General features: G+C 50.6%; 72 protein-coding genes across 72 annotated transcripts; 38 read left to right on the top strand and 34 right to left on the bottom strand.

Annotated features, from left to right (window-relative positions):
- Nucleotides 1-590: 590 nt before the first annotated feature.
- T069G_01730 (pregnancy-associated plasma protein-A domain-containing protein) lies at nucleotides 591-1636 on the bottom strand (the record flags this gene model as incomplete). The annotated part of the gene is made up of 3 exons (XM_056168940.1): nucleotides 591-687; nucleotides 753-1267; nucleotides 1376-1636. The coding sequence occupies 3 exons, from the start codon at nucleotides 1634-1636 to the stop codon at nucleotides 591-593; spliced, it is 873 nt and encodes a 290-aa protein (XP_056034256.1).
- Nucleotides 1637-3737: 2101 nt separating this feature from the next.
- Nucleotides 3738-5596, bottom strand: T069G_01729 (GAT domain-containing protein; the record flags this gene model as incomplete). The annotated part of the gene is made up of 5 exons (XM_056168939.1): nucleotides 3738-4643; nucleotides 4719-5093; nucleotides 5175-5207; nucleotides 5297-5364; nucleotides 5536-5596. 5 exons carry the CDS (start codon nucleotides 5594-5596, stop codon nucleotides 3738-3740), a joined length of 1443 nt encoding a protein of 480 aa, XP_056034255.1.
- Nucleotides 5597-7665: 2069 nt separating this feature from the next.
- On the bottom strand, nucleotides 7666-9322 carry T069G_01728 (UBA-like domain-containing protein; the record flags this gene model as incomplete). The annotated part of the gene is made up of 2 exons (XM_056168938.1): nucleotides 7666-9078; nucleotides 9188-9322. 2 exons carry the CDS (start codon nucleotides 9320-9322, stop codon nucleotides 7666-7668), a joined length of 1548 nt encoding a protein of 515 aa, XP_056034254.1.
- A 2013-nt stretch (nucleotides 9323-11335) lies between these two features.
- Nucleotides 11336-13671, top strand: T069G_01727 (uncharacterized protein; the record flags this gene model as incomplete). Its single annotated transcript, XM_056168937.1, has 4 exons — nucleotides 11336-11405; nucleotides 11477-11591; nucleotides 11747-11874; nucleotides 11939-13671. The coding sequence occupies 4 exons, from the start codon at nucleotides 11336-11338 to the stop codon at nucleotides 13669-13671; spliced, it is 2046 nt and encodes a 681-aa protein (XP_056034253.1).
- Nucleotides 13672-14684: 1013 nt separating this feature from the next.
- On the bottom strand, nucleotides 14685-15239 carry T069G_01726 (LSM domain-containing protein; the record flags this gene model as incomplete). Its single annotated transcript, XM_056168936.1, has 3 exons — nucleotides 14685-14815; nucleotides 14906-14977; nucleotides 15044-15239. 3 exons carry the CDS (start codon nucleotides 15237-15239, stop codon nucleotides 14685-14687), a joined length of 399 nt encoding a protein of 132 aa, XP_056034252.1.
- Nucleotides 15240-21421: 6182 nt separating this feature from the next.
- On the top strand, nucleotides 21422-23396 carry T069G_01725 (uncharacterized protein; the record flags this gene model as incomplete). The annotated part of the gene is made up of 3 exons (XM_056168935.1): nucleotides 21422-21557; nucleotides 21664-21780; nucleotides 21862-23396. The coding sequence occupies 3 exons, from the start codon at nucleotides 21422-21424 to the stop codon at nucleotides 23394-23396; spliced, it is 1788 nt and encodes a 595-aa protein (XP_056034251.1).
- A 931-nt stretch (nucleotides 23397-24327) lies between these two features.
- Nucleotides 24328-25620, top strand: T069G_01724 (mitochondrial carrier protein domain-containing protein; the record flags this gene model as incomplete). Its single annotated transcript, XM_056168934.1, has 3 exons — nucleotides 24328-24533; nucleotides 24598-25348; nucleotides 25408-25620. 3 exons carry the CDS (start codon nucleotides 24328-24330, stop codon nucleotides 25618-25620), a joined length of 1170 nt encoding a protein of 389 aa, XP_056034250.1.
- Nucleotides 25621-28232: 2612 nt separating this feature from the next.
- Nucleotides 28233-29747, bottom strand: T069G_01723 (RNA recognition motif domain-containing protein; the record flags this gene model as incomplete). The annotated part of the gene is made up of 1 exon (XM_056168933.1): nucleotides 28233-29747. One exon carries the CDS (start codon nucleotides 29745-29747, stop codon nucleotides 28233-28235), a length of 1515 nt encoding a protein of 504 aa, XP_056034249.1.
- A 10692-nt stretch (nucleotides 29748-40439) lies between these two features.
- T069G_01722 (ras family domain-containing protein) lies at nucleotides 40440-41619 on the bottom strand (the record flags this gene model as incomplete). The annotated part of the gene is made up of 8 exons (XM_056168932.1): nucleotides 40440-40612; nucleotides 40679-40936; nucleotides 41002-41030; nucleotides 41109-41131; nucleotides 41211-41290; nucleotides 41353-41379; nucleotides 41439-41470; nucleotides 41591-41619. 8 exons carry the CDS (start codon nucleotides 41617-41619, stop codon nucleotides 40440-40442), a joined length of 651 nt encoding a protein of 216 aa, XP_056034248.1.
- Nucleotides 41620-49522: 7903 nt separating this feature from the next.
- On the bottom strand, nucleotides 49523-50233 carry T069G_01721 (uncharacterized protein; the record flags this gene model as incomplete). Its single annotated transcript, XM_056168931.1, has 1 exon — nucleotides 49523-50233. The coding sequence occupies one exon, from the start codon at nucleotides 50231-50233 to the stop codon at nucleotides 49523-49525; it is 711 nt and encodes a 236-aa protein (XP_056034247.1).
- A 2705-nt stretch (nucleotides 50234-52938) lies between these two features.
- T069G_01720 (uncharacterized protein) lies at nucleotides 52939-56559 on the bottom strand (the record flags this gene model as incomplete). Its single annotated transcript, XM_056168930.1, has 2 exons — nucleotides 52939-56197; nucleotides 56345-56559. The coding sequence occupies 2 exons, from the start codon at nucleotides 56557-56559 to the stop codon at nucleotides 52939-52941; spliced, it is 3474 nt and encodes a 1157-aa protein (XP_056034246.1).
- Nucleotides 56560-58591: 2032 nt separating this feature from the next.
- Nucleotides 58592-61681, bottom strand: T069G_01719 (coatomer gamma subunit appendage platform subdomain-containing protein; the record flags this gene model as incomplete). The annotated part of the gene is made up of 6 exons (XM_056168929.1): nucleotides 58592-58824; nucleotides 58899-59717; nucleotides 59789-60879; nucleotides 60940-61106; nucleotides 61178-61488; nucleotides 61606-61681. The coding sequence occupies 6 exons, from the start codon at nucleotides 61679-61681 to the stop codon at nucleotides 58592-58594; spliced, it is 2697 nt and encodes an 898-aa protein (XP_056034245.1).
- An 839-nt stretch (nucleotides 61682-62520) lies between these two features.
- Nucleotides 62521-63707, top strand: T069G_01718 (ATP12 chaperone protein domain-containing protein; the record flags this gene model as incomplete). The annotated part of the gene is made up of 2 exons (XM_056168928.1): nucleotides 62521-62812; nucleotides 62905-63707. 2 exons carry the CDS (start codon nucleotides 62521-62523, stop codon nucleotides 63705-63707), a joined length of 1095 nt encoding a protein of 364 aa, XP_056034244.1.
- Nucleotides 63708-64284: 577 nt separating this feature from the next.
- T069G_01717 (uncharacterized protein) lies at nucleotides 64285-68730 on the bottom strand (the record flags this gene model as incomplete). Its single annotated transcript, XM_056168927.1, has 5 exons — nucleotides 64285-65570; nucleotides 65640-65869; nucleotides 65931-66296; nucleotides 66433-68430; nucleotides 68510-68730. 5 exons carry the CDS (start codon nucleotides 68728-68730, stop codon nucleotides 64285-64287), a joined length of 4101 nt encoding a protein of 1366 aa, XP_056034243.1.
- Nucleotides 68731-70127: 1397 nt separating this feature from the next.
- On the bottom strand, nucleotides 70128-72058 carry T069G_01716 (flavin-binding monooxygenase-like domain-containing protein; the record flags this gene model as incomplete). The annotated part of the gene is made up of 4 exons (XM_056168926.1): nucleotides 70128-70334; nucleotides 70441-70751; nucleotides 70813-71835; nucleotides 71896-72058. 4 exons carry the CDS (start codon nucleotides 72056-72058, stop codon nucleotides 70128-70130), a joined length of 1704 nt encoding a protein of 567 aa, XP_056034242.1.
- Nucleotides 72059-76229: 4171 nt separating this feature from the next.
- Nucleotides 76230-76814, top strand: T069G_01715 (uncharacterized protein; the record flags this gene model as incomplete). Its single annotated transcript, XM_056168925.1, has 1 exon — nucleotides 76230-76814. One exon carries the CDS (start codon nucleotides 76230-76232, stop codon nucleotides 76812-76814), a length of 585 nt encoding a protein of 194 aa, XP_056034241.1.
- A 1708-nt stretch (nucleotides 76815-78522) lies between these two features.
- Nucleotides 78523-79454, top strand: T069G_01714 (uncharacterized protein; the record flags this gene model as incomplete). The annotated part of the gene is made up of 2 exons (XM_056168924.1): nucleotides 78523-79013; nucleotides 79064-79454. 2 exons carry the CDS (start codon nucleotides 78523-78525, stop codon nucleotides 79452-79454), a joined length of 882 nt encoding a protein of 293 aa, XP_056034240.1.
- A 1729-nt stretch (nucleotides 79455-81183) lies between these two features.
- T069G_01713 (uncharacterized protein) lies at nucleotides 81184-82584 on the top strand (the record flags this gene model as incomplete). The annotated part of the gene is made up of 1 exon (XM_056168923.1): nucleotides 81184-82584. The coding sequence occupies one exon, from the start codon at nucleotides 81184-81186 to the stop codon at nucleotides 82582-82584; it is 1401 nt and encodes a 466-aa protein (XP_056034239.1).
- A 2687-nt stretch (nucleotides 82585-85271) lies between these two features.
- Nucleotides 85272-85646, bottom strand: T069G_01712 (sugar transporter domain-containing protein; the record flags this gene model as incomplete). The annotated part of the gene is made up of 1 exon (XM_056168922.1): nucleotides 85272-85646. The coding sequence occupies one exon, from the start codon at nucleotides 85644-85646 to the stop codon at nucleotides 85272-85274; it is 375 nt and encodes a 124-aa protein (XP_056034238.1).
- A 454-nt stretch (nucleotides 85647-86100) lies between these two features.
- On the bottom strand, nucleotides 86101-88374 carry T069G_01711 (reverse transcriptase (RNA-dependent DNA polymerase) domain-containing protein; the record flags this gene model as incomplete). The annotated part of the gene is made up of 1 exon (XM_056168921.1): nucleotides 86101-88374. One exon carries the CDS (start codon nucleotides 88372-88374, stop codon nucleotides 86101-86103), a length of 2274 nt encoding a protein of 757 aa, XP_056034237.1.
- A 911-nt stretch (nucleotides 88375-89285) lies between these two features.
- T069G_01710 (gag-polypeptide of LTR copia-type domain-containing protein) lies at nucleotides 89286-93144 on the bottom strand (the record flags this gene model as incomplete). Its single annotated transcript, XM_056168920.1, has 4 exons — nucleotides 89286-89335; nucleotides 89466-89987; nucleotides 90030-90264; nucleotides 90328-93144. 4 exons carry the CDS (start codon nucleotides 93142-93144, stop codon nucleotides 89286-89288), a joined length of 3624 nt encoding a protein of 1207 aa, XP_056034236.1.
- Nucleotides 93145-93386: 242 nt separating this feature from the next.
- Nucleotides 93387-94693, bottom strand: T069G_01709 (sugar transporter domain-containing protein; the record flags this gene model as incomplete). The annotated part of the gene is made up of 3 exons (XM_056168919.1): nucleotides 93387-94042; nucleotides 94108-94432; nucleotides 94559-94693. The coding sequence occupies 3 exons, from the start codon at nucleotides 94691-94693 to the stop codon at nucleotides 93387-93389; spliced, it is 1116 nt and encodes a 371-aa protein (XP_056034235.1).
- Nucleotides 94694-95946: 1253 nt separating this feature from the next.
- On the bottom strand, nucleotides 95947-97223 carry T069G_01708 (short chain dehydrogenase domain-containing protein; the record flags this gene model as incomplete). Its single annotated transcript, XM_056168918.1, has 3 exons — nucleotides 95947-96063; nucleotides 96169-96399; nucleotides 96489-97223. The coding sequence occupies 3 exons, from the start codon at nucleotides 97221-97223 to the stop codon at nucleotides 95947-95949; spliced, it is 1083 nt and encodes a 360-aa protein (XP_056034234.1).
- Nucleotides 97224-97994: 771 nt separating this feature from the next.
- On the top strand, nucleotides 97995-99268 carry T069G_01707 (alpha/beta hydrolase fold domain-containing protein; the record flags this gene model as incomplete). Its single annotated transcript, XM_056168917.1, has 3 exons — nucleotides 97995-97997; nucleotides 98064-98133; nucleotides 98205-99268. The coding sequence occupies 3 exons, from the start codon at nucleotides 97995-97997 to the stop codon at nucleotides 99266-99268; spliced, it is 1137 nt and encodes a 378-aa protein (XP_056034233.1).
- Nucleotides 99269-101683: 2415 nt separating this feature from the next.
- Nucleotides 101684-103579, top strand: T069G_01706 (eukaryotic aspartyl protease domain-containing protein; the record flags this gene model as incomplete). Its single annotated transcript, XM_056168916.1, has 3 exons — nucleotides 101684-101888; nucleotides 102120-103219; nucleotides 103292-103579. 3 exons carry the CDS (start codon nucleotides 101684-101686, stop codon nucleotides 103577-103579), a joined length of 1593 nt encoding a protein of 530 aa, XP_056034232.1.
- A 1335-nt stretch (nucleotides 103580-104914) lies between these two features.
- T069G_01705 (AMP-binding enzyme domain-containing protein) lies at nucleotides 104915-107083 on the top strand (the record flags this gene model as incomplete). The annotated part of the gene is made up of 5 exons (XM_056168915.1): nucleotides 104915-104954; nucleotides 105021-105256; nucleotides 105396-105761; nucleotides 105870-106625; nucleotides 106748-107083. 5 exons carry the CDS (start codon nucleotides 104915-104917, stop codon nucleotides 107081-107083), a joined length of 1734 nt encoding a protein of 577 aa, XP_056034231.1.
- Nucleotides 107084-108677: 1594 nt separating this feature from the next.
- On the top strand, nucleotides 108678-109262 carry T069G_01704 (uncharacterized protein; the record flags this gene model as incomplete). Its single annotated transcript, XM_056168914.1, has 2 exons — nucleotides 108678-108927; nucleotides 109000-109262. 2 exons carry the CDS (start codon nucleotides 108678-108680, stop codon nucleotides 109260-109262), a joined length of 513 nt encoding a protein of 170 aa, XP_056034230.1.
- A 639-nt stretch (nucleotides 109263-109901) lies between these two features.
- On the bottom strand, nucleotides 109902-112254 carry T069G_01703 (CFEM domain-containing protein; the record flags this gene model as incomplete). The annotated part of the gene is made up of 2 exons (XM_056168913.1): nucleotides 109902-112121; nucleotides 112195-112254. 2 exons carry the CDS (start codon nucleotides 112252-112254, stop codon nucleotides 109902-109904), a joined length of 2280 nt encoding a protein of 759 aa, XP_056034229.1.
- Nucleotides 112255-118191: 5937 nt separating this feature from the next.
- T069G_01702 (fungal zn(2)-Cys(6) binuclear cluster domain-containing protein) lies at nucleotides 118192-120734 on the bottom strand (the record flags this gene model as incomplete). Its single annotated transcript, XM_056168912.1, has 6 exons — nucleotides 118192-118762; nucleotides 118864-119208; nucleotides 119309-119622; nucleotides 119683-119793; nucleotides 119851-120390; nucleotides 120462-120734. The coding sequence occupies 6 exons, from the start codon at nucleotides 120732-120734 to the stop codon at nucleotides 118192-118194; spliced, it is 2154 nt and encodes a 717-aa protein (XP_056034228.1).
- An 864-nt stretch (nucleotides 120735-121598) lies between these two features.
- T069G_01701 (glycosyl hydrolase family 71 domain-containing protein) lies at nucleotides 121599-123164 on the bottom strand (the record flags this gene model as incomplete). Its single annotated transcript, XM_056168911.1, has 6 exons — nucleotides 121599-122073; nucleotides 122159-122183; nucleotides 122262-122393; nucleotides 122454-122619; nucleotides 122698-122997; nucleotides 123063-123164. The coding sequence occupies 6 exons, from the start codon at nucleotides 123162-123164 to the stop codon at nucleotides 121599-121601; spliced, it is 1200 nt and encodes a 399-aa protein (XP_056034227.1).
- A 3547-nt stretch (nucleotides 123165-126711) lies between these two features.
- On the bottom strand, nucleotides 126712-128795 carry T069G_01700 (uncharacterized protein; the record flags this gene model as incomplete). The annotated part of the gene is made up of 2 exons (XM_056168910.1): nucleotides 126712-128606; nucleotides 128750-128795. The coding sequence occupies 2 exons, from the start codon at nucleotides 128793-128795 to the stop codon at nucleotides 126712-126714; spliced, it is 1941 nt and encodes a 646-aa protein (XP_056034226.1).
- Nucleotides 128796-134770: 5975 nt separating this feature from the next.
- Nucleotides 134771-136425, top strand: T069G_01699 (G protein-coupled glucose receptor regulating gpa2 domain-containing protein; the record flags this gene model as incomplete). The annotated part of the gene is made up of 2 exons (XM_056168909.1): nucleotides 134771-135547; nucleotides 135658-136425. The coding sequence occupies 2 exons, from the start codon at nucleotides 134771-134773 to the stop codon at nucleotides 136423-136425; spliced, it is 1545 nt and encodes a 514-aa protein (XP_056034225.1).
- A 2299-nt stretch (nucleotides 136426-138724) lies between these two features.
- Nucleotides 138725-139151, top strand: T069G_01698 (uncharacterized protein; the record flags this gene model as incomplete). Its single annotated transcript, XM_056168908.1, has 2 exons — nucleotides 138725-138917; nucleotides 138982-139151. The coding sequence occupies 2 exons, from the start codon at nucleotides 138725-138727 to the stop codon at nucleotides 139149-139151; spliced, it is 363 nt and encodes a 120-aa protein (XP_056034224.1).
- Nucleotides 139152-139466: 315 nt separating this feature from the next.
- Nucleotides 139467-141863, bottom strand: T069G_01697 (prolyl oligopeptidase family domain-containing protein; the record flags this gene model as incomplete). Its single annotated transcript, XM_056168907.1, has 5 exons — nucleotides 139467-139874; nucleotides 139945-140108; nucleotides 140189-140279; nucleotides 140341-141294; nucleotides 141381-141863. The coding sequence occupies 5 exons, from the start codon at nucleotides 141861-141863 to the stop codon at nucleotides 139467-139469; spliced, it is 2100 nt and encodes a 699-aa protein (XP_056034223.1).
- A 2181-nt stretch (nucleotides 141864-144044) lies between these two features.
- Nucleotides 144045-146432, bottom strand: T069G_01696 (uncharacterized protein; the record flags this gene model as incomplete). Its single annotated transcript, XM_056168906.1, has 2 exons — nucleotides 144045-145818; nucleotides 145879-146432. 2 exons carry the CDS (start codon nucleotides 146430-146432, stop codon nucleotides 144045-144047), a joined length of 2328 nt encoding a protein of 775 aa, XP_056034222.1.
- A 2119-nt stretch (nucleotides 146433-148551) lies between these two features.
- T069G_01695 (major facilitator superfamily domain-containing protein) lies at nucleotides 148552-150343 on the top strand (the record flags this gene model as incomplete). Its single annotated transcript, XM_056168905.1, has 4 exons — nucleotides 148552-148934; nucleotides 149138-149653; nucleotides 149717-149858; nucleotides 149948-150343. 4 exons carry the CDS (start codon nucleotides 148552-148554, stop codon nucleotides 150341-150343), a joined length of 1437 nt encoding a protein of 478 aa, XP_056034221.1.
- Nucleotides 150344-150887: 544 nt separating this feature from the next.
- On the bottom strand, nucleotides 150888-154683 carry T069G_01694 (FAD binding domain of DNA photolyase domain-containing protein; the record flags this gene model as incomplete). The annotated part of the gene is made up of 2 exons (XM_056168904.1): nucleotides 150888-154002; nucleotides 154073-154683. 2 exons carry the CDS (start codon nucleotides 154681-154683, stop codon nucleotides 150888-150890), a joined length of 3726 nt encoding a protein of 1241 aa, XP_056034220.1.
- A 6935-nt stretch (nucleotides 154684-161618) lies between these two features.
- Nucleotides 161619-163927, top strand: T069G_01693 (mmgE/PrpD family domain-containing protein; the record flags this gene model as incomplete). Its single annotated transcript, XM_056168903.1, has 4 exons — nucleotides 161619-161813; nucleotides 161942-162244; nucleotides 162465-163242; nucleotides 163311-163927. The coding sequence occupies 4 exons, from the start codon at nucleotides 161619-161621 to the stop codon at nucleotides 163925-163927; spliced, it is 1893 nt and encodes a 630-aa protein (XP_056034219.1).
- Nucleotides 163928-164900: 973 nt separating this feature from the next.
- T069G_01692 (SH3 domain-containing protein) lies at nucleotides 164901-165778 on the top strand (the record flags this gene model as incomplete). The annotated part of the gene is made up of 2 exons (XM_056168902.1): nucleotides 164901-164954; nucleotides 165035-165778. The coding sequence occupies 2 exons, from the start codon at nucleotides 164901-164903 to the stop codon at nucleotides 165776-165778; spliced, it is 798 nt and encodes a 265-aa protein (XP_056034218.1).
- A 541-nt stretch (nucleotides 165779-166319) lies between these two features.
- T069G_01691 (u3-containing 90S pre-ribosomal complex subunit domain-containing protein) lies at nucleotides 166320-167319 on the top strand (the record flags this gene model as incomplete). The annotated part of the gene is made up of 5 exons (XM_056168901.1): nucleotides 166320-166548; nucleotides 166607-166784; nucleotides 166844-166889; nucleotides 166949-167054; nucleotides 167138-167319. 5 exons carry the CDS (start codon nucleotides 166320-166322, stop codon nucleotides 167317-167319), a joined length of 741 nt encoding a protein of 246 aa, XP_056034217.1.
- Nucleotides 167320-167894: 575 nt separating this feature from the next.
- T069G_01690 (uncharacterized protein) lies at nucleotides 167895-170058 on the top strand (the record flags this gene model as incomplete). Its single annotated transcript, XM_056168900.1, has 4 exons — nucleotides 167895-167973; nucleotides 168041-168129; nucleotides 168202-169198; nucleotides 169262-170058. The coding sequence occupies 4 exons, from the start codon at nucleotides 167895-167897 to the stop codon at nucleotides 170056-170058; spliced, it is 1962 nt and encodes a 653-aa protein (XP_056034216.1).
- Nucleotides 170059-170304: 246 nt separating this feature from the next.
- On the bottom strand, nucleotides 170305-172205 carry T069G_01689 (major facilitator superfamily domain-containing protein; the record flags this gene model as incomplete). Its single annotated transcript, XM_056168899.1, has 7 exons — nucleotides 170305-170541; nucleotides 170610-170781; nucleotides 170851-171062; nucleotides 171147-171545; nucleotides 171600-171886; nucleotides 171938-171995; nucleotides 172068-172205. 7 exons carry the CDS (start codon nucleotides 172203-172205, stop codon nucleotides 170305-170307), a joined length of 1503 nt encoding a protein of 500 aa, XP_056034215.1.
- Nucleotides 172206-175776: 3571 nt separating this feature from the next.
- Nucleotides 175777-177558, top strand: T069G_01688 (uncharacterized protein; the record flags this gene model as incomplete). Its single annotated transcript, XM_056168898.1, has 5 exons — nucleotides 175777-175882; nucleotides 175929-176109; nucleotides 176162-176540; nucleotides 176602-177444; nucleotides 177496-177558. The coding sequence occupies 5 exons, from the start codon at nucleotides 175777-175779 to the stop codon at nucleotides 177556-177558; spliced, it is 1572 nt and encodes a 523-aa protein (XP_056034214.1).
- A 744-nt stretch (nucleotides 177559-178302) lies between these two features.
- T069G_01687 (RNA recognition motif domain-containing protein) lies at nucleotides 178303-179382 on the top strand (the record flags this gene model as incomplete). Its single annotated transcript, XM_056168897.1, has 2 exons — nucleotides 178303-179090; nucleotides 179172-179382. The coding sequence occupies 2 exons, from the start codon at nucleotides 178303-178305 to the stop codon at nucleotides 179380-179382; spliced, it is 999 nt and encodes a 332-aa protein (XP_056034213.1).
- A 1071-nt stretch (nucleotides 179383-180453) lies between these two features.
- T069G_01686 (ras family domain-containing protein) lies at nucleotides 180454-181450 on the bottom strand (the record flags this gene model as incomplete). The annotated part of the gene is made up of 6 exons (XM_056168896.1): nucleotides 180454-180517; nucleotides 180613-180860; nucleotides 180923-181103; nucleotides 181180-181238; nucleotides 181309-181341; nucleotides 181421-181450. The coding sequence occupies 6 exons, from the start codon at nucleotides 181448-181450 to the stop codon at nucleotides 180454-180456; spliced, it is 615 nt and encodes a 204-aa protein (XP_056034212.1).
- A 7745-nt stretch (nucleotides 181451-189195) lies between these two features.
- On the top strand, nucleotides 189196-190586 carry T069G_01685 (mob1/phocein family domain-containing protein; the record flags this gene model as incomplete). Its single annotated transcript, XM_056168895.1, has 4 exons — nucleotides 189196-189218; nucleotides 189354-189709; nucleotides 189866-189977; nucleotides 190055-190586. The coding sequence occupies 4 exons, from the start codon at nucleotides 189196-189198 to the stop codon at nucleotides 190584-190586; spliced, it is 1023 nt and encodes a 340-aa protein (XP_056034211.1).
- Nucleotides 190587-193649: 3063 nt separating this feature from the next.
- On the top strand, nucleotides 193650-195804 carry T069G_01684 (centromere kinetochore component CENP-T histone fold domain-containing protein; the record flags this gene model as incomplete). Its single annotated transcript, XM_056168894.1, has 3 exons — nucleotides 193650-194611; nucleotides 194705-195406; nucleotides 195519-195804. The coding sequence occupies 3 exons, from the start codon at nucleotides 193650-193652 to the stop codon at nucleotides 195802-195804; spliced, it is 1950 nt and encodes a 649-aa protein (XP_056034210.1).
- A 155-nt stretch (nucleotides 195805-195959) lies between these two features.
- Nucleotides 195960-197445, bottom strand: T069G_01683 (SURF1 family domain-containing protein; the record flags this gene model as incomplete). Its single annotated transcript, XM_056168893.1, has 4 exons — nucleotides 195960-196056; nucleotides 196184-196289; nucleotides 196561-197070; nucleotides 197181-197445. The coding sequence occupies 4 exons, from the start codon at nucleotides 197443-197445 to the stop codon at nucleotides 195960-195962; spliced, it is 978 nt and encodes a 325-aa protein (XP_056034209.1).
- A 1212-nt stretch (nucleotides 197446-198657) lies between these two features.
- On the top strand, nucleotides 198658-200323 carry T069G_01682 (uncharacterized protein; the record flags this gene model as incomplete). Its single annotated transcript, XM_056168892.1, has 5 exons — nucleotides 198658-198736; nucleotides 198800-198852; nucleotides 198936-199808; nucleotides 199863-200222; nucleotides 200285-200323. 5 exons carry the CDS (start codon nucleotides 198658-198660, stop codon nucleotides 200321-200323), a joined length of 1404 nt encoding a protein of 467 aa, XP_056034208.1.
- Nucleotides 200324-200887: 564 nt separating this feature from the next.
- T069G_01681 (uncharacterized protein) lies at nucleotides 200888-201523 on the bottom strand (the record flags this gene model as incomplete). Its single annotated transcript, XM_056168891.1, has 2 exons — nucleotides 200888-201131; nucleotides 201336-201523. 2 exons carry the CDS (start codon nucleotides 201521-201523, stop codon nucleotides 200888-200890), a joined length of 432 nt encoding a protein of 143 aa, XP_056034207.1.
- A 638-nt stretch (nucleotides 201524-202161) lies between these two features.
- Nucleotides 202162-202840, bottom strand: T069G_01680 (sas10/Utp3/C1D family domain-containing protein; the record flags this gene model as incomplete). The annotated part of the gene is made up of 3 exons (XM_056168890.1): nucleotides 202162-202362; nucleotides 202434-202600; nucleotides 202660-202840. The coding sequence occupies 3 exons, from the start codon at nucleotides 202838-202840 to the stop codon at nucleotides 202162-202164; spliced, it is 549 nt and encodes a 182-aa protein (XP_056034206.1).
- A 79-nt stretch (nucleotides 202841-202919) lies between these two features.
- On the top strand, nucleotides 202920-204880 carry T069G_01679 (ketopantoate reductase panE/ApbA domain-containing protein; the record flags this gene model as incomplete). Its single annotated transcript, XM_056168889.1, has 2 exons — nucleotides 202920-202955; nucleotides 203333-204880. 2 exons carry the CDS (start codon nucleotides 202920-202922, stop codon nucleotides 204878-204880), a joined length of 1584 nt encoding a protein of 527 aa, XP_056034205.1.
- A 1135-nt stretch (nucleotides 204881-206015) lies between these two features.
- T069G_01678 (uncharacterized protein) lies at nucleotides 206016-206900 on the top strand (the record flags this gene model as incomplete). Its single annotated transcript, XM_056168888.1, has 1 exon — nucleotides 206016-206900. The coding sequence occupies one exon, from the start codon at nucleotides 206016-206018 to the stop codon at nucleotides 206898-206900; it is 885 nt and encodes a 294-aa protein (XP_056034204.1).
- Nucleotides 206901-207683: 783 nt separating this feature from the next.
- On the top strand, nucleotides 207684-208228 carry T069G_01677 (double-stranded DNA-binding domain-containing protein; the record flags this gene model as incomplete). Its single annotated transcript, XM_056168887.1, has 3 exons — nucleotides 207684-207707; nucleotides 207792-207892; nucleotides 207949-208228. The coding sequence occupies 3 exons, from the start codon at nucleotides 207684-207686 to the stop codon at nucleotides 208226-208228; spliced, it is 405 nt and encodes a 134-aa protein (XP_056034203.1).
- A 370-nt stretch (nucleotides 208229-208598) lies between these two features.
- On the bottom strand, nucleotides 208599-209736 carry T069G_01676 (coenzyme Q (ubiquinone) biosynthesis protein coq4 domain-containing protein; the record flags this gene model as incomplete). Its single annotated transcript, XM_056168886.1, has 2 exons — nucleotides 208599-209245; nucleotides 209709-209736. The coding sequence occupies 2 exons, from the start codon at nucleotides 209734-209736 to the stop codon at nucleotides 208599-208601; spliced, it is 675 nt and encodes a 224-aa protein (XP_056034202.1).
- A 19-nt stretch (nucleotides 209737-209755) lies between these two features.
- T069G_01675 (uncharacterized protein) lies at nucleotides 209756-210079 on the top strand (the record flags this gene model as incomplete). Its single annotated transcript, XM_056168885.1, has 1 exon — nucleotides 209756-210079. One exon carries the CDS (start codon nucleotides 209756-209758, stop codon nucleotides 210077-210079), a length of 324 nt encoding a protein of 107 aa, XP_056034201.1.
- A 2570-nt stretch (nucleotides 210080-212649) lies between these two features.
- Nucleotides 212650-213530, top strand: T069G_01674 (uncharacterized protein; the record flags this gene model as incomplete). Its single annotated transcript, XM_056168884.1, has 3 exons — nucleotides 212650-212865; nucleotides 212951-213238; nucleotides 213315-213530. The coding sequence occupies 3 exons, from the start codon at nucleotides 212650-212652 to the stop codon at nucleotides 213528-213530; spliced, it is 720 nt and encodes a 239-aa protein (XP_056034200.1).
- Nucleotides 213531-214504: 974 nt separating this feature from the next.
- On the bottom strand, nucleotides 214505-215639 carry T069G_01673 (uncharacterized protein; the record flags this gene model as incomplete). The annotated part of the gene is made up of 3 exons (XM_056168883.1): nucleotides 214505-214586; nucleotides 214650-215530; nucleotides 215604-215639. 3 exons carry the CDS (start codon nucleotides 215637-215639, stop codon nucleotides 214505-214507), a joined length of 999 nt encoding a protein of 332 aa, XP_056034199.1.
- Nucleotides 215640-217097: 1458 nt separating this feature from the next.
- On the bottom strand, nucleotides 217098-219128 carry T069G_01672 (flavin-binding monooxygenase-like domain-containing protein; the record flags this gene model as incomplete). The annotated part of the gene is made up of 4 exons (XM_056168882.1): nucleotides 217098-218255; nucleotides 218321-218745; nucleotides 218803-218833; nucleotides 218907-219128. The coding sequence occupies 4 exons, from the start codon at nucleotides 219126-219128 to the stop codon at nucleotides 217098-217100; spliced, it is 1836 nt and encodes a 611-aa protein (XP_056034198.1).
- Nucleotides 219129-223646: 4518 nt separating this feature from the next.
- Nucleotides 223647-224906, top strand: T069G_01671 (SET domain-containing protein; the record flags this gene model as incomplete). Its single annotated transcript, XM_056168881.1, has 2 exons — nucleotides 223647-223769; nucleotides 223893-224906. The coding sequence occupies 2 exons, from the start codon at nucleotides 223647-223649 to the stop codon at nucleotides 224904-224906; spliced, it is 1137 nt and encodes a 378-aa protein (XP_056034197.1).
- A 549-nt stretch (nucleotides 224907-225455) lies between these two features.
- T069G_01670 (uncharacterized protein) lies at nucleotides 225456-227525 on the bottom strand (the record flags this gene model as incomplete). Its single annotated transcript, XM_056168880.1, has 4 exons — nucleotides 225456-225601; nucleotides 225666-226304; nucleotides 226455-227020; nucleotides 227113-227525. 4 exons carry the CDS (start codon nucleotides 227523-227525, stop codon nucleotides 225456-225458), a joined length of 1764 nt encoding a protein of 587 aa, XP_056034196.1.
- Nucleotides 227526-229758: 2233 nt separating this feature from the next.
- Nucleotides 229759-232092, bottom strand: T069G_01669 (WD domain, g-beta repeat domain-containing protein; the record flags this gene model as incomplete). Its single annotated transcript, XM_056168879.1, has 6 exons — nucleotides 229759-229913; nucleotides 229971-230937; nucleotides 230986-231099; nucleotides 231232-231506; nucleotides 231613-231750; nucleotides 231828-232092. The coding sequence occupies 6 exons, from the start codon at nucleotides 232090-232092 to the stop codon at nucleotides 229759-229761; spliced, it is 1914 nt and encodes a 637-aa protein (XP_056034195.1).
- A 1966-nt stretch (nucleotides 232093-234058) lies between these two features.
- Nucleotides 234059-235835, top strand: T069G_01668 (uncharacterized protein; the record flags this gene model as incomplete). Its single annotated transcript, XM_056168878.1, has 3 exons — nucleotides 234059-234682; nucleotides 234812-235691; nucleotides 235765-235835. 3 exons carry the CDS (start codon nucleotides 234059-234061, stop codon nucleotides 235833-235835), a joined length of 1575 nt encoding a protein of 524 aa, XP_056034194.1.
- A 4489-nt stretch (nucleotides 235836-240324) lies between these two features.
- On the top strand, nucleotides 240325-241888 carry T069G_01667 (major facilitator superfamily domain-containing protein; the record flags this gene model as incomplete). Its single annotated transcript, XM_056168877.1, has 3 exons — nucleotides 240325-240526; nucleotides 240617-240714; nucleotides 240806-241888. The coding sequence occupies 3 exons, from the start codon at nucleotides 240325-240327 to the stop codon at nucleotides 241886-241888; spliced, it is 1383 nt and encodes a 460-aa protein (XP_056034193.1).
- A 1395-nt stretch (nucleotides 241889-243283) lies between these two features.
- On the top strand, nucleotides 243284-244033 carry T069G_01666 (phosphotransferase enzyme family domain-containing protein; the record flags this gene model as incomplete). The annotated part of the gene is made up of 1 exon (XM_056168876.1): nucleotides 243284-244033. The coding sequence occupies one exon, from the start codon at nucleotides 243284-243286 to the stop codon at nucleotides 244031-244033; it is 750 nt and encodes a 249-aa protein (XP_056034192.1).
- Nucleotides 244034-244352: 319 nt separating this feature from the next.
- T069G_01665 (ankyrin repeats (3 copies) domain-containing protein) lies at nucleotides 244353-246362 on the bottom strand (the record flags this gene model as incomplete). Its single annotated transcript, XM_056168875.1, has 1 exon — nucleotides 244353-246362. One exon carries the CDS (start codon nucleotides 246360-246362, stop codon nucleotides 244353-244355), a length of 2010 nt encoding a protein of 669 aa, XP_056034191.1.
- A 2325-nt stretch (nucleotides 246363-248687) lies between these two features.
- Nucleotides 248688-250812, top strand: T069G_01664 (ATP-sulfurylase domain-containing protein; the record flags this gene model as incomplete). The annotated part of the gene is made up of 6 exons (XM_056168874.1): nucleotides 248688-248856; nucleotides 249022-249049; nucleotides 249126-249308; nucleotides 249394-249542; nucleotides 249617-250367; nucleotides 250431-250812. The coding sequence occupies 6 exons, from the start codon at nucleotides 248688-248690 to the stop codon at nucleotides 250810-250812; spliced, it is 1662 nt and encodes a 553-aa protein (XP_056034190.1).
- A 3507-nt stretch (nucleotides 250813-254319) lies between these two features.
- T069G_01663 (uncharacterized protein) lies at nucleotides 254320-257019 on the top strand (the record flags this gene model as incomplete). The annotated part of the gene is made up of 1 exon (XM_056168873.1): nucleotides 254320-257019. One exon carries the CDS (start codon nucleotides 254320-254322, stop codon nucleotides 257017-257019), a length of 2700 nt encoding a protein of 899 aa, XP_056034189.1.
- Nucleotides 257020-258912: 1893 nt separating this feature from the next.
- T069G_01662 (short chain dehydrogenase domain-containing protein) lies at nucleotides 258913-260243 on the top strand (the record flags this gene model as incomplete). The annotated part of the gene is made up of 4 exons (XM_056168872.1): nucleotides 258913-259452; nucleotides 259618-259807; nucleotides 259877-259993; nucleotides 260110-260243. The coding sequence occupies 4 exons, from the start codon at nucleotides 258913-258915 to the stop codon at nucleotides 260241-260243; spliced, it is 981 nt and encodes a 326-aa protein (XP_056034188.1).
- Nucleotides 260244-263049: 2806 nt separating this feature from the next.
- On the top strand, nucleotides 263050-264980 carry T069G_01661 (sugar transporter domain-containing protein; the record flags this gene model as incomplete). Its single annotated transcript, XM_056168871.1, has 4 exons — nucleotides 263050-263094; nucleotides 263205-263703; nucleotides 263825-264798; nucleotides 264867-264980. 4 exons carry the CDS (start codon nucleotides 263050-263052, stop codon nucleotides 264978-264980), a joined length of 1632 nt encoding a protein of 543 aa, XP_056034187.1.
- Nucleotides 264981-266971: 1991 nt separating this feature from the next.
- T069G_01660 (fungal specific transcription factor domain-containing protein) lies at nucleotides 266972-269565 on the top strand (the record flags this gene model as incomplete). The annotated part of the gene is made up of 4 exons (XM_056168870.1): nucleotides 266972-266984; nucleotides 267118-267352; nucleotides 267441-268512; nucleotides 268633-269565. 4 exons carry the CDS (start codon nucleotides 266972-266974, stop codon nucleotides 269563-269565), a joined length of 2253 nt encoding a protein of 750 aa, XP_056034186.1.
- Nucleotides 269566-270074: 509 nt separating this feature from the next.
- On the top strand, nucleotides 270075-270713 carry T069G_01659 (uncharacterized protein; the record flags this gene model as incomplete). The annotated part of the gene is made up of 2 exons (XM_056168869.1): nucleotides 270075-270389; nucleotides 270462-270713. 2 exons carry the CDS (start codon nucleotides 270075-270077, stop codon nucleotides 270711-270713), a joined length of 567 nt encoding a protein of 188 aa, XP_056034185.1.
- Between the last annotated feature and the right edge of the window lie 355 nt (nucleotides 270714-271068).

Genomic DNA, 271068 nt, shown 5'->3' with positions numbered 1-271068 from the left:
TCTGTATAGGATGACAAATTAGAAACGAGTATTGATGGAGTGCTGGCGACAGAGATGGAGAAGCGAATGATTGGCTTCGTATTTCGCCTCGATATGTATCCAAAGAGAAGTGATGGGTAAAGATGGACAACCGGACTTCTCGCTCTTTATGAGCTGATCAAGACACAAATATTAAGCGCGGGCGAATTCAACAGGACAATGAAAGAAAATTGTCAAAGGCTTGGCCTTGTTGTAGGATTTCTTTTAGTGTTCGTTTGTTACGGTATTTGTAGTGGATGTCAGATGGTAACCGGCTCCTTTTTCTGCAACAAAGCGTCAATCCGAACACTTATTCTTTGTTCATTCTTCGGCCACCCGGTGGATAAGTGGTAAAGGTTGCAAGATGCCATGGTCTATGCTTAAATTCGTATACAAGTAGAGGCGTAAAATGTAGTATATTGGAAAATACCGGGCGAGTCTGGATGTGGTTTTAATTTGTATATTCCGTTCTATATAAAAGATGACTCTCTAAGTAACTCCTCCATCGGCCATATCTCCATCCTACAGGTTCTAGGGTATTACAAACTCTTGCATGCACACAGTGCAATAGTTCATATATATGGATCATGTGCTGCCCATTCTCTATATGCGCCCCAAACACTCCTCATTCGATCCACTTGGCCAGGCGTAAATTCTTTGTAGCAGGAGCTGCGGAGTCAAGTCAGTCGTATGAACCACCTAAACAAAGAGCAGAGGCAATACTCTGGACGTACTCGTACGAATAATCCATGAAATTGTGAATTGGATCCAGGCCTGGTTTATCAGGGCAAGAGTCTCTCCCTTCAGGGCATCCGTTCGAGGGAGACGCCTGCGCAGGCGTATCATCAACAAAGTCGCCATCGCCCTCGCATCCCCCCTCAAAAGTGTGTAGGAGCCCTAGCCAGTGACCAACCTCATGCGTGAGTGTCTTGCCGAGGTTGTAGTTCTTCAAGCTGCCACCGGGGACAGTATCTGAGCGAATAGTGCAGCCGTCTTGCGTAAGGGCTGAATCAAGGTCATCGCCCGCGGTGGGAACTGTACAAAGACCAAGGGTATGGAACTTGGGAATGAACCAGAGGTTCAGATCATTATAATTTCCATTGCGAACATCATACCACATGCGCTCAAGATCGGTGCCATTAGCCCACGTCTCGTTGATGGTTCTGTCTATGGTTTTTAGAGTGAAGGATATATCGGCCGGCTGGTAATCGGAGCTTAGAACTTGTAACTGGCTGTGGATAGTCTCATCCTATTCATTGCTTTAGTGTTAGACCATAGGTAAGAAGACTCGATAGGGGATAGATAAAGGAGCTCAGAGAGGCCTGAATGGCAGGAGGAGGAATTGAGTGCGACTTACGGTTAGGTATCCGTCCGTCTCATTCTGTGAGCTTGCCACAATGTGTACATATACACTAATACCGATCTGCTTGGCAGACCTGCGACCTAAAATTCGATTAACGGCCGCTTCTGGAGCAAACCGTTTATAAATCCACTTAAACTTGGCATTGCGCGATGAAATGCATCTCAAGTTGCCGGGATCGAATGTATTGCCTATGATTGTGCACGCAAGAGCCGATATGGCCACAATGCAGGCTGCATTGGAATTCAAGATAAACATGTTGTGTACCTAGATATCACAATATGATAATCATCAAGAAGAGTAGGACAAAGAGTATTGCACAATATTCTCACAGGAATATATGAGCAAGGACAAAAGACAGAGTTGGTTCACGGTTGACTGGCAAACCCACGAAATGGCAGCGGACGGTAAATATAAATATAAACAAATAAACAACAACAGAGAGTAGATAGCCTTTAGTACTCAACATAATTTAACGCTAGTATAAACTGTATATCGATTTGAATGTTGTTGGCTGGGAATTAACTCTTGCCCCTGTATAATGGAGCTGTTGGATCCCATTTCTCTCAATATCGCGTCTTGAATCCTAGATGCGTCTCTATGACAGCGAGTCAGATGGTTAGATTGAAAGGAAGCATCTATTTCTCCACCAGCATACAGCCGGAAAGGACATTCATCTCTGTTACCCTTCATCTATCATGGTACATATAGCAGTTGGGAGGAAGACATATCGTTCAATGAGATTTTAGCTTCTTTGGCGCCGCGGACGCCACAGAGAAATGGCGTTGATAAAGGCCCAAGTCCAGGCCACTGGCTCCCAATTGCGTATGTATTAGAGAAATCACTGCACGATACTGTTTATTCTTTAGAGGACCTCTCTTTTCTTCGAGATAAAGTAGTCTCGCGAGATAGCAGAGTGCGCTGTCGTGGCGTTCGTTGAAATTTTCCCTCTTGCAAGAAACCTACCTATCATCTTCGCATACTTGTCTTGCAGCCAACGAGAGAGATTTGAAGATTTCCCTCTGGCTTGGTGGGAAAGGAACTGAAGAAATAGCCCTTGGAAATCCCCGAACAACCGCTGTGAAGTAAAAGTTTTTTTTTTTTTTTAATGTTTTCCTGCCAGCCGTTGCCTGGGGACTGTCATATACTGCTGTTCTGGTCGAGCATGATACAGCCATGGAATAACTTTGTATTCGGAGTACCCAATGGATATGTGTGGCGCGTTCTCGTGGAGAGAATCTCCTAGCCATGATGATTGATGATTGGTCTGCTTTCGAGTCACATTAGAAGAGCAAATTGGAGTAGAATCACCGGGGAGATCCATAGCACCCAACAGGCCACCTACATATGAAGTTTGTTCGCAGGATTCAGCATCCTGTACAAGAGGTTGCTTAACAACCCGGTTAGGATTTTGCAGGCGCATAAAAGGTGCTCCAAGCCGCATAAATTTGAGAGACTGACAAGAAACAAATCTCGGGCATGGTCATGACGTCGCGGTGGATGCCGATGACATGGGCCTGGATTTTGAAGGATGGTCAAGGAGGGAGAAATTGATACAAGGAGAGAAGGCGTGGTTGTTGTTTTGGCAAGCGGTGACCAGCCCAGGAGGGCAGAACCAAGACAGCCAAATTTTGTACCGATTAATCCTGTGGAAGCTTCAAACATTGCATGCGACTATCATACAAACTAAGCAATAAATGGGATCTAATGATCTAGGGGCGCTTCATCTTCAATTTCTCTCGTATCCACAGATCACGCTCGCCTCCCTTGACAGCACCTACCGTTAACCCCCTGAAGGCAAGTACCTAGATCAAAATCCATCAACGTCGCAAAACCCTGAATTTCGACCAAATACTACGATCTTCACCTATCAACCAATAGATTAAATCCCATGCACTTTTTGTTCAAGATTTCTTGTCCAAGATGAATCTGAGCGAACTCGAAAGGGAGACATCAGATTCAGCGTCACTCAAGCAACAAACGTGATTTGATATTTCGAAACTATCAACTCGACGCTACTTTGACTTGCCAAATTGCGAATTTATATGTGATAAATACAAAGAGATATCGATCGCTCTCACGCTTGCTCAACATTGCAGTGGAATTTTGTCATAAAAAAGGGGAATAGCAAACGGATCTGGTTATTTGAAAGGAAAAGGAAGACTTGTAGCCAAACGATGCCTAACTAGCACCGTAAAGTGCTGGGGAAATATATAAAAACAAAAAAAAAAAAAAAAAAAAAAAGAGAAATCCTCCGTCTCCCAAACGCTCCTGCGATTTTCTGTGTATCCCCATCTGCAAATATACTGGTGTGTAAATCCCTGTTCTTCTCCTCGAAATTCGCTCTCAATTCGCTTACTCAGTATCGATACATGGGCTCCTTGCTGCTCTTCGGAGGAGAAGTATAAAGGTCCTCGTCGTCTGAAACTTGGTAGTCAGGCTGTAAATTGTGTGTCGAATGATTCTCGGAAGCAACACCGGATCCAGTGGTGCCGTGTGTTGACGAGCCATCTCGATGGTTATTCAACCCAAAACCAGGGTGGAAAGGCTCATCCATGACGGCTAGATGACCATTGGAGCTGGCACCACCTGGTTGCGGATCACTGAATGGATCTACCAGAGGCTCGGACTCCGGGGGAGGAGCTCTGCCGCGGCCCGGGTCTACCTGCTTGCCATTGTTTGGTGGAGGATGAGACGGAGGGCTATAAAGGTCGGTGTCTTTGCCCTTTCCGTTGCCAACTGAGACATTGGGAGGGGCGGGGCTAGATCTAGATGACGATGCATTGGGGACCTGCCATCCCTGAACGCCATTAGAGCCGTGAAGTGATTGCTGTTCAGGAGCAGGCGATGGGTTCTCGGATCGCTCGTTGAGACCCAGCTGTTTTCGGGCGCTAAGTATAGCACGTTGGTGCTGGCTAAGCGCAGTCTGCAGCTGTTCGTTGGTGTCGATGAGGCTCTCCATGGTATCGTTGTCTGGCGCGGGATCGGTCGACACCATGTAGCCTTGGATGCTCCTTGAAGCACTCAGGCATCGGTTAGAAAACTCCCTGATGAGCTCGTTCTCAAGCAACTCGACTGCCGGTGTGTTGATGACAAGCTGTTCTAGTAGTTTTGCGGAGGACCGCGCCTCTTCTAGCCGACTAGTCAGCTCGACGGGTTCGGGTAGCCGGTGGTTGCTGTGATGCCTGGAGAAGTAGTTTTGGGAATACCCGTTATCAGGCGCCGCTGACTGCGGAGGGCGTTGCGGTAGTGTAGGTGCTCGACCCTATTCCTCCATGTTAGTTGGCCGTCTCTTTGGACTACAAAGAAAAGGATGGGATCAAAGGTGTATGCCACATACTCCATGCTGCTTGATCGCCTTTTCCTTCTCCTCCTGCCATAGTGTAATAATCAGGGTCAAGTTCTCGTCGTAAAACTTGGTGCGTTCAAAGTCGTCCAGCGTATCCATGAGGATCTGGCGCACACTGTTGTCCTTTGTGCCCTTGAGCAACGCCCGAGTTGTGTCTACAAACTTGGTGTCGAGGTTCCTCGTAAACGTCTCGCCCGGGTTGTCGGCCAGTATCCGCATCAGCATGATGGCGTTGTACTGCCATGACGGCCGCGAGGAATACTCCTTGGACATGTATTTCCTAATGATGCGTGCGCATTCGGCAGCGGCGGTGGGTGAGGACTCGGCGGCATCGACAATCGGGGGGAGGAAAAGCACTTCCTCGCTCTGTTCGACAACGGCAAGCAAGCGATCGGTTAGCAGACATTGCTAGGAGGGACTTGAAGGGGTTTCGTTAGGGTTACGTACCTTTGCGGTTCCGCCAGATTCGCAAAATGCTTTCTGCAAAGGTTCGGTTAGTCCAGGGATGCGCGCCAAACCCAACAGGCCGTTGCGCCGTAGAGACAGCAACAGGCCGAACCGAAACATACCACGCTGTTATGGGCCGTTACTTCGGGGGTGTCCCCTGGTGTCGTGGCAGCTGAACGATCTGTGCTACCTGTCGATCATGAAGGAAGGGATAGTTAGCACTTTGGGACTTGCAGTTTCTCGAGTGGTCCGGGAAAGTATGCGGAGAGCATCGCATCATCATCGCCTTGGCGCCCATCGTGAACATGTGGGAAGATGCCGGCTCAAGAAGGGAGGGAGGGAAGGAGGGTTGAGCTCATACTGGTCTTTTTCCTGATGCTCCCCAGCATCTTATTCATAGAAAGGCCCTTCATGGATTTCATCTTGAGCGAGATTATGTCTCCTCGGGCGTCGTTGGTAGAAAATCGCGAAGCACGGATGATGGGAAGCGCGTTGGGCAGGTTTTGCGGGGCACAACGGAGGACAAAGAGGCACCGGAATCAAGAGCGGGATATTGCCAGTGTCATTCGGTTCGAGGCGGGTATTCGTCAAGCTTGGTAGAGGAGAGGAGAAAGAAAGAAAACCCAGGCCGGGGCTGCAGGATTGGAGGAGTTGCGAGGTTGAGAGGATTGAGAGGGGAGAGGCGAGGATTGTTGGTGGTTGCAGTATTCGAGCTTTTTGGGCTGGGGGTTGCAAGTCTGTAACCGGTGCCAGCACCTCAACTAGCCTGTAACAAAGCTGCAACTAGAGGTATGTCAATGCTGCCTCGATACTGCGCCAGAGCCTCGGAGATTACCAGACTAGGTACTTTGTAGATAGGATGATGCGTCTAATCCGCGGAGACTTGCGCCAGGGTAATCAGTGTACTTTTGTTCTCTTTTTATTTCGACCTATCTTGTTTTTGTTTGCCAACTGACCTGCGAGAATCCGGACCTCAATATTGTTTGTCGGCTTTTGACAATCAATCCTCTTCGGCTTTAATCCCGTGGCTGCCTGGTCTGTCTCTTCATTTCTCCAAACGATGAGGAGATGCGACTTTGCCATCGTTAGAAAATTGGGGTATCTGGTACATGCATTAGCCGCTGCATTGACCACTAAATCGAGCCGAGCAAGGGTCCAGAGCGTTGGTGCGATACCTGGTACGGTACCAAGTGATACAGCGACAGATGCGTACTGTTTCAAAGTACTCCGCGGGCTCCGTTGAAGTACCTTGATTGCTTGAGGCAGTCTGGGGATGCGCGACGAGTTAGTATGAATGCAGTAATAACGGGAACGCTTGCAGTTTGCTGCTCAGCAATCGGCCAAGTGCGTAATGGAAAGCGGCGCAGCTTGATCTACAGAGCGTTAGCAGGTACTTGGCAGCACTAGAGCCAGTAGGTGCCCATTCCAAGTACCGGGCACTTTATTTCTAAGGGTCCAGGTCTTCTTTTTTTCTAGATGGAATCATTGTTCAGCTGTGGAATATTCCTCATAGATAGATACTACTTTGATATGCTAACTCTATAACTCTACGTACTCATAGAAATACCAATTTTTCACCTATGAAACCAAACTTGACAGGTGAACTTCTAAAACACATTCGAATGGTAATTCGAAAGCCTCTTAATAGCACCACCACCTTGGCCACCTTCGTAGGTGTGCTGCTCGAATGTCACTGTGGCAGCCCGCTAACAAACGTGATGGAACTTCGGCTTTACCAGGCCATGCCAACTTCCACAAGCTTAACAGCAATAAGGATGTGGAGGAGGCAAGGCCGTCAAAACTATCAAGCACCCTTTCGCTGCCAGCTCTACACCCCATTGGGCAAAACCAGAGCTAACAACCGCCATGAGTGGCCAGCAAACTCCATTCCCGCTGATTTCATGTTATCTCATTCGTCCTTCAACTTGGCTCTGGTCTCCTTTTCTTGGGAGGCCGCCATGTGTCGACTTGACCAAGTTTTTGTTTGCACAGCCTCAGGCTCTACGTAATGCTTCGTGGTTTGCTCACGGCATTGTGCAGATGGTGGAGGATCAGTATGCTCACATGTTCCAAGATGCCGAGACAGGGTCACCACGACAAACAGTCTGAATACTCCCGACTTGTTTCCGGTCCCATAGAGCCTCACGTGTGCTAGCCCTCGTCTCCATCTTCCTACCCTTTTTGCTTTGTAATTCTCGGGCACACATCTGAATCTCCTTGACCATACTGTAGATTGAAGAAAAGGTGGTGGATGGGGTTGAGGTGGTTCTTCATCACCTCATCTGCCAACTGCCGTCAGCAAAGCTGTTATACGTAAGCCTCTTGGCTTTGCAACACACGTGAGTCGTAAGTCAAATCATTGCAAGGTATTATATGCAAGAGAGACTAGTCATGTTGGATCAATTTTCCTTTTATTTTTTGTTGTTTTTATATTTTGAGAGAAAAATTACGTGGAGTCCCATCAGTAGTGTCATGTGTCTATCATGCTTCTTCATTCGTCATCCTCATCCTCGTCATCAGATAGGTCTTCCACAATGAGATTACCCGACTTGCCAATCGTCTCCAGCATCGTCGCAGTTTTGCTCGGCTCGTACACCACACGCGGAATGGTCGAAGCTATCCGGAACTCGTACTTGTGCTCGTAGTCTTCGGGCTCGTCTACCTCGTCCTCCTCCAGAGTTTCGCCGCGCAGAATGTCCTGGCAGTCGACAAATGCGTAGAGTTCTTCAACGGGGGCGTCGTGGGGAAATCGCCGGACGATTCTTTCTCCTCCCAAGTCTTCGGGCATCTTGAGTGCCACCCGAACAGCCTTTCTGTCGGTTGCGGGAGGCTCGGGTAGGATCCTCGGGGCTCTCCATGATTTCCACTGTCGCCGTTTCTCAGCCAGTACAGCAGCTGCTTCAGCCTCTTCCAGAGCTCGCTTCTCCGCGGCTGCGGCGGCAGCGGCAGCCTCTTTCTTCTCTCGCGCGCGCTCTCTGTCAATAGCCAATGACCGTTCATAAGCTGAATCTTGTTGATCACGCAGACTACGAGCCAGCTCCTGTGAAGCCCTTTCGGCCCGCACCCTATTCAAGTCGGAGCCGTATTTTTCCATGGCGGCTTGCAGTTCTGACAAGTAAGTTGAAGGAGGCATTGGGCCTACCAATCGTTTGACAATACCCATTCGAGTGCTGCCTTCCTTTGGGGTCAAGCACACGAGGGCTGAAAAGGGATATTTTGTACAAGCATATTCAGTAGCTGCCTGATATGCCTCTGAATCGAGAATGTTGCCTCCCCACAGTATCATGTTGTTGGCCGGATCGTTGAGGAATTCAACAACCTCTGGGGCCAGTAGTGTGTTCTTGATGAATGATTCAGTGTCATCGTGCTCAGGAGACATGAACAGTACGAGGAGGAATTTGAGGTCCTTTTTAGCCAGGTCATGGGCCTGGGCTATGCCGCCCTCAAAGAATGAGAGGCTGTTCGATCCGTATTCTTCGTCAAATTCCCGCCTAAATCTAGCTGCCGCATCCCGGGGCATAAGCATCCGTCGACCACTTGGGCTTCGGAAGCCCGTAGCAATTCCAGCTGTAACAGTTCGCGGCCGTATGGAGGCAGGTAAGAATGCTAGGATGTATCCGATCGTGCGCAGGAGAGTTGAGGCAACCCGCCAACCCCAGCTAAACGGCGTGAGCAGGAGACCAATAAACCATGGTGTCCGATGGATCACGGGCGGCGAGGGCACAACCCGGGGAGCAGCGTCGGTTCGGTTTCGCCGGCTCGATGCAGATGATCGGTCTGGTGCCACCAAGAAGCTCTCCTGAAGATTCTCGTGGCGTGCGGTCGAGCGCGGAGCTTCCTGAGCTGCCATTGCCTCAGCAACTGGGTCGGCTGTCTCGCCGTCGAAGAATTTGGTAATGGCGATCTAGGCATCGCGGGCGAAGGTTAACAACGACGCACGACATATACCAAGATTGATCAAGAAGAGGTCAAGAAGGGCATCCCAGAAATCGCAGTCAACTATATCATCTTACCTGCACATTCCATTGCGATCTTGTTAGCAGCGGGATGGCATCTTTTGCCTCTTGGTTTGTCAACTGCATAAACTGCTGCAAGGCATCTTGCTGGCTTGGTGACAGCTGTCCCGTATCGTCGGCGTTGTCGGCCATCTTTGGCGGGGAAACGACAGGAAACCGGAAGGATGAGGAATGGGATCAAGATGCCTGTGTGTCGTCCATGTGACCACGTTCTTCCTCTTGAACGGTTGACCACGGATGGTTGGGAATTGTGTTGCGTTTGAAGCTTCCAAGTTGACGTCGATAAGGAACCTTGGAGCTGTCGCAAGTGTCATAACAGCGGGCTCCAGTTGGCTTATCGCTGGAGGTGTGCCTGCATCAAAGCCGCATTACCTCATCGCTATAGCGGAGCCCAACAGCCTAGGCTTGCCCGAGCCTCTTCACTGATCCACAAGCACGTTGACGCTCGTCTGCAAGAAAAGATTGCCGGGGAGGAAAGCTTTTATAATCTTCGTAGCTAAATAAGCTTATACATTTGTCGGCAGAAAAGCCAGATTCTAGAAGTATCAGCAATACACTTTGCGTCAACTCGCCTGGTTGCCAGGTTGTTCTGGAGTCAAGCGCAGCCTCTGTTCTTAAGTACTTTGCTGAATCATGTGCCACAGAGCCACTGTGCTTTAGCACCTGGTGGTATGGAATCCTACAAGACTCCGGTACCGGCAAATGCATCATATGCGTCACTTGAGATTTGCAGTTTATACTCATCGCACCCCTTAATCTATAATTTTAAGACGTTAATCCTCATGTATTGAAAAGTAAATTGCCCGCACTATTCTTAAGTCTTTTATACTTTGAAGGTGGTTGACTCAAATCTTGTCATCCGATACACAAGATACCTACCCTGTAACTAGGCGCCAAGATACCATGGCAACACAACCTACCGCCTCGTCCGTTCTTGTTCGCCAAGCCTCTTCCTCGTCAGATCTCGCAGCAGTAGTCGAATGCTTCAAAGAGTACACTACATGGCTTGACGAAGATTTGACTCACCAGAATTACACTGCCGAGCTAAACGGGTTGCCCGGGAAATATGCAGCGCCCACTGGGGCGCTTCTCCTCGCTGTGGACGCAACAACAGACACAGTACTTGGCTGCATTGCTCTGCGGCCTATAGAGCTTGAGCCTGTATACCTTGAATCGCGACCTACAGGGCTACGCCATTGCGAACTCAAACGACTATTTGTATATCCTGAAGCCCGTGGGAGACAGGTAGCTAGGACTCTACTGGTAGAGGCAGTGAGATGTGCCCAAGCCGCGGACTATGACGAGATGCTGCTCGACACACTGTCAAAGATGACTGCCGCCATTAGCTTGTACAAGTCTGAAGGGTTTGTGGAAACAGCGCCATATAATTCGAGTCCGTTGAATGGCACTCTGTATTTTTCAAAGCCGTTATCAAGGGCAGAGCCTGTATTAGATGCCAGATGTAGTAGCTAGACATACCTTAGAAGTTATTCAGTCCTCTATCCGCCCGCCAACCTACACTAATGGAGTGCGAATTCTTATTGGATTGATTGCATGCGCCCAGGTACTGAACGCTTTTGTAGTACAGTACAGTATTAAACCGTACCGCCTTGGGCTCCTATCTCGGCTCAACCCCGGCTAGCACCCGCATCTGGCTTCCACCATAGTTCCGAGATGGCGGCGTCTCCCCACTCCTCCAAAGACACCAACCCGATCAGCGGCGACGAGGCGCGGCTGCTCGTCACCAACTCTCGTGCGTATACTTTTTGTCTTGGCCGGGCTCGAGCCTGTTTTATCCTTCGTCCATGGGCGCGACGCCGCCCCGATCAATTGAGCCATGGGAGACGATTGTTGCCATCCAGTATGTTGATAAACAAAACACAACCCAAGCCACCACAAGTCCTACTTCCTCCTCCTTGTCCCGTCTCCGTCTCCTCGTCCTTGCTCTTCCTTCACCGTCATCTAGCCTTTGCTTTCTCTGCTTCTCTCTCGCAACTCGACCAAACATATCTGATCCCGTCTCCGACCTCTGCCCTTCCTTGCCGTGCTCTTTCCGACGCCCAAATCATAAGCTGATCCCGCCTCCAGAAGTCGTAGATCCGGCCCAGGGGACGGCACTCTTTTCGAGAAACACAATTGACCACCATGGCGACGTCGCGATATCAAACTGCCGAGATGCGGCGCCAGGTTGGCTCCCCAAGGCCCAAAACACGAGGTGGGTTTCAGCAGCATATCATGAACCGATATCTGGACCAGACCAGACCAGATCAGGCTGACCGTGAACAGAAAACAAGGAGACGCTCTGCAGAAATGTTCTTATCTACGGCCATTGTCGCTATGAGGACCAGGGGTGTTCCTTTTCGCACGATCAGACCAAGGGGAATTCGCCCCAGCAAGACAAGTAGGTGTTGATTCCCCTTCATATGCCAGATATAAGAGCAACGAGTCCGAGTCCTACCCCCATCTCCGTCGACGCTATGCACACACGCGCGCACATGCTCTCTTGGTTCCTGGTTCATGCTTCATGGCTGTGACTGACCCTGCTACTCGTTATAGCTCGAAAAAGGCGCTGAATGTCGAGTCGCCATCTTTTACGCCCTCACTTCTACAACCTATCAATAAGAAGCCTACATTTTCCTCACAAGCTGTCACCGCCCCATCTTTCACTCCGCGTGGCCTAGGAGGTAAGTCTGAAGCATGGCCATTTCGAACGCTTCGTTTCTTTGTGCTAACTGTATCTGATTGTAGCCGCTACGCCATCTACTTTACCAGATACCGAGGCACCCATGTTTAACCCTGCTTCTATACGGGAATTCACGCCCAGCTTCGATCTCAGCTCTTCCTCTGTACGACCTCCTCTCCCAGATGCCCCTACTCCTCCTGTCCCATATCCTTCCACCTTTGTCCCCACAGGAGCTCATCAAATTCCAATTTCGATTCCACTAACGGTGGTGGCCAAGGCTGCATCAACAAATGGGACGTCACAAGATGGAACCGTCACATACGATCCGTTTGGGATGTCAAGCCAAAACATGGCCACGACACCATTTAACCCTTATGCTGAAGACCATAATGCCATGGCTGGCGCTCAGTCTACATATTTTCAAACTCAAAACGCATTTGCTGCCCCATTACAACCATTACAGCATCATCTTTACGCTCCCATAGGGCCATACCGAGAAGATCTGATGCCATACCATCGCCTCAGCCACGAGTTCTTCTTACCGGAGAAGCTGAGGGAGGAAATGCAAAAGAAGTCGGAAGCTGCCCTTCAAGTAATGCCTAATTCCCAGCTGCCACAGTTGGAGAACTACCACTCCTTGGTCGCCCTGGATACGACCCATCGCAAAAATGCAAACATATTTGGATACCCCAGCTGGGTGTACAAAGCCACGTCGTCCAAGAATGGCAATCTTTATTGTCTGCGGAGATTGGAAGGCTTTCGACTGACAAATGAGCATGCTATTCGATCCGTAAAGGAGTGGAAACGGGTTGATAATGCCAACGTTGTCAGCATCCACGATGCCTTCACTACGAGGGCTTTCGGAGACAGTTCTCTCATCTTTGTGCAGGACTACCACCCGCTATCCAAGACCCTGGCTGAGGCACACCTCACGCCAACTGTGGCGGCAGGCGGCCGATTTCAGCCAAAGCCGCCCATTACCGAACAGGTTCTCTGGGGGTATATTTCCCAGATTGCCACGGCCCTCAAGTCGATACACGACAACAACCTCGCAGCGCGCTGTGTGGACGTTAGCAAGATTATCTTGACGGATAAGAACCGGATTCGCCTCAACGCGTGTTCCGTACTGGATGTAGTTCACTTTGACGTTAGACGGCCAGTCCAAGAACTGCAGCAAGAAGACTTGCTGCATTTCGGCCGTACCCTACTTTGCCTTGCCACCGGCACCCTCCCCTTGCAGCTCACCAACTTGAATGCGGCCATGGAGCAGATGAGCAGGACCTATTCTGCAGAAATGAGGGATACCATTACGTGGTTGCTGACGCCAACCCCTGCCCCGGCACACAAGTCGATTGACGAGTTCATTCAAGGGATAGCGACCCATATTGTAGCGGCCTTTGACCAGAGCCAGCATAGGGCAGATGCGCTCAACTCTGAGCTATTCCGTGAACTAGAAAACGGAAGGATCGCTAGGCTCATGATGAAGCTCGGCACTGTCAATGAGCGACAGGAGTTTGAAGGCGACCGAGCCTGGTCGGAGAACGGAGAGCGATACATGCTGAAGCTCTTCAGAGACTACGTTTTCCACCAGGTGGATAGCAACGGGAACCCTGTCATGGACATTGGACACATGATACGTTGCCTCAACAAGCTCGATGCCGGCGTTGACGAGAGAATCTGCCTGACCAGCAGAGATGAGCAGACTAGCTTTGTTGTCAGCTACAAGGAGCTGAAGAAGCAACTAGTAAATGCATTTAACGAATTGATAAAGGCGGCCAAGCCGGGCAGAACCTTTTAGGAGATGGAGCCCAGTCACATCGCATAGGGAGAAGAGACGGATAGGGGGAATGCGAACAAACCATTGACGGTGTCCGGTGAGCCCTGCTGCTACGATGAGCTGAACCAAAACCAAAAGACAAGGCCAGGACGCGGCTGCTCTGCGAGAGACCATGGCAAAGGGGTCGATGAGAATTTGCGACAGAAAACGAAATGGATTACAACAATGTAGCCAGCAGCTTTTGCTGGCACTGAACGATTTTGAAATGTTATGTTTTGTTCTGGATAATGTGAGAAGGCATGGGAGGAGATAGAAGAAAGAATACAAGAGTGCAAGATGCAAGATGGAAGGGGATTGGAGGACAGAGGGGGAGAGAAACTGGAGAGGGCATGTCCACAGATACATAACACCAAAAAAAGCTATATACTTACTGTCAATCAATTTACATTACTATTCACAATACGCTGCACTTTGTCACACGTAGGCTCGAGGCAGGGACAGGGTGGATATTGGCAGCGTTCAGTTTATTTGTGAGGTACTGCACATATCCTAGAAGAACTAATCGAGTCGTAACATGAGGGAGTCGCTTAAATTGCTACTCCTCTCACGGTCGTATCTCAAGAGGTGCCAAACGTGTCGTGTTTTCCCCTTCGTTTTGCTATCTTCCCTCGAAGCCTCGAAAGGCGCCTCCAACCTGGGATTATCGAAATCTCGGGTTCCATACTGATGTACACATCTCCAACACGTTCCCTCTCCTTTGGCGATGGGAGTCTTGCCATTATCCGAATTCTATCACCAGCCAGCCAGTCGTATGCGCCAGCTCCCAAGTATGTTTTGTTTCCATCTTCTCGCGGACGGGGTATCTTATAGAAACCGACCCATTTGATATTGTGACTTGTATGTGTTTCTCCCCTTCATTCATATCGTTTTTTCTGTTGCCCAATTATTGTTTTTCAAAGATTGCATATCGTTGCTTTATTCTTTCATCTTCCTTTTGCTCTTTTGACGGCGGGAGGCTATCCAGTTCTTTTCCTTTAGTCCTCTTCGGGCTGAGCAAAGGGATTGGCAATTTCTTCGCTGCCGTCGGCGGGGCTGATGAGGACGAGGAGTGTGCCGCGGACGACGACGAGGCCAAGGGGCCGGGATGACTCGTTGCCTTCTTCGTCTGTTGGGAAGGTTGGGTTAGTTATAGGCCACGTCGAGAATGATAGCGAATTGTTGCTCCGTGGTAACAGCCGTGGCAAGAATCACTGACCTCGGAGGGTTTCCTGCACTTCGTCAAGGACGAGGTTCATGAGCGCATCGTAGCCTTTGAGAGTACCACGGACTGTTTCATTCACACAAACGTCAGTCAGTCATCTCAAAGCTTGAATCCTGTCGCTATTCTTTTTACCTTCGCGACCGCCATTGAACTTGACGGTAATCTCCTTGTCCATGTACTTGGCCAGGTCCAGGATATTCTCCTTCTTGGGCCTCTCGCCCTGGGCTGCTGAAGCGCCTCCACGGCCACCACCGGCTGCTCCTCCGCGGCCTCGATAGTTGCCTCGGTCACCGCCGCGGCCGCCTCTGTGCGAAGGTCTATCGGACATGATGGCTGCTGCGCATTGGCTTGTTGGATTGTCTGCGTTGTTTTCCCGGGGCGACAGGGGGAACGGATTGGTCGAGTTTGGGGGGAAGAGCTTTTGCTGCTATTGAAGCTTGCGGTGCGGGATGTGATGCTACATGATGGCTGGGATTTTGGCAAAGGCAGAGGTGGGGAGCAAGGGAGGAGGGGCTTGTGCCCGATTAGGACTAGGGCGGGACGGACCACTATTTCTCATGTGAAGCTGTTTTTTATTCAATTCAAGGGTTCCAATTGACATGCACAACACCAAAGATCCCAGACTACGGAGTATGGCCTGTGCCGGGCAGTAAGTATAATTCCAGAGATACTAGCTGTGTCTGGTGTATGCGCATGTACTTCCTTGGTACTCCGTAGTGCAAGGCCCTTCAGTTTGTGTGCATGGCAGGGTTAGGTACTTACTGGATTGACCAGTTACCTGCACATGCTCGTTCCGTGCAGCAGCAACAACACCAACAACAAGGATGCAATTTTGATGGGAACCTGTACCAATACATGGAGCCATTCCCCCCTTGTCTCTCTGTTCCTTCTCGGCAGCAAAAGCGCATCTGATGGGTACGGGCGGAGCTGTATGTGCATATTACAGGGCACTTATATATAACACGTCCGTACCTGGTACTTCTTCGATTATAAGCATCACCGAGACATGAAGCAGCTCACGTCAAGGATAGATCCCCGGTGCCCGCCCAACTTACCACCTGGTAGCATCGTATTAGTAGTAGTAGTTACTGCACCAGGCGGTCCACTTTGGTTTGGCCGGGCCTGTTCCCTTTCTGCTCCTCAGTGCTTCTGAGGTGCAGCCGGTCTGAGGATCGAGAGCAAGCCGGCCGAAACACGTAGCATCGGCTAGGTATTATTAGCAGTCGCCTACAGTAAGTGAAGCACGAGCGATGCAAGCAGCAGCAATAGGAAGTTGCTCAATTTACTCTGCATTAAAAGTAGGTGCCGCCAGCTAGCCAGTGTGTGCCTTGTCTGGCATGGAATCGGGCGGCAAGCACTCCGTCTGTACAAAGTTCTCCGAGGAGCCTAGTTGATTGACATTCGACAAGGAGCGGTAACCAATGATTGATGCAAAATCTTTCTCGTCGGTAAACGATGGGTTGTCGCATTAAAGGTGGTTATCTTCCGATAAAGTTGTTGCAGAAAAGCTTCCGGAGGACCAGCATCTGCTCCGTTCCAGTTAGTTCCACGCCGGTTGTGCATGCTCTCATCGTTGCTTGGCCTACATCGACATGGGATCTTGGTTTGCCACCTACTCAGAGTGGAAGTGATGTGTGTGCGTATGCGTGCGTCGTAACAGAGGTGGGAGTAATGCGAGTATGTATTGCGAGGACTCGTCCCGTATCTATGAGTCCCAAGGTAGGTAGTAGATGCTTCGTAACTTGCACTGTTCCCCTGTGACTGATCCATCATATGTAAGAACCTTGGTGGTCCATCGCGCCCCATGCCGGAATGTGGGAGACTTGCCATTGCTACCTCATGGTGTTGTGGCGTGATTCAGAATCGAGCTTCTGCAGCTAGATAATCCCAATATGCTGAGATGTGTGTGGCCAGCTCCTACTCCTACCAGGTGGTACAATAGCCTTGAAAGTGTACTCGTACTCGTAGGTAGGTAGAAATCGCTGGCAGTCAACGGCATCAGAATGCATGTATTGTCCTGCAGCTGGGTGACATTAGCATGAGTGACAAAGCAGATTGACAAAATAAACCACCTGGGCATCCATGATGAGATCCTTGTAAAGCCACGGATGGCTGAGCTAGAGATCAATGGAGGTCGTATTACTGCAGCATCTACTGCATCTGGTAACAGCTTAGGTTATTAGTAGCCCTGGAGGTTTAGGTGCTTCAAGGTACCTAGTACTACTACAGGTACTACTAAGTAGCTGTAGGCTGTAGCCTTAAGCGCTCCAGGGCGGTATACGGTAAGTTTCGCACTTTCTTCCCCTGCTAAGACATGAAATTCAGCCAAGGGATGGAAAAGAAAGAAGAAGAAGCAAAAGGGGCTTTCCTTTCCGCTCTTTCCCATTCCTTGCCCAGCCGGAGCTTACGCCAGACGTCGGTTGACAAGCTGCAGAAGCCGCGGCCGCACAACCTTCCTTCTCCGTCAGAGCCGCATCCCGGCCTACCAGGTAATAGTACCTACTAAGGTACGCTGGGAAGCTACCAGGCATGTCGAGACAAGGTAAGGCAAGAACGAGCACAGGACAGCAAAAAGCTTGGACCAGCAAATGTATTTAGGCCTGAGGATGTACGAGTAGAAACTCAACTGAACTTGTGCCGCTGCTTGCATCACCACCGTAGTCGTGCAGTTATCAGAAGCAACAAGCAAATCATATGCCTGCCATTCGTCCGCCGTCGTTCCTCGCCTGCATTTACTCTCTCCATCTTCTACGAAGGATCCTTTCTGTGGCAGCAAAGAAGCGGCAGCCCATAGTTACTCGTATATACGAGTACATATCAGGTCGCTCCATGGATTCCGGTCTCCTCTCCATGCCCAGAAGCGAGCCTTCGGAATTTCCTCTACTACAGCGGTGCGGAACCCAACAATCTGCGGAGTACAGGTGGCGGATCAGATTGGGCGACGAGAATCCAGCGATACGGCTGGCATCCGAGCAAGATGGAGAGGGCATGTGCCAGAGAGCATCTTTCATCAACGGGGGTTCCAGGCGAGGAGGAGAAAGGAAGAGAGCAGAAGAAGAGGAAGAACATGGAGAGAGAGAGAAGGGGGGAGGGGTACGAATACGCTGTGGTGAACCCCGGGAGGCGGCTTGGAGCCTCTCCAACAAGGGCTGGATGAGAAAAACGGCAGATGGGAGACTGAGCCGGGAGAGATGCTGAGACCGGGATGGAGTCGACATGCAGCCGGTTCGCTGGCTATCGGCAGTGCAGCGGCCAATCGATGTCTGTCCGTGTTGGGCTCTTGACTTGGGCTCCCTGTCTGCTCACACACTCGACTTGACACGCGGTTTGCTTGCTTCTGATGCATGACAATTGCACCCAGTGGGCAGATATGCATACACCATCACGACGCATTGCATTGGCAGTCAATTGTTACGAGTTCTTTGCACCGGACGGTCTACGAGGACTGGTAAGGCATATGTGGGTAGGCTTACGACACGGTGTTGACGGTATACCAACCAGCTGCTGCTCGTATGGAGCGTCCCTTTGCATTCACGGACGGCCATGGGATGGTGTCTCTTCGGGCTTTCTGCCAGTTGTCGGCCTCCAACTCGGCCCTCGAGATGCTACACAAGGACGAACTAAGGTCCTATGGCTGCCTAGGCGAAGCTGCCCGCTGCTGCCACACGGCGTCGACTCCTTGCCACTGCATTGCATACGGTAGTAGGCGATGCCAACAGGAAAAAACTCGGACACCTCACCATCAAACACACCTCGACTCTCACTCACACACGCACATACACACCTTGGTTTTGGGTCGTAATAGCTTCGACTCAGATCTCTGGTGTGCACTAGGTCTAGTGCTTGTACCAACCAAATGCATTGCTCTTACATTAGCACTGTCGTCGTCAACTGTGGGCCTGGCCGTGCTTTGACCTGGTCGACCTGAACCTGAGCTACTAGCTAGTCTCACAGCTAGCACGCCGAGCTGTCCTGGGTATTTGGTTTCAATCTCTGCTGCTGGCGTTAGCTCGTAGGGTCTCGCTGACTTGCAGGCAGGGAACAGGATTGCCGTAACGCGCCCACTTTGCGGAAATCTACTGGAACTCTGGGGGCACAGCAGGGCCGCCCGGTCCGCTTGACGATCACTCCTCGCCATGCTCTAGCCGGCACTTAACGTTAAGGCTTGGGTTACCTTGGCTGTCGGGAGCTCGAGGTCGATAGCGGAGCAGCAGTTGCTCCGTTCCTTGCTGCTTGGGTACGAGCACATGCTGCGAGCAAACAAGAAGTCGACCGCTGGTTGGTGGCGTTTGGCGTCACAATGGTCCAGCGCCGCCTACGGAGCTGCTACCAGGTATCTACAAGGAACATTAAGAGAATATGTGACGAGTTGCGCGCAATGCACCCCCTATTATTTATGCCTTGGCGCATGCGGCAGAGCGTGAGAAGCCCGGCCGGTGCTCCACGGCTGTTTGTGTCTTGGTTCATTTCTTACATATGACTTCTCCCAGGGACCAGACACACACACCACCAGTTAAAAGAAAGAGAGGAGAAAAAAACAAGGGCAAAATGAAAGAGAAAAAAAAAAAATCGCCGAAGGGCAGACAAGGAGGCAAGCGATCACACAGTAAGCGAGTACGGATTCTCTCTACAAATCGATAGAGCACAAGCACGAGTAAGGATGTCCCCTTGTTGATGCGCGCATCCGGTAAAACGCCTACATGACAGCGGTGTTGTGCCAATGGTACTCGCTTGTCTTGGACACGGAACAGGGCTGTCTGGCTGCAGGGCTCAATCTCTCTGGTCTCGCCGCTGATTTGGGGTTTCTAGCTAATACTTATGCCATTCGACCATGACAAATTCAAACCCATGCTGTGTCTCTCACCTGTCCAGGCATTGCTCATTGCTTGTCTCTGACACAAGCAACCAAGGACCTCGACGGCTTGGGACGGCTTGGGTCTGGCTGTGCCTAAACGGAACATCAACCGGCCAACGCCCAGGTTGCTCGCTTCTCGCTCTCGAGAATCGTTCGCCTCTCCATTAGCCCCATGCTGGATACCGACAAGCACCTCGACCTCCATCTTCGTCCGAGCTGCTGTCCTCTCCAATCGAAGCCCACCCCTGCCCGGTCCTTCAAGGCCCTGTCAATCGAGCTGCTACACCACGCACTATCCACGCCGCTGCCCTGCCGCGCCCTACTTTTTGCCATGTCTTGCCTTTTGCCATGCTCTAGCCATCGCGATGAGACAGGTCATTATCCCCCCCTTTCACCCCCTTCCCCTCTCCTCTTCTTTCCGCCCGGGAAGTTTTTTTTTCCTTCATGGCCTTCCCGCCTTTCCGCTACTGATTACGGAGGATTGTTTCTTTCTTCTGACACCAAAGACAACAAGGAGGAGGACGTTGCTGGCGCTCCGTTCTCATGGTCTGAACGATGGCATCAGCATCACGAGTTTGATCAAACAGCCATCGAGGGTGGATTTTCGGAACGCTTCCTTCCCCGCCCATCTTCTCTTGTTCTAATCTGCATCAATGTCAATGCAATGCGTTGTGCGTCTCTCGCCTCCCATCTTCTTCTCTTGGCCATCCTGCAAGCCACATTGACCCTCTCCCTTGCTCGACATTGTTATCCTCTTTGTGGTTAATGCCACCCCCCTTGCTTCCGCCTGCTTGTACTTGGACCCTTTTGTCGAAACATACATGTACATGCTCGTACATGTTGCACTACGTGCTTCACACTTGTACACATCTTGCTCAGGCACCTGCTAGCATGGTATCACGCTTGTACTCCATACAAGTTTACCGACCTGCAGACTGGTCTGTACTAGATGATGCACACCTCTAGCTAGCCACTACACGCACTTCAGGCCGAACTCTTGTACGCACACATAACTTGTATATGCCTGCATGTAAGGTGTACCTGTGTAGTACAGACGATACACCGGGCATGAAATCCTTCCTGTTGAAGCTATTCCTAGCTTGAGCATACTACTGCGACCGCTACCTCTGGCCATTGTTCGTGATACGAATGAGCACCAAAAGCAGCCCATCCTATTTCTTTCTTTATTTTTCTTGACGGACGCCCCCTCCCCTAGCTGCCGCCCGTCGATAGACCCACAGTCATCTGGGCGAGCGGGCAATGCCATCCGACAAAAGCTGCTGCCACGCTGCATATGATGGTCGTCTACCTTGTCAAGGATTTATTCCATTTTCCTTTCCTACAATAACCCAGACCATTCCGCCCTCCCCCTTCTCGATTTGCCCATCTCATTCTTGTTTGATCCATTGGCCGTACCAAGGCGCATACGGCGTTCTGTTTGAAGGGACCTTTGCTTTGTTCCCTGGGTTTCTTTACCCATCACCCCTTACACGAACGCAAGGCGATCACGCAGGTCTTTATTACTTTTTGCTTTTTGCTTTTTGCTTGATTATTCTCTCCCTGCTTGTCGGTCGACTTTTCTTTGCCCCAGATCTCCGCTGTCTCCGCCATCCCGTAGCCGCTCTCCGCCAAGCCCCGAGGCAGTGATGGCCACCATGGCATATGCTCCGGAGCATGAACCCCACAAACGGAAACGAGACCTCGAGGATACCGGTAGCCACCCCGCTCACCATCGTCAGCCGAGCATTTACGAACCCGGCCGCATGCAGGCATCGCCTTCTCTGGCTTCAAGTATGTTGTCGTTCCTCTTATTTGTCTTTACAGCACCACCTTGTTGCTCCAGCTACCTACCTCTAGCTTGAACGTTGAGAATGGTTTCATTATTAACATGACCTAGTGGCTCCTGAGTCCATCGTCAACTTTGTGACAAGGCCCGATGCCCCGCTGCTGTCCTTCTTGCCAGGCGATGTCGACACCTTTAACGATATCATCTACCTCATTGGCGACTATGAAAGTAGGTTTGCATAAGCGGGCCATGACTCCTTCGTCGTTCCATAAAAAGGTGAAGATGTAATGCTGACTCGATTGAATGTAGGCGTTTTGGACCGGAAGGAAAGCATGGCAGCGAATCTCGGGGCCAAACTGACGGGTCCCCGGTTCCTCCGCGGTCTCGAAAGGTTCTTTGAAGGCCCAATCAAAATCCTCTCGGCGAATCCTTATCATCAGATCACCTGGCTGGAGATTGTCACATTTGCCAAAACGAATCCAGAAGCCTTCACGGTCATCCCGCAGCCCAATGGTTCACGATGTTGTCGCTTCGTCTATAACGGAATAACGGCTGAGATTATAGAGGATGATTGGCGCCTGATATCTTCTGGAGCGCTGGATAGATTCCCGTTGGAACACACCTTTGAAGAGGACGAGGCGGCTGAGCTGGCGACGCTCGAAATCCTCGAGCAAAGAGCCTCATATCTGCACAGAAAGGCGGACGAGCTTGCGGCCAGAGCTCGCATCCTCCACCAAAGGCTTGAGCTCCGTACCCGTGATGTCGCCCGACGGCAGCAGTTTCTTGAAGTTGGTGCCAGTTCCAGCTCGGCCTCCGGCTCCAGCTCAGGCTCCAGCTCCAGCGCCGGCCCCAGCTCCAGCTTTCACGCCATCAACCACCCACCGCGCCCCGTCATTACGAATCCTAGCGGCGGGCAGTACGATATCCATTCAGACCTTCTCCACCAGTTCACCATAGCCGCGATGCAGAACAGCCCACCTCAGGGTCCGCCTCCGGGTTACCAGGCACAGCCCGGATCGCCCAATGGCGCACCTGTTGCCGGCCAAGGCCCGCCGGCCCCGCCGGCCTTGGAAGCACCGCCGTATCACCCGCCCCCGGCAAATGTCTATCCTGCGGTCGAGACGGCAGCCCCCGCTCCGGCCCCAGTACTGGCTCCGGCCCCTGTTGCGGCGCCAGCTCTGACTGCGGCCTCCAACTCGAGATCGATTGCGAACCTAGCACTCAGCCAAGTGGTACTTCCTGGTGACCCCGCTACGGAGGTGCACCGGCCTCTTGTACTGCAAAAGACAGACACGCTCAACAAGGGGGATATTATTTTTCCCCCTTGCGACCGATGCCGTCGCCTTCGTCTGCAATGTGTCAAGCACTTGACGGCCTGTCGGGGCTGCACTAAGAAACACGCGAGGTGCAACTGGAGGAATGTCACTGACGACGAAGCCGCAGCTGTAAAGGAGGAGCTACAGGCGATACATAACGAAGCCCAGAAGGCAGCGACTGCGGCCGCATCAGCAAAGAAGGCTGGAAAGGCACCAGCGTCAGCGCCGCAGCCCGAGGCAGGGAGCAGCTCTCGGCCAGCCAGCGGCTCTGGGGCGGGCAGCAGTATAGATCAGGTCCACATGCCCGTACCGGGTCCATCAGCAGCGCCGGCACCGATGCTGGCACCGGCTCCCGCTGCCGAGCTGCCGCGGAGGCTACTGCCCACCACTCGGCTCACCAGGATCGAGCCGGCTCCCCCTACCGTGCCTAGGAACCCTCCACGGACGGGGCAGCTCGCTGCCATTTTGTCTCCCCCCGACTATGAGCCTCGGCCGTTTGGATCGCTACCACCGCTAGCCCCACGATGAAAGACGGCGGTGAAGAATGGTTGGCTACGGCTTGATAATACGTACGGTTAGTACAATAGTGACTACTAGTTTGCTTTTTATGGGATTTGATTGGGAAAAAGTTTGCCACATTTTGACGGATTGGGATGGATATCGGGATGCGCATATGCTGGGATTATGAATAGGACTGGGTCTGGGTAGACGACCTTTGGCGAGCCAATGAGAATATGACAATCTTTTATCTTTATGCCTTTATCAAGTTACCTCTATTTATCTAATAAATCCAATAAAACATCCTCTAAGTGGCCTAGAGATTCCTTAGAGAGTACTATGGATCAATGAACACCCAAGTACAGGACAGATGGCGAGGAACAAAAGCAACAAGCAAGCAAGGTACAAGAAGTACGTACCGCTTGGGCTGGCCACTTGGGGTAACTTCGGCGCTCGCTTTAGTTGCAGGGCGCCACTTCGGCTCGTTGCTGAGCTAAAACAAAACAAAAAAACATGACAGGACAAGAAGGTTAAAAAAAAAAAAAAAAAAAAAAGCCGGAGCCGCAAAAAAAGTCAAGAGGCAATAAACGCATCATTCTTCGGCTTTAGATTCACTGTTGCCTCATTCCCCCCTCTCATTCACGAAGCTTTTGCCCACAATCACCATTAATCCTCGTTTTACTCTTTCTTTCTCCCTTTTCGATACGCTCTGGGCGAATAACTATTTCTACCGCTTCGTTACGCTTTCTCCCGCGTCCACTCAACTTTTGCCGCAATCTTTAATGAACCCCACCGCGGTATATCGAGGTTAACCGACTCTTTTTTTGCGCATCGCCGATTTTGACCTTCCCTTACCAAATCGAAGCTTCGATAAGAAGGCAAAGCAAAGAATTGAATCGAGTCGAATCGAGAAGAGAAGAAGAAACTTCTTTAAACAAAACCAAAAAGCACCTTTCTGGCCATGGCGCAGCAGGGGCCTGCGGCTGTTGCTCCGTATCTGCCAGGGCGAGACGATGGACGGCCGTTCCAGCACTCGCACGCTTCGGCTGAGCATGCGGCGCTGGTACAGTCAAGAGAGACGGGCGATGTGCTGCCGGATGACAGTCCTAGAGGGCAGGTCAAGGCTTTGCCGTTTGCGAAGTCATGGGTGCATTTCATGGCCGGAGGGTATGTTTGTTTTGTTGTTCCTCCGTGCTCGGGTCTGTGAAGGATTCTAACGTTTGGGTTCTAGAGTTGGCGGCATGACGGCCGCAGCAGTTACGGCGCCGCTCGATGTCCTCAAGACGAGGCTACAGTCCGACTTTTACCAGGCGCAGATTCGCGCATCCAGAGAGGCCCAGGCGCAAGCTCTGCAGAGACTGAACCCTGTGCGCAGCGCAATGCACCACTTGTCTGAAACGCTGCAGATCCTGGGCTCGGTATACAGGACGGAGGGGCCGCGCGCATTGTTCAAGGGCCTGGGACCGAACCTGGTGGGCGTCATTCCCGCCAGGAGCATCAACTTTTACGTGTACGGGAACGGCAAGAGGCTCATGGCCGACTACTGGAACAAGGGCGAGGAGGCCCCGTGGGTGCATCTCCTGGCCGGTGTCACGGCGGGCGTGGCGACGAGCACTGCGACGAACCCGATTTGGATGGTCAAGACGAGGCTGCAGCTGGACAAGAACGTCTCTGAACGGAGTGGCGGAGCGACGCAGAGGCTGTATCGCAACAGCTGGGACTGCGTCAAGCAGGTTGTTCGCGACGAGGGCGTTAGGGGACTGTACAAGGGCATGAGCGCGAGTTACTTGGGCGTGGTCGAGTCGACGATGCAGTGGATGCTGTATGAGCAGCTCAAGGCCTATCTCGCCCGGAGAGAGTCTGCGATTCAGGCCAGCGGCAGGGTAAAGAACTGGTGGGACAAGACGGTGGATGTCCTGGGCAATGGCGGAGCTGCTGGAGGTGCAAAGCTGGTTGCTGCCGTCATTGCCTATCCCCACGAGGTGAGTTTTTCTTCTTCTCTTCGTTTATCAGCTCTGAGCACTAACGATATCCTACTAAGGTGGCGCGAACTCGCCTGCGACAGGCTCCCATGGGAGACGGCAAGCTCAAGTACACTGGCTTGGTGCAGTGCTTCAAGCTCGTCTGGAAGGAAGAAGGCCTCATGGGTCTCTACGGTGGCCTGACACCTCACCTCATGCGTACGGTTCCCAGTGCGGCAATGATGTTTGCCATGTACGAGGTCATCTTGCGCTTCTTCCACACGCCGGCCTAAGGTCTAGTAGTTGATGAAGAATGGCGAGGACGGTGGGAATGTACGATAACACAACCGGGGGGAAAACCCCTTCGAAAGAGGATACCGAGGGGACACACACGACACGCACACGCACACGCACATACGATCCAAAAAGCGGCAGATACTTGTCATTTACACATATACTGTACATTATGCCAACTTCAAAACGGGAAACAAGAGACGATAGAGGTGGTACAGCCTAGGGGACATCTGGGTTAAATCCAAGGCGTTTTGGGGGCAAGGAATTGGCTTCCGTTTTACATGACCAAAGCACGAACGAACGGCAAGGGAACAAACAAGCTATAAGACTGAAAAAGGAAAAAGGGAAAAAAAAAAAAAAAATACAGAAGTAAGAGGAAAGAAACACTCCGCTGGGAAATTGGAGGGATCAAGAGGAATGGACTCTACTCTTTGCGATACCTCAAAATGCTATATGGCGATGGCATTGATGCTGTGCTCTAGATATCTATATCTAGAGGGTGGCTATTAGTTATAGCAAGCAGTAGCAGCTGAAATCGCTAATGAGGTTCAATAAAATATATATTACAGCATCGATCACAGCATCTGTCTGTTATACTTACACTCTGTTATATTTACACTCGTTACTTCGTATTCGGAACTCTCAACGCAACTCTCGAATTCGAGTTTGAAGCCGTAGTTATCCATACCCATGCACGAAGCAATAGCTGCTAACGATGTCATCCCCTAAATAAACTGGCTGCTTGCTCTATCTTCCTGAAATCGAGTGTAACCCCCGACATTATGACTGCATCTCAAGGCAACAGCGACGTGTTAAGGGCCACGATTAAAAGAAACTGGCAGGAGCAGCCATGTTGGAGCTTATAACCTGCGGCTCGTTGCTCCCCTCGCATCGACTCCCAATAATTTGACAAAACAACGTCGACCATACGTCAGGTTCTGGGTTACGAACGAGTTATCATCATTTATGAGTATCACGGGGCTACAACACAAAACTAGAGACGCTTGGCACTCCATTTGACATTCGAAAAAAAAAAAAAAACTATATAATAATAGCAGTAAGAAACGACAGAAACGAAGAATACCCCTCCCAAACAAAGCTGAGCAGACCGAACCACAAGCAAGTTTCCCAATGATAGCCACGTTTGTCGTATCGCGCCGTTGAAAATGTTTTTGTTTTTCCCACGTCCAATGAGCAAAATGTTTTCAAAAGTCCAACAAAAAAAACCCCCCCCCTCCCTTCCTCTCTCTGTCTTTGGGGCTCTCAACCATGCCCTTCCCGTAGAAAGCCATGGGAGAGACAGCGAAAAAAGACGAGGAAACTCCTTACGGAAAAAAGGAAAAAAAGAAAAGAAAGGTTTGCTCCTGTTTCCCCAACTTTGATACTCCGTTATCCATGCCCATCAAGATCAGCAGCCCATCCCAATCATGCAAACATTAAAAAGAAAGAGAGAAAACACACGCGAGTACACACATACACACAGACAAATAAACACCACCAGTGCTGGAAGAAAAAGCAAACGCACAAAATCCCTTCATGACCATGCAACAAATTGTGTCCATTGTCCGTTGTCCATTCGTCCGGGGAGCAAAAGCAGCTGAAACAACCCACCATAAGAGCATAGGTAACAACAACTCCTGTTTGACAGACCGGGTTTATAATAAATAAAAGTGGTATGAAGCATTTGCATGCCGTGGACGCTTCTATGAAGACGCTGGGGGTTAAAATGGCCGCAATAAGCAGCAGGCCATCAACGGGATTGGGTACCCCGAGAAGAAAAGAAGTAGTATAGAAAAAGCAGACAGGGGTAATAATGACATAGGGAACATGAAAATATCAAACTTGAAGCCATTGCAGTAAAATGTTTTTCCCAAATTCCAAATCCAAACACTCAGCGCTGATGAAAAAAGAAGAAGAAGAAGAAGAAGAAATAAGCAAACGAGTATTAAAAATAACAGCCATGCCGTATTTTTTTGCACCTTTTCTCTGTCTCCGGTTTTTTTTTTCTTTGGCCAAAAAAAGAAGGGGAATCAAAAACAAGAGTACAAAAAATCATTTTTTGTAATCCATTTCCCAGAACGAAGCGAATTCGAAAGAAAGAAAGAAAGAAAAGAGGAGAAAAGCAGTGGACAAGCAAGACGAGAGAAGTTCTCGTCCATATCCTTCGAGCATATTAGGAAAAGAAAAGATGTAAGGGGGAATCAATCAGAGAAGAAAAGGGGGGGAAAAGTCAAAAAGGTATCAATCCCAAATGAAGCCAACGCCGTTGTCCGCTCCTTGTCTTGTCCCATCTCTCTATCTGAAGATGAGAAAAAAGCCGTAGTTGATAGGGGACGCGATGCGACCAAAAGAGCCCAGATGGTATATGGTAAAATAAAGAAAAAAAGGAATTTCTCGTTGCGCCCCTCTCTGTCCGTAAACCCTGATGCTAGTTGAACTTTATCGTTGTATCCAAATGATGCCCCTGTGCCTTGGAGGAACCCGAAAATGAAAGCGAGAAACAAGAAGAACATGATTGAGAAGAAAAAAAAAGAAAGAAAGAAAATAGAGAGGGGTAGAATTAGAAACCAATGGGGGAACAGGCGTTGCTGTTGTTGCTGGTATCCCTGCATTAAGCAAAGGGAGTATGAGGCTTCGCCATGTTGATGCCGTTCTTATAAAATGGTCCTCTTTGGAAACTGGAGCCAGCACTAGAGCCATTGATAGGTGTCCCAGAGTTGCTGCCGCGGCTGTTGGGGGTATACGAGTTATAGGCCCGATTGCCAAAGTTGGTCGGTTTAGGCAGGCCAGGGGGAGGGCCACTGGCCGCCGTAAAGCCGTTGGCTGTGGACGGGGCCATTCCGTTGACAGGAGGAATGTTTCCATGAGTAGTCTGCGAGGGAGTGGAGCGAACACCCAGAGGGTTCTTGGAGAAGCTCAGGCGGATGCCACCCTTGACGCTGTTGTGCAAACACCATCCATACAGCTGGCTCAGTGCCTTGGTGGCATGGCCAATGTCTTCAAACTCGACAAAGCACATGGGGCCGTTCTGCTTGGTTCTGAAGCACAACCTCTTGTAACCCCGCACGGGGGAGAACAAGGCCTTGAGCTCCTCCTCGGACGTGTCGATGGGCAGGTTGCCAACGTAGAGGGTATTGCAGGGCGGGTTTTGATCCGCAGGGTTGACGGGAGGAAAGTTGGGCTTTCCATACGGCGACTGCTGCTGCTGTTGCTGCTGCTTATCCTGCTTGTCTTGCTGGGGTTGCGCTCGTGGCTGCTGCTGCTGCTGCTGCTTGTTATGCTGCGGCAGCGACTGCTGTTGTGGGTTTTGCTGCGACAGTTGCGAAAGTTGATGACGCTGCTGTGGCTGTTGCTGTTGCTGTTGCTGTTGCTGTTGCAGCTGTTGTCCAAGGCTCATATAGTTGCCGTTGCCGTTGCCGTTAGCGAGAGCCAGAGCCCCAAGGTACGACGGTGGCATTGGCGAGGTGGTGGAAGAGGCGCCCGAGTTGAGAGCCAGGTTTGCCATTGCCTGGCTGATGGGGTCTTGAGGAGTAGTGCCTCTCCGCTGGGTAGGGGTGGCCTTACCTGCGTAGGCAAATGAATCCCTAAGGAGCTCCCTATCGTCATCATCGCCAAGCTCATCGTTAATGAGGTGCTTGCCCAGTCGTCCTGACGCCTCGTTGGCGAGGTGGTTGCCAATAGGTGAATGTGCGTTGAAGAGGCTCTTGTAGTGGCTGCCGGCTTTTGTGTCCGGAGCAGCAAGGTCCTGATGAGGAGGAGCAGCTGGGAAGAAGCGACCGGCTTTCGATGTCGGCGACATTGCGTCACGCGGCGGAAAGCCGTTGCCGATAGGAGCTGGCTGTGGACGATAGACCGGCGCTGTAAAGGCATCCGCGCTGGCATGGGGTGCCCCGTTTGGCATGGCGAATGGCGCACTGACGGGCGATCCATAGTTGGGCGAGGACAAGATGCTAACACTCAGCTTGGCGCGGCCGTCCATGTTGGCGCGGCCGTCGAGCATGTTTCGGGCTTCAGTCGCGCCACGCATACTCCGAAAGTGCAGCAGAGCCGAGCGGTAGTAGGCGCCCTCATAGCTGTCAGGGCCCATAAGCTCGATGCTGACGAGCTCTTGAGAGAAGACGAGCATGAGACGCACGTCGGCTTCGGAGGTTGTGGCCGGCAGGCATCGGATCAGCACACGCACCGGCGCCGGAGGAACGGGCGACTCATAGTCAAAGTAGGACGCGCCCACGTCGCTGGGGTGAGGAGGGGACTGGGCATGGTAAAAAGGGATCCTCTGCGGCGGTGACATCTGAGTTGCGAAAGATGCGCCGCGGGACGACGGCCCAGGAAAAGAAGAATGAGGTGCAGCATAGTTCAGCTCGGCACCTCGGTCATAGTCGATTGGGTTGGGCATTTCATCGAGAGGTGACGGGGACCAGATGCCCTGGTGAGGCACCCAGGTGGCCGTGGAAGGCGGTAGTATTGTCATTGGCGCCGAGTGTTTCCTGCTGTGGTCGCCGTTCATAACCAAAAGCGCGCGGTGACGATGGGCGACGGGCAACGGGCGATGACGATCAGGTACCGATAACGAAAGAGGCTTGTAACAGCGAGCAATGAATGACGAGGCGCAGCCAAGGAGGCAGAGAGTGTGAGAGTGTGAGAGAATGAGAGTATGAGAGAGAACTAGTCGGCGAAAGACTGGTAAGGCTACTAGTAATAGTGATGAATAATGCGGTCGCGGTTTGCACAACACTGGCTCGGTGGTGCGGTGATGATGGCGAGGGCACGGAGGTGGTATCGGGGGCTCTCCGAGCGCGAAGGCAGAGGAGGATTATATAGTGTCGATAATGTGCTCGATAATGCGCACGAGAATCCAAAATGCTGTCGGCGGCGCGCGGAAAGTTCGATCGAGGGTATACTTTGAGGCGAATTGAGTGGACTGCGCTTCAGATGCGATGCGCCCGGGGAAATGCAGATAGATAACAGCGGATGGAGAAGTGGCGCGGCACAAGATGCGAAAGAAAATGTCGCGAGAGAAGTTTGTTGTCGAGTGGAAGCAGCGAGGGCGGCGAAAAAGGTTCAGGGCGAGGATGAGGAGGAGGAGAGAAGCGAGGATGAGGTTGATGATGCGTCCAAGTTGGCCCAAAGTTTGGCGGTTTGGGCGGGTTTAGTGAGGCAGCGGCACGGACGCAGGTGCAGTTCGCATATTTTCTCCTCTGTCCGGGGCTTGGCCTTTGGGGCCTTTTGGGGCCTTTTTGGGGGGTGGGAGCCGCAGTTGCAGCCGGGAAAGGTGGGGAGAGGCGGCGTCTTGAGGGAAAAGGGTTTTACAGTACTCCGTAGTAGCAGAGAGTGGAGGATACTTGTCCAAGTCAACTCAACTGGAACTCTGCTGGGAGGAGGAGAAAAAGAGTTGGGTAGAATGGGGGCGCTTTTTCGGACCTGCTTCCAGGGAGGCTTTTTCTCATTGGCGCTGGGGCTGGTGCGCTAGTTTGCATTGGACCAAATGGGGGGGTGACGGATTGTTTTGGAGGGTTGGAAGGGCTCAACTAGAATTTTAGTGGGTTTAGGTTGGCGATGTCGAGGACACGCTGGACTTGAGTACTCGTTCGTACTCGTACAGTTATGATGTATTGATGGATCCAAAGGGAGAAAGTGAGTGAAGTAGGTGAATGGAGGGTTGTTGGCGGACTCAGACAGCGACTGAAGTTGCCCTAGAAAGGGACTCCGAAGAGGAGGAGAGAGGAGACAGTAGAGATGAGAGAGGGGGGAGTGCAGAAGAAGCCCTAGAAGGCAAAGAGAGTAGAAGTAGAGAGGCAGAGGCAGAGAGAGCCAGAGGTAGTAGGTAGAGGGTCAGAGGGGGCCAAACTGGTCCATGGATTTTGATTTGATTTGCGGTGCGGCTTCCAATGTCACTGGCTGCTTGCATCAGACCAATCGGGGGAGTGGTGCAGCATTTCCCGGAGGCTTGGGGGGGTACCTGCACATGCCTGGTGCCTTCAGGTTTTAGTCTTGCGAGTACCGGCCAGTGTTTCGTCAGCATGCTTGTCGCAGCAGTACCTTGCAGGTAGTTTCCAGCTACTGGGGCACCCCCTCGTGCTAGTGCCAAATGCCCTTTGCTGCGTGTCTGGTGTCTTTGCCAAAAATGACGCCAATGCTTCCAAAGTATATACACCATCGCGATCTGGAACCTTGGGAAAAGCTTGTTGTTATCAAACTTGGTGAAGGTGGAGGGGCACACAATAGACTTGTTGAGGAAGAAGATCAAGAAAGATTAAAGAATTCTATTTACGTAACTATCTATTTATGGTGACCTGTTATACATTTTTGCTTTTTTTTTTCTTGTTTGAGAGGATGTGGTGGGGGGCAAGAGGCACGTACTCGTACATGTACATCTGTACAAACAAGACGGGCAAAATACAACATCAAACACAAAACATTACCCCTACTACACACTCATCTTCTAGATTCATCCCGGCAAAGCACCCAGGCGACACCTTGTTTCCCTTGCTCGTCAGACTCGATACGGCCGTCCAAGATCCATGTAAACAAGGGAGCACGTCACGTCAACTCACCACTCCCTAGACGACCATTTGTTGCATTCCGCCCTGAATCAGCCACCGTGGCTCCGTCTCCATGGCCTGCGGCCTCCCAGACTGAAGAGACAGATGAGAGAATATCGCGGAAAACTCTACGATTTTCAAACCGCCGCCTCAATAACCATTTTCGCCGAGCTGCATACACTGGACTAGGCACCGAGTTCCATCTTTTACACTCTGCCAGATTCATCGGTGCCTTGGCGAAAAGGTACAGGTCATATCTCTCGTGCACGCTTCCATTTGTTCGCCGCCGCTTGCGTGCAAAGAAAAGTGCCCGAGCCGCCGCTGTACATACTCGTACCCGTCCCTGTAACCGCAACTGCAGCTGCAACTGCAGCAAACGCCGCAATCGGGTCGATTCAACGGCAAGGTGAGGAGCACCAGCACCTCTACTGTACAGTTTATAGGGAGCGACCGACCTCAGTCACAGATAGCCTGTCCTTTTTGCACCGCGAAAGCCAGGGAGTCCCTCGTTCACGTTCACAACGGCCCAGGCGTGAGCATCTAAAGCGACACGCCCAGCACTCGGTACTACGAAGGTACTAACCCAAGAATCTACTGCAGGCTGGCAGTCCCGCAAAAGATAAAGAGTGTGTGTGGGGTTTGTGATCGATCCACAAATTGGAAAATGGCCACTGCCACTAGCATTCGCGCCCTATTCCGGAACAGGCAGCATCCCTCCAGTCGATGCTCTTCCATCAATCCTGTTTATCGACATGGAGCAGCGTGTGCTGCACATTTAGTGCTGGTTGCTAACCTACTCTGCTAAATGTCCCTACACTACAGGCAAGGAACACCCAGCTTGAGCTTATCAGGCACCAAACGCCTCGTCCTTATACGAGTGCCTGTTGTAGTCGCGTTGCGGCGGCTTTGAGCGAAGCATTACCGAAGGCGCTGCATCAGAGACATTCTTGTTTGTGCCACCTGCTGCTACCCCTCCAGCTCGTCGTCGACAGGGGGCTTAAAGAGACCCGGCGACTGCTGAAGGTACTTGAGCGACCACTGCGTGCTGCAGCACTACCAAGTACTGCGTCCTGCACGGTAGCATCCAACGATGGGCCTTGTCTATCATCTGGAACAAACCCGTGCCGCCTTTGCACTTGTTTTGTCGCACCTGGCACTTCTAGAACACCGCCATGGTCCCTGATGCGACGGTGTTTTTTTTTTTTTTTTCCTTCTTTTTTTTGCTGCTTCGCGTCGCTTGGCGGTACGCACAATACAGCGCCTTGGATCGTGCGCGCCTTCTACTTGCTCTTCATGCTTGCTAAAGTGGCCATTCAAACAAGAACACGTATGCTCCCCCCAGAGAAAAGAAAAATTAAAGAAAAAAAGAAAAGGCGATTCAATGTTGATTTTTCTCTCTCTATTCTAGCTTTTCTCCTTTTCTCGACTTGCATTATTCATCATGGGGGATGTAGCATCATTGCCCCTGTCACTGCCTGCACTGCAACACACCCACGGGAAGTTGGCAGCAACCCGTCCTCGGAAACCCTGACAGCCAACATTGAAACGTGCTTGTGGACGATGGTGGCACTTGAAGATGGGCTGAGTCTTCTGGCATGCGCCGAGTTGCTCTCCGTGCTTGTGTGAGCCTCACCAAGGGGATTTTCGAGGCAAGTTTGCGGCAACGCTCCCGGCCGCCACACAAACGAGAGCATACAAACATGAAGCAGCGCGTGCAGTGATGAGTGACGAAGAGAAGACGATACAAGTACGAGTACCACCTAGCAGTGCGAGTACAGTACAGTGCTCGTAGCATCGCAGGTGGAGGCAGCGCGCTCAACCGCCTGGCTTGGCCTTGTCCAATATCCCCTCCCCAAAGCTGCAAAATCTGGTAGCCGTAAATTAGCACCAATAAACCGCGAAAAAAATTACTGATGCATCACATCGCATCTGGTCTTATCCCATCCCACCCAAGATTCGGCAATGGCTCATGACCATCTTTAGCTCAGACGCAAGCACGTGCAAATTGCCCATTGGTGGGGCTATCTGCAGTGGGGTCGCTGCCGACTTTGGAGTACGTCCCACGGCTCGGAGGCACACGTCGTGCTAGAGGTACCACTCCGTACGAGGCTACGCCGCATTGGTTAGCACTAAGATTGCAGATTATGGGGAGCAACGGCCGGCCAACCACACGCCGCCGTCGCCATACACTAGCAAGGCAGCTTATGCATGTCAAATTGCTGTCCTCGATGGAGATGATGCCAAACTACCGCTTCATTGGACGCGCGCGCGTCGCTCATTTTGCGCTGGCGGACGCCGTTCCGCTGCAAGAGAGGGGGGGGAGATCATGCCCCCCGACGAAGCTCGCCCATCACACCACTGGCGCGCTGACCTGCCCCTGTTCATCAGGAACCGGCATTGATCAGTCAGTCCAGCATGGGTCGAGCCATCGCATGTACGAGTACAGCAAGCTCTTTGTCTAGTTTGAATACACTTGTCGACTAACACGATACCTACGGTACGAGCACAGCCGTTCTATTCCGTATTAATTCTAGTCTTCTCGAATCCAGATCGCATCTGTTAACGGAGTTTCTGCAGGTGTTGCTACAAACCACCGACGACCGAGCCCGTCATCGCAAACCGCCTTTCAATGTCTGTGTTGTGCAACCTGATACGAGTGCTGCCACTTCGTAGGACTCTGCAGAACAGAAGACAAGGGGAGGAGTCTTGATCCCAAGAGGGGACCACACGGCCGCAGAAGTGGCCCGCTTGCCTTACAGACACGACGACTAGCTAGGGCTAAGCTCAGGCCAGCATAGCACAACGTTCAGGGGGGGCTAACCGTCTTGTCTGCAAATGGTGGCAGAACTATTACTTCGTATACTTTCTCAAAATAATGTCCAGTGGCATCGGTCATGACAAGACCGTCGTGGGCGGCGGCTTGAAAGACGCAGACTATGAAGTGGTATTCTCCGTACCACTTGTTACTGATTACTATACTGGTGTTGCAGGTTTCGGCGGCAACGAAGAGGAGAGAATGACTAGCATCGAATCGCTCCACGATGGCTAACATCTTACCGCACGGAGCAAATCGCTTGGGTTTAGTCATACATCTCCACCATCCCGTGTCTTGATCACGAGCCGTGCGTGTACGGATAGTATTCCTTATTTCATGGTACTACTAGATAGTTAGTGCTACGGGCTACCTTGCTTGATTCGTACAGAGCAGATTAACTAGAAATCCGAGAAACAAGTGTCCACAAGCGGGGATCAAGCGAGGCCAGGCGACGCAGTTAGTTCATCCATCACCTTGTTCCCCCGAGGACCCTTGAGCGTCTACTTCTCCGGGGAAATGAAGGGGTACACGTACCACAGCACAGGCGAATTATAGCGGTTCCAACTCGGGTATTAACTCCGTGCCGGTTCCGCGCTCTGATCCCTTGCGATGGACTCGTAGGGCTGGAAATAGTGACACGCCATGTCGCCGCAGCCACCTGCAATGGAAGAATAGATGGCCAAGGTAGTATTCTAATATCGAATACAGTTCCGCTCATTACAGCTTGACAACGCCTATAAAGGAATACAGACAGGTATCTACTATATGTTACGGGGCTTCCACAGTACAGCTCAAGGCACTGACGTCGAGAGGCGTTTGTTGTACAGCATCTAGAACAATGCTCTCACGATACGACTATCCCGAATAGTTCCGCGACATTAAGCAGTGCCTCCAGGTACATGCTCACCCTATCATCGGCAGGCATTTGTTGCAACAGATGCCTACTATAGTATTAATCTACCCAAGGTAAATTATTATACAGCCTTTCGTTACTTGTATCAGTCGACAAAATACCTCTCGCCCGTCTAGGTACTGGTACCTGGTAATATTCCACAGCTCAGTGGCATCATCACCGCGCTCCTTCCTCCTCATGCTCGCTTAAACTAAGCCCTCGCTCGCCACAACGAGCAAAGCTTGATTTTTTTTTTCTTTTCTTCATCTCGCCATTTGCCTACGAAATCACTCTTCACCGCGAAATTTTTCCCTCTACTTTGTCGCTTCTTTTCTTCCCCTTTACATCACCTTCGGAACTATGTGAGTTGAAGCAAGAGGCAACAGGCATCAATCGCGTGCTAGATCTGGAAGTGCGCCGAGGTTGTGTGCTTCTACCCACCACCTTGAAACTACAGTTCCGCCCTCCTGCTAACCAAACTTTTACTAAGGATATGATACCCGAAATCCTCCAACCCTCCAGTGACTGCAGCCGACTCGAGACATGCAGCCAAACTTGGTCATGGCATCTGGCACGCGGAATCCTCAGCCTCGGCCAAGCTCATGGTTCTTGTCGTCTCATTCGCCCTTGGGGTTCTTGGCACATTGCCATGTTCATGCTGAGCCGATCCCTTGTGCCGGCATCATGGCATCGCTTCAACCACGCTTGCCCACCACTCACTGCGCGTTCTATCCTCGGCCCTTGGCTCATTCATGCCACACCAGTTCATCTCCGCTTTCTTCCTACTGTTATATACAAGTATGCATCTTCATCCCGCCTCTCGGCCAAGCGGAAACGGCAGGCATCGACTAACACGCATAGCCTCTGCCGCAATCTTGATCATATCGACACCCCTGATGCCCAAGTTGCATCTCTCCCAAACTCACGTGGGCCATACCATCCATACCTTCTCACATCCCGCACGGAAGAGCACGACGCCCACTTCGTACGGCACACAACGGGCCTCCTTTTCAACCCTTGGGAATGCTCTTTGAACGGTACACTCCCAGGCGTGGGCCTCCTTACGAGATACTAGTTCATTGGTCATGGCTAGAAGCAGACGACGCGCTACTGTGTGTCAGCCCATGTCAATCACATTTCTTCACCTTGCACCCACACACACTGGAAAGGCGGAATCGACCCCGGAGTGGTCTTCGGCTGCTACTAGTAGTAGTACCACCAAGTGGTTGGATTCAGCAGGATGAAAGTGGGCTGCTTCGCTCGCTTTCTCTAGGCTCATGAAAGCTTCCATTTCGGCCTGCCGCCGACAGATGAAAAAAAGCCCCCCTTTTCGATTCACAATTTACCTCAGGTAAGAATCAGCCTGTGCTCGTTGGCAACATAATAAGTAGGGAGCTACGCATATTGATCTGATAGTCAATTTGTATCAAAGCGCGAGCTGAGTGGCTCTGGTCGGTGCAAGCTATTACTACATTTGGGACATTTGATCTCAGCCTAATCGACTGGGCACATGGCAGGTTTCCAGAGCGTATCCACGAAAACAACTCGTCTCCAGGGTCTTCTTTCATGGTACTCGCAGAGTTTAGCCGTACCTCCAGTCAACCTTGAAGCGTTTTCCTTCTGCCTATCCGTTAGTAGGGTGGTGTAATGCGTCAAAAAGCATGCATCCATCACCAATATCATGCGCGGAATGTTGGTAGTTGGCCCGATTCGACCAACAGCCGTAATAACAGCGCAACTTTCCAATGGGCGGAGCGCGTGACGCCAGAGCAGCCCGCGTGAGTTGACAACAGCAGCAACTGTTTCTGCGAACAACAGGTCCTAACTGTCGGGCTTCTCCAAGATGCCTTTCGCGAGTTCCTCGTCGAATTCAGTCGACAATTAGAGTCTTCGAGCCAGTGCTGTTCTTGGTTTGATCTCCCTGGACTGGCAATCGGTACGTCTTCATTATCTCCTAGTAAGAAGAAACTAATAATTCGACTGGTGCCCATTTTCTAATGCTGGATGCCTTGCCGCACTACTTATTCCTCCACCAAAGACGAACCGTCTCACTCTATGCATTCTCCACTGCGTATAGACACGGTAACCAGTGGACAGAGTCGACATCTACGAGACAAGCCATTCTCTCCGTGCTTCGGTGTCCGATTCAGACTTCAAAATATTGACTGATCCGAACGAAATGAGAGTTTGGGCATTTTGAATGCGTGATCGTGCTTTTCCTTCAGTTTCTTCGAATTGTGGTACTCATCATTACATTAATCGACTTCATTTATACGGCCAAGTGGTCATTTCCAAACCATGCAGTTCCATTGCTTCTTTCCCTGTTCAAATCACCCTTATGCCAGATTCGATACATGTCTGCGTTGAGATTGCAGTGCCTGAAGATTCAAACAGGCCAGCTTCTCTGCCCTTGGGTCCCCATCACTTCCCCACTCGACCATCACCTGCGCTCTATCATTTTCTGATATCACGGAGATGCTCCTTCGGGTTAATTCTTACACTCAATCTAAGAGACGAAGTTCTCCTTAGCGCATCCATTGAACCTATCGCAACAGGTCGACGTCATCCGGCCTTTCTCCTCCTTGCAGTCTGTCCTAAATCTGTCTCTCTCTCCTGTATCCGAAACGGGCTCTGGGGAATGCTGCAAGTTGATGACGATACTGCAGTGAGAATCGCGCTGTCTCAGCCAACATCGCCCCCTCACTTGCTTTCGTGTCTGGTCTCATCGTGAGCCTTGAATATTACTGGTTCCTTCAAACTACGTTTTTTTTTCTGAGAAGTGCATTTATATCATCATGTCCATGTCAACCGTTCAAAAAAAAAAAAAAAAAAAAAAAAAAAAACACATGCTTGGCTAGCTTATGATCTCCGCTTCATTCCTTCCAGAGGTGATCTATCACCATGCAAGTCCCTCGCGATAGTCACATTCAAGCACTGTTACTGGATACGCAGGATAAGCCCAAGATGCAAACAGTTAGCTGTCCACCGGGCACTCCAAGATGTCTTCCAACACACCCGAGGTATACGAAGAAACCTCAAGCACTATTTGCCAACCATATCTCCTCACACACGAGGGATAGATACGGCTGACATCGGACATGTTATCTTCATTCATCGTTCGAACCTTGTCGAGCACGCCATATGAGCACTACTCATGGCTGTACTCCGGGACCCAGGCGATCAGCGCGGTGATGTCTCGAAGAATGGTTGGGCCACTCAGGCCGATCGATGTCTTGGATATTCGACACGTAATTGTCAAGTGTATTCGCCTGTTGCATGAATTGGGGCATTGTGGATCCCGTTGGGCAAGTAATCACAAACACTCCATCTGCAACCCGACCGTGAAGTCGAATCAGAGAGACAAGAATGATCGAAATGCCTTGATCGTCTGTAAGTCGATTTCATATTTGCAGTCCAGGCGTGTAATGCTATAGCATATGATGCTAAATATTTCACTCCATTTCATCAAGAAGAACATCTTCGGTCTGGTGGTCTAGTGGTATGATTCTCGCTTAGGGTAAACCCTACAGCTTTGCTTGCGAGAGGTCCCGGGTTCAATCCCCGGCCAGACCCTTTCTTTTTCCCTCTCTTACCTCTTTTTTTTTTTGTGTAATTCTGTCTATTCGGTTTACTCTTTCTTTCCTTTGCTGTCTGTCTTCTTTCTATCTAGTGCTTGTCTTCGTGTCTATTCGTTCATAGTTATCAACCTCCATCGCTCTTCCATCATTTCGCCCGAGAACAACGACTTCATAGCACTCTTTTTAAGAGAGGCTTCCTAAGCAGTCACAAGGATGGTCCTTGCTACAGACTGTCTGTCTGACGGGGAAATGCATGCCAAATTTGGTGGGAAACAATCATCTTGAAGAAGCACCTCGAAGCCTTGTTGTTTGCGGGTAAGGAGTAAATGGAATTGCTACAGCTTGTCACCCCAACCCTTCCTTCTTGTATACTCCTTCTTTGATGTCCATCCCGCGCCACGTGAGTGAGTATGCGTGCTTCTATTATCTCAACATCTGTTCCAAGTCTTGCCCGTCCAAGTCTAATAACGCCGTCGATGTCTTGTACCATGTCCCCCCGCCTCCCCAGGAATTACCACCCATTCTTCTAGTATTGAGGAGATGAAAACGAAAAAAGAAAGAAAGTCGAGCACACATCTAGTCTCAGCTTGTTCCGAGGTGAAGAAGTTACAGTAAGGTGATGGCGGCCTTGCAAAGTCTTCGCCGCGAAGAGGAACGAATCGATTTGTTGTCTTCCGAATGTGTTTGGGCTCGAATCTAGGTCACAAGAGCCTTTTCGTCGTATACATAGGGCTAGTCGTCGAGAGGCTTTGGACAAAACCATGTGAGGGTGAAGCGCTCTGCCATGCGTGAAAAAAAAAAAAAAAAAAAAAAAAAAAAAAAAAATTCCGCTTTGCTCAATAGCAAACACAATCAAATACCCGGGTATATACATGCGGTCCATGTGATGAAAGGGGTTCCTCCACTGTTTGTTCTCGTTGGCAACTTTTCCGTGTGCCCTTTGCCGTAGCCCACATGGGCGTTTTCAGTTGTCAAATAGGGGATGAGCCGATTACAATATGACGCATCGCGGATGGGTGCTATCACGAAACTTGGAGCGTCGCCTGCGCTTGTTGTTGGATGCCTTGAGCGCATCTATCCTTGAACTGTCATCGGGATCAGTCGTATCATCTTCTTTGCGGAGCATCTGTCGGCAGAGATCGATGAAGACTTCATCAACGTTTGCTTGGCTACGGTTAGTGAGAGCGATGGATTGGGGCCCTGAACGGGGTGTAGCGGAAATACACTTACTTCGAGTTCTGGCACTGGCTTCATAATACGGAGCTCCCCATTTCTGTGAGATTGCGAAGCCCTTGGCGCGGGGGATGGCTCTCCCTTCCTCCAGGTCGGCCTTGTTCCCGACAATAACCATAGGAACATTGTCGTCATCTTTGATGCGAAGGATTTCTTCCCTAAGCCCCTCCAGCTCGTTAAGTGACGAGGCTGATGTGATGCTGAAAACGAGCAGGAAACCTTGGCCGGTCTTCATGTACAGATCTCTCATGGCCACTAATCGCGCGTTAGTTTGGAAAATGCCCTACTGGGTGAACAAGAAACGACAAAGGAGAACATACCAAACTGTTCGGTGCCAGCTGTGTCGAGGCTGTCATCTTGATATTAGAAACTGTCCAACAACAATCAAGGCATGTGGCAATGGTTAGAGAGCGGTCAGAAGGCTTACATCTCCAGAATTACTTGTCGGCCCTAGAGAGCGGAAACACAGTGTTAGAAACTTGGCAACGATGCGCATGCAAGAATGATTCAAGGGACATGGAAAACTTACATCGACCTGGACCTGAGTGCGGTACGAGTCTTCAATGGTAGGATCGTAACTTTCGATCCATTCATTGTGGACAAACTGGGCTGCTCTGCTGTTAGGAAATGCATTGAAAATTGTGGCTGGGATAGGCGATGACAAGACTTACCAGTCAGGCAACTTTTGCCGACGCCACCTAAGCAAGACGGTTAGCGATGTGGCACGTCCGGCATGGGAGTTTGAGGCGTGACAAACCTGCGCCAAGAACAACCACATGGAGCTCACGGCTATGAGATGAAAACCGATGCGGTTAGACAGAGAACGTTTGAGACGGACATGAAGAGGAGAGGAGAGTATCATCCGATATCGACCAAGGTCAATTGGATGTCGCAGGGTTACTGCCTTACCTCGACGAGTAGGGACTTCGCGGCGCCATGGCAAACGGTGATATATGGCGCAATGCAGGCTAAAGGGTTGAGACTTATAACAAGAGGCGAGACAAAAGCAGTGTAACCAGCCGGCAGTGCTTTTCAAGTCCAACGAGGAGCGGGTTTGATGGTGCACAGGGCTATATAAAGCCTCGAGGGCCGAGCCGGCGATGCGCTGTGAAACACGAAGCCGCCACTGAGACAAATTTCGGGACTGTTCGTCTCGCGTAGCCGCAGACGCTGCAAGTTCCGGGGTATAAAAAGCTGGCCAATTGAAACGCTGGACGACGGTCAGACGGCGAGAGCAAAGCGAGTTATGAGGGAATGCCGCGATAGGTCAAAGGCAATGGGCACAGGAGAGGGAGAAAAAAAAAGGCCAGACAAGACGTCGTGTTGCAATCGCCAGGGTGAGTAATCAATCAGATAATGTCACTCTCTCAAGACGAGCCGGAAAAATTGAACCGTCGTGGGGGCGGTGAATGGCGGTTATATTGCAAAACGACGGGGATTGTGAGGATATCGGCCGTTCGACTTGATTTGGCTGCTGCTAGTCTGGGAATGTCGAGTTGCAGCACTAAAAACGGCTTTGCAGGGCGGGGGGGTCTTAAGCGAAGATTGAGAGAACAAGAGCAGAAGTAGCCGCGAGCTGGATGGGATGCTGTTTTCTCTCTCTCTCTTTTTCCTTTTCTTGCCCTATCACAACGATCTGTCCGTTTGTTTGTTTTTTTCTTTCTTTTTCTCGTTTCTGATTCTCCCCTTGGAACGGGTTGAGACAAGGATGAAAGAAGCGGTGGCCGTATCAGGATGGGAGAAAAAAGAAATAAATAAAAGAAATAATTATGACAAAAGTACCTACTTTGAATGTTGGCAAGGGTATTGATTGATAGCAGCTCGTGTGTGCCTTTGGGGGTAGAAAAAGTAGCTGGAAGGAGAATAGCGTCGTGGCGGTAGGATGCGGTTGGTTGGGTCAAGCAGATGCAGATGAAGGTTGTGAGGAGGATGAAAAAATAGACAATGCTGATTGGAACGATACTGTGACTTCGCAGAGGTGGCCGCAATCAGGATGCGAGACAGAGGTGATGAGGATTTGACGATATTTTTTCAAAAGGGGAGGTTGAAAAGAGGAGGAGGAAAAGAGAGCAAGCTTGGCTTGAGAAAAGGGGGGTGTTGATCGGATTTGGGCAGCAAAGGAAGGGACAAGGGCTTCTCTTCGCTTTTGTATATGGGCAGGTGCAGAGCAGTAGCGACGAGAAAATATAGCAGAGCACAAGTACGGAAGCTACTGCGGGCAACGGCTAGTATAGGTGGGAAGGTGCTAGCCCACTAACCACCTAGTAGTAACAATGGTGAAAAAGAAAAGCTTTTAAAAAAGAAAAAGAAAAACAAGTGTAAAATATAAAACAAAATAAATAGAGAGGCGGGGGAGGAGGGGAAGATGTGAGAAGAAGAGATGCTGGTAGTGAGGATCAGTGATGCGAGTGGCAATGGCCTGAAACAGTCTCGCAGCACGAAGAGGACGAGGTGGGAGAAAAAGGAACGATCTAAGTCGTGATCGGGTCCGATGGCAGCTGGATAAATGATCAGATGCCAAGCTCAACACGCAGCACCCTAGAAAAGCGCCCTGCAAGATAGACTGAGCTAAGAGGAGGGAGAGAGACAAAGTTGCAGTAGGGCGCCGAGAAAAAGAAAGAATGAAAAAATTGTCTTAGGGATGGCGGCGTTTTGGTGCGTATGATGTAAAACAGTGCGGGGTGTGTAAAGAAAGTCTGGGGGGTTTGAATGGAGAGTCGTGCCGTGCCGTGCCGTATCGTATCGCTGCGTATCGAATCCGTCGAGTCGTTTCAATCGTCTGTTGGTTGGAGTGAGAAATCTTGGTTGGTTAGGGCAATAAAGGATCATAGATGTAGAGCGTATACAGACATATCTCCGCCAACATATGTAGGTAGATGCGAAGTAAAGGCTAGGTAGGGAAATATATCCGCGTGGGTATATATAGAATATATATGTGATATGGGGGGAGGCGCATGTAGGTGTCGGGATAGGAAATAATACTCCGTACCTTGTAGAGACGAGGGATCTCGGAGTGACTTAAAAAGGATGCAGAAGAGTATAATCAGGTGCTGGAAGTACCAAGGAATGCCCGTCAACTCAAAGAGGCGGGTGATAAGTATCGTATACTCTTTTGTTGACTGACTGACTGACTGCTTGTATGTTTGTATGTCTGCCTAGGTACTTGTATGGCTTGAAGCTTGAACACCTTGAATCACCTCAAGTAGGCTGTCCTTTGATTGAGTTCTCTTTCCTTTCACACGTTCTGGCTTATTTCAATCTTGCGTGAGAAATTGGAGGCAGGGGGGAGAGGGACAGAAGCGGTGATAATGACAATAAGTGACAGGTGACCAAACACGTCTTTCTCCTTTGCGACAGCAAGCGCTCAGAGATTCAACATGTAAAATGATGCCACAACTTGCATGGGGGTGCTAGTAGTTTAGATTAGCAGGCAGGATAGGGCAAGCATGGTTTGGGCTAGGAAGCATGGGCAATATATATCTACAACATGCATGGCATACTCGTACTACATCCATGCACTTTGATCAGCCTTCAGCCTTGAGGGTACTTGAACACCAGGACTAGTGCCGAGGACTCGAAGAGCGGGCTGGAGTCGAGTTCTAAGTTTGTGTTAGTACGAGCGAGTACCGGACGGACTGAGCCGGGGGGTTGCAGCAATGTAACAGCACCATTTTATGACGGAAGAGAAGGAGGAGGGTGTGTGTAATGAGAGAAACAAGGGCGGGCGAAAGCGGGCGGACTAATACCATGGATCGTAAGTATTACCGCTTGGCTACTCAGCAGATGAGCAAGCAAGGGAGAATGAGGAGGAAGAATAAAAAAAGCTAAAGCATAGTATTGCAAGGGAGACAATAGAGAAAGATACACGAGTGCTGCATACAAAAGACACAAGAGAAGGCAATAGGAGAGTACTGAGTAGCCTTGGAAGTGAGTACTAGCTCTCTTACAAGATGACTCCTCTCTTTTTTCCGTTTTTGGTGCCCAATCGAAAGCATTCTCAGGACCAAGCAGGGGCACTGAAAATGAGGATCCCCTTTCAAAAATTGAACTGTTCCTGTCGGGTCCGCCGTCCAAGGATTTGGGACGCACCAGAGCAGGGGGATCCTAGTCACCAAGTAAAATCCAATTCAAGCAAAAGAGCAGAGCATCATAGCAAATAGGATGGGAGAAAAAACCCTCACGCTATGCGCAATGCTAGCCCAAGGCATCAACCTGTGCCTACCTTGCCAGACACTTTTTGGCAGATACACGGACCATGTCATGTCTTGAGAGAATGTCAAGCTAAGCAAACAGGGCGTACACGGGAAGAGCCAATGGGACGCAGGGCATGTCTCAGAGTGGTGTGTAAGTTCGGTCGGCGCAGGCAGGGAGCCATGACTTTGCCGGCAAAAGAAAGGAAAAGGGAAGCAGAAAATTGGAGGCACGCAACCAGACATGGTGGCATCGGGCGGTTCAACTGGCCCCCGGATGGCGCGCCACGGCCCCGGAATCAAGACGCATATGAGTATGAATTTGCACGAGACACAGTGGGTGGTGCCAGTTCCAGCTTCAGCTTCAACTTGGGTCCCGGCAGTGGTGATCCGAAAGGCCTCGGGTTGCACAGAGCGGCTTGATGGGCTCGCGTAAACTTGTCAGTTGCTGGACATCATGGAGAGAGCAAGCGGCGGGATTCCGGCATGTGGATTGAGCCCTGACACGAGACAAGACAATCAAAGTATGAGTCGTTTGTGACGGCGCCCAGAGGGAGAGCAAACAGTATCGGAAACGAAACACGGACATCTGGAGCTTGTGCTTGTCAGTCCGTCAGTGGCAAAAACAAGCTTCTTCTGGGTATGATGGCTATGAGCTACGAATCCAGCACCAACCAGGTTGCTGGGGTAGTAATCCTTGATGCCGTCCGTCAACCCAACCCGCAACGACGGAGCCCGAGGACCGTGCTAATTTCGAAAGCAAGACAATAGATGGGGTCCAAGAGGCGCGCCAACGAGCTCATTGGGTGTTGAGTGCTTGACGACAAGTCCAGGTGATGAGATGAAAGTGCGGCGCGGGTGCGAGTGCTTGCAATGGTACCTGTAATGCCTGTAAATTGAGCATCATGCGATGCCTCGTTCCATGGGTTCCTGGCCAGGCATTTCGTCCACTAGCGGCATCATCTCCGCGGCTGCAGATAGAGTAGAGATACAGCTACCCAGTTGCTGGTGCATCTATCCTCCATCCTCGTTCGTTTCCGCCCGCGTGTTTTAGCGGCTCGGGCACCCAAACAAGCAAGCTGAGCCAGGGTCCTTCTGTCTAGCACGAGTGCCTGTAAGCTGTCAAAAACGAGGCCGGTCCGTTGCATCATCTCGCGCGTGGCGGGCCAGCTAGTCCGCGATCAGCTTTGCAGGCTCCCGGTATGTCTTCATGTCTGTATGCAACAAACCTGTCAGCGTTTCATATCACATGAATGCCAAGACCGTCGAGACGAAGGGAGAGAAAAGAAAGAACCGCAGGAGAGCTGTCAGGTGACAGGTGAAAGATAAAGACTAGATGTTGTCGTAGGTAGAGAGTGTTCATAAGGCAGTGCCGCAGAAATTACAGAATGCCGGTATGGTAGGAGTTGGTTGAAAGAGAAAAGAATCGAACAACTGCCAGTTCGCTTCCTGCCCTCAGTCTCAATTTCCATGTGCCCAAATCTCCCAACTCGCTTCCCGTACCTCCTGCCTCATCTCACTTGTACGAAGTTAGTATTTGCCTTGGCTACCTCCCAGTAAGTACAAGGCAGAAGGATAAGGCAAGCAAAAGTCCTTGCCCATGCCCTTTTCGAGCAATTTCAGGGACATGGTTCACTTTGGATGCTTGCACAAGTCTAATCCCTACTACCCACCACCATCTGGCACTGCCTTGGCAAGATTGGTTCAAATATAGCTTCAGCAACCTCTGCCACTTGCGGGTCGCCAATCGTCCAGGATGGGTCGATCTTTTTTTCCCTCTCGGTATGTTCTGATCCTTTCCGTTCTTCTTCCTCTACTTCGTAGTTCTGTCCTTTATGGCTCTTTGATGCGAATACCTTCTCTCGGAACCTGGGCAACCGATTTCTGCAGCCATCTCCTACTGGCTTGCCATGAGCTTCGGAAACTAAACTTCATCGTGCAAGCTTCAACGATGATCTCTGTTTCTCATTTGGGTCCGTCATTTGTCAGTCTCATCCCTTCTCCAAGTGCTTCCTGTTCGTCTAATCCGAGAAAGGAAACCCGTGTCTCGAGACCAAAGACAATCTGACTACTATTACTACCACCATCGCCAACAGCGATTCCGTCCCAAGTAGCAAGTTGTCATGGGCTAGTCGGTCTCTGCCCTTGGCCATGTCTCAGATTGCGCAGATACTAACTCATCGCGGGATACCGAGGCCGCTTCCGCTATTCTTGAGCAATTTAACAATCGTCACGAGGACATCAGGCAAACGGCTTTTTCGCCAACCACGCACAGATTACTGCTATAGGAACACACCATACAGTACCCGCAAAAGAATAGGCCAGGGCAAAGGGCAAAAAGAGGTTAGTAAAAGTAAACAGGAAAAGAAGGCTCGCGCTTGCCAGACTTCCAGAGTCACTAAGCTGAGTCTCAGCCTCTCTTACGGCGGACTCAGATCTCGGCTTCATCGAAAGCGAGTTACCTATACTGGTAGGCTCTTCCGCGTCTGACAACAGAGGTGAAGCAAGCGAGGGTTTGAAAAAAAAATTCTGCACCCACTCGCGGCTGTCTCATCCCATCTAGGAAATCCCACAAAGTCGGTCTGATGTCCCGCTTACAAGGCAGACCAGCGGATATGGCCCCCAAAACTGATTCTGCTTTGACAGCAATTTTCGTCACAATTCGGGGCCCCGGCCGGCATATGGATTTCTGCCTCCTTCTGTTCGGGGACATACCTGCAGCTTGCATCGCCGTCTCCACGCAGAAATCCTCCGAGCCCGGTCTATAAGTCACATTAAAATCGGAAGCTGCCAGGAAACCTCCGTCTTGAACGGTGGATTGGTTCGAACGAGTGGCAAGAGAGCATTTTCCTCAGTGGGCTATTCTGCTCCTGACACCGATGGCTGTTGGTGCTTCTTGAAGCTATCGAGTTTGTCGATCCTTCGGGCCACTAAAAAAGATGTGTTATTAGTATACCATCACATGCAACTCTTTTTGGCAAACCACGGCTCCGATCCCCCAGACTCGCGGGTTGGTATAATCTAGAAGGCACATGCTACTCCGGATGCAGTAACAGAAGCTCGGTATTGTACACTCCGAGAACCGACATGTTGCTTCAGAAGCTCGCCTCCAAGTGGCAGATCCCACTTCTTCGGTCACCGTTCCTGGAAGCAGCCCGTGTTAGTCCCAGTATTCTGAAGCTGTGAGTCATGTGCTTACTAGGTGCATGTATGGAGTAGCAAAAAAACGGCTCCTCCGTTTGCCTTCTTCCCGGAGCAATCAGCATTGCCTGCAATGGCAAAAACATTGGAGATGCGAGCTGGGCCTGTAATATCCTTAAATCCAATCCCAGCCCGTCCTAGCTTACCCGCTGCCGCCAAACCTTGACGGCGATGCCGCTAATCCACCACGGCTCGTCTCGAGATACCGCCACTGCCGCTATCGACGCACGCTAGATTGTACGTCCATGGCTTTCAGTCCCGGCATTTCTGCCCGTACCCGTAGCGAATATCTTCATCGAGATGGCAGTTGCTCAACTCGCCATTGTCGTGCCTCGTATAGAGGTGGGGGGTGAACGGAGCGGGTTTGTCTTTGCAGGGATTGTGTAAGTGCGTGCTGTGAAAGGGATCAAGCATCGGCTTGCCGACTGACAGCCGTGGCAAACTTTGCTGGTAGTAGCAATCATATTAGTAGTATAAACATACTTGTAAGACACGGTGAAGAAAAGGGCAACTCTTGGCAGATTTCTCGTGTAAGCATGGCCCCGGGAGAGGGCATCGTGGCTGTGCCGTGTGACAAGCAACGATGCCGGAGAACAAGGCCAGAGGATGTAACAAGTTCCTCGACGATGATGCTCTATATCTGGCATCTGATGCTCACGAATAGAATAATCCGTCTCAGCTAGCAAGTGCCATGATGAATGTAACATGCCATACCTCGCATATACTTTATACGCGACATGTGCAAAGCGAATCATGTTGCAAATCAACCCAAGAAATCAGTAAGAAATCGCCGGTGGCCAAAACAATGTTTCCAAAAATTACATCCAGTCTTTTCAGCTCGTGCTAGGTAGCTATCATAATCATGTTTCCTTTCCTAGCCCCCAGCAGATGGCAGCTTTATGACCAACTGTCTCTGGCATGCGAGCAATGCCACATAGGTCGCATCTGTCCCGGCCGCCCATTCTTGATTACCATCCGCAGATCTTGGGTCTCAATATCTATTCGCCCGTCCAAAAATAAGACCAAACATGCTAAAACACCCGGGCACACGCCCAGCCCTCTTTGCAAAAGTAAACCAATAGGCCAAAATGACACTCGAAACCATAAACCAAACCAGACAGACGCCATGACACCTCGCTCGCACATAACATGATGTGGGTAGCATGCTTATACAGTTCGTATCATCACCGTCCCTTGTTATTCATGTACGGCACAATCCCATCGCTCCTGTGCCAAGGACAATGAAGAAAGGGGAAGAAGAAAACAAGAAGAAAGAGGAGGAAGAGGAAGAGGGTGAAGAAGAGGATGAAGAAAAAAGCGGCAAGTAAGACATGAAGAAGAACAAGAATAAGAACAAGAACAAGAAAGACGCCGGCTTTTGTAGATCAAAGCATGACTGTTCCCAGCATAGGCGCGGCAGCCGAGGGAGACAAATTAACGTTTCTCAACATCAGAAACCAGGACCAGAACCAGGACTAGGACCATGATCGGATGATTTGTTGAGTGCCCCTTTCACAACACCCAAGGCCACACCGATGATCAGCGCGCCACAGAACATAAACAGCACGGCTAAGAGGATGATGCAAATCTTGAGGCGCCTCTGCTTGCGCCTGCGCTCCGCGGCCGCCGCGTCTAACTTATAGGGGTCTTCCGCAGCATTGCTGGCCTGCGTCAGCGCAGAGGTCGAGGCTCCCGGAGCCAAGGGTGCCATTTGAGGAGACAAGGCAACTGTCGCGCCGTGTAGCGGCATCATCTCTATGCCCCCCGTTTGGACAGTTACATCGACGCGCGTATTTGGACGTGTAGCCGGGTTGGCGAGAGCCGTTGCATCGATTTGCGAGTACTGGTATGTGCTGGGAGCCTGGTTTGGGTCATAGGGAGGCGGAGGGCTGCTGGGGATATCGTAGGGCTGCCAAGTTCCCTGGTTCTGAGGCTGTTGTTGATGCTGAGGCTGGTATCCAGGCTGAGTTCCCACGTGGGAGGGTAAAGGCGTCATTCCATGCGAGGGATGCGAAGGGCTCGCGCCAAAGCCTCCTGGGCTGTAGGACGCCTGGAGCTGCTGCTGCTGCCGGAATGGCGAGTCGTCCGGATAAGCAGCATCGGGGATCGAGTGCGAGGGATGATATTGCTGCCGCCGGATGTCGTCATCGTATGAATCCATGGCCCGGACCGAGCCGTGGCGGTTGCGCAAGGCGGTTGAAGGAAACGGTATGATTCAGCCCAGCAGCGTGGGACGGGTCTGAGATGCAAGCAGATGCAAGATTTCCGGAACAGAGGCCAAATGAGTGAGCCTCGGGGGTTCTCCACCGATGCAGCCCACCAGAGCTGCAGGCTTTTAATTCGGTTAGCAACAGCGGCAAGGGGTTGTGGAGGCGAGCGTGCATACATACTCGTAGAACAGATGGTATACTATACGTGTATACGTCTATGTGCGCGTGGAAGTCTGGGTGGTTATGTGATGGCGTGAGCAAAAAGTAGGCAGGATGGAGTACAAGCGCTCGTAGTGCTAATCCAAGAAAGAGTGGCTCGGATCTAACAAAGAACAAAGGCAGATTGCTCAGGGGTCCTAAGCCAGCATTCGGCAGGCTATTGACGTAATGAAAGTTAGAGCTAGTATATGCTCCGTAAGTAAGACCGACTGGAGAAAGACCGTGTCGTTGCGGTTGTCGTCTCGCGTGGGAAGGAAAGGATGCCCAACGGGGGGCCAAGAGTGAGAAAGAGGTTTGGGGATGAGGGAAAAGAACGCGGGTTGCCAGCACGAAGAGCTGCCCTGATCCAGACAAAGAGTGAGGCTGTGCTCGGGGGGAGCGGATCGACACGGCGCGGGTCTGCTAATAGAATGAATGCTAGCAGCAGTGCCGGTGAAGCTAGTAGCATGCGAGTCTGCGGCAGAACAGCTGCAATTCAACCATCGTGTTCCGCATCCACGCCTGCAGTGCAGCGCAGGTGCAGCACTAGCATTTGATGCTAGATGTCAAGACGCACCAACATGTGGCGAGGCGTGACCAATGTCCATGTCCCCATGAGATGAGGTTGGCTGTCTCCATGCGTGCGCCGCCTCACATCTCGTGTCTGTGCTCGTGTCCTGCCGCCTTCATCATCGCCTCCATACAGGCAATAATACTTGCTTGTATTCTGCAAGCTCGAATTTCGCTCCGTCCCAGCAGCGATCGATCCAGACCGTCAAGGTTCCCTTCGACTCATAAACAGGCTCGTTCATCCCGCGGCTTGGCAACAGAAGAGAGGCCTCGAGGCACCGACCGACGAGCCAGGGGGTTACCAAGGAGCTGCTGGATCGAGCAGGGGGGAGGACAAGTGTAATTTGGCGGCCTGTTCCATGGTGCTGAAGGGCCTGTAACGGGGTTAGTCCGCGCCAGACACTGAAGGTGAAACGGGCCAACATGCCTGCGCGTTATGCGGCTGTGTCAAATAGTTGGGAAACGAAACGAGCGGTTTTGCGTGATTACGAAGAAGCGATGCTTTTTGTGCGTGCGTGTGTTTAAGTGAGGTGTGGTTTTTGACTAGAAGGAGGTCAGAAGAGGCAGAAAATTAAGAAGTACAGATAAACTTGTACTGATTGCCTGAGGAAGGAGATAGAAGCCACAGTCCCATTGTGACGTATTCGAGAGAAAGCAACGGGGCAGATATTATTATACTCCTCTGTGATAATTACGGTACGTATAATTACTCTTCGTAGAGGTGAAGCCATTCAATCTTGCTGTGGTCCTGATGCTTCTTTCTTCTTGTCTCTCACTTATAGGATGGATTACACATCTATCATGCTTTCAGTAATTGAATTGACATTATGATATCAGATTACAGCATCTCGTTGCCACAAGATTTCAACAACAAAAGAAACTTCCAACAAAGCGTACGCCATAATGCCGCTCATGTTAGTCTCACGTTGCCCAAGTCAAATGCTTTGCCTAGGTAGTTGAGCCTCACAAATATCATACATCAAAAAGCCAAAAAAAAAAAAAAAAAAAAAAAAAAAAAAAAAAAAAAAAAGGAAAGAAAGAAAGAAAGAAAAAGAGATTGATACTCATATGCAAACTCGGCAAAGACTTGATTACTTTTTCTCCAGGCTCAACCCCGTTATTCTAAATTAAAACACCGGCTTAATCCGCCTTTCTAGTAGGTAGGTACATTGCAGTATTAAAAAACAAAAAAAAAAAAGACAACTCAGAAAAAGGAAAAAGGGTTTTTTCAAGACGCGAACCCGCTGCTAGTAAGAGGGGGAATAAAATTGGGGGATAAAAAACAATGAAATGGAAAAGAGTGATGACAGGAGCCAGGACAAAAAAAAAAAGATTGAGGTTGAGAAAAAGGAATCCGTGAGCGTCGACTTCTTTGTCTCCGAGATGCAAAGTTTGCCGTCATGTGAATTTCTGTGCTTTCAGTGCGTGTTTGTCTTACAACGTGACAAATTCAAGGCGAGTTGAGCTATTCATCCAACCATCTTCCACATGCTCTATCGTTGCACTCGTTCTTCCCATTGTCGAGTGCCCTGTCCCTGTAACAGATACAAAAGAGAAACTCAAGGGGGGTGGCTGATGATGCCCCCTTGGAGTGTGCGCAGCGGCGTATATATGTGAGTGAGGATGTAAATGCGAGGATGCTAGTATGCGAGAATATGCGGGTGTGAGTGTGTAAATGTGTGTGTGTGTGTGTGTGTTCGCGCGCGAGAAAATGGGGTTTGAGATGGAAAGAGGTGAGATGAATGGAAGCTGATGAGACAGGGGCAAAAGTCTGCTCTTCGCCCCCAGGATATTACACCAACTCTCACTTTGAGTTCCTCCAACACCGCTGCTGTAATGATGTGTCGTAGTTGTGCAATCAGAAGGGAGGGCCTATATCATATCCCCCTTAGTATGGAGGTCTGGTCAAATTGCCCAAGCTACCCTCGCCAGGACGGCTGTCGATGCCTCTCAGAAGCTCTTGCAGGTCCATCGTTCTGCCATGATCATCGTGGCCACCCAAGATGGACCGGGATGTAATGCTGTCACCTCCTCGGCTGTTGGAAACACGCTTATTAGGAGCCTTTACCCCATAATCTTGAACCGCAATGTTTCCTCCATTCAACTGCCCTCCCTTTTCCGAAAGGACGCTGAGGTTGGGAAGCGGGGGCACGGGAGGGACACCCAGGCCTAGCCCTCCCTCTTCCTCTCGGTCACCATCGAGGTAGAGCCTTGGTAAGCTGTCGCGGTTCGAGCCAGCGCTCAGCGGGGCGCCAGAGCTGCCAGACCTCGACCTCTTGCTGAAGCCGTCAGCCGACGTGGTTGGCCGTTCAGGGTCTGTGCCTGTCGGGCTGAAGCTCTTTTCTGACGGGCTATACTCGTAGCTCACCATGCTCTCGCCGCTATCGTCCTCGGAACCAAAAGTGTTGGGAGAAGCGTTGCCGGACAGCACACGCTTGAGCTGTTCCACAGACGCGACGCCGGCCTTGCTCGACGATGATATCGTCTGGGAAATGCCGCTTCGAATGCTTCCCTGCCGGAATCTGGGCGAGGGGCCAAGAGGTCCAAGATGATTCTGGTCCGCCATGTGCGTCTGGGAAGAGTGTGGTCGCAGGTTATGCTGGCTGCCGTAGGGCGAGTACGGGAGGTAGCCGTTGTTACCGTTGACGGTGCTGATGGTCAGGTTCCTGAGGCCGGTAGCCGTAGTGCCCGTCCGTGAACCGGTGATGGATTCCGTCTTGCCCTCAGCGGCCAGGGCAGCGGCAACTTGCTCTCTGGACCACTCTGTCATCATCTGCTCACGGTAGGGATCCGGAAGCTCCAATGACCTGTCAGGAGCCATCGCCATGGACGAACCGGGACTCATGGGGGTGTTGAGAATAGGTCCTGAAAGCGATCGACCGGGCGAGGCAGAAGGGCTGTTTGGTGGAAACGAGGTGCTCTCCTCGTAGCCCACAGCAATACATTGGATCAAGGAGGCCCGGTCATCAAACGGTAAGAGTTCCTCCGTCTCGAGAAGGCTGAGATCCCATTCGGGCTGAGGTGCCGCAACGCCCAACGGCCCAATTTGGTCGATGGCCAGCGCTGGGACGTGGATGCCGGGTACCCAGAAGCCTTTGCTCTTGCGCCGGGCGACTTCGTTTCCAATCGCCCTGCCCACTGCAGAACCTTCAAACTCAAACTTATCGGTCAAGGCCCAAAAGTACCCGTGGCACAGAGCCGCGATGCGAACCTTGTGGATGGGCTGATCGACGGCCAAAATCTCCTCCTGAAGGCGGTAAATCATGGGCACGCCATAGCGGACGGCGTTAACGCCGAGACGGGACACGAGCTTTGCCAGCAGTGTGTGCAGTGCGGCAAGATCATTGTCACACTCGACAAAGTGGAGGGCGTTGTCGTAGATGGCGAGGTGAAGCTGCGGGAGGAACTGCGAACGGCGAGTTCTGGGCTGGCGGTCCTTGTTCGACGCGCTGGATACGGCACGCCGGCCATTGGGCAACTCACGAGTGTTCTTGGCGGCGGCGAGAATGCCTGCAGCTGTGGACTTGTGCGGCTCAAGCGCCTCGTCCCTGGCCAGCAAATCGATGGGAGTCGTCTCCAGATCCAGCCATGTAAGTAGGGCATCGACATATCCACGCCGCACTTGGCCTGAAGGATCCCGGAGAAGCCACTGTGTGCCTTCCCAGACTTGAGTGGGCACTCTGTTGCGGCCCAAGTCGGCATTGGTTCTGGCCTTGGACGCGGGATTGGCAACATGGAGGATAATTTTGACAATACGGAGTGCCGAGATGCGCCCCAGGGTGTAAGAAAAGTAGACGTCGACCAGGCCATTGGTTTGGCCCTCGGCGAGATCAGCGGTGGCCGTCGCCGAGGGAGGCGAAGGGTTGCTCTGCTGCTCGTTGCCGTCCGTCTTCTCGCCTTGTGGTGTTGAAGGGGCGCTGGACGACCGGCCAGGCTTTAGTCGGCCAACAATGGCAGCAATCATGTCCGAGATCTGGTCTGCGTAGTAGATGTGGCTGGCAAGATCTCCAATGCACTGCTCAAGTCGTCCCAGGAGCTCCTTGCGTTGTGGCTGGTGTAGCTTCTGCTCCAGGTCGCTGTCCGTCGCCGCCTTGTCGCTAGGAGTCTCGGCTCGGCTTCCGACGTTGGAAAGAGTAAAGAGCTTCCTGATCTGCTTGATGAGACCCAAGAGGACATCCATGACACTCAAGCCAATGAGGTTGATGTCTGACCTTAATAGAGAATCGATCATGGCAGTCAATGCTACGTGCTGATCCAGGTTGTCGTCTCCCATGGGAATATGTGTCAAGGTATCGAGGGCCATCACCAAGATGACATAGCGATCCTGCACCGGAGCCCAGCGAGCAATGATGCTAAAGATTTTGATGGCCCAGCCATCGTCGTTGCCATTGTCGGCGGAGTTGCTCGCCATGACCTTTTCTCCCTGCTTTACGCGCTCCGCGATGAACTTAAGCAGGGCGGCTGTCGCCGAGTGGATCTGCGATCGGGAGGGCACCACAAAGATGCTCTTAAGGCACTGCATCGCCAAGACGCCAGTGTCCTCTTCGGCCATCTTGTCGGCGTCCATGGCGGTTCCGGAGATGGCAAGCGGGTTTGCATCACCACCAGCTTCGCCATTTTGCACCGTAGCAACGCTGGTCCTGCGTCGCAGAAGCTTCTCCGTGTCCACCTTTTCCTCCGCCTCGACGCGCTCCAGGAGCAGGTCGAGCAGCGTCTCATCGTCGGTCCATAGGTTCTCCAAAATCATGGGCACAATGACGTCGATTTGGCGACCGCTCACTGAGGAAAGGGCATCCGAAGTCGAAATACACTTAATGGCGCCCAACCCAGCGTTCCTCCATCGCATCTGGACCGGCCGGCTTGCAGCAGCGTTTTGGTTTGGCGAGTTTCGAGTCGACGCAAGTTGCGCGTAGGATCGAACGACGGACACGTAATGGCTGAGATATGCTTGATCGGCAAAGAGGGACGACGGATCGTGGTGTTCACAAAAGGCCTCCCATGTTGGCAGCGAGGATTCGATCATGGTGATGTCGTTGGACCGGAGGATGAGGTCGAGGATCTTGAGGATGCACGGCGCGATGAGGACGGCATCTTTGGGCGACTTCTCGACGAGAGCGGCGAGGATACCAAGAGTCACCTGTACGTTACTGCACGAGAAGCAGGCGCAATGCCGCAACAGTCAGCTTTCAAACACTTCAACACCTCAGACATCATCGCCAGTATCAAACCACGGCCATCGCCACCGAGGGGTTTGGAGGCGGATGCCCCGGCAAGGCCCGGACACGACAACGTACCCAATGCGCATTCGCCAGACATCGCTGGCCGTCTTCTTCTCCAGAAAGGCGCCAATCTTTTGAATCTTGGACCGCCGGCTGGTCGCGTAGTAGAGCAGATAGCTCAGCTCGCTGCTGTTTGGCTTGACGTCAACTGCTCCCTTGGTGGTTCGCGGATAGCACTTGAGCACCAGGACCTGATGCTTCGGGCGGCATTTCTGCTGTATGGCGTTCATCGCGCCAGCGACCGAGCGGCTGTTTTCTTTCTCTTCACTCTGCTCCACGAAAGAGCGAGGCGAGATGAACGGGGATTCGAAGGGGACCGCGTTATGCGAGGTGGATTATTGTTTTGTTTTTCCCAATCTTTGTTGACGTTTGATGGTTTACAGAGCAGGTTTGAGCAGTAGAAAAGCCACGATAGGAGGAAAATGCGTCCCCAGGGAGATTGGCCTTGGCCGCCTAGCCGCGCTCCGTACTCCGATAGGTACGAGTGTACCGCAACCCGGCGCTGGAGGGATGCTGTACCCCATACAGCCACTCTACCTGCATTGACTTTGCGGCGGAGGTCTCGATGCGCTAGCACTGGCCCTGGAGTACCTTCCTCCCAAGTACTGCAACAGTACGGGGTACGCAAGGCCGAATCCAGCCCCGTCCAACCCGCTGTACCTGAATTATTTTGGGGCCCCCCTCTAGACAAATCTCGTCACAGCTCAGCGTCTGGGGTCGCTGTTTCCCTGCCCCAAGACCGCTAAAGCCCAACCATGGCGGCCCCCCACCTGCAGGCGAACGAGGGTTGATTTGATTGATCCCGTCTCTTCCATTCCCGTCCATGAACAATCAACAGCGCCAGCACGTGAAAGCCCAGATCCAGGCACATTACGCGTACATGCACTGGGTTTGGCCTTGTGAGCCATTGACCGTTGATCGCGATTATATTGCGCATCAGGCCCTGTGCCCAGCAATTATTATATGCGTCTTTACGCAGTACGCAGCATTTAGGGGACCAGCTGCATTATTTGCCATTCGTCACGCCGTTTCCGTCATATAGGCGGGAGTGCCCCCGATCTGGCACATGTTTGGCTGAGACATTTGGACGCCTGTGGCTGCATCCAGTGGCGCGTTTGGGTGTTGGCATAGCGGTCATCCTTCAGCGGTCTTTGGCGCTGTCAATGCTTGTGGATAAGCCCAGCCGTCTCACAACATCCTTCCAGGTCGCTAATCTGCTGACTACAGGTACTAGTACTGTACAGCGCTTAGGCTAATCGCTGGTACGAGGCGATGCTCATCAAATACGAACGAAATGGGTATACGCTCTCATACGACGCAAGCTGACGAAGAAAGAATATAGCAAAAACACACCAAAGTATAAAGCAAAACTCAGGCATCTATGGAGGTATTAATTGGCGAAATCTACCTACACATATCTTACTCGTAGTACATCTACCCTGTGTACTCCATATCGGGTACCAGGTAGGTGCCTTATCGCTATCATGTCAGTCTCAGGTCATGCGCTTCGCCTCACTTACCCTACATATATTCCATGTGATGCATCGCCACCTCTTGGAAAACAGTTGTTCACCTCACGGACAATGAAAAAAAATTGAGAATGTCGTCAGGTGACGTAATCATGCTTGCTCCGAGAAATCCCAACAAAACCGAACAAACTCCTTGTGTCTCGCGATGCATCATGTCTTGAGGGATCAACCTTCGTACAAAGTGGTGGGCTCCACAGACTTTCGGCTCGGGGGACCGTCATGAACAAACTTCCAAGGTTCCAAGGCTCCAATGCCAGGATGCGGTAATGCTGTAGGTGTACCTAAGCTAAGGAGCTCTAGCTGCCACAGCTTAGTGAGATCCATCATCGGGCTGTTGCCACCACACCAAGGCTCAAAAGAGACAAAGTGTCCTGGATATCTCGTCATCCATTCAAAGCAGCCGTCGCTTTGCCTTGTAGTTGCAAGTAGCTAACCTGAATCGAGGTTGGCTGGCCAAGGTCCAGAGCAGAGCCGGATAGCCTAAATATGCGACAAAGTCACTTAGCGAACTGAGGGGACGTGAGAGGATGCTTCGTGTCCTGAACTTTGAAAACGTCTCATGCAATCATCATAATCACTCAAATCTTCTTAATATATATCGATATATCGAACTGTTTTGCTTGCCGTCTGCCACGTGAGGCCGAGAAAAAGAAAGGAGAAAAAAAAAAGAACTGACAGAGACGTTTGTCTAACCACCGATACATTATGACCTTCAACGCCAGCTTCCCTACATTTATGCCACAGATGCAATCACAAGAGCCGCCACGCCCTCCTCCTCGCCTCGGACTGTAATCTTTGTCGTAACACCGGATTTTGACGAGTATGCCATGCGAATGTTGGCCACCACTCTGCCGCCGTTGACTGTCTTGCCCAGTAGCTTGAGAGTGTGCGTGCTCTGGTTGACGGGGACATCGGTTCCTTCGAGAGGTTGTAGGGATAGAATCTTGGCCAGCTGCTCGGTTGCCTCTGTTGCCTCATTATTAGTATGAAAGGGGGAAAAAGGAACAAGAAAAGAGGTTTGTAGAAATGATATGGCTTACCGGCTATGCTCTTCATGCTGCTCAGCTGCAGCGTCTCCTCCGCCTCTTCTCCTGAAGCGCCAACCTGCTCCCAGATATGGTTGAAGTTGCCAGCATATGTAGGGATGACGTAGTCGCTACCGCTGAGGTCAAATTCTGACACCTCGTACTCATCGTCGTAACCAGTCTCTTCGGGCTCGCCCGTTGAAGGATCAATCTCCTTGCTTGTAAACTTGAGCACGTTGGAGAATGTGGAAACGGGCAGTGACGTCTGGCCATTGACCTTCTTGAACGCCACGTAAACCTTGCCCGGCTCGTTTGTGGCCAGCTTCTCGGCCTGGATGATGAATACCTCCTCCAGGTCCTCCTCGTCTGAAGGAGATGCTACAACCGACACGTTTTCTAGGACTGTGTCAGGAAGAGTGTTCTTGACCTCGTACTGCAGCACAATGTGCTCGTTGAAAATGTGCTTGACCACGCTGACGACGTATTCAGTCTCAGCCTCGGTAAGCTCAACGACAGGCGATGACTTGACCACGCTGCCAAACTCCTTCATCTCGGGGATCTGCATCAGCTCCTGTGCGTATCGCTGTGCCTGTGCGCTGGCAGAGGCCGCAGCCTCCGCGCCGCTTGTTGGTGTCTTGGCTGGGCCGGCCTTTGGCGCCTTCAATGTGGGAGTTGTAGCGGTAAGCTTCTTGGTCCTGTCCTCGGCATCTGCCTGTTCTCGGGTCACGACGGGGATCTTGGAGATGTCAAACGGCACGTCGAACGCAGACTTGTCGTCTGACGTGACGTACAGAACCAGCTGGTGCTCGAAGAAGGGGAGCGAGAACATGTTGTCTGTGGAATTGAATATGTTAGCAGCTGTGAGCCATCGTTGTTAATGTTATATAAAGGAAAAGATAACTTACCGTTTTTGACAAAGTTTCGGGCCATCTCGTCATCCTCTTCGGCCATCAGCTTCAGGTTCAAGGCGGCTCGATCTCGAACCTCGTCATCGACATCGTCTAGACAACGCGTAAGCAGAACCTTGACGCTGCTCTTGACGTCGGGATCCTTCTGGCCAACGCCGAACTTGGCAAGAGCTGTGACAGCAGCGGCGCGAACAATGGCATTCTCAAGGACGACACGGTTGTAAATGTAGCGAATGTACTTGGTAGGCTGGGCGGTCTTGGGGCCCTCGAGACCGATGAGGTGCAGGATACGGACGGCCAGCTTGGTGAACTCGCAGTCTTCAATGAACTCGCACAGGTGCGCAAGCGCGTCCTCCTTGGAGTCAGGGACGAACTTGATCAGATCGAACATACTCTCCACAACGGCGCGCTTAAACTCGTAGCCACCCTCGTCGCGCAGGATGCCGCTGAGGAATGTCAGCATGCCGGCCTGCTTGCTGGGGAACTTCAAGCACAGGGTGCGGATGGCCTCGACAATGGTGATCTTGAACTCGTCAGTGATCTCCGACATGAAGCCCGAAATCTGCTTCATCAGCCTGTCTACGCTAGCCTCGTTACCAGTCTTGAGCAGAGTGGTGATGGCAAAGGTAGCAATGGACCGGTTGGAGTTTGAGATCAAGAGCTCAATGTCAGTGTTGCAGACGCTGACGGCGTTGGGGTTGAAAGAGGCGAAGCTGTGGAGGATTCGCAGGGCGGCAAACTTGGTGACGGCGCGGGGCGAGGTCAGGAACAGCTGCAGGACATGGACGGCCTGGTTGACCTCGGCGTCGGTAACATCGCGCATGTCACAGATGGCTTTGGCAGCCTCGAAGTTGACCATTTCGCTCTTGTGTCGCAACCAGCCGTCGAGAAGCTGCATCATGGGGCGGCGAAGCGAGGGGTCCTCCTCGGCAAGCTGCGCGGCCAGTCGGACCAGCATCACGGTGGCAGCGGGGCTCTTGACAGCCCCGGCAGCGCCGAACTGCTGGACCATTTTAACCAGGGCCATGCGGTCGTGCGAGCGCATCTGGTACAAGAGGCCAATGGCATGGTACTGAGCCATTGTCGAGCTGTTCATGGGCAAGGAGCCGCTGGAAGTAGAGAAGCCGAGAGAAAAGCCACCAGAGGACTTGGAGGAGGCGGCCGCCTCCTGAGTCTCACTCTGCCATCGTCGCACGACATCCCTAGCAATCGGCAGCAGGTGGTAGGATGAAACAAGCGCCGCAGAGGAAACAGACGGGTTCTTGTCCACAATGGCGGTTTTCATGACACGTTCAATGGCTTGCACCGTGGTAGCCTATGTTGTTGCCTCACTGTTAGCAACTCGCGGCCAAAAGAAGCTTCCCAAGGCGCAGTAAGAACACCTACGTCGATGATTCGGCACAGAGCACGGATGGCATTGGGCCTGTAGATTGCGTCGCTGCTGCCGCCGGTGTCCTTCATGACGGTGCTAGTCACCATGATTATGTCCTCGGCGGAATTGGCCAGCTCCTTGATGATGAGGAGCACCATCTGCCGCAGACTGGCGTCCTTGTTCTGGAAGAGCTTCGAGATGCCGAAGAAGAGGGTGGTGGCTTCATTTTTGGGGAATGACTCGCCCGTGTAGAGGAGAAGGGCGATCTTGGTCAGGAGAATTCGGCATCGTCGAGGCTGGATCGGAGAGCTGTTGAACAATCGAGCTGTGTGCCTCCGAGTTTAGCTTGGAGCTTGGCCACTTTGCCCAAAGGTGTCTGAGACGGTGGGGGATGAAGGTAGGAGGTGAAGAGATGCAGGCGCATTTGCAGCGGAATTGTTACCTTCTTGGAAGACCTGTGTCCGATCTACCTTGACCAAGCCCAGGTCGGCATCCTCGTCCTTTTTTCCGTAACTCATCGTGGGCGATTTGGTCGGAGAGGATGTTGGTGATTGGAGTCGTGGCGGTTTGGCCAATGTCCCGGTAGAGCCACGTTAAGGCTCAGGGATGAGAGACGATCGTGCATGGTCACGTGACAGCGAGGCGCCTTGCCGAAGATGGTCCGCGGGTGGCTTACAAGAGGTACCTTGACAAGCTTGACAACTTGAATAAATCTTGTCAGTGTTGCTTGAAATGGATCGTTGAGAAGCTGTCTGAGTTTGCTGGATCTACAAGTTTGATAGCATCGAGTCGGACTGCAAATGATTGTAAATGGAAGCTCATCCATGGCCGTTTACCCGCATGGACCCTTTTGCGCTTCAGTGGCAATTGCAGAGGTACCAAGTCACTAACATGGTACGAGATGTGCATCATGGATCAGCTTTATAGAACGTTCCACCTCTGAATTCCTAATCCTCTTTTATTTGTTTGCATTGGCTGTAGAGAAATATATGCGTTACATCTCATGTCTAGTATTTGTAACATATCATGTTCTCAAATTTTTTTTTTAATTCATCTCATATTGAGCCGTCTTGGATGAGACATAATACTGTGCAGCTTGCTTCATCTAGGATCCACCAACCCCTCGGTGAGGCCACCAAAAAACCCCAGGCGCCTCACCGACCGCCATTCCCCAATTATATCCCCTAAAGGCTGACATCATTCGCTGCTAGTAAAACTCACTGATCCTCCTCAGGTACCGGCGAATTTTCCATCCTCACCAACAAACCACAATCTCCTCTCCCCTCTCTCTGTTACTTTGTCCTTTTCCGAATTCCCTCTAGATTTCCCTCTTGTCCCTCAATCGACATTCACAGTGATGAAAGTGCCTTCGCGAATACCCCGCCAGCTGGCATTGCTTCGCCCGCAATTCGTCCGGCCCTTTCATCAAAGCATCGCCAGAACCGCCAATGTTGCTCCGATAGTCGGTACTGGACCTCCCCCGGATCCTCCCACGCCGGCAGCTCGAAATGCTCAGGAACGTTTGGACCGACGAAAGAAGCACGCTGAACTGTTGAAGACGGCCAAGGAAGTGCGAAGCGCGCAGGACGGCAAGTCGAGCGGCGTGGCTAGGAGATTCTGGAAGGAGGTGACTGTACGAGAGGTCGACGGTACGTTGCTTTACGAGTGTCACAATTGACAGTTGTGGCGGCCCCTGTCCGCTTTAGATTTACCGGCGTCAATCTAATTTCATCATTTACAGGAGCATTGCAAGTCCATCTCGATGCCCGGCCCTTGCGACACCCCAATACCAAGGCCATCATTCGAGTGCCGCTCTCCAAGCCGAACCTCGCCTCTGCGCTGGCCCTTGAATGGGACATCCTGACGTCTGCCCAGCAAGCTACCAAGCAGCACCTCATCCCCCTCACCAGCCTCATCTGCCGTGCTCTCGACATTCTCGACGATGACGCATCCAACAGCCCCGAAGCCACCAAGATTCGCACAACCATTACCCATACTGTCCTGCGATACCTGGATACAGACTCGCTGCTGTGCTGGGCGCCTCCCGCGGGCCCTCATGATAGGAGAAATGACGCGGGGGAGAGTCTAAGGGACGTGCAGAAGAAGGCTGCGGAGGAGACAGTCAGCTATCTGACGACCAACGTGTGGCCAGGGATCACCATTGAGCCCGTGCTGGACGGCCACTCCATCATGCCGCGGAAACAGAGCGAGGGCGTCCGGGAGGTAATCCAGGGATGGGTTATGGGCCTTGATGCCTGGGAAATTGCCGGACTGGAAAGGGCAGTGCTTGCCGGCAAGAGCTTTGTCGCCGCAGCAAGAGTTGTCGCCGAATGGAGCGAGGGCTCCGTGGGCACTGGCCATGCCGTCCCCGTGGGACGCTTTAGTGTTGAACATGCCTCCAAGGCTACGAGCTTGGAGGTGGATTGGCAGGCCGAGCAGTGGGGCGAGGTGGAAGACACACACGACGTGAACCAGGAAGACGTGAGGCGGCAGCTGGGCAGCGTGATTCTGCTCGTATCAGGCACTGGTAAGCAGCATTACTGAGAGAAGGGTTGGGAAGAGAGAGGAGAGGACAGAGAAGAATGAAATGCATGGCATGGCATGGCATGGCATGATACAACACGGCATAGCAAGTAGATGGTCTTGATTGGTGGAAGATGCAAAACCACAACTACCCGGGAAATGTACAACAAGCAATAGAATATAAATAAATCCCAAATAAATTAAGCAACTAGATACACACTATGGCAATTGGATACCGGCAATTGCCTACCATTATAGACACGTTCGTGCTTTCTGTATCAGCCACCATCAGAAGGGGCTCCCATTTCGTCTTTTTTTTTTTTTTTGCTCTTGTCTGTTTTATTCCTTTTTTTCTTTTATTTTTGTTTTCTTTCCTTCTCGCTTCACATTTTGCATTCTCTACCCGCCCTTTCCTTTTCATTCCCTTCTCTTTTCATTCCCTTCTCCTTTCTTTCCTTCTTTTTCCTTTCCTTCTCTTTTCCCATTTCGTATCCTTTACCCGTCCCTCTTTTTTTCAATCTCTTACCATCCCAGCCGTATGTTGAGAGACGCCCTCAACCTGTTCATTGGGTGTTCACCCTTGAACCCACGGATGTCCTCATCTCTGTTCATTGCAAGCCATAAATGCGTCATCATCAGGGCTATAATATGTATATCCCTTAGTAGATGGCTGGTAGAATACCTGTGTCCCCATCCCCATTTCGGCGCCATCAACGTCCTCCATGTTGCCATAATTAGCAAGGTTGGGATTGGATGGCGACAGACTGGTCATTGTGCTAGAAGACGCAGCTGTTAAATTATATGCTGACATATCTGGCCACACTGCTCCGTTGAGATTCGCGGATTCTTCGGTGTAGAGGGTTGCGTTGGGGTCGGAGAATGCCGTGTAGGGACCTGTGTATGTCGCCGGCGTAACGCACGAAGAAGTTGTGGTTGGAGCTGTATTCGAGTCCGTACCATCAGTATGAGCGAAGGTAGCAGATTCTGAAGAAGTTGCATATGGAGTCATATTCCACTGTGAAGAGGTAGCATAAGGTGCTATGGTATACCCTGAAGAATCTGTAGATGTAACGGCCATTGAGTGTGAAGCAACAGTGTAGGAAACTTCGGCAGTCTCTGGAGCAGCAGGCGGAACCATGTTTGAATCCCAGGAGAACGGGAAAGGGCCGCTTCCTGAGCTATCAGATACCGGATAGGCAGTAGAAGCCGGAGCATTGAAGGGTGGGACCGCACCCGACGTCCAGGGAGCTGTGAATTGAGTTGTATGAACGCTCGATGAAGCTGTAAATGGAGGAACGGTGCTCGTGTTCGGTAGTGGAGCACAAGGGACTGTATTATAGTTTGCAAAAGCCGCATTGGCAACTGCTCCAGATCCCGAAGAAGTCATTCCATTCGAGGCTGAGGACCTGGTGGTGAAATTTGTGGAAGCAGCCGACGCTGTGAAGGGAGCTGCATTCGAGCTTGAAGGAGCTGCATATGGAAACGCACTCGGCCACCGGTTTGGATTCGAAGCTTGTAATGGAGCATTGCTGTTTGAATTGGGATATGCCGGATGTGAGGTACTTCCGGGTTCCTGAACTGGTGAACGGCGATTCACAGACTGCGATTGAGGCGTCCTTTGATAGCTCCAGGTGACAGCGGGTGTTGGGAGTCTAAGCTTGAGGACATCATATCTGTTTTCAAGCACACAGATTCCAGCAATGCGCTTGTTTACACCCCATAAAAACCGAAGAGCCCTTTCGTGAAAGTGGTTGTCCGTGCCGCCATAGCCGAGCATATGTTGACAAGACTTCCAGGCCTTCTCAACAAGGCTTACCTGGACGTGTGACCATAGCGTTGGGGACGTCTGAGCCATGATGAGGACGAGGCCTGCAGTGCTGGTATCTGTTGTTCCGACTAAGTTAGCTGTCTGAAAATGGGAGGTATATGAAGAACTGGAAGAGACAAGCTCACGGTATGGACTCCACCACCACTCTCTGTTGTTCTTTATCTCGACTAGGAATCTCTTGTAGAGGAAATCAATCAAACTTATGGCGGTGTTGACACAGCTCATTGCATACGTAAGAGTCTTATCCTTGACGACAGGGTCGATCTTGATTGTTATCGACTTGGTTTCAAGATATCCGTCTATGCCTGTATGCATGAGGATGGGTCGGAAGAGCATGGCCCGCAAGTGCATGAAGCTTAGCATGTGTTAGTCAAAACTGTCATGCCCACCATTACCCAGCGCTGCAGTATGCTTACTTGGCATTTGAGGTTGCCTTTGGCTCATTAAAATTGCCAATGCGAACGTATTCGTCTGGTAAGCCAGAGATACCCCAACCGAGCTCCTTGGGCAGTAAATTGATGAATTCGCGGAGCTTTCCGCGGAGTATAGGAACAATCGTGGCATATTGTTTGTATAAATCCTCTGTAAATGGTTCCAATACTGACTCACGAGTTTTGCGGATGTCCTTTAGAATCTTTTCCAACTCTTCTGCGCGGATGACGCAATTGATGAAGAAGTTGAAATCTACGCTGCCGGCGGGAGATTGATAGCGACGAGTAGCGAGCGGGGACTTGCTCATGCCGGAGTTCAGGGGTAACTGGGAGTGTCTTGTTTGAGAAAACCTGAGGACGGAAGCAGATTGTCAACAAAATGTGAAATTAAAAAAAAAAAAAAAAAGAGAGAGAGAGAGAGAGAAAATGAAAGGAGAAAGAAGATGAGAAAGGAGATGCCTACAGATTCATCATGACACATCCGTACCAAGCCTGTCTATTGGCATCATGAACACCTTCTGCAGCGGCTGTAGGTAGGTTTTTTTCATTGTCAATTCCTAGACATTGTGCAATACGATAAGCCAGTTCAGCGGGAATTTTCCTTTCGTTTCCTTGAAGATTGGAGCTGTTGAGAGCAACGGCGATGATGAGTTGGGTCTGTACGGCTGCCAGGCAGCTAGTCTCGAGAAGTTCCTCCGTCATGAAGAACTTTGCGCATTTCCAGAAAATGGCGGAAGCAAACTCCTTGTCTTCTTGTTCTATATTCGCAAAGTAGACAGCGTGCCAGAGCATCATGAAGAGAGAGCATTGGAACAGAGGTGTCGTGGGGTTGGACTCATCTGAGCAACCGAGGCCAAGATAGGCTGATGAGACATCCGATTTGGTGATGAGCATAAAGAACTTCATCACAACATCCGTAAATTGGTTCATGTTGAAAAATGGGTATGTGAAGTAGACTTCGTGGCGGTATATTTTGAGGAGATAGATGGACAAGCTTCGGGGTGGCATGAAGAAGGGTGGAGTGGAGGAGATAGGGGGGTTCGTAACGAGTACCTCCAAGTGAATCAGTTCTTTTTTGGTTATTGGATCTAGCTTCATAGGAATACCATCTGCCGCTCTGGATGTATAGCAGTAGCTGGTCTGGATAATATACAAGTAATTCCCAGCGTTGGTGGGTGGAGGTTCATACGCCTTAAGATGAGCTTCCATCTGAGGATTTTCCGTTTTTAGGGCGGCAGAAAGACTCTTGAGTAGTGCACAATCCATGGTTACCTGGGGATTCTCAGTAGTAAGGGCATCCGTGGTTGCCGGAAGACTTGTGCATGTTGGGCCACTAACGACCGAAGAGCTCTCGTTTACTGCCATATTTGTGAGTGCCGGACCCGTGGGTACTGGAAAAGTTGTTTCAGGCGTGGCACTCACGAGTGACGGAGGATTGTTATCGACAACTGGAGAAGTTGTGCCTCTTGTACTATCAATCTCTACGGGAGAAGTCGTGGATGGCGCCGAAATTGTAATTGAAGGAGGGTTGGCTGCGTTTGAGGAACTTGTGGGAGCTAGAGATTCCCCCGGTGCCCGGGAATTTTCAGCTGGCGAAGGAAGCATATGTGCCCCGGGATTCAAGGCCGGCTGTTGCCTTGGACGTGCTGCTGTTGGAGGTCTCTTCCTCATTCGGAGACGATTGACCTTGACCCTTGGCCTGATAATTCTAAGTGGTATGGGAGTTCTGATCATTGGGTAACCCATCTCAGTAGAATCATCCATTGCGGCAGAGTAAAAGTCGGCTGCTGTGCTTATGTCTTCTCGGGGGACTATGAAATCTGGGCCAGCCGTATCTGACACCCAAGGACCAACTGCCGAAGGAGACATGGATGTCGAAGGACCCTTGAAAGTTGGAGAAGCCACAAACCCTTGCGGATTTGTGACTGTTGGAGTACCGATGCTTGTCGGAGGGTTTGTAGTTGCGGAGGAACTCATGGAGGATTGACCCATAACTGTTCGAGGAGGCATGGTTGCTGGGGCCGTAAATGCTGGAGACGCCACAGACGAGGCAGAATTCAAGGATCCAGGGAAGCTTGCGTAATATGCTGCTGGATTCATGGATGTAGCTTCTTTCATGATTGCTGGAGTATCCATAGGTATCGAAGCATATATGTTGCTTGTTGTAGCGGCCATGTGCGTTGCATGGCTCTTGGCTGCTGGAGGACCCATGAGTGTCGAGGAGTCCACGGGCGTCCAGGGAGTTATACTACTGAGGAGCTCCGATGGTAGTGCCAAGACAGGTGGGCGAGCTTGAAAGGCGATGTCTTTCTGGGCTGGTATCGGCACTTCTTCTGTTTTGGACGAGTTATCCTCTGTAGTAGCAGCACCCTCATTCGCGTTCGTGTGGGGAACTTCATCCTCGCCGTTGTCATTGCTGCCGCTGCTGGAATCAATCTTCATGAGATCATTGTCATCGTCTTCCGTGGTCATGGTAATGTCACATCTACATCCATCAGTCAGCTTCTAGTCCCCAATCCATTCTAGTTTCTCCTGATGCTCGCAATGCCCTATACAGAACTTACTGAGTGCTATCAGAACCATCGTCTGCAGCCGCCTTTGGGAGACAAACTCTTATCTCTTTTATCACAGCGTTTGTGTCGCACCCAATACATGATGCCGTGGGATCGTCTCGGCGACAGTCGCCTTTTCGACAAAAGCTAGGCTTGGGCCTCGGTCTAAGTTTACGGGCAGAGTTGGGATCTTGACTGCCCCCGGCCTTTGGCTTCTGATTATGTGAAACCATGGTCCTTGGTGGCAAGTGCCGTTGACCTTGTGCGTTTGTAGCCGTGACGCACAGGTCCGATGTTGACTTGTAGGTGAACTTGGAGAGCAGCTTATTAACGATAAAGTAAAAGAAACGAGTTTGCCAGGAGAGCCAAAGCGGGCACGAAATAGTGTCTGATGGATGGAAAAAGAGCTGAACAACAGATTCGGCAGCTGGCTCTATTTATGCCTGAAATCGAAAGAGACAAAGAGAGACAGAAAGACAGAAAAGAGCGAGAGAACGAGAGCGGGTGAGTCTGCCATCGAGCAACCCCGACAAGAGCCTCCTCTCGATCGCCGATAACGACACTGCAAACCCCAGATCGAGCTCAGTAAACTCTCGCAGAAGAACAGAAAAGAAAGGTCATTCAGTTTTTTTTTGGCGTGCCAGGTCTCAGATGTCTCTGCCGTGCGGGAGGAGTCCCTAGCCAGATGAGGCCCCAACTGAAGCGCCACGATTTCCTGTGAATGTTACGCAAACCAGCCCAAGACTCGGCGGTAATTGGGCCGCGGCACCGGCCGTGGCTGTATTTCGCCAGGCAACTGACCGGCATCATCGTACGTGTCCGTGCCGCATGAATCAAAGAGGCTGGGAGCTAAGATTGTCGGTGACGAGAACCTGGTTATGATAGGCGCGTGAGTATCACGCCGGGCATTGTGAGGAGAAGCAAATCTGGGAACGGAGGCTAGAGCGAACCAAAAGCAAACAATTTTAATCCAATAGTAATAAGACATGCATGCGTAGTGCATTCAGGCAGCACGGCTGGTAGGGGGGTGGCAGATATTTCTCTCTGCTTTTTGGCTGGTTTCACCTGGCATGGAAAAAGCAAAACAGAGCTGTGGAAATGACCCGTCCGACCCCGATACCGCACGTTCTCGCGCTTTGTACATGGTTGAGATCCTGCCCACGTATTGAGCTCGGAAGCCGATAACTTGGAAGTTTCCCCCAGGGATCCTGTGATTAGTGTCTTACTTTGCCTCATAATGTGCGATCTACCTGAGGGATTGTTAGGCGAGAATCGGGACCAGGCTTGACAGGTACGGCGAAATAATCTGTCAACCAGGTTTACCGATGTGGTGCCTACAGGTAGGTACTCATCGGATCTCCCAGTCCGATAGTTGTGGCGAGCCCACTACTCGTACTTTAGTACCTACTGGGGAGGTAGAGATAATTTGAAAGGTTGCGGACGTACAGATGAAATGTCCGGACAGATAGCCGCTGACTTTGTGCCAAATGAAGCCCTGTGATACCTGGAGCAGCAGCACTTGTGCTCCCTTCCACCGTAACTTGTTGTGTCTAGGATAGTAATAATTGGATTCAGTATACTTAAGATGTGCAACGTGGTCAATCTAATCACAACTTGTGGCATATTTCATCTAATTGCTGCGCAGTTTTGCGTATGCCGCGAGGCCATTCCCAAATACGCTTGCCTGATCTTGCAAGAAAGACACATAGCTTGTCAAATCCCACATATTCTTGCTGCCAGATATCATCAAGCTTAAGCTAGACAGAGACGCAGCAGCGTAGACAAGATACCGAGCGGCTCGTTTCCAGACCTCTTGACGGGGTTGATTTTTGGCAGTCTGCCTTGGCGTATTAGCATTATTGGGGTCACCAGGATCAGATGATCTAGGGGCGGCAAGGAAAAGGAAAGACAAGAGCTGGGGAGGGGAGGGGAAATCAACTTACATCATACTTGAAATCCCTGTAGACAGGAAACAGACAGCGATACCAAAAGTTGGGCTGCGAATAGGGATAAGACATGGCGTTGTGCACAATTCCATTCTTAGCCCTATTGTACCAGCTGCCACACCCGGAATTGAACACCGTGCCCTTGAGATCCGTCTGAATCTGATCAATGTACTGCTTCTCTGCGTCAAGCTTGACATCAATAGAAGTAGCCTTGCCTTGCAGGATGGGTTTGATCAGTCGAAGAGAGTAGTTGATGCTGTTTTCGGCCGCCATGATGGTTGAAGTGTGGCCTGTAAGGGTATTCGGACCTACGGGACAAATTAGACTGGTTGAACGTAGATCAGATTAAGAAAAAAATTGATGTCTTACCCAGTATCATAAAGAAATTGGGGAAGCCAGAAAGGCTGGTCGAGCTGTACGCCCCCGGTCCACCAAGAGAGCTCCAATGCTCCTCGGCCGTAACGCCTCCTCGGCCGACCATGTTAATATTTGTGCAAAATGTATTTGAGTCAAAGCCAGTTGCCAGCACTATGACGTCTGCCTCTGTGAACCCGTCCCTTGAGCGGATGCCAGTAGGCGTCACCTCCTCAATGGCATCGTTCCGGAGCGTGACGCTCTTGGAGTGCAGGCTCGCAAGGTAACCCATGTCGTTTACGCGCCTCTTACAGCCAATCTCAAAGTCGGGAATTAGCATGTCATGATACTCTTCGGGAGCCGTATCTTTGATGTATTTCGTGGCCTTGGCGGTCAAAAAACTGCGATGCGCGGCACCCGCCTTGTTCATGAAGAAGCCCTTCATGTTCCTTTCACACAGTAGAAATGTGGTGAAGCGGAAAAAGGCAAGGGCTCCTGGTATGTTAATAAACATCCACTGGAACAACTCTGTGTTGGGAGCTGGCATCGGGGGAGTGATCCAGTGCTTGGACCGCGCAAACTGCGTGACATGCTTCACCTGGTCTTTGATCGCCGGGACAATTTGTGCGGCCGAGCAGCCATTGCCGATGACGGCGACCCTTTTGTCAGTCAGGTCAACATCATGCCGCCATTGAGCGGCGTGAAAGACAGGACCATCGAAGCTTTCAATGTTTGGGAGGTCCGGCTTGCGAGGATGGACTAGAATGCCTGCTGCGCTGAAGAGGAACTGGCTTTCATGGACATACGTAATACCAGAGATGTTATTACGGACGGTGATGCGCCAACGGCCAGTTTCTTCAACCCATTCGCATCTTTCAACTGTAGAATTAAAGGTCATTTTGTCACGGAGGCCATATTGGATGGCTGTCTTGTTGAGGTATTGCCAAATTTCTTGTTGGGAGGGCAGGGGTGAGGACCACTCGGGATTGGGGGCGAAAGACAGGCTGTAGAGTAGGCTAGGAATATCACAAGCACACCCTGGAGAGGGTCAGTTTGACGGCAGAGCAATACCAAAAGCGAGGAAGAGAATGCTCGTACCTGGATATTGATTCACTAGCCAGGTGCCGCCCAGATCATCGTTTTTCTCAAAGAAACGGACGTCTGAAATGCCGTACCAACGCTTGATAGAGCATCCCAGAGCTATGCCAGAGAATCCAGTGCCGATGCAGGCGAACTGGCTGTAGGAGGCTTTGTCCGACATATTTCTGGTGGGCGTCTTGGTAATTTGGAACTGGTTTAACTTGATGTCTCAGGTCTATAGAACGAAGAAATTAGGTGGATATATGGGGAAAAGGTGGAAGGAACCGTAAACTTGTACTCCGTACAGCTGTCTGCAGGTGCTATGTGTATTATTTTCTTTCTTCAGCAGAGGCTTGTCCCAGGCATTCTCCAAAGATTCACGCGACGCTGATGCTTAAATATCCAAAAATTCATCCAGCATCATGCCGATGATGAAATAGAGAGGCAAGTTTTCCGGTCTCTTGCTCATACCATGTACCATGAAGAAGAAGCAAGGAAATCCCCATCGCCAGTTCCTCATTCGTCTCTACAGTACCCTGCCCCCTCATCCATGGCCCCCTCGCTCAGCCTGCTCAGAATTACCTCGGTATAGAGTGATGATCTCGGCTGTATACAAAGAACTGATTCAATCAGATTCAACAGAATCACCAGGTGTGCTCCCCCTCCTCTGGGCAACAAGTAACGATAAGGTGGTTGCTTGTAATGGTTGTCTTAGCCTCCCTGGATTCGTCCTGTGTTGGTCCCCGCTCCGAGCGCAACGCACCGCTTCAGCAGTTAACGCCGGCATCAACTTGCTGCTTCTGTCTTCTCCCTTGCAGCTAGAATACAAGGCGAAGGCAAAGGCAAAGGAAAAAGAAAAGTCTCTGGTCCTTATCATTTCGTGAACCGATTTTCGGTGTTTCTAGCTCCAGGGCTAAAGGCAGCTTCCAAGATAGGAAGAAGCCGCATCGGCGGATCTTACGCCGTCAGCGTCGCGCCGAGATTCCCAAGAGCCTCCATATTCAGCATGAAGAGGAGTATACAAGTAAGTTTCCTAGCAAAGCGGGACGGCCCTCGATGCGGAGAAGCCCCGATGGCGGGTCGGATCGATCCAAGCGTGGGAAATCGGTCAAATCAAGATAAACTGCTGACATGCTGCTCTAATACAGCCCATTGCAATGCTGCTACGACCGACGCATTCGTTTCCTACCCCCCTACTGTGTATACGTGTATACAGCAAGATTCTTTGCTGACATTTCCTACTTCGTACTCGTACATGCAGGTAAAGATACGAGGAGCGTACTGCTGGTACTTTACGAGCATGGCCAACTCTCAATACAGTTGACATGGTATAGCAGGGTAGGCATTTATTAAGAGACACGATCAGCTACTTTCCTATTGTGACCGCCGCAATCTCCGACACAGTAATGTGCGATGAGAGAAACACAGAATGTGCCGCTTTTCATTCGCTGAGGCAAAGCCACGGCGCCTGCAAACAGCTAACCGAGGCAACTCGTCACTTCAATATTGGAGGGCCGCAACGAAGGGGTTGCATCTTTACCTCTCTCTCTTTCTCCATCTCTCACTCTCTTCCCTCAACTTGATCCCTGCCATGTGCGTCACAAGACGACTTACAAAGGCGGCCTTCAAGACCACATCTACCTTGGTCCCCGAGACAAGTGCCGGAGTGCGGAATTATACAATTTACCACTTCTAGGTAGGTATTTTTATGCAAAGTACTTCATAATGCTACTGCCTGCCCAATGAACGCTGTGTATTTGGAGTATCCATTATTGAGAAAAGTTGGGATGAGAAAAGTTGAGAAGAAGACCTTGTACTTTCTACACGCCCTGGGTGTGAACGGTGGACAGCATGTGCCATCGAAATGAGCGGGCACACCCTTGCACGCAGCATTGAATCGAGGCTAGGAAGTTCCTACACATCATATTCGCCACGAACGTGGTAGGGGTTCCCTTGTCCTCTTTGTCTTCCTGGTTTCTTTTTACTTTTTCCTCAGCCTTTGACCGGGTATCTGTTCCCGCCAAGACCAGGCCGTGTTCCAGCCGGACTCTCCCTTCCCGGCTCAACTAGGCTGGGCTGATGAGCTGAGACAGTAGGCGTAAGATTCTGAGTAGATTGAGGATCACAATCCATGTCCCTAATAGCGGTGACCTGGGTAGGCGAGCAGTTTGTAAGCTAGAGCCTTGACAGTATTACTCATACCCGTGATATCCCTGTACTCTCTATGGATCGACAATCAAGAAGGCAGCCCGTAGTATTTACTCCAGTAACTTTGTCAAGACAGCGTCTCAGCTGTCTTACAGTACTCAACCTTGGCTCTAAACCTTGACGCCTCTCTCATCAACTGGGGAAAATTCGGACTGAAATTTAACCTTGTGATCTTTATTTGGAACTCTTGCAAGGGCTCTCGAGTACGATTATCAGCCGGGATTCTTGAGGGTCCCCCTCCCTTCCCTTCTTGCCTGTTGAGAAAAAAAGAAAAGAAGATAGGAGAAAGAAGTTGCGCTCTGGCCGCGGTATCTGTCATTCTTCTCTGTCTCTGGCCCTTTCCTCGGTGAAATCTTGGGAGGATCGCATGATGGATAGTACTATTCTGCCACACCCTCTTCTTGTTTCTTCGCAGAGCGTGCTGGGATTTCGTCATTCTCAGGTGCTTTGAATACCGCTTGACCATTCTGCGTGAATTTTTGTATAAGTGTATGGCATGCAGCATACTAGTACATGGACACTGAAGGTCGCCAAGCTGGGCGCATATCTCTATAGCAAGCAGTCGCCTGACGGCATTCTCTCCAGTAAGGAGCAAAGCAAGTCTGTCTAGACGAAGGAGAGCTGCCTAGGAGATACCTAGCATTCCTATTAATTGCTCCACTGTGGCGTTTATTCCTTCTTGTTCAACAATAGACTCGTGAAATTGTCCGATGATTTACGGCACTCTGTCGTTCCTCGCCAACTGTCCATTCACCCTGAATGATCTAGAGGGTGCCGAACGACTCCCTAATATTGAGCTGGCTTGGGGTTTCAGAACCATCAGCCAGACCTTAAGAGTATAATGGCAGAATTGGGAGCAGATAGCTCATTTCCCTGGACTAGTGGTCTATTGTACAACAAATCGGAGACCCAAATCGGAGGCCATGGGGGGAGGGGGCTCTCATTGATTCTCTAGAAGTTCAGTGGCCTGGTTTAACCAGTGGAGAAGAGACAACCCCGGCGACCTTATTAAATACTGTCGTTATACCAACGAGAGGATACGATTGGGAGAACGGCACGGTGGACAGTAATTCCTACTATACTTTCTATACGTAAGCCGAGAGCACCGAAGCCTCCCAGGGAAACCCTACCACACCTCGAACCACCACGACGAGATCCGTTAACTCTCCGATAAACGAACTGCCTTAGGTTAAATTTTCTTAAGCGTAAGATACTTCTTCTAGTAAAAAAGAAGACATGACACTGATAAACCCAGAGTAATGCTTTATTATAATAAAGTGCCAGCAAACTAATAATACCCCGACGGGACGAGGATGGGGACGCGTAATACGCTCCCAAGCAACACCATCACGACCAGCCTCCTCTAGCACCGGAAGAGGTCGCAGGCGGGCGATTGTAGTAGAGGATGAAGAACGGCTATATCTGCTACAAGGAGCCGTGGGCAATATGGAAAGACAGCGAAATGGCGGCAAATGCTGCTGGTGTCGCATACATCGCCACCATGGCGATGAATGCGTTGAGACACGTTGTATAGAAGGAAGGGCGAATCGAGGGAAGAGATACTTGACATGTTTGACCTTGAAGTATAGATTCACTAAAGAAATCTTATTGCACCGCTTACCACGGTGTTTGCATTCACCATAGATGAGTCATATGGTTCACTAGGTAAGGTATGTACCTACGTACATATATGCAGGCTCCCGCATTGGCATCAGTCACTTCTCCTGTCTATTGCAATCACTTGATATCCATTCACTCACAGTTATGTAACTGTTTGAGGATAAAAACCGAGTCTTTCCTCGCTTTTGCTTATTCAGTTGTTCCTGAGGCCTTTAGCCATAGCAATACCCACGACTAAACAACTCGAACTGCGTTCGACCTCAAGAACGTGCAGATTCGCCATCTACGCACAGCTAAACAACTCATTCTGCATTCGACCTCAAACCACAAATTTGCCAAAGAAATCTTATCGCACTGCTCACCACGCTCCGATCCGTAGCGACTACAGTAGGTTCGCTGACTCCGCAAGACAGATCCCCACTAACAGACTGCCTTGCGTAGAGCTTTCCCGTCCGCAAGAGCCTTCTTCTAGCGATATAGAGAACACAATATCAACCCACCGAGACTCATAAGGTCGTTCCAAGATGACAGATAGCCAGACTAGCACTTCACCCGACGGCAGCAGACGTCAGGCCAATGAGTTTCCCTCACCCGCGGGTAGCTCTCGGCCCGATCAGGGCTCAGCGACCAAGAACCTCCCAGTCTTGTTGCAAGAAGCAGAGGGAAACCTGGAGTGGAAAGAGGGCGAATTCGATAAGAATGCCGCCGGAGTCGCGTCTATTGCCGTGGCGGCGATAGACGGACTTAATCTCCTTGTAAAGAGCGGCGGCAAACTTAACGAGAGAGACTTTGATTTAATCAAGGAACTCGTGGACTTTATTCCACAGGAAACAATAGATTCCTTCTTGCAGGAGCTTACTGGTTCGGTGCCCCCCCAATCCGGAGGGCTTCTACCAGTGAAACAAAGAACCAGACCACCTCCGGTCCAGCGCCTCTTATCCCCCAATGCGCCGGCTGATAATGATGGTGGCGTTCCTGTCAATGCTCTACCAAGTGTCTCTAATAAGAATATCAATGCCTCCAGCCAGATTACCTCAACCTCAGAGTTCTCGGCGAGTAGCGAAAACCCCCCAAGTCAAGCTCACCACGAATCGCCCGACAGCTTTTGATGCTCTAGATGAAAACGAGCATATCTCAGTTCCCGAGATTGCAGCATCAGGAGAAGGAACGAGGAAGAAGGTGATGGTAATGGCGACAGCGCCTCGACCACCTGGAGTATGTTGGTGATTTTTTGAGGGTGTTGGAGGGGGGATGATGTATCAGAAACGGCGGAAGACACCTGATCTACTGAAAACAATGGACACGCGGGAAGCGATGGATCTGCTTGAGAGCCAGCTTACGCTCCGTCTGGCATAGAGAACATAGACTGTAGTCTAGTCGTAATTGAAGTTCTATTTGTTGCGGATAATGCAGGGCAGCTTAGTTTTGCTCTTGGGTCTTTCATTTTGCCCGACTGATGCCCTCGTTACCTGAACCTGTTTCTTCTTCTAGCTCATGGAGCGCCCGTGATTGGTTTTTCTTCCCCGGCCCCTTGCTGGAGCTTCTCCTTGGGCAAGGTTTTTAAGCTTAAGGCGGAATTGGTCTATTTCGTCGCCATTGGATACACTACCATTCTTAAGGCCTCTTCGCTCGATTCTACACAATATACCTACCTACCTTAGTGCATTTATGGCGGCAAAAGCAATTTAGACTACTCTAGCTGTATTTACTTCTATATTACTGTCTTTCCACGTTATATTATCAACGGAGGTTTCCAAAAGGTATAGCTATTCCCTATCGGCAAGAACAATGCTTATTTACAATGAGTCTTTCTATTCTCACCGTATAATATTCCTATTTTCACCGTAGTACTCCATATCACAAGCTAAGTTCACCCTCAAATCGCAATTACCACGCCCGTACACTAAAATACAGTACAACTCACTGGGAAAGGAGATGACCATACGAAGTTTTATATTGCAACACTCTAGAGCTATCAGTCAGTGCCAATTCCTTCACAAATCGCATTTCCGGCCCTTTCAATTCCATGTGAACACTTCTCACGGGCTGGCCGGGATGACTTCAATGACTTCCTCGGCCTTGGTCTCGGGCTCGGGCTCGGTCTCGAGGGCGGCGGCTATCGCGGCCAGCCTCGCCATAGAAGAGTCTGTTCAAAGCGATCATCACTGAGGAAGGAATCTATTGTGATATCGAACTTCCTGACGTAAAGGCTAAGACTGAAGGGCAAGGCTGAGATTATAGTCTTATGTAGTGTTGTAAAGTACGTGGTGTACTAGCTCGCCGCACTGTAATTGGGTGTAAGTTAATGGGATCAGTGATGTGTACGCATTTATTATGTTACTGGCGTGGACTACTACGGTGAAAATAAGGAGATTCTATATTATCTCCCTTTGTAAACAGAAAAGCACTGTCTGGCTTGCCTCCAGTTCCTTTTCCTTGTGTGTTCTAATTCCTAATGTGTATTGGTTATATAATGTAAAGCGCTAGAGGGTAGGTGTTCTCCCAGCGGGCTTGGCCTTGGAGTTCTGGTTGCTTTTGATATAGGTATACTTGTGCATACTAGGGTACCGCCATATTACCGTTCGTACCTATGCATTATAGTATCATACTGGGAGGCGCTCCTGCCATACCGATCGTGACTACCTCGCATGGAGTTATCTAGATAAGATTGCCAATCGATACACCATATCGTAAAGTACAGTATGATAACCTCCAGTTAATATTGGCCATAGTGCAACGAGACATCACAGCATTGCACGGCTTCCTGTTGTATTCCATTTCACGCTGCACCATTCTCAACCTCCTCTCATTAATACAATGGCACCTAAGAGATCTATATCCAACGCCGGCTCCGGATCTCGCAAGAGTCAGAGACTGGTCAAGCTGCAACCTGCTCAAGGCGCCAATTCGATCCTGCACTATTTCTCGAAGTCACCTACTGATAAACCGGCGGAGATCTCAGACACAGCTATAAGCAATCCCGATAATGCACGAGAGCAAGATTCCCAGGACCTAGAAGTGGAAGAAAAGGAAGACTTGGCACTCACATCAGAAGTGGAAGCGGATGATTTTTCGGAGTCTGATGAAGATGAGACTTGTACCTCAGAGGCCGATAATGCAGAAGAGCATCAAACACCCGAAGCCAAGTATACTGCTCGCACTGAGCAGATACAGATAATGCTTAGACACATGGGCTTACCATCTGATCTGTTTGACCCCGAAGCCCATACCAACTGGCTCAGTATTCTTCTACACACATCTTCAGCCAGTGACGAAGTCAAGCAAGAGATCCATGAATTCTCCAAGAAGTATATCCATTTTACATGTCATTTGTTTATCGATACTAATACATTCATAGGATCAAAGAAACAACTTTCCCTGAGTCAACCGTTGATGTGGTTGAATGGCAACAGGATGATAACCGGCGATCCTGGCACAGCCATTGCCCAAAGATGGATGATATCTGGGAAGAATATCTCGCCGGCCTTGTGAATATCCTTGGCGAGAACAGTGATTTCAAGCTCTCAACTATGGCCAAACCATCGGGACCCCTCGGCGCCGTTTTGCATATGCAATGGCACTACCCCGTCGATGCTAAGCGCCGTGTAAGCCAAGGCCACCATTTTCGCCACGTGCTTGACACAAACAATAGGAGCCTCTTCCAGCAGGAAAAGAAGATGGGCACTCCCCTGAATGTATCTGTTTCGGATATGATCCCTATCCGCCAGCCCTCCCGTAATCCCAACTAGGAGTTGAAGTTTGGGGCGGACAAATGGCGCGAGATTGAGGAACTCTCCCTTCGCTCAAATTATCTAATTCTCAAGTCCTCGCCACTGGTGATTCTCGTCGGCAAATCTTCTTTCCGTACATTCGAGACGCAACTTCAGAAAGATACCTCAATCCAGCTCAAAAAGATATCTCTCGGCCTTGAGAATACTACTGTATTCTCCCAGAAGCCATTCTTTTATGTTGTCTATCAAGAAGGGAAAATCCACCAACTCATTTTTTACATTCATCACACTAGTCGTTTTCTCTTTGGAGGACAGCTTTCAGATGGCATTTACACGGACTTTATCTGGAATACCGCAGCCACCCTTGCGTCTATAGATATTCTTTCTCCGGACCTTTTCTCTCGAATAGCCGTTGCAACAAGGCTTACTTCACGTGGTTGGGAAAACTTGTCTGTGCAGGAAAAAAAGGACATAGTCCAGAAGCCACCAGACTATAGCCATATTAAAGCTGCCATTGAGTCCAACCGAGCCAATAATCATGCAGCTACGCGAGAGTCAAACCGAAGGAGAGGATTCCCTGAGTTATACGCATATCATGAAGCTCTCCGGAGTGGTGATCCCGATGCTGTGGCCGTAAGGGCAAAGGCGGGCAAAACCAGGACCAGAAACGCCAACAATCTCCGGCTAAATAAACTACACGCCCTCCTGGAGAGCTCAGAAGTGATTGACTTTTTGCAAAGACCGGCATCCTTCTATACTGGTAACGCCGTGAAGGAAACCTATAACAAGATTGCGGAGCACAATGGCTGGCCACTTAGATGGGCCGATCTTACAAATAAATCTCGGGGGATATATGCCGCCAGCCTGCGACAATGGCATGAAAAATTACTGGCGTGGAAACAATCGGATGCAACCTTTCTGGAGCTACATCCCGATCGTCAAGCTTTATACCTGAATGCCTTGGCTGCGTGGTATGATAAGGAGAGTATGCCGAATGGATTGCGGTTTGTTGGCGACAATGGTCCAGAAGTCCCGGCAGTGTATTCAACTCAATCTGCCCCAAATCCTGCTATTATGCTTTTCTGGCATCTGTCTTGTCTGGTCGTGAAGAGCCGAGTTGAGTTCAAGGAGATGTTATGCCAGCGGCTGACTTGAGCAGCCAGCCTCGGTATCTAGCTATGTCTATTAATTTGAAGAATAGAAAAGAATTTATCGATCTTCTTCAGAGCTAGTCTCTATTTACTAAAATCTTCAGGACGCAAAACTCTGTAAATATCATGCTGAACATCCAACCAGTTAAAGCCATAGTCTACCTCTGCCCAATAGAATGAACAGCCAGCGGAAAGAGTAAAGCCAGTATCACCAAAACAAGACAACAAGGATCAACCACAGAACTCTGGACCATGAATCACCGCCAATGCAACAAAGACATTCACTATAGCAATTTCACTTTATCACAGTTAGTAAATAAAAAAAAATTACTCCAAAGTATATATAAACCAGCAGTGACACACACCGGGAACTGCACACTTGGAAATGACCGCGAAAACACGGCGACTCCGCATCAGACGGCCGCCGGCTGGCACAATAACGGGGACCGACACAAGACAGCTGGTACCAAACGGCCGTGAATCACGGTTCCTAGGCAACGGGTGCGCTGAAATTTAATTATAAACAAACACCCGCGTTGCTTGTTGATTTTCCCTAGACTTCTCCCCAACTCTTCCTCCTACGCTTTTGGCAGAACATGAGGAGATTCCGTGTACCAGAGAAAGACTCAACGCATTGCTCTAGGGACTCCCTCTTCCGACGCTCATTCTATCAACCACTCCAAAAGAATCCACCGCGATTGACCAAAGAAGGGTATATTCGCGCTCTCCAACTCTACGGAAGAGAAGATCACCTTCTTGATTCTCTGAAAAGCTCAGTGGCCCGGTTCAACGAGTGGAGAAAAGACAACCCTGGCGACCTCGCTGAATATCGCCGCTACGCTACTGAAAGAGGATACGATTGGGAGAACGGGACAGTAGATATCAACTCATACTATACCTCCTATATTGAGAGCACAGAAGTCTCTCAGGGAAACCTTACGACACCTCAAACCGCCGCCACAAGACCCATTGACTCTCCCCCAAACCAACCGCCCTGGGTCGAATTTGCACAACCCGACGAAGCTTCTTCCAGTGGAGAAGATCAAATGACACCAAGAAATCCTGAAGGGCGCTTCATCACAATGAAGCGACAGCAGGCGGCTACCCCGGCGGCACGAGGGACCGGAGCACGAGGACGGGGGCGCGTTACGCGCTCCCAGGCTACACCATCAAGACCCGCTTCCTCAAGCACCGGGCGGAATCGGAGGCAGGCGATTGTGGTGGAAGATCAAGAGCGGCCGTATCTGCTACAAGGCGCTGTTGGCAACATGGTATGGAAGGAGGGAGAGGCCGAGGCAAACGCCTCCGGCGTTTCATACATCGCCACCGCGGCGATGAACGCTCTAAGACACATTGTTCGGAATGGAGGAACCATCGAGGGCAGAGATCTAGAACTTGCGCAGGAACTTGTGGAATACATCAACGAGGATAATATGGAACAGTTCCGTATTCAGCTTGGCAATGTCGTGCAAGGAGAGACTCCTTCTGGAGGTCTCAGAAACAGCTGGCTGGAAGAAGAGGAGGAGGTGGCGCCTCTTCCTGTCCAACGCAGACTCTTCGGAGAGGCGTCAACTCCGTCCCGAAAGCGACCATCGAGTCTTCTCCAGGAGCTCCAGGCCGATGATGAGTCGGACACTGAGGATGCTGGCAGAGTTCAAGGGAATGCTCGCGAGCAATCTGAAATGCCGTATATCCTAGAAGACTGTTGGGAAGTGGCAGGAGAGAAGATTCATGTGTCGGTCCTTTACGCGAATGGACAAGCTCTGCCTCTCCGAGACACGAACGTCGCTAAGTTACTCGGCAAATTTCATGAGGCAGTGATCAAAGAGGGCAAGATAAATGTTACTCTTGCAAAGTCGATGGGCATGCTGGGGATCCCAGCAGTCCTCCGCATGGACCCCGCGGCGATATATCTCACTGGTGAAGGAGCCGTTAAGGCATTAGACGCCTCGTCAACATGCAGCAAGCTGGCCCAGCGATCGGCCGTAAGAAAATAGGTAGTCTTAGCTGCGTCGAATTCTACGAAAAGCATCTTGCTCACGCCGTATACCAACCGTCAGCATCGACTTAACCTGTTTGCCACGGAGTCGTATCCCTTGTTGGTGACGTATTGACGAGTGAGCTGTTTATGGCTAAAAGTTCCTATCTGTTGCTATAACTACCTGGTACTTTCTTCTACTATCACTACTCTTTTCTACTATCAGCTACTCTCTTTTACTATTGGCTACTCTCTTCTATTACCAGCTACTTTCTTGGGGCGTGGATTGTTGCTGAGGTAAAAGCTCTTGTAGATGCTTTTCCATGCCATCGTCGTTGATAAAATCAACAAATTTTTTGATTTGTTGGAAATCCTCCTCATCCAATGCTCCTTCAGCGTTCACAAGATGGCGAAGAATATTCACCGCTGCTTTGGCGACATTTGTCACACCAACAGAATTCTGAATAACCTCGCCTTCTTTCCACACAATATTGCCTTGGGCGCCTTTTAGAAGGTTTGGATATTCGTCTGAGGTTGCAACAGGCTGGTGATTTCTTCCCTGTGGCACAGTCGGCGTTGCGGGAGAACCTTGAATAGAGGTAAACCTCCCTCTAGTATTTCTGGATGGCATGGTTCGTTCTTCGCTTGATGATGCGTTGTATGGCTGCAGCTATTCTCGCCAATTGAAAGATGTACTTTGGACTGGAGTACGTGCGGGTGGGTTTTCAGGAGTATGAGAGGAGATATAAAATCCCTCTACGTCGATGAGGCCCCTTTCCCAGTCGTATCCACGTTCGATTGCGTAGCGGCGGAAGGGCTCTAGATCTCCTAGGTTATTCTTTCACTAGAGCTCAAAATAAGCTACTGAGCTTTTCCAACAATTGGCTACTCAGGTAGGTATTCTTTTCGCCGACTTCGGGGTCATTGCAAAGAGTCTGCGTTGGACCGGAGCGAGAGCGTTGAATGTTGCTTGGCCATTTGTGGTGAGTTTAATGTCCGCGGTTTTCGACTCGGCATAGATCGGCAGTTCGGAGAACTGGAATAGTGCTGGCATTCGCTGGGATATTTGCGTATATCCATCCATACGCAGACGCTGTTCAGTCATCCTCTCAAATCGCAGCTAGCCAAAATCTACCTCCGTGGGAAGAGTTCACTCAGCTACAAGAAAGATCTTCTTGCAGCGAGAACAACATGTCGGCCCGTCGTAATTCCCAGGGCCGATTTATGGCAATGAGAGATAGCCAAGAAGCTATTACGCCCAGTAGCAATCGACGTCAAGCCTTGAACTAATCTCCCAGGCCCGCAGCAAGCTCCCAACGCCAGCGACGCGTAGCAGCAATTCAGAATATGCCATACATGCTGCAGGGAGCAGAAGCAAACCTGCATTAGAAGGATGGAGAATTTGCGGAAAACACTGTCAGCTCCGCGTCTATCAATCTTGTCACAATGAGCATGCTCAGACACATCGCACAGAACAACGGCGCCGTTACCGATGGCAATCTTCGCATAATCCAGGAGCTCGTGAATTTTCTTCCATAAAACTCCATCAATTCTTTCCAAACCGAGTTCAGGAAGCTGGTTGCAGAAGCGACTCCATCCAACGACTTTCACAATCCCTGGCTATTAATGGAAGAAGGAGTCCTACGATCTCCTGTCCAGCGAATCTTTTCCCTGCCACACCCTATTTACCCCCTACCCTGCCCACGCCTCGAAAGCGGAGCCGCCTTATCGACGAACTTGAGGCAGAAGAAGACCCAGACTTGGATGTAGGACGAGCTACGCGTTTGCCAATCGACTATCCATATATTATTGAAGATATGTAAATAGAGTATTGTAAAACAAAAAACCCCCACGTTTCGTTCCTGTATACTGCAAACCAAGCAATATCGCTCCATTCTACTATCGTTACTTTCTTCTAGTATCGTTAATTTCTTCTACTGTCGCTACTTTCTTCTAATATGGCTACTTTCCCCTACTGTCGCTATTTCTTGTGAAATCGTTGTAGAATTCGGTGGCAGCTCTCACCAGTTTCTTGGCTGCCGAACGATTCTGAAACTGGGCGCAATGCATTACGCTACTCAAGGATTGCTCTGTACCTTCTCCAGTGAGGAATACTACAGCGGGGTCGGTCTTCAGGATCGAGTCCATGGACGAGGATAGGCTGAAACTGGTATTGCTTTCAGCAATAACTGACTCATGAAACTTTCCCAGCAACCCAGCTACTTCTCCACTATAGAAAGGCAAGGCTTGTCCTGCAGCATAAAGCACATAGACTGTGATACGCTCGCCATCAATCTCCCATTAGTCGCAAATAATGTATAGAAGCTCGGCTTGCTCTCTTGCTTTCCCTTTCGCTTAGTTGGTATTCTCAGTATCCGAGTCAGATCCTGCTTTAAGTTCTTGTAGCAGTCGAGATTTCTTGGTAGCTGTCGGTGTGAGGCTAAAGAGCCTGCCTTGTACAGGAGCTTCAGTTGATCCCCGAGGGAGGAATGTGCTGGTAAGACGTCTCTGCGGGATAGATTATTGTAGGAGTCGCCAGCATTGTGAAGAGTTCAGGCGTCAATATGGGTCTTGTTAATTTTACGTGTGATACTCCTGTGCTCCCTGTTGATCGATAGCCAAGAAAGCAGCGGTGTTTATTAGGGTAGCATTATTACGAAGAAAGTAAACACAATATCTCAACCGCGTTACTCAAGCTCGGTGCTCCTATGTCTTGACACCCTTCTCTCCACCATTTGGTGAGGCGACCTCCTCATCCCCTTCCACAACCAGTTCCTTTTCGTCCTTTAGACCCATCTCACCGCTCCATCCATTCTCTAGCAAGTAAGCTCTGAGCTTTTCGTCTCGCACGGCGAGATCCTCGCCCGTCACGTTGGGTACAAAGAAGTAGGTGACCAAAATACCCACCACACCACAGATAGCAGCAATAATAAACGTCCACCGTTTGCCCAGGTTGTTTTGAATCGGAGTAAATGCCTGAGTCCCTACCGCAGCACCTGTTTTTCCTAGGGCAGCCGATGCGCCGTAAAAAGAGCCCCTGATACTTGTTGCGTAGCTTTCAGCAGAGAGCAAGCCTAACATATCGCCAGGACCTAGGTTTCCTGAACTCTGCATCAGGCCGTAAAAGCAGACGAACAACGGTGTGATTTTAGTGATTTTATCGTAGGAACAGCCGATAATAAGCCCAAAAATTAAATATCCACTGAATCAGTTGAGGGAGAAGAAGGGTGCGAGGTGACTTGCAAACTAACTAGCTAACGAAGGACAGCTATATAGGCAATCCATGACTGATTCACTTATGTGCGGTTGGCTGCATACTTCACCGCCACTGTATGTTACCGCACAAGTGAATGAAGGTTGAAGGCAACTGTAAGTTGCCGCACAGGTGAATGAAGGTCGAAGGTTCCAGAGTCCATCTCCAACTCTCCCCCTGACTCGATCCTTCGTACCTTGAAGAACATGTATTGCCCAAAAAAAAAAAAAAATCCTTCCAGCCGAAAATCCCCTCAAAAATCCAAATAATTCTCCGAAAAAATCAGTTTCCCTTGCCAGTGTTCTTTTTCTTGTTGATCCAGGCCTCCATTCCCAGCTTTTCCATGAATCCTTCGTGTTTCAATCTCGGTAGTGCCTTGGTGAGAATGTCTGCCACATTCTCGTGTGTGTTTACCCGTCGGGTTTTCACGTCACCTTTTTTCATTACTCTTTCACGTATGTAGTGAAAGCGGACGTCAATGTGCTTGGCTTTCTTGTGTAGCACTGGATTTTTGGTCAGCTTAAGAGCAGCGTTGTTGTCAATGTATAGTGGGATGTGATCAATGAAGGGTAACACCCTCAAGTCGTTTACGAATTGTCGCATCCACACTGCTTCCTTGCATGCATCAGAAGCTGCCATATATTCAGCGTCCATTGTGGCTGTTGCCATCGACTTCTGCCTCTGAGAGGTCCATGAGACGGGACATCCCCCCAAAAGGAAAATGTAGCCGGATGTCGATCGTCGTGTGTCTTGGCAACCAGCGAAGTCTGCGTCTGAGTATCCAACAATGTTCACATTTGTGCCTCGTGGGTAGAACAATCCACTGTCAAGTGTTTCCGCCAAATATGCCATAACGTGCAGTGTTGCATCCATATGTTGTTGGTTTGGATTGGCTGTAAACCTTGCGCAATAGTTTGTTGCATATGCCATTTCTGGACGAGTCATGTTTGACAGCCACATCAGAGATCCCACCATCGATTGGTATCTGTTTTTTAAGTCTGCTGCTGCAACATGGTCTCGTTCGCGTCTGAGTATTGTGTTGGCCGCCATTGGTGTCTTTGCAGGTGTAATTTCTTCAAGTCCAAAGCGTTTGAGTACTTGTTCAGCATACCGTCGTTGGTTAATGTGAATTCCGTCCCTCGATTGTTCAATATTCATTCCCAGGTAGTATGTGCACACGCCTTCATCCTTCATGTCAAATTCCTTTGACATTTCTTGCCGGAAAACTTGTGCTGTTTCTTCCTCTTTTGCCAGAATCAGCAGATCATCGACCCAGACGGCAACAATGAGAAGTTCCTTTTGATGAACAAAAACGCATGGGTCAAAATTCGAGATTCGGAATCCAAGCTTGAAGAGATGTTCTGTCAGGCGAATATACCAGAGTCTTGGTGCCTGTTTCAGCCCATACAGGGCCTTTTTCAGCCTCAGGATTTTCCCCTTTTTAATGTTCATCCCAGGGGGAGGTTTCATATATACTTCAACGTCAAGTGTACCGTGTAGGAAGGCTGTCTTCACATCCATCAGGTAAACCGTCAGACCCAGCTTCGCTGCAATCGCAAGCAGAACTTTGTAGGAAGAAGATTTGACAACAGTTGCAAAGATTTCTTCATAGTCTATTCCCTCCTGTTGTTGGAAGCCTTTGGCTACCAGCCTTGCTTTGTACTTGTTGAAGTATTGCCTTTTTTCGTTGTCGTATAGGACCTTTCTTTTGAATACCCATCGGCCTGTGATAGTCTTCTTACCTTTGGGTAGATCCTTTTGGCCTATTACCTCGTACGTCTCGTTTTGGATTAGACTTTGTAGTTCATTGTCAACAGCTTCTTGCCACATTGGAGCTTCGCTAGTTTTCATCGCTTGACCATAGTTTGTTGGTTCGACATCGTCCATGTCTGGTGCCACCATGGCCATGGCAACAAATGCATTGACCGCAGTCCTTGTCCTCATCGAGTCTGCTTCAGCGAAATCGAGAATGTCGATATCGACTCGTCTGTTTTGTCTCATTCTTTTTCGAGTTGGTTCGTCGTCGCTTGAGGATGTGCTATTTTCCGCTGCACCAGTCTGGTCATCTTGATCTTCCCGGGCCACCCTTTCGTTTGCCTGCCTTGGTCTCATGCCAGAGTAATGTTGGAGCGTGTTCTCATTCTCACCTTCCACCATTGAGCTGTGAATCCAAATCACGACATTTTCCGGATGTTCTGGTGTTGGTACAAGGTAGGTTGCGCCATTACTCAGAACATATCCCAGCTGAATATGCATGACCGACTCTTGTTGTTGTCCCCACAGGTGTAAGGCAGCCCCCAGCTGATCAATGAAGAAATTGTTTTGGTTGTCTCTGGCAAGGGCTCCAGTTTCTTGTTCAAACATCCGGATTTCTTCGTTTTCCAGCAGATCCATCAATTGTCCGGGGGTGGGTGTTTGAGTTTGAGAAATTTGATTTTGGAAGCTCAGGCTCACGGCCCTCACCCCACACAGCAGGTTTTCGCCAGATGTTTCGATCAACTCGTGGCCGTGGGGAAAGCTTTGTTCATAAGCCCGTCTTGCTTCTTCTGGTCCCATTGAGAGGTTTTGAGGTGTGTGATTGTTCCTCAGAGGAAGTGACTTTTTACTCTCGATGGGTACTCGACGGGGTAGATTAGTACCTATTCTCTTTTTTGTTGCTTTCAGTAGTGAGGTAGCATTTCCCTGGCTGTACCACGTGTGACTTTCCCAGTCATCTACGAAAGCAATTCCCGTGTCGTTGAACTCGTAGGGTGCAGTGATGTATTTTTCCGCCATGTACCCGGGTTTATTCCAGGTGCATGTCTTGTGTCTGCCTTTCCTCAGAATGCATGCCGTACATGGTTTGTTGCCATCGCAGTTTCGCTTGAAGTTCCGGCAGTTGACACATTCATCTTCGCTTTCCGATATGTTTTCAACAAATTTCTTGACTTTTGCGCTGGCTTCCTCCAGAGTTATTTTCTTTTTCTCCAGAATATATTGACCACCATATGTTCGGGTAACAAGGCCTTCCTGGTCAATGTACGAACATGGTTCTCCCATTTTTTTGCACTTGTCGCATGGTCGTTGTCTGTCGCAATGTTGACTTTTTACTGCGCATCTGTTACACTTTGGTGTGTAGAAGACTTTTTCGGCGAGGCAGCTTTCGGCAACATCTCTCTCAATGCAATTGTTACATGGAGTTTTACCATCGCAACTTGGGCGTTCTTTCATGATACACCTGTGACACTTGTCTTCCTTTGGAACATCGACTTTTTCCTTTTTCGGTCTCTGCTTCATGTAGACAGCCCCTTCAAGATCATTTGTGCATTTACGCTGGTACTTGATGCATGCAGCACATTTTTCGTCCGGTGAACTGCGAACACAAACAGCTCCATACTCAAAGCACTTGCGACATTTGGGTATATTGGAGGGAAGCTCCTTTTGTCGCATGGATCTTGGAACAGCATTGGTGAGATCATTTTCGCATTTCACACCCAGCATGGCGCACTGATGGCATCGTTCGTTCGGGCTGAAGCGTCTACATACGCGTTCGTTCAAGTAGCATTTTCTGCATTTAGGTGATGACAGAGGTATATGACTGAAATCTCTTTTTTTCTTTCTGGCAACGAAGGTGAAATATTTCGCTGCTTCCTCCATGGGAAGTTCACCTGTTGCGTCTTCGTCGCCCTCATTTTCAGAATTTTCACCCTGGTCTTGTTTATCAGTGCGAGTTTTATCAGGTGCATAAAAGTACTTGGAAACTTGGTTCATGAAGCGTTCATTTTCGTCACCAAAGTTTGCAAGTCTTTGTTGGCTCACACTGACTGCATCGGGTGGACCATCGTCATCGTCATCACTGTCCATTCCAGAGTCATCATCGTCGGCTTCCGGGCGATATTCATCTGATTCATCGTCGGCATCGCCCCAGAAGTCATCATTTGGCATTGGCTCAGGTGTTTCGGGTATCATTTCCTCGTCTTCGTCGTCTGGGGAAAGATTTTCGCTTGATTCGGATAGACATTCGTCGGTTTCGTCGTCTGTGACTACCTCCTCGTTTTCAGGCGGCGGATCTGGTTTTGCCATTGGTGGTAGGTCGTGTTCATCGTCCAAACCCACGCCCTCATCCACTCGTGCCATGCTGACTCTGAAGACGCGGTGTTTTTCTTCCGAGTAGACTTTGTAGACAGATTCTGATTCGCAGCCAACATAGTATCCCATCCATCCTCTCTGACCGTGGAGTTTTGGCAGAGCGTCTCTGCCTTTTTCAGGGGGAAGAGTTACAAACATTCTGCTTCCGAAGATATGTTCTCGGGAGAGGTTCGGTTTGTACCCGTGAAAAGCCTCCCACGGAGTCATCTTGTTTTTCAAAGCTCTCGAGGGTGACCGGTTTTTATACCATACCGCCTGCTCCATAGCACAAGGCCATAGATTTTCTGGCATTGAGGTTGATCTCAGGGATTCCTTGGTCTTATTGTCGAACAGCTGGATAAGTTGTCTCAGGACCTCTTTTTCTCGCATCATGGGGTTTGCTTTTTCCCTGACAGTTCTCATTCCGCGTTCCCCAACACCATTCATGTGATGCTGATATGGGATAGTGGGTTCGACAGCCATGTGGTGTTTCTTGACATATCGACTGACTTCTCCTTTTTGGAATTCCCCATCCATTCGCCACTTCCTCACAGTAATGCCATATTCTTTTTCGATTTCCTTGTGCATTCTTTTGAAGACTTCTGGCACATCAGCTGGTCTTGTATATCCTTCGCACCAGGTATATCGTGTTTTATCATCGACCATAAAGAGGAAATGTCGATGACCGTTGTATCCAGGCATATGGTAGGGTCCCCACGAGTCAACGTGGAAAAGTCCGCCGGGTTGATCGGCACGTCTTCGAGCAGGCTCTCTCGGAATTTTGACCAGGGCCTTTGTCAGGCTACAGATTGGGCACATGGTTTTCAGCGCGGCTTGGACTTGTTTGTCGGTGAGAGGACATCCTGTACTCATTTTCAACAAATCCCTCATGTTCTGCCATCCCAAATGTCCGAGGCGCCTGTGCCATTTCCAGACTTCATCCTGCAGATTAATGACACCAACGAAGCCCGCATTGTCAGCGTCGTTTTCTTCATCGTCTGAGGGTACCACGGCCTCGACGTAGTATAACCCCTCGTTTTCTCTGGCCAGAGTGAGAGTCTCACCGTCGGGTGTCTCAATGGAGATCCAGTCTTTGTTCCACTTTCCTTGAAGATTGGCCTTTTTGCCCAGGTGTGAAGTTGACATAAGGTTGCAGTGAGCATTCGGAGCATAAGCAACTTCAGTAATTTCCAAAGTGTTTATTTTTCCGTCGTCGTTCATGACATAGACTTCGCAAGTGCCTCCTCCTTCAATCTTCAGAGAGTTTGAGAAGTCCGCAGTGGAAATGGTGTATTGAATTGGAGTCCACTGAGTGAACCATTTTCTCGAATTGCATACCATCATATTCGCTCCACTATCAAAGATCCATGAATCACGATCAACATTTTCGGCTCCAGCCGCTCCAAGACAAGCAAAGACTCGATCAAAAACATTCTTTCCGCATCCACCACTACCACTTGTTCCGCAATCCTTCACTCCCAAGCGCTCCCCCTGACAAGGTCCTTCAGAGGTTGTCTTGGAGGAGTTAGTGAGATGAAGCGAACAGGGTATGGGGGGCGTACTCATTTCGTAGTCTTGCGACGGGTCGTCAAGGTCAAGGTGTTGATCGTAGAGATCATACTCACACTCACAGTGGTATGGGAGCTTCGTGACGTCCTGGCAGAGATCACACACTTCCTGTTCAAAGTCCAGATGACGCACGTCTGCAAGTTTCATGGCAATATGAACAAGGGGGTCTCCGTCGGACACAGTGTAGCCATCGATGTCCACGATCCATTTAGAGTGATCAGAGAGGTCGTGTTTTCCTGACAAAAGGTTGTGTAGGAGCTTCAGTGTCTCAACGAGAGATTCACAGCCTTGAATCTTGCTGATTCGTTGGTGCAGGGCTTCAGCAATGCGGAGATGTCGTCCGATAGCTTTCTTGGCGAAGAAGCGTAATACTTTGGTAATAAAGGCGAGCTGAGGATGCTGCGAGACTGCGGCGCGTTCAAGTTGGTGAACAGTCTGGCGGTATTTGTCTCGAAGGTCTTCCTTGGTTGGGACTTCAAAGTGAGACACCTTCTTGCCATCAGTAACCTCAGTGATTGGTTCTTCGTCAACAGCGTCTTCTTCAACAGTGATGTTGTTGGCAGCTTCATTACTGATCTCCTTGTCAGCATGGTTCTCAAGGGTGTCGTCCGAGTCGTCTATCTTTTCAACAGACTGCGAAAGTAGTTGTCGGAAGTGTTGTACGTCGGCAAAAGCAAAAGCAGTGATGCGTCGTCCGCCGCCGCCACCTTGGTTCTTGGAGTTTTTGCCAGTGGCATCATCATCGTTGCCGTTGGCAGTGGACTTTTTAGCTTCTCGGTTCTTGACAGCCTGAGGTTTCTTCTCGGGATGAGCAGTCCAACAGTTTTCAGTGTCATGCGTGTCCGGGTTGGGACATCCGGAGTGGGTACATTTCTTGGTACCATTGCGGGAGTTTTGACCTCCAGACCGGTTGTTGTTGTTGTTACCCTTCCTGGTTTCCGACTTCTGCTCGACTTTCTTCCTTGCCTCAGTGGCCATGAGTCGATTAGTCAGAGTGTGGATGTCTGGGAGAGTGACCAGGTTCTGGAGTTTGTGCCATTCCCAGAGTTCAATGAAGTCGCTGTACGACTTGGGCAATCCAGAGAGAATATTGGTCATCAGGATGGCATCAGGGTAGTCATAGTGGGCTCTGTTGAGATTGGATTGAAGTTCTCGGTGTTGATTAATGTAGTCAATCATAGACTCACACTTCCAGAGCTTCAGACTTTGGGCTTGAGTAAGCATTTCGACTACCATCAGGTCGGTCGATACTGCATATTGCTTCTTGAGATAACCGCATATGTCTCTTGGGTTGTTGAGATCCTCAACCTCAGTGGCGATGGCATCACAGAGTGAGGCATCAATGAGCTGGCGAGCAATCGATTTGCGCGACTTAATGTCCTTCCACTTCTCGAATGCAGCCTGATATTGAAGTAGGCTGCGATTCGAGTCAATCGTAACGTCAGTGGAGTTCTTGACCTTAGTGTTGACGTAGACAATGTTGTCTTCCAGAGTGGGTTCAGTCATGCCGGCGTCCTCTTCTCCTGTAAGGAGGGTCCAAACGCCAAGCGATTTGGCCGAACGATCAAAGTACTTCCTCCATTCGAGGTAGTTGTGCTGCCCCTCAAGCTTGTGGGCTCGCACTTGAGAGAAATCTGCCTTTCTCTCCATTCTTTCTGCTGCGTTAGTTGGTACAGAGTTTCTGTCCGGACCTCACCTGATTCCTTTCTTATCCTAGCAATTCGCGAAGGGCGTTTTATCTTTTCTCAAGTAGTAAACGTAGTGCCAAAGGGGCTCATAACCAGTTGAGGGAGAAGAAGGGTGCGAGGTGACTTGCAAACTAACTAGCTAACGAAGGACAGCTATATAGGCAATCCATGACTGATTCACTTATGTGCGGTTGGCTGCATACTTCACCGCCACTGTATGTTACCGCACAAGTGAATGAAGGTTGAAGGCAACTGTAAGTTGCCGCACAGGTGAATGAAGGTCGAAGGTTCCAGAGTCCATCTCCAACTGAATCCTAGCATCATCACGTTGCGCCTGCCTAGTCGATCACACAGAAAGGCGCCGAGAAAGACACCGGGCAGGGCAATGGCTCCTAGCAGTAACTGCCACTCTGCTGTGCTCCGTAGTATGTCTTTAGGGTCGACAACGGAAGAAAGAATAGTGCCGGAAAAGACTCCGTTCGGAAAGGTAACAAAGTCGTAGAGGAACCAGGCGCCACATGTGCCAATCAAAGTCTTCCAGTAGTATCGAATAGCCAGACCGTAAGGCACATTCCGCTGGATAGCGCTCTTGCGATAGAGCTTGGAGTTGAGCATCTTGAGACGGAAGTAGAAGACGGAGAGCGGGAGAAGTATGCCGATACCGAAGCATACTCGCCACACCGTCGACAGATGATTCTCACCAGCGGCAGAGAGCACAATGAGAAATATCGAAACAGCTAAGGGGCCGCCAAAAGAAAGCGGCAAATTAGTTACTAATATAAAGATTGGTCCTCGTTTATCAAGAGTTCTTTCGTTGGCGGCTTCAGAAGATGATGTGCTTGCAGCAGGATACTCGCCGCCTTGTGTCATGTTAGTCGTCGTTCTGTCTTCGTGGCGCAAAGGGTTGCGGAAAGAGAAATCTTACCAACACCAAATCCAACAATGCCTCGCGCAACAGTCAACATCCAAAACATGCCGTCGATGGTGACTCCATGGGCGGCAGTGGCCAGAATACCGCCGATGACGATGAGAAGTGTTGTTGCAACGATTGCAGTCTTGCGTCCGAGATAGTCGCAAGTCAGGCCTATGGTTACCTGCCCCAAAATCGCACCAACAAGTAATGAATTTGACACGCGAGTGGAGACAGTTGAAGTGTACTGCGCGGGATATTCCTTCTTGAAGAGGACATTGGACATTGTCATGAGGTTGTTCTGGTAGCCATCGGAAATGAGGGCGGCACCGGCCGCGATCTAAACAACGCACATACTATGTCAACAACCTATTCTCGTTTTGGAAAATATATTGAAAAGTGGCGAAACAAAGCTGATAAAAGATATTCAGGAAGCAGCTTTCGTGAAATCGTGGCGGAAACTCACAATGGTAAAGATGTCGGACAGCGACTGGCGCTTCTTAGCCGCGCCACTTTCGACGACGACAACAGCATTATCTCCATCTCCTTGAGTCGCAACTACAGCGGACGACTTTTCCGTCTGGCTAAGTTCGGCAGACATTGTGCAGGCAGCCCTCAAGAGGCTTTGGTTCGTACGCCGAGTCTGGTCGATGGCTTGAACAAGTAGCCAGTTGGCCTTGCCCCTCTAACATCAACAAGTCAGCCTAGGTCAAATCGAATTACACGTACGGGTGGTGCCGAGAATATATATGCACGAGCTACACACCTTTGACCGAACCGCCGACGTCCCATTTTCGGTGCGGTTGAGGATTGCAGCGTCGCAACGGAGTTTGCTGCCCTTCTCGTTTCTCTCTTAGCTCCCCATCGCCCATGAACTTTTGTTTCCTTCGAAAGCGGTTAAAGACAGGCACAAGAGGTTATCGAGAGCCAATACCAAGAAGCTACTCGCACATGTGATGCCTTGGTGGAGAGAATCCGGCTCATAATTGCCGAACCATCGCCAAGGGGTGTGTGAAGAAGGTCGAGATGCACTGTTCACCTGCGGGGAAGATATTGTAGAGAGTACAGTGTCAATTGGGAGTAAGCACTTGTTTAAAGCCAGATCGACAAAAGTAGTAGGCCTAGTAGCAGGATCTTTATGAATGGGGTCGGTGGCGCCGGCGCCTTCTACATTTGATATCCTTGAAAAAGCACTTAAGCACGTGCGGGGTGACTTTCTCTCGAATGCTGCTTTTGTGGTGTCTTTGTATTATTGAATCCCCTTGCCACCTACTTTCCGTGGTTATGATCTCGATTCAGAAGAGCTATTATCGTGTCTAGCAATAAGCATCCTCAATTGCTCTGATATGGATTAAGCAAACTAGAAGAATACGAAGCACCGCCATTTGCCATGTTTGATAGTGCCACACTAAATACTACCATTCCCACTCTCTGATCTACTTAGCATGCTGTCCCATGTGGGAGAGGCTATGGGAGAAAATATCATCAATGATTACCTCTACACGTGGTTCATTCATGCAAACAGCCTCACCCGGCCTCGTGGCAGGCAACAAAAAAAAACATTCAAATGACAGTTCTCACGACCCATAAAAACATGTACGTTAAAGTCCATATCTGTGGATTGACCACACCACCTTGAGTCACCGAGCACACTATCTGATCACTCTGGGCCAATATTGGACGAGACAAGGATGTCTCTCAACCACTTATAGATGATAGCTGCTCCCCGCCAACTCAAAGCATCTCCATGCTTTCCTGCCACGTGGGAACGATGCTTCTGACGGCTTGGCTACCGACATTTCATGCCGTCCTTGTAAATCTCGGGTCCGAGTTACCGAAGCACATGTAACCCACCTATGCCTTTAGCATGTTGCCCGTCTGGGGATCGACTTCTTGCCGGCCTCTAAAATTGATTCGGAAGTTGGCCGTGCCCTCTCGAACAAGTCGGAAGAACCATTCGGGGCCACCTCTCTAGAATAGGAAAAAAAAAAACATCGGTCAATTCCGGTTTATGTAGCCAAACAAGGTGAAGCTTGGATAGAAAGAGAAGAGCGAGCTATGAAGAATTCGACTCACCAAGGTTGTTGCTACTCTGTTGAGGCCAGGCAAATAGATGATCGATCCATAGCCGCTGTACACGGCGCTCACCATTGCCTCGCCCACGGTGTCAACCTGTAGGAACGGCAAAAGAAAGTTTGGCACATTTGTATGGCCGCTGACTAGGGCGGTGCGGATGAAGCAGAACATGCCAAATGTGAGGCGTACACGAGGTGCCTTGTGAATGTTTTTGAGTTCCAACTGAAGGGCCTAATACGAATATTAGTTCACGAATTCTCCCCCGATTATGAGCAAGTAATCGTCTGGTATGTATACGTCGCCAAGAATCACAAACTTACCTCGTGCAATGCTAACAGCCCAGCCTTCGTCGCAGCGTAATCTGCAATCATGGCTGGTGGCGTCACACAACTCAAGCTGCCGGTGTGTATGATATGCCCATGGTCCCTCTTAACCATCTCTGGCAGAAACTCCTTGGCAAGAAGCATCGGGGCAATGAGATTCGTCTTCACGGTGGCCTCGACATCCCCATACGACCCTTCCATGATGGTTGCTCCGCGAACCAATCCTGCATTGTTGAATAACACGGTAGGATGTCCGACCTCACTTCTGATGTGCTCACATGTAGACTTCAGGGCATTGGAGTCGCTCAGATCGCACTGGTAATACGACACGCGAGCCCCTTCTTGCTTAGGTTGCCATTTCAGCGGAGCGTAATCGACAATTACAATTCGTGTTCTTGGGTTTCGCGCGATGAGTTGCTTGGATATACTGGCGCCGATACCATCACTTCCTCCCGTGACAACGACAATCTCTTCATCCCAATTCCATGTCTGGTCCGATATCCAGTTGTTGGCAAATTGCTTGTCCAAGTAGTCATTTAGAGACAGAAGAACACCAGCTAAAGTCAGCGCGTAGACCGGGAAAAGGAACTTGGTGACGATCGTGTCTGGAGTGTAAGTAGCCAAGCCCGATAGAAGTAGAGCTGCCGGTGCTGTAATAACAGGGTCAAAGAGCCAGCGTCTGAAAGGAGCAGCTATCGAGTCAAGAGTAACCCCCTCCCTTGATGTGAACATGATTTTCTGTATTGACGTGAGCGCAGGTAGATTGTTTTGCTGTTTTCCTTATTCTTCTAATTCAGAGTTGAATTAGAATGAATGGGCAATACCACCACGGCTTTAAGCCTGGGATGCAAGTACATATGCCTCCTCCCTTTAATCATACATGTGGTTGTAGCGGGAAATGGCTCACATGATGTTGAGGATTCGGGACTATTGACGCCCATTGTGAAACAGTTGCCACATCGGCATCAGCCGTACATGCATCTCCTAGCCGTCCATATTTTCCGCATCCGCGCCAAGCTGAAAGGACTGAGCTGAAGTGTTACAATTACCTCCGCTTTGGCCTTCTGAAGTTACAGAGCCTGATACACGCCCCGCTCGCTTAATTGAATGGCAACGTTGTTGGACTTGGTTGCCATCCCCGTCTCCAAGCCTGGGCTGGGTGTAACTGGTATGTGCACAGCTACATAATTAGAAGGCGGCAAGTCAGTCCATGCAAGACGACCCTACATGCATCCGGTGAGAGTGCAAAACCTGCAAGATAAGCCATAAGAGGATGATATTGGCCAGCGCAATGTAAGTCAACTGAGACAGAATGCCACGTCGTAAAACATGGCACAGGAATCGTCGTCTAGAGATGAGGGCGGTTTTATAAGATGAGCTGGCTCCCGGCTGCTCCAACGGCTCTTCAATGTTTCTATCGCATGTATCCCTATTCAGTTATTTGGTTGTGTATGTCAACATAGTTGTGCAGTTGAGCACTGGCAACCACAATATCCACTTTCGATGGTAGGACAGGTTTCACCATTCATCCAGGATGTATCTCGCTGACATATATTCGGAACAAAAATCTAGGTCAACAACGGCAAGCCTCGCCTCTCCATTGGCGAGAAACTGAAGCTGATCGGGGTTTCGCTTTTTGTCGGTAAGTCTTTGTCAGTCAAGGGATATATATGGCCGATATCATTTCGACTGACGAAAGATGTCTTCGCTTAGCTCCTTGTATGCTCGCCATCGTTGGTGCACAGGTGCTTTTGTTCGCCATCCGGAACAACTTGAACATTCGGCTGTATCTTTTGAGTGCCGGTGTTAGCGTTATCTTTAGTACCTTTACGGCTCGCGAAATCCAAACTTTGCTTCCATCTACCGAAGACGTATACAGAGCATGGATTCAGCGAAAAGCTAGGCTTGCCAGGGATCCAGCGCTCAAAGAGCGGCTCCAATGCGATATACAACCTCTCTCTGATGGCAACTCAAGCATTCTCTGGGTTGGAAACCGCCACAAAGCCCGCAAGGTGGTACTCTATCTTCACGGCGGAGGATATGTCATGCCGAGCCAAGCAGGACACTTTGAATGCGTGTGGAATACATTCGTTCTCTCTGGACTAGAGTCGGATACTGAGGTAGCTGTGGCTTTTCTACAGTATTCCCTGGCTCCCGCTTCGAAAGTTCCCGTACAGCTTTGTCAGGCTGCATCTGCTCTCTCCGAGATTCTCAAAGCAGGCTTCAGCGCCAAAGATATCGTCATTGGCGGCGATTCTGCTGGTGGCAACCTCACCATGCAAACTCTCAAGCATTTAGTCGAGCCTCATCCTGAAGCTTGTCATATCGCATTAGATGAGCCTCTGTCGGCTGCTGTGTTGGTGTCGCCGTGGCTCAGTACTGAGTACTCTAGCTCCTCATGCCTGGAATACGATAGCAGTGATATGCTCTCGAGAGCTGTCATGCGCTCACTTACGGCATATGCCTCCGGTTATGAAGAGCAGAGCGACTCGGACGAGACCAACAGTTGGGCAAAGCCTCTTGAATGCAAAGGGGCTTGGATAGGCAAGCTTAACAGTGCTGTCAGGAAGATTCACATGACTGTTGGTGGGAGGGAGATTTTGGCCGATCAGGCAACTTCAATGGCAAAGGCCATTGAAGCCATGAAGACGGGTGTCCAAGTAACGCTGGAGAGCGACCCAAACGCGGCCCATGACTTTATTGTAGCCGAAGGAATATTAGAACAAGTCGGCGAGGCGACGATAAGAATGAAGCAGTGGTTCAAGGGATTGCTATGAGTACTGTATGTTTAGCATAATCCCCTACAGATAAGAGAAGATATTCGCTAATAGTGAAAAATAGTCACTATAGTTCTATGCAATACTGCCCTCCATCACTCAAGACATTTAAATTGACGAGCATATTCATCTAGGACTTGTAGTCACACACATAGAGTGGCACATATTTGCAAGGTATTTCTCGAAGCGGCATTTTGGTAAACGAAGAACTCAGACTGGCGTCATAATGCATCAGAGGTGAGCAGTTGGGTTGGTGGAGATGATTTAATTCGGATACGAGCACTGGAGGGAGCGGAAGGTGTCTGATTAATGAGAGTTTGTATTCTGCAGATTATGAAGCGAATAGGGGGAGAGGATAGAGAGAATGAGATGAAAATTCAACGCTGCAGGTGTTCGAACTTGCCCGGAACTCTAAGCTGCGCCATACACGTCATCAGCGTTATTTGTATTAATGTGAGAGATGATTTACTGAGAGAAAGTCCATAGAATCCTTCTATGCTCAATCTAGATTTCCCATCACAATATATGGCAATTTATTCGCTCATTTATTGTTCATGTTGCCCGCGTTATCCTGAGAGGGCCGGTATGAGAATGAGATTCTCACTTACGGCAGCCCAGTTGGTTGAGTGACTGCATTCACTCATTCGTAAAGATTGAGAAATTGGGCATTAAGAAAAGACTTGCTACTCATCGATACCAAAACTCCACTCAATTGCAACATCAGAAATTAAAGACGTGTCACGGAGAATTTGTTTCCACTGGAGATGATACCCATCTGGAGCAGGGAAAAGACAGCCCGGCTTCGGCCCCCTTTCTGCTCGCCTCACTCACTTCTAGTCACGGTTTATCACCTAAATACACACACTGGATGAAAATTGAAGACCAAGCATCCGAGTTGTCTAGTAGTCATCTGATGCTACCTTTCTTTGGGATGGAACGTCTTGGCTGCCAAGCACGGCTTGCGCGTCCTCGCGAATAATTCGCCGCTCAAGTATCAACTGAGAGCCGTGCGACTCAAAAGCCGTCCGTGAGGCAGCCAAGCCACCGCCACTGTGGTTACCATGCGGTGCACTACATCTATTGAAAGAAGAAGAATTGAAGAGTCAGGATTTTCAGTATCCAGCAGCTCAATCATGCTGATTTAAAACGGACGAGGAATTGTTGTGGTTGTATAAGTTGAAGAATAGCGGTATGTACATACTGTAAGCACCACCAAGTGGTCAGATGAAAATTAAGCGCTCGGTACTTGTCCTGCTAGAATTCAATTGAGAGTGAAGATGCTCCGTTTGATCCATAATTGACATCAGCCCCGAGGTCCTTTCTTTGAGGGTGGAGCGGCATCCCTGTTGGACTGTGGAACCGTTATTGCGGGCAGTCTTGAAGAGCACAAAGCTCTCGTGATGATGCTCTTTGTACAGTACAAGTGCTGCAACGTCAGGTACCTACACATATCTAAGCTGGATCTCCGTCTGTGGTCAACAGCTATCACCAAAAAGATCCTTTTAGGCCTCTGTTATTAGGGGAGTGCTTCTGGAAACAATGGGGCAGAGAAATCGTAGGCAGGCTGTAGGAATCTATGACGAGGGAGGCTCTTGAAAGAATCCCATAGGCACAGCTGGACGACGCCTCTTCCCAGGAGATCCGAAACCCCCACAAAACTTGAACCATGCCTGCGTGGTTGGCTAGGGTCCATAATACTGGCTCACCACTCCATGCCAGCATAAGCTTTTTTCTCGTGTATCCTCAACAAGAATGAGCCGAACCTTGACTTAATTACCAGCAAGAGTACAAAGTATCGCTGCTTACATGTGGTCAACCACCCAAGTATCGGCTCGGCTCTCCTGAGAACGAAGTGTGTGGCCACCGCTTGATCCGCCTCAATAGCGTCATGTAGCTGAGAACGGGCGCCACAAAGCGGAAAGCTGTGCTTGGCGGCTCGAGTCCAAGCGGACTAGTGCTTGTCTAGAGATGCGAGAGCTCGTCTAGTGCAGAAGCCGCAACGCTGCGCCGCGTCGCTCCAACCTCAGCTTGGCCAACAGCCTGTCGAGGGAAGCTCTCCAGCCTCATCCAAGGCTTGTTTTCTATGGAGCAGGCCGGCCCGTAATGGCTAGGAGACGACAATCGGAGACGAGGTCAAGGAGCCCATAAAAGGGAAAATGGACGTCTTGTTTGATTCTCTGCTGTCATCGACCCTTGTCGACGTTCCCCCGCTAGTGAGATCGCGCCGAGATCTGGGTTAATCACTCTGTTGACTCGATTGCCTTCAGCTGGGACTCGATTTTCCTCTTTCTCTTTTCTCTAGCTCCCCCCTTCTTCCGTCTCTTTGTTCCTCTTCCCACCCGCCGGAGCCGATATCCTTGCGAACACAGGGAGACATAGAGACGAGAAGGAGAGCCGACAGAACCTTCGCACACCATGAGGCTGACGACAGCGCTCGGGCTGCTGATCGCGGCGCAACATGCGGAAGCCGTTGTCACTCCGATGTTCCCGCGGGCGGAATCTGGTGATGGATATGTGTCGATCCCCGTGGGAACCATCAAGAGGCCTCACAACAAGGTTGGAAAGAGAAGCGCCATTGACGCAGTATTGGAGAATATGGATTTCTTTTATGCCATCGAAAGTGAGTCCTTTTCTCGCTGCTGTTAAGCCAATCGCTGCGACTATTGAGTTTCTATACAAGTTGGCTATACAAATTTGGTTTTTGTTTCATACTGCCCCATATAAGCTAGAAGCATTGTCTACTGTTTCCATGTCTCAGGCCCTCATGTACAAAGCGACGGCTACTGCTACTGCTGCATTCACCAGTCGCATGCAGGAAATATCATTTATACTAACAGCCTGTCACCGCCAGTCGGCCTAGGAACTCCTCCCCAGAACGTAACCGTCCTCGTCGATACAGGATCCAGCGAGCTATGGGTCAATCCGGACTGCTCGACCGCACCGTCCGAGTCGCAAGCCGAACAGTGTCAGCAGCTCGGCCAATACAATCCCAGAAGATCGAGAACGCCGCCGGTTGGTCCGTTTGGACGCGAGGAAATCAACTATGGCGACCCAACAGACCAGTCCACGCAGACGTCAGTCGACATCACCTACTATGCCGACACGCTGAGCTTTGGTAGTATTCAGGTCAAGAATCAGACGTTTGGCGTTGTTACGTCCAGCGAGGGCCAGGCACAGGGCATCATGGGCCTCGCGCCTGATGTTCGAGGAGGATTCCCAGGCGACCAACCGTACAGCTTGCTGCTCAACACAATGGCCGACCAGGGAGTCATTGCCAGCCGGGTCTTTTCCCTCGACCTCCGGCATTCCGATTCAGAGACGGGAGCCCTCATCTATGGCGGTCTTGATCGCAGCAAATTCATCGGTTCCCTCGAGACTCGACCCATCGTACCCGGCATCCAAGGCGAAACACGTCTGGCCGTAAACCTCACTACGCTGGGCCTCACGCAAAGCCGTTCGCAGAGCTTCAGGCTGAATAGCGCCGACACAAACGTGATGCTCGACTCTGGCACGACGCTCAGCCGCATGCACTCCGCTGCCGCATTGCCTATCCTCGAGGCTCTGGGCGCCCAAAACGATGGCGAGGGCTACTTTTTTGTGCCGTGCTCGCTTCGTGACTCGGCTGGCAGTGTCGATTTTGGCTTTGGCAACAAGGTCGTCAAGGTTCCCTTCTCTGATTTCATCCTATCAGCAGGCGATAGTGGCGGTCCCAGCGACTATTGTTACGTTGGCCTGGTCCTGACGACGGACCAGCAGATTCTGGGAGACACGGTGTTGAGGGCTGGATACTTTGTATTCGATTGGGACAACCAGGAGGTTCACATCGCCCAGGCCGCTGACTGTGGCAGCAGTGACATTGTTGTCGCCGGCAGCGGATCCAACGCCGTGCCCAATGTGCAGGGCAACTGCAACAGCAGTGATGCCGGTGTCACGGGCACAGGAGGCCCAACGGTAAGTGACAAAACTCAACGGCCTGTCTTGTCTTGAACCGCAAGAACCAGGAACTAATGATAATCTCCACAGGCCACGGGATCGACCCCGACTCCCACCAACAATATCCCGGCTACAGCCGTTACAACTGTCTTCACGGTGACATCCTGCCCAGTTTTCGATGTCGGATGCCGCACCGGCATGATCACAACCCAAACCATTCAAGGAGCTGAAGCTACGACTCAACCCAGCGCTACCAGCACTCCTAGTAGCGGCGGCAATGGAGATGGAGGAGACGAAGATGCAGGCGTGCGGCCTCCGGCCTTGACTTGGGTCTTTGTCGCGCTGGGTGCTTTGGCAATGATTTTTAACATTGTATAATTTCAAGAAGGGGTCTCTTACTGTATATATTCACGAGCGAGAGGACCATTGGCTGTCAATTTTGGACAACTCGGCCGAGGATTTACATACCAGTTTCGTATATGACGAAGGAGGGTGAAACATGACTGCCCATGGAGGATTTATTTCCCCAATGGATACCTGACATACATACACACACACATACACTTTTCGACTTGCATTTAATGACCATGTTACGTGTCGTCGTGCTATGTGGCCCCCCGCGCCCGTTTGAAGCAGTATCACGGTGCCTTTTCCCGCTCCTAGCACCTTTCCAGGCAGGAGATGTTTCGACTTACAGCCGTCTTAAGAAGTGGGTCGCAATAGCGATTGACAGGCTCAGGGTTTTCTGTTAGGTTTCTGGTTCATATTCAAAGCTCACAATAGAGAACCAAAATCTCACAAGCACGGCTAGGACGGCTATTGCGGCTCTCGGTCCTGACTACAGCGTCCTCTTACATTGAGAACACCAACTTACTTACTTGGGTAATTTTCGCTAGGTCAGCATGTTTAACGCATCCTCGGCGCCATTGTCATGTATCAAACGCACAAACTGTCACATCTCGTCTGCCCGCAACCTCGGACTCTCGGACTTTCGGAGCACCTATACGGAGTACCGTGATCTGGATTGGATGGTTGATTATTGGTGGTAGCAGAGCCAATGGGGCAACTGCAGCATGACAGGCCTCGGAGCTTAGCTTACCTGCAATCTACTATCCGGAGTAGTCTGGGGTAGTGCCGGAGAATACTCCTCCAACCTGCTGTAGGGACTGAGTTGGGGGGAACCGTTTACTTAGCTTCATTCTAGACTTGCCATGTGGAGACTTGGGGGAATCGCGTCATTCCTGTTTCCCGTTTCTGTCCTCTGTGTCTTTTTTCTTTCATTTGGTTGATGTAAATATCAAAGAGTTGATATATTGAATATGGAATTCACGGCTTGAGTTCAAAAACGTGCAACATGTTGGAGAGTCCTCAGTGTTTCGCGTCTTGAAAGCTCCAGGATAACACAACATTGAACCCTGCAACAGCCATTGTGTCTCAAAGCGGTGCTGTCCCCAGCACTAAATACATCCCGTCCCCAGCAGCCGATACCGCCTCCCGAGGTTTTTGCCAATCTGGACCGGCGCATCTCCACTCCCGATCTACCAAGGTCCTTAATTCAATGCCTAGGCTGTCATGGACAAGGCAGTATATCTCTTGCCTTAGCCCGCGCTGAAGCTCTCCACGGCTTCTCTTGCTCATTTCTCCTCTCATTACTGCTTGCTTCTCTTCCATTGTTCACTCTTTCTTGTTTCGTGTCTCGGGGACTAATTCGCCATGGTCTTCACACCTCCATCGTATCTTCCCCAGCTGCCAGGTATGCATGCGCGCTGCGCAGATGCGCCCTCCGATTCTCAGGCTGACAGCTAAACCTGCGAGACAGAGGTTCCGGACTCAATCACAATCGAAGAATTCCTGCGAAATGAGCAATACGGCCGGTACCCAGTGGCCAAGGCCAGAAACCCGTACACATGCGGCATCACGGGCACGACCTACGATGCCGCTCAGGTAGCTGAACGGATAGATTACATGGCTCGCGCAATCAGCAAGCGATTGGGCCTCAACCCTAACGAGGAGACTGAGTGGGAAAGAGTTGTCGCGTTGTACTCGGTCAACACGGTACGCTAGAATCCAGCAATCTCAGCCCTTTGACACGACTCAACCCACCCCCCCCCCCCCCCCCCCCCACCGTCTTGTCCGAAACCACTCCGATTATTCAATGCCCCTCTAACGAGGCCGTTGCTTCTCTCTGTCACAGATTGACTATCTCCCATTTACTCACGCCATCCACCGCCTCTCCGGCATTGTCACTCCAGCAAGCGCCGCATACTCGATACAAGAGCTCGAGCACCAGCTCCGCACATCAGGAGCCAAGGCCGTGTTTACCTGCCCTCCTCTCCTCGAAAATGCTCTCAAGGCAGCCACCGCTGCAGGAATCCCCAAGGATCGCATATTCATATTGCGCACTGCGGGCTTTGACAATCCTCCTTCATATGTGACCATTGACGACTTGGTGGCCGAGGGCAAGAGTCTGCCGCCATTGAAGCCTTTGAATTGGGTCAAGGGTCAGGGTGCTAGGCAGACTGCTTATCTGTGCTACTCTAGCGGAACTTCTGGCCTGCCGGTAAGTGAGAAATGGCTAGTATTTTATATGTTTGAACCCTTCTGGTGCTATATTTTGCTCCTGAACGCTTGTAAGCGACGCTGACACGAACTCATTGATATCCCAAAGAAAGCCGTCATGGTCTCCCACCGCAACGTCATCGCCAACGTGCTCCAAGTTTATTTACTAGACAGCGTCCCCCGCAAAGAGCTCGGCATCGAATCGCAAGTTTTGCTCGGCGTTCTTCCCTTCTCGCACATATATGCCCTCGTTCTAGTTTCCACCCTAAGCCAGTACCGCGGCGATGAGACTATTGTGCTGCCAAAGTACAACTTCCATGAACTTCTCGATGCTGTCCAGCGCTTCAAGATTGAGCAACTGTTTGTTGTCCCACCCATGCTCATCCAAATCATCGGCAACCCCCAAAATACTGCCAAATACAATCTCGAGAGCGTACGCTTCGTCTACTGCGGTGCAGCTCCGCTAGGCCCAGAAGTCGTCGAGGCCGTAACCAAGATGTTTCCCAAATGGCGCATCGGACAAGGCTACGGCATGACTGAATGCTCACCCACCGTCTCTTCGACCAACGAGCTGGACGTACTCTTTGGCTCTTCAGGCTCTCTATTACCGGGAAAGAAGGCCAAGGTTATCGATCTCGAAGGCAAGGAAGTGACCGAATACGACACTCCGGGCGAGCTGTTGATCCAATCTCCCGCCGTTGTGCTGGGGTACTTGAACAACGAAAAGGCCAATGCCGAGACATTCGTCCACCACGAGGATGGTCGGTGGCTGCGAACAGGCGACGAGGTTGTTGTCCGAAAGTCCGCCCAGGGTCACGAGCACCTTGTTGTTGTTGACCGAATCAAGGAATTGATCAAGACCAAGGTAAGCTACCAGCCTGAGATATGCAAATCAAACAAACACACAATCACTCGCTCAGCACTCCTCACCTTGTATCCCTTCTTTCGTCTCTCTTGAACTTTGCTTACCAAAAAATCCAAAATCAGGGTCACCAAGTCGCTCCCGCCGAACTAGAAGCCCATCTCCTCAGCCATCCCTACGTCTCCGACTGCGCCGTTATCCCAGTCCCCGACTCTTACGCTGGCGAGGTGCCCAAAGCCTTCGTCACCAAATCTGTCTCCGACTGCGCTGGCAAATCTGACAAGGAAATTGAAGACGCCATTCAGAAGCACGTCAAAGACCACAAAGCCAAGCACAAATGGCTCAACGGTGGAATCGAGTTCATTGACGCAATTCCCAAGAGCCCTAGCGGCAAGATCTTGAGGCGTCTCTTAAGGGACAAGGAGAAGAAGGCTAGGCAGTCTAAGGGAGCAAAACTATGAGATGAGAAACGGCGAGCCACGCTATGTGACGATGAATTTAGAGGTTTTCAGATCTGTTTTTGGAAAGACACGTTTTGTGTAGATGTTATCCGTTCCTTTGCGCATTGAGCGTCCGTTCTACGCAGGGAGTCCAACGGCATTGTAGGCCAAAGATTTTGGGGTGATATTTTTCCGAAACAATTGCGCACTCAGAAGCTACGGGTGTTGCATTTTGTCTTATGAGACGAGGTATGATAGAGAGATGGCAAAAGACTATTAAGAGTAGCAGCAAGAGAATTGTGATAATGATTATATTTTTCACCCAAGATATATTAACTGCTCCATCTTCATGTTCCTTGGTCTCATCTTCGTGAATGTGCTTGCAATAGTACCGCTATTATCACTGTCTGTACCGAGGTCTTGATTCCTATCGATAGAATGATAGCCATTCTGCCATGCATACCCAACAATCGTACCTGCCTTCCACAACTTCGGACACGTAGATAAGATTGTTAATCCATTAGGAAGGCCGCACAGGAGTACTTTAGTCCTGTATAATATGAAGATACTGATGTCTTACGACATTCATTGATCAATCATTCTCCCACTATTCTGCAGTTCACCATGGCGCTTAAATGATTCGTATCCAACTCCTTATCTTTCTCCTTCGCCCCGCGAAGAAGCAGGAGACTCGCAAAGTCACACCGTCAAGACAAGGAGAAAGAACAAGTTGGAGCCCACAGCAGACATCTCAAGAATCGACGAGACGCCGCATTCAGCTAAGGAAGACATAATTGAGGAAGACACAGCTGAGGCAAATATTAGAAATGTACAGGCGGGATAAATGGAGGTCATGCTACAGGAAATGGGCCTACCGCCCAACACGTTTGATCTAGAGGCACGAACGAATGGGCCAAATATGTTGTTGCGAATAACTTCAGCTGGAGATACTACATAGCAAGTTATCCGTGATTTCTCGAAGAAGTATATTCCCTTCTGTACCTAGTAGAGAAAACGTATTCTATAGCGATTGTGTCAGAAAGTGGCGACAGTAGCAGATACCCAAGATATCAGGTACTTACTCCCTGTAGTAGGCAGGTAAAGATAAATGGCTTTTCTTCATATCTTGTTTTGGTACTTGAACTCCATGCTGTCGCTGGGGTACTGAATACCTATATCCCAAATCCCAAGACCCCCAATCTCCTTCGCAACCCATTCTGCGCTCTCACACGCCTGTGCCGAGCAAGTCAGACGGACGATCTGGACGACGACAATACCATTCTCACAACCGACGCTAATTCACTTGTGTGAGGTTGTTTATACACTTCACCGCCATTGCATTCTGCCGCACGTGAGTGACTGAAGGTAGAAAGTTCCAGAGTCCATCCTTCCAACTCAGAACTCCCTTCTTCTCCTAAACTCCTAACACCCTCGCTAGGGTACGATAAGATCCTTAGCATCGCTCAAAGTCTACTAGCATCCATCCAAAGGATCTTCCAGCTACATCGAGTACGCAATGTCAACCCGCCGAGACCCGCGCGGTCGTTTTGGTGGTGCACCAAGAGACCCTCTGATCAGCACTGCACTTGGTGATAACAAACAAGAAACTTTCAACATGTCTCGTATACCCGCAAGCCGCTCGCCATCTCAAAATGTGCCTTACTTGTTGCAAGGAGCGGAGGGAAATTTAACTTGGAATGATGGTGAGATCACGGAAAATGCCGCCGGAGCTGCTGCCATTGGCTTCGCCGCCATCAACGCACTCGACTGCATCGCGAAGAACGAGGGCAAGGTTACCGATAGAGACCTCGGCCTCATCAAGGAACTCGTCAATTTCATTCAACCAGACACCATGAATTCCTTACGTAAGGGGTTCAGAGAGTTGCTGCAACAAGCCACTCCACCCGGAGGACTCTCTAACTCTTTTCTTCCCAAAGTCGAGGGAACTCGAGCACAGCCCGTCAAACACAGCTTATTCCCCAAGGTAGAGGTTGAAAGCCCAAGAAAGCGATCGCGCCTCTGGGAAGGGCTGAAAGTGGAGGAGGACACTGACTCGAAAAGCATGAGAGACCTAAAGGAACCACTCGCACGCCAGGCGACGCCATTCAACATGAAGCTACATGACCTGTCGACACCGAGAAGACTCAGACCTCGCCACTCCACCACGTCGATATATCCAAGTGGCGGCTACTACAAATGAGGGGGGAGGGGGGTGAGAACAGTGATTCACAAGAGAGCAGCAAGAGAGTTATGGTAATAATGATTCTATTTTCACTCAAGATGCATTGAGCACCATTACTACTACAAATACAGAAAAAAGCAGCCATCACAGAAAACTTTCACTCGCATACAAACAAAAAACATAAAAAAAAAAGAGTCAACCTTTTTTCCAAAACGTCCATAGCCTTGGCAACAGCCAAACGGCAGATGAATCTCATATCGATATTAATATTAAGTTACCACATCGGTCAGCCCAGCAGGGTGTATATAATGGCTCTTTGTGCATTGCATTGCGTTGCGCGTGAACCATTTGATTCAAAGATCATCCTCCCCCTCTTTGCTCTTGACAAAGAAACCAGAGAGAGAGGTACCCCCCCAGCTGTGCTGTCCATGTGCTCGTAAGGATCGTAAGAATGATATTGCCCTACTGTATGAGGGTCATTTTTTCCGCTAGTCAGGTCCTGTCCGTGTACACATACATTCCCCCTTCTAACCACTTCAAATAATAAATACTGCGCGCGCCCTCCCAGAGGCACTGAATGAAAAGCAAAAAGCCCAAAAACAAATCAAAGGAAACGGTTTGTTACACGCATGTGTATCTTCCAATCAAGGAGCTGCTTTACAGAGCAAAGACAGCGGCCATGACGGCGAGACCCAGGCTCATACCGGCGCCAACGCGGCCAGCAGCACCAATAACGGGCAGGCCAGTGTTGCCGGGGAAAGCTCCAGTGCCGGTGGCGGTGCCGATGGGGGCAGGAGGAGCGACCTGAGTAGGGGCAGAAGCAGGGGCGGTCTCGACGGGAGCAGTCTCAGCCGGAGGAGGAGCAACGTAGGTGGGCTGACCGGCGGGAGGAGCAGCAGTGATGCTGACCTGGGGAACGGTGAGAGCGGTAGAGACGTAGTAGGTGGTGCTGCTGCCGGGAATGGTGGTTCCCTCAGAGACGCAAGGCTCGGTGACGGTGGTCTCGACGACGACAGTGGTGTACTGAGTAGGGGTAGCATAAGGAGTGCCGGTCACGGTGATGATGGAGGTGATGGGGGCAGCACCAGTGGCAACGGCAGGGTTGGAACCAGCATAGCCAGCGCAGACACCCTGGAAGAAGGTGATGGCAGCAGCGACATCGTCATCGTTGTTTCCGTTGGAGTAGATGCACTCAAACACGTTCTGGACGAGATCCTTGCTGGGGCAGTAGCAGGCGGCGTCGGTGTTATCCTTGCAGTTGGGGACCAGAGTCAACCAGGTGTTGATGCACTTGGGCAGGACATCAGGGCAAGGAAGAGACTGGTCGGGGGTAGATCCGGAGCCAGTAGGAGCAGCGGCCTCGGAAGTGGGCAGAGGAGCACCGGGAGTGATGGTGGCAGTGACGGGGCAGATGGTGGTGCTGACGGCAACGGTCACGGTGGTGACGACGGGCTTGTCGGTCCTGGCCGGGCAGTTGGTCACCTCAGGAGCACAGCTGGTGATGGTGTGGACAGAGGTGGTGAAGACGGTCGAGGTGGTCTGGTAGACGGTGGTGTAAGGAGCACCAGGGCCGGTGGTGACGGCATCAGAGCCACCAGTGGTAGCGGGAGCAGTAGTCTCGGCACCAGCGGGAGCAGTGGTGGTCTCACCGGGGACGGGGTAGGTCTGGCCAGCAGGAGCGGTGGTAGTCTCAGCGCCAGCAGGGGCAGTGGTAGTCTCGACACCAGCGGGAGCAGTGGTAGTCTCAGCACCGGCGGGAGCGGTAGTAGTCTCAGCACCGGCAGGGCCAGTGGTGGTCTCGCCAGCAGGAGCGGTAGTGGTCTCGCCGCCAGGAGCAGTGATGACAGAAGTGCTCACGACAACATCGGTGGTAGCAGTGTCGGTAGGGACGCCATAGGGAGCAGTGGTAGTCTCGCCACCAGCAGGAGCAGTGGTAGTCTCAGCGCCAGCGGGGGCAGTGGTGGTCTCGGTCTCGCCAGCAGGAGCGGTAGTGGTCTCGGTCTCGCCAGCAGGAGCGGTAGTGGTCTCAGCACCAGCAGGGCCAGTAGTCGTCTCACCAGCGGGAGCAGTGGTAGTCTCAGCACCAGCAGGGCCAGTGGTGGTCTCGCCAGCAGGAGCAGTGTAAGTCTCACCGGGAGCAGTTGTGGTCTCGGCACCAGCAGGGGCGGTGGTGGTCTCGCCGGCAGGAGGAGTGTAGACAGGCTTGGTGTGGTGAGGCTTGGTGTGGTGACCGCCGCCAGGGGGAGTGTAGACAGGCTGGGAGTAAGAAGGCTTGGTGTGGTGAGATCCGCCGGGAGGAGTGTAGGCAGGCTGAGAGTGAGAGGGCTTGGGGGGAGCGTTGTTGCCACAGTTCCAAGTGATGTGGTGAACCTTGGTGCCGCAAGACGACTTGCCACCCTTAGAACCGCCAGGGTAGACGATGGAAACACTCTTAGCTCCACCGCACTGGGTGTTCTTGACGGTGGTTCCGTGGGACGAGCACGAGGCAGAGTGCTTGCAAGTAGAGCCGTCGGGCATGTCGTAGTGGAACTCCAGACGAGTATCAAACTCGGTCGAGATGGAGAAGGTGTCGACGGAGAAGTGGTCGTTGCCAGCGCTGGCAGAGATGCAAGGGGTGGTCTTCTTGTCGCCCGTGCACTGGCCAGAGATGGAGCGGCCGGTAGCACCAAAGGTACGAGCGCTCAGGAGGGTGTCACGCTTGCTGAAGTCGTTCTCGCACGACCAACCCTTGAAGTCGAATCCTCCATAGTGTCCAATAACGCCGGTGGGAACGTCGCTGAAGTCCCAGCCGTTGTGCTGCTGGGTGTTGCAGTTGTTGTCGGTGTTGCCGGGGCAGCTGTAGGGCTTGGCGTTGGTCCAAGAGCTACCAAGGGAGTACTGGATGAAGAAGTTAGCCATTGGAGTTTCTATATCAAGCGTATATATCAAGTCATGATCGAAGCCGACTTACAGTGGCAGCAACCTGCTCAACGCTGGCGGCAGCCAGGAGAGCAAAGGCGGCAGTCTTCATGATGAAGCAAGTTCGAAACGATGGTGAGTGTAAAACGACAGTTGTTCGCGATCAAGCGTATACAAAATATGAATGAAGAATATAAATATCGATATGGACTTGAGAGTAGTTGTTTGAGGGATTCAAAGAAAACGAATGACTTTGATCCGGTAATGAGAGACTTTGTTGATTAGGGAGAGAAAGAGAAGAAAAGAAAAAGGAAAAAATAACCACACAAGGACTGTTTGAATCTCGAGAATCAAAAGAGAGGAGGAGAAGAGGGACGGACTAGAGGCGGATCTATATACTCAAAGGCCGGACGCCTTTGTTGGAGGTGAACGTGCTATGCTGTTCACCCGTTGTCTTGCCTGGGCGCTTGAGCAGGCGCAAAGGCTCAACCCCTGTTCCTTCTCAGCATCTCCCCACAGCCTGTGGGCAAGGCCAAATCAAGACAGAGACCCATGATGAAGCGCCGGGAACAAGGTTGAGGCAATCTCGAGTCAGAAGGTACTGGATACCGGGCCGGCGCATCGGGGACCAAGTATCAGCGCATAGCGGCTTGAGGGAGAATGTGGCCGAACATGGTGGGAATGGAGTAGCACATGATAACGCGCGGGACTTGAGACGGACAAGGCGGAGGAGCTGAACAAAAGGTAGCAGTACAAAGAACACTTTGGACCAGCTTCTGGCATGACGATGCTGGAAGCCGCAAGAGGCTTGGAGTTTTGGCACTAGCCCGGCGAATTGTGTGGCGGCTTGGCTGGGTGGACACGGGGCACATGTAGAGCACTTGTACACTCACACCAACATTTGAGCTGAACGAGTACTTGGCCACTACCGCGCGCGAGAGTCGCCCTAAATCCGTGCCAAGACCCCCCAGGGGCACATGGATGGCCTGCTGCCGAAACGGCTCCATGTCCCAGGGGTCGCGCTACAGCGTTCTTGGCAGGCACACGGCGCTATCCAGTGGTCGCTGAAGCACGTTCACGGACCCCTAGAGACAGCACGCTTCAGGTACCGCTCCCTACCTGACCTACTGTAAGTTCCACTGCTAAGGTAGCAGCAGATGGCAGTGGAGGTTACAGGTGGGTTGGCCAGTGCTCTTTTACCGCCTCCAATTGCATTTGGAACCGACGATTTTTCGCCAGTCAGTCCACCAGTGGGCTCATTTGCACATGCATGTATTGTTGATGATATTGGTGATGGATTCAACGAAAGAGAAGCAAAAGTACTCCCAGACCACAGCAACTGCCTAAGTGATAACCTGGAAAATTATCCAATCATTGATACTAATCAAACGGCTTTTGATCTCAATGCCATCGTTCAACTCCGCGCACAGCCAATCAAACTCTGCAGCTTGTAGCGTGCGGGTTTCCGGTGCCATATCGCCTCTGCCAATCTCCCTCCAAATGGCCAATATTCATGCGCGCCTCGCAAGCCTCACCTGCATCGAGGGCCATTTCTGGGGCCACCGCCCACCATTCAATTGCCTCAGCGCCTAAGCTTGCAGACAAGTTTAACCCGCGAGCCTAATGCCTAACCTGGTTAAGGCTCCTGCAGGAACCCAAGTGCATGCTCGTACTGCCCATGCTTGCGACCCCTGGATGGACGCCTGATACAATGGAAGACAAATCTGTAAACTACAACACTTTGCGCACAGCAACCCAGCAGTGAAAATTTGATAGATGGAAATTTGATATAAACGGAAACACACGCAGGACGAGAATATCGATAAATCATGATACATTAATGGAAATAATAAAACATCCCAGCAAGTCACGGCCAACTGTTTGCACTGCAAGGCCCTGCGCTTTTTTTTTTTCTTCCTTTCCATGGTTTCTTGCCTCAGGCTTGCCACCAACCGTTCCCAATCCCCTCAGTTCCTTCCTTCCTTGCCTTCTCCGTTCTTGCTTCAGGTTCGCCGGCGCTTTCCCGCACTATCCTCGATCGATATCACGTTACCGCCTGCCCTCCCTGCTTCGGGCCTTGTCCATGTTTCTCCATGAAACTGTCACAGACCTTTTTTTGTTTTCTCTCCTTGTGTGACCAAACGTTTATTTTTATCTTTTTTTTTATCCCGCGCCTGATCTTGATACAGACCAATCCAAACCACCGCGATCCGCGCAGGCACGGGCTCGATCTCTACTCATGTCATCCATGCCGCTTCTACACACTTGTGCCTGACTACCACCACTAGTCACGGCGGTAGCGCAGGTACGGCTTCTGGCTATGGAGTCTCCATGTCTCTTCACCACCAACTGACTGACGCGAGTGCTATGTACAGGTGGTAGATTGCCTGTGCTGTCCGAGCATATCCACGTAGAACCGCTATGCCAAACGCAGACACCGTCAACTCGCCTCGCCTCGTCTTGTTCTCCATCTTGACCAAAAACTGTCGCCTACTACGGAGCAGGCCTTGTCAACCAATCCCTGTCCCGCCACGCCTTGCAGTGCCAGCCGGGTCCGGCAACTGTCTTCTTTTCCAGCTAGGCTCTGTTTGCTGGTCGATGGGGAATGGGGGACTTTTCCCCCCCATGAACACTGCCTCCGCCACTGAACCCTGCTGTCGAATCAATCATGCCACAGCAAAGGCGAGTCACCCCCTGCCTGTCGGCGGACGAAAATCTCCAAGCGACGCTGAACCAACGTCTGGTGGCCCCCGTTCCCACACAGCAAGCTTGTTTGCGAACAACTTACAATTTACAACACCCAACACGCTGGTACTTGGCAACCCAACCCATGCCCGGCACCTCGGGTAACAGTGTGCAAGTGACAAGCAGCAACCGCATGGCACACTATGACTGGGTTCGCAGCACGGGATATTCGGTGCCGAGCACTTGCAGCTCTTCTCATCCCATTGCTCCGTAAGTGTAACCACTCTATACTTGTTCTGTCATGTCAACTCCCAGAGCCACATTTTCCCATGGGCCTGCTTGCCTGAGAATGCTTGCTACATTCGTATGTACAATCTCCGGACTCCCTACTAACAGGAGTGATAGATGATAAGACAGCGTCCATGTTTTGATATATCAAAACCACCCACGCAGCGGTCACCCAGTCCTCCAAAATAGGAAAATGAAAAGGAGTAGTGTCCCTTTCTACTGCCTAAAGTCATTTGGCTGTTATCGCCAGACTAGTGGCATAATTTCCTTCTCTCCCTGCTCTACGATGCCGAGTTCCAGCTGGGCTTCAAGACCTGTTCTCATGACTGCAACCCGTTTAGCTCAACCACTTGGCCATGCTTGGAGATGCTTGACTCAGGTTCAGGTTATTCATCTTCCCGTCGATGGATACTCTCAAGCCATCTTGACTAGACAGGTGGAAAATCGCCTTTTCAGCCGCTGCCTTACAGCCGCATTTGATTGACAAAGGCAAAGCAGGTCCTAGGCACGACGTCAGTTTGCCATGAGTTCACATGTTCATCTCCACCATATCAGTCGACATTTGCAGCATCTAATGTGAATATTTTTGCGCTCCTCAGGGATACCGCCAATGCCAAGCCTGCGTTTCCGGTTTAGTTGTGAGTGTTTACCCTGTTCACCACCACCGCTAACCCTCAGCAACATCCCTTTAAATTGCTCCTATATCCTTCTCCGATGGATTCCATGTTAGTAACGGCACCTGGTCGCTACGGAGTACGGAGAAGTGCGACCCAACACCGCCGAGATGGCTTCCAGACGCACCCAGGTCCTTTTCAGGAGGAGCCATTAACATTGTCTCAACTCCAGTAAGTTCTAGCCTTTTGACATGTGGAATGTTTTACTGCCGCAAACGTTGCATTGACTCCCCTCTAGCTCATGCCAATTGCCTTTTCTCTCTTTTGGCAATAATATTCATGCTCCGGATCGACAGTTGCCATTGTCGGTTCTCTCCGAGATCGTCGCTTGTAAATCCACCGTAGAGGCCCGCATCCATGGCAGAACCGAGATTCTGTCAGTACCTTTTCGTATACCAGCAACTACCTGTAGCACATTCTCGCTCTGTGAAATACTAATCCTGAGCTCCTCTCGCATTCAATTCTGAAAATCAATCGAGATGGAAAAGCTGGCCCAAGAATTGACTTCGTCTGTCTATACGCAGCGAGAGAATACAGCACTCACGATAATATGAAGACCATGGGACCCTGGTTACCAACAAAGAAACGAGAAGCTCTATCTTTTCATGCTACTTGATGGTTCCTCTTTACTATTCCGTTTAGGTACTGGACCACCAACTATTACCTGGCTATCGATTGACGGCGGGGATAAAATTTTGTATGGGTACACTACTGGGTATAGAGTAGTAGCAATTACTACTACTACCACCGTCGGCTTCCTCCAAGCTTGGACTAGGATGCCATGCTAATCTGAGACCTCTTCAGCCTTTTCTCCGTGTTGGTCTTCTTTCTGCGCACAAGCCGTCCATCCACCAAAGATGGACCTGCTTTGCTTTTACAAGTCGGTGTTCCGTACGAAATACCTAATTTGGAACATTGCTGCTCCGTGCCCTCGCACAGACCGGCAAGCCACGATGAACTTCCGTGATTGGAGCGTTCAGTGCTCAACCGAACCTCACGTATCCTATCTGGCTGTAAAAGAGGCAATGTTCATTCCCGACATGTGCTTTTGAAGAGCCTTCCTGCATGAGAATGTGATGGCATTTGGTAAATGATACGAAGTACGGAGTACAGCTTTTCTCGTTGCATTACAAATACGAGCTCACGAGCAATGCTAACAAGCCGTGCAGTCAGGGCAAATTGCGTGGTGTGATGCTGCTTCACATACGCCTGCATCTCACTAATTTGGACAGCACACGGGCGCTCGGTATGGCGCAAGTCGCGAATCGCTTGTCGACGGGCCAGCTGATTCGGCAGACAAAGATGTCGTTTCACCACGAGGATAACCTGAAGCGGCTATCCGATCCAACGGAGGTGGCGAAGCTCGACCCCATCCATGCGTTGCTACGCTGGGCCCCACCGGGTTCTGTCATACTGTACGCACCGAGCTAGTGCCTCCCTGTTGTTCGGAGGATATGATTTGAGTAGCATTGTAGGTATGTACTGTAGTACGAGTACTCCGTAGTAGTCGTATCATTGCTTTACAGTACGCTTGTACGGAGTATCGGGCACGACTTGTGTCCTGTTCTGTGTGGCGTCGGAATCTGAGGACATTGCTTTTGTGGCACAGCCGGGTACGATCTGAACCTGGTGGAGTTTATCTTGGCTGAATGCTAATGCCAGGGCCCGTCAGAACCTTCCCAGACCCGCCGATGTTCCGTTTACTGCCGGCAATAGATGCACGAGGTGTGTGTGTGTCCATACGCCAGCATGTGAGTAGCAGCATCCTGTCTGGATCGAACCATCGACCGTTACCTACTCTCTCTTCCACGGCCAAAGAGAGAGTAGCATATCAGAGAGAAACGAAACGGTGACCCAGGAAACGGTACGTCGTTTCGTATTGTAGAGTAGATCCCAGCGAGCGTGTATCCGTGTGCAATATGGTTGCTCAGAGTTGCCGACCAACCTACCCTGGAAGTCAAGTCAAATTTGTTGCGTTCTCAAAGCTGCGTTTGGCAAACGATGCTTCTTCTTCTTTGTTTCAACCCCCTTTCGTATAGTAGTGGCGTTGTGGTTCTTACATCTTATCTTTCGTTTCGTTTCTCGTTTTCTGTTCTTTTTTTTTTTTGGTTTGGGGCACCTCACTGCGGTCCAGACACGACATCTTGACATAAAACCCCCCCTAACGTTTCTGTCATCCTTTCTTTAGTTGATTAACCGGCAGCCCCAGTTGTTCCACGCGTTGGTCACTTCAACAAGGAATAGCAAGGTGAGCGCGTCGCTTAAGACTCAACACCCTCTCGCTCATGTTCTAACTACGTAGTACCAATCACATTCGAGTCAAGACAGCAAGGTGGCTTGCTGGTTCGGTATACCGGGCCAAGTCGGTCGAGATTCTACCCGGTTCTCTCAGCAAATTGCTGTCAATCTCGCTGGGTCTCCTCTGTCTCCTCTGTCGACAGCTTCTCATATTCCTTGACCAAGTTTTCAAGCCGCACGGAAGTTGGATCTTCATCTTTGTTCCCCATTGTGAGAGGATAATGAGATTGGGCGTATTCGACCAATAACGGCTCTTCGGCAGTAAGAGGATCCCAAACTACGTAGTTCTGAAGGATTGCTAGATCTTGGGGCGCCAGTCGATCTCGCAGTAGCCGGTAAATGACTGAGGTGAGATGGATGTGTTGGCCTTGATCGTATAGTCCTTTTAGGCTCAAAATGATTGTTGATCTCAGAGACTTGATAGTTTCCACATCGTCAGCAGGGGTCATTTTGAGGCTGTCCAATGCTCCGCCGGCTATAAACGACAGATGAATGGTCAAGAAGGGATCGCAGTATTCAAAGCTGTGCCGGATATAGTAGAGGCGCCCAACAGTCTCGAGGCGAGCGGCTGCATGAGCAGCAGTCTTTTGGGCAGTCTCTTTCATGAGGGTTGAGGCTTCCGAAATACCGGCTTGCTTTGTAGAGAAAAGGATGGTGGCCAAGTAAAGCTCCATGCTATTACAGAATCGCCTTGTCAGTACTCTGTCACGATCTGGGTTTTATCAAAATGCGAAAGGGGAGACGGCCACAATGGAGACGGTCGAGGGAAAACGTACTGTACTTTGAGCTGCCATGGGAAGACGATATTGCGAGGAGATAGAGCAGCGGGCAGGCCTAGATACCACTTCTCTAATCTCGAGAAGATGGACCAGATCCGGCTGGGAGATTCCGTGTTATTTTCCTTCTGGCTGTAGCTGACTGCAGCCATGTCGTTGATGATTGAACGCAAGCCGGAAATTGCTTTAAAGTAATGCCCATATTGTGCAGGAACCAACGTTGAGCTCAGCGGGTATCTCAGCTTGAAGTCTCCATACCAGAAAGGATGCTCATCTGGACTGGGCAGCGGCTTAGCCGGCGGATCAGGAATCAAAGGAGCTCGATAATAGTAGTAAGATTGTATGCTGTCACAAGATGAAGCAACAGATTAGCAAGAGGGGACAAGACAAACACGGCGAATCAAACAAGCCACCAAGAAAAGAAGTGCAGCAAGAATCCACTTACCACTGCCAATTGAAGAGAGCCCAGGCCGTAAAGACGCGAGCATGAACCATTCTCTCGTACGTCTCATTCGCATGATCCCCAAACAGATCCAATTGTTGAGCGACTTTGAGAGCATGCACAAGGTAGGGCTGACCGACCTTGTCCATGCCGTTGTGGCTATATATGAGATTTAGGAGCGCGGCAGTTTGCACAGAAACCAGGTCCACCTTATGGATTTCCAGCTCCCATAAGCGTTTCGCCTCTGCCAGGAAGCGATATCTGAGACTCTGGGGGACCCAGAACTGGTTGCGATTGGGTATACCCATAAGGGAGTGCTGGCATCTCGGTCAGCGTACACGTATTTATCCGACCTGGGCTGGATTATCTATACTTACGCATGCTTCTGCTAGCAAGGCATTGACGAGCACTGGTCTGCAAAATCGCGGGTCACGGTCAATCATGGCCTGGAAAAATATATCCTTGTGGAATACGGGAAACGTCGGATACTCGTGGAGAATGTAAGCTCGTATGAGCGTCCGCATCAAGTGGTCGTCAGTGGCTACCTGTGTCCATTCGGAGGGCTTGAGGTGGTCAATCAGAGGGTCCAAGAGTTCAGCGGCATGATATGGCTGCAGATATATATTCAGGTAATCGTTGGCTTGCGTTTGTACCGTCTGCGTGCTCCCGTGGGTGTCCTCTTGTCTAGCTCCGTGGAAGGCAGTTTCATACAGCAGCGACTTGAGATATGGGTTATCCGGAGTTTGAAGATGGGTTGGCATGGAGGCAACATAGGGAAACTGGTAGCGCCTCCGAGTCTCCGGAACGACAGAAAGCTGCAGCAGAAGATCACCCTCCCTGATCTGCCTCAAAAGAGTCCCGGGTTCAACACCCTGGCGTACCAGGCTGAACATGGTCATCGCATCCTTCTCCGAGCAGGTTTGAAGGGCATTGAACAGCTCTTCAAAAGTAGTTGATTTTTTGTTTTCCTCTCGATACTTGCGCTTCAGCACGGCTGTGTTTGTCTCCTCACGATAGACCGAGTCGTAGTTGCAATCGATCTCGCGCGTCTGGCAACCTGCGCATTTCGGCCGGTTCCCATTGCACTTCCCGGCGGGGTTGTCCTCATAAGCTTAAGGTCCAAGCATTTCTCTATAGGCGGGGTGCCAAACAATACCTTAATTTTGCGCTTCCGGCATGATTCGCAAGCAACGCTGACGGCCTTCTTCACTGGCCGCCGCCCCGTCTTGGTGTAGTAGATGGGCGCAGAGGACGCAGGCAATGCAGGCGCGTATAGAAACGTGGATGTAGACGTGTGTGTAGACGAAGTAGCGGACGTAGGCGTAGATGCGATCTTGTTTTCGGTCAGAGATGGCACACCGTCGAATGAATCTGCACGCTCCGAGGCGACCCGGCGATATTTGGTCGGTGGCGAGGTGCTATCTTGCATTGTCAAGGGTATAAAAGGGTGAGCGCAGGGATGATTTTCAAATTCCGGGGCAAAGAGTCCGCTGTGCCAGAGGGCATGTTTGTGTCGAGAAGAGGGACGGGGGGATGACATCTGCTTAATATGGAGAGTTGGAAGAGGGTGTAAAAAAGAAGCAGAGAAAGAAGATGCTATTCCATCCCAGGGTGCTCCAGATTAGGCAAGCGAGAGAATTCGGGGTCTTCTTCCGTCTACCCTGATGGCGGACATGATGATCTGGGTGGCTTTTGGGCCACTTTAGACGGAGCCAACTCCGCCCGAGGCCCCTCTTAGATGATGTGCTTATTGGCTCCCTGCAAGGGGACCTCTCAAGTGTCTAAGACTATCTCAAAGTTGAATCTTGAGATGTGATGGTCATGTATCAGCCGCAGCACCAATGCAGAAAACTGGCGACAGGGAAGCAGAGAAGGCAAGCGAAAAATAGTTGGAGGGGCAGTCTTCTTGATGACACGAGGATTTCAATCAGAATTCACATTCATGATTGCATCCGAGATGGATGGACGCGCAACACCACGCCCAACAAGCAGGTGGCTCAATAGTTACAGTAGAGCCAGACGCCGGGCCTCTACCTCACGGTGCGAGACATTTCATGCCTTAGTCTGGTTGCAGCCTTGGCTTGTTTTAGCACGCACCATTCGCGCCGTCTTGTAACATCATGAGCTTGCGAGCGATGGTGCTTTCTTTCTTGTCACACTAGTTGGACGGACACCGAAGGCGGTTTGCCTTGCGTGTTGGGGGGCGAAATTCAATAAATAAATCAATAAAGCGGCAGAGAAGACTCGCTTTGGGTGGCTATTTTGCAGCATATGCCTCCTTGGTCCGCTTGGTCTAGAACTTGCCCACATATGCGTTAAAGTTGTACGTCTGGCACGAGCTGACGATGTCCTTTGCGCTTTGGCCACCTAGAATCTGTCTGCCGCCGCGGGAGACAGAGAAGGACTGCTTGCCAACGCCCATGGTAAAGTTGAAAACGTGGACTCCGGCGTCAGCATTTACAGTAACGGGAGCGACGTTTCCACTTGTGACGGTCAATTGCGCAGGCTGCGTGAGCAACGTGCTGACGAAGACCAGATCGTCCATCAACTCAGCACCTCGAGGGATGCCCAACGGATCGTTGGTGCATCGGGCAGCGTGCGGGACCGGGCGATACCAGTAAACAATTTCATCCGTATTCACCGTAGGAGAAGATGCACCAGCCTTGTAGGCAGCAATGTACGGCCTGTAAATGTCACGCCAGCCATCGTGGGGGAAGCCATTGGCCCATTGGGAGGACCCGTCATCGCTATGGTTGGGCTCTGAGCCGCTATACGGAACGTAATCTGGTTAGCAAATCCATCTCATGGACCGAAGAGAGAGGCAAGGGAAGGCAAGGAAACTGGTTCGCTTACGAAATGTAGTGGCTTTCGCCAAAGTCTGAAGGCAGATACCCACTGGTTAGCCTACACAGAAAAGCACCCCTTGCCGTTTTGCTGAGAAGACAAAGATACTAACCGTTCCACGTAATGATTTCAACCAGAGCCGGCTTCATGTCGAGAATCTGTTGCCATCGACGGACCGGTTGCTCTTCACAGATGAAGACCCAGTTCTTAGTATTGAAATGGGTTGAAAACCATGGCGAGACCGCTACCTCAATAAAATTAGGCCTAGCCCTCGTGCCTAATATATCATTTGGAGACAACTTACGTGCCATGTAGGGCCGACCGTTCAGACCTTGGATGTATCTTTGATCCCACACGGTTGTCATGGGCCCTTCGATTACGCTGTTGCCGCCGTCCGTTGGCCAAGCATACCACGAGAATGCCCCGTCGATGCCAAACTGGGCGCTGACGCTTCCAGCTGAGGCAGGGTCCTGCATGTTGGGGATGACTGTCAGTTTCTGGCTGCCTAAGGCACTTTTAACAGGATTCCAGTTGAAACTATCGCCAACAAAGGTGCTGACAAGTGCGCCTCCGTTGAATATGGCTTGAGCTGGATGGGCAGCGTATTTGCCCACGAAGCTTGTGATGTTGCCCGTGTCGCCGTTTGACCAGTACGCGAAGTCAAAGGAAATGAACATTTTGAAGTTGAGCTGCTGTGCGGCCGTATACGCATTGTCAAGCTGCTTTGGGGTATAGCTATCCACCCAGGGAGGAGCACAGTTTAGAGCAAATCCATCAATGCCGATGGCTTGAGCTTGCTGGATCTCATTTAACCAATCTTGGACAGTGAACTTCTCAACAATTCCCACCTAAATGTTCTATCATTAGCGAATTGTTCCCGTTCAGACGTCTCCAGCGATAGAGTGCACCATACCATAAAATGAGCGAATACTGGCCTTGAGCCTTGTGCGGCGACGAAGCCTAGAGCGTTGGACAAGATCACCGAAATGGTGGCCAGCATGCCGGTCGACCTCATTGTCGTTGTTGATTGCGAGAAGCTGTGTTTCGATGAAATTCTCGACTTAGAGGCAAAATATTATGCTCTCTCCGTTCTACTAGTTGAAAAGCTGCGTCTATATATACTTGCAGCAGTCAGCCATCTTGCAATCCGACAGCATCGTCCGGCACCCGTGAAGGCCGAATTTGGCGACGGATATATACTCCATTCCGCTGCAAATCGGAAAATACCACATACCTTAATAGGATAGACTCGTGATGGAAACTTGCTCTAGCTCTGCGGGGTGCATATCAGCATGAAATCTAATTGATCGCATGATGATGCAGAGAACCCGGCCAATTCTCGGACTGAGAACAGTTGCTGCATTAGTATAGTGTATATGCATCGTGTTAAGGTTGTATCGGCTCGACACTGTTGAATAAGCTTGAACGGAAAACAGGGGCTTGGCCTTAAACTGAAGGTGTGTTCTTTTGATTCGGCTGGGGGTGGCATCATAGTCATCCAATGTTCTCCAATGTGTATAGGTGAACTCTCTAGAGAAGTCGACACCCATCCATCTACTGAAGTGATATCGCTCCTTGTCCATCGGCCCGATGGCATAGGGGCTACCATCAGCTGAACAGTATTTTCAGTGCCGAAGTAACAATGAGATTTAGACACAAAAGCCGAGATTCTATCGTGGGATAGGAAAGCTGAAACATGAAGTTGAAAGGTTGGTAAAGCAGGACCGGTTAGAGGAATACCCTCGGATTGCAAATCTACTATTTGCGGGGGCCACAACCGGTCAGCAATCTTGACCAAAAAGGATGGTCATTTGCTGTTGCATAGTCATTCATGTCTGATTGAAACAATGGTGGAATGGTAGTTGGCTTCGAGGTTTCTACGCCTTACCAGGTGTCAGTATGACTTGTCCAGGGGCCCAGTACTCTCCGTTGTGAAACAAATGGATGTGAACTACTCACTATTTGTGATTATTGTAAGCTGTTTGAGGAGCGGACTGCTTAGCTCCGTGAGAGAAGGTTGGGCAAAGACAGACGGGAAGGTGAATGTGAATCGAAGTGAATAATGTGCGCCTCTGCTATCCGAGACTCAGCTTTTACGCACAGACAGCGGGTAAGATTGCTTACCGTTTGAAAACTAGACCTGACAGCCATTTTTTATTCTCCTCAGCCTCTAATGAGCCAGAACGAAAGCCCCGAAGCGTGATGAGACGTGATGTGGACTGCATAGCCGAGAAAGCAAACAACCAATAGATGGCCACCAAGGATCAGACACTGCATGCATGAAATTGACTTCGGACGCGTAGTTCACTATTCGTGCATTAGTGTGGAAATGATATTTGAAAGGGAAGAGCGTTCACTTACAGGCCGTATGAACCATTGCGCAATAGATGAATCTCTTACATTTGAACATCTTTGCGCTCGTTCAGCAACGTACTTTGACGTCGGCTGCGTTTTGTGTCGGATAAAGAGCACGAATCTTCGTATGTCATGTCAATCGCTTCGACTTGAACCCCACAAAACCCCAATATATATAGAGTTATTTTTCTTGTACGCTCGGCCGTTTATGATCGTTTGCTCTTTCCGTCGTTCGATCTTTGTACAGATGGCATGGACGTTCTGAAGGGCTGTCGAAAAAGCACACAGTTCTTTGCAACTTCTTTTGCACAAATTCGAATCCTCAAAAACTCCAATATACAGAGTATCATTTTTCTTGTACACTCGGCCGTATGCGATCGTTTGCTCTTCGATCTTCACGCAGATGACGTGGACGTTCTGAAGTGCTTGTCGAAAAAGCATGTGGTTTTTTGCAACTTCTTTTGCACAAATTCGAACCCACAAACCCCATGATATAGGCATTGCATTATTTTTTTCTTGTACACTCGGCCGTATACGATCGATTGTCAGAACGTCCGTCTCGCTGGCGTGTGTAAGTCTTCGGTGTTTCGAATTGGCTTTCGAGTGCGAAGATGTCTTATTCGCTTCTTTTCTCACGTCTGAATCGTTGCGCTCGGTCGTTCTTTCAGCTCAATCTTGAACGTCGTGCGAGGTAGCGTGTTCTCGGAATAGACCTGCTCTTCGATGGTCTTGGTTTGCGAGAGGAAGAAGTGTGGTGTGTCGTAGCTCGCTCCCATCCGCTTATCCATGTCCCCAATATCACCAACCGAAAACACCCCATTATGTATTATATATTTTTCATTATACTCTCGGCCGGCCGATCGATTTGGGTCACCACACTTCTTCCAGGCTACGAGTCTAGTCGAAGAAGCTGTGTTAGAGATTGCATCTGACATATCATAGGACAAGAAGAACGGATAGGAGACTAGGAGGAAGATGATGAGACGGATAAGTAGATAGAAAAGAACATTCAAGTGCATAGAGTAGGAATTGGGGAGGAGAGAGATGTGCGAGTACATAGAAAAGAACACTCGAGTGCATAGAGTAGGAAATGAGAAGGAAAGAGACGCGTGTTCCTATTCAAGCAACAATCTTATTCCAGCCAACAAGACATGGACTTGCAGAATCTGAAAGAAGATAAGCCAGCGCCGGTAAGGACATGATTGGAAATCCGATGTCACGTTTGGTGGTGTATGGAAGGTGCTGGAGCAGAATGGAAGTGGAGTGGTGTAGGCTTCTGAGCAATCACAAGATCTGTCAGAAGAGAGATCATGACAATAGAACTATCAAAGACTTGTGAATTCGAAGAAGCATCACTAGCAATGAAGAGAAAGTGAGGTTGGAGTATGAGAGACAGGAGAAAAGGGGAGAGAAGAGCCAAGAGAAGAGTCAAGAGAGAGCGCGCTGGGATATTGGCAAGAGAAGGAAAATAAAAATAAAAGAAGCATGTGAAGAAAGAAAGAACTTAGATATAACAGAAAAGATAAGGTGAAAGTGAAAGAATCTGTGCAAAGAGAACAAGGTGATTAGCAAATTTCCTTTCTCGACGCTTGTCAAGACAATAAAATGGCCTGAAAAGACGACCAATCTTGAGTCAAAGTGGAAAGTTGAAAGAAATTGGGGGATTGATCGATTGTGTGAAGAAAGAAAATGTTGAAAAAATATGTGCTGGAGAAAAAAAGAGTTATGGGAGTAGAAAGGTTCTCGACAGTGGTTGTGGTGCTCTCGCAGCTGCCGTCAATGCTGGTAGTGACTGCCACTCGTTTAGCATCACGCCATAAGCGAAGAAGAGATAATTTATTGCACCTTCCTGCATTTACTAGTGGTATTTCCTTCATCTTGGACATTGTTTGGTGTCCATCTACAGCAGTGTTCCTTCCGATCACTTCTAGAGGCCGCCCACCTTCTATCAGGTGTTGGTTTACTCTTGCACTTCATGGAGTCTCAGGGGCGCCGAATACATACTAGACCGAATACCAACAGCTGTTGACTTCATGTGCGAATATTCATCTTTGCCAATGACGAGATTGTTAGCCTCCACGAAGTAGATATATCCATTCACTAATTCTAGCCGTAGACAGTTTACTACACCGAAATGGCGTATGTTGGTCCAAAATGTACTTATTCTATCTTGCCCATAAGTGTGCCACTATGATATAAACATCTATTTAGCTACCTCCTTGCATTCTCTTGATCCTCTCTTCTGCCGCTCGCGCTCTTCTTTCTCGTTCCAACCTCATCTTCATCTCAGGCGTCAGTCCTCTCGCCTCCTCCTCCCTGCGTTCTTGCGGCGTCTTTGCAATCATAGAAGCCACATTGTTCCCTTTTTTTGCCTTCTGGTCTGGAACTTTTGGCCCTTCAGCACGGAGTCTCTCCTCCTCTGCCTTTCTTCTGTCTGCCTCCTTCTTGTCTGCCTCCTGCTTTTCTCTCTCGTCACGGCGATCAGCTTCGTCCTTGGTCATGGCCGGAGGAACCTTGCCTATGTCCCAATCCCATTTGGCATCGCCGAGCTCAGAGCGTGCTACTCTAAAGGCATCGCGCGTAGGACGATCCCCAGCAAGCTCAAAAGCCGTCTTTCCTTCCATGTTCTTAAGCAGTGGGTTCGCACCGGCTCGTGTAAGAATCCCCAGCACTAATGGTGCAGAATTTTGTGCAGCAGCGTAATGTAGGAGGCGGGGGGTATGATAGTTTTGTTCAGGAGGGTAGAATTCAAAGTCTGAGCTAAGCTCATTCTTGGTGAGATATGATAGGAGAGCGGGTAACTTGGACCGTCGCACAAAGGCTTGTAATTGGGATGTATGAAGGATTGCCGTTTCCTCTTCTTCTGATAGAGTTGGTTTTGCTGGCTTAGCGGTTGCTACAGACTTGCTTTGTGTCAAGTTTGCCTTGTCGGATCCGGGTTTGGGTGGGACGATTTCTCGTACTTTGAGTCGAGTCAGCTCGATAAATGATCGCATTAGCTCGTTCTGAGTGGCTCTCCTGGTACTAAATGGGAATCCTCTGATACGAGCATCGTTGGCCTGAAGAACTTGTCCCTCATATGGCCCAAACAAAGTCCTTCTATTCGTCGTTCCTGTCGCCCTGATGAATAGCAGCTCGGAAGTATCCAAAAGTCCTTTCCAATCTTGAAGAAGAGCGCGAACATCCTCTACCAGGGCAGTCTCGTTGTAACGACGTAAAGATGAACCGACAGAGTGTGCTTTTCCCTTGGCATTGTCGTTGGCTGATTGGGAACCACCTTGCTTCCGACGCGTCGTATATCTATGAAAGGTCTTGTGGGCGAGAACTGTAGCCTCTCGATTCATGGTGGTGCTGCCGGATTTTGCTGATCTCGGCGCCAAGGAGACGACCATGGCCGCAAAATGACCGCCTCCAATCATGCAGAGAAAGAAGTGAGGCCCTTTGTACGCGATAGGCGGCAGTGTCCCGTCTTTGGCGGGTTTTGGCATAGCTATAGGCTCGAGCTGCTTCGTCCTGATAACATCAACCAAATCAGGCTGGGTTTGCTCTTTCTCGGTAAATATAGCTCGGTAAATGCCAAAGTATGTATTCTCCGGAAGCAAAGGCGAGCTGAACCATATCAGTGGCGGTTTGCCTTTACCCGGGCGCCCACCGATTTCGTCGTCGCCGTCTTCATTGCTGTCTTTGCCGCCATTTCGCTTCTCCGTCAGCCTTGCTTGTTTCTTGAGCAGCGCCGTCAGCGTAGACTCCTGGCGCCCTTCATCCTCATCTTCTTCCGAGTCGTCCGAGTCAGATCCAGATAGTGACTCGTCCAAAGTTTCTATCAGCTTTTCAAACTCGGCTTCCGAGACCAGGCTCTGCCCCCGCAGCTTCTGTTTAAGGTTGTAGTTGTGAAAATCGGACTTGATATGACTTCGTTGGTCTATCACGGTAGGAAAGGAGAGCTTGCAGAGAGAGCACGCTTGAGAGCCGACAAAGCTATCGGAAGACGCGTCTGAGGTCTGGTTGGAGGGTGTTGTGGTTGCAGTTTCGGCGATGGCGATGGCGTCTGCGTCCGGCTTCAGCGTCAAGCCCACCAGACTTTCCGGCGGAAGATCGTAAACTAACACGAGCTCAAGGCGTCAGCTGGTTGCATGGATGAGGCCGGATGAAGAAACAAGAAGTGCGTCTCATGGCTTGAGCATGATCTATTAAGTTGGTGGGGTAATGACTAAAGCAGTGATGCGACTGGATATTTGTACTTACCATATAACGGCCGTCGCAAGAGCTCGTCCGCCTGGTTTTGAGCCATTGTGCGAATTCCGCTGTGCTCGTGGGTACCTTTGGCCGTATATCAAGACGTTGTTTCTGAAAGGCGAACAGAGAAGAGACGCAAAGGAGAGTTTGTGGGATTATTTATCTCGAGCAACACGAGAATGCAAGCATGAAAAAAGTTGGAGTTGCCCCTCCATGACAAGGTTGGAATCATACCGATCTGAGTCAACCGGCAACAACCCCACAATCAGTCATCGAGGCTTGTACTTGTACTCCATATTAATCAGGCACTGAACAGCGACTTAGACGTCAACTGCTTCTCTCGCTTCTATTTACAAAAATGCTTTCTATGATTCTTTAGTCTTCTTTTTGCCAAGAGTTTCATATTTCACCGGCGCTCCCGATGACAGAATTACAACATTAAAACGAGGTTCCCATTTCGCACACTGCGCAGCGTCAAACATGGCACTACTTGTCGCTCCTTTGATTACCTTGCGACGACATACGCAGTTTATCACAATGCCTTGTAGAATAATGTTAGCTTGCTAGATGCGGTTGAAACTGTCTTTGGTATTAACTTGTACTCGTAACGAGGCAGTCTACGGGCAATAACGACTTTATCATTACTTAAAAGATCTACTTATTGAAGGTCATCCCAAAGCCAGCTTAGGATGCTTTATCGTAGAGCGAACCTAGGCCTGCCGACTCGAAAAAGTGAAAACGAAGGCAGTACAATCCAGCAAAACTGGAGAATATAGGACAGAGAGATAAATTAAAGCGCTGTCAATAGAACACCTGGGCATAATGTGAGCGCGCATGCCTCCTGGAGCGTAATTTCGAAATTCATTTTAGGGTAGGAGTTTGGAACGGCTCCTAGGCCTACTATTTCATGAGGCTATACTAGAGGAAATAGTGACGCGTACTTGGTCCCTGCAGTGAGAATAGGAGGAATACACTACATGGACGCCAGCTATCCTGGTGTCTCCTACTATCTGTTTACGCTGTTGCGCTTCTGGAATAGCTGTGTCGCGGCACAAAGAGCCGATAATTTCGGATGCAGGCATGGAGGTGGGTGGCGGGTTAGCGCAGGTCTTTCGGCTTGTCGTATGTAATATATCGTTCACGAGAAATGAATCGATCTGCGCAACCGCCTCGGTTAAGAAGCGCAGCCAGCTTTTCATGCTATTAGTTAGCATTGAAATCTCTGTTCCAGAAGAACAGCAATCCGTGAAAATGATTGCTTGCTGTAACTAGAATGGTTTACAATTCGTCCACAGATTTGTCCACAGACAGGTCGAACACACATGGGCGAGCTATTCTCTCTGATACGCGCAAAGCTGAATTTGGCCTCAGGTGTAGACAAGGCGCTGCTCGTTCTTCATATCGCACTCCAAACCGATATACAGTAACCAAACGAAACCTAGTGTGTATTTGGGCTGGCGTAGTCGGCGATGTAGAGACCGGCATCTTGGCCGCCGGTAGTCGCATTTGGCAAATCATGCTAACGATTCTAGACTGTCACCGGTGCAGGGCTTTGATACTTGCTACCGTATGCCCAAGCTGCGACCACGGAAGCGTGAAAGGAAAACACGTGTGGGCTTTTAGCCGGCTGCTGGATAACGTCAATGCGTCTCTGGGTATACTGTAGTTATCCGTATCTTTTGTAGTTATACATATGAGGTAGTAGTTGCGTGCCATGAGTGTCGGGATGATGCCGACAATGATAATCATGCAGCGGCTTTCGGGCCATTGCCAGTGGCTGACTGCATGAGGCCTGGTTGGCTGCATCGCATAAAGCAAGCAAAGCACCTAATGAGGTTGAAGCCGAGAACCGCGGGGGTTCTGGATTGCGCAAACTAAGTCCTTGTATCTGTTTCGAATTCGAGATGCTGTTCCCCGGTTCGGTTATTGTTGAAGGCTATCGACGAAGCTATCGACAAAGTCAAGTGGCTGCTGCACCAGACGCAGAAAGTTTGTGGCCGAGCTGAGGTTTATTGCCCATGTACTATATCCTGTCGGTCGTTAGTACGGGAACTCCTCCAATTCATTCGTATCAAGAAACTGCCAAGTGGTTGTACGCAGCCAAGCTACCTGTACTCGCACTCCGAACTCATGGGGTCAGGCCATTTCTGCAGTCGGGCTAAGCCAAGCCGATGGGCTCGGACACTGGAGGGCCGAAGGCTGGCAATTCCTTTATCCATTGCTTCATCGATATTCAGGCGGCAAATATAGCCCCTTGTCCGGTTCTCTCTGTCAGGGTATCGGAGCTGCTTAGCCAATACTGGGCGACTGGTTGAGGATAAGGTTTGCAAGAAGCGTCACATTAGCCGCAGCCTGCTGTTTTGGAATGCCATATCGACCCCTTGGCGCCATTGACACCGTTAGCATTAGCATTATCTGGTAAGTACTGACATGACAAGCTGTGCTAGGGATGCTGGTCAGCAGGGCATTCGGCTCCCCCAAACTGGAGCCTGTCTTTTGCCCATCCAAAGCTCCACTGCCAGCTGCATCGAAGCAGTCGGCTTTGCCTGGATGAGCTTAGATCTGGATTGCGGGGACGAGTTCCCTGCACCGTTGCATTGCGGCTGATTCTGATCAATGCGAGTCTGGCAAAAATAAGGGGCATTTCAAATATGCATGCCCCCGGATGCCGCCTGTGACGGCCAATGCAACTTGCCATCGACAGTACAGTCGTACTGCTAGGAAGCTCGACACAAATCGCAGTCCAGAAATAGGACAAATCTCAGGGCTACGCCGTACCTAGCAGGTCGATGGACGATGGCAGCCACAGAAGAATGTTGCTCCGTTGCCGTTTTTCGAGCTCCACACTCAGCCGCACAATCATGGGGGATTTCGGTCCTTTGAACCTGTGTTGCTCCATCTGATGGAGGCGGATGAAGAAAGAAAGGAAGAAAGAGCAAAGATGCAAATTGCTGGCCTCGTAAAATGCTAGCCCGAGCTTCCTTTCAAAGCTGCCAAGCAAAAGACTAGAGACGCTACCAATTCCATGGCCAGTTGGCTTAATGCAAGCCACATTCTGTGCCCTCAAACACCTGCTAGCGATGATGCCTGTTTAATTTTGACATTCCAGCGCCGACTTGCGCACGGACTGGAAGATCTGCAGAGAGTCCCGATTCATGATAGGACCAAATGATCCCCTGATCGTGCAAGTAGAGGCCATTCGAAATCATCGGTTTGCTAGTAGGATGGCTTCGTTCAATTAGGCCGAATAGAGGAGGTGATGATATGATATACGAAGCACCTCTACCGTTCGTTATTAGTACAAACCGACCTGGAACCAACGAAGATACCGGAAGGGAGGCTCCGTATTGACGAGAGAATCGGCACTGTGATTCTCCCATTCGCTTCCTAATGATGATGTATTAGCCGTTGCCTCTCGCAATCAAGCGCCGCCAGGGTCGAGGAGAACGTCACTATACGCTTGGACTCTTGAGCCCTCCCAAGCCTTGGTGCAGATGGTGGTAGCAGAACGGCTGAGCGAGGGTTCCATGCCATGTTCAACGTTCGAAGAGCCCTGCGGATATGCGAACTGCATTCTGAGAACGCGGAATTGTCATCACCATTCAAGGATCTCTTTCAGCCGTATGGAAGGTACTTGCCCTTTCTGTGATAATGATGACGTTTCAATATCTTTTCAATACTCGTTCCTGTACCTTGTTGTCAAGGCACCCATAACCACAGCCCTCAATATTGCCCGTGTCCTGGCCACCTTAATTTACCCCCCTTCTCGTCGAATCCCGCTTCTACGTATTATTGCAGAAAACAGAGCGCAGCCAACTCGCGATTATGGTGCAGGCCGAACGCACGGTTGCTTACCCGGACACCCCTGGCTCTTGTTGCTCCTCATCGCCATGTGCTACAGTATGCGGATTCTTCGGAAAGGCGTCAGGCTTTTCTGCTCGGCGCCATCACCACCAACGTATGCTGCTAAACAGTTGTTTGCCCTCGGGCGCGGCTGCTATCAAGCCACTCGCATCATGTGTGTCCGTGTGTCTGTGCTGGCCCGTCTTGAGACGTCGGATAAACGCTTGATTTGCCTGCGTGGCTGAGTTGCTAACGACTCTAGCACCAATCCTCATACAAAGTACAAGGGAAGAGAGAGGGGCAAGCCAAAGTCCATGCTTGATCGCCCTCTTGTTACATTTGCGGTATACCAAAACAGCGACTAGCATTACAAGCGGTGCGGCGGCCGAGCCTCGATTGTGCAGACAACAGTAGCAACAACAATGACCAACATTGGATTCAGCTGCACGGTCCTGCCAACAGAACGACAATACGAGCTGTAGCTAAGTGAATCAAAGGCCTGGAATCGTTTGTAATCACCGGAGTGGCCGTGGTAAACAAGGTCAAGAAATCTGCAATCTAAATCCTTCCTCTGGCCTGGCTGGCCCCCGGGCGATAGCCGCCCTCCAACTGCCACGTGAGAATGCTGCAGATTTCTTTTCTTTTTATTGCCTTCCCGGCCCAGCAGGCCGAGTGGCTCAGAATCGAGTCTCATGCATCATCGTCCAGCCATCCTTGCGTGTAGAGGCCAATCACGACCCCTGCCAAGACGAATCTGTCTGTACACTGCTTTGGGCCTGCAGCGTCTTCCAGAATGGGCTTGGCCACGCCACTTGTACGAGTAGTACTAGGTCTGAAGGGTCGACATGTTCGTGGACTCGCCTAGCAAAATGTGAACACGCCTTAAACATGGCGGCCTTCGACAGTGCCAGTAGGAAGAGGCAAAGATGCTGCCAAGGGGGCCGTTTAGCAACGCCACCCAAGACTATGAGCAAGTGGCGGGAAGCCGGTTGCTTGTCAATCTTGCAAAATCTCTGTTAAACCATGGCTTGGGAAGCCCTTCACAAGGGAGACCCCAACCCAATAATACAGGCTTGGTAGTTAACTCCGTACTCTGGCGACGAGGCAGTGGAGCAGTTGATCCAAGCGTTGCTCCGTTGCTTTGATCCCTCCGCTAGGACGATGCAGAATGCGAAAGGAAGCACTGGCTTGTGCTGGTTGGGCCGCTGTCAGACGGTAGTATCAGCCAGGTCGGCCGAGTTCTGCTGCCGACTGGACACCCATTTCTCTGGAACCAAATGAATGGCCTTCTCCGCCCTCTAGGATAAGTTGCCGACCAGGATGCACGGGAAACGGGTCTCAAGCACCCCTGGATACGTGCTGTTTCAAGCCGAAGGCGCCAGATTAGCTTTTGCAGGCTACATGATTCAAGGCTTTGCTCACCACCAGGCTTCACAAGGCTTAGCCCGGGGACATGCTACACGTACCCACGCTCACATTGGATTACTGGGAATAACATGGGCACTGGATACTGCTTGCAAGCCTTCAACGGGACACGCATTTGTCCGTACAGTAAATGGGAAATAGATTGTACTCGTCAACTGTAGCACCAGCACCGGCATCCAGCAGGTATACACTACCTTGCCTATTCTTTTTTTTTTCTCCGAGAAACCCACATCCTATTTAGGGTTTGCGGTGTGCTCCATATTGCCATTGCCTTCCTTCCTATCTACGACTACTGAACCTGTCCCGTCTGCTCCATCCCTCCTCGTACTTTGTACGGCCTGGTGCTTTCAACTTATTAAACCCCGGCACCCGCTTACTCTCTTTCCTTTAAGCCGTCCTCTAGTCTCTTCGTCATCGGCAGAGGGACAACGCTCTTGTTCTTCTTGTGAAGACTCGAGGCGGCTTGTTTTCCTGTTTTCTTTTGTCTCTCCACCCTTTGTTTCTCCCAACGCTCTTGCCAGCAGGCTTGCCTTTCTTCTGAGCCTTCCTCTCACTTCCCCCCTCCCTCTTCACGACTCTGATTCCCACCTATTCTGGACTTTGGAAGCCGGCTGCTTTCTGATTGTTCCATAAACTGGGGATCTTTCCTTATCTCCTGATCGATATGCGACGACGACTCCAACAGCTAGAACATAATCACAATTTCCGTTGATCGTTTCTACTCATCAGTTTCAAGGCATACCCTCTTCCTCTCCTTCAGCCATGCCGTCAGGGGAGCTGCCGATTGAAGGGCAGTCCCTTGGCCCTTTGACGCCATCTCTTCGCAGCGGCCTTTTGGCCATCACAGTGCTAGCATGCATTTCCTTCTTTGCCGCAGCCACTCTCTTCATCTACCTAACATACAAGATTGTCTCCTGGCAGCTCTTTGTCCGGCGGGAAAATGAGAAACGGTTTCGCCAAACTCACCCGGTCCAGGATGACCATGATCTGCCACGCCGACCAAGCCTGCCCCAAGGAGCCCATCATGAAGCATCTTCTTCGCAACACGCTGTTGATTTCACGCTTGGTATCGATGGTGTCTTTGCCCAACGCCCACGCCAGTCCAATGATGCCTCCGTTCAGGGCGATGCCAAGTTCCCTCAACAGGACCCAGGCCCGCCTATCCGACCGATGAAGGGCTCGCCCAACCAGTTCCTCATCCTCATATATAATCTTCTCGTGGCCGATTTGCATCAGTCAATTGCCTTTGCCCTCAACTCCACATGGATCAACCGAAATGCCGTCCTGGTGGACACTAAAACGTGCTGGGCACAGGGCTTCTTTGTCTCAACGGGGGATTTGTCCTCGAGCATGTTTATCACTCTCATTGCCGTACACACCTTCTTTTCTGTGGTCAAGGGATATCGGCCGTCTCAGAGGACGTTGTACATGTCCATTGGCCTTGTGTGGCTGTTTGTGTATTTCATCTCGACGTTGCCAATCGCCATTACAAATAACGGCCGCGAGCATGGCGGCTTCTTTGTTCGAGCTGGTGCCTGGGTACGTTTAAACAAGCAAGTTTTTTTTTGTCTTGCTTCACCTCGCCTTTCCCCCTCCCTCTTGCCTGTTGCCCTATGTCTGTAATCGCTAACATGGACATGTGCTCCTAGTGCTGGATAAACGCCGAGTATGAGAATCTCCGTCTGTTTACCCACTATCTCTGGATTTTCCTGGCCCTTGGCATCACCACTGGCCTCTACGTTGCAATCTACTACTCTCTTCGTCAGCAAGCCCTTCGTCGCCGAGCTGCCAACCCAGACAGTACATCGGATCCTGGCTTTGCAGGTGATCACAATCCGGCATTTCTCATCTACCCAATCATCTATGTCACTTGTACACTACCGCTGGCTACGGAGCGTGTGGCATCCATGTCTGGCGCTAACATCCCACTGGGACTCTTCTGCTTTGCTGGTGCGCTCATCTCCTTGAACGGCTTCTTCGACTGCCTCTTGTTTGGCACAACTCGACACTCCATCATCTTCGCCTCTAAGTACGACCTTGATGTGGCAGATACGGGCGTGAAGACAATCGCCTTCTTGCAAACACCAAAGTCTCGACGTTACGGCAACATGGTTTGGATTCAGGGTGGCGAAGGTTCAAGACGAAACATGGAGCCAAAAACTACTGGTGGATGGTGGTCGTGGCAACGTCTGGCCGGACGCTCTAGCAGCTTGAGACAGGAGAAGCGGAGACGACCACGAGGATCCAGCCAGGAGTCGTTACGAGGCCCTGGCATCCAGATGGATCTGGTCACGACTGTTGTGGTGGAAGTGGAAGATGACAAGGAACGAGATCCTCGATTCCCCGATCCCGCCGCCAGCGCCAGTCCCTCGGTCAACAGTACAGAGAGGGACGCAATCAGCGCACGACACATGTGAAGAAACGCAATCAGCGTAAGACATATGTGAAGAAAAGAAGAAAATGATGAATGATTTTTTCCCCACTGTTATAAGATACCTATTTATGTACAACGCATCTTTGGCGGCTCGAATTTGCTATGAGCTTGTGGAAGCTATACCCTCAGGGCGGCCTTAATGAGAAATGTAATATAGCAAGCACAATTTTTTGGACTTTGCGGTTTACGTACTACAAGAAAATACACCCATCTCCAAGAGCCTGGCTGTAAGCTCTGGAAAATGCCTCGAGATGACAAGTGATTTTGCTGTATGATGACACTCTCAATATTTCACGCAGACTATCTGACCACCCGCAGTTTTGGAGTCGGACCGTTCGTGGGGAACTGCTGCTGCCGTCATGTTTTCAGCTGAGCAGAGCCTCAGAGCAAAGGAAGACAATCATTGGCTCCAGTACGCTATTGCTGCTAGCTAGCTCTTTACGTACCTGCATGCATGAGCTGCTTCTTTGGATGCTTCCAGTGGACTCGAACATGGGAAAAGGGTCCATCAAAGGTCCATTCAATACAAACGGCCCGCCTGCGTCCCATTCCGTTCAACCCACTGCGAGCATTGCTCTTGTTCCTCGCCGTCTTTTATGGAAGAAAACGAAGGGGGTAAAAAGATTTAGCCGACGGTGACACGATTCATGTGAGCCGCTGGAATGTGGAGAGGAAGAAGCGGTAGTTGAGCTGACTAGCGGATACTCCGTTTTCTCTACTCGTACTCTGTACAAAGGAACAATTGCATAGCATTGATGTTGTGGATTCATCGGCGACCTCGTATGTCGTATGGGAAAGGGCTTTTGCGTATTCAAAGATTGGGATTGGCATCAGCTAGTCGGACTTTTGACCAACAGAGAGCGAAGGAGAGACACTACTAGCAACGACACCGTTAGCATATCATCCTTAAAACGGCGTAGTACTGCAGTCATTAAAAGGTCTGAAACACTCATTAATAGCGGATCGTTGGCCAGTAAAATCCGTTTAGCCACCCTCCGTATTCTGGAAGAAAAGGGGACCGGGGGGATTCTATCATGGAGGCTAGCTGCGTTGAGCCAAGACAGCTTCTCCGTTTTGGGGCCGTCAGCCCGCCTCGCGTTGGAGGCCTAGACCGCTGCGGGGAGTAAGTTGCGATGGTCTGTTTGTCTTTATTCAAACCAACTCGTAGCTAAGGGAGCAGTAGCAAGAAGCTAGCTGCAGTAGTCCGCTTGGACCGAATGATTTTCAGCTGCTTTGCCTCGGGACCAGCTTGACCGAAAAAACAAAGAAAAACGTGGTCTTCGCGGGGTTTCAATAGCTTGGAAGCTTACTTGCACGAAAAGTCCAGCCCATGTTGAAAAGATTGATCAAAACGTAAGAAATGGAGTTGTCGAAGCTTGGCGGATGGGAGAAATAATACACTGCTGTTAAGCCGAGATGATCATCTGACGGCGGCTTAGATGGAAGCAGGGGGGTTTGGAAGACAAGATAAGCTGCCAAGCTATTGATCTAGAATGCTACTCTGTGATTAGCTGTGCGTCGGAATTGGCAAAGGATTCAAGGTTGTTGTCTGTGCTGCTCCTCTGCGAATCCTTGGAGCGGAGGCTGAGTTTGGGTCGCGACGAAGTTTCGTGGTAGATGCAATACGCCTCTTGTTAGCAGATCATCTATTACTTCTCCCATCAATCGCCAATCTATGTAGATAGTCGAAAAAAAAAGAATAGAAAAATTCACAGTAAAAATGAGTGGTGGGCAAAGAGGAGAGGTTGGAAAAGAGACACTAGTCGTACCATCACAGCTGAGAAAAGCAAACTGGGCTAAAAAGCGGGCGAAGGCATCGTGATCTCTGGAAAGCAAATCGCCATCCCACACGTGGCGCCAAGTTATCCGGGCGCCTTTCTTGTGCTTGAAATCTTGCCAAAGTTCTCAAGATAACAATTCATTGGCTCCCTTGTTTGCGAAATCGAGGCTATGATCCGGAATCTGCAAATCATCGAGCAAGGCCAGATCCTAGGCGGTGGCAAGTGATCAGCAGCGTCGTATGTATGACGTCTGTGACGTGATAGCTCTGTGCTTTCCGGTAGCACGGAAAGTGCTATATGTCTGTAGCTTGACTGCATCTCTAATTCTGCTCAATGCTCATCTTCGACCATTTTCCCATTTGATCGAGATTGCAATTATTCCACCTACAAAGTCAATTGATTAGAAGACGGCGTATCGTGAGCCTCATTGTCTTTACCCCGCAACACCTCTGCTGCTCTTTCCACCACCCAAACAACTGCCTCACCAACTTCGTATCCACCATGGACTACATAAACAAGCTTACTGGCTCTTCAAACGATGCAGAGAACAATGGACAAGAGCGCCGCTCAGAAGATTTTGATACCAACAACGCCAACCAAGAAGGGAACAGCGGCGGCGGCTTCATGGACAAGATGAACAGCATGGCCGGCGGAGGAGCTCAAGGCGAGAAGAATGAAGATATGCTCGACAAGGGTTAGCCATCTCAAACACTTGATTATTACCCCTATTTTCCATCCACTAATATGGTGCCCTTTAGCTGTTGATTTTGTGCAAGAAAAGTTCATGGGCCAGGGCGATCAGAGCAACGAGTCGGCGGCGGAACAGGCCAAAGATGAGGCCATCTCGGATTTTATCCGTGACAAGTACAAGGACACAACGGGAAGTGACTTTCCCATCAAGGACAAGGATAGGCAATATGGTCTCTAGTGTAGCATGACAGCATCGCGAGGGTCAATTTGGAGTTATTGTTTGATACAAAGATGTAAGAAGCAAAGATTGTAAGTAAAATAAGCAAAGCATTGCAAGTTCGCTTGACAGCTGGGTCTCTCCGATTGAGACGTTGAAAATCAGTATTTCCAGCTCATACATACTCAAGGAAAATAAGACAACAGAAGAAAGGAAGCAAGGAGTAATAATCCCTACTTGTTAGCTTCAAAACACGATCAAGCAATTATCAAATTTGCCAACATCCGCCGATCTCGCTATGGTCCAAGGCGTTCGCTGACCCAATCAAATTGCCATTCAGAAAATATCCTCTCTCCCAACGTCGCCATCGACACACCTCTTGACCCAATCGAAGACGATATCGTACCACATGACGGTGTTTTCTGGTTTCGTAGCAACATGGCCCTCGTCTGGAAAGGTCAATAACCGACTAGGGACGCCCTGGGCCTGCAGCGAATTGAATGCAGTCAACGCCTCTGTAATCGAGCATTGCTTATCCTTCTCCCCGTGGATAATGAGGGTTGGCGGCGCATTCTTCCAGCCATAGAAAAAGGTTGATCGAGCCATGTCGTTCTCATATATCATCTCCGATTCTGTGTATTGGTATGATGGATCGAGTTTGTCAAAGTTGTCAAAGACGGGCTCTTTATGCGACGAGGTCACCGGGGGATCGATCGTACCGCTTTGGTAGACTGCGCAACAGAACTGGATCAACAAAGTCAGTCTGGATCTGGCCAACACCGAGTATTTGATTGGGGTCGTTTGTGATTCTAACCTTTTTAGCAACTTCGTGTCCCAGTAGCTTATTCACAAGATATGTGGCACTGCTGCTTCCCACCACCGTGGCCTTTGCCTTGTCAAGGTACGGCACATTTTCTAGATAGTCGATGAGGCTGAGGAGGTCTTGAAACGGCTCGTCTCCTCTTTGATTCCGAATTCCTATGCGAAAACGATGTTAGATAATGAGCACCGAGCCATATCCTAGGACCATATCATAGCTGGAATAATGAACAACGTACGTCTCGTAAATTCTAACCCGTATCCACTACTACCAGCAATATTGGGAAGGATAATGATGTAGTCTTGCGACGCCCAAGCAGCAAAGTTGTTCTAGCAGGAAAAAAGGTTAGCATACAACTGAGCAGATTACCAGCGATGCAGTCACACATGCCGTCGTGGACCATTCGTTATTCCAAGCCATGGCCGGGCTACCGTTAGGCATCAGCACCCAAGGATACTCTTTGGTCTCGTCGAAATCTCGTGGCCGAATCATCCAACAATGAATAAAGTGTCGGTTTGCACCCTCGCACCAAATCTCGGTCACCATATCGGAGGAAAGACCAAATTTGGCACCGTTCTTGGTTGCTGAAGATATTGTCCTCACGACCTTGGCTTCCGAAACTTGGACAATCTGCCACAGGCTACTATCAACAAAGCTAGACGATGTTGTTAGGAGAAAGTCCCAGCCTCCCTCTGTCAACGGATAAAAGGCACTACAGCTGCTGCCGGTGAAGAAAACGCTCGGCTTAGCCCCGTCCTCCAGCATGAGGAGGGAAAGGGTTTCGTGACCCAGCTGGTGGCTTCGCAAAATCACAGAATCGGAACTACCAGCAAACTCAAAAGCCCTCGGTGGATTTTGATCCTCATCATCAGCGCAAGTAACGAGGTCGAAAACGTCAAAAGCGTCTAGCGAGGAGACGGAAGACAAGAAGAGCCGAGTGTTGTAGGGATCTTCATGGGCTGTGTAGAGAAAGCCGATGCTTGACGAGTTCGGGGTAAATCGGACGTTTGTTATCAAAGCAGGTTCAAAAGTAGTGGGTATAAATATTTGTCTGGGTATTCCATATGGCGCCGAAGAGAAAGAGTGCAGAGACGCAAAGTAGATGGAAGTGGCAGGGCTTCCGTCTGGCCCTCGCTCTCTGAGATTTCTCGCAGCAAAAGCAATCCCGTCACGGCAAATATCAAAGTCGTTGCAGGGCACATCGGTATACATGCGAGACGGAGCCTCCAAATCTATATCGTCAATCAGGTTATGGAGCTCGCCTTGGAGCGTCCAGTGGCGGTCGCAGAGGACAAGCTCGTTGTACCAGAGACTGCATCTATTGGGTCTATGTGAGGCATTCCACTGCATATAATGGTTAGTATAAAGGAGCAACGGTTGAAGAAAGTACGAAAAAAAAAAGCGCCACCAGGATGTTAGTGTTGACCTACAATGGGGATTTCAGCGTCGTAAATCCTTGCTGTTGATCCTCTCTGGACAGCCTCTTGGTTGTACAGCCCAGAGTCACCAACTAGACCTATGACTACAAAGGCGACACTTCCATGAGCCAGCTCTTTGAGCTTCAGGTTTGACACGGGGGCGTCGATTTCTGCCGCCATGTAGTGCTCGGCGGATACATCTCCGGCAGATGCCACCATGACTTGGGTCCGGCCCTTTTCTGCCGACCGCAAGTAGAGGATATCAAGCTCTGTGCCGGGAATCCACACGGCATCATGGACTCGAGGATCATTAGAAAGCCGGGTGGAGCTTCCCGTCTTGATGTCGAGAATCCGGACTTCGTGGGTAGTTCTGTCACCGAGGGCATGTGCTGACACTGTATAGAGTGCATGAGTCCCGTCTCTATTTGGAACGGCCGGGCCACGCCTGGGGTCGCTGAGCAGGACTTCGGGCGTAAGCTTTTTAACTCGAACCATGGCGAATTTCGATGCAGAAATTTGATGATGGCTCCTGGTTGACCTTGAGTGTCTACGAGTTGAAAAAAAGGTTTGATCTTGGTAGGCCAAAGATCGCCCGCTTCCCGAGATGACATGACGGCAAACCGGGCTCTAGTGGAGTTTGCTTTTAAGAAACGACGAAACAAGGCGAAGGCGCAGGCCAGGCAGCATCTGCTTACTTGCCTCCAATTCGCCGCTCGGGATGGATTGCAGCAAATGGGCTCGAGATGGCTTGCCCCCGCTCTTGGACGCGTTGGCACATGCGTGGCACGATAGAAGAGACTCGCCCTGTAAGGCATTTATGCATTCGGAGGAGAAGAATGTTTCATCTCGATTGGATCCTAGTCGGCTTTCTTTTCATTTTGGCGTGATTGCCTTGTGATTTTCGTATCAGCTGGAGTTCTTCGTAGTTGGAGCTGCATCATGGCTTCCCAGTGATGCTCGGAGGCTTCTACGCCACAACTGAACAATGCCTGCGGTTGGTAATTGCAGGTGATCGCTGAGGGAAGCTGGAAGTCGCCAATTTGAGAGCTTGTTAGGGCAAATGATATTCAAAGCTGGCGGTTGGATAAGTCATGTATGGGTGATGTTTTCTTGGCCAGCATGTTGGATTTGCTTGGATGTGCGGAAAGTTGGCCAGATACTCGGGAGGAAGAATGTGCGGCTGAACGCAACATTGGTACTTGAACAAGGGCCTGCCGTTCAACCTTGTAAAAGGCACACCACTTCTCAAATTCTTCATTGTAAATTCATTGTAAATCCATTAGAATAGATTCGTATTAAATAGATTGAAGATACCCAATAATTCTCTTACGAAGGAAGAGTCGACAAAAGGGCTGGTGCGAATGTCAATGATGGAGTGCGTAGCAATTGATTTACAGCGGGTTGATGCTACCGGTGATACATAGGTATATGTAGTGGGCTCATCTGGGTGCAGTCTATTAGGCGTTTGAAGTGTCAATTAAGATTACGCTCTTGCGGCATATTAATCCAGATGTCCATTTAATTATAGAAAATCAAATCACATATTATTTTTGATTTTCGATTATTTCTCCATGTACCTCATCCATGATGTGTTGTCTTGTAGTCTAGTAGCTGGCAGAATGGATGTACACCGGCTCGTGATAGATTTCTGCCTGCAATATGCTGCACGGCAACATCAGATGCAGCACATAATTCTTCCTTTGTTTCATCATAGTATATCTAAAGGAGATTCAAACAAAACGCAAAGTCGATTTGATACGCCCGTCTATGTCGGTTGTCTTCCAGGGGGTCCTGCTGTAATAAAAACCACCTGCACCTTTCTGTTCACTTTCTGTCGTGAGAATCCAGTGCCCACCAATGGAACAAGTAACACTTAACCTTAAACCCGCCGGCACCAATCCGACATCGACATATGGCCCCAAAATATGAATAGGTAGAGAATGGACGAATGATAGTCAATTACGGGTGCACAAATCTGGGTGACGCACTCACAAAGGCAGCCATGTAGCATCGTGTCGCCCCACCTCTTTTCTACCCATCTCGACCTCAAGCTCAACCTCGACCGAGTGGTGGTGCCCTTACGGAATAGGAATGGCGATGATGTCTCAGCTATGGAGTTTCCCATCGGATAGTAGGCGAAAACTACCGTCTAGCAAGGCTGAGAGGACCTTTTGAAATGGTGGTGGAGCAGGATGAGAGCAGAGGTTTAATTCCGAGTGTGGTCTCGGTGGTTCGGCGATTGAATGATGCTGGCCACTCGCCTTTTTGACACCACAAACAACAAACTTGAATGTTCACGTCTTGCCATTCGATGAATCAATATCACACCATAAAGCACCGAGAACGGAAAGCGAACAAGCGAATAAGGAGAGGCTCCATGTATTACTACTATAGGTCCCTACTACTACGGAGGCAATCTAGCAACTGCTTGAAGATAAAACCTACCAGGGCACCCATCCAATCTGTAAATCCGTCCAGCAAACTTGAAGTACATGTAATAAAGCCTCTCTCTGCCTTTGCTAAACCCTTGAGAAATATGACCGCCCACATTTGAAATCCCAGCGTCCGGCTCCGAACTCGCCAATGATAAACTGTAACCCATTACCACTTGCTCCAATGTTCCATGCCGAATGTTCGCTCGTGATTTTCCCAGACATGTCTGCCGAAATTGCCAACCTAAACGATCTGCCACGGGCGCAGCGTTGGAGCGAGGACCTCCATCAGATTGACTGCGCGGTTCATCTCTCGCTCAGACGCGGCCTCAAACTCCCTACGCAGATTCTCGCATCTGTTGACTCGTCTGAGACCACCGCTGTGGCTGTGGCCGGGGGTGTGGTTATGGATGTGGACGAAGCCATCATCGTCACTCTTGTTGTCGCTACTGCCACCAGCCTCCTCTTCGTCTTCCACCTCCTCGATAGTGGCGCAGTGGCTGCGGCTGGTATCGCGGTACTCAAACTCTGCGACGTGGCATTCGTAGATGGATGCGTGCTCAAAGTCCACAAGCATGATTCTATCAAGTTGAGGATTGTAGAGCATGTTACCCAGCTCTGCGCCGTTGTGAACCAGGCCGGCATTGTGCAGTTCCGTGTAAGCCCTGCGCGTGGAATTGACAAAGCCATGGCTTGCTTGAGATTGCTGGAGCTTTTCCACAGACCGACCGGCCCAGCTGAGAAGCATGAAGTGGCTGTAAGCGGTGCTATCGTGGTCGAACGTCGCTTCAAGCTGAACAATGCCGAGATAGACGGGGACGCATCCTCCTTGGACGTCTCTGAGCCGAGTGTAGGTGTCGCCTTCACGCAACAGACGAGGCACGTTTTCTTCCGTGACACCCTTGGCAACAAATGTGTAACCATGAGTGGGAATCATGACCTTGAACATGGCTCCCAGGGAGCCTTTCAGGTCAAGCGAGACGCAACAGCCAGATACGTGACGAGTGCGGGCAAGCTGGCTCTGAACAAGCCGGAGAAACTCAAGATTGCTGATGTGCTCATCTCCATGCTTATCGACATTGGGGCAAGCTTGGTCCAGAGAGGAGCCATTGGTCAAACCAAGCAGGCACTCTTGGGTGCAGTATTGGCGCTGTCGAATGTCACTAACAATGACCTCGCCATCTACGAACCAATAGGTTTGTTTGCCGTCATCGACAAAGCCTTCTTCTCCATGCTGGCATGCGTATTGTTGATCTTCGTCTCTCTGGGGCACAAGCTCTCCATCTTGTCCCCATACGAGATTGATGTCAACGGCCACGTACATGTCCTCGTCAATGTCGAGGTAATAATCGTCATACTCTTCATACTCGTCCTCGTCATCCTGATTGTTGTTTTCGTCGTTTTCATTCTCTTCATCATTTTCACCGACCTGTTCGTACTCTGCGTCGACATCATTCATCACCTCATCGCCAACGCTAGTAGCGCTTGAGGAGCCTGGGGCACTCTGATGCGACGGCATGTTGAGCAGTGCCTCGCTGCGGCTGCTCCTCCAGACGTCAAGGGTTGCAATTCTGTCCTGCCACTGCACCGAACGGGGTCCCGCTTGCATCGCTCTGATCATGAATGCAAAGATTTGACCGACAGCAGAGTAGCGCAGAGTTGATTCGTCTTCATCACAGACGTCAATGTCGGGGATGCCGACATAGTAGTGCACGATAGACGGGTCGTCGTGAATCTCCAGGAAGATGATGGCATCTCCCGTGTAGATGTACCCGTACGCCACACCCAACTTCACCATGCGGTCAAATATTTGAGTGATGGCAGCAGTAACGACCTGCTTGGACGATGACACAAAGGTAAACGTGTCATCCTCTCTTCCAATGACATCGCGCTCCGGAACAATATCCTCGACCAAGGCTGTGGCAATCTCTTGCACCATGGGCGGATCAGATGGCCTGTACTCGATTCCAACAACAGGAAAAGTTCGACCACACTCGGTGTTGGAGTAGACACAGAAGCTGCAATGTTCGTCGTCCTCATCGCTGGAATCATCATCACCTGCGTCAAGAAGGCCGTACGTTATGTCTCCGGTGAGGCCAACGGCTCTGCTGAGGAGTTGGTCTTCCAACACTCCGTGAAGCAGATTCATGACGGCCTTGGATATACCAAGTCGCTCAAAGACGCAGAGTGTCGGGTGGCCGTTGATGGGCTCCATGGAGAAATATTCATCATGTACTTGTTCCATTGAAGGGAACATCTTCTGCAAGAGGGCTGAGTTGTCGTCTGCCAGCACCTTCTTCCAGACCTCCATTTGCTTGTCCATGAAATCAGGAGACAAAACAATTTGTGCGGGATACACTTTGCCGTCCGGTTGAAGTGTAGTGGCTTGAGAACAGCACGAATCGCCGTTAATGGTTTGAGCTGCTCTATTCATATTGTGGCATGACGCAAGATATTGACGTAAGTTTTGCAGCTTGCCATCCTCTTCCTGTTGCTGGAGAGGCTCATGAGTCACAGTGTTGGGCTCTTCTTCAGGGATAGCCCACAAGGCTCGTTGCTGCGCTTCCTCCTCAACGTGGGTAGTGCAACTGGCGATGGACAAGGCCAAGTCGGTTGGTATGTTGTCACACATTTTTGGATATTGACAAGTACCATGCCCCAAGGGAAGATAAAAAGGGGGGAACTGCAGAAATATCAAAGATGGGCACTATTGCTTGAAGAAGGATTGGTTTAATGAGAGACAGATGACGAGAGGATTTTGGATGGGATCGTCATCCGCCAACTCAGCTCTTTGGTGGAAAGATGATTGAGAAGAAGAGAAGATGCGAGGAGGAAGGAGGGAAAAAAAGAGGAGGAGAATGAGGAGGAGAGGAATCGGGGACTAAATGACCCGGGAGAAATGCCAGCCAGCGTGCTGCCAGCCGTGAAGCTCCCTATGCTACAGCACTTTAATGCCCAACCGTCCACCAGCAAACCACCACTGGACTTGATTTACAGGCCTATGAGTTTACTCTCGGTCCCCTACAGCTCACATGTCTTGGGAGAATCCAAGCTACATAGTAGTGTGCATATCGGTTGCTTCATACATGAGCCTAGCGAGTTGCAAAAAAAGAAAGCACGCGAATGAGATGTCGCAAACTACTCTCCCGACCCCAAAAGAACAGCCCAGTTTGCTCTCCCTTGCATTGATCCTTGAGCCTGGAGGGGGGGCTGCTCTGCTCCGTAAGCGTAAAGGGACAAATTAGATTGATTGTATAAAGCCCAATGGCAGGAAAACACAGCAGAGGACGTGTTGAGGCCATCAGCTGGTGTTGCGGCTGATGCCATTGGTGCACGCTCTCCCATATTTTGTCACACCGAGTGTGCACCAGCCAGCAAACACCGGCATATCAGATGCATATAGTATCTACTACCTAGTAAGCAGCGTGCATGGACGTAGCAAATGAAACAGAGCCGTCTCCGTGTGATTGCTACTGTACTGTCGTATCCGATGGCCCAAGTACTGCTACCTACATGGGGGTTTTGGAGGAAAGATTGAGAGAAAACGATGAATGGAAGGGGAGTGTTTTCGAGCTTCCATCATTTTACCTACACGCCCGCCAACTATCCAATAGCATCGTCTGTGTATGCTTGTAGGTTGGAGGAAAGAACAGGCGTATGCACGCACATGCATTCAATCGTACTCGTATGCAAGAAAAAGCAAGAGCAATCAATCCAAACTTGGAAGCAAAAGCAAAAGCAGAGCAGAGATTGGCCTAGCGGCTAGAAACTAAAGCTGAATGGATGCGATAGCTGACGCCTTCCTTCCCCCGGCACTGCACCGCGGCAGCTAATCGCCTCTCCGCCTTCGCGCCTACCATAATTGAGTTGAGTGCAAAGAGCAACCGGTAGCGAGATTTGCGGATCTGAGCCACCCTGAGTCCACTTTGGTACAGAGGCAAGAGGTACCTACAGTAATGGGCAGTGATAGCGGGGCAGTCATAATGGCAAGAGTGGTGCAGGCACAGCCTTGACAGTTCAGGTTCCAGGTGCTATGGAAGGTGCTCGGGTGCTAAAAGGTGCACGTCAGAAGGTGCTTGCCAACAGGTCAATGTCAGAAGGTGCGAAGCTGGTGCCAGAAGGTGCTGGATCAGTACGTACCGAATCCCGTGACAGAAGATGTATAGGCCAAATTTACAGAGTACAGCGCGCTCTTTTGTACGGACAATTAATAGATCAATTAGAATAGATCGAATAGAATTCATGGTGTTTGTAGCACTCGCGTGAGATGATTAGTATTCCCAGCTGCCATCAAAGTGGCGTCAACGCCGATGATGACATGGATGCCCGGGTACCTTTTCACTAGACGCCATACAAAACTGCATTCGATAGCATTATTAACATCATCTTGGCATGTTTGAATCTATCCGTTTCCATCCTCGCTCGGTATTGCCTAATAACAGCCCTCGAATGGGTGATTGTGAGCCGGAAGTCGGCAACGCTGTATTATATGGAGATATTGGTCTCGGATTATGCCATTATCACCGAGGTACTTCCACCTGTACTGTGATTAGGTGAAGCCGCAAGTTCACTTGTTCAGTGGGGGGCGAAACTTGCTCTTGGTCATGTTTTTACAACTCACTGCTTTATAAAGAATCGTCGGCGCTCTCAGAGCGGAAAAACGAGGCTGAAAGCACTGAAAATGAACCGGTGAAAATCAAACAAAAAGGACAAAGGGAAAAAGAAAGACACAGACGAGAAAAGGACTCACAATGGAGGAATCACCGTCTCTCCTTGTCCGGTTCCTCTCCGAACTGGGCCTCGTTTCTCTCTACCACAGCAAGCCCGACGTCAAGCTTCTCTGTCTGCAGAGGTTCGTCCGCCTCTTCGCCTATGGCGCATCGACGCTCGTCTTGGTGCTCTACCTCCAGTCGCTGGGCATCTCCAAGACCCGGATCGGCCTGTTCATGACACTGACGCTGGTGGGCGATGTTTGCATCAGCTTCTGCCTCACCCTAGTGGCCGACGGGCTGGGGAGAAAGGCGATTCTCGCATTGGGCGCCCTCATGATGGTGGGCAGCGGCGTCGCATTTGCCGTGAGCGACAACTACTGGGTTTTGCTGGCGGCTGCAATTTTTGGGGTCATTAGTCCGAGGTATGTTATATGTTACTCCGCAAATGCAAATGCGAATGCGAATGCAAATGCAAATGCATCCTGCGCTGTTTGTGCTTTTGCATTGCGCTGTCCCATGCAGCGCTGTTGCCATGCATGCAGCTTCATGTGCATGTACAGCACAGCAGCCCAATGATATTTTGGGTGAATATCGGCGTTAACCAGGTGGCATTAAATAATTGTAGTGGCAACGAGATTGGTCCGTTTCGAGCCATCGAGGAGAGCGTTGTCGCCCACCTCACGGAGCCGGCCTCGAGAAGCGATGTGTACGCTTGGTACAGCCTGCTTGGCACGGCTGGCACAGCATTTGGACTCATGACTGGCGGATGGGCTGTGCAGTATGTTTCCACCGTCCTCCACTGGGAGCTGATCGATGCCTATCGCTTCATCTTCTACGGCTATGCTGTCGCGGGCCTGGTAAAGTTGTCTCTCGCTCTTCTTTTGAGCAGCGCGGTAGAGGCAGATGGAAAGGCTTCTTCTCCTGCCAAAGCGGCTATTAAATCCAATGGAGCGGGCGACAACACCGAGACATCGCCTCTCTTGGGTAGTGGAAATGCGAGCCCACAGGCAGACGAAGAGCGAAAGTCTCGCAGCCGAGTTGGAGCTCTTCTGCCCGATATCAGCAAAGAAGGCTACGCTATCATGACGAGCCTGTGTGTCTTTTTCGCATTGGATGCGTTTGCCTCTGGGTTGGCTTCCATGTAAGATTAGCCTCTCATCTTCTTCCTGGGTTCACAAACTAATCAATGACAAACCATGCTTAGGTCCTGGGTGACTTACTTCTTCCGCTGGCGTTATGGCATCGAAGAGGGCAAGCTCGGCTCCATCTTCTTCGTTACGAGCATCACCTCGGCTATGTCAATGCTTGTGGCCTCCTCCCTGGCCAAGCGGTTCGGCAACATCAAGGTTCGTTCATTTCCCCTTCTACAGAGTACTCCCACATTGTACACTTCGGCCGCAATTTTTCGACTAATTACTAACTGGTATCCAATTAGACCATGGTCTTTACTCATCTGCCCTCGTCGATATTCCTCTCGCTCATACCCGCCTTCCCCGACGTGCGCCTCTCCCTGCTTTTCCTGTGGCTCCGCGCCTCCAGCCAGAGCATGGATGTCGCACCGCGGGCGGCCTTCCTAGCCGCCGTCATCAAGCCAAGCGAGCGCACTGCTATCATGGGTGTCATCAACGTGGTCAAGACAACCGGTGCCAGCCTAGGCCCCTTCTTGACTGGTACATTGGCAGATCACGGCCTGTTTTGGGTCGCCTTCGTCACGGCCGGGTGTCTCAAGGCGACTTATGATTTGGGCATGCTTGCAGTCTTTCAGAATCACGAGAAGCACGCAGCTGAAAGAGAGGAGCGAAGTGGGGAGGCGAGTGCTGCCTCTGCGTAAGTGAGACAGAGAGGGTGTGATTATACCAAAAGACATGGGAGTTCAAGCCGCGTAATATCATCAGCTGTCTGGCTGAGACAAACAGGTTGAAAGTACACACTATACCGACCTCCCGATTATACTGTGCTGCCATCTATCAAAGTACCAAGCATTGCTTTTCCAGCCAAAGACTGTTACTGACCGCCATTTTACCTCCCGTATGAATTAATATCGCATCGTGATGAAGTATAACAGAGAAAAAGAAAACAAATCTAATCAATTGGAAAAATCAAGAGCAGAGACACAGAGGAGAGAAAGCAAATGGAAACAAGTGGACAATCAGGAGCAGCTTAGGCCTACTAGAGAGTCGCATAGGAGGAAAGACGATGGCAACTTAGACTAGCGATACTCTGTAAGAAATGTCTGTAACGATTCATGGCTAATAATACTAGTTTTTGTACGAACTTTGCAAACGCAGACCCTTTCCACCGTTTGTGCCTTTCATGACTCCAAACGTCCCCTTTCGGACGTTGTAAAACAATCTTTGTCATCTTTGTTAGCCCACCTAGCCCGAAGGACCAGTTTGAACTTCTTCCTCGTTCAATTCCTGGATTTCTTCAGTCAATTCATCCCAAACTTCCTCAGTCTTCTCAGCCTGAACATCCTCAGTCACCTCACCCAGGACTTCTTCCTCAGTTAATTCACCATCAGCTTCTTCGGTCAACTCACCCAAAACCTTTTCGGTTGCAACACTCTCTTCACTCCTCTCTCCTCCCCTGCCACATCTACCTCGTCTGCCACGCCTGTTCCGCCTGCCTTGTCCGCCCTGAGCAGACTCGGCATTGCCCTGGGCCGCATCCTCAGCAGCAGCATCCTCAGCAACCGCATCTTCAGCAGCCGCTGCCTCCTCAGAGGGGCCAGCCTGGCTAGAAGAGCCATATTCGTCAGCAGAACTTCGCGTCGGACGTCGACGACGAGTTCTCCGAAGGAGCCGAGGGGGATCAGGGGGAAACGCGGGATTGGGTGGAGTGGGGGGCAGGCTATCAAGAAATCGAAGAATCATGCCATGCCGAAGCACTTCTTCAGGCTCCGGAGGGCCAATGTACCAGGCATCAATCGATGGGTTCGAGGTACGCCACTGATTATAGTCTTGTAGCGTTTGATAGTATGCTGCTCCGTCTATCGGCTGAACGGTGCTGGGGTGGTTGTAATTAAATGTATTCAGCCCAAAGAGGGTTGGGACGAGAGGATCGTTTGGTACGTGGTAGGGTTGTTGAAAACCATAGCGAGAAGCTACATCCAGTTCACCAGCTAGAGAGGACAGCTCCGGAAACCTAGGGGCTCGAGGATCGTTGAAAGTTGGTGGACTCTCGGGAGGGGTAGTTGGAGTAGTTCGCATGGCGCGAGGAGCTCTGGGAGCATCCACTTGAGGGGCTTGAGTGGACCAAAGAGTCGGTTGAGACATGTAAATATTTGTAGGAACTTGATAAGTCTGATAGGACTGATAGGGCAAATAATCTGCACGGGGGGCTCTAGGAGCGTTTTGGGGAGCAATGTATGGTTGATAACTTGCTTGCGGTGCTCTTGGGGCATGTAGATGAGCTCGAGGTGGCTCGAAACCAGTTCGAGGACCTTGAGGGGCATATGGAGGAGCCGCTTGAGAACCCCGAGATGGTCGAACGGTTGCTGTGGGATTGGCTTGACGAACTTGGGACCGTTGAATATATGCCTGAGGGGCGTTGGGGGCATTTCGGGGTGCTTGATGTGGGCGAATATGCGCACGAGGAGCATTCGGAGCGTTTTGAGGAGCATGCAAAGGCCGGAATTCTGCTCGGGGAGCGTTTGGAGCGTTTCTAGGGGCTTGTGGTGCCCGAGACTCCACACGAGGTGCTCGAGGAGCCCGGAACGTCTCTTGAGCAACGCCAAGACGGCCCTGAGGCGCGGCAAGGCTTTGGGTCCGTCGAGGGGCTGGAATGCTTTGAGTGTCCTGAGGAGCTCTATGAACTTCAGTGGAGACGCTCATGGTCCTTGGAACTGGAGCTCTGGGAGAATTGTGAAGAGCAGGCTCTTCGTCTCGAGCATTAGGTACCTGCGTGCCCCGTTGAGGAGGCATCTGTGTAGCCCGCTGAGGAGGCATCTGCGTACCCTGTGGAGGAAGCATCTGAGCACGCGTCCTTGCTTGCTCGAAAAGTATCCTCAAGATGATGATGAAGCGAAAAAACCAGGCAAGTGGTTGTTCAAGAGTTTGAAGAACTTGGGGATGCGGTGCAAGATAATATTGTGGATTAGGTGGTTGGGTGCCTGGGACAGGAAACCAAAGATGTCCGGGCGGAGGATGTGGAAGCCCCTGGGGCGTTGGTGGGTAAGTAATTGACTGGAGCTGTGAATATATCGGATCAATGTCCAGCTGCATCCGGAGAAACCTGGGATACGGTCCAAGAAGCATATACCCCTGAGGACTAAGAACAAATATCCTGGGGTGCATCCATCCACAAGGAACTCGGCTCGTAGGACCAAGATCGAGGGTGTCAGAAGGCACCGGGTTGGTCACCATAACATTAGCGAACAAATCGAGCCGCAGCAGCAGCTCTGGAGAGGTGGTGGCTACCTGAAAAAGGTTGGATAGCCTGGTGAGACTCCGCAGCTCTGGCATCCACTTCCGGACGAAGGTTCCATTGGGGTCGAGCTCGAAGGCTGTGTGGACAGGAGAGATGACCGTCTCTGTGCCGTTCATGTCAGGACCAATCCCGGCATAGTGTTGCCATCTGTGCCACTGGATAGGAGTGTTGTGATCTAAGCATAAGGAAGCCACCCACTCCGCGCCTATTCTCCAGTCTATGCCCGCAAACTTTGCTAGAAAGTTAACAATAAGCATGTATGAGCGGGCCCCAATGTACCCAGTGAAAAGGAGTTGCCGCATGATGGCATCAATGAGCCCGTATCCCGTGGCTCCTACTTGGAACTGCACGAGAGCCCCCTGAATATGGAGAGAGCAAGGTTCCTGTTCGGGGCTGGCTTCCTCGGGATCGGGCGATTTCCATTCGAGGTTTGGGTCTCTCCCATCCCCGGAGCCTTCGAGGTCAAACAAGGTGTTGCGGTACTTTCTAGAGCCTAAAAGGAGAAAGTCTCTGCAAAGTAGCCACAGCCGAACTGCCCTTGTCCCAGGATTCTCGCCCCCTTCCCAACCTTGAGCTTCTGCGTATTCTGGCACGTAGCCATTCTCTAGGTTCAGCAGTTCCTCATGAATCTGCCGAGCCGTTATACATCCAAGAGACAGGTAAGGTGTGAGCTTAAGACATTCATCACTTTCCTCCAAGTCGTTTAAGGTGTGAAAACGCGACACAACACCCTGTTTGACAATATGCTTAAGTCTCCGAGTGCCATGTGTTTCGCCACCTATACAGGTGGACTCAGGTGTTACGCCCCTGAAATCCAGCCCGTAGTAATACGAGAAATCAAGCCTCACAGGTCCCTGGAGCCGACTGATAAGCTCCGGTAGTGTGTCTGGAATCTCGTAAGGGCCTTGCTGTGGCGGAAGTGGCACATGATCTGGGAAGAGGGGGAGAGAAAGAGGTGCCTCGATCGAATCGCGGGCGTCATCAATCACGGGCTCCATCAGCCTCTGAAAGTCGGAGAGCACATCAGGCGTTTCGCCGACTGACTGCAACGGGGCATCACGTCTGTTTCCACAAATCAAAAGTCAAAAACTGATAATATCAACAAGATGATTCCGTCACTGGGTTAACTTACACATCGACGAATGGCTCACGATCGCGGAATTTCACGTAGTCGATCCCGAAGTTATAGCATGCAGTATAAACCTCTTGCTGTTCACTTATCTGCTCCGGGGTATGCCCTCTGGCCATCCACACGCTAGAAATCTGAGGACCGCTTTTGTCACTGGAATAATGCTTGTAAATACTCTCCAAGATGTCGTAGAAACGTCCGACTCTGATGATGAGTCCATTATCCAGCTCCTCTAGCCTCCCCTTCATGTCCCAAATTGCTTCTGCGAGGAATTTGACACGATGAAGACCGCATTTCCAGACACCAGAGTTCTCTGAAACTGCTCGAGGGTACGGAGATCTCTCTCCATCCTTGAGGAGGCCAGATGTTTCAACCTGGTCAGGGGCCAGGACGTATACAGGGAGGAGGTGGGTATAGGCGCATTCGTCGTTGATGTTATGACGGGACAGCAGGTGAAGAATGTGGTTGTCAGCAACTCTTAGATCGCGCCTCACTAAGTAGATGACGACACGTTCTTCAGACATTCGTTCTTCAGACATCCGTTCTTCAGCCGTCCATTCTTCAGACTCCCATTCTTCAGACATCCAATCTTCAGACATCCAATCTTCAGACATCTTTGCAGAAGCTTTGGCAAGGATATAGGGGCAGGCAAGGTGTGGATAAGGTGTGACAAGTTGTGCCAAGGCGTGTCAAGGCGTGTCAAGTTGTACGGAGGGTGTATCAGATCGAAAGCTTGTTTTGACGAATGGTCTCTGCGATCAGTTGGAGTTAGCATCTGCCGTAAGGCTAGACGAAGGAGGGTAGATGGTATGATTGGGGTCTAACCAAGCCAGGGCCAGTAGATACTCCCTCACCTGATTGAGGGCGGGCCACAGGACTCAAAGCACACCTTGCGGGGATATAGACGGCGGCGAACACGGCAGCTAAGAGGGCTAAGGGGATGGCGAACGATCTAATAGCTAACCATATGGGGAATTTAAAGTGGAAGAGATGTCAGAAAGACGAATTGGTTGGTGTTGAGCAAGTTGAATCGGAAAAATCCGTGATAACTTTAGAGCAGTATGGTCTAGGGTGATGAGAAAGGAAACAGAATTCACGACAGCAGCTACGTCTCATTTATATTCATTCAACACAAGCCACCAGAGCCTCAACATTTCAGTTCCATCGACATGTTTGCCTTGAAACCAGGCGAGCGAGGTGATGATCGTCCTGTTTAGCTACTAGCAGGGTATAAGCTGCTGTGTACCGGAAGATGCGTCCGAGCCCGCCAGATGCACATGAAGCATTACATGAACATGGAGCAGATGCCTGGACAAGTGTCAGCTAAACTCGACCGAGTGAGACTCTTTTGGCATCATCCCCCCTTCCTCTTTCTTTCTTTTTTCCTCTATGGGCTAGCGAAACTGAACTGTCCCGGGGACGCACGCTCTGCCGCCGAGCCCATGCCCAAGCGAATCTAACTCGCCCTTGATAAGATGGTAAATGAACAGCGCAGGGGTACAGCCAACTAGGGGACTGGGAAAACGCGATGGCTCGTGCCTGTATCGGCCGTGATGCGGCTGAAATTGGTGCCTTGGCTGTGTACTAGTACGGTCATGATCAAGCCGTCTTGACGCTACTCGTACATGAATTGCGGGCAAGACAGCATAAGATTGAAGCCCGGGGGATGGGTGTGGCGTGTTCTCTCCCTCTCTCTCTTTCTCTCTCTTTCTACCTATCAGATCTATCCATTATGGTACATCCTTATGTCTACCCCTGACCAGCCTGGACAGAAACTGCAAATACATGTACAGTATGAATACCTCGAGTAATCAACGGAGTATATGCAGGCCGAATGCTAGGCCGCAGACGAATGAGCGGAGGAGGTTTGTGACGGGGAGAGACGAGTTGCCGCCATCAAGACTCTAGACCTTTCTCTTTCTTCTCCTCACTCCCTCGCATGAGAAAAGAAGACTTCTTTTTTTTTTTTTTTTGCCCAACCCCCGAAAAACCACTGGTCATTGGCGGCAAAGTCCGAGGTTGGGCGTTTCATACTTTTGCCGTATGACAAGGTTTGTTGATATCAAATGAGAACGAGACGGCACAGGAAACCCCAAAGAGAGAGTACAAGCAGGTACGTACCTTTGTACGATCTCCAGAACCCCATGAGTGAAATCTAGATCGAGAAGCGCCAATTGGTGGTGAGGCCCGGGAAATGGGAATAGCGGGGTCAACACGGAATTGTCTCAGCACACGGACAATGAGGCTTGCGTTAGCCTGGTGGCTTTTTTTAATGGAAGATTTATGCTGGGCTGTGTCAAATTATGAAAGTCAAGCACATTTCGAATCTATCTGCATGGGCCGATTCTTGTACACTTTGTTGGTTTTTCTTCTCCTTTTTTTCACGGCTTCAATGTGCTTCTCATAGTCACATAATGGATTTTACTGCCCGCACATAGTATAGACAAGAGCCAATATAGAGCATTCATAGCGACTACTGAGCTTTATTCCGGCGGGAAGGCCCGCTAGCCCACTTCGCCGATCGGCCTTAGAACCAGGTACGCTTCTAGGTACCGTAGGTCCACTTGCCGCTAGCGCTACGGCCTTAAAACCGGATCATCAGACCATCGCATCTGGGCTGCTAATTCTTACAAGCACTATCTAGTACTGTATTGCCCTAGTATCATAATATTGACAATAGTGGTATAGAGCTATTGGGCACTAAGTTTATCCTTCTGCCGTGTGATCAAGAGATGTGGGAGAAAGGCAGCAGTCCATCAACGTACGCATCCAGGGTACGTCTTAATACTACTAGGTAGGTACTATAGTACCAAATGTGTTTGAACTGCACCGAGTGCCGGTATCTTCCAGGTCTCTCGTCCGCAGCAGGTCAGGCTCCGGTTCATGCCCTCTGCGCACACATTATATGGCAAAGTATTTCCCACTCGCTGACCGCTTAGCGATTCAGTACCTCTCAGGCACCTGGAGCTTCAATTGCTTGTACCCGTACGTCTGCTCGCTATAGCTCCAGCGCCAACACGCCTGTAGCAAACTCACTATTGACCTGGAAGCTACGCCACCGCCATCGTGGAGGCAGCTGAAACCACCCTTGCCGCTTTGTCCATGTATTATTGCTCATCATGCGTGTACTGGTACCCGACAATGAAAGCCCAAGAAGAGAGCCCGGGGCCTTTACCTGGTTTTGCTCTGATCTACTCTTTTCTAAAGCACACGCCCTGAAGTGAGAGAACAATTGAACCCAGAGGTACCTCTGTCCTTTCAAGCAACCTGGTGTACATGTTTCAGGCATGTACGTACCTTACCTGTCGTACATGTACTCGCATAGCAGCCTAAGGCATTGAACCTCTGTGCAGGGAACAGCTCACGTCGCGCCTTCCTTCGGGGGGTGAGACAAAAATGCAGTGACACTCCCCCACCATCCCATTCCGTTCCACCTTATCGCCCAGACTTCGGCCTCACTCACTCACCACACCGAGACCTGCCCTGTGACTGATTATCATGGATGCATTCAGTGGTTTGATTTTGCTCTATGATTGGAGACGAGCTGTGGCAAAGCCCAATCACCGACAGCCGCAAGTAGAGACGGCAATCACGGCTGCCGGCCGGACAATTGCCGGTAAGCAGGCCAATAATCCACCAAAATCAGCCCCAGCTTCATGTTTGTGTGTGTACTCGTACTTACTGCATCCAGTAAGGTAATCCTATATGCCCGGCTTGCCTCTTATCTACTGAGAGTAAAGCTTTGTTTTCTCGTTCGAGGCGGCATGGACAATATCCGAGATTTAGATGGTCGACTTCCGGCTCCCAGCCAGGCTCTCCCCTCACACACCCCCGTTCCTCGACGCAAAGACACGCCAGAGCTTGACGCACCAGCATGGGCAGGGGAGAGAAAGTTGTGCCAACAGACACCCAAGTGCCGGCTCTTTGTCCATGTACAAGTAGCAGCATGGCTAACGTCGCCCAATGAATGAACTCATCAAAGAGCCGTGCTTTATTTCTCCACCCATGTTTCAAGCGGTGCTCCTCCTCCTCCTCACCGAGTCTCGGCCTGCGTCTTCCATGCCCAGAGAAAAGCTTTGGCCTGTGTGGGCCAATACGAAAGGTAATTGGTCACCTAAATCAGCCTCACTCTGCTCATTAAGATGGCTCCAGTACAGGGCCGAACAGTTTCGGGATGACCTCAGCCAAGTGATGCTGGCATTGCCATCTATGCTCACTCAGGAGGATAATCACAAAGCAGTTCTATCGAGTAGCCTGGCTTTTTGAAGCATAGGAGAGAAACCTCCGGACTGTGGCCAACCTGAATCAAAAAGAATTTCTTTTTTTTTTTTTTCGCCAGAGTACGAAGGCCCCAATTATGAGGTCCATTTGACGCCCTGTGGTTCTCGTACGCGGGTAGTCGAGAGCCATACGGCCTAGGCAAGCCATACTCTTAGACACAATTCCCCATGTCTCCTAGGCCGTGTAACACAGGCATGAGAGGTGCATTTGCAGCTTTACCCCGTACGGTTGGCGCAATCTGAGGACAAGATCCTCGTGTATTCTTGCTCAATTCATCGCCAGCCACAGCGGCAAACTCCTCGTGACTGGACTCCAGGGGTTCCAGTTCGCCTTTCATTGGACGCCAAATCATCTTATGGATCGTTTTTACGGAAAGCTTTGGCTGTCAGCTCTGATAAGGCTAATTATGGGTAACTGCATTTCTTTGTGTGCCCGTTGAGTTTCTCAGTCTCTATGAAAGTAAGGACTGGGCCTTGGAACTATCTGACAAAGTGCCTCTTCCCCTTCAAGCAAGCCAACAAACATACCTCCCAATACTTGATACTTTTAGTTCGTCATATAAAGATGGAGAGAGCAACAAGAGTAAGTCTCATATTAGGAGGGTAAGAGAGGGGGGAGCAGAATGGTTACCCGCGGCTATTCCCAGCTGTTCCGAGCGCCATCCAGCTTCAACACTAACCATGAATATGTACACTAGTTTCACCAGAGCAAGCTGAAGGCCGCATACACGATATCGAACCAGCGTCTCCCTACTTAACAGCCAAGGACAACGCACCGTATAACCGAGATATTGACCAATCTTGCCTCCCCAGATACCAGGCAACCTTGATTCTGGGGCTGCGTCCTCCGCACTGGCCACTTTTTCCCGTCACGCGCCTCCATGTTTGACTCTTGTGCCAAATCGAGTGAGACTTGCTTTATCTCTGTTGCTAATTTGTCGAGCCCATCAAGGGCATCTCACCAAAGAGCACAGAGTGCTTTGTACAGAAACGAAGTGAGTATGAAAAGACTCCATCAAGGGCTCTGGCGATCCACACATCCAGCTCGGAAGCTTCCGCGTCTAATCAGACGGTCTCTCCAGCTACCCAGCCGCTCAAACCTAGCCCTTGAAGCCAGCCAACCCTTTTACAGTAATGTCTACTAGCTGATATTGGTGTCACAGACCATTTCACCTCTGACAGCGGACCGGAGAGTTCTTCCAACGTGACCAGATACCCACATGCGCATCACCGCTTGTACGCTAGCTTTTACATGTTCTCAGAGACAATGACAGGTTCAGGTCCATGAAAGATTGAGTCATAATCAGGCCATTTTGGCGATCATCCATGCACACTCCCTCCCTTTGGCACTTATAAACAGGTACTATTTGGCAGAGCTACGTTTTGCTAGGGCTAACCATTCTCGAGATGCCTGCTCCCCGGTTTCCTTGCTATTCCTAATTCATGGTAGCTTAGTCGTGGCTCAGCCCGATGAACACGCCGGCGATCTCTGTCCACGATCGGACATGGGACTTGAGCCATGTGAAGGGGGATTGGGGCTTGCCACAAGAGAGGCATCTCGTTTCAAACAATCGATGATTAGGCTGCTGTACTGGCTGTAATCATCTCGCGTAACCCCCCTCTTGAATATACCAGGATGTCAATAATCAAAGGGAGGCGACTGATGGTGTTGTCTTGTGCCATCATTAAACACACAAACGATGTGTCGTTTTCTTGGAATGGCGCATTTTACGCAAAGTTTCAAGAGACATTGGCAGATTGCCAATGAGAGTTAGAGAAAAAGAAAAAAAGACAAAAATCAGACATTGATACTGGGCGGACATGGGGAAGCATCCCACAGGAGTAAGGGGTTGGAGTTGGATCCTGTCACAATGCTTGCTAGAATGGGGCTTTTGTTCTCGAGGTGATGAGGAGCGAAATTGTGTCTTTTGCCCATGGAGCCCGCATTCTGCCCAAGGAGAATGTCTTGACGCTTTGTTAAACAGTCGCCGTACTTTGAATCTGTTCATCTTTAATAGGCCTCAATCCAAGGCTACCGATTCTACTGGCTCCCACCTGCTTTCCAGTCTTCATCATTCTTGAGTTCGAATTAGAGCCAGCTCAACAAATCCCTGTCTATCACGATAATCACAGCCATGTGTCTATACACCGTTGCGTCTGTCGTCTATGAGAATTGCCTGCCTGATCCGCCGCATCAGATCAAATGTGTAGTGTTTCAGAGGTGTATAAGCGAGCAAAAGCCCGATCCCGTCTGCCAAAACCCAAAGCTCAATCTTTCGCCGGCAATCATGCCGAAGCACCGAAAAAAGGGCCAGTGCAGCGTTTGTCCGACATACATACTCCCCATCAGGACGGGGCAGTCTACATCAAGCCAGGAGACCATCTAGAGTGAGGAACAATGTGAATGCAAGCCACCCTGTCTGTCTACGCTTACATGCTGGAGCAAATTGGCTGACCGATTGTATGAATATAGTACCTGTGCGAAACTGTCGGTGGTGAGTGGAGCGAATCATGTAGTGGAGGAACTTGAAGCGGTGGATACGTGTATAATGGCTGTTTGCTCAGTGGTGCTTTGGGATGCTATGGAAGATGATGTAAAGATTGATGCGATTCTATTATGGATGGGTTGATGCAAGGGCTTTCTATCTTCGTAATGCTTGTATAGTGAATTAATCGTCTGTCTGCCACATATATGTTCACCCGTAGTGTGCGCTTGAATTTCTAGTTTTGGTCAGTATTGCGTACGCGATTATTGAAAATTCTCTGCTCGGTACTCTCTGCTCATCGCTCTCAGCTCGAGCACATGATCATAAGTCGTGCTGAACAGCGAGTTTGGCGTATTCCTAAGACTCCAGGGTAGGATCTTGTGTGGTGGGACAAAAAAGAGCATCCCGCCGACGACAGAGTTGGCGGACAAAGAATAGCATTGTGATTTGAAGAGAAAAAGAAAATGAATAGGAGCAGAAAAGGAGCAGAAAAGGAGAAATGAATTTAATTGCTATACCATATATTCCTAAATTAGACGACTCCCAGTGCCGGAATTACGGTTAGTAGGACAATAATATTGTGATCATGCAGGAGCACAGGATGGTTTGCAAGAGGCCATTACAAACCACCCGAATAGAGGCTATTTAGGTATACGGAGTATGCTACTAGTACAACCAATACTTGTATTCGGCCACCGGTTCTCGTTGCTGCGACTCCGGCGCCCGGTACGACGTAAAAGTAGCCGAGCTTCACCTGCTCCGTCGCCCGGAGCTTCGCCAGCCATGACCGAGGTGAAAGAGGCCGGCGATGCTCCGGCTCCGGGGCCCCAGGATTTGGAGATGCCGCTAAACCACCAGAAATCAGCTGCTAGATCGGCCTGGTTTAGCCGAGGATGGCGCGGACGGCATTTGACGGCTGAGCGAGAGGCAGCACTTAAAATTGGCGGAGTCTGCCAGGGTGCAAGCTCGGCTCATGGAGTAAGTTGGAACGGCCTTCACAAAGCGGCTGGAAGCTTTTTTTCTCTCTTCCTCCTTTTTCTCTCTTCTCCCATCAGTCTTTCTGGGTCTTGTTGAACGGAAGGAAGTAGCCAATCCGTCAACTCCAGACACAATCTCTGCCCTCCTCTGGCCTCACAATGTCCGCCATCTCCCGCAGCATCAGATCAGCATCCAAGCTGCGAGTCCAGTCGCGAGCCGCAAGTGGTCTCTGCTCGGCCTCCATCGGCGCCGCTCGCTTTGCTTTGTCCGGCTTTGCTGCGCCTTCAACCCCCGCCTCGCGCAGCAACTTCTCGACTTCCATCCCCAAGCTTTCTGGAGCGCCCATCATGTCTTCCTCGCGCGAGTACGATCCTGAGATCAAGGACATTGCCGACTATGTCGCCAACAAGACAATTGACTCTGAGCTAGCTGTAAGTTTTGCTGCCCCTCCCCGTGAGACTGTCGGGCGTCTCCGGCTGCCCCTCATTTTCAAAGGGAAAAATGCATCTTCTTTTTTTTTTGTCTCATACCCCGCCATCAATTGGGATCTCCCGCGATGGCTACGGAGGGAGCAAAAGATGGCTAGAGAAAGAGGAGGAGAAGACGAGAAAATAGAGAGTTTGATCCAGCTTCTAACTGTAACTTTGACAGTTTGACACTGCTCGATGGATTCTCCTCGACACCCTCGGCTGCGGTCTTGAGGGCCTCCGCTTCAAGGAGTGCGCCAAGCTGCTGGGCCCGATTGTCCCTGGCACCGTCGTGCCCAACGGCACAAAGGTCCCCGGCACTCCCTTTGTGCTGGATCCCGTCAACGGAGCCTTCAACATTGGCGCCATGATCCGATGGCTTGACTTCAACGACTGCTGGCTGGCCGCCGAATGGGGCCACCCTTCTGACAACCTGGGTGCTATCCTGGCCGTTGCTGACTGGATCAACCGCACCAACAAGGCCGGCGGCAACCTGGCCGGCGGCAAGATCTTCACCATCCGAGACGTGCTCGAGGGCATGATCAAGGCCCACGAGATCCAGGGCTGCCTGGCCCTGCTCAACTCGTATAACAAGGTCGGTCTCGACCACGTTGTCCTGGTCAAGGTCGCCTCTACCGCCGTTGTCTCCAAGATGCTGGGCCTCAGCGAGAAGCAGATTGCCGATGCCGTGACCCAGGCCTGGGTTGACGGCCAGAGCCTGCGAACCTACCGTCACAGCCCCAACACCATGTCCCGCAAGTCCTGGGCTGCTGGTGATGCCTGCCAGCGCGCCGTCAACCTGGCCCTCAAGGTCATGAAGGGCGAGTCCGGCATCCCCACCGTTCTGTCTGCCCCCACCTGGGGCTTCTACGATGTCCTGTTCAAGGGCAAGAAGTTTGAGTTCCAGCGCCCCTACGGCAGCTACGTCATGGAGAACGTCCTCTTCAAGGTCTCCTACCCTGGTAAGTTACGATGATGATTGTGTCCTTGACGGAATGATTATTTCAAAAGACTAACAGTTTCAAACTAGCCGAGTTCCACTCCCAGACTGCCGTCGAGGCCTCTGAGAAGATCCACCACCAGCTCAAGGCCATGGGCAAGTCTGCCGCCGACATCAAGGCCGTCACCTGCCGAACCCACGAGGCCTGCATCCGCATCATCGACAAGCAGTTCAAGCCCATGGACAACTTCGCCGACCGTGACCACTGCATCCAGTACATGGCCTCCGTCATGCTCGTCTTCGGCCGCCTCGAGGCCACCGACTACGTCGACGGCTCTGAGGCTGCTACTTCGGAGCTTGTAGAGTCTCTGCGCAAGAAGATTAAGTGCGTTGAGGACCCTCAGTACACTCAGGATTACCATGACCCTGCCCTGCGAACCATCTCCAACGCCCTGACCGTTGAGCTCAACGACGGCACCGTCCTCGACGAGGTCGCTGTTGAGGCTCCTCTGGGCCACCGTCTCCGTCGTGAAGAGGCCAAGCCCGTCATCCTGGCCAAGTACAAGCGCCACCTGGCTCCTCACTTCCCTGAGGCCACCGTCAACGAGCTCGTTGAGCTCAGCCAGGACAGCAAGAAGCTCGAGGCCATGACTGTGGACGAGTACGTTGACAAGTACGCTGTCAAGGAGAGCAAGTTTGTTGTTTAAGTTGGCGTTGTGCAAAAGTAGAAGAAAATCCTGATGTACCTAGATGTTTATGATGACGGTCATACAGACCAAACAAAAGTAGCATTATAATAATGAAGAAAAAAAATGATTATAAATAAACACTAATCTTTCTATGTGATTTCGTTGTATCCAATCTAAATTCTAGTATCATTTTAATTCATCTTGCTGCTCAACATGTACTGGCTTGTACTGATACTGGATGCGAGAATCCTGGTGGCACTGGGTTGCCTCCGGTCGGTGGCGAATTCAGGGCCAACAGCACACACATCGCCTCTAACTCTCTCCAAATGCAGCGATCCACTAGCCACATAAGCGGGTAACACGGCCCGATTTACTGGAGCTTCAGTTCTGTACCTGTTCAGTACAAGTCGAGCATTTTCTGGTCCTGTGCTCGTGCTGAAAGAAAACACGTGTAATTGAACCAACATGAACGCTTTGTTATGGCAGTTCCTTTGATATTTCCGGCTCGATTACGACGTTATTTATCAATTAAATCATTTCAGTCTTTCATTTCATTGTAATGACATTGTTTACTCCCCCTGTTGTGTCGTCATTCCAGCTGCTGTGGCTTCGTTCTCGGCCGGTCGCCAGACCCCGAAATGCCAGTCCGGGAGCCCCTCGAGTCCGCTCCGCGTAATTCGTGGCAGCACAGCCACTACCTGGGCTCTAGTTTACTGTCATAACTGCCAAAACTGCCATTGTTCCCACCTATTCCTTAGCACTCGTAGTATCGTTCCATCCCCTGCAGTTCTTGCATCCTGCATCTACCGCTTTCTTCCTGGAGTCCCGGTGCTCGACGTAATATTTTCCGTCTTTCGAGCGCTCCATCCTTCGTTGTTATTGCCGGCTCTTATAAACAAAGCTCCAGGCTCTTCCATCATCAAAAACTAACACGCGAAAGCGGCTGCTGATCTCCCAGCCTTATTCCGCGCATTCCTCTGCCACCAATACCATGGACCGCCAGACCATCATGGAGACCAACCGGTCTCTTCGAACCATTAAGAACGTGAGCATATCCTCTATAATGGGAAACAATCTTTCCCTCTTGCTTTCTTTGGCCGAATAAAATCACTAACATTCGACCAGGAGCTCGAAAGCCTCCTTGAGAAAGGCGTCATCGACGAAGCCGCTTTCGACACTATTCACGCCGCCCTGCCCGCCGAAACTCCTCTTCGTGGAGCCGCTCCCGGAAGCGCTGCTCGTTCTGCAAACCAAACACCTCTTCAGCCTGTGGCAGCTGCAACTCCTCCGGTCCAGGCCCCTGTCCAGGCCTTTCAGAATCTCAACGTCAACGGAACCTCTCCTGCCCCTCCTTCATACGATGATACTCCCGCTCCTGGCGTCCCCACGCGCTCTCCGGCTCCGGCTGGGAAGCCCGTTTTGGCCCATGCGAGAGCCTTGTACCGCTATGATGCCAGCGATGCTCGCGACCTGAGCCTGGAAAAAGACGATAAGATCGACGTATATGAGTACATGAACCAGGACTGGTGGATGGGCCGTAACCACCGCACGGGCATGGAGGGCATCTTCCCCCAAAACTACGTCTTTGTCGAGCAGGAGCAAAAGGCTCCTATGCCCGCTCCCGTAGCATACCCCCAGCAACCGGCATACGGCTACCCCCAGGGACCTCCGGCACAGCAGAACCCTTATAATGCCAGTGTGCCACCCATGGCGATAGCAGAAGGTGGCCAGCCGTCTCAGCAGCAAGGCGGAGATGGAAACAGCAAGGTTGGCGAGTACGGAAAGAAGTTTGGCAAGAAGCTTGGTAACGCCGCCATCTTCGGTGCGGGTGCATCGATTGGTAGCAACATCGTGAACAGCATCTTCTGAGGGCAACACGCATTTTTTTTCGGCCTCTATTTTGCTGGCTCTGTTTTATTTTTTTGAAATTTCAAGTTTGGCGTTTGGAATGGGTTTGAGGCATCGCCTACAGTTCTCGAAATGAGTGAACTTTTCGTCTATTACTATGGAGAGTGAATGTCAACGAGTTGATCCTTTGATCTCTAGAGATATTAATTGACAATGATAAATATTAAATATGAATTTGGGACAAGTGAATTCTAGTGATTGTCTCTATATACTGGCTCATGCGCTCAGATTGGAGATGCGGCCAAGATAGTATCCTCAATACCATACTACCATGAATCAATCTCGTGTGACGAATGCATGAAGACTGGACGCTCTCGGTGAGATACAGTGTCGCACTGTATGTCACGCCGAGGCCGACCACGAAATTTGCCGTGTTTGCTAAGCTTGGCGCACGGTGCGGTGCGTCCCGCAAAATTCTCACCTTGGTCAAGTTCCACTATCGTCTCAAAAAAATTGCAGCTCTCATTCACATCAATCCCAATCACAATCACAATCAGACAAAATGTCTAATTCAAAGAAACGGGCCGCTGAAGAGGCGGCTCCGGCCAAAAAGGCCAAAAAGAGAAAGTCCAAACACGCCGTCGACGATGAGAGCCTCGATACTGAGCTGGGCCTCAACACGCTTTTCTCCAAGATGGACGGTCAACTTCTAGCAGACTATCATGCACAGAAGCTAGCGAGATTCGGTGCCGATCTGAGTCCCGTAGAGCTGTCAGATCTGGCCATAACAGGTATTTTAACATGTCCTAGGCTGGTCTCAATTCAGTAATGCTCACATGAGATTTGTAGCATCTTCAATCACAGACACCACCTCATGGCAGGAAAACAGGTCGCTGGAAAAGCTGCCAGAGTTTCTCGAGAAATTCTCAGAACATCCAGAGAGCCTAGCGAGAGCGCAGAAGAAGAAGGGCATGCCCCATACCATTGTTGTTGCTGGTGCAGGCTTGAGAGCTGCAGATCTTACTAGGTAGCCATCCTTTGCTGAATGAACCGTCTTAGACAGCTTACTGACATGTGCAACTATAGAGCTCTAAGGAAATTCTCAGGCAAGGACAGTCTAGTTGCAAAGCTGGTGAGTTGTGACTTGGCATGCTCTACAACTTCTTTTTGTGCTCACATGAATTGTCACAGTTTGCAAAGCACATGAAGGTCGAAGAGCAAGTCGCCCTGCTGCAAAACAAGAAGATTGGCATTGGTGTTGGCACGCCAGCACGTTTGATGGAGCTCATCGACAATGGTGAGTACCTGCCCGTCATTTCGATTTCCCTAACAACTACATGAAAACAAATATGAGCATGTTCAAAGTCTGACCAGTGGCAGGTTCATTGTCGTTGGACAAGCTGCAGCGCCTGGTCGTTGATGCCTCGCATATTGACCAGAAGAAGAGAGGCGTCATGGACATGAAGGACACCATGATGCCGCTTGCACGATTCCTGGCGAGGAAGGAGTTCAAGGATCGATACGGCGATGAGAAGAAGCCGTTGTCCTTGCTGTTCTATTAGTGAGGCTGTCACGTATTGGAACCTGGCGGCTTTGCTCAGCCTCCGTTTACTTTGCATCACAGACCGGACAGCAATGATGGCCCTTTTTTTGCCTTTTGCTGCCCCTTCTTTTATTCACAGTTGTAATGGAGTTTTACTTTGGTAGATAGGTATAGGCCAATGGACATGCGCATGTTATTGACGGTACCACTGACGATGTCGTTTTGCTTCGGTACATGCATGTGAACCCAGAAGTATCTGTTCCTTCCCTCTCCCCAAAGCTCCTCCCACTTGCGCCATCCAAATACGCGTCAAGCGAGGCTCTTTCCTTGCAGTTCATCGTCCACTAAGCGACTGTCCGTGGCATCTCTTTTATTTTCTTCTCCTCTTCTCCTCTTCTCCTCTCCTCTCTCTTCTCTCTTTTCCTCCCTCTTCACCATCTTCCATCATTCACCACCAGAGCATCGCCAACACTCTTTTTGGAATTCATCCTCACACCCTTTTTTTGGAACCTTTTTGGTGACTATCGTTAATTGCGACAATCCATTTTTCTCACGCACAAACACTCTTTTCGCCTTGCTTCACTCGCTGCAACAATGCGTCCTGTTTCCGCTGCGGCTGTCTTGGCTGCTTGCCTCCACGTTGGTCTCTGCGATGCCAACGACCTGGCACCACGTGAGTGACACTGCCTGCTGTGCTTCTTCCTTCTTCGTCTGTCTTTGTACTGACCAGATTTGCACAGGATGCGCTGTCAACTGTGCCTCGAACATCAGAAACGACAAGGGGGCACTCGACCTCAAGACCATCTGTGGAAACAAGCTCATGACAAACGTGAGTCGCCGTCGACATCTGGTCATCTGGACTCGTTGGTGAATGGTGATGCTAACAGATTGCTCCTCACAGTCCCTCTTCCAATGCCTCATCGGCGCCTGTCCCCAGAACGACTATGGCCCAGCGCTTGCACATGTCGTTCTCGCATGTTCCAACCTGGGCATGAGCATTGGGCCGTTGCATCCCGTGGAGGTCCAGCACGTCGACCTGGAGAAACCTCAATATCTTCCCACCCCATCAATCCCTCCTGCATACAGCACGCCTGGTGATACATCCCAGCCGGATACCCACCATTTGACTTTGTCCTTTGACATTTCCCTTGATTTGAAATGCAATTCCGGGCCTGACGGTCTTGTCACTGTGACTCTCCCTCCGCCTGCTCCATCTACGTCTGCCACCTCTCCTACACCACCACCTCCCGTCTCCAGTCCTGATCCTGGTGAGGGCGAGGGTGAAGGCGAGGGCGAGAACCAAGGCGAAGGTGAGAATGGCAATGGCGAGGGTGAGAACGGTAATGGTGAGAATGGCAATGCTACGCCACCCGCCCCAGCCAAACCAACCAAGTCAACAGCTGATCCGGCTACGACATCTTCATGTCCGCCAGGCTCCACTCCACCAAGCTCTCAGGGTCCTGACGGCGGGCAAGCTCCTCCACAGTCAACTGATCCTAGTGAGAACGGTGGTCCTGCGGTAACGTCTGCGCCCTCGGTGGCCCCTGGGGGAGGCAATCCTTCGTCTCCAGCCTCTACGTCTCCATGCTCAACCGCTTCTCAAGATACCGGTGGCCTTGATCCTCAGGATCCAAACCAGTCTTCAAACAACTCCGCCGGGGAACCTTCTCATCCACCCAATGGTGGGGATGGCCCTCAGGCCCCAGCAGCTTCCGTTGCCACGCCCGCACCTGTTTCTCCAACTCCAGCCCCTTCATCAAGTCCTTGTTCGGCGACAGATGATGCCAACATGTCAGCCAATCCAACCCCAGGCCCTCAAGTATCCAAGGCCGCAGAGCCTGCAACTGTGGCTCAACCATCTCCGTTGCCTTCCCCTTCTTCGCCCCCTGCTGCCACCAGTTTGGTAGATCCGGTACCGACATCTATCATCCATTCCATACCCCCACCTCCGCCTTCCTCAGCAGAACCGGCAGATCCATCAAGCGCCAACCCTCCAGAATACACACCCGCGGGATCTGGTGAGCAGTCACCTGACAACAGCTCTGCCTTTCAAACGAGCATCCCTGAATCAAGTGCAGAACCCATTCCACAGGAAAGCCCCAGCTCAGGAGCGCAGGCACCATCGTATGGGCAAGGCGGCTTATCATCACCGGTACAGACTCCAGATAGCCAAACGGATGACCTTGCTGCGGAAACCGCAGAGAGCAAGCCTACTTCCAAGACAGCCGAACCTTCGGTGACCACTCTTTGGCCAACTGCCAAGACTAATCGGTCATCAAGCCCGACAAGTCCAGGGGCACATGGTCAATCATCCACCACCACATGCGAATCTGGGGGCAAGGAGACAGTGACGACAGGGCACGATGAGTCAATGGGCTCGGTCATGGTCAAAGTCATTCGTCCTGGTGAGGCTGGTGCTGAGATTATGTTTGTGACTGTTTGGGAGCCAGCTCCTGCAGTTACAGCAGCTTCCACAGACATGATCAGCAATGTCGCTCAATTGGCCATTGGCAGTAGCGTGATGGTGGAATCAATGGTTGACTCCGGTCACGTCGCTGAACCAAGCAGCCTTCCGACACAGAGCGGATTCGTCATGTCGAGGCCCACAACAGCTCGCGTTTCTGTGCCATCCGACAACGTGGTGGCGGAAACATCACTTCCCAAAATCGCATTGGTCAACAGCGTTTCGAAGCTAACACCCCAGCTTTGCATCATTGCTCTGCTCATCATCCTCGTCAGCGGGATATTGATGAGCTGATAGAACCATGCTGAGGAGAGATTCAAGGAGAGTAGACGGTTACTTGTAGGGGCCAAGATCTTATTTTGTTGTTTATAGCAGGCGTATTGGAACATTGTGGTCATTATCATGTTTGTTAGTTCTTCATTTAGAGTCCCATGCACGGCAGATACGCCGAGTTAGTCGTGGCAGAAATACAATGTTGGTTTTATTATTCGTCTATCTCTAACCGTCAGAGAAGGAAAGGCGACGACTTTCGGCCACGAACTAGAACATGTAACGAAACGTGATGGCTCTATCTCCCAAAGCCGACAACTCCTCTGACGTAAAATTGGCCGCCTCTCCATCCGCCAGCTTTTGCTCGCGCTTCTTGTTCACGGTGTAGTAGCTGAAGATTAGGATGCAGCTGGCGACGATCCCCATACAGATGAAGCCAAGCTCCAAGCCATGTCCTAGGATGAACCGGGGACCATCAGCCTGACGGTAAAAGTTGGATGCCATGGCCTAGGAAAGGAATGTCAGCGGCGGGGGCAATATCTAACAACGGCGCGCAAAGATGGGCATCCACTTACACCTCCAAGATTTCCGACCCCGATTTGAATAGCCATTCCAGCGCTGCGCTTGTAACTCCCAGACAAGTTGTTACATAGCCATGTGATAACTCCAGGAAATGCAGGATAAATGGCACAAGCAGCAATGAATATACCACCATAAACAACATGCGGATTCGACGAAGCGATACACCTAGAATAATGATTAGACATCATACTTGTTATTCAAGCAGCCGAGAGAGATGATGGGGTGGAGACATACATGGAGAAGCCGATTATCATCATCAAGAGGAAACCAATGATGAAGGGGCTGCGCTTCCCGACCCTGTCAGAAAAGTAGGCGCTGATGACAGCTAGGATAGCAGCAACAACGTAGATGGGTACCGTCATTAACTGGGCGGTACTCGATGTGTAATGCAGAGACTTGATGATGGTGGGAAGAAAGAGGGAGATGCCGTAGAGGGGACAAACAATCTAAAGTTCCCATTGAATATTAGTATAGTCAAAGAGATGGAAGGGAGCGAGCTAGTAAACTGAATGGTATGGCGGAAGACTTACACTCCAGTAAACGAAAATGTTGACCCAGACTTGCCAATCGGTAAAAGCTTGACGAACATACTTCCATTCGAATTCTTCGGCTTGTGCTACTTGAGCCTGGCCTACCTGGCCTTGGTATTTCAGACGATGAACAACAAAAGCACGCTCGTCCTCCGTAAGGAACTTTGCGGTTTCGGGAAAATCGTGAAGGAAAAAGAAGGCCATGGCTGCGACAAGTACAGTCGCGATGCCCTCCAGGATGAAAATCCATCTCCAGCCAGCAAGTCCGCCGACGCCGTCCATTTTACTGATTCCAAAGGCCAAAATGCCACTGAACGCTCCGGCGACGGAGGCGGCAGAGAAGAAGAGCGCTTGGCGGAGCTGAATCTCCTCACGGCAGTACCACATTGTCAGGTAGTACTATTCGTGTCAGTCGAAACATGTTGTCATGGTTCCAAACAAGGTAAAACTTACAGCCACGCCGGGAAACAGGCCAGCTTCTGTTACTCCCAGGAACAAACGAGCCGCCAACAGACCCCGAAAGCTCTGGACGATACCCATGAGAGTCATGACAACACCCCAACAGACCATGATCAATGGCAACCAGCGGCTAGGGCGCAGCTTCTTCAAGAGCAGGTTGCTAGGAACCTCGAACGCTGCATAGGTAAAAAAGAAGACGGTGAGACACCAGTTGTACTGGCCCGGCGACATGTTGAGGTCTTCCTGAAGTCCTTCGATTTTGGCATTGCCAATATTTCCGCCTTGTCGCAGTCAGCTGATTGAACTTGCGCTGTACTTTATAATCAACTTACGGTCGAGAAACGAGAGGAGATATAGAGCCGAAAGCATTGGCAGTAATCGGATATCCATCTATATCAGCATAGTGTTAGGAGAGCTGGCGCGACTAGCGATTCTTGGGTTCCATGATAGAGAGTCACGTACCTTGCGCAGAATCTTCTTTTCATCAACGTCGGCAAAGGTTCCGAGAGCAGGCTCAGAGCCTGTTGTGAGGTTGCCTGCCGCTACATCTTGAATCTTCTCAACCTCTGCCTTCTCAGAGGCATGGTTTCCGGCGTCCATTGCGCTTTGTAGGTCAAAGTGTAACACCGGAGACAACGAATGCTACGGAATCTTGTCAGAAAACGTGGTGATCAGGTCAGAGAGTTGGAGAAAAGAGGAGGAAAAAGAGAAAAGAAGGGTGGTCAATGGCAGGGTTACATCCGAGGGAAGAGCTGTCTTGTCTCAGATGAGGGGGACGACAGATGATAAAGGGACGGCGTATTACTTGAAGAGCCCGCCGTCCAAGGACCCATGCTTAGGAGCTGACTTGTTCCGAGCTGCCGCTGCTGTCCTTGTTGTTCTCTAGTAATAGCAGTTGGGGGAACTTGAGATTCTGGGGTGACCCACGATGTTGCACTCATCCATCATTCTTCTCCACAATGCGGGTTAGCACATACAGCATCATTTGACGGACACGCGCACAAACCCTGGCAGTTGGCCTCGGGATTTACAAGGACTCACACCATCCAAAGGTCACTGGCGTCAAGGTTGTTGTCTCTTCGGTGGAGCGGCTCTCTTCTATGGCGCCATGAGAGCCAGGAAAATTGATCAATCGGGAATGGTAAGGCCAGTAGACGATGTCGATCAACTTCCGAAATCTGGGGCCGAAGCTAGAGTATCTGCTCAAAGTGCTGTCTCTAATACTGCAGAGACAAAAACTCGCTGGTTGGTTGATTGATTGATTGAATTGCTGGATGGCTGGCTGACTGACTCGTATGTTTGAACCTTGTCAAGCCGTCGAATGCGCAAACACCCGACGGGATCACAAACAGCTGTGATGAGATTATGGGTATTGGGGGGATTCAAGGAACCTTGCGATCAACGGTCTCCAAACGGCATCGGCTTTCTCACTTCTCCACACGCAAGATTCTCGATCCATGGCTTCTACAGGGCATTCAGAGGTTCTAGGCTGCGCTAAACTCCCCTAACTCGCTAACTCAGGGCCGTCGATTGGCTTTCGCTGCCCCTGCACTTGCGGGGTAGCAGCCTAGAAATCCGTGGGGTAAGAACGCCCAGGCCTGGGCTTGCTGGGCTAGTCATGCCTCTCGCTAGTTTGCTGCTGGAGAGGGCAAAAAGGAACTCGTAGCCTCTTGCCCCCAAGGAGGGAGACCGCCGTTTCCCCGCACGGTCGAGTGGCAGGAACAGAAGAGAAATTGGCGGTTGTGGTGCGATGACGCAGAAAACTCGGCATTCCAGCCAATGAGTGGCCAGGGCTTATCTCTGACTGAGTCGCGGACTCTCTCCGAGATGCTCCTGCTCAGACTTGGTTTGAGCACGATACCAAGCACGTAGATAGTAAGTATTACGGTTGAGACAACACTTGGCAACTGTACTAATCACAATCGAAAGAAAATGGACTATCAGGCCGCCTCGGATGGATGCATGAATCGAACAAGCCTTTGCTGGCAATCTTACGTAGGAATAGGTAGTACCAGATGGAATCTTGCATGCTTAGTCGATTAGGACCTATCTCAAGAAACATAATAAAAGCCTTTGTGCAACCGACACATTCTGGTCTTTCTGAAAGGCCCTCGCAAAACTACCAGATACTACCACTGGTAAATTAATGCCGAATCACTGGCTACTGCCTCGGCCTTTACTGGAGCAAAAAATAAAGAAGCGGGTGGCGTCGACGCGGCGTAACAAGAAGCGAACTAGCGACCAATTGCAAAACGTTGCTTCCACGGCAGTCATGAGTGTCCGCTTTTTTATCGTACATACTCGAGTAAAGTTTCAATTCTCTCCGCCCTAGACTGATGTCTCGCTGTGGAACTAGCATTGCAGGGCTTGCTTCATACCTACTTGGGTTCCTAGATACCTCAAGTACGAGTCAGCACGGTTATGATAGATCCGTTCATATGTTGGTGATAGAGTTTGATCTATCAACTTTAGGCTGATGTTTTGTGTATCTTTGTTGTAGTTTCCATTGGCCGCTATCATGTCATCAAATTTCTCAACCAGGCTTGCCATGTGAGATGAAGGCCCAGCGGTAAGACCGGAAGATCACACATTGCGGATTGCTTGAAGAAATTGGTAGAGTGTAATCTGTAGGTCCTATTCCTGTTGACCACCAGCACTCGCAATACAGCCCGTCGCATGAACAGCAAAGCGAGCCATCAAACTATATAGCAGTTATTTCTGCATGTAACGCACATGTTAGTGCTCAGCTGGAATGATCCAGGCTGTCAACAGCGATATACGCAGCTTCTCTATTTTCATGCTATAGCTTGTGCGGTAAGTTCCATATGCATTATTAGTATGAAGTCCAAGAGTCAGTACTTCAATACTAATTTTTGACAGCCTTTCTTGACGCGGAATGGAACTCGTACAGCGAAACCAAGCCACCCAACGACGGAAGTTCCCGAGAGAAGCTCGGAACGAGCTCCTCAGTCAACCGGGCCGTGATATGCCCAATTTTACTTGACCCTTTGCGATCACGAAACTCGTGCCGTCTGGTGAGCCGGTGGCTTCCGAGAAGCTCATTACCGGAAGCAATAGATTCTGCCAATCCATCAAGCCTTCGGGTTGATCTGCACAACGGCTGTCGACAAAGCAGAGACGCAAGACGGCCGCACCGCTATGCCCACCGGTTTACGACATACCATATGCATCGATTTGATCGCTACTAGTCATGATCCCTCCGTGTTCTCTGATGTGTACAAAACCAAATGGGATCGGCCAGATATGTACATTTGCCATCGCTGGAGCGTTCATGCCCACCTTGGACATTCTGTTATTACCGGAGCCAGCTCTCTACGTATATACCAAACTGAACAACTTCTGATGGACACTTTGTTCTGCTGGAAGAGGAAGAGACAGATGGTGGGATAAGCGTCCAAGATTCGCCTACTTGCAGATGGCACCAAGTAGCAACCGTTCCTGGGTAGTGAGCATAACAGCATCGTATGTGAATATAAAGCGACCGTTTAATACCAATGCACTAGCAAACAAGCACTTCTTTCAGAGCATAGCATTCAACCTGATTGATGCAATCTGAGCTGAAGGCTTTCTGTATGCTAATGCTGCATCGAGGGCGCCTAGCCGCAAGGTGGCTGACATTAGTGGTGATTAAATCATTTCAGCTGATGCACCTGGACTGGCGAGCATGTGATTTCTTGGAATGTGTTAGTCTTCCAAGGGGTACGCCACAGCCAATTTGCTTTAATTGAACTAAGGTTGATAGGATGGCTGGGACCTTCTCAGAAACTCAGGTGCGCGCGGAAGCCCCCATCCTCTTCGCCATCCGCCCTGCCCTCTTTGACTGGTCCGGTGCGTCAACTTGGTATGCACTCTTCAGCTGAAGGGAACTTATACTCTCCAGCTGAATGAAGCCTGAACCAGCTGAATAGCACTTCCGTCATCATGTTATAAGGCTCATTCACTGAGATAGCCTGTCAAATCCTATATCACAGGATTTATACGGCCATAAATATGCGGCCGACCTGTGTCGTTCACTAGACATACTCGTTCCTGGATCGCCACAAATCAACATAAAGGGGGGTTTTTTTTTTCTCACTCACTTCGACAACTCTCTCCCACCAACGTTGTTCGTTATCTACACTCGTGGTCAACTATCTGGCAAATCTTTCTCATGGCTCCAAATCTCAATGACCCGAATGGGCTTGTGAATTTACACAAACTCGCTCAAGAGGTGGAAAACATTGCACCCGACGATAAGTCGGTCCCGATTGTCTTTGGTAGGTCTCAAAAACCTTCTCCAGCTCGAGTACTAACGCAGCAAAGTACCGGGTTTCACAGGCTGGGGAGCTCCTTTATTCGGTGCCATCAACTACTTTGGCGGCGAAATTGACATCGCGACCCTCTTGGCCAATAGAGGCTATACAGTGATCGTCGCTTCCATTGCTCCCATATCGACAAACTGGGAACGCGCTTGTGAGCTATACAGGCAGCTTACTTTTGGGCAGTATGTTTCTCACTACCTAGGCACTTCAATACTTTAGGCTCATTTTTATCAGATTTAGCACAGTTGACTTGACGACAAATACCCTTGCGGAGAAAAATGATGTTGATGTGAAATATGGTAATTATTTTGGGCCAGGCCGTGGCCCAAAGCGAACCTGCACCACCAACAGAAGGCGCGCCATCCTATATTCACATTCGCCGGGCTTCGATAACTGGAAATGGGACAAAGATCATAAAGTTCATTTTGTCTGTCATTCTCAAGGCGGAAATACGGTGCGCTTTCTTTTAGATCTAATGAGACGTAACAACGGATATTTGCATACGGAATATTTTGGCCAGCCAGGGAGGGATGACTGGGCCATCTCAGTCACCACTCTCGGGACCCCTCACCGAGGAACTACGATTATCGATGTTCTCGAGAGTTTTGTTGATGTATGTATTGACATGGCCCAGCCCTTACAATGACCAAGGTTCCAAAGACTAATGAACTCAGCGACAATTGTGCGCCGCTGTCGGGCTCATTGCAAGACTCTTTGCTACAGCCTCCTTCTATCCTCCAGAAAAGAGAGCCTTTGACCTCCAGCTTGACCACTGGGGAATCTGTAGAAATACTGGAGAAACATTCCAAGGCATGCTTGAACGCCTAGAATCGCCCGATGGCCCCGTGTGGAAGTGGCTATATTCCAAGAACAACGGGTTTTACGACAACAGCATCGAAGGTGTCCATGAACTCTCCCAGAAAACAATCAACACCTCGCCAAACATCTTCTACTTCAGCCTATCGTTTCATGCAACAAAACCTTTTCCTACCGGTTGGCCAGACTGGGGCAAGGTCGCATTAAACGAGTTTCCCTTCAAGACAGGGATCCCAATCCCGTTCCTCGGACAGCTGACGAACATGGTGGTTAATGGGGCATGGGCATTTCTCCCAGCGATCGTTGATTTCCCTGCTTTCGTACAATGGATCACACAATCAGTGATTACTAGGGTTCTCCGGATACAGGGTTACAATATGAAGCTTCCTAGTCCAGGAGAGTACATTCCGCGAGAGGACGTCATACCAATAATGATGCCAACTGTCTATGCAATGGGTGGCCAGCAGCTTACGCAGGCGCAGAGGGAGATTTTAGAGCCCGGTTTTGAAGACTGGCTCCAGAATGACGGCATCGTCAACACCGCATCCATGGCGGGTCCGCGTGGGAGCGTCAGAAGCGTCGGCTCCCTGCCTGACGTCGATTTTAGCATCCCCGGAAAGCGAGATATCTACTGGCACTTGGGCGTCAACGACACCATGGACCATGCAGATGAGATTGGAATTTTTATTGAACGGGATACGGTGAGGCCCCTGATTTCTTGCTGCTAAAAACCTTGACTAAATGTAGAGCAGTCGGTTGCCATGCAAAATATGTATCTCAACATTGCAAATTTGATATCACGGCTGCCTCATTAGCCTAACCTAAGGATGTGCAAAGGTAACTGGCTAGAATATCGTTTAGTTGATAAAGATCTGACTCTGTGGCAGAATGTCTAAGCAAGGTCAAGCAGAACAGATGGAGTGGTGATGCTAGTCCAATCCTTGAAGCAGCAAAGAAAAGTTTGGCGAATCGGAGTTATTCATCGTCTATGGGGTCTATGGAGTGCAAAAGTGATTTATGGGACGATACTGGGCGTCCGTCGATCCTCGGGCACAGACGGAGGTCGTCTTTTTACTGATGAGTGAGATCTCCTTGGCCAGCGGTTTGGACGAATCGCTCAAGTCCTCCCAGTTTTCGTATCATATCAGGATAATTAACTCAACACATTTATATGGATATTGATGCTATACTGTACAATCATCTTCATTGGCCATGGACCTTTTCCTCGAACCTCCTAAGCCTCCATCCCATTCTGTTTGTCACTGGCCATTTTAGTGGTGCGCCAAAGCGGAAGCTACAAGATTGCGGCCACTAGCGCCGATTCAAGCCAGCAGCCCCTTCCTTCCTACTCTAAGCAGCTGCCCCACCTAAAAATTGCGACTGGAGGCAATCTGGCCGCGATAAGAGCGATTGGAGTTTTTTTTTCCTCTTATCGTCGCAAGCTCTCGACAGTCGCGCCCAGCTGTCTTCCACATTCACCCGCGACTCGAAACGCCAATTCTTTTTATCTTTCCTTCTTTTTAATTCTCTAGACATTGTTCGCAAAATAATCCTGCACCATGAAGTCCAAGCGCGCCGCCGCCGCCTCGGAGGACGTCAAGCCCGCCGATGTGCCTCAAGACTTGCCCGAAAAGAAGCGCAAGCGCAGCGATGACGATGCCGAACCAGGCAGTGAAGTGAGAAAGTCCAAGAAGCCTAAGTCCAAGGAGGACAAGAAGAAGAAGAAGGAGAAGAAGGAGAAAGAAAATAAAGAAAAGGCAGAGAAGAAGCCGAAAAAGGACAAGTCCAAATACAACAACAAGACCCGAAAAGAGAAGAAAGAGGAGCGCAAGGACATTCAGGATCTTCCTGAAGGCATGGATATTGACGATGACGAGGTGAACACAAAGCCAAAGAAGGCAGAGCCCAAGTCTGAACCCAAGACAGACGGAAAGACAGATGCCAAGAAGGAGGAGAAGAAAGAAAAGAAGGACAAGAAGGACAAGAAAGAAAAGTCCAGCAAGAAAGAGTCCAAGAAGGAGAAGTCCTCCTCCTCGAACGACGTGCCCCAATCCGGAGATGTCATCGACCTCGACTCGTCCTCAGCCCAGAAGGCGGGCCGCAACATTGTCTTTGTCGGCAACCTTCCCTACACCGCCACAGCGGCGTCCATCACGGCGCATTTCGCTACTCTGAAGCCCGTTGCCGTGCGGTGCCTGACGAAGAAGGAGGATCCCAAGGTCTGCAGGGGCATTGCATTTGTCGAGTTCGCAACCCCGACGCACCAGAGGACGTGCCTGGACAAATTCCACCATTCCATGTTTGAGGACGGCATCTCTCCGGCGAGAAAAATCAATGTTGAACTGACGTGAGTTTTAACATGCAACAAATTATATCACAAATCGAAAAAAGAAAGTCAATGCTAACCTTTGGTGTTTCTTTCAAACAGTGCTGGAGGAGGCGGAAAGAGCCAGGGCCGCCAAGACAAGATCAACGAGAAGAACAAGAAGCTCGACGAGAACCGAGCCAAGCGCATCGAAAAGGAGAAGACAGCCAAGGAAGAGAACCAGACCAATGGCAAGTCCAGCGGCCCGTCCAGGATGGACATTCACCCGAGCCGTCTTGCCCGCCTCCCTGGCCTTGGAAACTTGTTCAAATAATCTACCATGTTGATGATGCCGCTTGAAATCTTCATGTATGCTTTCTTTTGCGCTTATTTGTCGCTGCCCTTGGTCAGATACGGCCTGGTTTATTCTGTTTATTTGTTGTTCCTTGATTATTTCGATTTAATCCGCCGGTGGCCGCCTATTGTTGTTTTTCATATGAGACTGTGACGATAGAAACCCGAGGCTTTGTGGCTGAATCAATCTACCGTCTATGAGAACCGGGATGTATGTATCAAGCATCGGAAACGAAAAAGTGGCACATTCCGCTTCATTAGGATAGCATGGTTGCACGAGAGACAGAGGGAAAGAGGAAAACTTGCTGGAAGAGAGATACCCCCAATAGAATTGGACGGAACTTGGTCTTTCATATGCATTCTGCCAGCTCTTGAGCCAACACGTCAAAGACTGCCCTCTAAATGCCGGTATAATACATACCAAACATCATCCGCAATGCATTTGCCATCTATAGATACCAAAGCAACCCAAAAATATCATAAAAAGGAGTCAAGGAATGAATAGCAGCGGGACGAGGAGAAAAATAATGTTTCAAAAATATTCTTTCAAGCAATGTAGAAAACGACTGGCGCAAAGCAAAACAAAAATCGTTAATTTGCCAGACGCCATGGATCGGTAATATTTTCTTTCATCTTCCACCTTCTAGGACCATCGAGATGGCGTCAGAATCTTGCCGTCCTGTCAACAAATGTCATTTTCTGGCTTGCTGCAACCCTATCAACAGTACCAGGAAAATGGGGGGAATCTCAAGACACAGGACAGCCATATTCATTAAAAAAGAAATCTCCTTTTCGGGGCCCCGACCCTCTTTCACCCTTCGTCTCGTCCTCCACTCTCCATTAATAACTAAGTCGGTCTAGTTCATCGAAATACGTCCCGGTGAGGAGCTTCTGTAATGTACACCGTTCTAAGGTGACCCAAAAAAAATTCGTGCGGCGGCGACGGCGGCAGCTCGAGATTGGAAATCGTTCGTAAAAGAAATTCTAACAGAGGCCTTCGCTGCCCAAGATGCTACAGATGGGAAAACGAAAATGGCTTCGCGAGAAATCTTTACAGGATGGAACACTTGGATTTCTTGGCCTTGGACGCTTGCGGGGTGGGATTCAGAACCGCACTGGAGAGACACGAAACGTTAGCCCCGGGTAGGAAGGCGGGTACAACAAAAGGAGAGCATAAGAGGCCCATCCCAGGCCGTCGACGTTTACTTACCGGATAGCCTCGTCAAAGACGCTCTTGAGGTTTCGCTGCGTAAGAGCAGAACACTCTATGTACTTGTAGATGATCTTGTTCGCCTTGTTGACCTCCTTGACGTAGTTCAGGACGTTCTCGTATTTGACTGGCTCCATGTGTTGCTTGGTCAGAGTAGCCCTGGTGGCAGGGTCATCTCGAAGATCGATCTTGGTGCCGACCAGAATGATTGGGGTTCCAGAGGAGTGGTGAGTGATCTCGGGGAGCCACTGGTTATGGTCAGATATTTTGGTTCTTCTCACCAGACAAAAGTAGGAGATGTATATCGTACCTTGGCAGCAACGTTGTCGTAGGATGGTGGGCTCACAACGGAGAAACAGATGAGGAATACATCAGTCTGGGGATAGGACAAGGGTCGGAGTCTATCATAATCCTCCTGACCTGCAGTATCCCAAAGACCCAGACTGATTGGCTTGCCATCAACAATGACGCTAGCAGAGTAGTTGTCAAACCTGTCATGGGAATTTCAATGTCAGCCAAGAAGTCGCAAACCCAATTTTTCTTTATACATCGAAAGGCGGTACTGACACGGTCGGGATGTACTCTCCGGGGAAAGCATTGGTCGTGTACGAGATGAGCAGACACGTCTATTAATCGCAGTTAGTCGATAGGAACTAGCTTGGAAGATAGGAGGTGCAAGTCAAGATGGTTACATACCTTGCCGACGGCACCGTCACCGGTCACGACACACTAAAGGAGACAGGAGGCGTCAGTACCAAAGAAGAAAAAAACTATCATAGTCGGAGAGAAGTAGATGACTGCGATTTACCTTCAACGATTGAACTCCAGCTTGCGCCATTTCGTCCCGAGATGAGGCTGTGACTTGACGATGGTTCTACTGTCCTGATTGTTCAGTTTACGGCGGTATGGTATGGTGTTGATGCGTTGGAGGGGTTGGTAAGAATCGAAATAACGAGTCGGTGGAGGCTGGATTGGGCGAGGGGCTGGGCGTTGCGCGGTGTATATTGGAATAGGATAGGGACGGATCTGGCGCGAGGGGACGGGAGGACAAAGAATTAGATGACGAGAGCAAGATGGAGGAATGGCTGGAGAGAGATGGAAAGCGGGAATCGGAGATGGGATGATGGCGGCGTCTCGGTCTGGAGAGGGTTTCAAGGCTGCATCAACGTCAGAAGCAGGTTGACACAGTGGAACGGGGTTCAGCCGCAGGAGGTGAAGCTGCAAGAGACCCGGGCAAAGTCGAGGGCGATATCAGCAGCTTAGCAGTAGCAGGAGCAGTAGCAGAATCAAAAAGCACCCACTGCTAACTTGATTCCGGCCTAGTCCGTCTTGCCAGTTGCTAGGAGATGTGCTAGGAGACGGGAAAAAGACCTGCGACTGGTGCTGCACGTACTCGCACCCTGTTGATTCTTGTATCTGCTAGCGCCACTGGAGCTGGTGGAGTCGGAATCGAGGGGGAGGCAACGAGCGATAGGCTCCGGACCTACGAACGCGTTTCGTCTGCAAGGGAATTCGAGGGGGGAAGGACAAATCAGATGGCCGCACCAACAAGAAACATGATGCAAGGGAGCTCGCGAGGCGCTGTGAAACCTGAGGAGAGGCGGATGGCGGATGGCGGGCCAGCCAGGGCGGGACGAATCAGGAAATAGGAACAAGAAGAAGCAGAAAAAAGAAACAAGCTCTCCTTTTGCGTCTGCTAGTCACTAGCCCAGTGTGTATGGTGCGTGTGTGTGCTGCGCGCGTGTGTGATGGGATGGTGAAAGGAGAAGATGGAAGGGAACAGGGCACTTTGATTTGTTACGGGCAAGATGACTTACCGTCTAGTTCGGGATAGGTGAATCTGGATGGTTTTATTTGACCGGACAAAGGCAGACTCGAGGATTGAAAGACTCAAATGCCCATCAAGCTTACCTTGGTCCAAGTTGGCGACAAAAGATCAAGATGGATGCGTGTGGCTGTTGGTGGGGAGGAGAGGCGAGGAAGAAGAGAGAAACAGCCCAGCACCAAAAAGACCCCCGGCACGGTACGTACCCTGTCCACAGCGAGTCGAGTCAAGGTCAAGGTCAAGCAAGTCGCCTGACCCGAGATGCATTTGCAAGGCAAGGGCCCGCAAGTCGAGATTGCCAAGGCGGCCGGATATGATGTGACGGGAATCCAGCTGTGATTGTGCATGTCATTGCAGCGGAAAGGCTCTAGAAGGAATGCAGTGCATGCAGCATGTCGATTGCCTTATACCCATCCGCTCTTTTGGTGGGTTTGATTGATACTACAGAAGGCTGTGGAATTTGGACTTGGGACAGAGTCCGTCGTGAACTAGGCGCCGAGGACTAGCCAGACTCATCCAAGCTCTAGATTAGCAGCTTGTAGGCTCTTGTTGGTCTCGCATAAAATCGAATTGGACAATACGAAGTGCGTACTGCAGCTGCTTACGCGCGGGCGACGCTGAGTGGCGGGCACACGATCATGGGACGGAGAACCCCGTTGCTTCTCCTTTGCTCGATGTCGACAGCAGCCCTGCCCCTATCACCAAGCGACGCACTGGAAATGAGCTTACGGTGGTGAAGAGAGTCGCCAACAAAATTACGTATAGAAGAAACACTCAAAGGAGCCGGAGATAAACGACGGCTAGGATATTGGGCGTTTTGCTTTGCAGGTGTTTTTTATTTTTATTTACACGTATTACTCGATGCTCTGCAAATCAAGGCGAGGTACCAGGACAGATACACGCACGTATCTCTTATTATGCTCATTCGCCGCATTTACCAACGGGCAGGAGAGCAGTGTTGGCAGGCAATGAATCAATTGAAAAAAAAAAAAAAAAAAAAAATTTTCTTCGATTCTCGCGCGACGGTCGGTGCTCTAGCTAGGTGATTTTCTGTGACAACTCTGTTGCTATTTTGAAACACACGCCGCCTCCAAACCAAATCTGACGTAGCCTTGCACGACGCCAAGATGGGGTGTTGGTTCCAACTGCCGCAAGTCCTGGTGCTTCCATTACTCGTATCACATGTGCTTTTCTCCGTGATGTGTAACAAGGAGAAGCTATATCGTGACATTGACGGAAGACGACAAGGGATGGAGGTGTGGAGGGGCAATGCATTGACGCTGCTCTGAAGCTGAAGCTTCCGTGCTACAATTCAATGCGTAGGGCACTTAATCTATCCACATGTCCCGAAGATTGGCTCTGCTTCCCCAGATCTGCCGTGCCTAATCCACGTCTAAGGGGGCCCCTTCAGCGTCAGATCCCACCCTAGATGCGACTGTGGCTTGTTCTCGAGACCAGAAACGAAGGGATGCGTTGCTAAGCACAGGATAGCGCAGCCACATCGAGAAGCTAGCACACATGCTGCAGGTGTTTGTCATGCGGCTCTGGGATATCTGCACCTTAAAAGCCGGAATCTCTTATAAAAAGCAAATGCGGTTTTGAAGGCTAAAAGGGGGCACTCTGAGCTCGACTTTGTGAGCTTCGAGGCTGTTGCTGAAGTTGATTGTCTTTGCAAGTCTCGGATGATGCAAAAGTAGCTCTCATATTGCCAGCAGGTAGCAACATATCAATAGTTACGATGCCGCATGATCATTGGAAGCCTAAAATTACACCAACTATTAGCTTGAACAGCATGGCGTTAGATTTCTAGTCGAATTGGAGCAGCCTCAGAGCACGTCTATCTCCTTTGAACCGTCGCCAAGAATCGGTCAATGTCTATTATAACATTCTCCTATTCAACAAGATGCTTCAAATGATGAATAGATACCCGCAAGGCTGAGATCGAAGCAGTTTGGTCGACACAGAAGGCGTTTTCTTTGGCGTTTGTGCAGGCAATAGATGCCTTGGGAGTTGCTGCAAATCTACATGTACGTACACGCATCTATTCTTAAGGCCTACACCGCCAATGGCAGAAACAAAGGAAGGACACCTAGAGTGAACTTCGAAGAACATTGAACTTTTTGAACCACCGACATCTCAGCATTCCAACAAGAGCATGAATACTCTCGAAGCCAAGCAATCGCCGTGCCAAAATCTATGTCACCTTACGGAACGCAGCCAAAATAGAGCAATCGTCTGCTTTCATTCTGCAAGTTCATGCAGCTATTGTTTGGCATCTTCAACAACCATTCGTAGGTGCTCAAAGATGTCCATCGGGATATTGACAATATCTAACTAGTCTCTGCATTTTCCCCCTCGCAGATCTTCAACCACTATCATTCGATTGCCGAATATGTCCTCTCCATTAAGAAAACCGCGCTCAATGCACCCGTGTCAATTGAAGCATTAAAGATAACCGTACACGATTCTTTATTGCGCGCCTTCCTTTAGTTCAATTATGAGAACAGCATTCGGATGAACCTTTGATTACGCTCAAGGACATGTGCTTCCTGGACTACGTGTTTGTACTAAACTCTGATCTGACAGAAAGACTTTCGAAAGATTTATCTGAAGCTGAATCGCACAAACAGTTTCAAGTTCGAAGTGCAGCTACGGCGCCCTCCAGTTTCCAAAACAGAAGAGAAAATGACAGCCTCCGGGTTCCTCAAGTGACGAAACCGTCCAGTTTCAAAGAGCCAAAAGCAGCTATGATGTTAAAATCGACAGATGGTGTTCGTTAAGACTCAGAACGCGTCTGCCACCTGCTCTTAACTCTGAGCGAGGCTGCATGTAGCTATTGTCGAATTGCTTCTGTGATGCACTTGGCAAAGGCTGTCCGGTTCCGCAACAAGAAGCGTGTTATTGGAGATTTGCTTTCAACCTCGAGAGATGTTTTCGTCCTGGGCAAGTCGAGTAGTCAATTTCTACGCCAGATATACAAAAGTGACGGTTCTCTTCTTGTTCCAGTTTTTTGCAACGTTCGAGGATACAAGACACATCCTTTCCGATCCGTTCATCAATGACCATATCATCCAGATTATAGTGGGCAAAGCCGACTGAGACCAACAATAAGGAGCTCAAGGACCGGAAAGAACGCCACAAAGTCAATCCTAAGGATACTGGTGTCAGCTTTCGTAGCTTGGTTGCCATTACGATATCCTCACAGCGGCCGTTTCTCAGAATATCGTACGACCTATACGGTCGAGTGGTTGTGTATATATCCCTGATTGTGATAATATTATTCTCGATAGGATTCGGGTCTGCGCGAAGAGATGGGGCTGAAGAATATAGATGGGATGACCACTTGCTCCTATTCAGAGCCAAGCCAGGAACCAATGGAAAGAGCACTAGGACTGATCCAACAGACGGCACTCAGCTTCTAGTCTTCTATTTCACCAAGATTGCTTCAACAAACTTAATGCCGATAAACACTTCATCTAATCCAATCCACAATCGACAAAATCATGCGATCAGTACAGAAAACTCACGTTTATTCATGATGCCAGCGAGTAAAAGCTATAAGAAAGATTTAGAGGGAATATCCGAAATCCTGATACCGACTCCACATCCCAAATCCTGATACAAGTCAATTCAAGCTGTCGTAGATGGTGGCACACTGGCAAGCACTACGGGACGCGACGGATACCAACACTACATCTACGGTTCACGAGTCCATATTCAAGAGCAGGCAAATCAAGCATCCAGTCATTCCTGTATTGACACTGATTCTATTTCAATCAACACCAACAGCACATTCGTTTCACCTTCTCACAAAATAGGCGTACGGTGCCTTGTACCCTATACCTTTGAGACTAAGCAATACCCCCATAAGTGCGGCCTCGATGACGCCCCTAAGATACCAGCCGCTACAAGTTACCCCATTTATTCGAATAGGCACCCTTAACAGCACAGTCGTTCTAGTTCTCTATTCCCGCCAAAGTCGCCGAAAATGTTGAGAAACTTTAAAAGTCAGGAAACTCTGTTCGAAAACCCCACGAACCAATGCAAAAATAAAGTCTTGATATATCTGCGCGATCTGGAGAGGCACTAGCATGTTCTGAGGAGGCAACCCGGACGTGGTCGTCCATAGAAGTCACATTTATCAGCAGGGGCATACGTGTGTAAACCGAATCGGTTGCAAGGTCACAAAATTTGCATACACATGCGGGTATACCAAGAACTAAGAACCGCCCTGGTGCCTCCTGAATGACGCTTGTGACTAAGGAATACGCAAGGCAATACTTCAATTTACCACAGGTATTGGGGTGATCATCACAATGACGACCATGTGCTATTGTGCCGGAGAAAGAGCGTCTTCGAAGGAGCCAAGCTCCCACAGAGCTTGTGAACGACAATACATCATGGAGTGTAATTTTGAAACAAGCAATAAGTCATTGCGGACGAACAGCGGCCGCCGTCTGGTATCTCCGTAACAAGAGCCACCGTATCATGTCTTTGGCTGAATAGTCGCGCACTGCGACAAAAAAAAAATGACCAATAAGACACTTGCCCCCTCGCTTTTCCGCCGCGTCTGCCGCTTCTAACTACCACATGATTATACGTCAGTGTGGATGGGGCTTTAGAGACGTGAGGGACCCGATATGTGTCGGACCTTGCATTACGCGCTGAGTTTGCAGCTCTGATTACGACCATAACTTTCACTTAGAGTGGTTGGGGTATTCTGATGAGACATTGCCGACGAAGAAAAGCATAACATGAAGTGTTGGGAAGTGTTTGGCATCTCTAGCTGCGGTTTGATAGCCCGAATCGGAGATGTCTGGGATGTTCAACACCATGAGTGGTCCACGGCGTAAGGAGACGGCTAGATGATGTCTGATTTGGCTACATTGGGGAGTGAGCTACGAGTTCATCCCATGCTGATGGGGTATCCCGGTGAGATACGTCACGGAATCTTTCAGATCCCTCGGATGGCATATGCGCCGATCTAGGTTACATCTTGGCTAAACAAGTGGTATGTGCTCTGACAATAGTCTGGCTACAGCCCTCGTGAAAGCGGACTAGGATTCAAGCTTGATACTGAGAGCATTATATTGCAAAATTAAGACAAGATGGTCACCGGATGTCCCCCGAGCTAGAGACACGCCGTCCGAAAGTTCAGATGCCCCTGGTAGGCGGTATCAATGGAAGGCCGCTCGTGATGTCTTAGTGTATTAGATATACACCGGCCGAGAATTTTCGGGCATCTCAGAGAAAGCAACATTGAACTATGGAGTTGGCACCCCTTGCAGCGATGGAGCTGGAGGCAGGTCGGCCGAAGAACGACGAACATTTCGGAAGACCAAAATCTGTGTGATAATGTGATAATCTCAGCCGAGACATGCGGCCGAACATCTAAGAAAAAGCAAATCTGGTCGACCAGGTCCAAAAGACGAGGCCGAAAATATTCGGATTTCCAGAAAACACAGCTCTATTGGCTGGCAGCTTAGCTCCATACTGACGCCTTCTAAGAACAAGCGAGACATGATCAAGAGCCATGGAGTCTATCATATTGACGAACTCACTTGTCAGAAAGCTTTGACTGGCGAGTTAACTGAGACCCGCGTCAAGGAAAACAGGCTGACCTGAGAAAAAGCAATTCTATGGACTCTTTTTGAAGGCTAACCTATGTGACAGCTTCAGCTAATACGCCACAACGAATGAGACATGCAGCCCGAAAGATTTCGGGTTCCCAGAAAAGAACAATCACACCCACTGGAGGCTAGTTCTGCCTTCTGGATGACATGTTACCTTGGGGCGGCCTGGAACTGGATTTCTGTCTCAGCCGCCCTCCAAGATCTTGGTTGATCCCCGAGATGGTTGCATCCTGCGCCCCGAGAACCAGGTTCTCTTGCCCATTACCGTCCCCAGACGCGGGTGGTGTGTCTGCCTGCCCTCGTATTCCAAGCCATGGATGGGCTAACGACGCCATGTTCCACTTGCCCCGGCTTTGAGCAGACAGTGACAGCCGTGTTCCAGGGTGGACATGTGTTCTCTTGTAGAGTGATCATGCTTGCAAGCCATTGCGGGGCACTAGGAGTGATTGATTGATACGAAACTCGATGAAAGACGACGGCCATGGATTTCCAGATCGGAGTGCTATTATTCGCCCAAGTCCGTCCGCTTATATACGAGACTCGGACGCGGCAGGAAGAGTATACTGTACTTAGTACCTCTATTCTTGTATGTGGAGAAATGGAGGGTAAACCAGCATAACTAAGCTCGCAGAAGATGATTCGTAAATTACGGTCCCCTGAAGTGATGATATGGTGCTACCCTCCATGTGAGAGTGCCGTAGTGTGTCATAACCTGTACTCGATTGCTCTGTGCAACAACAGAAGCCACTCGGAGTCTACATGTCTTTTGCCAACCTTTTAAAGAACAGTCAGCATAGAATCACTCTCTAGCCTAGCCTTTGGTTAGTTTACATAACACACGATCGTCGAGCAAGTTGATTTTGGGTTGCCGTCGACTTTGCTCTAACAGACGATAGCGGATCGGCTAGAAATAGCCCATTGAAAATAGAAGAAAACTAAGGCCGTGTTCCCGCCCCCCTTTCCGCCAAATCTGCTTATCTAATTCGTGTGCTCCAGTCCTCGTGCAGGCTAGCGTCCTGTTGTGTTCAGGGGAGAGCGGCCTATGGCTCTTTTCCTTGCCATTAAACTCCCCGCCATAATCACGAGCTCACACTGTTTACTCCAAAGCTGCTGTCCTACCACGCAATGTCCAACCTGTTCTCTGGAATGTAAGCTGTCTTTTTCTTTTTTCCCGGCTCCCTTTCCCCTCTGGTCTCTTGTGGTTCCCTTTTGGGGTTTAATATTACGTGTCGTGCTCCTTCAGCCGCAAGTTTGCTAACTCAATGTCTCGTCTCCGGCACTAGAAAAGCCCAGATTCGGGGAAACTCTGCCAAGGCAGGGACTCCTGTCAAGAGCCCAACCACTCCGACCGCGTCTGAAGCCGGAGCTTCAGCTGCAGCGTCCCTTCACAGGACCGCGGCCGCGGACCACTATCCGTCCGCCAGTTCGACGTCGAGTTCAGCGCCTAGAGTGACTCTGCCCGAGTCCCTGTCGATCGCCAAGTCAATAGATGTCGTGGTTCCCACGCCCCTCGATATACCCCAGCCATTGCCGCTATGGCTCAACACGGCCTGTGCCAAACATATTGTAAAGGGAAACTTTATGACGTTGAGTGCTCGGCCAAAGACGGTTGACCACGGAGAGTGGGTGGCACACCAGGGTAAGTAAGCCCAAGGGAGAGAAACCGATAGAATGGGGAAGAGAAAGATGTACACAGGAGGAGAGGAATAGACCGAGAGATTGAGAGACTGGGAGAGCCAGAGAGAGCGAGAGAGAGCGAGAGAGAATCTGCTTGTTCTAACAGTTAGCCATACAGTGGTCGAGCACTACCGCAATCTCTGGAACTTTGTCCGAGTTCTCCACGAGAAGGAGGAGGATGGCACAAGCATCTGCAACCCGACAACATGTCCCAAGATGTCTGCCGGCAAGTAAGTGGCCGCCTTCTTGCCCCATTGAGTTTCGAGGGCGTCTGGGCTAATGCATGCGCGCGCGTGCTGTGTAACAGGAACCACAGCTATACCTGGCTCAACAGGAATCACGAGCCGGTGGAGCTGCCAGCGTATGAATACATGACGCTGATGCAGCGGTGGATGTCTGGCAAGATGGACGATCCCGCGCTATTCCCTACAGACCCCGACACGGTGTCGTTTGCCATTCACCCCGAGTACACGAGCAATGCCGCCCAGCAGGGTCCCGATGAGTGGCTTGGGGCCAGGAGCGGGTTTCCCAAGCAGCTCGGGGGCACCTGTCAACTGATATTCCGCCAAATCTTCCGTGTCTATGCCCATCTGTACTGGGATCACTTCGTGGAGCCCTTCTACCACCTCAACCTGGAGAAGCAGCTGAACAGTTGCTTCAGCCACTTCATCCTGACGGCCACGACGCTCGAGATGCTGCAGCCGAGCGAGCTGGAGCCCATGCAGTACCTCATCGACTTGTGGGCAGCCGACGGCACGTTCCCGCCGGAATCTAGACCCTATTCGTATGCCAACGTCGAACGCGGCCGATATATCCAGAGTCTGGGCACCGCAGTTTGAGAGGACGATTATTACTATGTGCCTCTTAACAGCGGAGAACTACAAGGCCCGATTCGAGTGGGCCTCGAGACTTTTTTGGCCGATCCGAGTGGTCGCGTGAAAGAGAGAAGATGGGGTGAATGAAAGAACGAGAAGAGACAGGGAAAGGAAAATGAGATCCATGAGTCACTTTTCGAGACATCACTAGGATGATCTGATACCAAGTGCTGGGGTTTCCACCTGTGATGACGACGAGCATCCTATTTTGGCCTTGTCGATTTTTTTGAGGAGCGTCTGGAGAAGACTGATTCTCCCAGTGGACTGCTCTTATATGAGATTGCTAGATTATTCTAAATACCAACGAGTATTGACTGCGTCTGGATGTTTTTGTGAGATGATGGTTCAATGTGTTGGCCCCAAAATGATCCCTTTCTGTTTCTGTGTGTACCAAGGGTACTATTGCCTACCAGCATTACCTGCTCCCTACTTAGATACTTGTCTCGATCCATCTACGTGCTACAAGATGTGACACCACTGGGCTGGTCTTTCCTGTCACCACGGATCGTGGCAGCAGAAATCATACGAGAAACAAGCTGGTAACCGTTGCATCATGTCACGGCAGGGGGAATAATAACACGAACGGGGTATTTGGCCATGATGGCGACCCTGTTACTTCCGGCTTTTTCTCTCCGCAGCTTTCAGTTTTCGTAGCAGCTATTCTGTACCAATCAGCCATGCAGCAGCTTCGCATAGCTACAGGAACGAACACAAGCGTGAGACCGATAAGGCAAGGAGCCGGCAGTCAATGACTCCTGAACTGGCTCTATGCGTCCGGCTCTCTTCGCGGACACTTCCTGACCCTCGTTGGCGGCCCTTAGTCGTAGTTGGATACTCGTATACATGTATATGCAGGCCTTTGACCGGTGTGGATTTCCGGTGGGTTCATTCTCATTTGCTCGGGGCAGTCAAGCTTCTCTTTTCTCATGCAGCCGGCCATGCAGCCCATTTGCCTCGCCTGCAGGCTCCGAGCCAAACAGAATGGATACGGGAAGCGCGGGAAGCGTCACGGAGGCGAAAAGGAATGCGAGAGAAGAGGGGGCTCTGATATTGGCCACGCGTGGGAGCCATGCCTTTGTCTCCTCTTCGCGGCAGGACAGCGTCATATGCTTGGGATTCCACGCCTCTGTTGCTTGAGCTAGCGGATGCGAGCACCCCACGCTGGGGTAGAAGCGATGCGATTGGTATTGTTGGTTCGCCTTCTTGGGCCAGTCAGGACGTGAGAAGTGATGAAGTCTGAAGAGGTCCAAGGTAGCATCGTGGACTTGTCCCAGACGACTCAGTCAAGGACCAAAGTAAACGCTACCACTGTTTTAGTATGTGTGTGTGCCAATATACCATGTAACTGATACAGAGCAACACTATGAACCGGGTTTTGCTCAGCACTGACAAGGCTCTGCGCCATCGTTTGGCCGCCTGCATATGTACGTTTCTCACCGGTCAATCCTCCGCCTAGCCCCTCTGCTGCTCTGGTGGGTGTACAGCATGCGCATTGAAAAGGAGGGAGGGGGTCAGTGAGGGGGGGATTTATTTTTGTTGTTGTGAGGATGCTGGAAATAGTAGCAAGAATTGTAACGTGAGGAGGAAACAAAGCGAAGCGGCAGCGGCCCTTGCCGCAGGCGGACGGATTGGAATGATATTTCCCCCGCGGCTGATGCAGCGAGTATCATTGAGTCAGTACTAACATATGCAGCATTTCGGGTTGTCCACGTTTGACGGGCTGGTGTTTCTTTATTTAAAACAAGGGGCCTGTCGTGGTGGCGTTTGGACGCGGTCACACTGCAGTCCCAGTAAATGGGCTATAGTAAGTAGCCTCTAGCAGTTAGTTGCCAGTTGCTCGGCGGTTAGTTGCACTGCGTGATGCAGCTTTTGATGGATATAGTAATTCTATATCTCGAGTCAGCCAGTGTGTTGAGGCGATTTGGAGACTCTGCAAATATAGCATATAGCAGCCTTTGGGTTGGCAATGGACCTGCTTTGGTGGTTGTGTTTAGAGTGTGTGAGTACCAGGTACAAGGCGATAGTGCTGGCACACCCAATTCTTGCCAGCGGTGGGGCAGTCCGGCTCTCCCCCGCGCTGTTTGATTGGCCGAAGCTGCAAAGCTTAAACCACTAAGAAAACCTGCAAGGTGATTCGATTCTCTTTTCACACCGGTAACTGTTGGCCAGCGCTCAGCTTGGGTCCCCAAAAACAGCCACCTGCATTAATCACAAAGTAATGGAAAATACAAACGATAAATACTGATATTCATCACATAATAAGTAATACGGTGAAGGGAAAAAAAGGCGTAATCTACTCGCGCACCTTCCTGCACCGTCTGTGCAAGTACATGTGATAGGGAAGGAAAGAAGGTCCCTCTGCCTTAGTCAGCACTTGCAGCCATCCATGTATCGTGTACTTTGCCGCGTCCAATCTCTGCTCGTCTGTCTGTCTTGTCTGTCTGTATCCTCAGACCCATGACGCGCCCTGGTCGAGTTACACCACCTGTCTGGCCTTGCCTCGAAAACGTGCAAATCACAACGCCCAGATGAAGCCAAAGACACTGTGAGCGGCGCTTCTCCGCACGGCATACAAGCACCAGTACATGCGGCCAATCCCTGGCGGCATTCTGGCGTTGAACAACAGCCGGAATCCAATCCTCTCTTACGCTCACTCACTCGCTCGGTTGCCAGCCATCGCCAGTTTTGTTGCCTCTCAGAGCGTCCCTGTCCAGCCTGCTTGTCTGCATTGCATTGTGTACCCATACCCCTAGTTGATTATTCAACCTGTCTTCCAACCCATTCTCATCAGGCGTTTGAAAAAAAAAAAAAGAAAGAAAGAAAGAAAAGGATTCGTCTATAAAATAGGCCAATCCCGCAATCCCGCCGCATTTACATCAACAAATCACCAGCCAACCGCGCATCTGCGATTCGGTCTGTCTCTTGTCTCTATAGTAACAACCCCAAAGAGGTATTGTTGCAGAGGCAGGATTCGTTCCATTTGATTCTTGGCCCTTGTTTGAAAATCACATCTCCTACAGCCGCTATATGTCGCTGGATCTGGAATTTGAACCTGACCATTACTTCTTCGACTTTCATCCTGAAGGTCCTACTTTCAACTACTATCGCCGTCAGTTTCTCGACTTTCAAGATAGATTCAGACCACCAGACGACCCCGCGCGCGAACTCTCGCCTGAAGACTCAGAGCCTTCGCCTTATCCCTCCCCTATCCCTTCACCCTCTCCCCCCTCAAGCATTGCTACCATGGATCTCGAGATGTTGGACCTGGGCAGAAGCAACGACGATGTGCCCGTCCACACGCCTCGTCGTCGTACCAGGAGTGTTGAGCCCTCGACCACTCGCCTGTCCATTCACACGCCATCAAATCGCTTCTTCCAGAACCCTCACTATCCTCACTCGGCCATTAACACGCCAGCCGCCCCAACTCCCCATGCCGTGGCTGCTCGTCGAGCACTTGACCAGCGTCGCATTGCCATGTTCACCCCAGGCCGCACTCGTCGCCAGAGCTTCAGAGAGCAGAGAGAGACGCCAATGTCCATCCTGCGCCATCTTGGCCGCGCCCTGGCTCCGACCAGCCATGTGATTGCCTCCTCATCCTCCCCGGACAAGCCCTCTCCTAATGGCAGCGGCAATGGGGGTTCCAGCGGCAGTCGCAGGCGCGCATCTCGACGAGCTGATGATGACGACGACGAGCTGCCAATTGATAGGCCTCGCCTGTCTCTGCCCCTTGATGAGGGCTCCTCGGACGACTTGCAGCCTCCACAGTCGTCCATACTCGATGACGGAAACGTGACTGTTCAATCTGTTGAGCTGCCTCGTCGAGCCACCAGCGAGGGCCCCCCAAGGCGCAGCTTTGGCTTCTTTCCGGGGTCTAACGACGACATCATGTGGGATGATATTTACGGGGAGCATATGGGGTCGGATCCCTTTGGTAGATCAATTGAGATTGCCCCGCCGGCTCCTCTGGATCCTGAGATTGCAGATTTACGGTATGTGCTTGCCATCTAACACAGTGGATTTGTTTTATAGAATGACGTGCTAACATAACTTGTAAGACGACCCCCCGGTGACCGTCGTGAAAGCGACTTCAGCCTTGACATGCCCTCTGGCCTGAGTGACAATGATCAGACCACCTTTTATATGAGGTCTCCCGTCATTGATGACGTCCAAACTGTCCTCAATGCTCCCAACCCCGTTGAGGATGACATTGAGCTCATGAACGAAAAGAGACAGGCAGAAATCGAGGCAGAAGCCGAGACGGAAATCGAGGCATCGGCGTCGGCAGAGGAGTCGGCAGAAGCGTCAGCAGAAGCATCGGCGGAAGCGGACATGACGGCAGTGCAGCAAGCCGACGACGAGTTCCCCGATTATGGCGACTTTGCGTCCGTGTCCAGCCTGGGAGACGCTGAAATGGAGGCCATCACCAAGATTGACTATGAGACGTTTGGGCAAGAGCCTGAGAAACCCAATGACGACATCATCGGATACCCCCAAGGTCGGCCCAAGAAAAAGAAAGCCAAGACCTCCAAGACCTCCAAGACCAGGATCTCCAAGCACAACATTGAGTATCCGCAGCTACCGCCCGCCTTTGTTAGGCAGGTTACCCAGGCGGCCATACAGACGACGGGGTTGATCAACCAAAGAATCCCGGCCGACACCCTTGGCGCCTTGACACAGGCTTCGGATTGGTATTTTCAGCAACTCGGAGACGATCTAGGTGCTTACGCCAATCACGCCGGTCGAAGAACCATTGAAGAGCGTGATGTCATTACCTTGATGAATAGGTGAGTTTGTTTGTCTCTTTCTCCTATTTCCTCCATTTCACTCTGTTTATTCTTACATCTATTTTCAAACCCCCTTTTCTTACCCATGCTTATGATATATTGTACAAAATAGACAACGCCTTCTTAACCCAGGACTCTCTCTCTTTAACCTCGCCAACCGCCATCTTCCGCGCGAGCTCCAGCAGATGCTGAGGTGTGCTATTCCAGTAGCCCATCCTGGCATGTATGCCACCCATGCCACCCATGCCGCGTACGTGCCCCATGGAGATGGCGGCGCGAAGCGGAAGAGAGAGGAAGAAGAGTATGATGAAGATGATGACGATGAGGAAGAGGAGCTGGTCTTTCCAGAGGATGAGGACGAAGAGGAAGAAGACGAAGAAGAATACGAAGAGCAATAGTGATTTCTTTGAAACGTGCATAGCCATTTGTACGTCATCATCTCTGGCCATGCCGTTCATCTTCTTTTCCGTTTCTTTTCGCTGCTTCTACCCTCCTCCCTCCACTCTCCTTTTACATTATATGTTTACTTTGATTGTTGCCGCCACTCTTTCCCTTACATGCCGCCGGCCCGAACCCGGCGAGCAATATTGGACGGCGGCTTCTTGAGCACCATGTAAAGCATGATTGACGTGGCAATGCTCAGACCATACCTGCAGAGTCGACGAGTTAGACGGTTTGATGGAGACTGATTTGAGTGCAAGCCATGACTGGCGTTGTTTTGTTTCTTGTCCTTTTTTGCAAATAGACAGGCGAAGGAGTGTTGATGCTTCCACTTACCATGTAAAGATGTACTGAGCGTGGTTGTTCCTCAGGTTGACCTCTGCGGGTCGTCCAAAGGGGATTCCGCGAGCCTCATAGTCTACCATGCGCATATACTCGGGTTCTGCAAACATTGGAATTGTATTGTTTAGCGATGGATTGTTCAAGGGATAGGGATATTGATATTGATATGGGATAAATGGGATATGAGTCTCCTTGACAAAAGGGACACACGGGGGAAGCTTGGGAAAGCTTCGGATGTTTTTTTTTGGGACGCTTGGTGGGACATCTGGACTTTGCTATCTTGCGGAATTTTTTTGGGATTGGTGTCGCCTTTGTAGCTTCACCTAGATAGAGACAATTTGAGACGAAAGACAAAGAGACAGTTCACTCACCCATAGTAGCTTCTATCCATACCGGTTGACTGCCAGTCAGAGCAGCCATCTGGTGGACGTCGGGAAAGTAAAACTCGCCCTTGTCGGGCCTGTTCTCGGGCGTAAACATGTTCTTCTTCCACGGCTCGCGTAGCAAGCCCTCGACCGTGACGGTGCTCTGAACCAAGCTGTCGGGCCTCGTCCTCTGGCTGCGGTGCTTCTTGCTGATCCAGCCGCGGTTGACGAGGATCGTGGAGCCGTCCTTGCGCTCCAGCGGCGTGATGACCATGAAGCCGTCCTGGCCGTCGCGCATGCGGGGGCCGACGAGCATCTCCTGGTCGTGGCGGAAGCGGCCCGTGGCGAGGACTCGGCGATAGTCGAACTCGCCGACAACGGAGGGGTCGATGTGAGGCGGCAGCGGGAGGGGCTCGCGGATGAGACGGTCTTCGAATTTTGCGATGAGTCTTGTTTTCCAGTCGAGTCGCTGGACTTGCCATGTGCCCAGGAAGAATGCGGTTATGGGGATGAGGGCTGTTGTGATTGAAACAGAAGGTGTCAGTGGAAGTTGTCATATTGCGAGTATACACTTATACGCAAGATATATGTATAATGTTTGTATACTTGACGAAGGATATACGAACCGAGGAGGAGGATGCCCGGGCCATGTCGCTTGCCCGCGCGAACCGTCTGCGGCTGCAAGTCGACAATGGATACAAAGTTCGGATCATCAGCAGCCGGCTGCTTGTTGGGTCGGGAGACGGTCGAGGAGATGCGTCTGCTGTAGACGGCTCGGGGCGGGAAGATGCGAGCTGCTGCCGTTGTCCGGGCGCATTGGGGAGCGGATCTGGTGGCGATGCTGCCGCGGGTCGCCCGTAGGCTTCGAATTAGATGTTGTGTGCAGTTCATCAACGCTGGTGGGATTGTGCGCTTGAACTGCTGGGTGTGAGTCGAGATAATTGGTGTTTGTCTGTCTTTGTGGTTTGGATTTGGAGATTTGATAGTATGATGGCATTGATGGGCGTTGGAGGGTTGACCGCCTGCCTAGACGGGGTTGTTTAGTGGGGTGTAGAGGCGCTGTAAGTCCAGCCATGAGGCTGCTATGGATGGCCTTCTGTGTGTTCCAGGGTTGACATCTCGGAGCTCTTTGTGTATGCACATGGCAATTGCCCTTGCTTGGGCCATGTATTGCTCTCTGATATTCATGGGACAATTTTTCAAGTAAATTGGAAATCTGATTCATTGTGCATCATCCAATTCTTTGTTGCTTTGTTCGCTCAGTTAACAATGAGGAAACATCGTCAACAGGCCTGTAGCTTTTTGTGTTTACAAGGTGCAATGCTCGCTTCTGGAATCCGACTTGGACGACGCTGGAATGATGCCACATTGACCAAGCATCAAACGATGACCTCTCTCAAGTCCATGTCCTACACGTTTACAGCGTTTACAACCCATCGATAACCCGTGAAACTGACAGCTTACAGTCATAAATTAGCATCGCAAACTAGTGCAGGTCCCCTCCCAACAAAAACCGCCACCAATTGAGCGCTGGTCCCTTGTAAAAGAGTGAAAGAAGAGCCACCGCCTGCCCCAAGCAGCAGAGCCTCCACCGCCCGTCCCAAAGCGGATGGGCCGCGGCGGAACCTTTTGCAGGCCGTCGCCGGTGGATCTTCGCGGGTCCTTTCTTTGGTTGACGCCCATCAAAGCTGGCCTTTCGTCATCGGTTTCCGCGCATTTCAAATGTCAACGTTGTCCAGACAGCGGCAAAGGCCCCAACAAATCCACCTATTCTGATTCTGTTCTATTCTGTACTCTGGGGATTGTTGCTGTTGTTCCCGCCATTGCGATTTTGTGCTGCACGACAAAGAGACGCGTGTGACAAAAAGTAAATGTGAATCCCTGTCGTTGTATTACTACTATCGATTCTCGGCAGCCCGGGCTGCGATTCCCCTCCTCCTCCGTCCCGGCAAATCGTTGAGCTCATCATCATCCTCCCAACGCCGAACCGCCGTTTCGCCTCCTACAAAAGATATAATACCCGAATTTTCAACATAATCCCATCGAGATACGAGATTTGTACGACAATACGGAAAAGAGGAAAAATATAACAAGGAAAAAGCCATGTTTTACCAGGGGAGCCTGCAAGAGGGCATTTCCACGGCGGTGGGCCAGCAGAAGCTGGTGCTTTGCTTCGTGACGAGTGCGTGATTGAACTTCTCTGTTCGGCCATCTGTGCTCCTTGTCTTGTCTGACGCCGAATTAGATGAAAACGACGAGAGTCAAACATGGGAACATGAATATCTACAAGACAGCTCTGTAAGGCCGCCCGCGCTCTGTCCGACATTGCGGTATACGATGCAATGCACGATGTAACATACATACTAATAGCTTGGACGCAGCTCTTGAAGCTGATAGAGACGCAAGCAGTTGCCCTGCGGCTCATTGCAGACTCAGAAGAGGCCGGATACCTGTCGCAAATCTTCCCGCTCCCCAAGACGCCGACTGTTGTCATCATGAAGCACGGCGAGCTGAAGGAGTACATTTCCGCCGGCACCAGCAAGGAGGACTTCCTCCGCCGGATCCTCGTCGCCTTCAATGCCGCTCCGCCAGTGGTTTCTGCCGCCGCCGCATCGTCGTCGTCGTTACCATCACCAGCCTCGTCACCGGCAACTTCACCGACAAGACCGGCTGCCCCTGTCCCCGCTGCCGCACACGCTTCCGTTCTCGCTCCCGCTCCCTCGACATCTCCACCACCGCCGCCCCAGGCCCAAACGCAATCACAATCGCAGACACATGCACCGCCCGCGAGCGTACAAGCCGCCGCACAATCCGAGATCGTTAACAGGATCCTCGCCGAAAGGGCGGCCAAGCTCAAGGCGCAAAAAGAAGAGGCCGAGCGAAAGGCCAAGGAGGAGCGGGCTAAGGCCCAGGAAAAGGCCAAAGCAGAGGCCCAAGCAGGGGCGAATACAGATGGCGCCAAAGTATATCAGCAGGCCGAAGAGCTGAAGAAGAAGCGATTGGCGGAACAAGAGGAGCGCCGAAGAATCTTGAAGCGGATAGAGGATGACAAAGAGGAGAGGCGGATGCGGGCGTCGGCAAAGGAGCAGCAGAAGATTGAAAGCCAAAGGGCCGACGACGCTTCCTCGGCCAGCGCGAAGCTGAGCAAACTGCCCTCGACGACCAGGGTGTCTGAAATGGCATCGATACAGGTCCGCCTCTTTGATGGCTCAACCGTCCGCTCGCGGTTCAAGACGGCATCTCCCCTAAAGGAAGTCAGGCGTTGGGTCGACGAGAATAGGGAGGGCAATGCTCCTTACACATTTAAGCAGGTTCTGACGCCGCTGCCCAACAAGAACATTGACGCAACGGAGGAAAACAAGGCCCTCGGCGAGCTGGGTTTGGTCCCGTCGTCAACATTGGTCCTGATTCCCGTCCAAAAGTACTCCTCGGCTTACAGCGCGGCGGAGCAGCAGCATAAATCCTTCTTTTCCAGGTTCATCGCCATGATTCTGGGCTTCTTCACATGGCTCCTCAGCTTGATTGGCCTGGGTGGTGGACAGAGAGAAGCCACGAGAGAAAGGGGGTCGTCGGATGCGGCGGCGAGAACGGCTTCCGAGGAGAGAAATCGCCGAGTCAGAGGTCTACAGAACTTGCAGCGCGATCACCAACTTTACAATGGCAATTCGGTATGTGACTTTTTATGCCTTGATCAAATGTCAACTGTAGGCTAACCACTCATGTTATATAGCTGAATTTTGAGCCTCGGCCAGACGACGACGAAACATGAAAGCAGAAGCAGTGTATAATAGTTCAACAGCATTGGATTTTGTCCGCCTCACAGCGTCTTACTTTTTACTTTTTCACTTTCTATTCTTATCTTGGAGGGGTTTTTGTTTGATTCTTCTTTTCTTTCATTTCTTTCATTTCTTTCATTTCTTTCATTTCTTTCATTTCTTTCAGTTGTTTATTTGTACAAGTACAATTTTCAAGAGCAGAGTGCACCCATCTATAGGGATTTTCCTTTAATAAACCCAGCGAGTCCTTCTTATGCGCCTCTGTTTCGCATCTGCAACATGATGTTCCTCTGCCCAAGCCATTGGCATCTCACTCATTACTCAAGCGCTGTGCCCATTACGGAGAGTGTCTGTCTGTATGTATGTCTGTACGAACGTATACCATCCCATGTATGCGTAGGTATCGTTCCCAAGTTCGTCCTCTGGATATGTATATATACATGCGTGCTCGTCTCAACAGACATGTAGATTTACATGCCCTTGATCCGATGACCTTCTCTACCGCATCTCTCCTATGCAGTATCTATCGTATAATCATCTTGCATCCCTCTCTTCGCTTAGTACTGGCTAGCGGCGGCCTGGCAAGCCTTGAGCTGCTCAAGGTACCAGTTGCAGATCTGCATGTTGCCGCCGTTCTCGTCGAGGCACTTTGTAAAGTTCTGGGCGGCGCCAGCGCAGTTGTTGTACTGCTGGTTCTGCTGGGGGGCGGCCTGGGCCTGGACGGGAGCGGCGGGCTCGGAGGAGCCGCCGCTGAAGAGGCCGCCGATTGCGTGGCCGACGGAAGAGCCGATGGCGACACCGCTATATGAAGGGAATCCAGAGAGTTAGCTTATATGCTGTTTAAAGAGTGATTTGGTGTTGTGGTTTGTGAGTAGCCGAGGCAATTGGAGGTCCCGGAGATGGGGAAGTGCGCAAACTCCGGGGCAAAGCGCCGAGTCCATTTTGACATTGCGCAACACTTGGAAATCAAGCAAAAAGAGTATCATTTAGGGAATAAAAACGTACGCAGCAGTGCTGGCCATCTGGCCAAACAGTCCAGGGCCCTGAGACACCTGCTGAGGAGGCATCATGGCCTGGGGAGCGTGCTGCTGAGGAGGAGCGGCCATGGTGGTGGCAGGCCGGTGCTGCTGAGGGGCGGGAGCGGAAGCGGTAGGGCGCGAAGGGGCGCGGCCGACGGAGCGTTGACGAGGCATTTCTGCGGTTGTTTTGGGGTTGTGGTGAGGAAAGATGAAGATGTAAAAAAAGCGAGGTTTTGACAAATGGTCAAGTCGGAATTGGTGATGCTGGCAGAGGCTAGGCTGGAGGTTTTATGCGCGGCCAATGGGAGGGGCCGAGTTTCTGCTCGTGCAGCTAGAAAACTGCTAGTGCCTCGTTAGATGGATTGGATGCGAAAACCGGTCCAGCAGAAATTATGGCGAGAACATTCTACGCCTTTGACCAGTCTAGAACGATTGCTGTGTTTATAGACGAGATTCCGTTAATAGTTGGTCTTGGTGATTTATTTTCAATTCGTTTCCCACATTGTATGTAAAGAATATCGCAATCCTCCTCTTTAATAAAAAGACATTATGAAGGCCTTTGCGCATGATGTCCGCAGATGCCATCCTGAATGATTGCCATCCATCTCGTGCTACTAGATACAATCCTGTCCCATATTCTTTTCCCAATCTAGACCCTTGATCAAATGATGCTTTTAAATAAGGAGAAACCCTGAATAAAACCATTGCCGTTAAACGCCCTTATGCGCAAGTGTTCGTCACTAGCTAGCCATCAAGCACACGCTAAAAACTCTTGAAAAGAAAGTTGTTGCCGCAAGTCACCCCCATAGATCTCATTTTCGGCTCTTGCCCTTGCCCTTGCCTTTTGTCTTTGCCTTTTTGTTCTGGCTTGGTGACTCGTTAGTCTCTGAGCTGGCAGGCTGAGCAGCCTCTTCCGCGCTGCGCTTCTTGCTTTCTGCGGCCTTGAGAAGGGCCTTGGCGCGTTCCTCGGCAATCTTTTCCGCCAGCTTCGCGCTCAGAGTCTTGTTGTCGCTCTGTAACACAGTGATTAGCACCTCAATGAAGAGAGAACGAATGATGATGAGAGCGCAGAGGGGTGAATTACCAGATCCGCCTTGAGAATGCGCGCGGCTGCCTCCTGGTTGACGGTGAGCGTCCTCTTTGTCTCGGGTTCCTCCGCCGCCTTGATCTTTGCAAAGTACTGCTGAATCCGCTTAAGTTCAGCGTATACTGCGTGATTCTGCGCGTCGCCCCCTTGAACCTTGATGGATGCTGCGATGCGAGTTAGCCTATGCGAACCGTCAAATGATGTAGCAGCAGCGGGATCTCACAAAATAGTAAAGACTCGATAGCATATGCCGTCAGAGAAAAGAGTTTGGCGCGATCCAGCAGGGGCAGCTGTGAGGCCATCTCACTGATGTTTCCCAGCAAAGGCTCCAGCGCATCCTCCAGTTTATCCAGCTGGGAACCCAGCTTCCTCACGTCTGGCATAATAGTCGGTATGTCCGCCATGGTCGCAGGTGAGTCGCAGGCGAAGGAAGAAAGAAAACGAGGGTTTGCGACAAAGTGACACAGAAATAAAGACGAAACAATGCCCGACGCAGCTTTCTTCACTTTTTCATCTACAGTACGATAAGAATCGAAAAAGGTTGAAAAGTCCCTGGCGCCTTACGTTATCGGAAAATTAGTCACTTATCGGGGTACTTATCGTCTATCGGGGCACGATCCCACAGTGGGACCCCAGCGAGAAAAAAAGAACCCGGATACAATATACGGACAATTGGAACGGAAGCCGACCAAAGCTCGTTATCTACGCTCCTGCAATTCCTCCCCCCTCTATATCGCCCAAGGATACGAATTGCTCGCTCAACAGCCACCTTCATTGCCCACTTCCAGCGAAATTCACTGCAGATCGCCAAACCGCCGACCCTTTGCTTGAATCACCTCTTCACCAGTACCACTTTGTCGAAGTCCGAGGTCATAGCACGAGCACGAGCGAAATAGTCCATCCACATACGGGGACAGAACGAGACGCCGACTCCCAATCTTTCCACATATTCGAAATTCATCGTTTCAGCTGCAGCTCGCCGACGTTTCTCGGCAGTCTTCACGGTGGCGAGCTCAGTTCGACCGCGGCTATCCGCACGGATATGTCAGAGGCCCTCAGCATGGACTGGCGATAGCATCTGCCGAGGCCGGCGCTATGGCACGGTGGCATCGACCTCTGACAGCGGCAACAGCTCTTCTAAATCATCACACGGCTCCTCGTCTACCGAAGCGAACTCACGATTCTCCGTACCTAGGCCGTGGTCCAAAGCCCTCGGACCCGACTCTACAACCGCCAAACCGTCCTCGTCGTCTACGCCGAAATTCTCCGTGCCCTCGGTACTGCTCCCTCCCGAGGCCGCCAAATCGCCTTCAGTACACAAGATACACATCCTCGGAGATGATGAGAGATCAAGATTCATAGCCCATGCCCTGTCCGGTGTCTACGACTCTGTTGAGATGCTAGGGTGGAAGAGGAGCTCACTATCGCCGTTGGTATCACCTTCTTTCTCGTCAAAGTATCGCAACGTCTACAAGTCCCGTCACGGTGACCAGCGCAAGATGAAGCTTGAGCACGTGTCTGTAACGCCCAAAGCCATCACCAGAGATGACAATTCACACATCGATCAGCTGCTCGTAGCTGGCGCGGGACACGACGCAGTGGAAGCACTGCAATCTGTCAAGCACCGCATCGACAAGGACACGACGGTGTGCCTGATGACAGATGGGCTGGGCGTCCTGGAGGAGGTGAGGCAGCGGATTTTCCGTGGGACCGAATCGAGCCCTAGCTTCCTCCTTGGCCATATGAGCCACCGGTTGGCCTTTAACCGGAGCCAAGATTCGGTCAAGGAACTGCGGTTCGGGAAGACGCAGCTGACATTTGGTGATTTTGGCCGCGATGTGGAAAAGACGGAGACGAGGATGAACTTTGTCAAGGCCCTGCAGGGCGTCAAGGACCTCAATTCATCCCTAACGCCGTTTGACAAGTGGCTCCATTTCAAGCTCCCGTCAGTCATCCTGGATTCCGTTGTGGAGCCCGTGTGCGTCCTATTAGAGATCCCGTATGCCGGACTCTTGCGAAATCCTGCTGCCCAGCGGATGATGCACCGGCTGCTGACGGAGATTGTCTCGGTGGTGGATGCCATGCCCGAACTGGAGGGCTCCGCAGCGATACGCGACTTCATCCGCGGCAATCGGATCAAGCAGCTCATCTACAGCCGCATCATGGCGAGGCGGAGCGTCCCATCGGTCGAGCTGGAGCGGCAGATCCAAAACGGCCTGCCCACAGACGTCGACTACCTCAACGGCTTCTTTATACGGCGCGGCCACGAGCTGAGCATCCAGCTGCCCACCAACATCATGATGAGAGACATGATCAAAGCCAAGCACTCGCTGGCCATTGAGAAGCTCAATTCGTACGTGCCCGTCGAGGAGACGTCAGTGCCCAGCCACATGTCGTTTCGATATCGAACCTTGCCCGCTTCAAGCCGCGGCAAGCTCGTGTAAATTACATTTACTAGCCTGGACGGAACATGGAGTAAATCCACTTTTGTATACTTACTTTTTCCTATGTCTCTTTTTGTATTTGGACTTGAAGCATTAGCAACGGCGTGGGGGGAAAAGACAGGCTTTCTGTGTCGTCGGATGCTTGTACTGCAAAGGCACAGCATGGCACGACGTACACGAATGAAATACAAGATATCAATCAACATAGCGTATACTTCGTACATGCATCTGCACCTGCACCTGCACCTGCACCTTGAACACTACTCGTATAACACATACAGGACCGAATTACGAAGGATACGGCACCAGCGAATCGGTGTAGGAAACGTGGTGTAAGGTATCTCGCGTCCGAGGGCAGGCAATCTCCCCCTTGCCTTGACGCGCCCGTTTCGCGGTCGGCGATTTACGGCACTATATTCGAAAGTCCTTGGCGTGCAGTTGCGAATCGCCTTTTCGGCCTGAGCCGTGCCGGCACATTTCGATCCTACCCAAGTTAAAGGCTTGCGCAACAGACTTTTTAACATGCCTTAGCAAGGCTGCAATGCTACCTTATGAAGCCATACCCGCGTACATGTACATACACTGCAACTCTCGCCTCCCTTCGGACTCAAACTCCTGTCCGATGCAGCCGGCTTCAACGCAAATACTAGCTCGATACGTCACGATGGGCAGCTGAAAGACCGGGGGAACCAACCCAACCCATCTCGCCCATGGATGGACCAAGCGGGGTTGGCAAACCAACTCCATAGAGGCCTACAATATCATAGGTTGGAGTTAGTTCGCCGAGGTGCTCAACGCCAGTCCCGTGTCTCTAATTTACCCCATCATTTTATCCCTTGAGCTCTCCTTTCTTTTTTTTTTATTCGGCTTCACGAGAATTTCTCCTCCCCTTTCTCCTTCTCATTCTTTCTTTCTTTTCTTTACTTTTACATCACTTGGCTCCGTTGTAAAGCTTCTTGTATTTCCCCACCAGTTCTTGGGTGCGTGTAAGCTGAGCTCACTTACACACTTACACGCTTAATTTAGAGTTTGTCTGCCTCTACACAGCACATCTCTGAAAAAAAAGAAAAAAAATAAAAGGAGAGAGAAAAAAAGAAACATCATTACAACAGAAAGCTGGAAATCAATGATCATCATGTCTTCTTTCAAACCACTTTCCACATTTCCCCTCTTCTCCAGATTTCCCCCAGAGCTGCGCCTAAAGATCTGGCACGAGAGCTTGCCGGATCTGGACGGCATCACGTTACACAGCTACAAGAAGGGATGCTGGGGTCTCCGGGGCCTACCAAAATCAGAGGTCGATATTATACTCGACCAGATGGTTGTCATGGAAGAGGACACAATTGACTATGATTTCCGCCACGAGATGTTGGACCCTGTACAAGTTGAACTTCCCATGGCGTTTGTCAATCGCGAAGCACGCAGCGTTGCCTTGTCTTGGATGCGCAAGCGAGGCGTCGAGATGCGCTTCGACAAGGGTAGAAACTGCCACGTCTTTGAGGAGCGGTTCAACCCGAGACGCGATGCTCTCTTCATCACCCAAAACCAGTGGGATGACTTTTGCCTCGAGCCCTTTGATAGGCTCGCGCAGCCAGATCTCTCCAGTCTCACTGTCAAGAGCGATGCGGATCTCACACGCATTGCCATTCCTCACCCGACGGTTGGGACGGATTGCTCTTCGCTGGCCGAAGTGTTCCACTGGTTCCCTCATCTAGAGGTGCTGTTCGTCGTCTTGGACTTGAGAATAGACCCCAAGATTGAGATGCTGCTGAGGAAGGGAGACCGCAAGCAGGCCAAGGCCCGTATGCAGAACCAACAGTGGGTAGTTGAGGATGCTGAAGAAAGCACGCTGGTCTGGAACGGTGCGAATCGTCGCTTCCAGTGGCAAGGCAGTGCTGGCTTGGGCAATACAGCGCTGTATAGAAGGATGGAGGAGGTGGCTAGAGAGATTCGTGGGAGGCTTGTGGCGAGGCAGACTGGAAGCTTCAAGATCCAGCCTGTTTACGCCGTCAAGGGATGATGACATGAACGTGTTTTGGATTGATTGATGGTGGATGGTGACTTTGATTCATGTTATGGGCTTTATGGATTGGGATTGGGATTGGCATAGGACTAGGTTATAATTGGGATGGGATGGGATGGGATAGCATGGCATTGATATCATTTGGCAGCGGATGTTAATCTTGGGGTTTTCTTCTTCTTCTTTTCTTCTCTACTTCTTCTTCTTCTCATTATTATTTTAGCATTTAGCATCTTTTTTAGGGGGTATGCATGACTTTAACGATTCGTATTAGTCGAGATGAAGCAATGCTCTTCTCTTGTCCTTTTCCTCCACTTACAAATTCATTGACCGAGGCTATATGGTTCGATGATAAATTTGTCAAGTGGCGTCATCTGCCGTGGCCACAGTAGCAATCAATACTACATGCAGCACAGATGGATACATGAATACCACCTCCTACCTGTGATTCGTATTGCCGCTCCCCCACTGAGTGTTGTTGATTGTGTGATATCTCAAATGTTCCCTGCAGCTATTCCCACCTTCCAAACTCGTCCCGTAGCTACCTATATTATAGCTGTTATAGCTGTTATAGCTGTTATAGCTGCTATAGCTGCTATAGCATTGGATGCGACCACCATACATTTGCCCAGTATACGGATCACGTGCGGGCAGAGCTACCCCTCCAAAAAGAGCCGCTGAACAAATTACCAAAGCTGTGCCTGCCGAAAAAAAGGCCCCGCAGCACGATGACGACTGTGTAAACTTTTGAATCCATACAAGACAAAAGGGCAGCTTTTCGACATGGACGAATCAGAGCTGGAACAGGTCAGTTTGTTTGATATTTCTCCCTTCTTTTCCTCCCTTTGATATTGTACATTAAAGTTCAAGCTCTCATACCAAAGTGTGCAGATCCGGAAAGCTCGTCTTGAGCAGCTCAAGGCGCAGGGAGGCGGTGGTGGAGGCTCTCGCAATGGCGGAGCTTCAGGCCAGGACGGAGAGAGACAGAGACAGTGAGTCACTAGACTGGAAAGAGACCAAAAACGCAGCTAAACGAAACACAACCCAGACAAGCAGACGAAGCCCGGCAGCAGATGCTCAACCAGATCCTCCACCCCGAGGCTGCTGACCGTCTCGGCCGCATCCGACTCGTCAAGGAGCAGCGCGCAATCGATATCGAGAACCGGCTCCTCACGCTGGCGCAGACGGGCCAGCTGCGGCAGAAGGTGACGGAGGCGCAGCTCAAGGACCTGCTGACGGCCGTGGCGGACAACCAGGAGCAGGAGAAGATTGTTGTAAGCAGGCGAAAGGGCTGGGACGACGACGATGATGACTTGTTGGATTTGTGAGCGAGTACTGAACGGGGGTTTTCTTATTTTTCCCCCGATTCTTTTTACTATGGTAATGACTACCTACGCGTACCTATTCATCTCCTAGTTTTTTTGGTTGTTTAATCTTACAAAAGGTACAAAGTCTGTTGAACGTGCATGGAATAAGGCAACGTGCATGGAACAAGGGGAGAGGCAAGAAAAAAAGATGATTGAAAAAAAGAAAGAATGGGGGAAAATAGTACACAGCTCATGGGGGCTACATGTCAAGATGGCCTCGACAGTCATCAAAGCCATCAAAACCAGAAAGAAAAAAAAGGAGGAAGAGAGAAGAGAAAACAACTCTCAATTGAGACACAACCACCATGGTGTATCATACACATGACACTCGTCAAAACCCATTGGCTCGCATCTCCTTGAGCCGCTTCTTCTCTTCCCTCTCCCGCTTGCGAATCTCTCGCAGGTCCGGCGGCTGCTCAATGCCCAACTCCCGCCTCAGGTCATCAACGTCTCGCTCCAGCTCCTCCTCCCAAAAGACGTTGATAATCTCCTTGCTACGCACGCCGTTCTTGACTGCCCATGGCATGTACACGCTGAAGAAGCGGCGCCTCTCGGCCGGCTTGAGCGTCGCCACGGCCAGCATGCTCAGCCCCGTCATGGGAATCAGCGTGTTGGCAAACTCAAAGGCCTTGAGCGCAACCTCGCCCTCGCGCACGGTGGGCAGGCCCGTCAGCGCGTGATAAAAGTCGTGGCACTCGCGGTACCGCTGCATCACGTAGGCACACTCCTCGTCGTCAATGTACCGCACCGGCGACCGAGTGTCTGGAGACACGCCCTCGCGGTCCAGCCAGGAGACGTAGGCGCGGCCGACGGAGTTCTCCGGCAAGGCGCGCAGGGCCGGGATGCTGAGCGTCTTGGAGCTGATTCGCGGACGCAGGCGAAGGATTCGACGGCCTGTGGGATGGGCCAACATGGCGTCGCGGAGGCGGTAGATGAAGTAGGGGGTCGCCGTGGCCTCGCCTAGGGTGGCTATGAGATCTGCGATTTCGTCAGAATCTTGTTCATTTGTATGTGTGTGCGCGTGCCATGTTATCTGTCATGTGTCATGTTCTATGTCTCTACCCATCTCTCCATATCTCGTCCATCCTCGCTTTCTCTTCTTGCTCATCATCCGACTCTCTCGCCTTCTTTCTCCTCAACTCGAGGGGGAGGCAAGGGGGTTGTCTCAGCCGTCATACAAATCCTGCAAAAGCGGACCCGGCATTGTTTGCTTTTTCAACCCCAAGGCCATGTAAGATAGCTGAAAGGCAAGAATAGACAGGCAGAAGCCAGGGGAATCGGGGGGAGCTAGGAAACCAGCAGGGGAGGGGGGGAAAAGAAAGAGAGGTGAGGGAACAGCGTAACAGCGTATACTATCGGCTTAGCGTAGCACCTGCAAGGGAAGGATGAGGGGTCAAGAAGAAGCAAAGTGAAGAATATCGTATCAAAAGTCAAGGCGTACCAGCACGGTAGGGATTCAGCAGCGACATGATGCCAGATCCGAGCGCCATGCCTGCTTGCTCGATCCTGGTCAAGGGCACATGGCCGGGATACTTGGGCGGAGGCCGGTTGAGTGCAGAGAAGCTGCGAGCCGTGGCACTTGCGGCCGGTCTCGTGGCCGTCGAGGAGCGGCAGATTGCATGTCGTGAGCGTGATGATGGTGTTATTGGTGTTGGTGACGGCGATAGCGATACCAGGGCCGGCGCTGTCGAGGCCGAGAGCCAGCTCGAAGACGAAGCCGCTGCTCGGAGCCCAGACCGGGCTCTCACCAGAGGCGCTTCCATTTCCGTCTTTTGCTGCAGGGCTAGTGCAGCAGGATGCGGTGCGTTGTGAGCGGCTGAAAATAGAACGAGTACTCGTACAGACGCTCGCAAGATGAAGGGGGAGGAAACAAGGCAAACAACCGATCAACGGAATTCGCCCGCCTTTGGTGCTCCGGCAGTCCCCTGTCGCGGTGTCTCTTGTCTCGCACACCACCCAATTCACTCTCCAGCCGCACTCTTGCGTCTTGTAATTTCAAACGAGGGATACGAGGGGCTTGACAATGTCTCCCATTGGACGCCTGAGCGATAACTCGAGGTCGGCCAAAACAACTCAGGAATCAAAAAAGAGACGGATGAGGTTGGATTGAGGACCAAGATTTTGGGCCGATCGGATGACTGCCGGTCCAGGAACTAATAATTTGTGGGGGGGGGGGATTCCATCCATACTAGACTTGATTTTGGTTGATCAGTTCATTCAGCCACCGACGAGATAAAGCCGGAGGAGTGTGTGTCTTGTTATTGTTATTCCGCATGATCAGACCGAGAGGCTTGCATTTGTGCTCCCACATGTGATTCTCGCGCTGATGTAGTACCAACTTTGTGCGTGAATCAAGTTCAATGGTATTAAGTAGAGTCTACCTAATACCACCAGCAGCAATGGCACCAGAAACCGGGTAGTTGTGAGCCCATGTAAACAACTTTTGGCCCGCAGAGTAAGCTTCTCACTCTATGTAAGACATCAATGGTAGCATCCTGCTCTTGTCAGGCACACTGCGATCCTAATCTCCGCGCTGATTCACTCACTCACACAAAAGCACATGTCGGCTCAAAGATGGGCGCGCTCTGACAAGCTGAAAGGATACTTGCTTTTGCTTTTGCTTGCTCTCACGCAAGCGCCCAGGGAAAAAAAAGCCACTCGGAACGACAACTGCAAGGTTCATGCTCTTCTCATTTCCACAGCATCAAGCACAGACGTTTCTGGCCCCTCCTCACAACGAATTGATTTGCCGGCAAAAGTTCTCATGCCCGGCAGAACGAAAAAACGAGTGGACAGGAATAGATGGAGGAGAACCCCACACGCATGTGGGAGCACAAATCTAAACCTGCCACACATGAGCAGTCCTTAGTTTCTGGGCGCATAATCTGTGTAACACAATGACCTGTCTGGATGACTTGTACTTTTCGTCCCCTTGTTCATTTTTGAAGAGGGGGGACAGAGAGGAAGAGGAGAAAAAGAGAAAGGCTTTGGGCTGGCCTTCGTTAGGTACCTACATTGCTTGGATTGTTGAGATCTCTCCCCGTGCCTCTAAATGGGCAATGTAAGGCCTCATGTTCGAGAATAGCTGTAACAAAATATCGTAGAATGAATAACCGTATGTTAATGAAGTTGTATGCCTCTTCCCCCTCCTCACTTTAGGAAATAGGTACGATAACAAGCTGCAAGCCAGTCTTTTAGCTACCTGTACACAGCATCAAACGTAGCAGCCATCTGCCGGTGGCTTGGAAAAATCCAGGCACGCGTTTGGTGTGCTGCCACAGCATCTGGATACATGCGTCTACATATCGCAGAGGTATAGTTACGTCTCAACCCTCTTTTCCTACGGCGCTTCAGCAGGAATCCCCGTGTAGTTCATCTTGTCCATAATGTTGCTCTAGTAATTTCATTGGAGTGGCTGACTGCGTCTTATTGCCTCTTTTCCTCCGTGGATTTTGACTGCCAAATCATCCCCGCGGCAGCTGGATAAGACGTCAGTTTGTTTGCTACTCGCAGCCTCGCTACTCTCCGTCATATCTTCAATCCTTTCTCTTTTTGTTTCTAGCTGCTTCAGCGCGGGAACTTGCACCAGAAATAACCTTTTGCTCTCTCCCCCTCTCCTTTCGTGTGCTCCCCCTCCCCACCCATTCTCCCAGTCAACGACGTATCCCGTGTAACTCGTTCTCGAACACAGCAGCAAAGTCTTGTGCTCCAGTGTGTTATTCCTCGAAGCCTTGACTGGGAATACTTGTTCCATCAACGGAGCCTTCTGAAGGGATCACTTGGGTGCATAAAAGGAGCCCTCGACTCCTGTCCTGGTCCTCGATGTTGTCCTGAGCAGAGCCAGATATAAGGCAGCTATCAGCGATAACAGCTCAACTACCAGACTTTAGGTACCCAGGCAGTTGCAAACGCGAATACGAAACAACTGCAAACGCAGCAGCAAACGGAAAAAACAGCAGCTGCAATTCCCATTGCTTTTTTTTTTTTCTCTCTTCTGCTCCTTCCTATTTATTCTCCTTCTTCACCCCCTTCCTTTGTCTCCTCTCTTCTCTCTTTTCACCCTTTAAAGCTCTTTCATCTTTCTGGATGATTTGCAGCATCTGCGCAGGCTTTGAACATGCCTATGATATTTTCAGAACACATGGAGCAATACGATCTCGAAATCGTGTTTCCTCGAAATGCGAACTTTGTGGTACCGTATCAACGGACAGAGGTCGAGTACGTAGATGATTGTGTTTCATTCCATTCCAGCCATGTCTTTCTGCCGCCTCTGCTGACTCTCTCTTCCTTCGTTGCCCATCTCTAGCATCGTCGTCATCCATGGTCTCAACATTGAGGCCAATTACTATGTGCACAGAGACACCTGGTCCTACTGTGGCAAGATGTGGCCCAGGGATATCCTTCCCAGCTGCTTTGAAAAGCGTTGCCGCGTCATGCTCTTCTCCTACAATGACGGCCTCTCCGTGAATGACGAAGACACTCGCTTCATCAAGCATTGTGATCGGCTTCTTCGACTTCTCATGGAGAACCGACTTGACGACCCTACTCGACCAATCGTCTTCATCTGCCACGACATTGGTGGGATTATCGTCAAAGAGGTTAGTTCCAGGACCGACCCTTTCTTTGTAGAAGCAACTCAAAAGAGTTGGCAGCTAACGTTGCATTTTGCAATACTCAATGTAGGCATTGGCCAAGGCCCATTTGGACAAGACCGGCACCATCCATATCATTGATCAGTGCACTCGCATGCTAGTCTTTTTCAACACTCCTCACCACAACGTTGCCAAGTCTGTGCGAAACATTGCCAGCGCTGCCGTCCGTCCCACGCCTCCTGAGGTCCTTGACATGCTTGACAAGGCATGCAACGAGCACGTTGAACGCATCGCACCTCTGGAGAACCGAGGCCGTCTCTACCGTCGACGTGTGGTCATCAACTTCCATGGTACTAACTGGTACCGCGGCAAGCATCTCGTATGTTAGTCCCCTGACACCATTTCTCCCTTTTCAAGAGCAAGCCGACTAATTGATTAACCTCTTTTGTCTCAAGCTTGTTGAAAAGGAAGACGCCGTGATAAATGCCAGACCCGAATATTGGGAGAAGCATTTCGCCATCTACGGCGATCACACGTCCATTTGCAGGTATCCAAACAGCGAGGACATCACCTGCGAGACTGTTCTCAAGACGATTGGCCTCAACACCTATCTTGCCTTGCGTATGTTCCCTACTCTCGAAATTATCCACAGGGCGAAGTTTCGCCTTTGAAGGATACACTGTCCCAGAAACCAAAAGGAGCACCCACTAAGTTACCTAGAAATGGATTGCTAGACGCGAAACATTTGCGAACGCGAGCTCTTCGGCCGCCTTTTATACCGTCGCCCCGTCACTCGTCTGGGCTTGCTATTTGGGATTGATTTAATCAAGGCGAACAGGCAGTTACATAGATTGATTCGTTGCACTCGTTTGATGATAAGTAATTGGTAGTTTTGGGCGTTTAGCTAGTGCTTTTGGAAGGGTAGTAAAACTAAATGAGACTGACGCTTTTCAATACTGCTGCCGCCGTGATCGTGTCAATTGCGTACGCTACCATGACTGTACTTTCATCTTTTTTTTTCATCTTTTTCTTTTTCAATTTTCAATCCATTTTCCCCTTGTATCACCCGTGACACGTGGCTCTTGCCAATTCGTTCTCTTTATTCCTGCTTCTTGGGGTGCATCCGTGTAACCACGAAACCAAAACACAGGCACAAGACGCACTACGAAATGCCAACACTCAGCCTCCAAATTTCAACTTTCACCTTTCCAAGTAAACTACCTACTTGAACAAGGCTGCAATCTGTTCAATTCAAACTTTTCTTTGGCTACGATTAAATCTAGTCAACACAGAGGAACCGCCAACATAGAGAGCTATTGATCGCTGTCAGCTGTTATCAAGCTGCAGCAAAGACCGCTTCTGGTAGATCCTCCTCACTGAACGTTACCGACACTCCATTATTAAAACACACGATTTTATTGAGCCTGCTAATGCTGTGTTCCCTAACAGCAAATTACCTGTACCTGAACCGAAAGGTGTCTATGCCCTGATGCATCTACGCCCAGACGCATCTTTCATCATTACAAATTCCAAGTAATAGTCAAGATCTCAGCCGCAAAAGATCGCCCTCGTTATTCCATAGACACGCTTTCCCACACGCCGGAGGACCCGTTCCCAAAGAATTCAATTTTAAACCATGCCTAAGTCACTCTTCACCAGTAATCATCGGGAGACCTTTCCCGGTGATGGACAAGACCGAGTACAAGACCCAGAACGAAACAACCAAACTGTTCTAGCATCAGCATCAAGAATAGCACCGGTCAGCGAAAGAGAGTATGATGGAGCCATACATCACCAATGCAATTGTAAGTGGCCTGTTTCTTTTGAAGTTGGCCATGGTAGGCCTGACTTGTACTGAAGACAACACGGCGCCCGTGTAAGCAGACACGGGCGACAACAGCGAAGAGTGGTCCCGGAGGAAACCATAGCTGCCATCATCTTGGAACAAGTAACGACGAGGCTGCTGAAACATGAGCAGCGTGTTGAGGCGCGCCATGTTCAGCTCGCCATACGCGAATCGCTCGTCGATTTGGCCATTGAGTTTGCCGTGATCACGGAGTATCCGCTCGACAAACTCCTGCCAGTCGTCAAAGTCCATGTCATCCGGCAACAGCTTGCTTGCTTTTGCGATGCGAAAGTCGCTCTCGTGTGCAATAAGAGCTATATACGAGTACACGAAGCCCATCGCGCACTTCCAAAGCTTGCTGTGCTCGCAAGGCTTGCGTTTCGAGAATCGCGTTTGGCGTCGTACAAGCCCTGCAGCCCGAAGCATCTGAAACTCAGGACCATAGGAGCATCTTTTAGGGCACTCAAGATGTTCTAACCAGAACTGAGGATCGAGAAGATACCTTGGGAATGGTTTGACGAAGATCTTGCCTTTGGTCCAAAGGAGGTGTGTATCCATCTTCTCGGTTACGAAGATCTCGAGACCAAGAGCCTCCTGATGGTGGAGAGCTTGCGGAGGCTTGGCCTTGCCAAGGATGGAGAAGTAAGGCGACGCTTCCGCCAATCGCTCGATATTGAGATCATGCTTCAAGAAGTGTTGAACCCGGTTGTGTGGTACACCTACCCAGGCCGGTCCATTGCGGAAAGAAGCAGGTAGCATGCGTCGGAGCTCGCTTTCGGTGAGACGAGTCTCTTCCTGCTTAAGGGGGTCAGCAAAAGACACCTTCTAGTCATTGTTATCAGTGACATAACATTGGAAAGTGGATGTGAAGAATGAGATTATCTGTGCGAAGACTTACCTTTTTCTCAGTCTCAGTCGGAGTTGGGGATTCCATCGTTTTTGAATGCTGTTGATGCATATTATCAAAAAGTCAACGGACGACAAAAGTGATCGAAACGAAGCGACAACTAGAAGCGCTCCAGACACAGCTTTATAACAACAGACTACCTAGGTGGCATCGGCCTAGTAAAGGAGAGACAAAGGACGGCGGCCCAGACGATTGACAGGGCACAAGTACGGCGAATAAGAGACGGCCAGCATTTGAGACCAGGCAGTCAGCATCGCGAGACGCGGCCTCGGTTCTATTGGAGCTTCACTTTACTGCTTTTCGCACTATCCGGTGGCTTGCTTTAGGAGATGGAAACAAAATACATCATTGTCTCTAAATAATTACACCACGTGCGACACCTAGGAGCGGCACAGACGACGATCAGCACCGAGAACCCGGTATCCAGAGCTGTGCTCACATTCACTAAAGGGATGATGAGCTGATGGCGAAGCTCCAGCCCCCCTAGCCGCAGCATCTCGACCGGCTCCTCTCGCTACCTTTGACTAAGTGGCCTAGTCTTACTGCCTCTGTCTCGAAGCGATCCGTGTTCATTGGCGTTCTCGGCTGGTTGGCGGACGTGTTTAGCTGAGTTTTGGGGCCCATCCTTGCCGCCTGACGGTGCTAATACAAGTAGTAATATGCTACAGCAAACAGACCAGCAAACTGAAACTTGCAAACCAGGTCGATTGAAGCCCGACGTCAGTAGCCAAGCCCGACAGCCCTGTCTCATCATTCCGTGCCCCGGATAGCCTCTTCTCCCCTGTCCAGCAGGGGTTGAAAGCCACTTTATGAGTGCTTGTACAGGTACGAAGAGTACTCAAGCACTTGTCTGCCAAGAATTCTTGCATTCACACCCTCTCTCTCAGCCTCCGGGACTTTAGATCCAACCCGCGCAGAACATAACCCACAATCCCATCACAGACAAGCAGGCTGCATATGCCGGGCCGCCCTCCTAATGTCTCGAAATTACCGCTTTCTGGCGGTGTGACGGGATGGGGGTGGCTGCCGTCCTACTAAGACACCCTCATGTGTGCCGTGCGCCGCACCGCAAAAGAAGAAAGGTCACGGAAGAGAAAAATATGCTGGGGGCAGCACCTTACGATAAGTGGGTGTACATGTAAGAGAGGGCCAGATTCATCCGAGAGAGATCGGGTGCGGGTCAGTCCTGGCGATGAGAGCAAAAATGCCCGATGCTCATGACCGTCGGCCGCACCTACGAGACATCAAGAGCGGCTTGTGCGAGGGCGGCTGGCGCAAAGCCTTGCTCGTAAGTGTGTTCGTGTCTCATTATCATTATCTAGGTCATTATCATTTCTTTCGCTTTGAGCGAGCTGTTCATCCAAGTGTCCTGTCCTCAGGCCCCGATGCATCTTTGTCCTTGTCCCCCTTTCCTTATGCGGTTTTTCGATGTAACCCCAGTCCCCCGATCACCATTTGCTTGGTGTCATTTTGCAATCGCCGATCTCATAGTTCCGTTTCACTCGGCCGATTTTCACAGATGATCGAGTCGGGCCACTCGGTCTCGACCTGCTCGGCCTCCTCCACCTCGTCCGCTTCCTCCACTTCCTCCACCTCCTCCACTTCAACTACTTCGATCACTTCAGCAGTCTTGGCTACCTCAGCAATCTTGATCACCTGAATCTCCTCAATCTTCTCAGCCCTCTTGACCAGCCCCTCGTTGGCCTTTTCGATGGCCGCCCGAGCACCGGCCCATGGTTTTCTCCCTCTGCCCATGTCAAAAAGCCTGTACACTGCCGAGACATTGGGTCCGTCCATGATGAACTTGTAGAGCATCCTGTTCTTCCACCAAAATTTCCATGCCTCCCAGCCCCAGCCCTCAAGTCGTTCAATGACACCGGTTCCGGCCGCAGCATTGAGCCATGTATACGTGCCTCGAATGTCTACACGGAGACCAAGGAATGCTATGGGGCCACGCTCGAGGGCCCGTACCATGAAATTATAATGAGAATCAATCTCTCTCTTCATTGCCCGTGGCGAGGGGAGAGGATAGCTACCCGACCACATGCTGGCAAGTGCCATGGTGGCGAGGTCGTAGAGAACAAACGTAGGCCGCAGCGTCGTTAGGCTGCCTAGCACTGCCAGTGACTCGGGATATCGTTCTGATAAGATGCCGTGGTAGAGTCTTTGGTATTCACTATCCTTGTTGTGGTGCTTTGCACCCTTGAGCTCCTCAAATGAGTCCATTGAGAACTCAATATCGGCGGGATGGCCCTCGCCTTTGATGAGTGACAGATCGTGGTAGTAGCCACAGCAAAAGATGATGGCATCAACGTCTGTAATCTCGCTGCCGTCCTTGAACACCACGGTTCGGGGACCAGCAACGCCCATGATGCCGGGGTAAATCTTGACGTCGCCGCTGCCTAATAGACCAGGCAGTTCATCGCACACAAATGGACTGCGATATAGCGGGCCGCTGATGGGACCGCTGAAGCAGGGGTGAGCCCTCAAGGTTGGAAAGGCATAGCTTTGTGCGAGACCGATGGCTTTGCCGGCAAAGTAATTCGTAGCGTGGGGAGACAGTCGCATACAGAGTCGGATCATCGAGTCCGTACGACGGGTCATGTAATGGTCCCACGGTCGTCCTCCAATTATTCTGGGGATCTATACAGCACCCTGTTAGCAACCTCTTTCAATCATGGTCCTGGAGGCCGTCGTTGGTTATTTACCAGAGAACACCGACTCCTGCTGCTGAGATACAGCTTGTTTGCGCCGGCCTGCTTCAGGAAGCTCAGGGTATCGGCTCCGGTCGAGCCCAGGCCGACAACCAAGACGTTCTTTCCGGTGTATCTTGTCGGGTCTTTGAAGTCGCGGGAGTGGATGGCGTCTCCGGTAAACTTTTCGATGCCCTTGATCTCGGGCATATTCATGACGCTCAAGCCGCCCGTCGCCATGACGACTCGGTCATACTCTCGCTCCTCTTCCTCGCCGGTTTTTGTGTGCTTGGTGGATACGATCCACACGCCATCTTCTTCGTCTCGTCGAATGCTCGTCACGGCCGTCGAAAGCTCGATGTGCTTGATAAGCTCGAATTTGTCTGCATATGCCTCGAGGTAGTCGGCGATCTGCTGTGCGGAAGGGAATGACGGATAGTCTGTTGCATAACTTGATCAGCAATATTTCCGAGTGTTTCGACATGCTCGTATCTTACCATCGGGCATCGGGAAATCTGTAAAAGAATTCTGCAGGATAATGTCTTTGCATGAGCCTCACGTGCCAACATCAAACTTGGTTACCAGAGTCACAGCCACTCACTGTTTCTTTCGACATGTTCACCCTCGTACCGGGGAGTGCTGACACTTGCTGCGCATCCGTGGAATGGTGCCAATTGCCTCCAAGATATTCATTCTGCTCCAAGGCTCTCACGTTCAGGCCCTGCTCGACCAGATTTTTCACCGCCAGCAGGCCCGTGACGCCTGTGCCCACGACGCACACATTGTTTCCCAAGCCGCCTTTACCTGTGCCGTATGTGTCCATTCTGGTGCCAGTCTTGGTGAGAGTTTTTCCCCCTCTATGCTGCAGAGGCTCCCGTTATGAGAAAGGCTGAGGGACAAGGAGGAAAAAAAGCTGTCGAGGTTGGTGGGTGCGCAAAATGGAGCTCATGGCCGTTGGGCATCTAGCTCAGGGGTGTTTCCCTATTGCCCGTCCCGTCAGCTAGTGCCATCTAAGAAAGAAAGAAAATTAGCTTCCAATGGCACAGCTAGCGATGTGGACAATGGTTGGAGGTGTGGATCCGCCTGGGCGCCGTTGAAGATGCTCCCGGACGCTAGAACGATAAGAGCAGGTTGGATGACGATGCTTACTCGATTTTATGTGTATGTGCTGATGTTTTTTTTTTCACAGGCCGATCATTCGAAGCAAAGAGTTCATCGTCATATGTTCGATTAAAATTGCGATTCAGCTCTATATTGGGCCTAGATTAGTCGTGGTGTCTCTACGATTCAGAAGATGTCAACGGAACATGTTGAACCCGCGCAACACTCATGCCCAAGCCCGTCATGACGCCCACGATTGGCTACTGACTTGTGAGCATGCTACAATTCAGATGATATCAAAGAAAGGAATCATGCCTAGACACGAAAACTTACTCCATTGCAGCACGTCGATGCGCATTTCTCGACCTAACACGACCATATATTCTGACATATCATTCCTTGGGGTTGTGATCACACCGAAGGATTTCAGGCTATAAGTCGAGCAAGTTGATGGTGGAGAGGGCTCCTGGTAAGACACTAGAAGACCGGCGACTGCATCTTACCTGTACTGAGCAGACTTCTCTAGAGCGGCAAGCCCTATTCTTCGTAAATGGTTCTCAAGAGACACTTCATGAGAATTATCAGTCAACCACAGACTAGAATCTTCCTGGAAAGTACTTCTCATTTGCGTTTCTCGTGTTGCGAGGGAGTCAACATCGATTCTTCTTCGAGATCTCGTGTTCTCTGGAAATTTGGTTGAAGAGCGTCGAATGAAACGAGCAATCCCATCAATCCAGCTAGGTGCTGCTTTCTGCTGTGGGCCTAGACCCATCTGACGCCGTCGCGATGCTTCGGACGCTAAACCGATGGAATTTGACGGATCCATGGCCGAATTTGTGGATCTGCGGAGCTTATGATCACGGCCCGGCCCGGACAATGGAATGATGAAAAGGCCAGCTTGCTGTGTTGGATTGGGAGGAATCTTTTGCTGAGGTCTGAAGGATTCCTGTGTAAAACCTAGCTGTTGCTTCCGCCTATCGTAGCCTCACAGAGAATATAACAGACTCGTGAATTGAAGGGCAAGTTAAGGAGGCTGTCCGTCAGGCGACGAGCTGCTGTCCATCGAAACTTGAGTTCCTATTGAATCGGGAAAAAAGATGTCGCTTGGCTTTTATGATCATGTGATAGATGGCCAGAAGCCAGACATCTTGGCCCTGCAGCAAAGTGGTCGTCATTGAAGTAGTTGGAAAACGAGGCCTGTCATTTAACCATTGCTATTGCAGCTCTGCAGGAACCAGTTGGTATTTGTAAAACTGCGAGGTGTCCAGATTTTGAATCATTTATCCATCACCATAAGATGCAGAATTAGTCCTTTGAATCTGTTAGCACTTTGCTCGGACAGCTATAACACATCAGACCAAAATAGCTCCTCCGACGGAGCACAGTAACCCAAGAGCTCAAAGTCTAGCAAACAGAGAATTGGCCCAATATAAGGATGATAAAGTAGACAATGGAAGTTCAACAATATTCAGAGCTTGTAGTAGACGTCTAATGGCGAACTGCAGCAATAGTTCTTTTGGACGGTGGCAAACTTCGAGATCGTATCCAGCAAGGATGAGAACCCAATACCTGGACCAAACTTCTCCTATTGTAAACACTAGGCAGCTTTTCACTAAATTTAAGCATATTACAATGCTTTTGAATGACTCAAAAGTCGAAAAGAAACGTTAAGGTTGAACTGATATCGATGGATCCATCTTCGTAAACAACTTTCCTCCGCATCATCATTCTTGAACGGGTGGCTCTTTCGAAGGGTCGGTCGGTATTACTTTGAATCTGTTTAAATCCATAGTCTCAGGTCAGTTCAGAACACGTGACAATGCCCATAAAGGAGAGAAGCAGAAGATGCTCACCAGTTGCAGCACACAACTATACGTTCGATGCGGAAGAGTCGACGGATTTTTTGCGAATCCAATGAATTTGCTCCTATTGACGGGCAGTTCATTGAATGACGATTTTTCTATCTTCAAGACAGAGTAGATTGCTAAGAAAATTGTTAAGCAGGTACCTACAGAATGGTACTCGGGAGGCACTGCTCCTTCCTCTGTGACGCTTCGTAGGATGGGAAGGAGCTTCCAGCCCACCGCTCAACAGGAGGGAATTTCTCCTCTTCTTCTTTTACTTTTCCTTTCTGCCATTATTATTCCATCCTTTGGTCGAGCGAAATCTCTCTATCGCATCCATTTCCACAGAATTGGATTCATTCTCAACGCTGGCTGTTGCGCAAACACGCGGCCACTTCCGGAATTCGTCCGAAGCATGGGCCATGATGCATCGCACAGTCAGTCTTTTCTCTACACAATGCGACTCACTATCATGACTGACAATTTCACCGGAGACTGAATCAACGCTCGACAGCTACCAGCTGTTTGATTCTTCAAAGACATGCGGAGGTGTCCGCCAAGCCCTGATAGGGCTCGTCCACGATGACCAATCGCCAGATCGTCCACTTGGCCGTACGCGACATTTCAACAATGATAGAAGCCCTACCATGCCGCCGCGGCGAAAGTGACAGGGCAGGGCTAGCCACCGCCATGGCTTTTAAAATACTCGCGGTGACAGACTGGGATTCTCAGTGATGAGTTTTCCTAGTGTCGTACTAGGCCAGTCTGTGGTCAGCTATTGGGTATTCAGGACAAAAAGGTATTGCAACTCTTTTGGGCCGCAGTGGTTTTTGTGCATCGAATTCTGCTGATGATTTTGAAAGTCTTAGACTGGCGAGTAGAGACGAACTTTTGAGAGCAAGCGAGCAAAATTCTCCACCACAAAGATGATCCAATCGGAGTCCAATATTGAGCCGAGTTTGAGGTGCGCTTCGAAGGCTTCTTGATACTATGTCCCTATAACTTGACTCTTTGGCTGTCATTACCAGCTTTCACAGATTTTGCTTCTTGAGCAAACACAAAGCAACCCACAGCTTGTTTCTCGTTTTCCAAGGCGCTCGCACTTAGTCGAGCTCTTACAGAGTATTGGAAGTCTACAACGTTACCTCCACGATCTTCATATGCTCTTTGAGAAGATTTACACGTGAGTCAAAATTTGGACTGCTTTGATCCCACCATTCGAATAATTGAATGCGTGTATGAAAGACGATTTGACCATAACAGAACCAGGCTAATACCGTAACAGGGCGGGTGATCAAAGACACGCAGTTCTACCACGAGGAATATACAAGTTGATGCTGAGCTCTTTGTCTCTCTCCTTCCCTTTATTTTCAGACTCTCCTGGAATAGCATTTACAGTTTCTGGAAGTAGATGGGGAAGAGTTCCCCCCTAGGAACGACAATACCATCGTTAATGCTCTTGTTATTTCGCTACCAGTCCCAATGGTTCTACCTACATTGGAATTTGTATTGACACACTGTAGGAAGCTTCAACACACAGCTCTAACGCCTTGCATAGTCTTTCCATAGCACCGACGCTTCAACAGCAGACTACGAGGAGGTGAGTCAAGATCCTGTTAACACCCATTCAAAGATTGACATTAATTTGCTGTGCTAGAACGAATCGCAAACAGAGACTCAGAGAGTAACATTGCTTATGCCGGATAGCCAACTCTAATCACACAATCAATATCGATGTACGCTACGCCAGGCTGTGAAGAACAAGTCATCCCCTCTAACCGTGGCACCAAATTCAACCAAGTTCGGTTTACGACATTCTCTTATTTTAGTTGATATCAATCATCAAGAGGCATTTAGTCACGACGAGCAGTACGCGATTGAAGAGCAAATAAAAGAAGCGATGCGGGCGGATGAACCTATTCGGCGGTCATACGGATTACACATTGTGGGTGTCTTTGCAAGACAGGCAAAAAAAATGGCAATCATTTTTACTGATGCTATGCTTAGCAATCTGCCTTCACACAGATCAAGTCAACTCAAAAATTCGCTACTACAATTTTTACTGGGCCACACAACAATTGAGCGTCCAGTGTTATAAAAGGCCCAAGTTGGCTATTCAGCACCCCAGCGACTGCGTGAAGCTTGAGCATTAGAAGCGGAAAGCTCTTTCTTTACTACTATAGGTATCGCCAAATATCCAGTTGAGTTCTTCTAGTATCTGCTACTAGCACTACTTTCTGCTACTATAGCTATATTCCTCCAGTATTTACTGCTACTTGCCGGGCGCAACGCTACCAAATGACTCACCATATCGCTCCATAGCGCCACATCGCATAATTTTACAGTGGCTGTTTCCCACTCGCTCGCACACCTTACCTGCAACACCAGCCGCAACAATGGACAAGGCTATCGAGGAGCTCTTAGGATGGTCTACTTCTATAGGAGTCGAGTTGAACGGCATTCATCCAAAAGCTCTTCATGGACGAGGTATTGGTATTGTGGCTACCCGGCACCTTGAGGTAACTTTGATTTTTCCTTCTCGCTGAATCCCCACTATAAGAATTTGACCGAGTCTCTTCGATTCTCTTATATCACTGCCCAATCTCACTCATTCGACTATCAGTGCTAATTGGAATATCTAGGCCGATCAAGTTATCCTTAAAGTGCCTACATCTGCTTTGCGCACTCTCAGTAACACTCCGAAAGACATCACCAAGAAGCTGAGCGGTGCCACTGTTCACAGCATCCTTGCAGTTTCGCTTTGTCTGAGTGACGGCACTGGAATTGACAAATGGACTCCTGTCTTTCCTTCTCGGCGAGACATTGCCTCGAGTTTGCCTATCTGCTGGCCTGCGAAGCTACGCTCTTTGCTGCCTCCAGGAGCCAAGGCCTTACTCACAGCTCAACAGGATAAGTTCAACAAGGACTGGGCTCTCGTGACGGCCGCATACCCAAAGCTTAACAAGGATGACTATCTGTACAGTTGGCTCCTTATAAACACTCGAACGTTCTATCACACAGATCGCAGCACTGAAAAGCTGCCCAGAGATGATCGCATGGCACTCCAACCTGTAGCGGATCTTTTCAACCACACGCCCGAGGGCTACTGCGTCGCCGCTTTTGACGACAAATTCTTTACATTTACCACTACGCGTACTCATCAGCCTGGTGAAGAAGTATTCATCCGCTACGGACCTCATGCAAACGACAAGCTGCTTGTGGAGTATGGCTTCACACTGCCGTCATCTGTGAACCCTTGGGATGAAACATGCCTCGACGCGTACATCTGCCCTTCCATGTCCAGCGATCAGAGAGAGCGCCTTGAAGCTGTCGGCTTCTGGGGAAAGTACATGCTTGATGCCCAAACAGCATGCTACCGCACGTATGTTGCCTTGCGGATGCTCTGCCTTCCACTTAACCGGTGGCAAGATATCCTAGACGGGACAAGGGACGAGGACGAGGACAGCTTGATCATAGACGCAGCACTGCTAAAAGTACTGACCAAGTACGATGCCGACGTCACCAGCGCTCTGGAGCAGCTGGAGCAGCTGGAGGCCAGCTCCGTTGGCGACGAGGAAATGAGAGGAATCTTGACAGACAGATGGCTCCAGATTAAGCATCTGGTGACAGCAGGAAAATCGCGGATTGAAAGCTAACAACGGAGGGACTGGAGGACAATGATTGTCCCCGCCCCACAATTCCTCTCCTTTGCCGCTGATTGCAGCAATCAATACCCTCTCAATCACCTACACGCACAGCACCAAGTTATGATGGCTATCCCCTTTGTTTTCCGTTTGTTTGATCATCAAATTGTTTTGCTCTTTAGATCCATACCTTGTTCCAACCTGTTTTGAAAATCCTTTTCCCTGTTCCTGACATGCGATAAACAAAGGGGAGAATAAAAGCAAAGAGCCTAAAAGACAAGAAAAAATTACAAAGTTTCCACAAATGCTCTCTGACTCCTGACGTCTTAATAACCCGGCGTTTGTTCTATTATACACTGTCGATAAAAAAAGAGTCCCTTCCTGATGCAAACTGACAAGTGATTTTTCCCAACGTCCGTCAAAAGCAATGGGGACAAGTGGTCCCTTCCCGTTGCCCTTATACAATCAAATCAATCCATTGTGCTCTCGCGAGAAGCAATTGAACCATGGCTCAGGTCTTTCTTCCTGTAATGGATGCAAAATCGGCCTTGTTGACGTCCTTTACTCGGGACGAGGTCGCTTTGCACCGTGAGGGTTGCCCCAGTTGCCATCGTTACCACCGCCTCCGCCTCCGCCTTGGCCGCCGCCGCCGCCTTGCTGCCCAAAGCCGAATCCGCCTGGGAAGTTGGGAGGCATGCCCTGGAAGCCTGTTGCACAAGTTAGCAGTGTATCATAGAGGTTGTGGAGGAGGGAATGTGTTTGAGGACGGACTGGGGCGGTGAAGTGGCATTGGAAAGATGGGGGCTGGCGGTGGTGGAACGCGACCATGGTAACGGTAGCCGCTGACAAAGAAGAGGTAGTGACGCCAGTATTCAATATCGCAAGCCATGCAGCGCAGCCCCGGAGTGCCATGGATGGCGCAGCCCCAAAAGAGGCGAGTCCCTTGGCTTCCAGCAGCAGCAGCAGCGGCTTGGTAATATTGCTGATACTGCTGTTGGATCTGGGCGGCCGAAGATGACGCCGCGGTTGCACTGGCATCTGCCACTTGGCCTGAGCTCTCTATCCTGACTTGAGGGTTCTGCTCCTGAGGCACTTGCGGCTCCTGATGCACTTGCGGCTCCTGATGCACTTGCGGCTCCTGATGCACTTGCGGTTCTTGATGCACTTGCTGAGGTTGTTCTTTCATGACAGCGTCCTTTTTGACTCCTTTGTCTTTGTCATCGTCGCTCTCTTCAAGAATGCTTTCTCCTTCAGCGTCGATATCCTCTTCTTGGATATCTCCTTTGAGCTTCACTAGATATTGGGCTATTTCTTGTGCCTCCTGCTGCTCTTGAAGCCGTTGCTCTTGAGACTGTTGCTCTTGAGACTGTTGCTCTTGCTGCCGCTCCCGGACCGGCTGCTCCTCTGGTCCTTGATTGGTCATGTCCACATCTGGGGGGGCGGATGATGATGGTGATGATGTAGCGGATGATGACGAAGCTTCCTAGGCTCTCGCTGATATCGTTTGGAGGGGAGGGGTCTGTGGGTTAGGGGTAGGTGAAGTGTCTGCATCTTGCGTACCTGGCATTCCGTTACCCATCATTCCCATGCCCATATTGCCTGGCATGCCCATGCCCATGCCTCCCATGCCCATGCCTCCCATCATACCGCCGCCGCCGCCTCCTCTACCCCGGATCATGTTCTGGCCGCCTCTCATGTTGCCTCCAGGGCTACTTCGGCCGCCGAAAACGTAGTGGCTGCCGCCTCCACCAGCACCACCGCCCATTGGGCCGTTGTAGCCGCCACCTCCTCCCATGTTGTTGTTGTTATTATAGCCCATGTTTCCGCTGTAGTTTCGGTTGTAGTTGGGGTTCATGCCGCCGCGGCTTCCGCCCATGCCCCCTCGTCCGCGGAAGCCTCCGTAGTTGCCTCGCTCGCTGTAGGATCCAGAGGGAGCGGCTCGCGGCTGTTCCTTAACGCGGGCCGGTGCGTCCTTGGGCAAGGTCCTGAAGGGGTTGACGCCCGGGTTCCAGTAGGAGATTGTCATCTTCTTCTGGCCAGGTTGTACACTGTCCATCGCAACGGTATCGATTTGACGCTTGGCGGCGGTGGAAGCTTGGCGGGTGTGGAACTCGATATAGGCTTGGCTGCAGGGGAGACACGAAAGAGTAATCAGTAACAGCAGCAACAACAAAACAAAAAATGACTAGAATGCCGAGGTGCGTGCTGGCAAACTTACCCTTTGCTCTTTCCATTGACTTTGTGCTCGCTAAAGGTGAGCTCCTTGACCTCTTTCTCGCAGCCGGCCTTTCGAAGCCAACCTCGGATATCATCATCTGTCATCCACCAGCTGAGCTCTGAAATCATAATGGCAGCCGTGGCGCCGCTATCGACAGGCCGGTCGTTGGGGTCTTGCTCCTCCGATTTTCTCTTAACACCGTGATGATATGAAGTCTCTTCGATATCGCTACGGCCGCTGTCATAGCGGCGGTCGTCTTCATGTTCATCGTCTCTTCCGTGGTCTCGACTGTGATAGTCGTAGTCATCTCGCGAATGGCCACTGCTATGGCGGCGTTCATCCTGACGAGGCGGCTCGTTGGCGTCGCCATCGGCATCGCCGTAGAAATCAATGTCAAAATCGGGGTCACCCATCTTGGCGGTTTCGTACGTTGGTGGGAGTTCGTCGACACGGGCGTTCACATGTAATTTCTCGTTGTTGTATTCGGATGCTGGAGACACTAAGGAAACCACGATTTGTTATTAGGATATTCAAGCGAGATACAGGCGATGCCTCTTGGCATGTAGAGTGAAAGAAGATGGCCATTATTCACCAATGGCCGATTGCAGCGCTCCTCTCGGCACCTTGGAAACGTCTAGCGTACGTGCGATGCTCCCCCCATCTCTTTTTGCCTTTTGTTGCCCACAAAGGGGAGAGTTATAAACAAGATCAAGGTGATGGCAATGGCAATAAGGACATAGGTAGACAAGGTGGTACAAACGGAAAAAAAAAAAGGACATAAGGTTTGACAAGCAAAAGTTCACAAGGGCTAGGCTTGCTGGTACGTACAGTCCCCGAGAAAAAGGTAGCCGAAAAGCTAGCACGATCTCTCTCCAAGTCCGATTGTCTTTGTCTCGCTCCCTTTGGAATTGCGCTGCAGGATAAGGTGCTTCCAGCCGGACGCTCCCTTGCCGGTGCCCTATGTCTCGGCCGATGTGGGTGGTAGCGGCCCAAAACCAATTGCGGCTCGTAGAATGGGATCAACGCACAAAGGCGCAAGAGGTTAATTGGGATCTTGGCCAACGGAGTTGACGGTCAAAAGCTGGGAGTGACGAAGAAAGTAAGAAAAGGGAGAAAGAGGGGCCAAAGCTACCTCCACGACTAGCTTGGCTGGCACGAGTTCTAGGCGGTTGTTTGCGGTTCGAAGCTCAAGCAAGCAGCAGGAAGTTTGTCTCCTCCTCGCCGTCAGCAAGAGATGATCGGGCAATTGCTTCGCGTTCCTCTGGGTGGGACCGAATCGAGGCCTGAAGGCGCTGCGGCCAGTCGGCAGCTTGCGAGTGGCTGCAAGGCAGTTTTTGTCCGAGGTCGGGAGGAGAGGGAGCGAACAGGGGGGGCCAAACAAGTGCTCGTAGCACTCGAATATAGCGGTGGCAGGGGGAAATGAAAGGAAGACAAAGAAAAAGAAAAGAAAAATTATACTAGATGATACAGCTGAAGGGCCCAGCTGAGAAATGAAAAGGGGGATGGATGTTTAGACGATGGATTAGGCGAGAATGGAAGAAGCAAAAAAAGGAAGAAAAGTTACCGGAACGGCGCGAACAGCACGGAGTAGCGGCGCGTCGCTGCGCTGAATCTGAGTTATCAGCAGCGGCAATCAATTGGGAGCCTCCCTCGGATACAAGGCTGCAAGTGGAACCGAGCCAACGAATGCCTGCTGGGTTGGCTGTGTGGAGGATCTTTTAGAGAGGAAGAGGAAAAAAAAGATGGAGCCGTGGGTGAAGCTTCAAGCCAGCAGATTCCGGCCTGGGGGGAAGAGAAAATGGGCAAGGGGGCGAGGCTGAGGCTTGGATGCGGATGCGCGAGGCATGCGCCACACTCGGTGGGATATCAGAAGGCTGTCGGCGCTGGAAAAGCGATATCCCGGGTGGCTGGCCTATCATGGATCGCCAACTGCAGAATCACGGGATGGGCCAGGGATGCGCATCCCCATATTAACGCTGAGCGTCGATCAATCTGACAGCTGTCCGTCTGTCTGCTAACGGGATTTAGGGCCCTTATTTTGCATATGCGTTGGCACAAGGGATGCAGCTATGGGTAGGTAGAGCTCTACAGTGCTTGAGGTCGCCGTTGATAGGTGCCTTTTGCTTATTCAGATTGGATACATCGAACCAGTTGGTGGTTGGTCGACTGTGAAAGTGTAAATCCATGCGCAAGACAAAGGGCATGTGGCGGCAAATGATCAAGGCTTCTTCCTGCTGGAATTGGCTGCAAGGAGTATCGCCAGCAGAATGCGTCCTGGTCCGTGTAACGTCAGTTTACGGCAGCAGAATCTGCAACAAAAGGCGACTACTGTAGGCTGTGAACAGCTGCAGCGTCGCAGCCACAATATAGGTCTTGCAGCGGATAAATGCGGGAGAATTAATGCGACCAAGAGAATATTGAACCTGTGGAAGATGGGCAAATATGAGCATAACACCAACCAAACAAGATGTTTCTGTTGAAAGTGATTGCATGGAGATGGCATCATATATGGTTAATGCACCAGGTCACAATATCATCCTGCGCTCATTGGAGCAGTAGTGGTAACATCAAGAATCCAAGACCATTTATGTACCTTTCATTTTGTCCTCGTCTTCACATTTATACCATTTTTCAACGCCGGGTCATCTAAAACCGTGATTGATAAAACGTCTCTGGATCTGCCCTCAGCGACTCGTTGACACTGTCTCCCAGCCTAGGCTCTCCTTCATCCTCAGAAGCCCCGTTGAACGCATGGACTGTGCAGGTACCTCGCGCCATGCTGTATCCATTCCATGCAGACGCTATGAGAATATTAGCATGGGCCATAGAAAGAGAGAAATACAAGAAAAAGTACTCACCAACAATGATTGGCGCACTAGGATGCCAGCTAGCATCACGGACGCATGTGCCCCAGCCGCCGGGCTCGTCAAAGTAGACCCGAGTACGGCGATCGAGCCTCCTCGTCTGGTCAGTCGCCCCCTGTACATCGATTTCGCCTGCCTTGGTGGCATCCATGTTCCAGATGTGCACCTTGCCGTCCGCACTACCAGAGTAGACGTAGCGCGAGTTGGTCGACGACGGCGGCGAGAAGTGGCATCGAATAAGCGTGCGGAGGACCTTGTGGCCCCGGAAAGTGACAAGAGAATTGTCGTGAGGGTGCACATCCCAGTCATCTTCGTCATATTCGTCTTGTCTATAATCGAACCTATCCAGGCGAGTGTCGTTGTCCTTGGTGACTTCCCGGAACCGATCTGTCGACATGGCCATGCGCAGATCCCACAGCTTCATACTCTGCTCCTTGCCGTTACTGAGAATGTATCGCCCGTCACCCTTGCTGTCGATGTACGTCAGGCCCTCGGTGTGGCCCACAAAGGCTCCGGCCTCTCGATTGTCTCCCATGCTTCGTCGATCCCACACCTTGATGGTCGTGTCGTCTGAGCCGGAGTAGATGATGTGGGGGGATGCCTTGTCCGCAAAACACACGGCATTAACATCGTCCTGATGACCGGTGATGTGATGAAGGACTCTCCTGGATTCGATATCATAGACGACTAGTGAGTGAGCACTGGTGCCAGCAACAAGCTCTCGTCCATCGCCTGAAAATCTAACGGACCAGATTCCAAAGGAGCCGCGGTTACGCCAAAATGAAAGTCTTGTGTGACCCTCTCCGTCATCAAGCTCGAGAGAGTAAGGCTCTCCCTTGTCTCTGGGATCGGTGGGGGCTATTGAGACGATACTTTGGATAGAGGTATACGCCAGCCAGCGGTTGTCCGGACTCAGAGAGGCGTCTGTAAGTGTCCACTGACCAAAGGGGTAGCTTACTGTCTTGTAAAGCTTCCAGTTGTAGGGATTAGACGTGTCGTACATGCGCACATTGAAGTCCTGACAGCATGAGAAGAAGAAGTTACCGTCATCGGAGAACTGGCCAGAATAGATGGGGTGATCATAATGGATGATTTTCTCCGCCTTGCTCCCAGGGATGAAGCTCTGCAATTTTGGGCTGTTGTTAGCATGAATCGGACATATATAAGCACCATAGATAGTTCGGCCGTCACAATGAACGCCATCTAATATGGGCATGCTCTCAAACAATCGAAAAGGAGGGAAAGGTGTACGAACCTGAGCCAAAACACCATTGGTCCGCTTTCTCGACATCCGATCCCCCAGGCCAATCTCCCGATCCAGCAGACGTCTTGCGATTCGTTTTTTAGTCCGCAGGTCAGTATCACTCAAGCCAAAGACTCCGGACTCCATGAGCTTTCTGCCCTCTTCGCTGGGGACTTTGGGAAACCGGTTGGGATCTTTTGGTGTGACGGGTATCCCACGGCCTAGGCCGGTGCCGCGGAATAATGTCATGAGCTGCTGTCTCGTCAAGAGCCCCGATCTTTGGCCAGCTTAAAGTCATGGTAATCAATGTTAGTAGAGGTTGGTAAGTCGGGTAGTGTTTAGAGAGAGGGAAGAAATAAACAAAGTTAACATCAGTGACAAGAGGGATCTCACCTCTTAGTAGTGAAATCAGTCTCAAGGCGGCCTCGTCTCGCCCCGCCTCTTCATCGTCGATTACAATCTGGAATCGGAAATCACCAAAGGCGTACTCCACCCGGTCGTCACCGTCTCCTTCTTCTTCCTCATCATGATCTAGAGAACGCAACCCAGTTCAGTCAAGCAGTTCCTGTAGAACAATGGGGAATAAAAGCAAATAAGAAGCAAATTACCGTGAAGGTCTTCGTCGTCCTCATCTGGCTCGTCACGATAGTCGGGATCATCCTCATCATCATCATCATCTTCGTCCTCATCTTCGTTTTCACCACCCTCATTCGCATCCTCATACACGTCGCCATGGTCTTCATCATCATCATCGTGACTCTCGTCGGCGGTGTGCCAGCTGCCGTATCCAGTTACTTCCGCATCTCTGGGGTCCCACTCAAAGGGACCATCTCCATCTCCATCACCATCACGGTCGCCCGGTGTCCAGTCCATTGCGGGTGTCACCAACCGTCTAGATTATCACTACAGTCGTTAGTCCCAGCAGATGTATAGGTGAGCCGGGAGTCGCGGAGGCGGGTGCTTCAGATTGCGATGCAATCGAATCCGCTTTGGAGCAATAGCAAATGCCGAAGCTGATCAAGATGGCCGATGTCTACGGAGAGAAAATGTTACGGATTAGAGGACATTTGTCAGGCAAAAGAGGATCAAATGCCCTCGGAGTTTAGGTAGCACGGTGATTACGGCAGCAGCAGTTGTATGGGCGATAAACGGCGACCCGCACAGCTTAGAAGTAAACTGACGGAAGTATTGGATCCATCAGGTTGAATAAAGCCGTGACGCCATCCATCTGGTGCAGCGGGGAAGATAGTGGCGAGGGGGAGAGGATTAGATAAGATGCGGGCGAGGAATCGCCTGTAGGTGCGCTATCGGGAGCGTTGTTATAGTGGACGGGCGCCTAAAGTTGGGGTATGTTATAGCGCTGTGCGATATGTTCCCACTGATCCATTGATGCTCCGAGCTTGTCCAAGATCTTGGGCATCGACGCTGATGCCGTTGATCTCGACTGCGTCTGTATGCCACCTACAGTCGAATGCGCCTCTTTCTATGCCGCTTCTAAGTTATGGTATAACAACCTAAAGTATTCTTGACATTGGCAGTTGTTTCTCGGGCATTAATAGAGTGCATACAAAAAAGCCATACCTGCCTACCTCATCAATACTAATCACGTCGTCGCTGTGCAACGAAGAATCACTACTATCGCCATACAACAAATGCAGCATCAAAGAGTGCTCCGTTTGCTATAACTACCTACTCCAAGAATAGGAAAATAGCATGGACCGGCATTATTACCACCAGCGAAGGTGCTCGTATTAACACGCCAGCAAGAGACACCGCCTACCTAGACTAGTATATCAATATGAATGTCCATCAAATGTAGGGGTGAGCTGCTCCATAAAATTCTCCGTCTAGGTCCAAACAACTGAAATCGCAGCTCTCGAATCCACTGTAGACTCCACACTGTACCTTAGCAATGCCACCCATCTGTAAGGAGTCAGGAGAGGCAAAAAGAACGCGCAGCCCTTTTTTGTTCCCGATTGGCGAATGGCCTGCCTCGAGCCTGATCCGGCTACCGTTTTGTTTCAGAAGGGTGATCCAACATGCCATCAATGCTGTATGAAGTACTCGTAGTCCAAAGGCTCAGGCTTGAATCTGCGTGTACCTAAAATTCGCTTTCAGGGGCAAAAGAAACAAAGTTTCCAAGTAGCGCTTCTCAATTGCCCCCGTAGTCCGCAGTTGGCTTAATGCCACTAACTGCAAGCATGCAGAGGTACCTGCTCCGTCTATGCGGATAATGTCACAAATCTAAACGACCACCTGTACCTTTTTGCCCTGCCTGATAGTATCCCAAACCAAACCCTGCCTGGCTTCACATTGGCATTTGATCTTCCACGCAATTGGAGGGGCGCAAGAAAAAGAGAACAAGTTCCATCCCAACCTTGGACGATCTAGCTCTTCTCTGTCTTCCATTTACGGACGTCTTTGTCTCCTTTTTTCCAATTCACCACCTTGACTTTTTCAACTTTCTCTCGCTCTCCCTCATTTTCTTTTTTTTTTTTTCCTCCCTCTATTCTCAACTCTCCTTCTTTGCAATCGCCTACCTGGCCACTCCTTTGACCTGGATCGACGAGAAGCATTCCGTCAAAGTTAATCCTCCTCCGAGCCCTGTGCATCCACCGCAGACACGCGAGCCTGCATCCTCAATCGCTCATTCGATCCTCCCCCTTTCCGTCTCTCATCTCGCCTCCATTAAGGTCGTATTCCAGCACTGGTTCCATTCGAATTGCCCTGTTCCCACGCCTTGCACCCGGCAAGGCTCGTGTCGTGCCCACCGACCTGCGAGTATCCTGATGCGCTGAGAACAGCATTCGCTCATTAGCTACCGAGATCTACCGCCACCATGCAATTCCGCGCGAAGCAAGCTCCTATCCTCCTCCTCCTGCTCCCCTCCATCGCCAGCGCCCTTGCGACAAACCCCGCTGCCGGCAATGACAAAGACTCGATCCCTGCCGCCGATGTAGCGGATGTCGCGATACTCAAGGGCCGCCTCGGCGTGCCTACCAAGGACGCGCCCGTCGACGGAAAGGATGGCAAGCCTCATCTCGGCCCGTTTGTCGAGACCGACGGCACCGTCTCGACCGAGACCAAGGGCGAAAAGGACCTGCCCACCCTCAAGGGACGGCCCAAGGATGTCACAGTCGTCGATGGCAAGAAGATTCCCGAGTCCAACGATGGCGTCATGTTCGACAAGAACCGCGAGAAGCCTCAGGATGGCACAACAGGCACCGAGGGAGGCGTTTCCGAAAAGGACAAGGCCCGCAAGGCCCACGAAGGCAAGACTGGCGAGAAGCTTGTCAACCAGCCTGAAGCACCCAAGGAGCATCCCCCGATCCCCCACAGCGAAGAGAAGAAGATTGAAAAGGGCAAGGAGAAGACCAAGGGAGGAGACGCCGACAAGGAAAATGCAAAGTCAAAGTCGGCATCTGACAAAGATGGTGAAGATACAGGCTACACCGGGCTCGAGGTACGACTGCAATTCAGCCTGCCTTCCCCTTTCTTTCTCTGTTTCCCAAAGTCACCCCACCTTTGAACCGTTGAGAGGTTGAATGAAAAATAAATGAATCAATGCACTAACACGCACAATCATGGATAGAAACCTGATGATCTTCCCGATATGGATCGCAAGCAAGTGTCGCCGCCCGTCCCCGACTCCGCAAAGAAAGACCACCTCGACATCTCCAAGCCTCAAGCTGGAGGCTCATCATCAGCCGCAAAGGCCACCGAACAGGACGAGGGCATTATCCAGCCTTTCCACTCCTTCATCCTGTCTTTCACCATGATCCTGGTCTCTGAAGTTGGAGACAAGACGTTTCTCATTGCGGCTCTCATGGCGATGAAGCACGATCGCATGGTCGTCTTTTCTGCCGCCTTCGGTGCCCTTTTAGTCATGACGGTTCTGTCCGCGGTCCTGGGCCATGCCGTTCCAGCTCTGATCCCCAAGCGTCTCACTGGTCTTCTTGCCGCGGGTCTGTTTTTCGTCTTTGGAGCCAGACTTTTGCGAGAGGGAATGCAGATGGACCCCAACGAAGGCGTCACTGCCGAGATGCACGAGGTCGAACAGGAACTTGCCGAGAAGGAAAAGGAGCTTGAGCGTAGAGGCGGCCCCATCTCCGGCGATGCCTTGGAAATGGGCCTCGGTGGCAGGACCTCGCGCAAGAACAGGTTTCCCTCCCCCCGGTCACCTTCAGAGTCACCCTCCCGGATCCCCTCCCGCAAATCAGGCAGTGGCAGCGGCTTCGTCAGCGGCATCAGCAATCTCTGCTCCCTCATCCTCAGCCCTGCGTGGGTTCAGACCTTTGTCATGACCTTTTTGGGCGAGTGGGGAGACCGAAGCCAGATTGCTACCATTGCAATGGCTGCTGGACAGGACTATTGGTGGGTTACTCTTGGTGCCCTGGCTGGACACTGCATCTGCACGGGTGTTGCAGTCATTGGCGGCCGAGCCATTGCTGGACGCGTCAGTCTCAAAGTTGGTAAGTAGCAGATCATACCTATACTCCCCCCTTGTTCATTAGATGAGCACAAGTTCTAACCAATGGTGTATAGTGACCGTCGGTGGCGCCGTTGCCTTCTTGCTGTTTGGCATTATTTACCTCGTTGAGGCTCTCTACGCATAAAATTCCCCGGTCTCAATTCATTGATATAATATTAGCTTGATTCTAATTCACCATCACTCTGCTTCATCCGGATGACCCCGAAAGACCTCCCTGGTTCCCACCCCCCTTTCCTTCTTCTCTCACTTCTCTTCTTCTCAACAGGATATCAGCAAGCGCGAAATCTGTTTAGAACTGTATGATGAATACCTTGTCAGTTATTATAATTTTTTCTTCTCCTCTTGTCGTTTAATTACTGCGGGTATGCTGGCGCGTTTTCCGCTTGAGCTGGGACGGGGGGGAAAGGGGAGGAGAACAAAACATTTGGTACGGCACGGAGGATGGAATACAGGCCCCAATGGTAATAGATGGACGGATGCTTGGGGTTTCAAGAAACGGACGACGACTCTCTGTATTGATTGGATGCTCTGGTGGAGTTTGTCATGGCGCTGCATTTTGGGCTTAAGTCGGGTGGCTTTTACTAGTAAAGACGAAAAAAGACGAACATGTTGGCTGGGCGAAATACAAGGGGCGAAATATAAGGCAGCTAGCTGGTTTACCAAAGACTGTGTTGTGTGATGTGGACCAACTCTTTCCATCTACGTTTGCTTCTTTCAAAGAGTCTGTTGGCTGCAGCATGGGCAATTGTGGCCTGATTCTTTGCAAGCTACAACGATGTCGCGATGATCCTCGACGGACTTGATCCGACGTCTAGTGCAGTTTCAAGCTACGGCGCTTCTCCGGACAAGCATATTCCAGGCTTGAGTATGTTTCCGAAAAAGGTGCCGATAGATCGACTTTTTGTATCTGCCATTCTCGGCACAAGTATGCCCGACCCCAGGGCTGGCTCTTGACAATTATCCTCTTCGCCTTGTTTAATTCACAATCGTATGCGTTCGTGTGTGTGGATCATCATCGACCAGCCAGGGTGAACCTTGAATTATATCTAATGTTGTTGGTCAGCCCTGTGAGCGAGGCTTGGTGTTACACGGGGACGGAGGATTTGTGCAATTATAGCTCTTCTTCATTGCCATTGCACCGTGTGGGTGCAAGGTAGGAGGCAGTCATTGGGGGCTGTGATGTCGAGATGGTGTTGTCCTTGTGCCCCTGATTTTTCTATTTACTTCTGTTGATGTCGTCTTCTGATTTCGCTTTATTTACATTTTAACAAAAGAATTACAATACTAAAATTAAAATTAAAAAAATTAAAAATTAAAAAAAAATAATTCTATTGCGCGTTGTCATTTATCGACTCTTTGATTATTGGGTATCTCGTTCTTTCCTCCGTTCTTTTTCTTCCTGAGGTATCTAGTAATACCACGGCGCTTTGGGCAAGTATTCACATGGAAGACACCATCAAACTGCATCAACCAGAATCACAGCAAGAGTGTAGCCTAATGCTACCCTACCTTTCTGCTTTCACACCCCCGCATCCTTCTTTTCCTCCAATTTTCTCCATTATCTTCCGGTAATGACGACGTCCGTGATTCGAACTTCGCCTATCGAGCACGTTGACTGGCTGAAATGCCGTCTTAAACTTTGGAGGGTTGTTAGGAGAGACGAACAGACCATGTACAAAGAACCTTGCTCACTTCGGCCACTCTGTTGTTTACAAGATTCATATAGACAGTCCCTTGGATGTATCAATTCCCGGAGCCATGTGAAGTGAGTCAATATACGGCGAATCACATAAATCCTACCCAAACTGACTGTGACAGCTGACAGGTGCGTGCTGCGGAAACTGCTCCATGCGACGATGCGATGGTGGCCTACAATGAGGCAGTGCCAGTATGTATCGATCATCCGCATCCTCATAATCAAGATTCAGATCCAGCCAAAGGAACAGTTGAACCGGCTGTCGCTACGAGCTAGACAGTCTGTCGCTTATATCATGCTCAACAGGCAAGGTTAGCCGTCTCGAAAGAAGCGTCACGCATCTGGGATCCTCTCGGTTAGTTCCCGAGGCCGTCAACTCGATTTTTCCGTTGTCGATCATCCAAAGAGGGTGTGGGCGTTTGCCCATCCATCTGCCTGTACCTTGCAGCCTAGACCCCCTTTATCTGTGACATTTTCGCCAACAGAGTTTGGCATACTGACCATCACGAGGGCTCGAGAACGTGTGATGGAGGGCTTGATACGGGGAGAGAAAATGTGCTCACGGCGGCGTTGGCTCGCAAGAATGGTCGAAAGGGAACTAGGAGGCCGCCACCATTTTGACGGATGCTAGGTGATGAAGGACCTGGCAGGTCTTACCTTTGTCTCTTTTTTTTTTCTTTTTCCTTGTTTTGGTACCCCTCTGTGACGGTCTCTGTCTTACTGATACTAGGCTGGTGACATTCCGAGACCTCGAGACAGACAGACAGAGGGTGCTCGGCACAATTCGAAGCGAGAAATAGACGTGTAATGTGTATAAAGCAGGCAGAAGCGAACACCCGATTGCTCTGGTCACTTAGCAACCAGATGTGCGAGATCGAGCTCCAGGTTGGCCATCTCTTATATTGGCTGCCCGATCGTTTGCATATTCATTTTTTTTCTTCATCTTTTTCTTTTCGGCTGTATAACAGCTTGCAGTGATATACCTTGATCAGGCATTCACTACAGCTCCAGCTGTATAGTGTTACTGCACTCTTCGTTAATCGCCCTGCTATGTGCGAACTCGTCCACTGCCCAGGTTGCGGAGAGCTCATCTCAGAGTCTCTTCCCGTCTCAGAATGTTTTACCTGTCTGTCGTATGTGGTCTCTATTGCTATTGCCTGCTAATTGTTCTGGAGTTGACAATACTTCTCCAGAAATGATTCTCGTCAACCCTTGCACGAGAGATCGACCTCGGCCCCTCCCTCCGGCACAAGAACAGAGTACACCCTGTTTGTATTCATCATCTACAATGACGAGCTTGTAAGCGTTTCAGACCACGATGTATATAGTTCTCGACGTCGGGGGAGCGGCAGCGCGACATGAAGTATACGGTGCCTTGAGGAATTTGGAAGATATCAGAGGACGAATGTAGGGCGACCTTGTAATGCTGTTGGTTGGACTATTTATTTTCGCGGATTCCACCACCATATTGGTGGATTTGTCATGGTTAATCTTATGCTTAAACAAGCGAATGCCTATACATCACCCCAATTTTGCCATCTCACTGCCTCGTCATCATATCCGTAATCCTCGTCGTCACGTCCGTGATCCTCATCTTCTGACGCGTCCGTCGGTTCTTTCGTCGTCCGTCCTCTTCATCGCTTTCGTCTTCGATCCTACGCTTTCCACGACGCTTGGCCTCTTCCCCGAAGTACTTGCGTATGGCTGCCATGTCCTCCGCCATCTTTTTCTGTTCTTCAGCATCTTGCGTCGCAAATTTAATAGTAGTGATAGTATCAAATACTGGCCGAGTATAGTTACGGCAGTAACTACTAAGAAACATATATATCTATAGTAGCAGATAGTAGAAGAATGCAGCTATAGTAGTAAATAATAGGGGAATATAGATATTGTTCATGTTAATATCGAGCAACGTTTTCTTGGCAAATGTGCCACCATCTCTTGCATCATTTTGTACCGAGGTACCTTATCAGTCGCTGTACAAGTACTACGGTTCTACGTTTTTGGCTCCTTCCTCATGAATGGTGCACCGCCCTCCAAACCATTCTACCACCCTTCCGCCAAGGTGAAAGACGAATATTTCATCCCAAACACAGAAAAGCTGCAACACAAGGCTTTTCCTCTTCCCCTTCTTCTTCTCCATCATCTCCATACCTATTCAGGATCCGCACTGATAGTCACTCAACATCGCCACTCTTCCATACGAAATCTGCATTGAGAGCAGCGGCGAGGCATCGACGAGGAGGGAGGGCGATGGCGGAGGTTTAACAGAACTGATTCAGGTTATTGGTACTATCGTATGGTCGCTGATGATCCTTTGACGCAGATATCCGTTGTCCATGTCTGTGTCCGTACGAGGGCTGGCTCCGAAGAGGCTGTGCATTCTGTGCAACTGCTTTTGCCCAAGGTGATAATTTCCACAATACGAGCTGATCGCCTGTGTGGGGAAACGAGCCTTGGAAAGCAGCGTGTACAAGTCCGTTCGGGTTACTCACGTATTCATACAGCATCTGCGTTTCCCCGGACTTTTCCGCAGCCCGCTATCTATGGAGTCCCTCCCTCCACCCTTTGCGGTGAGACTCCATGCTGCTGACCAAGAAGATCCCCTTTATGGAGAACCACTGGCGTTGGCTCCTACAAACTAGAAGTCACCGCCAAAAACGGGGTGTGAGCGATTATTAATCTCACGCCGTTATGTTATCTGCATCGCCTCAAAACAAGGGCGCGCCGAAAGAGAGAGATTTGTGGAGCAAACCAATGTCTCGTATCCGCAGACATAGCTCGGTATCGGAGGGTGTTGGAGACTCGGCAGTTGCTGATTTAACGTGACTTTATCTATTTATTCGGTCATCCTCCATTGGGCACCGCCCTTCATCGCATTGGCTTCTGCAACATCAATTCCAAGCCAGGAGTCACAATGGGACGAACGTCTTTCGAGGACCAGCCTCAATTAGAGTCGATCCAACTCGACACGACTACACCTGGGGATTCCTCCTCTCTCTCCCCAGATGTCCCCTCGGAACACGAACATGGAGGAGTCTCGCTTCCTCCCGTCGACACGGGTAAAGACGCGATGCTGTTCTTGACGGCTTGCTTCATCATTGAGTGTCTTGTGTGGGGTGAGTGCACTGTCTGACCTTTTCGGTTATTGTTATGCGTATCATCATGTGCTGCATGTCTAACGATGACATTATCTTTCGCTGGACTAGGTTTCCCCTTTGCCTTTGGTATTTTCCAAAATTACTACAGCACTCACGAGCCGTTCAAAGGCTCTTCTAGCATTGCCGCAATCGGTACAACTGCAATGGTAAGCTTCCCTATCCTTTCCCCTCTCTGCTTTCTTCTATCCCTTGCTCAGTTGCTGTCGTCAACTAACACTTGGCTGCTCGTCGTCACAGGGAACTATGTACCTGTCTGCCCCCCTTGTGTTCCCTCTCATGAGACTCTATCCCAAGCAGAATCGATATGGTCCACTTGCGGGCCTCCTCATCATGTGTGTAGCTCTTGCATTGAGCTCCTTCTCACAGACTGTCTGGCACCTGATCCTGACCCAGGGTGTCCTCTTCGCCATCGGCGGTTCGATCTGCTACGGCCCCTGCATCCTGTACATGGACGAGTGGTTTGTCAAGCGCAAGGGATTGGCATTTGGGTGTATGTGGGCTGGATCTGGCCTTGGTGGATTCGCAATTCCATTGCTGCTCGAGTTCTTGCTGGGACGATACGGACTACGGACGACGCTTCGCATCTGGGCCGTCGCCCTCTTTGTTCTGACGATACCTGTGGTATATTTTATCAAGCCCCGACTCCCGGTCTCCGTCAAATCGAACTACAAGCCATTCAAGCTGGGCTTCTTGCTTGACCGCTCGTTCTTAATGTATCAAGCAGCAAACATTGTCGAAGCGCTGGGATTCTTCATGCCTGGCCTGTACCTGCCGTCGTACGCCAGCTCGATCCTCGGCTCCCAGGCATTCCCCGCCGCGTCGACTATCCTGGCCGTAAACGTGGCGTCCGTGTTTGGATGCATCGCCATGGGAGTCTTTGTTGATCGATTTCACCCTACTACGTGCATCATGATTTCGACGGTGGGTACGGTTATCGGGACATTCTTGCTGTGGGGATTTGCGACCAACATGGCCGTCCTGTACGTCTTTTGCGTCATATACGGCTTCTTCGCCGGATCTTATACGTCTACTTGGACCGGCGTTATTAAGCAGGTTACGTCGAAGCCGAGCCAACAAGGCACTGCGAATGCAGGATCTGCTTTTGACCCAGTCATGATCTTTGGATATCTCGCAGCCGGCCGAGGCATTGGCAATGTTGTATCCGGACCTTTGAGCGAGGCTTTGGTCAAGAGCATGGCGTGGCAGGGACAGGCTGCCGGCGGCTATGGAAGCGGCTATGGCCCGGTCATTGCTTTTACAGGAGCCACGGCCGTGATTGGGGGCACGTCTTTCTTGTGGAAGCGCATCGGATGGATGTGATTTCTTGGTAGCTCAATACATGTAGTTGAGTCAATCTCGCGGAAGATGTTAGAAGATAGAACCGGTCGCTTCAGCCTGACCATTTTCGCCCACATTTTGATTCTCCAGCTGCAGAGAGTCCTTGACGAATAGCCAATTTGTGCGGAGTAGTATCTACAGCGGCTCGGGCAAGCCGCCCCGTGGGGGAGCCCTGGCGCTAAATCCTTTTCATGGCGGGAAATTGAAGCGATCGCAAGATGGTCGAATTGGCGAAAAGAAAGGCGCGGTAAAGTGGAAACCCTTTGCGCTTCTGGTGGGTATGGAAGCCATTCTAGCCCGCTTCTTGTTTCTTCTTGACTTCAAAGCAGCAGTTGTTGTTCATGTGGTGTAAATAGATGTGCGAGTATCAACCATGTTTCCCGGTTTCAGTACACACCCATGAAGATGTATGATTGACCTTGTTCACCAGCGAATTTTCAATACCATACACCGGTATCTCTTCGTTCACAATGGTGTACAACGTAAAAATACATGCTTTGCTTCCATAAATAGCCCAGCTCTCTGTGTGTTTAGCAGGTGTCGTATTTTCCAAATGCAAGCCTACGAGAAATTTCCGGCAATGAACCATTCGCCCTGTACACAGAGGTTACCTCCGCTCTATCGATACCACCTTGAGATCCTACACTAATCCTAACGATATGAGGTACTTGATCTGTATCCAAAAGCCAGCTTGCCGAGAGAATACAATATTCTCCGTACATGTTGATGCATAAAAGGCAAGTTGCCAGCAATGCTCAATCATTCAGTGATCGACACTGCTAGGATATCACATGTACATGCTGCATCGCGCCCGAGGCAATTGGGCTTCTTGTGCTGCATCTTGTGGTGATGGCCCAAAACACTCGCTTGCATAAAGTACTTGAGTACCTGATATCATGTATCCATGTATCATGCAGGTTGGAAGCTGAAGCACGCTCAGATTCGCTCGAGTCCTTGCTTCCTCTGATTTGTAGAAGCGGAAAATATCTTTTCCCAACCCCTCTTCTTGCTCGAGTTCATCCTTCAGCCGCAGGCGGTTTGGCAGCGCTACTCCTCACCAAGATACCTAACACCGCTACTCTCCCAGTCAAGGCCAATACTATACTTGACCTGATAACTGAGTCAAGAGAAGAAGAGCAAAAGGTCAGTTTGTATTAAATTAAGCAATCGGCTGGCGCTCAGGGAAGCTAACTGCTTGGGTAGAAGCCCTTCTCTGGTACTCAATCCTCTGCTTTCCGACTAGAAGTTTCTGGTTGTAAACCTCCCTGGTCCATCAAGTGACCATCCCTACAAAGAATAAGGTATGGAAGTACAGTAATACTACATCTCACCTTGCTGGGAGAGGAACGACACTAACGTCGTTTAACGCAGTAGATAATGGAAGACCCAAATGATGGGGAAGTGTTTCACAGAATCTTCGATCAACGAGAGGTAAAGAGATGGGGTGAGAGCAAGGTCAAGAAAAGCGGACCGGCCCTCCGTGGGTATGAAGCAGACACCTTGAAGTTTATTGCTGAAAAGACGACCATTCCAGTCCCCAAGGTGTATGATACCGACTGGCAAGATGGTAGGATGACGGCTTTTTACATGGAGTACATACCAGGTAAGACGCTCGATAAAATATGGGACGATCTGAAGAAGGAGCAAAAGATTGCCATCGCCAAGGAGCTTAAGGGGTACATGGCTCAACTGCGCAGCCTGAAGGGCACCTACATCGGGGCTCTTGATAGGAACAAGGCCTTGATTGGAAAGAAAATGCCTCACGAATGCGGCCCGTTTGAGACCGAGCGCGAGTTTAACAGTTACATCATGGAGGACATTACCAGCACGACGCCCAACATGCTGCGAAGGTACGCGAGGCACGCCCTCTCACACAACCACGAGATTGTCTTCACCCATGGCGACATTGCTCCTCGAAACGTCATCATTGGCGAAGACAAAAAGGTTGCCGCCATCATCGACTGGGAAGAGTCGGGCTGGTATCCGGAGCATTGGGAATACATGAAGGCGTTTCAATATCTTGAGCCGATGATGGACTGGCCGGACTACTTGACCATTATTTTCCCGCCCAAATACGAGAAGGAGTATATCGGACAGTGCTTCTTGGACAGTATCATGTATCATTGAGGAGTGTGATGGGGGTAGCTGGCGAGATTTTGTTGATATTGGGAATTTTCAGATTGATGACGGATTGCGATGTATGCAAAGAGTCGGACTACAAGCCAGCTATATATATACCCATTGCTTGTCACGTTGCCCAGTATTTTGTCTCTTTTAAAGTCTCATCATTGTGTATTCTGCATCTCCAGAACGCATACTCAGTCTTCTCTATATAACTCTTTTCTTCATTCCTAAATCACTCTTTTCCTTCACTCCTAAATCACCCTTTCCTTCACCCCCAGATCAATCTTTCCTTCACTCCTAAGTCAGTCAATGTGCAAAACTTTCAGCGCAAATTCATGAAAACCACCAGCTTCCATATTCCTAGAAACTTCCATCCCGTTTGATATTTCCACCACCTGGAGGGTCTACCACGGTGATGGTCCAGCATCTCCCTGATAACTGCCTCCGAACAAAGTTCCTTCGCTCTCGGCGTCACAGTCCCCTTGCCAGTGAAGAGCAACATGCACACGATTCTTTGCGAGCCCGCTTGAACCGCTTGTTCGAGTAGTGTAAGCCCATTGTCGTATCTAAGGTCCAGCCGGCCGCATCGTTGCTTCTCTAGCATCAGCCATACACTCCTCTCAATATGCCAGTTGTCGCTCCCAGAGTTCCGGATAGCAAACATCAGCGGGGTTTCGCCTTGTGAATTCGTCTCGGAAAGGTCTAGGCAACCAGAATCGAGCAGCAGCTGAGTACACGAGTTATGCTTCAGGATACAGGCTTCCGTCGGCGTGCGGCGCCCAGGGTTGCAGTCCTGGTTCAAGTTGACTCGGCCCGAGTCCGCAAGCAGCTGGACATTTTCTCGTCTGAATCTCCTCAAGGCCCAGTGCATCGCCGTTTGTCCGCTGTCGTCTACTGTGTTCAGGTCCACTCTCTTATCCAGAATGAGAGCCTTCAGCACGAGATGCTTGTTCCTTTTAAGATAGACGGGGGTTGCTTCTGTCGGTCTTATATAGCCGGCGGCGGCATACATGGCGGGCGTTTTATTGTTGTGATCCCCCTGGTTTGGGTCAATATGGGGATTCCGAAGTAATGCTTTGACGTTACGGAGGATACCATGTTTCGCGGCCAGCACGCAAGCGGTACATCCGTCGTCATCTTGTGCGTGAACATCGACCCTTGAGTCCTCCAATAACATGTTAATGACGTGTATGCTCTGTATTCCCATTGAGGAGCTGGCCGCCAACAATGGAGTCATGCCGTTGGTGTGTTGTCCATTTGGGTCCACTCGGTCATCGTCAAGAAACAGACGAACGATTTCCTGTTGGCAACGCTGCGCAGCCAATCCCAAGGGGGTTTCGTCCATGCCGTTGCGCTCATTAGGATCAGCTCGGCCATCTTCAAGAAGTATGTTGACTACTCCCGTATTGCCGGAAAAAGCAGCGAGTTCCAGGCACGACTCGCCGTTTCCGTCCCGTATACGGGGGTCAATTCGAGGATCTTGCAGAAGGAACCTGACTATGCCCTCATGGCTATGTATGGCTGCGAGTGTTAATGGCCAGGTGAAGGCACCGCCATCCCCCCAGCGAGGTTCAGCTCCCTTTGAAAGAAGCAACTCCACAAGCCTCAGTTGGCCGTCGCGGGCTGCCACTTCAATGGGCCTGAAGCCACCAGGATTACGACGGATCTCAGTGTTGGCTCCATGCACCTCCAAGAGAAATTTCGCAAGATCATAACGTCCCTTGCCCGCAGCGCAGTGCAAAGCGGTCAAGCCATCGGCGTTTTGTAGATCCACGCTGACATGGGAAAGATAGAGCTCTACGAGGCGCCGCTGGTCCTTCTTGGCAGCTTCAAACATTGGCTCGAGTAGGGACTCTTCGTCTAGTTCCATAAATTCTTCGTCGTCTAGTGTCGTGACTATCTCTTGCGAGCGATTCACTAATCCCCCAGCTTTGATTGCCGCCGCAATTTGGATGAAATCCTGCACATGTTGCCTCTCGAACAACAGTTCAGCTAAGCGCATGTTGTTCTGTTTCTGGGCAATGCTGAGAATCTTACCCCATATATCTTTGGGAGCAAACACTTCCACCCGTGGAACGTCGAGAATACTTGAAACCACGCTCAGAAACCCTCTCTCGGCAACCCATTCCAGGGCAGAGCTTCCACCGTAGCGGACATTGTGTCGATATAGAGTGCCGATATAATATCCATAGTATTCCTTGTTCGCAAGGCAAAAGTTGAGAATATCTTGAGGATCGTCCATGTACCTTGTGAGAACCCTGTCAAAGACATCAAAGCCAAGGCAGGGCACCACAGCTGCCTGCTCGGCAGTGTTTGAAGAGTCCTGCTCCATACTGTTGCTGCGGCTGAGATTTGTCTTGCAATTGTGGCGATGGAGATGTTTCAATCGAGCAAGCTTGTTGTGACATTGATTCTGAAAAAGTGAATTGCATTTCGGAGGACCACGTATCTCTGGAGAGTTGAGAGACCGTGAGATATATCTTTTAGACTCCTTTGTCTCGTTGAATGGACGGGGCATCTTGAGTGAATGCTGTTTGCGAATGGAGGGCGATTCGATTGAACAGAAGTATGAGAGGGACGATGGATTTGTCTAATTCTATTGTCATTATTAGTAAGGGCAAGGTTGCGTAGCAACAAAATACTAAGTTTAGGTCTATCATCCTCAGTATCTCTTCACTTTGAACCTAATACCAAAGCCTTGTGCTTGACTTTTTCTTTTCATTTTTATTTTTGCTTTCAGCCCTCTGGTTCAAAGTGAATTCAACTCCACCTGTTGTTGTTCTTTTTTTTTTTCTCCCAAGTACTAGATAGGTATTTGCTGCAGTAAAGAGCACTCAATCTATACCTTAGAGCTCGCATTAATCTACTGCCTTAGTGGGTAAGGCACCTTGTTAGGTTATTGTAGATAGCCTCAACAAACTCTTTTCCTTTGTCTCCAGCCTACCTAGTACCTGTCAGGTAATGTTCTACTACCTTGGGTACTGTACATTACTATATACCGAGTACAAGTGCTTGTCTATTGTACCTTCTAGAATTGTTCGCTTCGTTCAGCTAGGCAGATGGCAGGACCCCACTCTGCACTGCTCTTGCCTCAGGTACAGCAAAATACGTTCATCTCTATCAAACTGAACCTTTATCCAATTCTCTTCTACGTTCACTCTTGTGTTACTTTTCGCCCGCCTCCCATAGGTCAGTTCAAATCAGCTCGAACGAACAATCCATGTTCTACTGTACTCGTACTAATGCTGTACAGTATGAAATCTAATCTTGCCCAGGCCGCCGATGCTCCGAAATGCCAAAAACAGCAGAGAGAGGGGCAAAGGAACGAATGACAAAACACGCCCCCCGAGAGCCGCTGCGGCAAGCAAGGGTCAGCTGCGAGCATCCGGGCTTCATTGGAGAATCCATGGCCCGACAGGCTGTTTTCGCTCTGTTCTCATCCGGAGCCAAAATGGCGAAATCGAGGCGCCCGGTGGTGAGATTGAGAGAAATCCCACATTGCCTTCAACGTTGCAGAGCGATGGCCCGAAGGACGTGGGGCCCCATGAAGGACGATGGAGACACTAGGGATTTAGGCCGTCGTTAGTCGGAGGCGTATCTTTTTCTTTCGTCTTCTTGGCTGTTTTGTCATCTCGAAGTTCACCCTGACGATCATTGGTGTTCTCAATTTACAGCAGACACGAAGCACCAATGATGATCAGCGAATGAATTCACGTATACAGAGAAAAGGAGAAGACAGTCGTCGTCATCAGCAACATCATCATCTTCTTCTTCTTCTCCTTCTTTCAAAACCTAAAGAAGGGGAATATAGCAGGGAAGTAGTACGGAGTTGAAGAAAATTCCTTCTCCACGCAAAAGCAGCGACTTCCACCAACCCCGATGGCCCGAGATTTCGCAATTGCGGCTAACCCACCCAGGGACAACGGCTCCAGGCACACCCTTGGAGAGCCCGCGAGAGAGAAAAAAAAAATTACTGCTACTCGTTCTTCGTTCTGCGCCGTGTCTCGCAGCTAATCTGGCCTTTGGGGGCATTTGCCCGCTGTTGATTGGCCTTGTGCCTCAAGCCATGCGGGACCCGGAGCATCGCGCCTCGAGCACGTCATCGCCAAAATCTCGAGCCAAATGCCGCCATTCCATGGATTTTGGTGGAGCTTTGTCAGTCCTTCTGGGCCTTGTGGAGCAGCTGTTCTCTGTTCCGTCACCAAAGATGCGAGCATTCTATCTGTTCATCCCATCCATCTGGTGGGGGTGAAGAGAGAAAGAAGCGGTTCCTGTCCATCCACCAAGGGCTGCTTACGGGATCATCATTTGGTCCGTCCATCAGACGGCAAGCCTTGTCGTGGAAGTGTGTGTAATATGTGGATTGCTACGTTCTAGCATCTCCGGCGTGACCCCAAGAAAGCTTGCAGTATTTATAGTCTGGTGCTGAGACATCCACCCCCCATCCAGACTCTTCTTCCCTCTCCCTCTCTCCTTCTCCGTGATTTCCTCCTCATTCCGCCGTCTTCATCCTCTTGTGGTCTCCTCTGCTCTTTTTCGAATTCTTCTTGTTGCTTGTTTGCGTGCCTCCCGCCGGAGCTTGTTGCGTGACTAGCCGTGTCGTTGACACCATCTCGAGCAAAAGCACTTAGACCGTTCTTACTACCCCACCATAGCCATGGCCAACTCTCCTCACGGCGGTGTCCTCAAGGACCTCTTCGCTCGCGATCTGCCTCGCCAGGCCGAGCTGCTGGAGGAGTCGGAGACTCTCCCCGCGCTCGTGCTCTCTGAGCGTCACCTTTGCGACTTGGAACTGATTCTTAACGGTGGATTTTCGCCTCTGGAAGGTATGTGCATTGTCGCAACAGTTGTTGGTCCCTTGCATTGAGCGCATGATTCCACTGCCCCGCGCGGCTGTTGGCGCATGGAAATCACATCGAGAAGAGGGGAGACGGGATGAAGCTATCGGTTGGTGTCACAATTGCAATTAGCTAACATACTTTTGCGCGTAGGCTTCATGACCGAAAAGGATTACAACCGGTATGTCTGGCACCTGCTGAAGGAAGATGATGGCATTGATCCAGGGAACTCGATTCAGCTAACACAGCGCTGCCAGAGTGGTCAAGGAGAACCGCCTCGAAAGCGGCTTGCTCTTCAGCATGCCCATCACCCTCGACGTGAACCAGGCCCAGATCGACGAGCTGTCCATCAAGCCGGGCGCAAGACTTACTCTGCGCGACTTTCGAGATGACCGAAATCTAGCCATCCTAACGGTCGAGGATGTGTACAAGCCAGACAAGTAAGCAAGCTCTTCTAATCGCGATGTCGGCGCAATCTGCCAGATCAAATGAGACTTGTACTAACAAGGTTGCGCGCAACTCCAGGGTTCAAGAGGCCAAGCTGGTCTTTGGCAGCGACGACGACACCCACCCCGGTGTCAAGCATCTCTTCAGCGTTGCACAGGACTTTTACGTCGGTGGAAAACTCGAGGCCATTAGCCGCCTTGAGCACTACGATTTCCTCGACCTGCGCTGTAAGTTGAAGCCGTTACATATATCCGTCTAGCAACGGACCAGAGACGAGATTCTAACAGCAGTAATTCAACAGTCACCCCCGCAGAGCTGCGATCGCACTTTAACAAGCTCGGCTGGCAAAAGGTCGTTGCTTTCCAGACGCGAAACCCGATGCACCGCGCTCACCGTGAGCTGACAGTCCGAGCCGCTCGTTCGCAGCAGGCAAACGTGCTCATCCACCCGGTCGTTGGCCTCACGAAGCCCGGTGACATTGACCACTTCACTCGTGTCCGTGTCTACCGTGCTCTGCTGCCGCGATACCCCAACGGCATGGCCGCCCTCGCTCTGCTGCCCCTGGCCATGCGCATGGGAGGTCCTCGAGAGGCGCTGTGGCACGCCGTGATCCGCAAGAACCACGGCGCCACTCACTTCATCGTCGGCCGTGACCACGCCGGTCCCGGCAAGAACAAGAACGGCAAGGACCACTACGGCCCCTACGATGCGCAGATCCTTGTGCAGCAGCACCAGGAGGAGCTGGGCATCAAGATGGTTGAGTTCCAGGAGATGATTTACATCCCGGACCGTGACGAGTACCTTCCCGCCAACGAGATCCCCGAGGGCACTCGCACCATGAACATTTCGGGCACGGAGCTGCGCAACCGCCTGCGAACCGGAAAGGAGATTCCCGAGTGGTTCTCGTATCCCGAGGTCGTCAAGGTGCTGCGCGAGCAGAACCCGCTGCCTCGCGAAAAGGGTTTTACCGTCTTCCTGACGGGCTACCAGAACAGCGGAAAGGACCAGATTGCGCGCGCTCTGCAGGCCACGCTCAACCAGGGCGGTGGCCGGTCCGTGTCTATGCTTCTGGGCGATACGGTCAGGTCCGAGCTGTCATCGGAGCTGGGCTTCAGCCGCCAGGACCGAAGCCTCAACATTGGCCGCATTGCCTTTGTCGCCTCGGAGCTGACCAAGGCCGGTGCCGCCGTCATTGCAGCCCCGATTGCCCCCTACGAGGATGCCCGTCAGCACGCCCGCGAGCTGGTTGAGAAGTCCGGCCCCTTCTTCCTTGTCCACGTGGCCACGCCGCTCGAGCACTGCGAGAAGACGGACCGCAAGGGCGTTTACCAAAAGGCCCGTGCCGGAGAGATCAAGGGCTTCACCGGTGTCGACGACCCTTATGAGACGCCCAAGAAGGCCGACCTGACTGTCGATTTGACGCAGCAGAACGTCCGCTCGATTGTGCACCAGATTATCCTGCTTCTTGAGAGCAACGGTCTCCTGGACCGACTGTGAGCGAGCGACTTTTCTTTTCTTTTTGTCCTTTAGTTATTTTGGCTTTGTTCTCCTTTCCCAATTAAAGTATACATGTATATACTCTGCGCGGGTTGGAAGGGATAAAGAGTTGGCGTTTGGATATTGAACATGATGTTTATCTTGATGGAAAAGAAGTCCAAAAAGCATTTGGTCAAATGGCTTTTGACATAGAAGAGTTGGATACGATAGATTACAATGTCTCCAAGTTAGTACAGAGCGGGGATCACGCTCCATGATATCCATTACTTGCAAGAAACAAGACTACCTACGTTTTTCTTCACAGTTGCAACTACCTTCCGTGTCTTATGAGGAGCTTTCATGCTTACGAGGAGGCTTTATGCCTCAGTGACTACATGTAAGTTTGGTATACTGATTCTTTATGTAGGAGAGGTCACTGAAGGAACTACAGGTGCCACGGTGTATTGATGCCATGCTTGTGGATTCCACCCTATCGACCTATATCCTACACTTTCCATCTGTTCATCTCATACACTAGACATAGCTTAAAGCCCCTGTCCTCAGAAGACAAAGAAGATAAGACCATGTATGATGTGGTGGCACGATGAACTGCGAGCCATGGTTTGTTTGAGGTTTGTTTGCATGTCCCAAAGTGTTGGTTCGACTTTGAGTGCCCAAGGAGACGCAGAAATAAAAGAAAGATGGAAAATCAAGCTTGAACTGTCGAAACTCGGGTTTGAGTGAACGGAGTGGGATCTTGAAAGCGGCTCCCAAATGAGCTCACCCCGGATAACAAAGTACTACCGATAATCTAATCGACTCTGGAGCCGCTCATCATACTGAGACAATAGCCGAGAAGGCTTTCACACTTCTGTGGCCTCGATATGACTGAGCGGACTCTGGAGTTGATCAGATTAACGGTAGCATTGGAGATCCTAGGGTTACGCTCAGGGGGTGGATTCCACTGTTTCTCGGTTTGCTGGCTTCAAGCACAACTAACCGGGTTTGTTAGCTATTGGGTATTCTCCGTTGAAGAGCAAAGGGAGAGGGGGGAAAGTCAACTTACTTCTGCTTCCACGGGTCAGGAGAAGCTGAATTACGATTGCAGGCGGCAATCGATCCCTAAAAGACGCCGGCGAGCATCCGGAATTACTCCGCGCATTTCTGCTCAAATGCATTTGCCCGATAGGGCTGCGAGTTATCAACGGAATGGCTCTATGTAGAGTCTCCCTGTTTGTTGATAAGTCACAGACGAATTGGACTAGCACATTGGAGAAGAAATACTGCGAATTAACCTCATGGAGTAACGCTGGTGTCTTTTAGGGATCTGCGAGAAAAAGAAAACAAGAGATAAAGAGTGAATGACTTGGTTCGGATAGTGTTGGAGAAGAAGAGGAGAAAGAAGAAGAAAGGGAGCAGGGAAGCAGATGATGGACGGGGTTTATATACTCAGAGAGAGAAAAGAGGGGAAAGGAAGACTTACATCATGATTGCAATGCTCTCATGCATTTGTGGTGTTGCGATAATGCAACAGGCTTGCAGCCGAACTTCTTTGATTCGACGAGTGTGTTGCCGGTGTGCCAACGTCTGTCTTGTTATTGGAGGGGTTGTGATCCTGCCAGCCTCGTTTGCGACTTTGGGCATAATCAAGAGGTGGGATTCGAAGCTGCAATAGGACATGCTGCCATGATTCTCCACTGTTTGTTGAGTATCACTTTTTCCGGACTGTGACGATTGGTTGAAGCTGCAAGCATCGTCGCATTATTGCATTTCGAAGAGTGAGCAGTCGTATCGTATCAAGCAAGAGTTGGCATCCAAAGCATCCTCTGCTGGACTTGTGGAGGTTATACTGTATTCATAATTTATTCATATTTTATTCATACTTAGGTACTAAACATCAAGAGAAAAGAGTTAGCAAAGCTGTAGTATAGTTGATTCAGCACAGCCTTTTTAATGAAGCATCCAGAATCAATCTGATGGCAACATTTCATATTTGGACCTCTACTTGCTGTACTTGATGAACGAGGCACAGTGAAGCACGCCAAAGTTGTCGATTAGTGGAGCCTGGGCCAGAAGAGGTATAGTGGGCTTCAACGGGAGAGTGAGGTACAATGGTACTTCTTATTGTTAGAAGGCAGAGAACCGAGGCAGCACAACTGAGAGCTCATCACAGTACGAGCACATTACATGTATAGTAGCCAATGGATGGAAAGATACAGTCTACAGTCTAGAGCGATGCCACGTCAGGAAAGAGGGGGCGCACGCAAGAGCAGAAGCAGAAGCAGAAATAGAGCAAAGGGCAGTGCAGTTGCAGTAGAACAAGACGCAAGTGCAGTTGTAGTGCAGTGTAACCCGACCAATCGTGTGAGTCGCCCGCACCTCCAATTGCACAGCGGCGTCAGGCCACGGTTGGGCGTCATTTTGCAACTTGCATTGGATTGCATTCGTCCAGTCTGGTTTGGTTGTTTTTATTCTTCAAGGCCCACGGGTTAGGTAATCCTCGCATCTGTTCTTCCCTTCTTCTCCTTCCCCCGCCCTTCCATTTTTCTTTGTTTCTATTCTTTCTTCAATTTAAGCGCCCTGCCTAGCTTGTGACATCACGCACTTTCCATCTTGGCACCGAAACTGATGTGCACACTTTAACTCGGCCGTCGCACAAAAGTCACACTGCCTTACTCTTTGCTCTACCTTGAACTACCAACAAAGCCCGTGCAGCCTTTTCTTTTCCATTATCTCTGATGCACGACAATCCACATTCGTAGGTGTTACTAGATAACACAAACCTGCATTAAATCATCTCCATAAATCATCCAATTTGATCTCACTTGATGCGTCCAAAAATGCACAGCACCTTCAGGCCACAATCCCGCTAAAACGTCTGCCCACATCAAAAGCTCCAAACGACCCACTCCTTGTCACTTGCTTCCCAAAGTACCTGTACTTACAGCCTCTGTACCTCAACCTAAAACCTCGCCATCAGGCACCGCAGCTCCAGCACGCGCGTCCCACTGCAGATGCCCATTGCCGCTCGCTGTGCCACCCGACAGGTGACCGACCAGTACCAGCCTCGCTCGCCCCTGCCCTCGTACCGGTACACCAACGCAGCCCATCCCCAACTTCCGGCCCGTTCTTTAGTAGGGGTCATCGCTGCCTGAGTGAGCTTCCGGCATCGATTTCGATTTCGATTTGATCAAACCCCTTCTCTTCACCGTCCCCTCACTCTTTTTTTTTTTTCTGACTGCAGCCAAACTTGCATCACATCACCGTCAAATCTCAGCTTTTCCCGCCGGGCCTGCAGCTCGCCACTCTCGTTTGCCCATTGCCCCTGTGGCCTATCCCAGTCTCTCGCCCTCCACCTCAAAGGGTCCTCCCAAAGCACCAAAGAAAAAACAAACCCCTGCTCGAAATCTCCATCCCTCTGCCTTGCCTTGCCTTGCCTCGCAGAACTCCGCAACCGCAAAACCGCAAACCGCAAACCGCATCGCCAACAGAGATAGCCATCCCGCCAGCCCCCGATGGTGAGTCGAGATGCCGTCAAAGGAACGTGACGACGACGTCAATGTCGACGACCGCATGCGCGACAAGGCCCGCCGCTCAAAGTCGGAGCGCAAACCTGATCGAGACCGCCCCCACCGCTCTTCGAAATCCGCTCGCAGCTCCAGCGATACGCATTCCCTCACGTCGTCCGTCAGGCGGCACCGGAAGAGGGACGACAGAGACAGGGACCGAGATAGAGATCGAGATAGAGATCGAGACAGAGACAGAGATCGGGAGAGGGACCGCCTTCCTCAGCGCCCGGCCTCCATGTCCGACCTGGGCGTCGATGGCATGTCCAAGCTGTCCATAGACAAGGATCGCATCTCGCTGCCCTATCCCTCCTTTGACAAGGCTCACAGCAAAGAGTCCATCGTCAGCCGCGATGACATTGCGTCTACGTCTTCTCAGCCCAAGGCATCCAATCCCCTGACGCCTGAACCCACCGACGTTGGCGGTGGCAGCGGTGCAGCTGGAGGAGGTGGTGGTGGTGGTGGTGGAGGCAGTGGAGGTGGAGATGATCGTCGATTAAGGCCTGAAGACGCTCTTCATCGATCCTCATCCAAGAAGGCTTCTCGCCCGCCTACGCCTCCCGAAACAGACGTCTCCGCCGCAAAGAAGCGTGCCGAGGACTTGGACCGCGGCCACAAGTCAAGCATCTCAAGATCAGGCTCGCGCGCTGAAGACTACGACCGCGGCAACAAGTCCACCGTCTCCAGGTCAGGCTCGCGCGCTACCGAGGAGAGATCCTCCTCCAAAGTTAGCCGCCGCTCATCCACCAGCGCGGCAACCCTGATACGCTCACCCAGCAACAAGATTCACGACAAGCTCCGATCCTCTGTGCTCTCACGCTCCTCAAGCTCCGCCTCACGCCACACATCCAAGCGGTCTTCTTCCACTCGCAGTGTCAAGAAGAGCAAACCCGAGCCGCTGCATGTCGACTCCTCTCCGTCCAGCGCCCAGGACTCATCTCCCAAGACGCCCACCCAAGCTCACCAATTCCCTCACCACCTCTACGGCGACTCCAAGCGATCTCGTACTCCCGCCTCCGGCGTTGACGGCGACGACTATGCATCCACCATTAACTCGGGCACCGCTACGCCCGCCATGAAGGCGCCCACTCATCCTCCGCCTCCGCCTCCTATGCCTCCGCCGCCTCCTCCTCCCGCCGTCGACGTCCTCGAGATACCCAGGGTAGACTACCTACTACAAAACGGTGGCCTCTCGCAGCCAGTTACTAGACATTTCTTATCAGTCATGCCTCTCGTCAACGGCACACTAAGGCCCGCAAACTCCCTCCTCAGCGGCGCCGAGACGCTCTTCACCCCGTTTGTCAGCCTCCTGGACCAATATCAAACGGTCCTTTCCAAGCAGGGATCCGTTGCAGTAGCCACTGGCCATCGGTCAGTCGCTCGCCGCTTGCTCGACCGGCTCGAAAACGTCTTCTCCCGAGATCTACCGCCTCACGGCTGCTCCTGCATTATATGCGAGAAATCCAACGAGCCTCACCGCGGCCTCAACTGGGGAGATGTTCTAGAGTGGGTCAGCGGACGCATTGAGCTCCCTTCATGGCCGCCCTTTGACCTGGCAGACATTGGTCACAAGGCAGCTGAGATATCGGGCGAAACCCCCCCAAGGCCAGACTCGCCCATCCAGCTGGATCCCGACATCGCCGAAGAGTTCAGGGAGCACTATTTGCGCCAGTCCAAAAAGGTCAGGTCTGCAGTCGACAGGTGGCTCACCAGCACGGGTGAAACGCCTGTGCCTCCCCCCCAAGATGTCGACGACGAGACGCTGAGTTTCGCCATCCTGACCAACCTCGACGCCGAAGACCGCCCCTACTTCAACGCCCTCCTCGCCGGATCAAAAGAGCTGAGGCCAGCAACCCGCGCCCCTACTCCCCTCAACCGGCCGCGCAACGACTTTATCGTCAAGACTGGTCTCTCACTGCAGCGGCTGTACCGCCTTCAGCAAGTGCCTCGAGATGCGGAGAGCGCGACATACCTCATCAAGAATCACCATACCCACGACCTTCTCATTACCCTGTCCAACATTAACAGTCAAGAATGGGAGATTTTGACATCCGGCCGGTTTGATGGATTCCTGTGGTCTGGTGCCGATGATGACTTCAACGGGGTAGAATCAAGAGGCCCCACGCCATTCCGAGGCCCTTCGGCCATGGGTTCCCGAACCAATACCCCCTTCTCCCCTTACTCCCGCAACACCACGCCAGCATCCTTCATCAGCCTTTCGTCCACAGGTGGGGGGAGCCGACCCCCGGTTTCCAACGACGAAGAGATGGAGATGGCAGCCATTGCCGAGATTGAGCGTGAGATTTACCAGGGTATGGAGGCCTTGGAGGATGCATTCGAGAAGCTCCACCACCAAGCGGAGACGGTCCGAACCGCCCTGCGGCAGCGTGGAGCTGGACTCATGCAGAATCTCCAGAGCCGACGACGCATCGACGTGCTCTCGGTTCCCGGCTCGGGTAACTCGCAAAACTCGGGCTACGAGCGACCCTCGTGGGCTGGAAGCGATGCTGAAAACGCCAGTGACGATGATTGGCAGATGGAAGAGTACGATCTATACCCCGATGACTCGGCCAGTAACATCAGCAGCAGCCGGCACAGGCGACCAAAGAGGCGTGTTGAGCGTCGCACTCCAGCTCCCATTGAGGAGGAAGAGGAGCAGTGATGCGGAAATACGCTACATGGATGCCAAAGTGTCAAGAGAGAGTGTTTTTGAGAGACAAAAATGTGCTCAGAATATAAACGAATTGATGACGAATAACGACAGCATTTCGAGTTTGGCTTTTTATTTTTCCCAACCCTTCTTCGACAAGCAAGCGAGCAAGCAAGCAAACCATGACACATGTCAGCTAAGCAAGATGACAGTTTTGCATGAATCAAGAATGGGACAAAGGATTTGCGTGTGGATGAGCGAGAGAAAGCTTCGTGTTAAAGATGACAAGAGAGAGAAGGCTTCTTGTTAAAGATTACGAAGAGAGAGAGCGGTATTCGGGAATTCAGAGAGCATTTCACTGAGACGGGGGGGAAACAGAAAAAATGGCCTGTGTTTGCCGGCGAGGGAGGCAAATGTCGAGGCCGGGGCATATTTGGAGTTGATATGAACAATGTACCTTGTCGGATACCATTTGTTGTACGGATTCTTTGTTTTTCTATTCTTGTGTTACTTTCTTTCCTGTTTAACTGGTCTGGATGCGGTTGTTGGCGAACAGTTGATTTGATGTTGCATTAGTCTTCCCCTTTTCCGTTTTCTTTTACTTGCTCTTGCGTTCTCTTGCCTTCTTTTCTATCCTGTCCTTTGCTGGGAGAGAAGAGAGAGTGGGGGTTTATTCTGCGTGCAATGTTGTTATGCATAATGATTGTCCTGATGATTTGCCTTTATCACTGTCATTTGTCACCACCAACATCAAGGTTGATTGCTCTTTCAGGGGGGGTGAAAGCTGCGTGTGTATCTATCAAGTTTTGCAGAGTCGAGGTGGGACCGGGAAGATGGATTAATACGAATGAGATGTTATTTGCATCGTTGCAACAAGCAACAACTGGCATATGAATGAGATGTTATTCGCATTGTTGCAATAAACAACAGCTAGCCGATTACCCCCACTAAGTTGCCGCGTAGCAGTTGTGACAACACAACGTTGACGGACTTTTTACGAAGCTAACTCTGGGCAACTTGACCGTTTGGAGGGGCTTCGTGGGGACTCGAAGTGGTGATGGTCATGCAAGCATCATGGGACGCGTATGTGAAGCGCAAATAGTTAAAGCCGCGGTTTAATTCCGTAACTGTTACGCGGAAAGAAGCCAATAATAAAACAATGTGACTGTACATATTCCTAATCCGGACTCATGAAGCTGAAGAAGCATTGTTGAGGAATCAATATCACAAAAGATAAGCACCAACAGACGCCACTCACACGCGTATATACTCGTATGCGTTCCAGGTTGACGAAAAGCCCCCAACGGCATTTTCAAAAAGCACGACGTCCGCAAGGGGGCTGCGGAAAGGGCTGCGCTAAGATGCCGACACAGCTGCGGTTCTGCGGGCTCGCAGAGGTGCGGAAATCCGGCGCAAGGGCCGCAAGCTCATAGGTGAGGCCCTGGGCGGTTGCCGCTTTAGGCAAGTGTAGACAGCCAACCAGCGACAACCGGATGGTGCCGGTTACTATTTTACGTGGTTGACGTTTAATCATCATTTTCGCACCAAAACGGACATGTAAGAAAATAAAGGATTGAAACCCAGTGGGAACTAATTCAAGAAGCCGAGTGGGCAGAGATTGGGGGCAACATACAACGACAAAAAGAAAGAGAGGTGGGGAAGGGAAGAGAAGAAGGTGATGGGGTGCGGAAATCCGCTATGTGGGAGGAGTGCCAGCGCGGTGTATAAAAGAAGGGGTTGCTGCTTCCTTGAGTTTGTTGACTCTTGAGGAGTAACTCTCATAGTCATAGCCTTGTTTTCCAGTTCCTTCAGCATCATCATAGCCTCGTCTTTTAACTCTTTTTTATCATTTCCTTGTTCTTGTCAAGACTAACAAGGACTCACATCAACCCCAACATCAACATCATGCCTTTTCCCTACAAGAAGGACATCACCGGTGACGAGCTGGTCGCCGAATATGCCCCCATCATCAAGGGCAAGACCATCCTCACTACAGGCGTCTCACCAAACAGTCTCGGCGCACGCTACGTCGAGACTCTCGCCTCCGCACAGCCCAAGCTGCTCATCCTCGCCGGCCGCGACCTGGCCAAGGTAAACCAGACGGCCGAAGCCATCAACAAGGCGCACCCGAACGTGCAGACCAAAGTGCTGCAGCTGGACCTCAGCTCGTTTGCTTCCGCGCGAAAGGCCGCTGCCGAGGTCAACTCTTGGGACGACGTGCCGGCGATCGATGTGTTGATGAATAACGCGGGTATTATGGCTGTGGAGTACAAGATTTGCGAGGATGGGTATGAGAGCCAGTTGACGTGTAATCACCTGAGCCACTTTCTCTTTACGAACTTGATCCTGGACAAGGTTCTTGCGAGTGAGCTCAAGCGCATTGTCAATGTCAGCAGTGGTGGACATTGGTTTAGTGGCATTCGTTATGCGGATTTGAACTATGATGTGAGTAACGGCACACAGTATTTTCCTTCTTTCTCTCTCTCTCTCTCTCTCTCTCTCTCTCTCTCTCTCTGTGTGTGTGTGTGTGTCTCTCTCTCTCTCTCTCTTTTTTTCCCCCTCTCTTGTTTCCACCGATAGCTGACAGAAGATTCTACTTTGACAATACAGGGCGGAAAGACGTACGAGAAGTGGAACGCATATGGCCAGTCCAAGACCGCCAACATACTCTTTTCCATCGGCCTGGCCAAGCGATTCGGTGACCGTGGCGTCTTGTCGTATAGCTTGAATCCCGGTGCCATCATTACCAACCTCGGTGCCCATTTAGACTTTGCACCGGGAGGCGATTTGGAGGTCTTGGGTAGGTTCTAGCCGTTTACCGATGTTTATACCCGGATCGCTAACTTTTGTCCTTTTTTTTTTTTCATAGCGCGAGTCTCTCAAATGACTGGATCACCGTTTGGTTGGGAGAAGGAGAAGGAGATGCTTACACATGAACAAGGAATTGCTACTCACGTCTTTGCTTCTTTTGATCCTGTTCTCAAGGGTATGTTTTCCTGCTGGTTTCCCTCCTCTTTCTTTTTTTTGGAATTATTTCCCGTCACACCCATCTCCATTATGTTTCCTTAAAAGTAATAAGCTAAATTCAACTGCGTTTGATAGAACACAACGGCGCATATCTGCTGGAAAAGGCTCAAGTGGCCGATTACTACGTCGACGCCATTTCTCCCCACGCTATTAGCGATATTGAGGCCAAGAAGCTGTGGGACTTGAGTGTCAAGGCCGTTGGATTGTAAGGAGGAATGAACACAAGACTGTTTGATTACGGAGAAAATCTATGATGAAAATAAAAGCTTCTTTGAATAAAAAAGAGAAAAAAGCAATATACCAAGATATGCCGAAGATCTGAAGGATGTTTGACAGTACGATCAAACAGAACGTTGTGATTGGTGATTGCAGGCTGAAACTGATGACTAATCTCCCAGGCGACTCTTGGATTGGTTCAGCGATGTACACGGGAAGCTCAGGGTATTCGCCAAGAGCCTGTTCATTTGGGAGAGTCCCGCGAACTGGTGATCCTTTTTGTGTTTTCTTGTCTCATCATCTGGTTTCTGATCGCCTTCATCAAGGACTCTTCTCCAGACGCTGAGAGAATGCCGTCCGTGTTTGGCCTTATTACAGGGTAACTTTGTAAGAACTATGTGGTCAGTTGTCAGCTCCCAACGCCCTACTTAGGGAAGCTCAAACTCTCGCAAGACGAACGCAGCAGTAGCCCCGGCTGTCGTAGCGAAACCCCATTCAATGGCCACATGTCAGAAAGTGATCAACGAGCCGAAACTTGAAACGGCAAATGCTGTGGAAACCCTAATTCTCCTTGTGGGGGAGGGGGAAAGCGCTGAGAAGACGGCCACGAGGGTGATTCCCCGGAGACGTGGGATATCGACAGGGTTGCCGCGGGTATCGAAACCGACTGGTTCACCCAGCATAATGGACTCTCTGTCAGATGGGCATCTCATCTGTAGACACCAAGAGCACTTGCCACGTGGATGATTGCTGGCCGATGCTACTTTGTGATTGTGCTGTTCATGCTGTGTGCCTGTCGAGCTATACACCCTCCTGTTTTGCTGAGGTGGCCGGCAGCAGCAAGATCTGTATGTTTCTTATATTAAAGTAACTTTGTATCTGTTCATCATTGAATTGTTAGGCGGAGGCTACCATAGGCCATTGTTGTGTGTCTTTACTTACACAATGCTCGCTCATGTCCATATCATCAATACAATTAGTAGTTTGCTCTTCGGATATTCCTACCTAGTACTTACATGTGTTTGTCTACCCTAGATCGCATCAATTTGCTTCCATTATATAAGCCCCCACTAAACCGTTACGAGAATTCGGAGTAATTCCCCAGCTCTTGGTCCCATTTTGAGCGTCGACTGAGAACTAAGTTGGCGCCGGGCTTTTGCTCTGCACTCTTTTTGGGCAAATCCCAGCAAGCTGCAAGGAGATTTGGTAAGCTAAGCCAGTGCGCCCTGAGGGATCCCTGTGGGTGTTGAATGCTTGCTTCCCTGTTCGCAATCCATCACAATCACAAGCTAGGTAGCTTAGGTCTAGGTCTAGGACTAGGACTCGTCGATACGATGCTGTTGCATTTCATCAACTTCTTGCACTAGATCTGCACACACATCCAGGACATTGATCACATTGCTCGTGGATACATAGATTTAGTGCTTGCTTCAGTTCAGCTGCCATCACATTGGACTCTAGTTGATTCATTTTGTTCAGCCGCTCGACACCCTGCTTGCCTGCTTGTGAAAAGTGATCGAAATTGCTGGGGAATTATGCCGATTGATTAATCATCCGGCCCTGCTAACCGATGCAGAGCTAACGTGGAAGTTACAGCACTGGGTCCCCCCCAGCTCGGCTACCTGCAACCTCCAATTTTTTTTTTGTTTACTTGTCTCGAGATGCACACCAAAAAGTCACCAGTTCATGTCGTGTCAGACCATGGCAGGCTTCATCTCTATCTTACCACCCAATGCAAAACGCACTTCTCGCTTGCAGCAAAATTCGCCTCTTTCTTGACTTTGTAATTGATCCCTCGCTCTTCCTGTTTGCGCGAGTCAGCTTCGCGATTTGCCGTCTGACATGCTGCTAGGCTCGAACCGCCATCCGCCAGCCAACCGCCACCAAAGGCCTGGATCAAATCAATATTTGACATCCATGGTGACAACCTCATGCCATCTCATGCTTCACCCCGCCAAGACACACACAGCAGGCGGTACTGTAGGATTTCTCCGTGCATCGCGTGGCCTTCGGCCCAATCGTCAGTCTGGAGAGGCCCAGATACCCCAGAGGCGGATGATCCGCACCACTTAGGCTAATGTCTATTCACTGGATCCGTCTGTCCAGACAAAGCGCCGTCTCGACCCGGGGTTCAGGCTGTGCTATTCCCAAACTGCTCGCCAGCCATTGCGGACCAGAACCCTCCGCACCTGCATCAGGCTTGGGCCTGTCCCCCCCGCATTGTTACGAGGGCCGAAAGTCGACGCCACGGCACGACGCCGCCGTCCAATAGCCTCTTGACCGCAATCGTATGAGAAAGGAGACAAGCCGTATAAGCGGCACGGCATGCCCAATTCCTGGGGGAGCTTCTTTTCAAATAATCCGCCCGTATCACTTGCACCGGCGAAATATCAATCCCAATCCTGAGATGGCTTGAAGCAACTGAGGCTGGCAAGGCGTTCATTCGTACAAACAAACGCTCGCTTGATCGGGCCTATTGACAAGGGCTGTTTCCTGATCCCAAAAAAGTAGCATTAGCATCCAACCATCCAACCTTGTGAAAGAGCCTGGGGAAGGATTGCACGCGGCAAGGGACACAGACAAGAAGCATAAAAGCGACAGCGCCCCCTGGCCATCAGGACTGCAACCTTTCTTTTTCTCTCTCTTCACCTCCTCATCTCACTCGCAGTCAAATACTCGGCTCTCCCTCGCATCGAAAGACGGGGGCATTGCAGAGTTTCCCCTCCACATCAACCTCTCTCTCACACACAACTTGAAGAGCTGGTCTGGCCGAGAGGCTAGAGATACCCCCCCGTTACAATGGGCGAAAAGGACGACATCCACACCCATGAGGAGCTCGACCATGTATGGCAAATCACCCGATTGCAGTTTTTTCTTTCTTCTCCTTTGTGATTTGTGTTTTTTGCCACCTCGTTTGGAAGAGCGAGTGACTGACACTTTCTGTCTCAATGTAGGGAGAACTCCAAACCAAGGTCGTGAGCGGACACACGGCCTTTCAGGAGGCCATGATGAAGGAGCCGCCAAAAGCCTGGACCACGGCTCAGTTGCTCATCTACTCCTTCTCCATCATTGCCTTCTTCTGCAGTACCATGAACGGCTACGATGGTTCGCTCATCAACAACCTGCTGCAGAACCCCTGGTTCCAGAAGAAGTACGTCGAGAGCGGCAACGATGGCATCTGGGCCGGCATTGTCTCGTCCATGTACCAGATTGGTGGTGTCGTCGCGCTTCCCTTTGTCGGCCCTGCCATTGACGGATTCGGCCGTCGCGTGGGTATGCTCCTGGGTGCTAGCTTCATTGTCATTGGTACCATTGTCCAGGGTGTGTCCAACTCCCAGGGCCAGTTCATGGGAGGCCGATTCTTGCTTGGTTTCGGTGTTTCCATTGCGGCGGCTGCAGGCCCCATGTACGTCGTTGAGATTAACCACCCTGCCTACCGTGGACGTGTTGGAGGTAAGTGACTCCTTTTGTTTGACTTCACCTCTCTCCTGATGTTTCGTCCCCCTTGGTTGGAACATTGAGAGTGTATTTAGCAATCGTGGTGAGAAGAGATGGACTAATTCTCAACATCTAGCCATGTACAACACCCTGTGGTTCTCTGGTGCCATCATCTCGGCCGGTGCTGCCCGAGGCGGTCTCAACGTCGGTGGTGACTACTCGTGGCGACTCATCACCTGGCTCCAGGCCCTCTTCGCCGGTCTCATCTGCATCTTCGCCATGTTCCTCCCCGAATCCCCCCGATGGCTCTACGTGAACAACAAGAAGGAGCAGGCCAAGGCTGTCCTCACCAAGTACCACGGCAACGGCAATCCTGACTCTCCTTGGGTCCAGCTGCAGCTCTTCGAGTACGAGCAGCTCCTCAACATGGACGGTGCCGACAAGCGCTGGTGGGATTACCGAGCGCTGTTCCGCAGCCGCTCTGCCGTCTACCGTCTCCTTTGCAACATCACCATCACCGTCTTTGGTCAATGGGCCGGCAATGCCGTGCTGTCCTACTTCCTCGGCTCGGTTCTCGACACGGCCGGTTACACTGGATCCATTCAGCAGGCCAACATCACCCTCATCAACAACTGCCAGCAGTTTGCCTGGGCCATCCTCGGTGCCTTTTTGGTCGACCGTGTGGGTCGTCGCCCCCTGCTGCTCTTCTCTTTTGCCGCCTGTGTCGTCGTCTGGATGGGCATGACCATTGCCTCTGCGCGCTTTGCGGCTTCTCAAACCGGCGTCGACGCCGACGGTAACGCCATCTACAACAACCCTGCGGCATCCAAGGCCGCTTTGGCCATGATTTTCATCTTTGGTGCCGTCTACTCTGTCGGAATCACCCCCCTGCAGGCCCTGTACCCCGTCGAGGTGCTCTCCTTCGAGATGCGTGCCAAGGGTATGGCCTTCTCCAGCTTTGCTACCAATGCCGCTGGTCTCTTGAACCAGTTTGCCTGGCCCGTGTCCATGAAGAAGATTGGCTGGCACACGTACATCATCTACACCATCTGGGATCTTGTCCAGGTGACCGTTGTCTACTTTTTCATCCCTGAGACCAAGGGACGCACTGTAAGTATTCCTGGTTCACTCATTGGTCTACAATGGCACGTCTTGCTAACCCATCATCTTCTCTACAGTTGGAAGAGCTTGACGAAATCTTCGAGGCCAAGAACCCGGTCAAGGCGTCGACGGCCAAGAAGTCCGTTGCCGTGGACAGCCACGGTGGCATCGTTAATATCGAGAAGGCATAAGGCGTGGAGGATTTACTTGTCATTACGACCCACCATTAAAAAACACTAATACCAGGGCAGTTGTACGCAGGAATTGAGGCTGAATTGGTTGATGGTTGCTTGCGTTTCCACGGGACGGTCTTTTTTGGGATGGAGGGGAATTGCTTTTTTTGCCATTTTACTGTTTGTTTTCACGTAATGATATGAGGCTATGAGAGGGGGGCCAGAGCGCAACAATGCAACATTCGGAATGACAACTGCCAAACAAACTGTACGGATCCATATGTGCCTCTTTTGCCTCTTTTTCTCACGTGCCATACTTCAACTTGAGGCTATAGCCGCCATCTAACACCTCCAACATCTAGTTCTGCCTACCATCCCATATTTGGCAGAATTCTACTTTGCCACCTACCTAACTCTGTAGGCGAATGGTGTCTCGTGCGTGCGTGTGTATACAAGATGCTACTCTGTGGGAATGCAATTAATATGGACGTGTTTGCCCGTCTAGGTATCTGGCAAAGCGGCAATTTACGGAGTATTACTGGTACGGGTGGTCATACACACTTCTTGGCCATCATGTGGTCCCCCCCAGGTCAGCGAATGCCATTCGATGCCGGTCAACACCATGCTTTGTTCCATACACACACACACATACAGTACAATCCAGGCCCCTGGCCTCACGACATCCGTATTGCAACCCAACCTTGCCAACGTCTAGCGGCATCAACTTATACCTGGATATGGGGGCTGGTGACAGCTCAGTGGGATGAACCTCATGTTAGTTGGTCCCCTTTGCCCGGGAAGAGTAAAAAATGCTTTTGGAGCTACTCTTGTCCAAGTAGGTATTACTCCGGTAGCCAACCAGATTAATATTAATACTCCGTACCAGTTAGAATCCCCTCCCCCAGACGACATTAACCGATTTCTTGCTCCACAGTCGTACTACCTGCTACTACCCAATATAGTCCCAATAACCCCATAACCCAATACTAGTACTAAGCCCGTAGAATACAGTGGTATCACCACCCACTGCTACTGCTCTATACTTTGGCCCATTTTCCAGACCCCCGGAGAAGCGCCTCCCGCTACGGCCCAACCTCCCGAAAAGGGACTAGCGACCGAATTCCGCACCTGCCCACGGGGTAGTTTTGGGGGGATATTTGTGGGCAGGTGCGCCGATTTGCGATTTCGATTCGGGGGGAAGCGAAGCGTGCGAAGAAGAAGGTGTGTGCTGCATATGTATGCAACTGCGACCATCGAAAATCTTTTACTAGTAGTAGCCGAGGATTTAGTATCCATAGATTATTTGACGGTGGGAGACTCTGGAGGCTACAGTAGCACTCGGTTCTTTGCTAGGTTTTACCCCGGATTTTTCGGTGCCTTTTTTATTTTCTCGTTTATTTTTTAATTTTTGTTTTATTTTCTTTTTTCTTTTTCTTGGACGAAGAGAAACCCCGGTTTCCACTCTTTTTTTCCTTCGGCACGACAGAAGGAGTCGAGTCTTTTTCTCCGAGAGTTTCACCACACGATGGATTGATTGATTCTGTTGATTCCATTCTACTTTATTTTTATTTTTATTACATTTTTTATTCATTTTTTTCAAACATGGCTGGGCGGCATTGAGTGTTTTGTTAATTACGCTGGATTGATTAATGATACTTTCGAATTTTTTTTTATACTGTCGGCAAACTCCAAGCAGGAATCGCCCCCCTCTTTCTCCGGCCTCAGCTCGCTTTAGGTAATACCAATACCACAGTGTCGGTGTTACCTTGTCCTTCCATCACCTCACCTCATCTCATCTCACATCAGTCGTTTCCCGTGATCGGGGCATCTGTTCCTCCTTTTGCTCCCTGATATATACACGCCGAAACCTCGTCTTTCACTCTGGCCAACAGAGGTACTATATGTTTGGCCTTCCTATTGGCTCTTAGTCTCCTCGAATCCCGACTCACTTGCGACTGCGATTGCTACGGTGAATTGGTAATACTAGCATCACCATCTATCTGGACGGAATGTTCTACACCTGTGGGTGGAGTCTATCTATGCACAAACCACCCCCCTATTGTTATCCCGAGTCTCTCTCCCGAGTCCTCTCTCACGCACAAGTTGTCTCCGGCCTTGTAGCATCTTGGCTAACTAGAGAGAACGGCTTCATTAGTCCAGGGGGTCCAGGGAAAAGCCGTGGATCGTTCCCCCCAATCGTCCTCGGACGGCAATCGCTCTCAAGACACGGCTGGCAGCAGAGCCGCAAAGAGCCTCCACGCCTGTCTCGAGTGCCAGCGCCGCAAGATTCGCTGCGACGGCAAGCAGCCGTGTAACCGCTGCCAGTCTAGTCGCTCCCGGAGGCGATGCGTGTATGAGCAACATCGCCAGCGTCTTGTTCCGTCAAGAAAGTATGTCTCAATGTTTCTTGGTTTCTTCTACTTCTTCGTCTTCTTCTCCCCTTTTTACTTGGCTAACCCCCACCCGCTCGCCCGTTAGATCACTAGAGGAGCTATCACGGAGTCTTGAAGAGTGCCGCTCCGTGCTACGGCGTCTTTATCCCAACCATGAAGTTTCCCATCTGCTGGCATTGTCCCGCCAGGAGCTCCGTGATCTCCTAGATCAGCCGGTCCAGCAAGAAACGGCCGAAATCTCACCGGCTCCTCCCTCTCCTGATGACTTGGAGCAACGGCAACAGCAGCATCATCCAAAAGAGCTTGAGCAGATGCCCGCTCAGAACTCACAATGGGATGAGGAGCGCAGAGAAAAGGAAGCATTGCCGGCGGAAGCTGACGATGTAAACGCCCTGTCTCTCAACATGGACAAACAGGCAGCTTCATATCTCGGCGCTTCATCGGTCAAGGTGGCTTTGACGGTTATGCTTCAGATCCAGCCTCAGTTACAAGTGTTGCTTGCAGCACAGTCATCCCCTGATGCTTCTAGCGATGACAATGCACGCAGCAGCATTCCTCTCTTCCGCGCAGTTACTAAATCCAAGGTACACTCCCCTATTCCATGGACATACAAGGGGCAAGCGCTTGTCGATGCCTACTTCAAACGTGTCCACGTCCTCACGCCCATACTGGACGAGGCCTCGTTTCGGAAACATTACAGCGAAGGCCGAAGATGCGATGCTCCTTGGCTCTCCCTCGTCAACATGGTCTTCGCCACCAGCAGTATCATGTCCACGCCATCAAGCAACCTGAGTCACATCAAGTATTATAATCAAGCCATAGAGCACATCCATCTCAGTGCGTTTGGGAGCAGCAACATCGAAACCATCCATGCCTTGGCGTTGCTGGGAGGCTACTACCTCCATTATATCAACCGCCCAAACATGGCCAATGCCATTATCGGTGCAATTCACAGAATGGCCACTGCCCTCGGGCTGCATCGAGAACCGTCGCCCGAGGAGCCGCAATCCGACCCTGCAGTTCTCGAGTCGCGGCGACGCACCTGGTGGACGATATTCTGTCTCGACACTTGGGGAACCACAACTCTTGGGCGCCCTTCATTCGGCCGATGGGGACCTGCCATCAACATCCAACCTCCTAAACTTGTTCCAGAGCAGGTATGCTCCCTTGAAAAAAAAAAAACCCCCTTTGATTTTTCTCTCCTTTCTCTGTGTTGTCATGGACACAACTTCTCTATACTTTAATCGGCAGCTTCTGATTCTTTTTCTTCATTCTAGGAGGAACATGACTCTGCACAATACGCGGGCATCATGCCTCTGCTCGAAAACATTAAATTCTGCAAGATTGCCACCAAGATTCAAGACATGCTTGCAGTCACTCCTCTCTTAAACGCGGAAGATCGAAGTCATTTGGACGGCCTTCTTGTCGACTGGTTCAACAACCTCCCCTGGCTTCTACGCTCTACAGAGCCCTGTGTAGAGCCACTGCATCTTTCACGATGCATCATGACATGGCGATATTGGAATCTACGAATGCTGCTACACCGCCCAGTCCTTCTTACTCTTGCCAGCAAGGCTGAATTGCCCATATCAGAGCATGACATTGCTTCTGTGGAGATTTGCCAGGGCGCTGCTCGAGAGACGGTCGACAGCGTTTCCAAGGGATGGATGCGCCAGCAAATGTCTGGATGGAATGCTGTGTGGTTCTTGTACCAAGCGGCCATGATACCTCTGGTAAGCATTCTGTGGCAGCCTGATAATCCGTCTGTCGCCCAATGGCAGGCCCAGATCGAGACGACTCTCGAGCTGTTTACAGCCATGAAGGATTGGTCCCTCACGGCACGCCGCAGTCGGGATGTGGTGAGCCGCCTGTTGGAGGCCACTTCTCAAATTTCAAACGCAAGACAACGCAGCGGCCTGCAAGATCCCGGCCTACAAAAGGGGGGACCAAGCGATGAGGCGGCTGGATTCTGGGGAGACCAGGGAGCCGATGCACTCGCCTCGACCAGCTACAGTACTGGAGACATTGTTAACATGCTGGACCAGGACTGGCCATGGAACATGGACATGGACGGGCTGGTCTGGGGACAGCAGATTCCCCTGTTAGAAGAGGACAACGATGCTGGCAGCTACAATGTCGATGAGGGTGCGATGGGTGTGGATTATCTGTCGCTGGCGAATCCGGACAATGATGCCGCACCGCCGCCATAGTTTTTTGTTTCATGTTCAAGAGAAGAGTTGACAAAATCACACCTAAAGCCCATCCTTTGTTGAAGAGCAAAGAGCTTGACATTTTTTTCTCACTTCATCACCTTGTCTTTCTCCAGACATCATTTCCGCCAAGACGTGAATGCATCTGCATTTACAGGTAATAATCAGGGGCGGTCCATTACAGGTGCTGTCGGGTCGGAACTAGCAGGGATCTTCAGCCGGCGTAAGACTCACTCGGCTTCCGAGCGACGCTACGCCCTTTTTGCCAGTTAAAACCCCGTCAAGGACATCGCGAATTCACTCTCCGATACTCAAAGCACGACGAAATTGACGAGCGCATTCACGCAAAGGCTGCAATTCTACCTGTTTTGATTTACAAGCGTTCTTGAAATACAATTTACTGTGTTTATTTCACCTGCGCGCATATCAAACAAGGCGGACAGAAAGAGTGATAGTGCAAAGATCAAAACAAGCAACGCAGGAAAGCGAGTGTTACGCAAGGCTTTGAAATGACAGACCAGGCGGCTACCCGTGTCACCCGAGTCATTGTGGCCTCACGCAACAATGTCAAGATCTCAGCCGCAAGGGAGGCCTTTGGTGGCATGTTTCCGTCTGCAGAATTCTCCTTCACCGGTCTCAACGTGCCATCCGGCGTTGCTGACCAGCCCATGACGGATGCAGAAACCCTGCAGGGCGCACGAAACCGAGCTCGCAACGCCCGCGACGCAGAGCCCCAGGCCGATTACTGGGTTGGCATTGAGGGCGGCGTTGACGACAGCGGGGATGCCATGGAGACTTTTGCCTGGGTCGTTGTGCTGGGCAGGGCAGACACACCGGGATCAGACTCATCAGCATCACATAATGAGTCGACCAGCAGTTCAACAAGCGCTACCAAGACGGAACGCATGGGGAGAGCGCGAACAGCTGCATTCTTCCAGCCAGAAGAGGTAGCAAGACTGGTCCGCGGAGGTATGGAGTTAGGACCGGCGGGCGACCAGGTCTTTGGAAGCGAGAACTCGAGAGCGCATTCCGGATCTATCGGACTGTTGACTGGGGATTTGATCAAACGGTCTGCATATTACGTGCCGGCGGTGATTGGAGCCTTGATACCATTCAGGAACTTGACACTGACGTTTACCGATTTTTGAGAGAGCGGGATGAATACTGGAATGAAGGGCTCATAGGGAAGAGCAGCTGATTGAGACCGGGGGGATGCTCGTCTTTGCGAGGAAGCAAGGGCATAGAGATCTCGCAGTCAAGCATTTGCAATGAAGAGAGGCGGTCGTGAGCAGAGTCTGCTTGACTACGACTTGCATGCTATATTGCTGCTTTCATGCACTGTCCGTCTCTGCAAGCCACGCTTTATTACATCCACCTTTATTACATCCACCATAAGATGGATTACCTTAAGACCATATACCATAGCACTTGATGTGCAGAGCGCCCAAATGTGCGACTGCTCTTGACAAAATAGACTGGGACTGTGCGAATAGAGCACTATCC

The sequence above is a fragment of the Trichoderma breve genome, chromosome 1 (genome assembly GCF_028502605.1).
Source record: "Trichoderma breve strain T069 chromosome 1, whole genome shotgun sequence".
NCBI classification, from domain to species: domain Eukaryota; kingdom Fungi; phylum Ascomycota; class Sordariomycetes; order Hypocreales; family Hypocreaceae; genus Trichoderma; species Trichoderma breve.
The sequence above is the reverse complement of the archived record's forward strand: the minus strand, read 5'-3'. Positions and strand labels throughout refer to the sequence as shown.